The 282,338-nt window shown below is 49.7% G+C and overlaps 6 protein-coding genes, 1 long non-coding RNA gene and 5 other non-coding genes across 25 annotated transcripts in view; 4 read left to right on the forward strand and 8 right to left on the reverse strand.

The window, feature by feature from the left end:
• The first annotated feature begins 13,897 nt into the window (after positions 1–13,897).
• VAC14 (VAC14 component of PIKFYVE complex) lies at positions 13,898–108,595 on the forward strand. The gene is made up of 19 exons (XM_060083786.1): positions 13,898–14,289; positions 23,146–23,296; positions 23,603–23,770; positions 24,581–24,643; positions 25,182–25,289; positions 25,844–25,953; positions 26,238–26,344; positions 27,343–27,477; positions 27,944–28,096; positions 34,160–34,223; positions 41,777–41,921; positions 42,148–42,213; positions 60,678–60,834; positions 70,460–70,592; positions 98,197–98,371; positions 99,768–99,886; positions 101,046–101,125; positions 103,105–103,255; positions 107,990–108,595. Exons 1-19 carry the CDS (start codon positions 14,186–14,188, stop codon positions 108,150–108,152), a joined length of 2,352 nt encoding a protein of 783 aa, XP_059939769.1. The 5' UTR covers positions 13,898–14,185; the 3' UTR covers positions 108,153–108,595.
• On the reverse strand, positions 20,094–20,164 carry TRNAG-GCC (transfer RNA glycine (anticodon GCC)). The gene has a single exon. It is a non-coding gene; the product is annotated as a tRNA-Gly (tRNA).
• On the reverse strand, positions 20,804–20,874 carry TRNAG-GCC (transfer RNA glycine (anticodon GCC)). Its single transcript has one exon. It is a non-coding gene; the product is annotated as a tRNA-Gly (tRNA).
• TRNAG-GCC (transfer RNA glycine (anticodon GCC)) lies at positions 29,091–29,161 on the forward strand. Its single transcript has one exon. It is a non-coding gene; the product is annotated as a tRNA-Gly (tRNA).
• Positions 93,330–103,416, reverse strand: LOC132479987 (uncharacterized). Its single transcript, XR_009530590.1, has 4 exons — positions 103,146–103,416; positions 94,480–94,794; positions 93,927–94,096; positions 93,330–93,546 (listed from the first exon to the last, which is right to left on the reverse strand). It is a non-coding gene; the product is annotated as an uncharacterized LOC132479987 (long non-coding RNA).
• A 1,630-nt stretch (positions 108,596–110,225) lies between the features above and the next one.
• Positions 110,226–131,593, forward strand: MTSS2 (MTSS I-BAR domain containing 2). 3 transcript variants are annotated; one of them, XM_060083258.1, is made up of 14 exons: positions 110,226–110,378; positions 115,207–115,268; positions 115,357–115,430; positions 116,276–116,360; positions 116,445–116,536; positions 116,621–116,695; positions 118,029–118,186; positions 118,397–118,504; positions 119,443–119,540; positions 121,059–121,281; positions 127,294–127,368; positions 127,667–127,843; positions 128,028–128,193; positions 128,277–131,593. In XM_060083258.1, the coding sequence occupies exons 1-14, from the start codon at positions 110,310–110,312 to the stop codon at positions 129,059–129,061; spliced, it is 2,247 nt and encodes a 748-aa protein (XP_059939241.1). In that variant the 5' UTR covers positions 110,226–110,309; the 3' UTR covers positions 129,062–131,593. The 3 variants fall into 3 exon arrangements, with proteins under 3 accessions (XP_059939241.1, XP_059939242.1, XP_059939243.1); XM_060083259.1 differs by having other exon boundaries at positions 121,155–121,281; XM_060083260.1 differs by lacking the exons at positions 110,226–110,378; positions 115,207–115,268; positions 115,357–115,430; ... (1 more) ...; positions 116,445–116,536; positions 116,621–116,695 and adding an exon at positions 117,096–117,278.
• Positions 131,594–131,770: 177 nt separating this feature from the next.
• On the reverse strand, positions 131,771–194,668 carry IL34 (interleukin 34). 7 transcript variants are annotated; one of them, XM_060083682.1, is made up of 11 exons: positions 193,719–194,664; positions 188,030–188,125; positions 187,493–187,861; positions 181,233–181,374; positions 170,963–171,176; positions 143,090–143,501; positions 137,336–137,469; positions 136,424–136,501; positions 135,976–136,137; positions 133,038–133,170; positions 131,771–132,805 (listed from the first exon to the last, which is right to left on the reverse strand). In XM_060083682.1, exons 6-11 carry the CDS (start codon positions 143,115–143,117, stop codon positions 132,633–132,635), a joined length of 708 nt encoding a protein of 235 aa, XP_059939665.1. In that variant the 5' UTR covers positions 143,118–143,501; positions 170,963–171,176; positions 181,233–181,374; positions 187,493–187,861; positions 188,030–188,125; positions 193,719–194,664; the 3' UTR covers positions 131,771–132,632. The 7 variants fall into 7 exon arrangements, with proteins under 7 accessions (XP_059939665.1, XP_059939666.1, XP_059939664.1 ...); XM_060083683.1 differs by lacking the exons at positions 187,493–187,861; positions 188,030–188,125; XM_060083681.1 differs by lacking the exons at positions 181,233–181,374; positions 187,493–187,861; positions 188,030–188,125.
• A 7,256-nt stretch (positions 194,669–201,924) lies between these two features.
• Positions 201,925–249,588, reverse strand: SF3B3 (splicing factor 3b subunit 3). 2 transcript variants are annotated; one of them, XM_060083299.1, is made up of 26 exons: positions 249,468–249,588; positions 246,937–247,074; positions 244,342–244,668; positions 243,467–243,639; positions 242,618–242,759; positions 240,442–240,554; positions 237,458–237,595; positions 236,561–236,664; positions 229,489–229,654; positions 227,139–227,234; positions 224,282–224,354; positions 218,637–218,788; positions 218,175–218,330; positions 217,007–217,162; positions 216,355–216,498; positions 213,728–213,850; positions 212,841–212,995; positions 208,202–208,376; positions 207,054–207,259; positions 206,812–206,968; positions 205,730–205,855; positions 205,091–205,303; positions 204,480–204,578; positions 203,661–203,804; positions 202,941–203,045; positions 201,925–202,538 (listed from the first exon to the last, which is right to left on the reverse strand). In XM_060083299.1, the coding sequence occupies exons 2-26, from the start codon at positions 247,004–247,006 to the stop codon at positions 202,398–202,400; spliced, it is 3,654 nt and encodes a 1,217-aa protein (XP_059939282.1). In that variant the 5' UTR covers positions 247,007–247,074; positions 249,468–249,588; the 3' UTR covers positions 201,925–202,397. The 2 variants fall into 2 exon arrangements, with proteins under 2 accessions (XP_059939282.1, XP_059939283.1); XM_060083300.1 differs by lacking the exons at positions 206,812–206,968; positions 207,054–207,259.
• On the reverse strand, positions 237,846–237,936 carry LOC132481015 (small nucleolar RNA SNORD111). The gene has a single exon (XR_009530726.1). It is a non-coding gene; the product is annotated as a small nucleolar RNA SNORD111 (small nucleolar RNA).
• LOC132481016 (small nucleolar RNA SNORD111) lies at positions 243,971–244,050 on the reverse strand. The gene has a single exon (XR_009530727.1). It is a non-coding gene; the product is annotated as a small nucleolar RNA SNORD111 (small nucleolar RNA).
• A 272-nt stretch (positions 249,589–249,860) lies between the features above and the next one.
• Positions 249,861–277,733, forward strand: COG4 (component of oligomeric golgi complex 4). Its single transcript, XM_060084237.1, has 19 exons — positions 249,861–250,037; positions 251,681–251,763; positions 252,545–252,659; positions 255,639–255,813; positions 257,062–257,255; positions 259,768–259,873; positions 260,401–260,558; positions 261,287–261,345; positions 263,419–263,552; positions 265,265–265,383; positions 265,928–266,094; positions 266,896–267,061; positions 271,362–271,424; positions 274,491–274,607; positions 275,208–275,300; positions 276,237–276,320; positions 276,523–276,624; positions 276,859–276,987; positions 277,209–277,733. Exons 1-19 carry the CDS (start codon positions 249,867–249,869, stop codon positions 277,341–277,343), a joined length of 2,370 nt encoding a protein of 789 aa, XP_059940220.1. The 5' UTR covers positions 249,861–249,866; the 3' UTR covers positions 277,344–277,733.
• Positions 277,734–278,051: 318 nt separating this feature from the next.
• The window catches only part of FCSK (fucose kinase), an 18,308-nt gene continuing 14,021 nt past the window's right edge, over positions 278,052–282,338 (reverse strand). For 2 of the 5 annotated variants that reach the window (XM_060084591.1, XM_060084588.1), the window contains 6 exons: positions 281,948–282,091; positions 281,665–281,784; positions 279,894–280,081; positions 279,711–279,810; positions 278,985–279,208; positions 278,052–278,808 (listed from right to left, as the gene is read on the reverse strand). In XM_060084591.1, the coding sequence (XP_059940574.1) occupies positions 278,722–278,808; positions 278,985–279,208; positions 279,711–279,810; positions 279,894–280,081; positions 281,665–281,784; positions 281,948–282,091 (863 nt within the window). In that variant the 3' untranslated portion in view covers positions 278,052–278,721. The remainder of the gene's footprint in view (positions 278,809–278,984; positions 279,209–279,710; positions 279,811–279,893; positions 280,082–281,664; positions 281,785–281,947; positions 282,092–282,338) is intronic. The other 3 variants (XM_060084592.1, XM_060084589.1, XM_060084590.1) reach the window with 3 other exon arrangements.

The raw sequence follows: 282,338 nt of genomic DNA on the forward strand, positions 1-282,338 counted from the left end.
AACAGTAGAGACCAGAAGACAATGGAATTACACCCTCAAAGGGATGGGAAAACCAAACAATCAATCAATCCATAACTGACAAAACTACCCTTCATCAATGGAGGTGAAATGAAGACTGTTTTCAGATATATGAAAAATTATGAGAATCTGTCCTCAACAAATCCATATTCAAATAAATACTGAAGGGCATTCTTCGGGCAGAAGGAAAACGATCCCACCAATGGAAGCTAGGAGAGGAAGGAATGGAAAGTCACAAAAAAAGGTAAATCTACAGTAACGATAACGTCTTAGGGTATTTTAAATATCTAGAAAATTAAAATATAAAATAATAGCAAAATATGAAAACATGAGAGTAAATGTAAGGCAATGATACATTTGATAAATCAAGAATATAGAACAGAGGGGGGAAATGAAATTATTTAAAAAATCAATTCAACAGAAAGCAAAAAAGAAAAAAAATGAGACATAATAACATGGTAAATATCAAATCAACATATTTTTAATTGTTAATATATTAGTAATTATATTAAATAAAGAAGGGCCAATTGCAGGGATCTGATTTCTAACCACTTGACTCTTCAGGACCCCAAGACCTCATCTCTTGAGGCTGTATGCCTCTAAAACTCAAGCCTCGGGACTTCTCTGGTGGCACAGTGGTTAAGAATCCGCCTGCCAATGCAGGGGACACAGGTTCAATCCCTGGTCCAGAAAGATCCCACATGCCGCGGAGCAACTAAGCCCATGCACCCCCAACTACTGAGCCTGCACTCTAGAGCCCACGAGCCACAACTACTGAAGCCCGCGCCCCTAGAGCCCATGCTCCGCAACAAGAGAAGCCACCGCTTGCCGCAGCTAGAGAAAGCCCATGCACAGCAACAAAGACCCAATGCAGCCAAACATAAATTAATTTAAAAAAATAAAACTCAAGCCTCTTGATTACTGAGACCTGTATCTCCTTGCTCTCAGTATAGCAGTTTGATCAGCCTGCAGGCTTATTGCTCTTTTCTTCCAGCACTTTGTTTCTGGACCCTGGGGACTTTACTTTTATATATATATATATATGTTTGTAGGAGAGGGTATTTTAGGTTATCTTTTCCTCCATTATGCAAAAACAAAAAATCTTACCTACCCAGTGTTTTTCTTTTAAGTTATGTCTCACCAAGCAAGCACAGTAGTCATTTGCATTTTAAAGTATTTTATTGCTAATTGCTGTAGGGAACTAGGCAGTGCCTAGCAAAAGTAATGAAGATGAAGAATGTATTAGGACAGCAATGACAAATTACCATACAAACTGAGAGGTTTAAAACAACAGAAATTTATCCTCTCTCAGTTCTGGAGATTAGAAGTCTGAAATCAAGGTAGCAGCAGGGCCATGCTCCCTCTGAGGACTTGAGAGAAGGCTCCCTCTTTCCCTCTTCTTAGTTTCTAGTGGTTGCCGAAAATCCTTTGTGTTCTTTGGTTTGCAGCTGCGTAATTCCAATCTGTTTCCATCATCACATGGCCAGAATCTTCCCTCAGTGTGTGTGCTCTCTGGGTCTCTGTATTCAAATCTCCTTCCTCTTTCTCTTATAAAGATACCAGACACCAGATCAGGACCTACCCTAATCCAGTATGACCTCATCTTAACTTGGATAAAATCTTCAAAAACCTTATTTCCAAATAAAATCATATTCACAAATAACAAGGGTCAAAGACTTAAACATGTTTTGGGGCAGGGGGGTGGGGAAGGACACAATTCAACCCACACCAGAGACTGTCTCTAAATTTAAGAAGCTGTACAGAGTTCTAATAATTTCTATCCATATTCTGCAGGTCTGGGTTTCTGGAAGCCCCTTGGGCCTCCTGTTTGCTTCATTTCTCTGTGAGTAGTGCTTTTTAAATGACCCTAGCACTCTGAACTTATACCTCCTATAAAGCCCTCTCTACAAAAATTTCTCTTTCCAGGTAACAGGCTTGATGGTGTAGTTAGAATACATTCCTATCCTCCTTGAGGACAGGGATCAAATCTTTATAATTCCCTAAAACCAGAATAGGGACTGATACCAATAAACAAACTAGAAACCATTCAATTTACCCTGTTTCAGCTGTGTTATCTGTTTTTCATGGGACCTCCTGATTAGGTGATTACCTTTTAACTGAGCTCCTTTGCCATGTAAGAAAGATCTCCTTATGGCTTTTGCTCACACCCCACATCCTTGTTTTCCTCCGAGACTACCTGATTCACTTCTGAGAGCAGAACCACTTTACAAAATATGCATTAATGAAATTGCGTTCAGGTCATCATGCTTTACATTTTTGCTTGGTGTAGTATTTCCAAAGGAAACCACAACTTCTTTAAAAGAAGTTATATGATTATGACTTCATGAACGCAAATCAGTCTTCCCCCAACATCCTTTTCTCAATTGGTTGTTATCTATCCTCAGTGGTACATTTGCTATTGTGTTTTTTTTTTTTTTTTGAGAGTCATCAGGGCTTATTTTATTTCATTTTATTTTATTTTTTTGGCCACGCATGCTGGATCTTAGTTCCCCGACCAGGGATTGAACCCGCGTCCCCTGCACTGGAAGCATGCAGTCTTAACCACTGGACTGCCAGGGAAGTCCCTGTGCTCTTTTGTAAGGAGAAAAATTTTACCTTATTTATTCCTTCCAGGTTCTACCTCCATTTTGTTGTGTCCTTTGTATTTTCTTATAAAAATTATTTGAAATATTCTAAAAGTAAAAATCAAGTAAAACTAACTCCTATATACCTATCATACAGCTTAAGAAGTAACACATTGCCAAATATAGCTTAAACACACTACAAATTCTTCCTTAATGACATCCTTCTTCTCTTCCCCTCCTCCACTACAAGTAAATGCCACTAGTTATCTCCACAACTAATTACTACCTGGAAACTGATGTTTATGATCCCCATGTTCAATTTTATACTTTTAATAAATTAGATTGTGTTCTACAACATATTTTTAAACTTTAATTTGGTATTATACCTGTTAGAGATTACTCTGTAATCTTTTTTTTTTGGCTCAAACTATGCCTGTGAGGTTCATCATACTGATACATATTTCACTTCATTATTTTAATACCTTCTTCACTTTTTCATTCTGAGAGTATGCAACCATTTTCTATACTCATTCGTCTATTGATGGACATTAAGTTAGTTTCCATGTATTTGCAGTTATAAACAATGCTGTTTGAATAACCCATAAATGGATCACAACTAGTAGTTTTTTCCCTTTCTTTGAACAGCCTTATTAAGATATAATTCATATACCATAAAAATTGCCTTTTAAACTGCACAGTTCAGTAGTTTTTTAGAATATTCACAACCTATGCAGCCATCACAAGTATCTAATTCCAAATATTTTCGTCATCCCCCCCAAAACCCCATGTCTACTCAAAAAAAAAAAAAAAAAAACCCATACCCACTCCCCGTTCTCCCCTGTCCCAGTGCCTGGCAACCACTAATTTACATTCTGTCTCTATAGACTGCCTATTCTGGATATTTTATGTAAACAGACTCATACAGTATGTGGCCTTTTGTGACTGGCTTCTTTCGCTAAGCATACGTCTTCAAGGTCCATCCATGTTGTAGCATGTACATTAATTTGATTGTAGTGATGATTTAATGGGTGTATCCATATGCCAAAACATATCAAACTATGATTTAATTATATGTAATTTGCTGTAATTATAACACAATAAAGCTGTCCAAAAAATAGGCAAAAGATTTTAATAATGCTCCACCAAAGAAGATATATATATAGAAAAAAAATACATGAAAGATGCTCTACACCATTGGTCCTCAGAGAAATGCAATTAAAACTACAATGAGGGAATTCCCTTGTGGTCCAGTGGTTAAGAATCCGCCTTCCAATGCAGGGGACGTGGGTTTGATCCCTGGTTGGGGAACTAAGACCCCACATGCCGGGGGGCAACTAAGCCTGTGTGCTGCAACTAGAGAAGCCCTTGTGCCACAACAGAGACCCAGCAGAGCCAAAATTTTTTAAAAAAACTTTTTTTTAAACTACAGTGAGGGCTTCCCTGGTGGCACAGTGGTTGGGAGTCCACCTGCTGATGTAAGGGACATGGGTTCGTGCCCTGGTCCAGGAGGATCCCATATGCCACGGAGCGGCTGGGCCCGTGAGTCATGGCCACTGAGCCTGCGCGTCCGGAGCCTGTGCTCCGCAAAGGGAGAGGCCACAACAGTGAGAGGCCCGTGTACCACAAAAAAAAAAAAAACTACAGTGAAACATCAATATACACTGATAGAATGGAATGGAATAGTTAAATTTAAACTACTAACATCATCAAGAGCTGATGTGAATGTAGAATAACTAGAACTGTCATGTGCTGTGGATAGGAAAACAAATGGAATAGCTACTTTGGAAAAAAGTTTGGCAGTATTTTAGGATGTTAAATATACACTTATCATATGACCTAGTAGTTTCATTCCTAGGTGGTCACCCAGCAAAAATAAAGATTTACGACCTGTAGGCAAATGGTTACAGCAGCTTTATTGCTAATAGCCAAAGCCTGGAAACAACCCAAATGTCCATTAACTGGCTAATGGATAAACAGATTATGGTACATATGTATAATGGAGTACTACTCACACATAAGAAGGAATAAACTACTGATACATGCAACAACATGGATGAATCTTAAATGCATTATGCTAAGTTAAAGAAGCCAGACATAAAAGGCATACAGAATTCCATTAACATGATGTTCTCAAAATGCAAACCTATAGTGGCAGATATCAGATCAGCAATTGCTAGAGGATAGGTATGGGGTCTGAGAATTGATAAAGGAGCATGAGAGAACTTTATAAACTTACAGAAATACTCTGTATCTTGATTATGGTGGTAGTTTACAACTGTTTACATTTATCAAAACTCTAAGAACTATATTCCTAAAAAGAGTGAATTTTACCATATGTAAATTAAGCCTCAATAAAACCGACTTTTTTAAAAAAGCAGCAGCCAGGAAAAAAAAATAAAAGACATTACATACAGGAGAACAAAGATAAGAATGACTCCAAATATCTAACTAAAAACCTCCTCTCTCCCTGGATCAATAGATTTTGACTTGCTGGGAGCTGGAAGGGAAGGTGAGGGCTGGGTTTGGTGGTCTCGGAGCCATGCAGTTTCCAAAACAGAAAAGTCTCCAAGATCCAGATCTTCAGACCCTTTGAGCCACCAACCCCGCTGATAGTTCTGGACCCTTTGCCAGAGCAGTGCACATGTACACAAAGTTTTGTACTCAAGTTCCTCTCTCCTCCATTTCCCTACCCTCCAGTTCATCCCTGGATCTCTGCTCCCTGGGCTGAGGGTTTAGACTCATTAAAGGCAGTCCATTCACTCGCATCAATTCTGTGACCCACAGGTCGCTGTCACAGCATCTTAGCTCTGGAAGGTTCTCAGAAATCAACTTGGTTTACCCCTTCATCTTAAGGAGAAGCTTATGCTTTAGACAGGAAAAAAATTGCCTGAGGTCACATAGGGAATTAGTATTTTTTTTTTGGCACAAAACGTGGTTCCTTTAAGATTAATTTTGCAGGTACGTTCTCGCACATTTTCTTTTGGGTGCACACAAATGCCCTCACGTGCTTCTCCCATGTGTTCTGTTTCTTTGTGTGTCTTTTCCTACTCATCTCCTACGTTTCCCTGTCCAAAACTGATTGTCACTTTGGGTCCAGTTCTCAGGCCCCTCCTTCTATGGTCACATGCCGCTACTCCCACTGTTCTCAAAAAACTTAACCTTAAGCCCCAAGTGAGGCTGAGGTCAGAGCTGACTCTAAAGAGCAGTGGAGTAGTGGGATTTGGAAGTAGTGATGCTTTGGAAGATGTGGAAGAAGAGACAAGATTCCAAACGTCTAGGCAAGGAACTGGATGTGACAGAGGTAAGGAAGGCAAGGGCCAAGTCGGCCATAATACAAGACATGAGTCACACCTTTAAAAGAATATATATTAACTAAAAACATTTTCAAGTTAAAAAAACACTAACAGGGATTCCCTGGTGGCGCAGTGGTTGAGAGTCCGCCTGCCGATGCAGGGGACACGGGTTCGTGCCCCGGTCCGGGAAGATCCCACATGCCGCGGAGCGGCTGGGCCCGTGAGCCATGGCTGCTGAGCCTGCGCGTCCGGAGCCTGTGCTCCGCGACGGGAGAGGCCACAGCGGTGAGAGGCCCGTGTACCGCAAAAAAAAAAAAAAACTAAGAGAATTCATTACCAACAAGCCATACCATAAGCAATGTGAAAGGAAGTTTTTCATACTGATGAAAACTTGAATCTACAAGAAGAAATAAAATGCCAGAAATGGTAAGTTATAGGCAAATAGAATTTACTCTCATTTTTAAAATTTCATTAAAACCTCCTCACAAATAAAGTGCCAGGTCTAGATGAATGCATTGGTGTTTTCTATCAAATATTTAACAAAAAAATACCAAACCTATACAAAATCTTTCAAGAAATAGAGAAGAATACAACACATCTCAGGTCATTTAAAGAAGTCAGACACTGTCTTAATTCTAAAACCAGACAATCACAAGAAAGCAAAACCAAGACCAATCTCCCTATGAACACTCTAAACAATCTTAATATCACATTAAAAGATATGAAAACAGGGACTTCCCTGGTGGTCCAGTGGTTAAGACGCTGCACTTCCACTGCAGGGGGCGTGGGTTTGAACTAAGATCCCACATGCCCCATGGCCAAAAATAAAATAAAAGAAAAAATAAAACACATGAAAAAAATCAGGATACACTATGTTCACGGATGGAAAGACTGAATATTGTAAAGATGACAACTCTTCCCAAATTAACGTGTATATTCAAAGCAATTCTTATTGAAACCCCCAAAAGATTTCTCATGGTATTTAATAAGCTGATCATAAAAGTTAGTATGAAGGGGACTTCCCTGGTGGCGCAGTGGTTAAGAATCCGCCTGCCAATGCAGGGGACACAGGTTCAAGCCCTGCTCCAGGAAGATCCTACATCCAACAGAGCAACTAAGCCCATGCGCCACAACTACTGAGCCTTCTCTCTAGAGCTCCCGAGCCACAACTACTGAAGCCCATGTGCCACAACTACTGAAGCCCACGTGCCTAGAGCCCGTGCTCTGCAACAAGAGAAGCAACCGCAATGAGAAACCGGAGCACCACAACAAAGAGTAGCCCCCGCTCACGGCAAATAGAGAAAGCCCGCGCGCAGCAACGAAGACCCAATGCGACCAAAAATAAATAAATAAAAAGAAAATAAATTTAAAAAAATAGTATGAAGGATCCAAGGGCCAAGAATAAATAAGGCAAAGAACAACTTGGTATAGGGAGTAAGGGAAGCAGTTAACCTATTGGATATTGTCTTATTTTAGTGCTAAAGTAATTAAAACGCTGCTATATGTGCAGAGCTAGACACATGCAATAGACTAGAAAAGGTCAAAAACAAACACATATATATTGAAACTATATGGGAACATGACATTATCCAATTGGTGAGGAAAGGATGTCCTATTTCAGGGGTTGGCAAAGTTTTTCTGTTAAGGGCTAGACAGTAATATATTAAGCTTTGAAGTCCATATAGTCAGTCTCTGTCACAACTACTCAACTCTGACGTTGTAGCACAAAAACAGCCAGACAACAAGTAACTAAATGGATGTGCCTGTGTTCCAACAGAATTTTATTTACAAAAACAGATGGTGAGCCAGATTTGGCCCATGAGCCATGGTTTTCTAAACAGCAACAGAACAATGAAAGAGTTTTAGTAAAAGCTATTTATCACATCATACACAAACTTTCAGGTGAACTAAAGTTCTAATGTGAAAAAAAATAATGCTTGACAATATAAATTATATTCAGGACACGTTATTTTTTCACAATAAAAATTATTTTAATATAAAAATCCAAAAAATTAAGCCACATAAATTATTTTAACTCCCTGTTGATCAACAATTTTATATGTATAACTGATTCACTTTGCTGTACACCTGAAACTAAATCTACTATACTCCAATAAAAAATTTGTAAAAATTGAATATCAAATTGAACCCTGAAATAAAAAAAGAATTTTCCTAGTTTTTATGTTAACTCAAAAAGATACAAAATCGTATCAATTTTCTTCTTGTATGCCTGTGTGCCCATACCCTCATCTATGAATGACCTTCCTATAACTTTAGAAAGCATTTCAGTGTCTTCTCTAAAATTCTTAACTCAGTGCTCACTTTGAAGCTATGCTACTAATGTATCTGAGTAGAATCCTATGGGGCCTTCCCAGCAGATTCTCCTCTCCCCCATGTCCTCCACCTGCCTCTAGTTTGCAGAAAAGCTTTAGCCTCCCAGGCCTTCCCCAAGTCCCAAAGAACAAAATTTAATCAGAAGTGAGAAAACACAGAAACAAAGGAAAACAATCAAGCAAGACAAAATAATAATAGTTCAGCCATAAAACAAAATCAAGGACCTTTAGTTCCTCCTTAAGGGCTATACATAATGTTCTGAGCCATATCCTTCGCGCTCTTTTGCAGATGCTGAAACCCACACCAGGTGGAAGAAGTTAACCGCATGCTGACCCAGACCAGCTGGAACCAGAAGATTTAATGATATCGACTCCTAATTACCTCACCAACAACCAATTAGAAGAATGTCCATGAGCTGATCATACACCCGGCAACCCTCTCTCTCATCCTGTCTTTAAAAACCTTTCCCTGAAAGCCATCAGCGAATTTGGGCCTTTTGAGCATTACCTACCTTGACTGCTTGTTTGGTGCCTGCAATAAATGCTGCACTTTTTTTTCTTCATCACAGCCCATTGTCAGTAGATTGGCTTTACTGTGCACGGTGGAGCAAATCCAAGTTTGGTTTGGCAACACTAATACAACTGCTTCAGCCTTCTCAACCCCCACTTCCTTGAGAACTACATATCTTAAAACAACTCAAATTAAATGACGGCCATTTTTTAGAAGTAAAACACTTAGCTGCTTTGGCTGTTTAACTACTTCTACTTTTTAAAAAAATAAAAATAAACCTCTAGACCTGGACTGAGGTCCTTCGGATATCCATACTTCAAAGTGGACTTTAAAACTCCCTGAAATTGGTATAAAATTTCTATGCGTCATATTTTATAAAAAACTCCAAGGTTTTCTTGGCTCTTCAAGGGGACTATGACACACACACACACACACCCCCCAAGTTAAGAACCTCTGTTTCCAGAGGCTGGACATCCAGAATATGAAGTTGAATTATCAAACTGGAAAGAAAGTAGATTTTCATAGTAACACAGGGCACGTAGGAAAAGATGTCCGTTTACACTGTAAAACTCCTTAAATGGTTCTGACCTCAATTTGAAATTCAGTACGTGGGGGCTGGGTGGGGGGGAGTCAGATCATCATAAACACAGAAATTAATGAAAAGAAGTCTTTTCTACCAGTGGTTGTTTTTATGTTTTGGATCAAGCCTCAAAGTTTGTACTCCAACAGACCTATTGGCTTTGTTGTTTTAAGGTCTAGACAGTATTCATAACGCCAATACGAAAAGTATGTCTCAACAGGGTCCGACCAAGAACAAAATAGTCCTTTTTTCGATATGAATCCATCCTCATTCAGAGTCAACAACTGGGACAAGAGCTTACATTTCTGTAGCGCTTTATACCGCGCTTCAAGTTGCTCAGGAGTCTTTTCCACACTGTCAAGAGCAGGTAGAAAGTTTCTGACAGTGTTGGTGATGGAGAGCCGGATATAATTACGAAAGAGGTCGGGGGGAGTCAGGTACACTTGGGGGAGGTGTAAGCACGGCAGGGTCGGAGGGTTGCTACTGGGGAGGGAAGGAACTGAGAGACACCGTTCGCGAAAGAAAAGGAAAACGGAGCGTCAGGAGAAGCCTCCCTCCAGGGGCGACAGAAGAGGGGCGGGAGCGTTGTCTCTGAGACAACTACGTGAGGAAATTGTCTCGCGAGGAAAACTACGTGAGAGAAGAACCTAGAGGCTGCGAGGAAGCGAACAGAGGGGCTTCCCTCAGGGAGGGAGGTTGTTTGACTCAGCGTCCCTGCACTTCGGCCGCCCTTATCGTCCTTCTCCCCTCAGGGTCACTCACCACCGAGTTAGTCGGCTCCAGGAAGACGCCCAGCTCCTTTCCTCACCTCACGAACTCCCGGGGCCACAAATTCAAATACGAGTTCCCGCAGACCGGAACCTCTCCCAGAGTGAAGGACGGATGGACCAATCGAAGCCCGGCTGACTACTAATATACAAGGCGGTGGGCGGGGCGAAGGGATGGGGTGGGACCAAACAGCGTTACCACGACGACGGCTTCGGGTGGGCGGGCTGTAGTGACACTGGCCAGAGGGCGAGACTCGGCGGGAAAAGCGGTCCTGTTAGGTGTAGGTGGTCCAGGTGGTTTGGGGCTGAGGCCGTCTCCTCAAGAGTAACCGCGGGCCTGTGCTACGGTCACACCACCGGCCTCCGTTTCCTTTAGCCTTCTCTGTCACCAAACGATTTTCCTGTCCAGTTATAAAGGGAAAGTTGTTTCCCCAAGGTAAGCGTGTAGTACCACCACCCCTTGTTGAGTAAGGGGTAACGGAAACTTGAGTCCACTTTGTCACCCGGGGAGCGGGTACTAAAAACAGAAAAAGGTGAAAATTTGGATTTCTAAACATTTAGTAATTTCTTACCGTGTGAATTTTTACTGTATCGTGCACATTTAGTAGTCTTTAAATATTGGGTGCAACTTGAGTTACAATTAAATTTACCATTCTAGTTCTTTCTGACCCCCAAATTCCATCTGACCGGTTAACGAACAAAGACCTGAATTTTTTAAATTTTCTGTAACAGTCTCAAAGATTCTCTACCTTAAGTTCTTAATCTCCCCTAAATCTGAAGGCGGATGGGAAAATGGGCAGGTGCTTTGAGTCCAAACCGTTAGAAGAATCAAACTAATTCAGCTGAGGCTCCTCGTTTCTTAGATCATCACTTGAATCTAAAATAATTGAAACCAGATGCCGAACATGGTTCAATGTGTATCTCATTCAATGCTGATGGTCTCACAGAGGTCTCATTTATGAAAGAAAGTAAATGTTGAAATGATGGGGGAGAAATAAGGCTTTCTACAGACAAGTAGTTCTTAGAAAAAAAAAACCTTACAGCTTTGAAACACATCTTGTAACAAACCACAAAGTTGTTGTTAAATTCTTGTCTCCAAAATCTAAAAGAAAACTTCAGCAGAACTTACTGGCTCATCAAGAAGAATTTCTTCCTCTAGACTTAAGGCAGAGAAGCATTTATGAAAGCTTAGATCTATATGTGTTTAGATACCTGCCAACCCTTTTCTTAAAATTCCATCTTCAAAAGCCCCTGCTAATGAACCAGCCAGCTGCATCCTCATCTGGAGAGTCAACTGGGGAAAGAGTCTCTTCCAAACTCTCTCAGTCTGTTGACAAAATTCATTTCCTTGCAGTCATTTGAAGTCCCATTTTCTTGGCAACTGACAACAGGGGACCATTTTTAGCAACTAGAGACCATTCTCAGGTCCTTACCAAATGACCTGTCATAAACAGTTCACTGTTGTTACTGTTGACTTCTCAAGGTCAGCAGGAGAATCTCCTTCCCACTTAAAATCTCTTCTAATGGTTTTTAAGTCCGCACATGATTAGCTCAGACCCACTCAGAATAATCTCCCTTTTTAGTAACTCACAGTCAGATGATTAGGGACCTCAATTACATCTGCAAAATCTCTTCTATATAACGCAATACTTGTTAGAATGACAGTCCATCATATTTACAAGACTCAATCACAGTTGAAGGGAGGGTTTTGCACAGGGCATATACCCAAAAGGGAGGGACTCTTAGGGGCCATCTCAGAATTCTACCCACCTATAACCCCTCACTTGTGTCCCATAGATTCTGATCTGTGGATTGAGAATAACACTCCATTTTCAAAACTGTTATAAGCTTTAAATGAGTGCTTTTCACTCAGAAAAAAGTACCACCAGTGTTATGTTCACATTGTTAAAAAAAGAAAAAGCCCAAACTGAGTCACTTGTGCTAAACCCATGTCAGAAAATCAAGACTTAATAACTAACCTAATTGTAGTTTCAGCTTCTCCCAGGAATGTGACTTTTAACTAGTTAATCTGGAATTACCTGATCAGCTCTGGTGAGGTAATCTGCATAATAAACACTCCCTTTCTCCAAAGGATTGTGACATACCTAAACCCATCCACTTCCTTCCCAGCCCCCTCCCCCTTCTGCCTATAAAAGTATTTGAAGCTCTTTGAAGCTCCTGTCTGCTAGATGGGATGCTGCCAGTCATAAATTGTTGAATAAATCCAATTAGATCCTCAAATTTACTCAGCTGAATTTTGTTTTTTAACAATATTAATCCTCATTGGGTTCCACTGTGATATACCCTTGTCCTAAGTCCCTGTCCACTGCGGAAGCTTATGATAAGGAACTCTGATGCATCTCCCTGTTACTGTATCTTTAGCCACACTGAATCAATAAAGTGCATTTAAAATTTTTAGCACATAGCTTCAATTTCTGTTCCAGGATTTAGTGTGACATTTCAAAGCACTTGGAGGGGCTGCTTTCTAGTGGATCCATCTGGAGGCCTGCAAGCAACACATTTGGGGCTTGTGCTGTCTGTAACCCAGCCCTCCAAGGTATCAGAGCATGATAACACATCCTGAGTCCCAAATGGTGGGGTGACAACCACTGTTGGTACCTGAGATATTAGGTGGTAGTATAAGCAGGTAGAGTAGGGGGTCCCTGGAGAAAGAGTACCAGGCAAGGCTTTCTTAACATAAGAGAAGTGGCCTAAGCTGTTTTGTGACCTAAATCTGGCCACAGTGCCTGCCCTGGAACAGGTCTTAGTAATCATTGATATTAAGGGAAGTAAGGGAATGCAAGAACAAAGGAAAAGCAGTCAAGAAAAACAGTTCAACTATAAAACAGAGTCCTATTTCCTCCTCAAGGGAGGTGCATAACAATCTGATACGGTCTTTGAGTACTGCAAGAACTAAGGCCCACACCTAGGAGGAGGATGGAATGATGACGTTGACGCTGGTGACTTCAATCAGCTAAAGCTTGGAGTCTGTCGACTGTGGCCCGAATTCTGTGCTGAATTCTCCACTGCTCAACCCCTTCATGAATACTTATGTGCCTTTAGCTTAAAACTTCCCCAAATTTGCTGTTGGGGGAGACACTGCTTTGGCAGAGATCACTGATGTTCTCCTTACTTGCTGCAAGAAATAATAAATGCTTCTTTCTCCCCAACTTTGGCTTGGTTGTGACTTTTGGCTCAATACCCACCAAGAGGTGAACCCACTTTTGGGGTCACAATAGACAGATTATTCTGTTTTTAATTGCAATTTTTTGATGTGTTTTAGAAATATATATATCACTATTCAAACCCATGATTATAGGGCATAAGCAAGGATAAAGTAGGAATTTAAAATTTTTTTAAGTTCGTTGATTAGAGAAAAGATTTTTTAAATAATAGTACAAATGGCTAGGATATGGCGAAAATCACGATGGTATTACTCTAATTTGGGAATCATTGGCATATGAGAAACTGGGTGGTGACTAAGCAGTGGATGAAGTAGTGGATTCAGTAGATATAGAATAAATTATGCTAACCGAGTCAGGCTCCAAGAGCCCCTTCGTCCTCAGGAACGTGTACAGAAGCCCACCATGTTCCAAGCCTACCACGTGCAGGCAGTGGAGTGCATGGTATTCATGCCCTGCTAAGCAGGCCTCCAACCAAACCCATACCTTGGGGGTCTACAAGCAGGAGTGTGATGGGAGAAGGTGGAGCCTTGTGGGGGCGCGGCTAATCCACCTGCGGATGCGTGCGGGGGCGCGGCTGGAGAGGGGCGGGTCCTAGCGGCGGAAGGCGGAAGTCGGTGCAGAGTCACCTGATCTGAGTAACATGGCTGCTACCCCTTGAGCCCGGCAGGTGCTGGCCGGGAGCGGGTCTCGTGAGCTGTTTGGCGGCCAGGGGCAGGTGTACGGAGACGGGGTCCAGGCCCGGGTTCCGAGGCGGCGCGCGGCGGCGGAGCGAGACAGGCGGCCCGGGGCGTCGTGGTCCATGAGCCGGCGCCGGAGGCAGCGCGGAGTTGCAGACTCCCCTAGCCCCGGCGCGGCCCGGGCTGCCGCGGGCTGAGGAGTCGCGGGGCTCCGGGGATCGCCCCGAGCTGCCACCATGAACCCCGAGAAGGATTTCGCGCCGCTCACGCCCAACATCGTGCGCGCCCTCAATGACAAGCTCTACGAAAAGCGGAAGGTGGCAGCACTGGAGATCGAGAAGTAAGAGCCGCGGGCACCCGGGTTGGTCGTGGAGAGCGGAGCCTGGACTCCGTCCTGGTTCTGCAGGGGTCCCGCTCCTCCGGGCAGGTCCTCACGCCTTTGCAGCCAGTGTTGCTACTCCAGGTTTCAGGCCCTTAGGGCCGTGCTTAAGAGCAGGAGATGGGCAGTCCCAGCTTTGCTTCTGACTTGACGTGGGCCAAATTATTTAACCTCCTGGTACCCCGAAGGGGCTGCCATGAGAACGAAGCAACGAAATGTATGCGTGGTGCTTTGCACAGTGCCTGGCACATGGTGCGTCCTCAGTGTGGTCTCCATGCAAACAAGCAAATCAGAGAGTGAGTGACCTCTGATGGGAGGGAGGTAGGAAGCATGAGAATTTGCTAACGATGTTGACCTGCTTCATTTCTTACCCAGCTTCTGAGAAGTGAAAGGGACAGTAAGTTGACCAAGTGGAGAAATAAGCCAAAATCTCAAGGCTCAGAGGGCTGTTTATCTCTGTCATATCACGCTTTCCTGAAAGTGAAAGAAGGAATTATTTGTTCTTGTTTCCGCAGTCTTACTACACGTACAGCAGTACCCTCTTATCTGTGGGGGATATGTCCCCAGACACCCAGTGGATGCCTGAAACCTTGGATGATACCAAACTCTATATACACTATGTTTTTTCCCATACCTACGTATGTATGGTAAAGTTTAAGCACAGTGAGAGGATATCCTAATGACCGGCATCACCAGCATTGCACTTTAGGGCCATTATTAAGTAAAATAAGGGCTATTTGAACATAAGCATTGTGATACCGACAGTCAATCTGATAACCCAGAAGCTACTAAGTGTGTGGGTATCATATACGGCATAGATATGCTGGAGGAAGGGATGACTAATGTCCTGGTGGGATAGCACAAGATTTCATCTCACCACTCTGAACCGCATACAGTTTAAAACTTAGAAATTGTTTATTTCTGGGATTTTCCATTTAATATTTTCTGACCTGCTGTTGACCATTGGTAACTGAAACTGGATAACGGGGTTCCACTGTATTTGTAACCATGATCTGACATTTTGCTTTTTTTTTTTTTAATTACAAAACAAGGTATTTAACTGCGAACATTAAGGTTTTTCTGCTGTTATTTTACATTTGTATTTTTTTTCCAGCCAAATCATTGTGATAAAGTCTGGTGGGTGGGTAATTTCAAAAGAGTAGAAAGAGGCAGGCTGTGAAACTGAAAGAATGCCAGTCTGGGCGTCAGGAAATATGGATTGTAGTTTTGCCCTATCTAATAGGGTAGCCACTGGCCATGGGTGGCTATTTACATTTAAATTATTGAAGATAAAATAAAAATTTTATCCAGTTCCTCAGTCACACTGCCCATATCTGACATGTTCAATAGCCACATGTGGCTGTCAGCTGCCATAATGGACAGTGCAGATTTTAGAACATTTCCATCACTGCAGAATGCTTTGTACAGCTCTAATCTAGTCTGTTGTGTGACGCTCATTCTTTGACCTCCAGCAAATTCCTTAACTCACTCTTGGGCCTTTTCAGAAGCTCTTGGGCCTTTTCTCACAGGCAGATGTTTCGCTTTTCCTGTTCAGTTATTGGAGAGTAGTAATAAGCAAGTGGAAACCAGGTTACTTAAATACTCAGCAAAGCAGATGGAGGAGACGTTTACCTGCCAGATTCTCTTTGGGAAATCGCTGCCTGAATATGTTGCCTGATTACAGCGTGTTACATAGAGAACTGGGATGGTTCTTTGGATTTGTCAGGAAAAAAATGGCAGCCCGAAGTCCAGGCTGAAATTTTTACAGCACAGGAATAAACACAACTCTGGATTATCTTTCTGTCCTTCTTGGAGCCAGGAGCAAAGCAGGTTCTCAGTCAGCAGTTAATGAATGAATATGATCTTGTGAGGTGTGTATAACATCACAGTTTGATTCTGATTTTGCACTAATACTGTTACATGAGCATATGCAGTGCAGAACACATTATGTGCATTATTTTATTTAATTCTCTAAAAATAGTACAAAGCCACAGCCAAGACTGTCTCCTCTGAAGACATAGGAATGTGTGTGCAGTGGCTGAAACCTCTGCCACCTCCTGGCCGGGCCATTTGGACATCAACAAATGAAATGAGATAGGCTAAATGAAATAATGCATGTAAAGTGCCTGGCACCCAGTAGGCATCCAACAGGTGGGAGCTTTGATGTTTGAAGAGGGGATAATGTAACGTGGTAGATTTCAGACCTGGTGTCAGAAAAATCTAGGTTTGACTTCTGCACCTACCATCCATAAGTTGTGTGACCTTGTATGTTTCAAAACATCTCTGAGCCTCATTTCCCCCCATCTGTAAAATGGGTATTATAGTACCTAGCTCCGTGGCTTATTTTAAGGTTTCAATGAGATAACACGTGTAAAGCATCTGCCACATTACCCAGCATGTAGCAAGTGCTCAGCAAGTGGTTACTTCTTTCCTGCCTTAATGGTAGAAGACCACCCCTAGACCTTCATTTCAACATCTCAGGTATGTACCTCATCTGTATGTACACGCGTGTGTGGTGGAGGAATGCTTCAGAGACGTCTAACACTAGACAGTGGTGAAAAGGCATAGAGAAAGCTGCACTTCAGTTGGGGCCTGAGTTGTGCACGAGGGAAGTACCCTCTGTAATTGGGTGTGTGCACTTTGCAGCTGACGTGCTTTAAGAAGATGGGCGGGAGGATCTGGTGTACAGTTGAGGGGGCCTGGGCTTTGTAGGTGCCAAGGTTCAGATCCTCTGTGACCTCAAGAAAGGGACATGGTTTCCCTGAAGCTCTGTTTCAAATCTAAATGATGAGATGATAAATAACTACAGAAGGAGGTTGCTGTGAGGAATAACCACCCCCTGGAATACTTAGAGTGTGTTCGTGGGAAGTGGTCAGCTCCCCAGTCCTCATGCAGCCTAAGGTTGTCCCCAAGCTGCGTTACAGAGGCCGAGGGGCCCAGTGCGGGGCTGTGGTTTTGTTGCTGAGATGAGGCCCCAGGTTCTCCTTAGGTGAAAGACAGTTCCAAATGCGTCCTGGCCTGTCTGTGGCTCCTTCTCAGTCAGGGACAAGGTAGTCGGTGTGGCACTTTGTGAAGTTGAGAGCAGTGTAGAGAGCTTGGAGCTGGCCAGCACTGGGCATTGTGCCTCCTGGGGAATGGGTGTTCCTGCCATCCTGCAACACCTCTGACTAGTTGAGAATGGAGGCTCTGAGCAATCTCTAGAGGATACTTCGTCAGCCAGAGTTTTTAGAGGAATGAAGCAAATCTCTTCTCTGGGACATAGAATAGCTATGCATGTGACCCTAATGTCAGCAAAGGTCACTGGGACTTGTGATCATAAGTTTCTGGGCCAAATATTAACTTCAGAACTAGTTGAGATCCCCCAGCTGTGGCTCACAACGTGGAGATGAAAGAGGAGACGGGGTGTTCTTTGAAGACACACTAGCCTGGAACTGGGGGCGCCCGGATTTCAAACTTCACTTCCTCTGCTTCCCTTTGTAATTGCTTTTTCTCTCTGCCTGTGCCCTGTGGAGAGACCAGGTCCTGCTGACGGGGGCTATTTGGGGCACCCCCAAGGGGTTGGTTCACCCCTAGGCAAACGCATGTCAAGTCACATCCTGGCATCAGCATCTGTCCCCAGCCACGCCCTGGGGACCTGGTCCTTCTCAGTGTGCGTTTTGAGATCCTGGTAGTGGTGCCCTTTGTCCCTCCTAACTTGAATTGTAAACTAGGGGTTAGGCCCGTCCAAGTACAATTCTGATTTACCCAACAGGTTAGCTGTAGATGAGCAGGCCACCCCTTGTCACCAGTACGGCAGCGTGTGGGGCTTTGCCCGTGTTTCCCTACAGCTTGCCCTGCGGCCCCGCCCACCGGCACAGATGGGTCCCTGGGCAGATGCTTACTGATTCCTCACTTACTGTGTGGGGAGCTCTAGACGCGGGGAGAGGGCTGGCGCTCAAGAGGCAGAGAATCGTGGCACCAGTCTATCCTCAGGGACTCTGGCCTGGAGCTGTGGAGCTAGAAACATGAAACACGTGAGAAAGAACCCGTGACATTCGATGGTGCAGTGCTGGGCACAGACTGCAGGGTCACCGAGTCCTTCAGCGTGCAGAGGAGGAGTGGTCCTTCCTGGGATGGTCAGGAAAAGCAGGGGGTTGGATGTGAACTGGACTTTGAAGGCTGGCTAGGATGTGGACGGGAGCGGGAGCTTCCCCATGGAGTGGAATGAACAGGAAGTGTCCAAGGAGCAGCATAGCAGGGCCCAGTAAGAAGCCCTTACTGGAGAGGAAAGTTGTGAGATGGCAGGGGTCAGCCGGCCCTGTCTTGATCACCCTGTCAGGTAGAGAACGTGGGCTCGGTTCGTGGGACAGGTCTTCCTGCTGTGGCCCCAGGGGTGACCCACAGGGCTAGGCCCAGTGCTCTAAGAACTGATGGTTTTGGTGAGAACATGTTGTCAGGGTTCCCCTCCACAGGCAACCACTGTCTGTCATTGTCTCGCTCTCCTGGACACTGATAATATTCTTCCTCCAAGAGCAGATGGAGATTTGGGGTTCCAGGCCCTCGGGAACTGAATGGGCCATTGTATTTGTACTGACCTGGGGTGCCCTGATTTGCGTCCTGGTAAGATTCGGGGTGGGGGGACCTTGCAGCTGGTGTAGAGCGAACGGGAATGTCGCAGGGTGCTGAACACAGATATACCCCTTGCCCATCTCCTCCCCCTTCAGGAGTCCCTGTCACACTTGCCCGCTGTCACCCGACGTTAGTGCCCCATTCCTCGTGCTCTCCCACCGTTTGGTCTCTGTCAGCCTTTGCAGTCCTCAGAGTTCCCTAAACGCTGTTCAAATCCTACCACCCACCGCTGCAGATGACTCGTACCTTCCGTGGCTGCTCACGGCCACTTCCTTTGCCAAGCACGTGAGTGGGCACAGCCTCTCTGGCCCTGTCACCCACGTCTCCTCCACCTGTGTGCTTTGTGCTGCCAATCCAAGGGCCTCTGTCCCTCCTCCGAGCCTTGGTTCATGCTGCTCCCTCTGCCTGGGCTTCCTCACCCTGAATGAACACCTACTGATCCTTCAGAACCCCTTGCAAAAGCTGACCTTCGTGAAGCCACACCTAACTCCCTCCCCACGAAAGCTGCCGGTTGTGCTTTCTCGCCTGCCCCCTCCTCACCTTGCACTGTCCTCACCAGACTTTTTTTGTTTTGCATGAAAGTCCTTGAGGCCTCTTGTTTCCCCTCCACGGGATTCTGGCAGAGAGCCCCTCAGGGGCAGCGAATGCGTCCCCTTTGCCGACTCTCAAGTGGGGAGGTGGGGAGGAGGGCCCTTTCCGGTGGCTCAGGGACCGTTTGTGACCTGAAACAAGGAGACAGGCGAGGAGGTGGTTCCCGGACGGGCTGTGCTGCTGGCAGGGCTGGGTCTTCTTTGCTGCCCTGCTGGAGCCTCATGAATGTCATTACGCCCACTCTCAGGGCTGCTCTAACACGGACGGAGCAGAAACACACACGGCCTGGCTTCCCCAGGGGCATCGCAGTCAGAGTCCCCGGGCAGCCTGTCTGGGCAGGAGGGGAGGCACAGCTGCTTGCAGCGGCTTTGGTGATCCCCACATCCTGGACTCCTCAAGAACAAGGGGACACAAGATCTAGGTCTCTGTGGAATTTAGGAAACAGGCATGGAAAACTCAAGCCAGAAAAAAGTCATTCTAGGTTTTTCAGACTGTATCACCAATTCTGTGGGCAGTGTGAAGTGTCAAATCCAGTCTCTTAGGATGATTTTAAAAACGTTTGCTGCTGCATTGGCCGGGAATCGAACCCGGGCCTCCCGCGTGGCAGGCAAGAATTCTACCACTGAACCACCAATGCTCCAGCTGTGAGCAGCTGTGTGAGCACCTCCCTTTAACACCAGTCCCCTTGTGTGTACGCTGATTCACAGATTGGAAGGCCACATCAGCACAGCTGCAACGGCAGAGGCTTAGGCTCCAGAGCAGGAAAGATGGCAGGAGGAGGCTGTGTGTGCGTGTGTGTGTGTGTGTGTGTGTGTGTGTGTGTGTGTGTGTGTGTGTGCGGGTTATGTGTTTGCCTGAGAAGTTGATTTGCCTTCAGACGTCAGGACAGGAAGTAGAGCTCAAGTCGTTCCTTCTCAGTAGCAAAAAGCCCACTGAGACTCTGGGGACTTCCTCCTCTCTGAAGTGTGGGTCCTCCCATCCCACGTTCACGTGGTGTGTTGAGCTGTTTTACAGCTCACAGGCTTCAGCACAGCTTCCTGCTGGAGACGGGCCAAGGCTCAGGGGGTGCAGAAGGAATCCCCTTACGGGGTGAAGGGTCCCACAGCCAGGGGTGCCTCTGTGGAGAAGCCAGCTGCTGTTCGTGCTCACGAAGCAGGGAAGTGTGCTCAGAGGTTCGCAGCACCCTTGGCTGCTGCAGGCCGGGCGTGATTGAGGAGCTGGATCCTGCAGCAGGATGTCTGGGGGAGCTTGCCAGGAAGAGGCCAAAAAGCAGCACTGCATTGGCCGGGAATCGAACCCGGGCCTCCCGCGTGGCAGGCGAGAATTCTACCACTGAACCACCAATGCTCTGGCTGTTCTCTGGTACACCTGCAGGGCTTTTCTCAAGAGGCTGTGTCTGTCACAGTAGTCAGAGAGCTCTGAAACATCACTGGGCCTCGTCTGGCTGGTTTGTCCTGTTTGAGAAAACAACGGGTTTGTGTAGAGCCATCCTTGCTGCGCCTTATTACACTGCTTAGGGAGGGGGCACTTCTGGAACTGGCTTCCTCCCGAGGCCCTTGGTTCATCCACAGCCCTCAGCCCCCTGGGGTGGGCTTGGTGGAATCACACCCTATAAAGATCAAAGCAAGAGGCCCCTCACAGACCATCTGCGCAGCCCCTTCCTGGAATCCCTGTTTCTGCTCCCACGTCCGCCAGCTCAGGAGTCAGGCCTGTTTGATTCACCTGTGGCCACAGTCCCAGGCACAGGATAGATGCCCCCTACGACTTGCGGGATTGAATCTTTATCAAGCCCTGTAATCCCCATTGAACAGCCTTTTTACAGGAGTGGTCACAGCCTCACAGGACAGCACACTGATTTAAACAGTGCTGATTGCTAGCAGGTTCCTGACACCGAGCTGGAACCACACAAACTAATTAATACCTTTTGGACTTGACTGTCCTTAAAATTCTTTGAGCCGCTTGAGACCCCCATTTATGCCGTAGGTGAGCCATGTACCCGCTGTGATGGGCACAGAGCAATTAGGCAATGAGTCCAGGCAGCTACTCGGACAAGTCTGTGATCTCTAGGCCTCCCTCATCACACCTTCAGCTGCTACTCGGGTTCTAGTCCCTCCTAGCTGATGATGGGACCGTCTCCCCCTTCCCATCCATCTCAGGGCTTCTTAAAACACCCTTTCACCATCTCTTCAAAACCCGTAAACAGCTTCCCCGTTACCCGTGACGTGAGATCCCTTCTCCTGAATCTGAGCTGCCAGGCCGGCTCATCCCAGTTGATGTCCTGCTGTTCTCTGGACCCCAGGCACATTTGGCTATTTTTCTCTCCTTGCCTTTGCCCACACATTTCCTCCTGCCCGGAACACCTGCTTCCTTCTCTCAGGGTCCCTGCCTCCTCCGAGGTGCAGCTCAGTTCCACTCCTGGGAAGATGTTCCTGACCCCCAGGCCGCAGCTCCCCAGTGGTTGTCTGGGCCCCTCACGCCACCATTTGCCCACATGAGGCTTCTCACCGCAGAGACGCTGTGAGCCTCCGAAGGGCAGAGTGTCTTCACGTCCACTGGGCTCTGAAAGGAGACGCTGGTGCCTGACGGAGCTGGGCCTCCCTGTGCTCACCTCCACTCGGGCGGGGCCTGCCTTGGGGGCATCCCCCCAGGGCGACCACAGGCGCTGCCTCGCTCAGACCCCCTCTCCCTGCTAGCATCAGCCCCCAGGTGGGCACCTTGCAGGCGTCTCTACCCTTCCTGCCCTCTCCCCTCTCCCTGCTGCTTCCCACTGCCTCAGCCGTATTTCAGGTCCCCTTCCTGACCCTGATAGCTGCGGTGTTCTCCCTGGGAGATGTTTCAGTCTCCCTCTGTCAAACCAGGCCACCCCCACCCAGGGCAGCCTCTCTGGTCAAAACGTAGACATAAATATGTCACCCCATTGCTGGAAACCTTTCACCGGCGCGTCTTTTCCTTTAACTGTCCCCAGCCACCCCTTCCCCACACTGGACTCCTCACCCTCCGTAAATACACCGTGTCTTTCCGGGGCCCCCACCTGTAGCCAGGCTCTTCCCTGTGCCTGAGGTTCCCTGCCTTCCTTTCTTTATCTGGAAAAGGCCTGTTAATGGTGCTAAGATCTGACTCAGGTGGCGCCTCCCCGTCAGCCCAGGGAGGGTTCTTGCTTCTGTGGTGTTGCTTGTGCCATGTTGCTACACATACTTGTTTGTTTGTGGATCCCCAGAAACAATGACACAGACACAGAGGACCACTTGGGTGCATGAACTGCTTGCAACACTGAGCAAGTACTGAATGAAGATGGTGGATCACTACAGTTTTGGGGCCCCAGCAGGACATTCACTTGCATTCTCTCAGATTCCCAGAAGTGAGATTGCTCACTGTTCTTCATTCCGTCGTAGACAAAGGGAAACGGAGACCCAGAAAAGGGAAAGGACTGTGACCCAGCCAACGCCTCCCAGTCAGCAGCAGAACTGGGAAAGCCCTGCCCTGAGACGCCTGACTCCCAATTCCTCTTTCTAAATAGGTCATCTCCCTCCCTCACCCCAGCCCCGGGCCCCAGAGCCGGCAGCAGCAGGAGCAGCCTGATCCCGCTGGTCCTGCAGCCCCTCTCTGCTCCCTCTCCAGGCTGGTTCGGGAGTTCGTGGCCCAGAACAACACCGTGCAGATCAGGCATGTGATCCAGACGCTGTCTCAGGAGTTTGCCCTGTCCCAGCACCCGCACAGCCGGAAAGGGGGCCTCATCGGCCTGGCCGCCTGCTCCATCGCGCTGGGCAAGGTGAGCCCTTCTCCTGGAGGGACGTACAGACCAGCCAGGGCCTTGACCCTGACCCCCGAGCCCCAGCAGGGTGTTGCAGACTTGTGCTTTCTTTATTGCCATTCTCTCCACATCTCAGACCGCAAGGCTGGCTCTGCGGCCTTGCACCCTGGGTCCTGGGCGTGGCCCCTATCCCGGGAGGCTAACTTGCAAAGGGTCTTTTAGCCCAGCCCTCACTCGAGGGCCTGAGCGTCTCCAAGGGAGCCGAGGGCTGGGTCCCCGAGGTCTGACCCATTCTGAGCTGCTTCTGCTCCTGCCCCATCGCAGGACTCGGGGCTCTACCTGAAGGAGTTGATTGAGCCGGTGCTGACCTGCTTCAATGATGCTGACAGCAGGCTGCGCTACTACGCGTGTGAGGCCCTCTACAACATCGTCAAGGTGGCCCGAGGCGCTGTGCTGCCCCACTTCAACGTGCTCTTTGACGGGCTGAGTAAGGTGACCGCTCCTCACTCGACTGGGCTGAGCTCGCCCGACACACCTGACTTGACCTTTCAGGACCTTGAGTGCTGGCCTCCCTTTTCCCAGATGCAGTGGGAGCAGATAAGCACATGCTGCCAGGGGTGCTTGTTGTCTGTTCAATCTAATGATATGTTTTTTAGATGGGCTTGTAAATACTTATGTTTGTTTTCCCCCACACCTCTATTAATTTATCTTTAGTGCATTTTACAAATGCATCAGTCCACCACAAATTGGAGGGGAAAAAAACAGTCATTTGAGAGCACTGACCTCCCTTATAGAAGGTGAAGGTGGTGATTCCATAGTACAGACTATATTTCCCCTTCAAGGAGAGCGTAGCCCATAAGCTCCAGAAAAAGCCCTGCTTAGAAAGGCTTTGGGTTCCCTGATAGCTCATCAGCACCTCTCTCAACGTCATGGAGTTCTCCTCCCTGAAGTCGTTTCTAAAGGATCAGCCTCACAGCTGATCCGTCCCCTCTTCCAGGAGTGGAGAGAGGACCCAGCATTGTAAGATTGGAAAGCCCTGAGGAAGGCCAACGGGAAGCAACCACCTGACTGGTGGCAGCGGGTCCCGGCGGTCCCTGAGCAGAGCGGGGGTCTGCCACATCTCGGCGGCATTGCCAAGTTCCGCTTTACCCCCTTGCCTCCCCTGCCTGTCTTCCATCTGTGCACTGAAAGAGGTGCCCATGCATGTTCAGGCTGCCCCAAGGCCTTTGCTGTTGGACTTCAGTGGATTCCTTGTCTTATATATTGACAGTGACCCTCTCTCCACCTCTATCTCTCTCATAGTTGGCTGCTGACCCAGACCCCAATGTGAAGAGCGGCTCTGAGCTCCTAGACCGCCTCTTAAAGGTACTTGTACTTGGTCCCCACTCTTATTTTAGCATCTGTTTCCTCCATCTGTCTGTACAGCTTATAAATTCTATCATTGGGATGCTCTTCGTAATTAAAAAAATTTTTTTTTCATTTACATACAGTTAATGGAATCGTATACAGCTCTATGATGAGAGTATAGAGTTATGTCTACAGCAGGATCAAAATACAGAACCATTCTGTCACCCTAATGTCCCCTCATGCTGACCCCACCCTGCCCCCAGTGACAGGGGCAGTTTATGCTCAGCTCACCAGGGCATTCGATCCAGACCACAGAGATGCAGGGTTTTGCCTTTTGATTAGTTCTCTCGACCTTGATTCCTGCTTTCAGTGCATCCTTTTTGCTGGTCCTTCGGCCTGTGTGAGGAGGGATGCTCCGGGGGCCTCTCCTGCCTGACTCAGGCTCCGTCATCTTCCTCTGTGTCCACCTGACCCCTGGAGCCAGCCCGGGCCAGGGATTCAGCCAGGTCAGGCAGCCCCGCCCCCAGCAGGCAGCTCTCATGCCTTTGACCCACAGGACATCGTGACGGAGAGCAACAAGTTCGACCTGGTGGGCTTCATCCCCTTGCTGCGGGAGAGGATTTATTCCAACAACCAGTACGCCCGGCAGTTCATCATCTCCTGGGTAAGGTCTGGCCTCGCGACACTCCTTCTCCAGCCGTAAGGAGCCTCTAGTTGAGTGAGGTCTGCTCTCTGGCTCACCTGGGCACTCCCTGTGGCTGTGGGGATGCCTCATTGTTATCCCTCTAGGAGCCAGTGACACCAGATAATCCGAACACACATTTATTCAGCTCTGCCCCCAAAGCCCATCACGTTTGCCTCTGAAGAGGATGTGGTTCCTTCCTTGTCTCCGGAAACACCCAGATTTACCTTGGAAGCCAGCTGTGCTCCTCCAGCTGTCACACCTCTTCTAGCCTTGCCCACCCTTTCCATGGGTTCCCTCCCACACCCCCTGCCCCGTCCCCGGGCATCTGAACTGCCCTGGGGTTAAATTGCCGTTCCCCTGCCCACTGAACAGAAACAACAGCTACTAGCACCGCCCCCGCCATGGGACACCCGCAGTGCCCTGAAAAGATGCCTCGGCAGGGCCCCTTCTCGCTGGCCAGTCCGGAGGATGGGCGAGGAGATGCAGGTTCTCTGGCTGGTGACTTTCCCTGATGGTTTCCTCCCCTGGGGCAGATCCTGGTTCTGGAGTCCGTGCCAGACATTAACCTGCTGGATTATTTGCCGGAGATCCTGGATGGACTCTTCCAGATCCTGGGCGACAACGGCAAAGAGATTCGGAAAATGTGAGTGGAGGAGGGGAGGGGCAGGCGGCTGCAGGGGCCCCTTGGTGCGTACGCGTACCCCACACCCAACAGTCAGGCGGCGGCGGGAGAACACGAAATTCACCGTCCTCTTCGTGGCTCGTGTGCTTCCTGCTTTGAGGAGCTAGGAGATCATCCACCCCCAGCCTCTGAAAAATGTCCATCTGACAAGCGTGTCCCCCAGAGCACAGCAGAAATGGCACTGGTGCAGGCTCCTCTGGCTCTGGCTGCATGAGCTGTCTCCTTTCTCCTTTGCTCATTGGTAGGTGTGAGGTGGTCCTTGGAGAATTCTTGAAGGAAATTAAAAAGAACCCCTCCAGTGTTAAGTTTGCTGAGATGGCCAACATCCTGGTGATCCACTGCCAGACCACGGGTGAGTGTGTAAAGGCCCCAAGGCCACCACCACCTCCTCAGAAGCACCTTTCTGTCTCCCCATCTCAGAGAGGGTCCTCGTGGGAGTGTGAATCAGTGTGACAGTGGGTCCTGGAGCGGTGGGTCCTTGTGAGAGAGATTCTGATTCTGTCAACATGGAGGCCCTTTCACTTGGTCTGACCCTAGAGGGGAGTCAGATCTGGAGGCCTTTTTGCTGGCAGGCTTGGCATTAGCACTGTGAATCGAAATGCTTGGAGATTGGGATCGTGTATCTCTTTACTTCTACTGAGTATCAAACCACCACAAAATGCAGTTACTTCACGTAGCAGTCCCTTGCTATTGTCCTGAGTCTTCAGATCAGCTGGGTGGCCCTGCTCCCCTGGGCCAGGTTCGGCTGGGCTCAATCATGTGCCTACAGTCAACTGGAGGGTCGGCTGAGGTGTCACTCATGGTCAGTGGTGTCACTTACGTCTGGCTGTTGCCAGCTGTCACCTGTGGCAACAGGAACAGTCGTTCCAGGTGTCTCATCATCCAGTGGGCTAGCCCAGGTGCATTCACATGGCATCAGTGGATTCTGAGAGACATGATAGACATGAGCAAGGCCTCTAGGGCCTAGGCTTGAACCAGGCACACCATCATTTCTACCACCTTCTCTTGGACAAAATAGCAGGGCCAGCCCAGATACCAGGATGGGGGAAGTAAACTCCAGCTCTTGATGAGAGAAGCCACAGAGCCCCATTACGGGGGAGTGGACACAGGAGGGATAGAGAATTGTGGTTACTCTTACAGTCTGCCGCAGGATTGTAACTCCATGTCACCCTGGTACCTGTGTGTTCCTTTGGAAGGAAAAAGCAAGGGCGAGAGTATTGGTGAGGCTCGAAGCTGTGCCAGCCCTCGGGTGCTCTCCAGTTCTCCAGTCCCATCTGTGGGCATGGTCAGTGGGAGGGGCACTCTGGCTGCTCATGCTGACCCCCTGGAACCCGCCAATTCCCCTTCCAGACGACCTGATCCAGCTGACAGCCATGTGCTGGATGCGGGAGTTCATCCAGCTGGCCGGCCGGGTGATGCTGCCCTACTCTTCTGGGATCCTGACCGCTGTCTTGCCCTGCCTGGCCTATGATGACCGCAAGAAGAGTATCCTTCACTCTGGAGAGAGGAAACAAGAGCAGCCCCAAAGGGGGCCATAAAGTTGCAGGACCCTGGAGTGGGGGATGGGGGCTCCCTTAGGATCCGTCATACCTCCACGTTTCCCCAGGCATCAAAGCAGCAAGAGGTGGAGCTAAACGTGGACAGGGAGAGCCAGGGCAGGACTAGGGACGTGGCGCTAATGCCGCCATCCCCAAAGCTCACCTGGTTACTTACAGATCTGGAGGGCCTCTCGCGGGTCCCGAGGTGCCAGTCTCTGAGCTCACACTGCCGCGCGTTGGGTGGAAGAAATCCTGTTGATGAGAGGTCCACCAGGAAGGGCCCCTGTGAGGAGACATAGGAGCGTCTTGCGGGGACCCCAGCGTGGCAGGGAGAATAGGGGCTCAGGTCAGCCTACCTGTCTGCCCACTAACATACCCCTGGGTCAGGCTGCTCCCTACATCAGTGGACTCAGGCATCAAGGAGGTGGCCAACGTGTGCAACCAGAGCCTCATGAAGCTGGTCACCCCCGAGGACGACGAGCCCGACGAGCCCAAGCCAGTGGTTCAGAAGCAGGCAGAGCCCAACCCTGATGACTCCTTGGCAAAGCAGGAGGGAACAGCCAGCGGTAAGTGGTCTCTGCCTCCTGCCCCTCACCTCCCAGGGAGGGCCACGGGGACCCAGAGGTTGTAGAACCTGACCTGGGGCCTCAGTCAGCCAGCCAGGGCTGCTTTCCATAGCTTAACTCCTAATTCTAATAACAGCCCAGTGAGGTGGGAACTGCTGTTATCTTCATTCTACAGATGGGCGCAGGGAAGATAAGCACCAGCACCTCGATCTGGCAGTCTGGCAGCTTGGAACCCTGGCAGTCTGCCTCCAGAACCCATAGCTCTTAACCCTTTCTGCCTCAAAGAGCATTAATGCTTTCTTTACTCTCTTCTGGGTTCAGCTATAGTCGATGTAGAAAGGTTTGGAGCGTGGCAGGAGTACCGTCTGCAGGGTTCACTTGAGTCTGGGCGGTAGACATCCATCCAGTGACTCGGAAGCTGGCTGCCTTTCCTGTGCCAGTCATTCTCGGGGTGGGAGGGTTAAGGAAGCTCCAGCTGTGGTTTATTTGGTCCTTGGGAATTCTGCTCTCCTTCAAACTCCTTTAACATTAATGTCTTGTTTATCCTTAACGTGAAGAAAACCACTTTTATGCCGATTGGAGTCTGGAGTTTGACTCTCCAAATGTTTTCTAGAACTCTAGACTTTTCTAATCTCTTGGGCCTCTGTCGTCACTGAGAGGTCACCAGTCAGCTCTGGGGTGATGTTCTCCTTTCCAGAGTCAGCCAAAGAGTAAATTGATGCAGAAACTACTCCCATCTTTAAGGCTAACAGACTGAGGCCTGGAACCTGCCCCCCAGAAGCCAAAAGAAGTTCTAAAGCCTTTTCCCCTGTTGCCTTTCATTGGAGCAGAATGTCAGGCACGTGTGCCCCATGGGCCTCCTCCCATGGATTTGGCCGGCAGAATGGAGCAGCATTCCAGGCTGGACCATCTGAGGTGTCAGGTTACAGCCGTGCCAGTGCCACTGTGAGCCAGAGCAGCAAAACAGCTGCGGGCAGAGCGGCATTCAGCTGAAGCATTGGTGGTTCAGTGGTAGAATTCTCGCCTGCCACGCGGGAGGCCCGGGTTCGATTCCCGGCCAGTGCAGCTCACGTGACCTTTTATTTGGACAGTTTTCCTAAGCATTCCTAAAAACAGCTCCAGGCTCAGGAGAATCTTTTCCTAAATTAGGATACATTCAGGCAGCTTGCTTTCAGGTTTTACTGCCTCATAAACAGCACTTCACCCGATGCAGAGCTCACTTTATAGTAGTTGCCAGAGATGGCCGCAGTTAACTCTGGGGCTCCACATCCACTCCGGACGCGCTCAGCTTGTAACCACCACTTTACGAAGGTACCAGCAGTCCGAGAGAGTCAGGATTTAGTTCCTCAGTCCACGGGTTCATCCAGCCCTCCTGCTTACTCTCACTCTGACCCTGCTCCACTCTTCTAGCCTGGCAAAGGCAGGACCCTCCTGTCTGCTTTCCCTCCTCTAGTGCCCCTGTCCCCGACTCAGCCTGCGTCGCGTGTCCCACAGCACACCGCATTCTCCACTGCACACCTCCGGGCAAGCCCCACAGTGAGGCCCGTCAGCCAGGCCCTCTGCATGTGAGCACACGCACACACACGCTTGCACAGGCACGTGCTTCTCCCTCTCCCCTCACCAAGAGGCTTCAGGCAGGGCAGGCCCTTGTTCGTGTCACACTGCTCCCAGGCCCCTCCACTTGCTCTGGCTCCCCCTTTGCCCTGCCGCTGGGGGGTCCACAGTGCAGTGTCCTTTCTCCGATTCTGAGTTCCTAGGCGCCTGATGCATCCTCCCAGTTCCCCTCCATGACGTCCCCTGATTGTCTCAGGTGTCACAAACTGGAGTCCACAGTCAGAACTGCCCGCCTGTGCATCCTGGCCCTGCTGACTTCATATCTGTTGCCCTTGGACAAGCCACTTGGCCTTTCTATGCCTCGGATTCCTTATTCTTTGAATAGGGCAACAGTGATAACACGGAACCTATGTGTGGTTGTGAGTTTCGGAGATTTTTGCATGTAAAGCTCTTAGCACATGGCATAGGCCACACGCTCCCGATAACAGGTGCTTTAGTGTCAAGTTGTTTTAATGTCTGTTTATAATGAGACCCACTACTTAGCAAGGTTGCCAGGGGCAGGGCTTTTGCTCCCTTGTCTTTTTTTTTCCCTTGTCTTTTATCATCAGCTTTGCCCAGGTGGTAATGGGCCCCTGATGGGTCCTAAGTGAGGGATCGGAGAGGGTCAGGGGTGGAAGTTCTTGTGGTGAGTGAGGACCAGATCTATAAATACGGTTTCCAGTGGAAGACTGGTGACCTCCATGGGTGAGCATGAAATGGAATCCACCCATTTGCAGAGCTTTGATGGGACTGCATGTATCAGCACCCTCTTTGGACACTGCAGATGTAAGTGAATCAGACCCAGGACCTGCCTGCAAGGAGTTCAGGGACAGATCCTCAGATGAGTGATCGTGTGACAGCAGATGTGGTCACAGAGGACTGGGGGCACTGGGCCGGGCTTCATGGAGGTTATTTGAACTGGATCTTTTCTTTCTCCTTCGCTTCCACTCTCCCCTGACCCCACCCTCATTTTTAACTCTGGTTATAAGAGAAATACACATTCTCTGGAGAGATTTTGGAAAAAAAACAGACGTTCCTACTGGAAGAAGGTGGAGAGTAAATACATTAAATGCATTGTCTGGTAGATACATTTGGCAGTGTGTATCATAACATTTCAGAATTTATCCTTAGGAAATAAATAGGAATGTGGGTCAGGTTTTTCATCTTAACAAATGTTAAGCTCCTTTACTGTCCTAACAAGCCTCTGGTGCAGGCAGTGGCGTTAGCACATTATACAGGTGAGGAAATGGGGGCAAAGGCAAGTGACCTGCCAAAGGTCACACAGTGGGTGAGTAGGAAAGTCAGGCTCAGACCCAGGCCCAGGGGCTCCTGAGTCTGGGAACTGATACAAAAGGGCAACCAAAGATGCTCAGCTTGCCTGGGTATCCCAGAATTGCAGAGTAAAACAGTGTCTCATTTTTACTCATCAACTTGGCAAACACTTTAAAGATTACTACTATCCCAGTGTGAGGCTTTGGGTGGGTGGGGGGATGACTGCTCAGGAGAACATTCCTAAAGGGCAGCTTGGCGACAGCTATTAAAGCAGCAGGTGCCTGACCCTCCCCCGCAGCAGCCCCCTCTGATGGATCCTGGAGAAGTGCCCACACCCACGCAGAAGGAAGCACAGGTGAGATCTAAGAGTGAAAATTAGGAAACAGTTGAAGTTAATTTGAAGCCGGTTTCTGACATCCTATCATTTCATCTATAAATGCGTGTGTTTCCAAAAGGCAGGAGAGAGGGAGGCCACCAGCGGCAGGGAGCCCCAGCTGCTGCTCCCAGCTGGCCCACCCAGGCTACCCTGCGTGTCCTCCTCACCTTTCCCCAGGCCTCTTCAGGTGGACGGCGGGCGGCTCAGCAGGCCCAGCTGGCGCCCACAGCTCCTCCTGCCCCCTCTGGGCTGTGCCCTGTCCCACAGAGGGCCTCTAGGACCAGAGGGGACAGGCGGCAGCTTGGAGCTTTTCTGTTCAGCGTGGAACTCCAGGCCCCCTTTACTGGGGGACTTCGGACATCCATAGTTTACAACTGGAGTGGCGCAGCTTGAAGACACAGTAGGACGTGAAAAAAACAAGTCGCAGAAGATAGACTCTGATCCCATTTATGTTTACAAAACAAAAAGTAAGACTGGGAAAAGATGAGAGGGACCCTTGCCTAACCAGTAAATCAGTGAGTTACCTGCCCATAAAGTACGATTAAAGGTTAAAGAGAGAAGGTGGGGATTTCCCTGGTGCCACAGTGGTTAAGAATCCGCCTGCCAACACAGGGGACACGGGTTTGAGCCCTCGTCCGGGAAGATCCCACATGCCACAGAGCAACTAAGCCTGTGTGCCACAACTACTGAGCCTGCGCTCTAGAGCCCCTGAGCCACAACTACTGAGCCTGCGTGCCACAACTACTGAAGCCCGCACACCTAGAGCCTGTGCTCTGCAACAAGAGAAGCCACTGCAGTGAGAAGCCCATGCACCGCAGCGAAGAGTAGCCCCCGTTCGCCACAACTAGAGAAAGCCCGCGCGCAGCAACAAAGACCCATCGCAGCCAAATAAATAAATGAGAGAGAAGGGGGCTTTGCCTTGTTTTGTTAGGAATTTTTAGCGTAAGACTATGTGTTAGTTGTATAATTTAAAACTTTTAGGAGGCCAGGGCTGTTACCATTTGAAAAACAATATAAATAATGATAGTTTTAATGTGTAACCCACAGAATAAAATAAATATGTATGGGTCAATGATGATATAAATGAATGAATGGATGGATGGATGGATAGATAGGTAAATGACGGAGAAGGAACAGCTCTTCTATATAGAAGAATTCCAGTTAATGTAGTAGGAAAGAGGAATATAGAAAATCACCATTAGTCAAACTCCATAGTACTAAATGTAGGCAACATCCACTGATGGATGATAAAAACAGTGGGGGAAAGTATGAGGGGAAAAACCTGGATATTTGTCTCGTCTTAAGTATCTTCCCCAAGATATTTATTCATTACAAAAAGAAAAACAGTCACTTTACAGGGGAGAAACCTGGTAGGCACTACCATAAATTGGGTGATGGGGTTAATGTCACCAGTAAAGAGAAAGATAGACATCATGTACCCCTGATTTGATGTACTGAGAAGGCACATCACTTCGGAAGCATTTTTCCAAAAATGCATAGCCTTAGCCTAGTCATGAGAAAACATGAGACAGGCCCAAATGGAGAGATCTACAGAGTAACTGACCAAGGGTTTCAAAAGCATGTTCACGAAAGATATGGAAAGACTGAGGACCTGTCACAGATTGGAGGGGACCAAGGAGACAGGAGGGCTAAATGCAATGTGGGGTTCCGGATTCGATCCTGGAACCAAGGACACGAGTGGTGAAATTGGATTAGATCTGTAGTCTAGTTCGTAATACTGTATCAATGCTACTTTCCTGTTGGATCATTGAGCTATGGGTGTGTACAATACTAATATTAGGGGCAGCTAGATGAAGAATATCGAGAATTCTGTACTATTTTTGCAACTTTTCTGTAAATCTAAAATTATCTCAAAAGGTTTTTTTTTTTTTAATTTAAGAAAACGGCCATCACACCCTTGTCTCCTCTAGTCCTCGGCAACCTCTAATCTACTTTCTGTCTATAGAGATCTGCCTATTCTAGACATTTCATATAAATGGGATCAAAACATGTGATCCTTTGTGACTGCTTTCTTTCATTTAGCATAATGTTTTCAAGGTTCATCCACGTAGCATGATCAGTACTTCCTTTTTATTGCGAAATAATTGTCCATTGTAGGGCTCCAACACATCTTGTGTATCCATTCATTTGATAGACATTTGGATTGTTTCCACTTTATGGCTGTTGTGAATAGTGCTGCTATGAACATGGTGTACACGTTTTTGATGTGGACGTAAGTTTTCATTTCTCTAGGAGTGGACTGGCTGGGCCATATGGTAACTAACTGTTTGGAGCCTTTTGAGGAGCTGCCAGACTGTTTTCCAAAGCAGCTGCACCATTTCACATTCCCACCAGCAGTGTACAAGGGTTCCAGCTTCTCCACATCCTCACTCTCACTTGCTACTAATATCTGTCTTTTTTATTTAAGCCACCTGGTGGGTGTGAAATGGTATCTCATTGGGCTTTTGATTTACATTTCCCTGATGGCTTATGATGTTGAGTGTTCCAGAAGTCACTTTTAACATCCATGGTCCTTGAACCAGCAACACCTTCTGAGATTTCCCAGATATGTCCAGCCCTGGAGACCCCCCACTTGTGAGATCACTGTGCCTAAAAACCTACAATCATGGGTACTGTCCAAAAGCTTTGGGGAATGAGTAGGCACTGGGTCTTCAGGGCTCCAGACTTACATCCCTTTCCAAGAGCCACAATCAAGGTGCTGGGGACTAGAGGGTCTGTGTGTCCTTGTGACAGGGGTCTTGTTCATCCTGAAGACTCCAACAGCCTTTATCATGATGCCTTTTTCCTCCTTCTCTCCCCAGGAGGGCCCAATGATTCTTGTGACTCCAGCTTCAGTAGCGGCATCAGTGTCTTCACTCCAGCCAGGTAAGTGGTTTGTTCTGGCCAGAGCTGTTTGTGGAAAGTGAGCAGGCTCGATCTTCCCTGGGTGCAGGAGACTGCAGCAAAGCCCTGAGGCAGACTTTGCTTGGGGCCGCTACTTGTGGGCACAGGAAGTGCCTGATGAGGGAGTCTGAAGGATATTAAGAAAGCGCACCCAACCCGGTTCTGATGGACACATGGCCTCTTGGGAGGGATTAGAAACTGTTAGAGGTGAGTAAATACAAGTTGTAAGAGTGTAGCTAATGCATGATGACCACAGGGAGATGCTTGCAGATGCCTCTGCCCAGCCCCTTTCGCTTGTCGAGGATAACACGAGGCTGATGAGACTGACGGCGGTGGGGCCGGGGAATGCCGTTCAAGGAGAGTCCAGAGCACAGGCAGGGAGGGTGCATAGGCTGGGATGCAAGAGCTGTCCTTTCCCAGGCGCCCAGGTCGGCTGTAATGGTGCAGCCTTCCACACGGGGGCAGTGCAGGCTGTAATGCTGCAGCGACGTAATCCTTGCCAGCCCCCGCCATACTCTGCAGGATGATGACATTCCCCTGGGAGGGAATCATCACCATTCTGTCCCTGTCTGCGTCCCCTGGACTTGCCCCATGTCACTTTTTCCTTGGGAAGGATTGGCTGTGGGGCTGGAAGAGATGGAGGTTCTCCTATAAGGGGTTTCTTCCCTCTGAATTCAACATTGAATGTGGACGGGAACGGGTCACTCATGAAGAGAAAATATACACTCAACCCCAAGAGACTCTCTTCTCCTCAGACCTTTAGGATCTTTTCTCCTTTTATATCATTTTTTTATTCTTATCTCTAAGGGCCTTGTAGGTGTTTTCAAAGTGAGTACTGATTATAAATGTGGACTATTCCTAAGACCTCTCCCACATTGTTCAAGCAAGCCAATAAACACTGTTCATTTATTTGTTTTTAGCTAGTCATCACACACATCCAGAGCCTGTGTTCAGCCCTGCAGGTTCCAAGATAAAGATACGACCCCTGAATGTGGTCCCTGATCTTGAGGTTCTCCAGTGGGGAGGCAGAGAAGTAAGCAGGAAGTTACTGGAAAGAGAAGTGATGGTTTTGCTGGGGGCTCAGACGGTGTTGGGGGCAAGCGTTGGCGCCCCAGCTGAGGCTCGCTGGAACGCTGGCTGACAACCCTGAACGCTCGGGGAGGGCTTCCGGGGCCCGGCTGTGCCCAATGCTTTGTGTTGCATCGTTAGGTTTTGCTGATGTTTAAATCCCGTGGGGTCAGTAGTAGCGTTATCTCCACTTTAGGGCTGAGGAGGTACAGGAGGTCGGGGCTGTTGTGTGGAGAATGGATTTAGGAGGGACTCGGGTGGGTGCAGACTGGTCAGGGGGCCACCGCCACATCCCGGTCAGACGGGATAGAGGCTCAGACTGAAGAGGCGGCAGAGTATGGAGGAAGTTGATAGATTTGACATCTGTTCTGATGGTAGAATTGACAGGATTTGCCGAGGGATGGTTGGCGTGAGAGGAGGAAAATGAGGGAAAGAAGAACTTCTAGATTTGGGGCTTGAGCCAGATCAGGACATCCTGGTATCATTTCCCAAGCAGGGGCGGAAGGAGGAACGGGTGTGTGAGCAGGCCCATCGAGAGCTGGGTTCAAGGTGGCTCTGAGCATCCCCCAGGAGCGGTTAAGGAAGCAGGTTTGGATATTGGATTCCAGAACTCGGGGGAGAGGTCTGGATGGAGATGCAGGGGGACTGGCCTGACCTGTAGAGGAATCGCTTTAGTTCTGAAGGCCCTGGGAGTGAGGGGGGCAGCCCTGTGGTTTAGAAGCCCCTCTGGCAGCGCCAGGGAGGATTGGTGAGGGAGGGGGCCAAAACTGGCAACAGAAGTGCCTGTTTCAGACTTGTTACTAATCTAGGCCACAGGGAGGGGATGATCATGCTCCTTGGGGGTTGGGGAGGTCCAGGAGGAGCAGAGACCAGAGACCAGACACAACCGACCGCCCTGTGGGGCAGGCACGACTCCACCTCCTGACTTGGGAAGCGGTGGTCCGCTCGCCTGAAGGAGGCCTTGGTTCCTGTGCTGCAGCCGGGAACCACCCGGCTGGAACCAGTGCCTTGATTTATACCCGTCGTTCAGCAGCAAACACCAGTCCTATCTTTGAAATTAAAAACCCAAATGAGAACAAATTATCTAGTGCTTTGTTTCCCTCGAACGGAGGTTTCCTCGCGGCAGCTGCCGATCTGAGTCACTAGCTATGCCAGAGAGGAGGGCGGCCTTCAGAGTCGTGGAACCTGAGCCCGGCCCCCCACCCACTGGAGATGGCAGCTGAGGACAGGAGGGTGGGGTGCCTACTTCCACCAGTTGGTGCTGCCAGAGGGGGACTGAGCTTGGGCAAGATGGCATCTTCCAGGGACACCGAAAACCTGTGGCTTTCCAGATGCGCCGCTCGCCCAGGGCACTGCCCGCGGGTGCCGCTTTTACTAAGTTCAGGCCAGCCTAGGGCAGCGGCCCAATTGGGGTCCCCTCCCATGACAGAGACGCGTCCCCCCCTGGCAGAACACTGTCAGCGAGGTGACACTCAATCGAGGTGACACTCGAAGCCAATCCTTGCACCCCAGACTTTTTTTTTTTTGATCTTTAAATCCTCACTTGGACCTAAACACAGGGAGAGTAACTGACAACCCAAGAGCATAAGCCGCTTCTCCCTCCTCATGTCCCCTCTGTCCCAAGATGCTGGGAAAGCCCCACGCGGCCCCGGGTGAACAGTAGCCACAGGGGAGAGCCATCTGAATGAGCAGGGGCTACGAGGTCATTGTAGTGAGGAAGGGCTCCAGGTCCCGGAGGCTGGGTTCCTCCACCCTCCAGGAGCATGAGAAATGCATACGGAGCTGGAAACGGGACTCCGTGGGAAGGCAGGGGAAGAGGGCTGGAGGCAGCGTGCTTGCAGCTGAGGGAAGGGTTAAGGAAGAGTAGTGTACACCTCTTTCTCTCCGTCCCACCCCTTCCTTCTCGCCCTCTCTCCCTGTCTAATGCTGCTCTGTGCACCAGGCACGTTCTTCATCACCGTGAATCCTCTGAGCCGTGGAATCCCACTGCCTGAGCGCACAGCCTGACCTCACCATGCCTGGCGGTGTGACCCTGGGCAAGCAGCTTAACCTCTCCCTGCCTCCGTTTCCTCATCTGTAAACTGGGTGTGGTGATCTGCTCACCCCATAGTGGTATGGAGCTTAAATGAGTTAAAGCATGTAAAGAGCACAGAATGGTGCCTAGCCCACAGAAAGCACTTTACACACTTCAGCTACAATTATTATTACAAGAACCTTGTCATTATCCCCATTTTACAAGTGAGGATACGGGCCCAGAGAGGTTAACTTCTTGCCCAAAGTTGTTCAGCTAGCTAGTGACCAGCTTGGAATTCAGGCTAGTAGGTCTGTCTGACCCCCAGGCCCACGCATTTGAGCTTCATTAGTCACAGTTGGAGAGTTGCAGGAGCTTTGCATGTTGGCCTGTGACCTGATACAGGAGCCCTGGACAGGCGTTGCCCTGGGCACAAGCTTCTATTCTGAAGCCCTGGGCCTCGCTGAGGACTAGTGTCATCGGGGACATTTAGTACAGGTCTTCTGGTATAGCTGGCTGCATAAGGCAAGCAGAAAGATCTAGAAATCAGTGCTTCCCAACTTATAGCACCTGCTGATTGAAAGAATTAGTAAAGATCTTTTATAAAAAACAACTTTGAATTCAGCAACAGTTCTCTGTTAGATTTACCTTTGTTCTAATTTGATTAGAGCTGTAACATATGAGTGCCATCAAGGGTTAGACATTACAGAAATAAAGTGCTGCTTTCCAGAGAGAAGCGCTGGATTTTATCACGATGTATTATAAGTATCAGAAGCTGTATTCAATAAATCAATATTTTAATAGCCACAGTAGCGCCATTCATTTAGAAGTCATAGTACATATACTTGTAAGACCTTCATTATGAGATGCTTTATGAGAAAGTGCTCCGTGAAAATGGAGTTTTGGAGACACCTTGAAATAACTCAAAAGCCCTCAAGAGTGACTAGTCTAGACATTTTGGAACCGGTGCAGAAATGTGTTTTAAACTGTGAGTGAGCTCCGTTCTGTTCTTTCTGGGTAAGGTAAGCCAGGGCGGAGGGAGCGCACCTCCGGCTCCAGCCCAGCAGCTCAGGAGCTGAGCACAGGGTGCAGTGTGCCCGCTCTAGGAGGGGCCCAGGTTCCAGAGTCCCGGCTTCCCACCGAGCACGCGCAGAGCCCAGCACACAGCAGCCGACCCACCCGGCGTAGCAACTGAGAGCTGTCCCCTCAGAGGCGGGCAGGATCATCTACCCTCCCTTTCCCTGGTGCCCTGGGCTGTGCCTGCTTCCCATGGCCTTCACCTCCAGCCAGCCAAGGGAAGTGGGAGCCAGGGAGAGCGTCTCCAGCTGAGGGAGTGAGTTCTCCATGCCTCATGGCCTCGGACAGGTCCCATACTGTCTCATCTGTGCATCAAAGGACTTTGACCATCTGTGCATCTGTGCATGGTTTACGTGAACCATGGAGCCTCTTTCGGCCGTGAAGTTCTTGGTTGTTTGAAGCTGACCCCTGCCTTACCATCAGTCCAAAGGTACCCGTGTCTGGGGAGGACTGCTGTGGGGAAAGTCGGAGACTGTTAGTACACACAGTGCTGCCGGTTTACACGCCGGCTCCATGAAATCCTTCCTTTGCTATTTGGCCCCAACAGAGCGCCACCTGAGGGAGATGCCATAACGGGCATCGATTTCTGCCCTCAGTAGAGATGCTTAGCTGGCCAGGAGCATCTCGGGACCACTGTGAGTTAAGGAGCCCGGCTGGCCGAGCAGCTGTCTATGCTTGGCATCTTGGGATCCTATTTGGGCCACTTGGATTGGGAGCGCCCCCCCCCCCCCAACAAAGATCAGCACCAGGCTTCCCCAGTGTCCTCTCTCGCGTGGAAATGGTGCTGCCGTGGACTCTCTTGAGTGCGGCCCATTAGGGGCCAATGCCATGTGGTGGGTGAGGCCACTCTGGACTCGGATGCTCGTATTCTAATTGCCAGTTCCGCCACTTCCCAGCTGTGTCACGTGGAGAGGTTACTTAATGTCTCTGTGCTCTGATTCCCTCGTCTCCAGAATGGGAACAACACTGCTGCTGGCATAGGGCCCTTGAGGGAGGTAAATGCGGCTGTGCAGGTACAGAGCTCAGCATGATGCCTGGCACAGAGTATTTATCCAGAACATGAGTAATCAGCGTTTTGAGTACCATCGCCATCATCACTGTTATCAGAGCCGTGTGTCATCTTGTCTCCCCTACCCCAGCAAGGTTCATACACCCCACTGGGCCTGAACTGCAGGGTGGATGGGGGAGCTGGGTCTGGCACTGCCTTCCTCCCCACCAGCCGGACACAGCTGTGCTAGATCAGTGCAGCCCTGCGTCCCCCAGGCCTCCCTCCTGAGGGCTGTTTCAGCTAAGAATGTGACAGCAACCTGCCAGACATGGGACACTCACGGCACCCTGGGCCCCACGTGGCAGCTCCTGCTTTGGAAAGGGACTCACTGCAGACCTTGGGTTCACGGGGTCAGGAAAGAGCAGGCAGGGAAGGGGCTTCCGTTCATTCCCCACTGCTTTCCGAGCTCGCTTTGTTAAGGCCTTGGGCCGCAGGTAGGCATCTGAAGTGTCTCCAGCCATGGGTTCCTGCCCACCCGAGGAGAAGAGCTTATAGAGCACCCCAGAAGGAGCCCAGGAGGAGGCCAGTGCTGTGGGGAAAAGAGGAACTTGGAGATGAGACAGTCAGTCCTGGCCATCGGAGGAGGGAGAGGAGTGTCTAGGAAATTGTCAGAGAAGAAAAGAAAATGCTTGGGAAGCCCTGGGATGGCCTGCTAGCACGTGCTGCCCAGTGTGCACGCCGTGGTCTGTCTGAGCTGAGGGTGCTGAGGGCATGAAAGACACGCTGGGTTTAAAAGAGTCTGGACATAAAAAGAATATAATGTGCTTTATTGCTAATCTATATATTGATATTTATATTGATTCTGTGTTGAAGTGACATTTGGGGTGTATTGGGTTAATTACAATATATCATTAAAATGAATTTCACCTGTTTTCTTTCTACTTTTTAATATAAAACCAAAAAACATAAAATTCTATATGTGACTCGCATTATGTTTCTGTTGGACAGTGAGTGTGAGAGAGATTAAGAGATTGTCCGGGAGGCTGTATTTGCCACCCTGGACTTGTCTGCCTGTGGGGGAGTTTCCCCATCTGTTTTAGGCTACCAAAGAACCCAGATGCTTGAATATCCTCAGAAGACCCCAGAACTTCCAGACATATGGCTCTTGGGGAGATCTCAGTGGCAGCCCCACCCAGAGGCTCAGGTCTGCTGGGCCGTGTCACTCACACGCCCAGCCCCTCTAACCACCAGAGGATAGAATGCCCACTTGCACCCCCAAAGCGAGCACCATGGGGAATCATCAAACTATATTAACCAGCAGTTCCGTTTAGCACTTAACAGAGCTAAGATCATGCCCTTTAGGAATTCACTTCAAATGAGCTTCAGGGAGTCTGCAGGCGAATTGGAAAAGCACAGGCATTGAGATCCTGATGCAAATGAATAATTGAACAGCCTGGAAATACCATGAAAGGCCGTTTTGTACAGGCAAACGATAGTGTCCTGCGTTGCAGGGGAAAGGAGCCCCTCCCTGACATCTGTCCTTGCCGTCCCCATCCCTGACAACCCTGGCCAATGCCTGGACACCATGCTTTGGGCAGAGGGCTAAGTGTCAGTGTCCCAGCAGCACCCAACCTTCCCGGGGCTGCTTGGCGGGACTTTTCTCTGCCTGGAGACCAGCAAGGCTCTGGGCCAGGGAAGCGGGGAGCCTGTGCCCCACTGGAGCAAAGGCATTCTGAACAAGCTCCATTCTGTAGGCAGAGGCTGTGTCACCTCTTCCCCGACTCAAACAAGAATGTTACAGCTTCACAGGCAACTCTCAAGGCCTCCCAACCAGGCCAAACGTGGTGCTGAGTGCCCTGGAGTGTGACGAGGTGAAGAGCCACGATCCCTGTCCTCAAGGGAGAAGTGTTCTTTGGGTGCCTGGTGAAGGACCTGTTGGATTTAAAGGGTGTTACCGGGGCCATCTCCTGGACTCTCTGGACGTGGTGGTTTTGTTTTATCAACAAAGGGTCTGGACGTAATGCCCTGAGGGCGCTAAACAGTCTTTCAACCATGAGGTCTGCTAGGGCAGAGCTCGTTGATATAAGAGAGGTTTTCTCTGGTACAAGCCTGCTAGTGCTGGAAAGAGAAAAGGGGGAAGCGGGTGGCCGCCCAGCAGAATGGCTTTCCTCCCCAGACGTGGTTGTCGGAGCTCCTACCTTGGAGAGGGAGGAGGGGAGCGGAGGGAGAGGGGCCCTCTGAACGCTTTGCGCGGTGCGTGCCCTCTGCCACTGCCCCGGGACAGCGGGCTGAGCGTGCGTTTCTCAGTGTGCGGGGCCAGGGTGCGTCTGCAGCTCTAGGGGAGGGGGCCTGATGGGCTTCAACCTGGCTCCTTCCTGGTCTCACCCACAGCACTGAGAGGGCCCCGGTCACCCTCCACCTCGACGGGATTGTGCAGGTGCTGAACTGCCACCTCAGCGACATGGCCATCGGGATGATGACCAGGATCGCTGTCCTCAAGTGGCTCTACCACCTCTACATCAAGACCCCCCGGAAGGTGAGCCCCCGGGCCCCTCAGCCCTCCAAGCCAGAGGCCTGCTTCTGGGTGGTTTTTGAGGGCCTGCCCGTACTTGGTAGGATTTTGGTCGTTGCAGTTCTGGAGAAACCCTGACCAGGAGAGAAGTGGCAGATGCCTGAGGAGCCCTCGGTGTCTTGAGGGGGGGTTGGGAGGTGTTCCCTGCAGTGGGGGAGCTCACGTGGGTCCCTGCTTCTCTGCTCTCCAGATGTTCCGGCACACAGACAGCCTCTTCCCTACCCTACTCCAGACGTTATCAGATGAATCCGACGAGGTAGGCTGCCAGCCTCTCCTTTATGTTGGGATTGTGTAGCTGAGGGGTGCTCATTTTGTTGTTGTTGTTCTCATAAATCAACACCCCTAAAATCACACTATTCCTCCTACCTGGTGAGGTGCATCCATTAAGGGAAAAGCTGTTTACTGCCCTCAGCTTTGGGAATAAGGACGCTTTCTTTGTGGGCCCTTCTGAAGAGTGCGCTGGGTCAGGGCACTGGCAAGGAAACTGCTCCGGCGGGGAGCTCCTTGTCCCTGGAAGGCCGTGGAGAGTGGTGATGGGGAGCCCAAGGGCGAGGTCCAGCCCGCCTAGCTGCCCAAAGTTGGGCAAGTCACTGCCCGGCTCTGCACCTCAGTTTCCTTCTCTGTCCGGCGGGGTAGTAAGAGCACACGGGGTTGTGAGAACGAAATGACCCACGAAAAATGCCAGGTGCTGTGCTGGGCACCCGCTAAGCACCCAGGGAGCATTAGTTGTGATTCATTTCAGCTGGACTCCATTTTGACCTCTAGTTTGAAATCGGACCCTGAAGCTTTGCGTTTGTTGGGGTCACCGAAAGTTGAAGGGAGAGGCCGGCCCCGTCCCAGGCAGCAGGAGTAACCCCAAGTGGGGCAGGGGAAGCAGGACCCGGCATCTGGCCATGTGGGGGAGGGGCTCCTCCAGCCGCACGCCTCTCCCCACACCATTCCCGGCAGTGTTCTGTTCCGTGGACTTCCTCACCAGGACTCCGGTGCTTCCCAGCCAAGGGGCAGGATTTGTAGCTGGGTATTGCCATTTCCCGGGGTAGCATCCCTTCCCTCCGCCAGTACCAGCTCCAGGCTGTGTGTTGGCCGCTGGCGGCCCGCGCCTTGACCCACCCCTCTCCTCCCCTCTTCTTCCCTCCTCGGGGCTCCGGGCAGCTGTGGGCTCCGTGAGGCATCAGGCTCGTGCGCACCTGCGGACCTCCCAGCTGCCCACCGGGAACGAAGAGCAGACGGGCTGGAGCGGCGGGAGAGAGAGGGAGAGGGACGTGGCTCATGACTTCCCATAGCAGGAGGCACCTCGTTCCTTCCTGGGCTGGTACCAGGCTTGTGTGGAGCCCAGGGCAGCTGCCCTGCAGCCTGACTTTGCTTCCCTGAACCTGAGCTGAAGAGAGATGCAGACAGGCAGATGTCCACCTCTAGGTCCTCTCAGGGACTCTGCACTTCCAGAAAACCCAAAGCAGGTGGTCTGGGAGGCTGCCCGTGTCCCCTCCTGCCTGTCCACCACACACACGCGTGTGCACACACACGCCATCCCCCCCCTTTCCCCCACCACCGCTTCAGTGTGAGGCCCAGGTGGACGTGGCCCAGTTCTGCCTGAGTTAGGACTGACTCACTGCACAGTCACGGCCCTCATTTCAATACAAAAAGGGAGAGAATAGCTTTGCTGATTGGGTCCTTCCTGAGGACTGCAGTGGAAGCAGCTGAGTCTTCAGTCCTTTAAATGGAGTTGTTTAAGCCCATCCAGCCTTCTTTGCTCGCGATTGGTCTTTGCATGCGTGTGCATTTGAAGGGAGCCGGTGGAGACGCAGTCCATAAAACAGCTCTGTTCAGGTTGTGGCTGTGGGAGCTCGATTTGCTGAAGTGCCAGGTGTTGTGGGGCTTTGGGGCCCATCTTGTGGGCCTCCGGTGGGGAGGGGATTGCAGCTGCTCCTGGGGACAGTGATCAGAGGGGGTGAGGCGGGAGGGTGCTCCTCTAACAGCCGTGGACGTCCCTGCTTTCCCATCTCTCCGGGGAAGGGATTTAGGGACCTCAGTATCAGTGGCGAGTTGTGGTTTTGCCGCATCCTGGTTCTGCACCAGAATCACGTCCCCAAATGGCCCCCGCCGAATCTGGTGACCTTGAGAGGGTACAGTGTACTTGGCAGTGGAAATACAGCCATGAACAAGGCAAAGTCCCTCTTCTCCTGGAGTGAGCTTCCTTTCCAGGGTATCTAGGAAGTGCTGTCTGTGAGAATTTCCCAATACTTCCAGGCACAGCCCTGATCTCAGATTGGAGCTCCCTGGGGTGCAAGACCCTGAAAGGCCATCTAGTCAAGTTGGACCACAGTCAGTTTGGTGGAGAGAGGCGCCTTCCTAGGGAGGGCTTCACAGAGCCCCCTTGCTGATGGAATGTAACTGTGGCCCACCCTGCGCAGGGCCGTACATCCAGCCTGGGGCCTCAAGGCACAGCTTAGCCCATTTGTAACAACTGACTTGTGTGAGGTCGTTACAGTGCCAGGAACTGTGCTTAGACCCCTTAGCTGTTGTATCTAGAGAAAGTTCAACAGTTCTGTGGGGGAAATACTGTTACCATTTCCATTTTGCAGTTCAGAAAACACGGCCGAGGGAGGTGAGGTTAAGCTGCACACAGCCAGGGAGTGGTGGAGCCAAACTCAGAACCGGATCTGTTTGACTCCAAAGCCCGTCCTCTTAGTCGCTTAACCACCATGCCTGTGTTTCAACACCCATGGCCCTGACCGCCCACATCAGAACCCCAGCTCGTGTTTAGTCGTTTCGTCATCCCCATATGCCTTCTTCTCTTGTTCCCCAAGTTCTTGAGACGAGTTCTCTCAGTCTGGCGTGGAGAGGGGTGTGTGTATTCTGAAAAAGTTCTCCCTCAGCCCCCTGACCCTTTGTCCACTTTTCTTATTGATTTACAGGAGCTCTTTGTATATCGGGGACATTCCATTTATCATGTATGTTGCACATGTTTTTCTCTCCCAGGATGATTGTGATACACCCACGTGCCCATCACCCTTGGTGAGAGCCACTGGCCCCCGGGGGACAAGAGTGTACCCAGGTGTTAATGATGCAAGAGCTGGGCACAGGGAGGGGCAGAGCCTCAGAGACCTAGCTCTGCCCCCCCCCCACCATGTTCCACTGTCCCCTTGGCACGTGGCCTCACTGGGGTGTCTTGGGTGCCATTGTTTCTCTGTCCGCCTCCCCTTCCCCCCGCTCCGGTGACAGCCTGGTAGTCCACACCCGTCTGGCATCCTCAGGTTGTCTCTGCTTTACCTTATTCAGGATAAGCGGCTGTTTCCTCAGTACCGCCTGCTCCTTGCAGACTTTATCTGAAAATCCCTTTTGTCAGAAAGAATTTGCAGGTGTCAAATTAATATTCTTGGCACTGGAGTAGAAATCCTCCCCTTAGCTGGAGATCCAATGACTTGTTTTTAAGTGAAAATGCAACCCCGATTCAACAGCGCAGAATGCATGGCACGTGCACAGAGCTTCCTGCTGGACCCTGGTGGGAGGTGGGGCTGCTTCTTCCCCTGGCCGGAAGATGCCAGTTGTCGGCTGCCTCCCGAGCCTGCAGCTGCCGGGGCGGGCTGTGCCCGTGAGCCCCCAGAGCACAGGTCTTCTCCATGTTCCTGATGGTGCGGCTGGCTCAGTGGCAGGGGGGTGGGGGGAGGGGGCGGCTCGGTGATTCCTCATCCTCATCTTACTCTCAAGCACAAGTTGCCTCCTAACCTGAATTTAAAATCCTCAGCGGGTAGGGGGAGGACTTCCCTGGCAGTCCAGTGGCTAAGACTCCTCGCTTCCACTGCAGGGGCTGTGGGTTCAATCCCTGGTCAGGGAACTAAGATGCCATGCGGCACAGCCAAAAAAAAAAAAAAAAAATCCTCGGGGGTAACAGTGGGTACGTGTCATTATACATGTGTCCAAACCCACAGAATGTACAACACCATGAGTGGACCCTCCTGTCAGCTATGGGCTTCGGGGGATAATGATGTGTCAGCGTAGGTTCATCGATTGTAACAGATGCTCTGCCGTGGTGAGAAAGACTGATAAGGGGGAGGCTGTGCGCATGCAGGGGCAGGAGGTATGTGGGAAATCTCTGTACCTTCTGCTCAATTATTGCTGTGAACCTAAAACTTCTCAAAAAAATAAGATCTATTTTAAAGAAAGAAATATGTAGAATTAAAAATAAAAAGTCTCAGTCTCAGAAGAGACCTGGAAGGATGTCTGGTGCCCCTCCAAGGGAACGTAGCGTCCCAGCCAGCCAGCCACCAGACCTGAGCTTGAATCACAGGAGCTCTAACCCCTCCTCACCATGGACCATGGGCAAGAGCCTAACCGCTCCAGCCTGCACAAAGGGCCAGTGATGTCTGCACATGCCTCATAGACCACTGTTTAAAGGGACACAGTAAAGCCTCTGATCTGATCCGGGCCCTTCCTAACAACCTGTGCATCACCCCAAGTTCTTCAGGGGGAAATTGGCATTTCGCTCTTTTGAACTCTTCTGCCCAGGAGCAGGGCTTGTCCCCATTTGAGTCATCTTGTAAAGCTTCGAGGTCTTTTTTGTAGGTCTTATTCATTATGAAGTTTACTTTCAGTATTTAAAATTTTGTTGTGACTTTGTGGGGCATTCCTTTCCGGTACTATTTTTTCCCTAGTGACAGTGCAGCCCAGTGGCCAGGCTGTCCATGCGTCTGGTTCTGGCTCTGCCACTTAATAGTTGGTTGGGGGATTCCCTGGCAGTCCAGGTGGTTAGGACTCCGCGCTTCCACTGTAGAGGGCACAGGTTCTATCCCTAGTCGGGAACTAAGATCCCCCATGCTGCATGGCGGGTCCAAAAAAAAAAAAAGCTGGTTGCCCTTGAGCAAATTACATAGCCTCTCTGAGCCCGCTTTTCTTATCTGAAAACCGTAAGTAATGGTGGAACCACCCACCCAGGTTGTTGTGAGGATTAAATGAGATGGAGAATGTCACATGCTCAGCACAGGACGCAGCACATGTAAACACATGGTAAACATTCGCTCCTCCGACGCTGGTTATAATTTCTGTGAAAATGGCAGAGACACACACTGAAATCAGGAAGGTGGGCTCCATGTTTGCCCCACGTCCTTCCTGCCTCAGTTTCAGCAGCAGAAGCCGGAATGGAAGCAGGTCTCTGTCCTGTTTCCCTGCCTGTCTCTAGGACCACACAGGCCCTTTGCAGATGGCCAGAGTAGGTGGGGCTGTTGGGGGTTCATTGTCCATTTCCAGGTCACAGAAAAACCAAGAGGAAGACAGTGAGCAGCAGGACCGGTACCCCATCCTGTGCTTTCTCCCCCTCTATCAGCCCCCCAGCAGCCCTGAGATAGCGCTGCCCAGAGCGGGGAGCCCCTCGTCAGTGGGCTGTGTTGCAGTGTCGCCGGTGGAGGGGCTCCCAGCTGGCTGCCCCGGGTCCAAGGAAAGGAGGAGAAATGGCAGCCGCAGCAGAGGACCTGCCCTGGGGCCTCTCACTGCCACAGCTTCTTGCTGATTCCATTGAGATCCAGAGGGGCACACCTACTGGGGCCACCAGAGGCAGCCTCCCAGAGGCTTCTCAACATCTCGGAGCTGGGGTGTCCCTAACACCTTAGAGCAGACATTCTCCATCCAGGAGAAGTCCCCCCCTCTTTCTCCTCCCCTAGTTGCAAAGTAACTATGAAGAGAAATTGTGGATAGGAGTTTATGGCTTATGTGTTCATATTCTAGAAAATTTGGAAGGTAGGTTAGTGAGGGCATTACTCACAGTAGTGGTAGAGTTTCTGACTCCGGAATCCATTAACTGCATGGAGAGTGTGGTCTGGCTGTCACACCCAGTGGGACATACAGCCATGACTAGGAGGCCGGAATAGTGGGGGGATAGTTAGACGGGTCTAAGAAGTGATCTGGGGGCATCTAACAAAGGTACTTAAAGTCCCCCATGGGAGCAGTGAGGTACCCCAGTCCAGAGTAGCCCAGCGCCTTCCCTTTCTCTACCCCGTGGTACATCTCAGAAGTGTCCAGACCTGTGGGCGGGAGCGCAAGAGCTGCCCCGCCCTCTGCTGAGTCCTGAGGGAAGGGGGGGCCGTCAGCTCTTCTCTCTGGTGCGAGACTTGGCCCATCAACCCACTCTGTGTCGGGGCGCTTGGACCCTCACCAGCAGGGGCGTTACCAGGGAACAGACACGACTATAGTTGAGGGTGGTGGGCTTTGGGGGACAGGGAGAGGATTTCATTTGTTTTCATGGTCCAGATCCCAGGAGAAATGGAGCGGGAGAGGTTCTCAAATCTCTCAAAAGAGAGAGCTCTGCGGGGCTACGCTGAGTCGCCCCAAAGAGAAACGGGCCGAGGCCAGTATAAGGGATGAGCAGAGTGGCTCTGGGATTGCACTGTGACTGTTGCCGCTGCTGCTCCTGCCTGGCGGTCTGAGCCCGGTCCCCCGGCGCAGGCTTGGGGCGAGGCTGCCTTTGACTTCTTCTGCCTCGGGGAGCAGCAGCGCTGCCGTCCCATCATGTCCCTTTCCCTCTCCATCCCTCATCCCACCCGGTCCACAGAAGTACTCCCTCAACTTTTCCTCTCCCCAGGAGCCCTTGTCACTACGGTCTGGCGGGTTGGCCAGTTGGGCCCAGGGATTCATCTCCCTGCTGTAAAGGGATTTAGTTGGTGGCAACAGAGCCTTTCGCGTTGGGGGAGGCCCCAAACTCAAGAGCTGTGCCCTGCGGGTGGTGGGGAGGCGCCAGTCCCCATGGGTTCCTCACGTTCCACCATGACGGGCTGTGCTCTCCTGCCCTCGGGAAGGAGAGCCTTCTGTTGGAAATTGGCCATCCCTCAGTGTCTGCCCCAGAAATGAGGGCTGCCACTTATCCAGAGGCCCCTGTAATTGACAGCAGCTTAGAGAGCCAGTGATGGCCTGTCCGACGCCCCCAGCGCTGGCATCCTTTGGAAACCGTGGTGGTTGCTGTGTGCCGGACGCCACGTGTCTGGGAGAAGGAGAGGCAGAAACCAGTTTATGGGGTAGTTGCGCTGGTCAGAGTGCATCGCACCTGTTGCCCTAAGGAATCTGCCTGGTGATCTTGGAGTGGTTTTCATTATCCCCAGTTTGACATAAGAGGAAATTCAGGCTTGAGGACGACAACTTGCCCAAGGTCACACTGCCAGGAGCCAGAATTGGAAGTCAGCTCTGTCTGATTCCAGAACATCTAAAACCCCACGGGAGGTCTGACCTCGCTGCACAGCGGGAGTGCTGCTGGGATGGGGTGTGCTTTATTCTTCAGTCTGGACGCACTTGACTTTGACCTGCCCCATCGGGCTGCCCCGGGGCTGCTCACCCACCCAGGGCCCCATCCAGAAGGAATGGGCCAGTGGCGGGGACGGCTGAGGGGCGGTGTGGAAGCAGCCCGGGTGAAGAACAGGAGGACAGGCCTCTGCTCCACGCTGCCCACTCTCCCCGTGGGACCGGGCAAGTCCACGGCATCTCCTCACCTCCGTTTCCCTCCCTAAATTGCGGTTGGACTGGATCGTGTTAGTCCCTTCCAGCTCTGACTTTGTGTGGTCCTGACTCCACTGCCTGGAATACTAATGCGGCCTGCTCAAAAGTGGACAGTCTTCTGTAAGAATGGGGCTTGTTTTTCCTTCTCATATCCTTGCCTCAGTTTTTATTTCACTCCAATTTTCATTCCATCCACTCTCCAAAACAAACAAAAACAACCCCTCCACCACCCGCCCCCCGCTTCAATTCCGAAGATTTCTTTATAGTCAGATCACACGATCAGGTCAGATGCCAGCCCAGAGAACCGAGGGGTGAGATGTCAGGGGCCAAGAACTTGGTTCCTCTCGCCGAGAGCCCACCTCACATGGAGAGATGAGCTGGGCCACAGCACAGATAGCTGCAACAAGGAAGGTGTGGACCCTCTCCTGCTGCAGCCTTCCAGGGGCTGGTCCACTCAGCTCTCCCTGGGGCTGACCCTGCGGCTTCCGTTGGGGGCTTTGGAGAGAAAATGAGAGGAAGGGAAGTAATGAGCAGGGAGAAAAGCTGTGGCCAGCAAGGCAGAGACACAGGCCTCTAGTCACAAGCCACAGGGACAGGTGGCCCCAGGCCCCCACGGCCCAGCAGAGGCACCGGTCGTCGGCGCTAGAGGTCCTGGTAGGTCTTCTGCAGTGAGCCCTTGACGCAGACGATTACCGTGGAGGGGGCAGGGGAGAGGGGCGTGTGGTCTCAGTCCCAGAATTGAGCCTGTGGGGAGGCCTGCTGCTCTCATCCTTCCATATCTCTGCACTGTGTGCTTTCACTGCCCCGCATCAGCCTCCCTCAGGTAAGGGGGGACCCACGGTACCCGCCATCGGCCGCCGTCACCTGCTCTAGGAAGGCAGGTTTGTGTGCCGGGAGGGTTTTCAGTCTTTATCTCTGTCTGGATTCCCTCCACTGATGGGCAAGTGAGGACCCAGAGCTGCACCGTAACTGGAGCACCTGAGTTGGGCAGGGGGCTCCTGGTGAAGGCGAGGGTGGACTGAGAAGGGCGGATGAAGAGGAGGTTTGCTTTCCTGAAGTAGGGCTGGGCGGCACCGGAGGGAGTCCGCACAGGGGAGCTGGTTGCGGACCGTCTTACCCTGGACAGGGCTGGGGGCTCCCAGAGAGCCGAGCTACAGGCCGACTGGCCTCCAGGGATGAGCAGACCACCTGCCCCAGCCCATCTCTCCTTGAACTCAGGAAGTGATCAGTCACCTCACCTAGGAAGGTCAAAGTCCAACAACCCAACCGAAGTCCCACAGGGAGCCACGCACACCAGGGCCACTGTCAGAATCCTCTGGAGCTTTTTTTTTTAATAGGTTGTTTGTTTGTTTTAGCTGCACCGTGTCTTAGTTTCAGCATGAGGGATCTTCGTTGCAGGATCTTTAATTGTGGCACACGGGCTTCTTAGTTGCAGCGTGCGTGTGGGATCTAGTTCCCCGACCAGGGATCGAACCCAGGCCCCCTCAATTGGGAGCGCAGAGTCTTACCCACTGGCCCACCAGGGACCCCTCTCTGGAGCTTTTTACAATCCGGCTGTTTGGGCCTTAGCCCAGACTCCCTGAATTGTTCTCTGAGGTGCAGCCTTGTGGCCTGGGCGCTGGTATTCTCCACAACCCACAACGATTTTGATGCTTGTCTCTGGTTGAGAACAGATCAGCCTAGGATCCTATTGGGAGGCTAGGGGCCAGGCCCCTAGCTCTCAGCCCTGATGCCCTCTCTCCATAGCCCTTGAGGTGGTGGCCAGGCCAGGGGCCCTGTTTTTACCTCCCACCCCCACCCCACTTGTGGCATCTTCAGAAGTCAAAATTTCTCCCAAGATGGGTGTCAATTTCTTCTCCTCCAGAGATGGGCAAAGCTGAATCAACTAAATTTCCCTGACATCTTCCTGTTGGCAGTTTGCAAGGCCCACGGATGGGGCGGGGAGTTCTGGTTGCTAGAGATGCTGAGGACAGGAAGTGTACCTAACGCTCACTCCACGCCAGGCCTTTGCTGGGCATCACCCAGCAGGCGTGGTCTTAGTCCATCTCCACAGCAGCCCCTCGAGGGTGCGTTCTGCTGTGTCCCCACTTTACTAAAGTGGAAACAGACTCAGGGAAGTGAAGTAACTAGGTCAGGATCTCGGCTTGATGCTCTGTGAATCCACGAAGCCTTATTTGTCACGTACGCCACCCACTCCTGCTCATCAAGGCCGGCCAGGTCCCTGTCTGTGTCATCATAGCACCCTGTGCCCTCAGACCCTCTCACAGCCCTTGTCACACTCTATGAGGACAGAGGCTGTGTCCAGCACATCGGAGGTGCCCAGACATGTTTCATGAGCAAGTGAAGAGACGGGTTGGGGCAGGTGGTGAGCTGACCCCACTGTGGCCCGCCCCACCCTCCTCCCTCCCTTGCTGGGGCCTGGTTCTGCCTCCTCGGACCAGAGCTGAGTGGCTTGCAAGCACGCTGAGATTAAGTGGAGACCTGGCAGTGGGCAGGAGACCGGGGAGCCCCACGCTGCTCTCCTGGTTGCCATGGACTGGTGCCCCGGAGACAGCGGCCCCTCGGCTCATCGCCTGGTAACTGAGCTATAACGGTGTGCGCACCGCTCCCGAGCTGCCCACAGCGTGGCCGGCCCCTTGCCTGTTCCCTGTCTGGCTCGTGGGGAGAATTTACCTCCTGGAGGTGCACCTACTGGTCAGGGCCTCTGGGATGCAAGTGAGCAGTGGCTGGCTTCAGCAGGAAGCCCTGGGAGTGGGAGAGAAGGGGCAGTTGGGGGGGACTGGTCTCCAAGTTGTCTCACCCCAGGCTGGCCTTTCCCTCCTCTCCCCTCAAAGGGATGGAGGCTGGAAGGCTTTAGGCTGCCAGAACCCACGCTGTGCTGTCACTGTGGAACTTAATAAGCAGTAGGTGCTGGCCTTTGGCATGTATGGCACATTTCAAACTTCACTAAAAGCAGAAGAGAAGAAAGAAAGAAAAGAAAGCAATCCTGATTCCTAAGGGCATGCTTCAAAGTCAGGCAACAAACCAAGATATAATCCTTTTTTTTTTTTAAGTTGTTTTTGCTTTACCAAGGCATACAAGGTTTTAATCTGGGTAGTTTTCTCAGTGGGAAAGTAGGTCTAAGCCTAAGCAGTCCTTCTCCCCACCCCCAAATCTAAGTGTTCTTTTTGGCAGTGCTTTCCTTGCTTGTTGCAGAAGGCAGGGCTGCAAGGCTGCGGAACCCGCCTCCCAAGAGTGCTGGGCATGGCCTGCTCTGACCCCGCTGCAGCGGAAAGCTTTTCTGGGAAAACCGCTCCCTCCTGGGCTGGGTTGGACTGGGCCAGGCTGGAGCCTGGTCGCTGCTTTCTCCAGCCTAGGTTTGCTCTGTGTGCAGGGCAGGGGCTTCCAGCCCCAGTGCCGGCTAGTGCCAGGTGCCGTCACCTAGAGCTCCATAGTTTGACTGCTGCGGGGCCTGTAGAGATCCTTTGACCTTCCCTCAGCTCCCCCAGGGGACCCTTCCTGGGGACGGCGGCCTGTGTTCCCAGAGTCAGTTCTCTGGCTGATTCCACCAGCCGCAGGAGCCATTCTATAGGTATCAGGAACTCAAGAGGCCTTGGCCTGCTGGGCTGTACCCCTTGTGAAGGAAGGGGACAGGCTTCTGTGTGGAAGGAAGCAGAAGGCCCCAAGGCTTCCTGTGGATGCCTGGCCTCGGTGCCCCTTCATTTACTCTTAGCTCCACTTCCCAAGAATAAGGAGTGGCCTGACCTGATCCAGCTCTCAGGCATGGCCCTGCAGCTCCACTGCTCTGGACAGAGGCATCAGATGGCAGTGGCCCGCAGACCTCAGCCTCCAGGACCTTCAGCCTGAATCCACCTCTCCTGCCAGCCCAAGTGCATCACTTGGAAACGCTCTTGCAGCCTCCTCCTGGCTGGGACTGGAAAGGGCCCACCCTGGGGATTTCCTTCCCTCCTCATGGGACTGGAAGGCTGAGCCAGTTGACATCTGGGGCCTAATCAGCTGACCAGTGGCCTAGCCAAACTTTTGACAAAGCTTCTTAGAGATACGTGGGTAGAGAAATGGGATACTTTTCCAGCCATCCCCTTGGCAGAAGCTGTCCAGAACCATCCATCTTCCATTGCCTGCCTGGCACTGCAGGTCAGCAAGAACTTATTCAGTATCTGCTGAGTGCTTCATCTGGGACTCCATGTTCAGGAGCCTTGGTAGGAGGAGAGGACGGGCCTGCAAGCCTAGCGAAAGCCGTGACCTTGCAAAGCTCTGGGTCTCCAGCTACTCCCAAGGTGGCGAAGGAGCAACAGGAACGCCTCGGGGAGGGGGAAGGGAGCCTTCCGCCCTGAGCGGTTTTCCAGGGCTGGTCTGTGGACAAGGTGTTGGGACAGAGAGCGCCTGGATGGACCAAAAAGGGAAGGAGGGAACAGTCACCATCCGGGAGACTGTCCTTGGCCTACTGGAATGCAGGGGGTGACAGCCTGCCGTGGCCCATCCAGACGATGACTCCCCTCCCACACTGAACTGTGCCCTTTGCTGCTGTCAGGTCACCTCCTAGAAGGAAGGCCTTTCTCAGGAGTCCCGTGGCTTCCTTACTTTGCTCCCCAAGCCAGGGAGGGTGTGACATCCCTTCCGCCTCACCTCTGCCGCCTTCCCCTCAGAGTTGCTTTGTCAAATGTTTTCCTTACCCAGTTGCCACCGACCCTTTCACTTCATCGATGGCCAGCTCACTCGGGGACCAGGGACCAGCTGATGTGCCTTCCCCACCCCCCCAGCCCGTTGCCATGGTGACGGCAGGCACTCCTGCTCCTGCAGAATATTGCTTTCTTGTAACCTTTTTCCCTCCCTCTCTTTCCCCCCTTCTTTCTCTCACACAGAAAGAAAGCACAAGTGTTTTATATTCATTCTGCGAAAAGCTGTGTAGTGCATACTAATTGGTATGGCTTCCTCCTGCTTCTTTGAGCCTTTCCCGTCCTCAGAGCCAGGACCACAGGCCAGCGCAGGCACGGGCCCAGCCGGCCCGCTCTCTGGAAGGGGGACTGGCTCTGCGTTTCTAGAGGCCGAGCAGTGCGTTTATAGCTCTCGGCCTTTTGTCCAGGCCGTGAGCGTGATCAAGGCTGCTGAGATCACCGTGTCCTTCTCCCCGAGCTTCCTGTCCTCAAGCCAAGGGCTGTGAGGTCTCCAGGGGAGTAAAGCACTAACACCCTGGCCGGCACAGAGACTCAAAGCCAGTCCAGCTGGAGGGTGGCTCCTCCGTGGTGTCTGTTGCTCTGTCCCAGGCCCCCCGTTGGCGTTGCCCCCTGGAGCCTCTCCTCACTCCCCAGGCAGAGGCAGAGTCCCGGCCTAGGCCTGCGTCAGGGTTGTGGTTCCATAGCCTCAAGTCCAGCACCTGGACTGAGTGGTTTTGCTGGTTGGCTTGGGGAAGAGCCAGTGGCTGGACTTGATGGGCCTCGGAACCAGGAGCGGCTCCCCACCAACTCCCCACTCTGCTCTTCAAGCCATTCCTTGCCCTCCATTTTGGTAGCCCCTTTCACGCCCCTTGCTCTGGAGGCTGAAGGAGATGATGGTGTGTTCTCTGACTCCCACTTAAAGGGGGCTCCCACTGTACAGACAGGAAGGACGCTGTGTGTGCGTGTGTGTGTGTGTACAGCAGACCGTGGGGCTGTCTGTTGGCTCTAGCCCCCCGGGGACCAGAGACATCTTGAGGCGTGGCCAGGATTACTGAAGGAACCTGTAGACGACATTTCCAGCTTTAATTGTGCAATTGAAGTGTAATTTGCATTCATTTGCCATTTGGTGTTAAACTTTCTAAAATAAGAGGATTCAAAATGCGAAGTGAGAAATGAGAATTCAGAATGCAGCTTTGCTGGCTGTGCTCTCCAGTGGGGCAGGAGGAGGTGTACAGAGATGGGCGACGCAGACTCTCTTGGTGCAGAGATGAAATCTGAAGGCCTCGATGTGTGCGCCGCTGTTCCTGCCCAGTCCCTGATCCAGGGCCGCTGACCAAGCTCGGCTGTGGCACCAAAAATCTCAGCACAGAAGTAGTACGTGAAGTATCTCCTGTAATCTCCACAACAGCCTTGCAAGGGCGAGTCCCCATTGGCACATATGAGGAAACTGAGCCCCCCATATCACCTGCAAAACCAAGTTCAGACCTGCCTCTTTGCCTGGGTCCTAGTTCTTGATGACCTGCTCCTGCCTGTGGCTTCCGCCTGATCTCTGCACCAGCCCCACACCCCACTCTGGAGCTGGGCCGAAGCCTAGTTTCCGGGAATGTGCCACGGGGTCTGGCCCTTTGTCCATGAAAGGCTGCTGCTTGTTAAGAGAACACTTTGCGTGCCTTCCTCTAACCCCTGCTTCCCAGGCAAACTGGGGCTCAGGTACCTCCGAAGCCTCCCAGCCCGCCTCAGGCCAAGCTGCTGGCTCCCGTTGCACAGGCGCTGCCTTATCAGTGTGTCAAGACCGCCCGTCCCCCCAAGGTCACTCTCGTCCGAGGCAGGGCCCAGTTCAGCCTTGCAGCCTTGCATCTCCTCCAACCAGCACAGGCCCCGGCAGTAGATGCTGGGGGGGTGGGGGGTGGGGAGGGTTGTTCACTGGTCCAGGGTCAGGTGGCTGAAGAGCAGGGTCAAGATTGGAAGTCAGGGGGACTCCCCTGGTGGTGCAGTGGTTAAGAATCCGCCTGCCAATGCAGGGGACACGGGTTCGAGCCCTGGTCCAGGAAGGTCCCACATGCCGTGGAGCAGCTAAGCCCGTGCGCCACAACTACTGAGCCTGCGCTCTAGAGCCCATGAGCCACAGCTGCCGAGCCCGTGAGCCACAACTACTGAAGCTCATTTGTCTAGAGCCCATGCTCCACAAGAAGAGAAGCCACCACAATGAGAAGCCCGCGCACCGCAACAGAGAGTAACCTCCGCTCGCCGCAACTAGAGAAAGCCCGCGCACAGCAGCGGAGACTCAACGCAGCCGAAAATAAATAAATAAATAAATTTATTTTTAAAAAAAAAAAGATTGGAAGTCAGGATTGTGACCACAAAGCCCTGGGTAGCTTATTGGTCTCCGGTTTGTGGACTAGAGCTGGGTTTGAAGTGGACCCCCTGGTGCCTTGAGCGGGTGCCTGTATGTGAGACTGAAGACAAGTGAGGGCATTACCTCCAGTGGGGAGCGAGGAGAGCTGCCTCTTATGGCCCAGCCCTGGAGCCACTCACAGGGTGGGGACATCTCACGGGCCAGACCTCTCAGGCAGAGTGGTTCTTCCCAAGCATCTTTTCTGTTAGGGAAATAAGTACCTACTGGACCTGGTGTGGGTCGTTGCAGCCCTCATGGGGGTCAGCGTCTGGCCGAGCGCTGGCCTGGCCCCAGCTGCCTTGCAGTTTTTCTCGCTGACAGCATTCGGCCACCAGGATTTGCTGCCCACCTGTGCAGCCAGACCTGAGAGGAGTAGCCTGTGGTTCAGAGGTATGGTCGGCACGAGGGGTGCAGTGGGGCTGGCAGATGCCATGAGCTGTAAAGAAACACAGGTTGCCCCCCAGCTCCCTCGGCTCCCCTGTGAGTCCGAGCCAAGTGTGAGATCACGGGGAGTCAGTGAGGCCCCGCCACCCCGAGCTGTAGGCAGAGCAAGAGTGGACTGCCCTACCAGTGCCCCTGGGTTGGGAATTACGCTGCTGATTTGGGGCTTTGACTTCTTTTTTTTTTTTTTTTTAAAGATGAAATTCACATACCATAAATCTCAAACTTTTAAAGTATACTACACCCCACAAAGAAACCCCTGTGCCCCTTAGCAGTCGCTCCCCCTGGCCCCTGGCAACCACAGCCTACTTTCTGTCTCTACAAATTTGTCTCTTCCGAATGTTTCATATAAATGTATTATATGCGACCTCTTGCAACTGGCTTCTTTCACTTAGCACATGTTTTCAAGGTTCATTCTTGTTGTAGAAGGTATCAGAACTTTGTTGCTTTTCATTGCCATGGTAGTAGTCCGTGGCATGGATATGCCACGTTCTGTTTTATCCATTTATCAGTTGATGTACGTTTGGGTTTGTGGTATTGTATATATATCTATAGTAAGAAATATATATTTGGTCTTCCTCGTTTCTGGCACAGAGGTTCTAAAACTGTTGTAATTTCCTAACTGATGAGAGCAGTAAAGATGTCTTTCATCATCCACTTCCAGGAAGAGGAGAGGGGCTGAGATCGAATCAGTCACCAAATGCCAACGATTTAATCAGTTGTGCCTATGTAATGAAGCCCCCATAAAAACCCACAAGGACGGGGTTTGGAGAGCCTCCAGGTTGGATATTCAGGGAGAGTGTCGCCCCTGGAGGGGGCATGAAAGCTCTGTGCCCCTTTCCCCATACCTTGCCCTGTGCATCTCTTCCATCTAGCTGTTCCTAAGTGGTATCATTTTATGATAAACCACTGGCCTAATGAGAAAAATGTTTTCTGAGTTCCGTGAGCTGCTCTAACAAATTAAACCCGAGGAGGGGGTTCTGGGAACCTTTGATCCATAGCCGGGCAGTCAGAAGCACAGGTGACAGACAGCCTGGACTTACGATTGACATCGGAAGAGAGCCTTCTGGGGGGCAGGGGCAGTCTTGTAGGACTCAGCCCCCAACCTGTGGGATCTGACGCTGTCTCCAGATTAGACAGTGGCAGAATTGGGTTGCATTGTGGGGTACCCAGCTGGTGTCGGAAAATTGCCTGGTGGTGTGGGATAAAGACATACATCAGAATTGGTGTCAGAATCTTGGGGCTGTCTCCACTTTCTAGCTATGATGAGCAGTGATGCCGTGAGCTTTCCCGTGGAAGTGTTTGTGTGAACATGTCATCAGCCCCCTTGGGTAAAACACTAGGAACCCATAACTCTGTTTAGCTGTTAGAGGCACAGTTGTCTCGCTGCTCCCTGGATGGATGTGCCAGATGGAGGGCTACTCCATGGTGCGGCGCTGCACCATTGCTGCTTTGCTGCCTGTTCCCCTATCCACCTCCTCCCTCTGTGTCCTCTTCTGCCATTGCTGCAGTAGGCAGCCTTCTGGGGGCCTCCCTTGATGAAGCAGAGGCCTGGGCCTCTCTGCTTCCGGGCCTAGACCCACCCAGGCCCTGGGCTTTTGGCCTGGGCCTAGGGGCCACCCTTGCTCCTGCCATCTGTCTGGGTTCTTAGCAGCCACGACTTTCAGCCAGCACGGATCCATTCCCTGCAGGCCCAGCAGTCAGAATGTTCTGAAATCACATACACCAATGCACAGAAGGGCAGGCTAGTGTGGGTCTGCCCGCCAGGCCATGGCAAGGGCAGGTCTGACTCATCTGCAGCCCCGGCACCCAGCACAGTGCAGGGCTCAGGCAGTGCTGAGAGTCAGCAGAGAGAGGAAGGAAAGGACGAGGTTGGACAGACGGGAGGTGGCATTTGTGTGCATGAGTTCCATGTCCAGCGTGGATGGGACCGGGGTGCGGCAGGGTAGGAAGCAAAGCAACAGGTTCTCGGGGAAACTGCGTGCCAACCACGCCGTGCTGCTGGGAGAGATGGATGGGCCAGAGCTGACAGAGAGGACACCGGGAGGAGAAGTGACAAGTGGGGCAGGGTAGGAAGAGGTACTGGCATGTTACTCGCATTGAGACAAGAATCGCCTTCAAGCTATGGAGAGAGGATAGTAGCATTATCTTTTATTTTTTTAGATAAAATTTGCCCATTTAAAATATGCAATTCGGGCTTCCCTCGTGGTGCAGTGGTTAAGAATCCGCCTGCCAATGCAGGGGACATGGCTTCGAGCCCTGGTCTGGGAAGATCCCACATGCCACGGAGCAACTAAGCCCGTGCGCCACAACTACTGAGCCTGCTCTCTAGAGCCCGCGAGCCACAACTACTGAGCCTGCGTGCCACAACTACTGAAGCCCACGCGCCACAACTACTAAAGCCCGTGTGCCTAGAGCCTGTGCTCTGCAGCAAGAGAAGCCGCACGATGAGAAGGCCGCGTGCTGCAACGAAGAGTAGCCCTGGCTTACCACAGCTAGAGAAAGCCCAGGCGCAGCAACAAAGACACAACACAGCCAAAAATAAATGAAATATCCAATTCAGCAGGTTTTGGTATATATACAAGGTTCTGCAACCATCACCACTGTCTAACTCCAGAACATTTTCATCATCTTACAAACAGCCCGGGAGTAGCCTTATTTTGACTATAGTCACCACGTTCCATGGCTGGCCTGTCAAGCCACACACAGCCCACCCACCGGGGCCCCATCCGCCGGCGCTCTGCATCACTTCCACTGATTCAGGACTGAAGCCCTTGGTTGCCGTGGTAGTTCTTGGCCTGGGCTCAGGCACAGTCATCCATCTATTGGATGGTGCCTGTTGGGCATCCACTGGGTGCTAGAGATAGTCTTGCGGGTACACCTGTGCTAGGACAGGCACAGTCCCTCTTCAGAGCACAGAGATGAGTGGGGAGCAGAAAAGGGTGGGCAGCCCTACCTGCAGTGTGGTACAGGCTCTGCTGGAGGAGCTGGGACAGGTGAGCTACCAAGTTGCACACACACGCACGCACGCACGCACGCACAAACGGTGCCCTACCCCCACCCTGGTGAGGCACCACCCTGCTTGCCGTTGATGCCAGGTGAGGAGCCGGAGGAGATGGGTGCTGTGCAAGGGGAGACAGCCTCTAAAGGCACAAGGGCTTTTTGGATTGTGGGATCTCCCCTGGGGGCCTCTCACATCTTTGTATGAATGTCGCAGAGGTAGCCGAGAACTGAACCTTGTGTCTAGAAGTTGGAAACTTCTCCGTCCTGGAGACCAGAATTACACCCCAAATGTGGCGGGTGGCCTTGGGGTCACGTCTGCAGAAGGATCTGCCCTGTGGCCTGGTGATGGGCTGGGCCATGGCCGGCACCTCCAGGAGTGTGGCCTGGAGGGCACTGTTGGACCCTTGCACAGGTCGACACCGAGGCTTGGCCAGTCCCGGAGCCCTGGGGCACACACCGCACAGACTGCACCCTGGGGACCAGAGAGGAGTGGTCATGGGAGAGCTGACCCGCGGGCCTTGACTCCGGCTTTCCTCCTGCACTTGCCCCCGTCCACTGCCTGTCTGTGTCTCCTCGGCCCATGTCCTTTGCAGAACCCTCTGAGTACTGTTAGAGCCACAGTCTTGGCAGCTCTCACCAGCCCCGTCGCCCTCTGCAGACCCCTCTCCAGCCCCTGGAGGCAGCTCTCCGTCTCCAACCACAGCTCAGCACGGAGGTCCTTGTCCCTCATCCTCTGCTTTTCTCCCACAGGTTATTCTGAAGGATCTGGAGGTATTGGCAGAAATTGCTTCCTCCCCCGCAGGCCAGGTGGATGACCCAGGCCCCCTCGATGGCCCTGACCTCCGGGTCAGCCACTCAGAGCTCCAGGTGCCCACCCCTGGCAGAGCTGGCCTACTGAAGACTCCTGGTGAGTCCTCCCCAGAGGGTTGCAGCCTCGGGGACCCTGGGAATGGCAGTGCTCAGTCTTGTCCTGGACCGGCTTGGCCTTTGGGCTGTCCCTCTTTCCGCACCCTCCTGCCTCACACTACAGCAGCCCTCCACCCCTGTAAGAGACCTTCACAGCCCTTTTTCCTCATCTCCCTGCAAGTCTCGGGCTCTTGGGCCTTTGGCTAAATATACAACCATCCGGGTCAGCTGACTGTCTCTTTCCGTGGGGTGGCGTCTCCCAGTCAGGAATCAAGGGGCTTCGGAGTCTTGGGTCTCACAGGTGGAAGACTAGGCAACCATTTCCTTCCTCATCGAGAAGCTAAAAATAACATGGCAGGCAGCCCAGGCCGGAGAGCAGCTAATTCAGACAGGATGTTCCCGGGCAGTCCTTCAACGTGAACGTGGTCACGGCACTCCTGGAGCTCACCCCTCAGGGTCCTTCCAGACAGCTGGTGGCTCTTCTCCCTGGGCCTGTGTGACTCCCAGGTCCTCCCTCTCAGGCAGACGCCTCTTCCCTCCGGTGACACGATCCTGGGAAAGGCCCAGGGGTGCGACTTGGAAGGAAAGTACCCGGCGAATCTTGGGCATTTGCCTGGGGTGTCTCTTTATCCCCTGAGCAGCCCTTGACATCCAGATACGAGGTCCTAGACCTCCTTTGATGCAGAAGCCAAGAGTCAAATAGATCTGGGGCCTTTCAGTGGCAGCTTCCCTCCTGCAGCCCCACCACACTGGTCCCAGAAGGCGTCCCGGTACTCGGCCCTGAGGACACCTGCTCGGTGGGATTGGAGGTGACCCCAGGGCTGCCATTCAATCACAGAACGCCCATGCATTGAAGACATCTGCCTGATGACACTTGAATTGAAGCCCCTGCCGTGGGTGTCACACAGGACCCCAGGCTTCAGGCTATCGCCACTGTGTACACTCCTGGGCCTGCAGCTGGTCCCAAGTTTCCAGCTGTTTCTGACCAAAGCAAGGAAGGAGTAAGGGGCTCTAGCAGCAGCCCAGCTTCCTCCTCTCGTTTCACAGGACATGGTGGTTTCCCTGCCTGTGAGCCGTTTCCTCTGGGCAGTCAGAGGCCATGGCCGGGAGGCTCCCTCGTTCTGACCAGGAGACCCCTCGGGAGGAGATTCCTACCCTTTGTCCCACAGCTCAGGAGTCCATTCTCCATCCCGTGTCCCCAGGTCAGCACTTGGGTGTCAGCCTGAAGTCTCTGGATGGGCGGCAGGAGGGCCAGAGGTTGAGTGTGAGGCCAAGCCTCGCCGCAAGGGTGGGAGCCTTGATGAGGGGGAAAGAGCAGCAGCTGAGGGTGGGGTTCCCGCCGGTGCGGCCAGGCCCCCAGATCTCCCTGCCCAGGAAGCAGTTACCACGCATCCTCAGAGGGGAGAAGCTGAGGCAGCATAGCCTCGGGCAGGGGACACCTTGTTCTCCCGGGACTGTCTGTGATCAGTCCCTCCATCTGTAAGGTATCTTTTCTCTTCCTCCCGGGCACAGAGAAGCCGATGACTGTGAAACGCTTCCTGGCTAGTGGAGGGATGGGCCAGAAAACAGTCATGAACAGCTCAGGTCTGTGTTGGAGAGGGCCTGGTCCAGGGAGTTCCGGCAGCAAGCCCTCCACTGCTTGGGAGCAGGGGCTGAAAGGGACTTGGAGGGCAAAGAGGTTGAACCCCAGCTCCTGGCCCTGTCAAGACAGGTGGGCCGCTAGGGAGGCCAAGGTGGTGAAGACGTGCCCCAGCTCACAAGGCTGTCAGACCGGCTCACATCAGCCAGGGCCTCACCCCGAATTCATAGAAAACAGCCGAGTATGCAAGATGGGAAGAAATTCCATCCTGGAAAGAGCACCAAGGAAGTGCCTGAAGCTAGCACTGCTTCCCTACTTCCAGGATACACAGCACCACGGGCCCCAAGCTCTTAGCCCGAGACCTACGTGTGCCCTGCAGGGAGTGTGGGAACCACACGTGCGTGCTGTCCACAGCTGACCCCAGATCTGTCCGACGGGTCCACGGTTTTAAAAGGTCAAGCTCAAGGCGGTAATAGAAGAGCATGGGAAGCCAGAGCTGTACCCTGTCCCCTCTCCCGCCTCAGCCACCTTGGGGAGGGCACACGCCAGGCCCTAAAGGCCCCAGATCTGTTAGGATGGTAGGGGTGCCTGTGTGAGTCAGAAAGCACACAGGAAGTGCACACTCCGTCCCCTGCAGCTGCTCTTTCTCCCATCGCTTCTCAGGCGTGCGAGGGGGTTGTTCTGTCTGCTTCCGTCTGGCTGTGCACAGAGGCTGTGAGGCCAGCCCCTCTTCCTGTTTGGACACTGCCTTCCTCTGCTCTCCAGGGCACAGCTCTGAGAACTTGCAGAGTGCAGAGGTGTGTCCCTTTAAGGTCGTTTGCCACCTTACCGCCACCCTGCCCTCCCGTCCCTGTAAAGGCCCTTTGGAAAGCCAGGGAGGCTGGGAGCCGAGCAAAGACAAAACCAGTGGTGTGTGTAGGGAGCGAAGTGGCCCTGCCTTCCTGTCGGGTCTGTAAACTCGGAGGGTGCAGATTGAACGCAGCAGGAGCGGTGGGGAAGCCAGCCCATTACACGCCTGGATAGTTGCTGTGCTGGCCTAAAAACGCCACAGGAGTGGTCCCCAGGGCCACAGGCAGAGTTGTCCACAAGGGATTTTGCTCTCGCCTGGCCTAGCATGAACATGTCTGGCTCCAGCTCAGAGCAGCAGGGGCAGAGGTGGTGGTCTCCCTCCCCCCCACCCCCGCCCCGGCCTGCCCCCCTTCACTCCTGACCTTGGCAGAGCCCCGGGGCTGAGGAGAGGGCCACCTCTGGGGCAGTCAAGAGGGGAGCTGCCTGGGTGGGCGGCCCCGAGGGAAGCCTGTGGAGGGCTCCCTGTCTCCCTAACTTGTGTTTTGGTGATATGACACGAAAACAACCGGTTGGGTCCCCTGTGACTTGGCAACTTTTGTGCCTTCTCTGTGTGGCTCCACATGGCTGGGGCCCTGCCAGGCTCTGGGGAGACGGGACGGTGAGCCCCCTGGAGCAGGCCTGCAGTGGGCAGGCTCAGCAGGAGCAGGCCGGCTCTGGGCTGAGTCCGTCACTGGAGACGGGCCTGGACATCCTGCTGCACGAGAGGCAGGCCCCTGGGCCCCGCACCACAGCGGCGTGGCGATCTGGGACCAAAAGTCACCCCAGGACTGACGTTTACCCCCAAAACCCAGTCTTCCTGACCTTCCCTTCCGGCCACGGGGCCCATTCTTGGGATAAAGCAGCTCGTGTCCATGTGCCCTGCAGGGCTCTCTGGTCCCAGCTCTAAACACATGGGCAAAAATGAACGTTCTGATTCCGTTTCGTTGCTTATAGCCCGGCCTGGCGTGACCAAGTGCAGAAATAAATTCTAGAAGAAACCCAGGAAGCCACCCCTGGTAGTTTCGCCAGTGATAGCGGTGACGGTCATATGCTGAGCTCTTGTTTAGGACTGGGCACCGTTCTGAGCACTTCTCACGTCAGCTCACTGACCGTCCCCGTGGATCAGCCCTCGACCCTTACGCCGTCTCTGAGGAGGGCAATGCTGTCATTCCCACCCGGGCTGGGGGATCACGGCAGCGGTGGTGCCGGCCCGGGAGCCTGGCCTGAGAGCCTGCTCTTTTCACCTTCACACTCAGAAGACGGCAACGCACGTGAACCCCACCCTGTCCAGCAGTGGTGGTGGAATCGGTGGTCCAGCTTCCTCCTCTGCGTGCTGGGCTGTGGCCTCAGCCTGGCAGTTTTGGGGGGTATCCCTCCTCTTCACAGTGACTTCAGGGACCCCATTCCAGCCTTAAGCCACCTCAGCCCCTCCGTTCCTGCCCTTCTGCTGCCTCCCCCCGGCCTGCCCTCTACTTCCTCCGGCCACACCAGCCCATTTCCCAGCCCCCAGGAGGCCGTGCCAGCTGCCCTCTGAGCCTTAACCGCCCTCTTGCCACACACCCTTTTCGGGCAGCGTAAAAGCACACGGGTGCTGGGGTCGGAAGGATCTAGGTCCACAACCCAGCTCTGCCCTGCCTGTCTTGTGACCTTGGGCAGGTGTCCTGCCTCGGTGCCACCTCTCCCTCCTGTGTAACTCGGGTGATGGGCCCCTGGGGGGCTCTGTGAGCGCTTGCCTGGAAGGGGGTGAGATAAATGCCCTGTATGTGTGAAGCGCTGCCTTTGCTTCCAACGCTTCTGTGTTACAAGAGCTTACGCGTGCTCCAGGCCAGCTCAGATGGCTTCTCTTCCAGGCAGCTTTCCAGGATATCCCAGGCCAGACTCCTCTCTCCCGCTTTGTTCCTTCCACCAGTCACACTGTGGGGTTCGCATCTGTTTTCCTCCTGGCCGTGACCCCTTAGACCCCTGAAAGTGCAGGTTATGGCAGCCTCAGCATCGCCTAGAGCTCATCAGAAATGCAGACACCGAGGCCCACCCCGGAGTCAGAATCGCATTTTATCAGGATTGCTGGGTGACTTGTGTGCTCCTCAGTTTGAGAAGCACCAGCTCATACCGCCCGGGCCTGCTGTACTCACCTCTGACCCGCCAGCGTCAGGCGCCCAGTAAGGGTCAGCACCCCTCTTTCAGAGTTTCTTAAATTGACAGAAGGAGCGGGTACCAGGACCGATCACCCAGTCCCCATTGTCGGGTCTCAGGCTCCCCTAGCACATCTGCCCAGGCCTTCACTTGTCCCCAGATGGAGAACCTGGCCCCCTCCAACCCAGGCCCCTTCCTGGTCTCTCCAGCGCCCCCTTGGCCCCAGCCCCTGCTCTCCCAGCAGGAGCAGCGCGGCCCCTCTCCACCGCCACATCAGCTGGAAGCTCCTCCCAGGCCCTGCCCTGGCCCATCAGCTTATCTCTTGCTCCGAACCAGGCAACTGGAAAGCCTCCTAGATTTGGGTGACTGCCCAGGGCAGAGGACTCCCTGGCTTTTCCACAGAAAAGAAAGTTTCTGCCTTTGGGATTGGGGCCCGAGGGTGCCGTTGCTGCAACATCTCAACCACCCTGTTGTCCACACAGCCATAGGGTTTGTGCCCTCTGACTCGGTGGACTCCACACCCCCTGAGACTCTGCTTCCCGAGTGGCCGAGGCCTCCCTGTCTCCCGGCCCCTGTTCTGTGTGTAGGCTCTGCCTTCCCTGCTCGTCCCCCTCGGTTCCATACCAGCCTCCCAGTCACGCAGCCCGCTCCTCGGAGCACTTCCTGTGCCAGGCACGGCGTTACGCTCCTAACCCCCGCGAGTTCACAGATAGCAACCGGCCCAGAGAAGGTGTCACACCCTCAAGAGTGCCCTGCCAGTCAGCCACAGGACCTGCATCTGCGCCGGGTCCCCGGCCCTTCCCCCTCCTCTCAGGGCAGCGGAGCCAGATGCCCTCTGGAGGGGCTGGCCAGGCACAAGGCCCCAACCCTCGGGGGAGGTAGCTGGGAGGGCTGGGAGTGGAGCGGGGACCCTGCTGGGCCCGGGCTGGGCGCCTGGTGTTTTCGCATCTGGTTTTGTTGAACTGTAACTCGCGTTGTGTATTGAGGCCAGAGCTATTTTTATCCTGACATGTGAGGCTCCTTCACGTCATAGCCGCAAAGCTCAATCCAAAACATCCCAGGGAAGGCTGTTTGTAAGACGTTCTGCAGATTCTCATGTCGCCACATCAGGTTTCACTTAGTAACATCTGCAGGGCTGGCTCCCTGGCCGCCCACCCCCCGGCCTGGTTTTGTATACAGGGTGCTCCCAGCAGTATCTGTTGGCCCCTCGGCCAGCCAGTGGTCACGTGAACGTCCTGCCAGAGCCCACTCCTCTAAACCAGAAATGTCAGGCAGGCGGCACTGGGACTGGTCCTCGGCAGGAGTAGGGAATGGAAATCCCGCTCTTCTCGGCCCCTCAAAGGGCGCCTCCCTCCTGAGACCCGTGTCCAGGTTGCTCCCAGCCCTCTCCTCGCCTCCCCACCTCCTGGGCCCCCGGCCAGAGCAGCTCCCCGAACGTCTGCGCCGCGGCAGGCCTGGAAGACCCTGCTATCAGCAGTGTCCCTGAGTCAAAGGCTCCCAGCCCTGTCGTCCCAGCAGATCCTCACGTTGGAGGGCGGGCCCTGACTCCGGGCGCCAGGCCCCTCTCGGGCTCTGCCCTGTCCTAATGGGCCGGCAGCATCTAGCCCCGGGCCCCTCCTGAGGGAGAGCTGAGCCGAGTAGGCTTTTATGGGCTGCTGAGAAAGGCCGACTCCCAGCCGAGCTTGTCAAGCACGCAGACGGGGGAGAGGCAGAGGCGGCCGGTGGAGGCGCTGTGAGCTCCCCACTGGGAGGAGCAGGCTGCGGTTGGGCAGAAATTAGTTCAGTTGAGAGAGGCCTGTCATCCCCTGTAGTAACCCTCCTGGAGCGGGTTTGTTCTCTCTCCACCCCATCTCCTCCTCCCGTGCCTGCAGCCTTGCCTGGAAACATCTCACAGGTTCCACCTCAAGCCAGCTGGGCCAGAAGGGCGGGTGAGTGAGAAAAGTGGCCGGTGGGGCCAGTGGGACACTGAGGCTGGGAGGGACCGAATAGGCCCTCACCCTGTCCGTGGTGAGCCCTGAGATGTGCCCCATCCTTGCCCGGCCCACGTGGCCAGTGTTGCCCTTCCCCCGCAAGCTTCCCAAGGCTCCCCACCCTCTCCTGCAGAGGCTTCTCTCAAGGGCAGTGGCCCTGGCCAGAGCCCGTTCTGGCGGGTGGGAGCCTGAAGGGCCACCGGCCTCGGGCAGCTCCCCCGAAGCTCCCACCCTCCTAGTCTCAGCCTCAGGAAGGCGCCCGGCACCCACGTCGGTTGCACCCGACCTGCTGCTCACCATAGTCCTTACGCCGAGCAGCGGAAGCTCTCTCAGTAACCACCACACTGTGAGAGTGGGAGGTGCTCGCCACGGCCTCTCCCACATGTGCCTCTGCCCCCCCCCACCTCCTAAGGGCCTCAGCTCAAGGGGCCCCCATGCGGGCCTGGACGTGGAGAGTGGACTGTGGGGCCCAAAGGGGGCTGTGGCTAAGGAGAGCGGCGACATGTGCGGAGCAGCCCCAGGCCTTCTCTTCTGCCAGTCTGTCCGCTGAGGGGTGGCCAGATCTCCCTCCCTGAATGTGGGGGGTGGGGGAGGGGTCCCAGGCGATCCCCTCTCCTCGAGGCCTCCCTGCCCCCCAGCAGAGGACTGTGAACTCGTCCCAGATCTGACATTCCAGACTATCCCCAGCCCTCAGTCGTCCAGTCCGAGACCGGAGAACGGGAACCATTTGCCTCATGCAGTGCTCTGGGTTATGGCACGTTTGCCAGGGATAGCAGCCCCGGTTTACCGAGATCAGACTATGTAGGAAGCCCCAGGCCAGGTACATTACATGTTTGTCTCGTTCAGTGAGAGCTCTTATTGCCCCCACTTTACAGATGAGAAAACGGAGGCTTGGAGAGGGTAAGAGACTTGCAATTCTGGAGTTGCACAGCTAGTAAGCGGTTGAGTGGAGATCTGATCTGAACCCAGGTCTGATGGACTCCCAAGCCAAGCTCTAAACACCATGTTTGATGCTTCCCACTGCCTCTGTCGGGACAGAATCACCCAGCACCTCTCCCCAGTGCCCGCCCAAGACACCCAGTCCCTGGAGACTGGAGACTGTGGCCCCAGGTGGGGAGGATTTCTTTTTGGTCGGTCCCCGTTTTGGTCCCTTTGTCCTTTGGAACCTAAGCCTGGACGGAGGTGTACATACAGAAGCTAGATGGGGACAGGGACCTAAGAAGTCATCATGAATGAGCATCCAAAAGAAGGCTGCAGGCAGCTGGGCTCCAGTCCACACACACCTCCACTGGGGGGCGTGGGGGGAGCCTCTGCCCTCTGGCCAGGCCACCATAGGGGCGGCAGAATACATATCCTCAAGTGTGGGGATGGGGACAAGGGGCTGAGAGGCAGCCAGGCTGCCTCAGCAGCTGTATCTGCAGCCACCTCTCTGGAGATCAGCCCCAGCTGGGCCTGGGGTAACTCGATCTGTGAGAACGTGACACTTGGTTCTGCAAACAGCCCCTCTGGGCGGGGGGCAGAGACTGTTCGCCGTTCCAGAGTCACTCAGGACTGCCTGGGCCAGGCTCTTCTGGACAGAGACCCAGAGCAACACACTGCAAACAAGAAATGCAGTGAGGCCTGTCCTTGAACTGGCTTCTCGCCCCGTGCACGGTTCATGGGAGCTGTAAAAGAGGTTCAGGCGAGAGGACAGTATTTTTGAAGGTGTGGCTCCTGGTAAGGAATCCTCGTAGAGCAATTCACAGCCAGGAAAAACAAAGCAGGAAACAGCTTTTCCAGTTCCCAATCACTTCCCCGTAAGGACCACGCGAGGACGTAAGGAAGACCGAGTTCAGCAAAACGACGATTCCTGGGAGAAGGTTTTACTGCTGCTTCCTGGCCTCTGATGAAGTCAGCCTGTAGGGGCTCCTCTGTAAGGCTCACTTGTGCTCTGGACGACGGTTCCACACGTTCCTGTTTTGTGCTTTAGGCTGATGCTTCTGGGAGCTGATACTCCTTGCACAGCCAAGCTTGATTCCCAGAGACCCCCCCCCACGCTGCCTCTTCCACTAAATCGTATGCTTTAAAAGGGTGAACTTTATGGTATATGAATTATATCTAAGTTAAGCTGTTATTTTTTTTTTTAAAAATCCGATGTCCTGTTCATGCCTCAGGCAGATGGAAAGAGGAGTCCTAGCATCACTGACACCTCTTTCCAGCAGTGCTGTTGAGGTCATCATGGCTTAGAAAGGAAGGACGGGGGGAGATCCCAAGGGGTGTATGAACAGACACTACATTGGGATCATCCAGGCATTGTGTCAGCCCCGCCCTCGTCCCCTCCGCGCTGGAGGCCTTACAGAGGGGACCATGTGCAGGGCTGGGGCTGGGACGGGGTTGCAGGGACAGCGGGGTGAGGGCTGTATCTGGCTTTCAGTGTATTTTCAGTTGGTACCCATAAGAGGGAGACCCCGAGTGTGCTTCTGGTTGTAAAGCCGGCTCAGGGTCTTCAAAGTACTGCTCTAAAAGAACGTCTTTGCCTGAAGATGAGGAAGAATCTCTGATTTCAAAACACTGGGTGCAGATGGAAACGCTCGGTCACATTCTGGCGGTGTGTGCTGTCTTCACCCTGGTGGCTGTGTGCATAATTGACTTACTCTTAAGCAGCGGCGGGAAGGGAGTATGGCTTCTGCCTCGCAGGATCTGTCGGCTTCATGGACCATTGAGGTTGTGTGTCTGCCTTCTCTCTTTCTTCTCTTTGACTTGCCATTTGCTCTTAACCAGTCAAACAAAGCCCAAGTGTATTTTGTTTACTAGGATAATGAGTAAAAAAAAAATTTTTTTCCCCAAAGTTTCTGGCACCTAGCAGCAGGTCTCACACGTAGGAGGTGTTCACTAAGTGATGGGGGGTCAGCTGGAGGGGTGGAGAGGGAAGTGGGTGCTTTTTGCAGTAACCGGAGTTGTATCAGCTCGCGCACACTCGTTTGGTCCTGGCTTTTTTGCTGCCAACGTGGCTCTTGAGTGAAGGTGTTCCCTCATCCTGTTACACAGAGACTCTTCCCCCACCTATTTGGCGTTGATAATTGTTTATATTCTGTGGACACGTAGAATAAATCCCGGCTCTATCCCTTTCTCTATAGGTACCAAAGGCTTGGAGTGTTCTCCTTCGACTCCGACCATGAACTCCTACTTTTACAAGTTCATGATCAACCTTCTCAAGAGGTTCAGCAGTGAACGGAAGCTTCTGGAGGTCAGAGGCGGCTTCATCATCAGGTTAGCCTCCGCATACCTTCTGCGCTCCCACAGCCTCGGCTTTTCATTCTCATACCATGCAAGGGGTCAAGGCAACCATTTTCTCTTCCACTCCTCTCTCTCCCTTTTCCTGACTTTTGAGCTCTTAAAAGAAACAAAAAAGGTTCCCCCTTCACACCTGGTTGCTGGTGCTACTGACGTGGGTTAGGTCGATGTCACCATTTTTCGAACAAATGAATTCGTTTTTCACTTGTTGAGACAGCTTTCCTTGAGGCTAAATATCCTCTCATTGAACACTCTTGTGGGAGTCTTCAGGGAGAAAAGGAGGTGAGCCAGACAGAACATGAGCGTGGCTGCGCTGGGTGCCCAGCTGTCGGCACACCGTTTGGCCACGGCTGGTGGCAGCTGTGTGAGCCCAGCCCCGGGCAGTCCCAGGGCACCAGCCCCAGTCCCTGGAGGCCTCCAGAACCATCGCCACCAGCAGTATGGCCAGGTCTGGCCCTTTGCCTCTTGCTTGGCTCCAAGGAGCAGGGTGACCAGGAGAGTGACCTTCAGGCCAACAGAAATCTAGAGGGGACACAGATTTCTTCAGGCTCCCCACAAAGCCAGGCAGAGGAGTTTCCCAGAATAGTCTGAGTGACCCTAGATACTCTACAGCAGTGGTTCTTGGCCCTGACTGCATGTTAGGTCACCAAGGGGGCTTGAAAAAGAAGGTGATGGCTGGGCTCCACCCTGACCAGTGAAATCAGAATCTCTGGGGCGATGGGCCATCCAGGGTGCTCAGGGAGCAGACTAGACTAATGTCCCAGGAGTTGGGGGGCTCCTGATCAGGGCCATCTGGGGATTGGGGAGTTGAAGGAGAATTCCAGGTGGAGGGTCCACCCTGCACAGAGGCTTCAAGGCAGGAAGGAGGTTGGAGAGTTCATTTTGCTGTAAACCAGAAGGCGAAGGGGGAGGGGCTCAGCCCTGTGAGCTGGACTAAGGACTGGGGCCCCTACCCAGAGGTCAGCGGGAAGCCGCTGAATGGGCTTGAGCAGGGGAATGGTGTGACCAGATTGCTGCTTTTTTATATATATATATATAAATTTATTTATTTATTAATTTCTATCTTTGGCTGCGTTGGGTCTTCGTTGCGGTGCGCGGGCTTCTCATTGCAGTGGCCTCTCTTGCTGCAGAGCAAGGCCTCTAGGCGCGCGGGCTTCAGTAGTTGTGGCTTGCAGGCTCTAGAGCGCAGCCTCAGTAGTTGTGGTGCACAGGCTTAGTTGCTCCACGGCATGTGGGATCTTCCTGGACCAGGGCTCGAACCCGTGTCCCCTGCATTGGCAGGCGGATTCTCAACCACTGCGCCACCAGGGAAGCCCCAGATTGCTGTTTTTATAGACTACTGTGCTGTTGGGAGAGAATGGGTGGATGTGTAGGAGACCGGGTGGGAGGCTGTTGTCCAAGGTGGCAGCTTGGTAGGGGGATGGGAAGAAGCAGTGCAGTGCGGTGCAAGAATTAGTAAGAAGTGTGTTGATTGGTGATGAATTGCACGAGGGAGGGAGGGAGGGAGGAGAGAGGGAGTTGGGGGGCACGGCCAAGACTGGGGTGTGAGCAGCAGGGTAGACAGTGGTAGCTGTCCCTGAGGTGGGAGCCCCGGAAGAGGAGCAGGGAGGGAGGGGTTTCAAATAGCTTTGGGAACGTCAAAGGAGCGACACTGAAGACATTGCTGTGTCTCCCTCTTAAAGGAGGGATCTAGGCCCACGATACAAATGTGGAGGTTGATGGCAGTCATTCATTCATTCACTCTCCCATCCAGTCATTCAACAGATGTTTACTGAACACTGTGCGAGGTTCCATTCTAGATAATTCTACCTTGTGGATTTCATCCCTAGGGAGTAAGAATGGTCGGTGGTCAGAGCGAAGGAAGGCCGCCCAGAGCCGGGCCCTTCACAGTCCCAGTGTGTAATGGTTGGGTCTGGAGAAGCCGGGAGAGGAGGCTGAGAAGAAGGGCCCAAGAGGGAGAAAGAAGCAGAGGCAAGAGGGGGAGGGCAGGAGGCAGCGAGGGGAGGGGAGGCCGGAAGAGGGCCGGCTGGGAGGCGCGGGGGAGTCTGCTGAGCGCGGGGCGAGCTGAAGGGATGGGAGGCAAGGAAATGGGGGCAGGCCCAGGGCTTGCCTGTGTGGCGCCGGTGGGTGGAGGAGCCACAGGGCCCCAGCTCCAGGCAGAGGGTGGCATCGAGGCCATCCTGGGGAACAGGTCGAAGGGTAGAGGACAGGCCTGCCTGGTCAGAAGGACAAACGGCAGGACCACAAGTCCCTGCCCATCGGGAGGAAGGGGCTTCTGATGGTCTAGACCACCCAAAGGCGTCCCAGTGGCGGTGGGATGGTGTCACCACCCTCTGCTTTCCTGAGCTCTCACAGAGCAGGGTTTCTCAGCGTCGGCATTGTTGGCATTTGGGGCCGGATAATTCTCTGTGGCAGCGGCTGTCCTGTGCACTGTAGGGTGTCGAGCAGCATCTCCAGCCTCCACCCGCTGGATGCCAGTAGCACTGTCACCCACCCAATTGGGACAATCAACAATGTCTCCAGACAGCGCCAGAGGTCCCCTGGGGGGCAGAATCATCCCGGGTGACAACCACGGTTACAGAGTGACAGAAATGGATTCTTATCGTCCCTTGCCAAATGAGGAAGGTTTCCATGGTTTTTTTTTTCACATCAAGTTGGACGGTTGGGGCTTGCAGAGACCCCCTACCGGGAAAATGACGGACTCTTCCCACACGAGTGACAGTTAGCTTCGTGCGGCTTTCGAAATTGTAGAGGCGTCCGCTCTTTTGATGAGCCCTCCTCGCCTGGAAGACTTTCAGGAAACCAGTGGAGAGAAAAGCCTTTGAAAAAGGAATTTGTAGCTACTTTCCTCTCTGGAGAACTGGGCAGTAATGGGTTTTTCCATCCTCTGTCAGCCTCACGTGCCCTGTCAGGGGCCTGGGGAGAGGGAGCTCGGGGAGTCGGCACTATCCCCAGACAGCACCAGGCAGAAGTGCGGGCAGCGTGGGCGCACATGGGTGTGTGTGAGTGTGTGCGGGGGTGCTCTCCCCACCCGCTAGGGCCGAGGCTCCGTGGAGCTGGTGCCACGTTCCCATTCACAGCCTCTAGGACAGTGAGGCTTCGCTTGCTTTGCAGTGTCTCCCAGGCATCCTAGGCTGATGAGAACCCTCATTTTGCCGGAGGGAGATGAGAGGAAGCCGCGTGCCTGCCTGGCTCGGTTGGAGCGGGGCCGCAGACCGCCGCACTCTGCTCATTTCACAGCTGGCTCTCTCTCCCTTCTGTGAGAGAGTGTCGAGCCAGGTGCCTTGAGGAGCCCTGCACGGCCTGCAGACCAGGACCACCTGGCGCCCAGCTCCTCAGAGGGTCCTCCCTCCTCATCCTTCTGGGGCTCAGTAGCCAGCATGGCAGTCACTCGCTGCTCCAGGGCTCACACTCCCCGTGCACCACACTGGGGCCTCAGTGGGCATGGCGCCTGGCCTCCAGGGCACGCCTCACTCCCACCCCGCACGGCCACAGAGGTCTCCTAGCCCTGGGCAAAGAACCCAGTGGGCTGGACAGAAGGAACCTGTGACTGGGCCCCTCACGTTTGTTGTCCCTCCTAGCCCTTTGCTTCATTTGTCCAGCCTGCCGTTCCCCCTGAAGCAGCACCAGCCCCTGTCATTTCGAGCTACAGCTTCCTCTGGGCCACACCAGCTCTGTGGGGCGGCTACCTGCTAAGTCAGTGTGCCACGCCCCCCAGTCTGGGTTCTCAGGGTGACCACAGCCCAGCATCCGATGTGGAGGAGGCCTTGAAGACGTGTGCCTTCCTCCTTCCCGTGGCCAGATGGGCTGAAGCCCTTCAGCAGAGGTTCACTGGGGCCCAGCCCTCGGAGTGTCAGCCTGCCCACCTGCCTTTCGTTCCATTTCCTTATTTTCTGCTGGTGGCTTTAAAGAGGAGCATAATAGTGATACATGCTGCCTGAGAAGAAGAATCCACAGGCCTGATAAGAAACACAGTAAATGAAAAACTTAAAAAAAAAAAAAAAGAGAGAGCGAGAAGCAGGGACTTCCCTGGCAGTCCAGTGGTTAAGACTCCATGCTTCCACTGCAGGGGTCATGGGTTTAATCCCTGGTTGGGGAACTCAGCTCCCTCATGCCGTGCGGCGTGGCCGAAAAAATTTAGAAAAGAAAAAAAAAAAGAAACACAGTAAATGATTCTTAACCCCCTTCTCTGGTGTTAAGCCAACTATAAGTTGCTCCTCTCAACCCCCAAGACTCAGCAGAGAAAGGAAAGAGATTCTTCTGGCAAACACGTGAAGAGCCATTGTTTCTGTAGTAGTGTGCTTAGCTCAGGGTCCAGGAACGGCTACTGTCTATAGAAGGACAAAGGCATCCAGAATTCTTGAGGACAAACATCTGGTGGGAGGTCTTGGCCTTGAGGAAGATGCATGACTCTCCTCAGGCTCCGGGGTGTTTCCCCCAACTCGGCTTTCCCAGGCTGCCCCTCCATGGGGCGTGGAACTAGGGCCCCAAACTCCAGCCAGGCCCCTGGGTGGGTTGGACATCCGGCCGAGTCCATGCGGCCTCGCTATCTGGTGGATGTCACAGTTCAGAGGCACGTTGAGTTTGGGGAAGCCAGTGACTCCAAAACCTCGTCTCAGCCAGACTTGCGGTGACCCACTCCGGGCCCAGGCCCTTCTCCCGGCTGCAGGGATTGAGCGAGGGAAGAGGGGGACACGGGTAGATGCCACCCCAGCCCTGCCCACACCCACGCCCCCTCCCCAAGGCTCCACAGGAGTCGGGCAGATGCCACAGGCACTCAGGAGCTGGATTAAGCGGGGAGCTTCTCAAGTCGAACAGCCTTGGGTTCGAATCCCGGTTCCTCTAGTTTTTAACTCCGTGACCTGTTTCCAAGCTCGTTTTGCTTTGACTGTACGACGAAGATAACTGTGCCTGCCCTGTCGTTTTGCGGAGAGGGTTACATAAGCCCCTGCGTGTTACAGCGCTCCGCATGGCTTGGTCCAGGGGAGCTTGCTGTTCCGCCTCATGATGCGGCCTTGGCCTCCCACAGTGGTCTGTGGGGAGGGGAAACCAGACCCGGGAGAGGGTGAAAGAATTGAACCTTCTGTGCCGAGAGCTGACTCCTGAGCGCCAGGCACGCTGCGCCGACAGCCAGGGCGCCCACCAGCGGCCTGGCCCTGGCACCGCTAAAACAACTCGGCCCCAAGTGGGTGTTCGTGTACATTTCCCTCCTCTGGCCTCTCCCCACCCTCCGACCCCCGCCGCCAGTGCACACAGAACAAGCACAGAGCTTGTTTTCCCACGAACTCTTCCACTATACTCAGTAGAAAAGGAGAGGAGGGAGAAAATGCAGCCTCTTTGATAGACTGTGATATGAACTCCAGTGTAATCCAACAGCTGTGATCTTTACAAGGCCTGCTTCTGTGCTGGGAAGGCAGCGGGGCTGAGGACGCTCACGCTGCCAGCCAACGCGGCCCTCTGACCAGCCGTCCTTCGGCTTAATCAGCTGTGCCTTTCCCCCTCCCCTTCCTCCCTGCTGCCTTGAAAAGAGGACTTGCCAGAGAATGCTTTCTTTTCAACGAGTGACTGTGCTGTGAACTCGAGGGCTCCATCCCCATCCAGCCCTGTCCATGGTGGCCGAGCACCCTCCCCGGAGAAAGGAAGCCCCCAAGATGAGGTGCAGGTGGGGGTCCAAGTGAGAGACGGGGGAGCCGTCACGAGGCTTCTTCCACGAGACCCCGACCCCGAGAGCCCCACGATAAGGTTTCTGGTTCCTTCTGGTCCTCCTCTTGCCTCTGACACAGACAGGCCTGGCAGCCTCTCCAGTTCAGCCAAGGCTGAATATGTACCCCTGCTGAGCCTGCCCTCCCCTCCCCCAGTGCCCCGGCTTTGCGTGAGAGCCCTGTGTTGGGGGGCGGGCAAGTGAGGAATGGATTGGCCGCTAAGGTGGGTGGCGGGGCTAGGAAGCCCCTGGACTTGTTTTGAATTGCAGGGCGGGAGGGGGGCACAGTGGCTCAAGAGAAGAAGCTCTCTTTCATGCCCTAATTGGGAAATTCCACTTGGCTGTCCTTGTCCGTTCCTTGGCGGGGGGTCAAACGGCCCCTGTGGCTAGGGCAGCGCACACCACAGATCCTTGCCGACCCCAGCTCCGCCCCCCTCGGTCTCTGTATCCACCGGGCCTCTGGAGTTCATTTGCATCGGGGGCACCCCTTTCCCCTGTCTCTTTCTGCGTGCCACCTTACCTGCCAGGGGGCATCGGTTGGGTCCCCAAAAGCCCATTGTGCTGATGCTAATGAAAGATGAATTGAGTGAAGCGGCAAGACCCAGATCCCTGTTCAAATGGCATTTTAGAAAAGCAGCTTCGCTTCTGGCCCCCAGCCTGCGGAGAGAGCTGCTGAGAGGCCCCGCTCGGCTGTCTTCCTCTCGCCCCTTTAATGGATTGCGTTCATTTGCTCAGAATAAAAACAAATTGCTGTGACAAACACGCACTCACCTAAGTCTGTCTGTGGAAACAGGCCCTGATCCCCCTCCCCGGAATGCAGGCGGATTTGGGTCTTTCATCAGTTGTAGCTGTGTTGGTTGGGGTCCCCAGCTGAGGGGAAGGAGACAACATTGAACAGGGCTGGAGGGTTGCTTCGAGGAATGTCTTACTTCCGTCTCAGAAGACGCTTCTCTTCCTGTCAGCTTTAAGTCCGTCTGCCCAGTTCCTTGTGTGAATCTTCCGGAGCCTTCCCCAGTCATTCTTCTCCAGGGGCCAAGGTGCTTTTGTTGAGACAGAGGACAGCCAAGGGAGTGAGTGGCAGAAGCTGCTTTGCACAACCAGCTCTTGGCTCTGATCTCCGAATTGGGACAACGCTGAGGACCTGTGAAAGGCAGGGCAGCCCCATCTGACATGCCAGAGAAGATTGCCTGCGAGAAAGCCCTGCCCTCAAACGTGAAAAGGTGTCCCTGGGAGGTGCAAAGTGCAGGCAGCCCAGAGAGCCCAGCCCGGCCCATGTCCATTGTCCCCTAATGCATGGCAAAGTGCCAGCATCCCAGCACCTCATAGAACCATCTGTGACCCAGGGCTGCCAGGGAGGGCTGGGGGCAGCCAGTGGCTTTGCTCTGACTCCTGCAGGCAGCCCCCCTGCTGTCCCTGTAGAGCCCACTGTCATACACACTGGCGCTCCCTGCAAGAACCGATGTATTTTCTTCTGGAATATGGAAACCACATGCGATAAGCCTTGCTAGGCCAGGCTGGGATTAACTAGGTGCAGCCAAGGGGGGACGGGGGGAGGAGAGGAAGTGCTGGCCAGAGGGAGCCCCATGCAGCATGCTCTGGAAGTCTGGGGAGCTTTAGAGGGAAGTGGCCCCATGTTTCAAGGGTCCTCCTGGATCCCTTGTGGGCGGAGGGCTGCTGATGGAAGCAGGGGCTGGAAGGAGGCCAGGGATCCACTCGCTTCGAGCAGGGCTCGTGGGAGGTTAGGGGTCACAGGTGAACTGGGCACAGGGAGGCCAGGTGACCCACAGAGTCAGCCGTTTGCCCCCACGTCCAGGAGCACCCGTGGTGGGGGGAGGGCTCAGGAGCCATCCCGCACCTGCTGCATGGGAGGCCTTAAAAGGCCTCCAAAGATTCATCACATGGGTGGTGGCACCTGCGGGGCCCTTTCCAGCCTCCAGTTAAGAGCACTTTCTTTGTAGTCTATACACCTGAGAAGCCTCAGCTCCCCAGCCCTGTTGCCAGGGGCTGAGAGCTTGACAGTGAATTTCTTCCTGAAGCTCTAGAGGTTATGGAATCTGCAGTTGTCTCTGGACCTGTTTATACTTTACCTAAGGATGCCAGGAAACTAGCAAAGCTTTGACCTTGTTAAGTCAGACAGCTCGGTTAATTAGCAAGTAGCTGCTGGAGTCTAATGTAGCAACTTAAAATATCGGCAGGTTTGGAATTGGCCCCTAGAGGTCACTTCCATCCTCCTGCCTCCTTGGAGTTGGGCTGCATCCGAGCCAGGAGAGATAAATGGGCGTCCTTAGCTTAAAAGTGCTTTTGAACTCCTGGAACAGCAGTTGCAGAAATGTGTCCTGTTTGTCCATCGTAGAACGTGGTTCTCAGGAAGCTCTTTATTTCACCCTTTTAACCCAACCTTTTCACCATGGGTGCCCTGGGAGGCCCCTGTGTGGCCCTCCCCCCTCTCTCCCCACGAGGGTATCCTTTTAGCGGGTGGCCACAAAGATCACAGACACACGCGCACCCACTTCCCACCGCCACCCCTATCGTCAGAAAAATAACACAGAAGGGTTTCCATCACGTGCGGTTTGTGAAAGGCCGTCAGACCAGCTGCCCCTCCCACACAGAAGGAGAGTTCCCGTCTCCGAGCACGTGTGATGGTGACACCTTGCAGGGGCCCTGGGCTGGGGGGACCTTGGTGCTGAATTCAGCCTCAGACGGTGAGCACAAGCCCACGTGAAGTAGTGTACAGCCCATGGGGAAGGGTGCTTTGTAACCCGGGCTGTGAGAGCCCACCGAAGAGGCTCTTGGGATCTAAAGTGGATAATGGAACTCTCTTTACAAGTATGCAGCCTCAGCTCCCAGGAGAGCATGGGCTTTGGGTCTGTTGCAGTCATCCTAAAATCTTTCAGTGTCTCTGTAGCACCAGCGCATTTGCCCCCAGCTCCCTCACCCCACGTCTTAGGACGTCTCCATGGGGGTGCTGTGTACCATCTGGAGATCCCAAAGCTGAGGTTCTTGGTTGTCTTCCAGACTGGGTGCTGGAGGCCATTTGGGAAAACTGCCCAGTTTCCAGTCTGGACTTGCTTTTCCTCAGCCTCATTGTAAAGAAGCTATGTTCTCTTGTGGCGCCTCCCTTTTGCCCAGAGTCATTGACCCACAGAAAATCCCCACCAGGACCCGTCCTGATGTGCCCTCCTCCTCATCGTCCTCTCCCAGGGCTCTCATCCTCTCCCAGGCCTGTCACCTCTCAGAAGTGAAACACCGAGTAAATCTGCGGATCCTTCCCTGTCTTCCTTCTAGGCCCCGGGCCCTCCAGACTCCTGCCCGGCCATTATCCTGGCCCATTTCTGGTCTATATTTAGATTACATAATCTCATTGGAACTGCCTGGCACTTGGACAGTGACTGTCTTTCTTGGTCTAAATCTCTGTTTTGACTCTTGCTCAAGAGGACAAGTCTCCCCCCCATACCCAGATCATTTGTTTTTCCTTCTGGTTTATCACAGTTGCTCACATCACCCAGATTGGCCTCTCTCTCTCTCTGGAGCTGAGCTGAGTTGGATTTCAAGTACAATCCTGAGTCATCTCTCATTTTTCTCTAGTCCTCTGTCGAGCATCCCGTGCTGTCTGTTTCGAGCCTTGCCTCTCCCTCTTTCCTTTCAGAAGCTGCTTTCCTAAGCGTGAAGTTTTGCATCTCTTTCTTCGTTTCCACCGGCCGCACCCCCTGCCTGGGCTGCGGTCACGGTCACGCGCCCCAGTGCCAGCTCTCACGTGACCAGTTTCCCAAACATAGGGCCATCTGAGCCTCCTTGTTTTGCTCCCCCAGCAGAGCTCCCCCAGCAGAGCTGCTGCTTTAGCCTAATAATGGCGCTCGTGTCTCCACTTCACCCTCAGCCTTGTCATCGGTAAACTCGTGGCCTCCTGTGTCCCCAGAAGTTCTGACTTGTTTTCTGCGCCGTTTTGTCATCTCTTTGGCAAAACCCTCTCTCTTTCTTAACCACGTAAGCTTAACATTTTTGCTTCAGTGCCCCAGATCTATCTTTTCCTTCTCCTGATCAGGCCACCATGGCAGCCTTTCCTCCCTCCATGCCTCAATTTCCACAACGCCTTTTTTGAATCTAAATTTTATATTAACAACATACTATATACAAGTACACAAACCGTAAGTGTACTACAGTTTGGTTAGCTTTCGCTAATTGTCTACATCCATGTAACGAGCCCTCAGATCAAGAAGTAGAGCATTTCTAGCGCCCAAAGGTCCCTTTCATGTCTCTTCCCAGTTACTACCCCTAGGCTCCTCCCCAAAGTAGCCACTGGCCTGAATTCTAACGCTGTACATCCATTTACCTGGGTTTTTGTTTTGATTTTGGGTTTTGGGTTTTTGGGGTTTTTTTTTGTTAACCTGGTTTTTTGAACTTTATATAAGTGGAATCACGTAGTTTGTGCTCTTTTACAAACTGTAAACTTTCTTTTGACCCACCTCGTGTTTGTGAGGTTCACGTGTGTCCCATGTAGCAGTAGTTCACATTTCTGTCAAGTCTCCCACTGTGTGAAGATGCCGTGGCTCATTTACACATTCTGCTAGTGATGGGCATTTGGGTTATTTTCAGTTCGGCACTATTGCGAATAATGCTGCCATGAGCATCCCTTCACATGTCTTCTGGTGAATATACATGTACGTTTCTCTCAGATAATACCTAGGGATTGCTGGATCAGGGACTGTACATGTGTTTAGCTTTGATAGATATTGTCTGAGCTGCACCCATTTCCACTCCCATCCATGGTGTGAGAGTTCCCGTTGCTCACATCCTCACCAACACTTGATATCATCCGTCTTTGATTTTAGCCTTTCCTGTAGGTGTGTGGTGGTATCACCTGTAGTTTTAATTTGCATTTCGCTGAAGACTAACAAAGTTAAAGAACTTCTCATCACTTTTTGCCTTTTGGGTATCCTCTTTTGCAATGAGCCTGTTCCAGTCATTTCCGCATTGGGTTTTTGGTGCCTTTCTTATTGATTTGTGGAAGTTCTTTATATATTCTGGATGCAAGTCTTTCTCCAATGTGTGTACTATAATTATCTCCTCCTACCCCGTGGCATGCCTTATCACCCTTTTAAAAGTGTCTCTTGTTGAACAGAAGTTCTTTATTTTTAATGTAGTCCAGGTGACCAGTTTTTCTTCTCAGCATGTTTTATGGTTTGTGCTGCTTTTTCAGGGGATTAGGAGCTCATGAAACTAACCATAAAGCTGCCTGTTTCTGGTAAGCACTCCCAGTGAGCTGGACACTGAGTACAATCCGCCTAAAAAGGTATTATATCTTTACTCTGGACGGGGTCTTGGAGGCCACCTAGTCCGGCCTGCTTATGCCAAGGTTCCCACTCCCTCTCCATCCCCCCACCCAGCTAAATCCCAGGGGCTTCTGGTGCAGCCAGGCCAGTGGAGGTCTGCAGCCTGGAGTTGGGAACCGCTTATCTAACTATGGTGGTCAGCAGGAGGTGGGAACCCAGGTCAAAGGCACCAGTACGAGCAAGGGGGCTTGACTGGCCTGTGTAGCCAGACCAAGGCGGAGGGCTGCAAGGCCCAGGAACCCAGCATCTTCCTGTGGTGCCGTCTGTCTTCTTGGCCTCTGTTTGAGGTCAGCCTCACTGCTTTGGTCTCTTCCAGGGGTGGAGACAGGGTCGCCACATCACATGGCCATCATGCCCCTGCTGTTTGTGCTCCGGGGGAGCTCTGGTTGGTTCCCACGGGGTCATGTGTCCCCTGTGGTAGGGGAGGCGGTGGCAAGGTGCCACAAGCAGCAGCCCTGACAGAACCCCAAGTGGAGTGGGGAGCAGCAGCTCTTCAGAGGAAAGGGGCTCCCACGTGGCAGCCTTCCTGAGCACAGTTTTCTCGTATGAAAAATGGGGACGGTCACCATCGTGATCTGCTGATTCTCGGGAGGTTAAATGATGTTACAGAAAAGTACTCAGAGGAGTGTCTTGCACCTAGTAACTGTGCCGGAGGCGTCCCGGTAGCGACTGTGACAGTCACTGTGAAGAGGAGCATCCACCCTCTCGCTGTGCATGTCAGAGTCAGGAAGCCCGCGGGCGGGTGGGTTGGCGGTCCCAGAGCTGGCCTGGCCCCCGTTCACCCCCTTCCCAGCCCCTTGCCGCTCGCTCCCTCAGGCTCAGCTCCTGGAAAGCAGATGTTCTGGGGTTGACTGTCACTTTCTCTTGTTTTCTAGGGAAGAGTAAGAGAGAAAGCCATGGAGCAAACTAAGACTTGCCCCCAGGCGTCCCCCCTTCCTCTGCCCGTCGTCCCCCACCCCCGCCGCCGAGACCCCACCCTGTTCAGAGCTGCCCAGTCAGGACTCTTGAGCGCCTGTGACAGAAAACCAGTTCTCAGGCTTCTGTTGAAAAAAATGAAGGTGCTGTGTAGCCAGGGACCAGGATTGGCAACTCCGCAGCTAGCACCCTCCTGGTGTCCTCAGGCCTCCGTCTCACCCGCTCGCCTCCACAGCAGGCTCTCCTCCCTCCTCTGTCAGCCCCGTGCCCAGCAGGCCGTCTGTCCCGTGACAGGACAGCCACCGCAGCTCTCAGCTCACTCCTCTCCCTTAGCGTCCAGCCTTCAGCCGCGGGGCGGGGCTTGAGTCTCACTGGACCCGTCACTGTGCCCTGACTGTTCAGGACGGGATTGTGTGCCCACCCTCCCACGCAGGAGGAGGGGACGTTGTTTGTGGGAAACTGGATCTGGAACCAGAATCCCAGGCTGTGGACACCAGGGAGGCAGACGCAACCAGCGCCCACCCTGTGGTCAGGTTCAGTGCTGCCCGAAAGGGGGTGCGAAGTAGGCCCCACTGAGGGCCCACCGTGGTGGCAGTGGAAGGAGAGACACTCCCTCTCCACTCTCCCAGCGGCCAGATTCTCCAGGAAGGAGGGCAGGGGGAGGGTGGGGCTGTGTGTGTGCCCCAGTGACCTTCCCAGAGACCACCGCGCAGGCAGGTGGGGAGCAGGGCGGCCTCTGAGGAATTAGGCCTCCAGCTGATCCCTTCTCTAGGGCTTCCTTCCATTTGCAACACTGCACCTTGCCAGAGACTAGAAGTTGTCTGCTGTGTCATTGTGTGTGGAGCTGGGGGTTAGACTCAGACGCAGCCCCTCCCAGCACGGCCACTCGTGCCCACGCGTGTGCTCCCAGAGTGGTAGCCCCAGACCATGATTGAAGAGAGACCAGGAGAGTCTCGGTCTGGAGTTTAGGCTCAGTTCAGAGTGGCCAGAAGGGACCTTAGGGGTCAGCTGAGGTCTTTCACACAGGAGGGAACCGAGGCTCTGATTTTACCAATAAATATTTACCTCGTGCTGCCCCGTGCCCTGCCTGGGCTAGGCCGACGCGGGACCAGCCACCACAGTCCACAGGCGGGACACTCAGGTGTAGCAGGAGCTCTGGGGTGGGGGGCAGCAGGGAAGAGCTCAGGCTAACCCAGACGGGGGACAGGGGTCAAAGGTTCACTCCCCCTGGTTCACTCCGCGGCTGTTTCTGGAGCGCCCGCGACGTGCCAGGCCCCGCGCCAGCCCTGGGCACACACACAACCGAGAGCCGGTTACTGCCTTCACCAAGGTGGCGGTCCGGTGGCACAGGCAGACAGACGACAATGACCAAGAAATGTGTGCCCCAGTGTTGTGATTCCTGCTCTGGAGGAACTGCAGGGGCGGGGGTGTCCTCAGGTTCGGTCCTGGGGGCCGGGGGGTGCCCGTCGCTTCAGCAGAACCAAGCAGGTGTGACCTGGATCCGACGTTTTCTCAGAGCATAAAGGTGCCCTGGTTCTCCCTCTCCTCAGGCTCAGCTGAAGCTACGCCAAGAATTGGCTGTTAAAGGCTGCCTGAGATGTGGTTTGGAGCCAAAAATCTACAGAGCCAGTGCCTTTGTGACCTTGTTGAAAATGCTTACTGAGGAAAATCGGGGCGTAGGGGGTAGGATTTGGGAGTTAGGTTGTTGGGGGTTTTTTTCCTTTTTATTAAAAAAAAAAAAAAAAAGAATCCGTTTGGCCGTCCTCACCCGCATCCCTTTCCCTCTCTGCACAGCCCCTCCTGGGATGCCTGACTCCTCCAGCCCCACGGCACTCATCCCTCCCGTTTGTCCACACCTCCCCCATCCCCAATCCCTCTCCATCCCCTGTGCTTCAGGAATGAAAAATACCAAGTGGGTAAAATTAAGGAGCCTGGGTGTAGCCCTGGAAATCAGGCCACAGCTGTCAGGCCAGGCAAGAGTCCTCGTCTCTGAATTGGAACTGCCGGGAGCAAGCGCTCGGCCCCTCCCCTGTGAGGATGGATAAAAAGCCCCAGCTCCCCCCACCCCCGGGAAGGGGCTGCTGCCTGCTGGCCTCAGGAGGGCCAGGGAATGCTGTTGGCCATTGAGCAGACCTGTCCCAGTGCCCACCCGCTGGGGCACCGCAGTGGGCAGAGCTCATCCCTGCCCTCCCAGGGATGGTCCCAAACTCGGGTAGCAGTGACGCTCTGTGGGAACAGATGGGGTCGGGGAGTGCCTCGCCCTGATGGAGGGGTCTGGGGAAGCTTCTGGAAAGACATGCTGTCTACCGGAGCCATGAAAGATAAGGAACTGCTGGGGGTGAGGGTGGGAGGAGAAGGTGCTTCTGATGTAGGAAAAGTCTGCTCAGAAGCCCAGGCGCCAGGGCCCGGGCAGCCCCAGGGAGCTGGGAGTGTGGCTGGGACCAGGCCCAAGCAGCCCTGAGGTATTCCCAGCGAGCCACCGAAGGGCCTGGGCAGGTTCAGAAAACTCTCTCCACCTGCTGTGGGTGTGCACAAGTCCTGAGAGACACCCCCGACACGTGGCCGCCCTGGAGTCCTTGGGATGGCACTGAGCCAGGGGGACTTGAGGGCCTCGTGAGGCCACACCTGAGGCAGCTGGTCCCAGAGCCCCCTGCCCTGAGCTCCAGCGAATGGCAAGGAAGTGGGGCCCAGGGCTCACGGTGGCGGGGACACTCGCTCGCTGTGTACAGCTGTGCCATTAGCCTCCTCCCACACCAAAGGCTGGTTAGGGAGAGGCTCAGGAAGCTTGCCTGACAAGGGCTCTGGCTGCTGCATCCGTTTAGAAGGTTCCGTGATGCTGGGACCGGCAGTGTGAGCAGATAATCTGGAATACGTTTAAAACCTTCTGGAGGCTCCAGACATCCCTGCCCTGACGCGCTTGGCTCCTCAGCCAGTTAATTCCAGGTGCCTGTGAATTCAGCCAGCTGGCCTCAGCTGCTCCCAGAGAGCAGTCAGCTTTTTCCTTCCTCCCACGTGAGCTGGTCCCCTTCCTGACAGACGAGGCCTGCCTCCTTTGAGCCCTCTCCTGAACGGGCCCCCTGCCCACCTCTGCCAGTAGCCCCTGGCCCTAACAGTTGGCAGGGTCCTGGAGTTACCTCACTTCCTTCCTGCCCTTGAAGCCTGAGCAGCTGCCCCAGTCCAATTCCTTCTGCCTCTCGCGGCCCCCCCAGTAGCGTGCTAATTGGTTTCTCAGATCTTCAGCTGTGCACCCCGTCTGTGAGTATTTCCCGGTCCCCTGACCCTCCGCAGGAAGACCTGTGATCTTAGTGCTGTGGAGCCCCCACGGGGAGGGGGCCGTGGAGAAAGGCCTGTGCCTCCCTTTCCGCCCCCTCCCGCTCCTCTGCCCCCCTCCCGCCAGTGAGGCCTGAAACAGCACCATCACCGCCACCTCCTGCCCCCAGCCCCACCGCACAGCCCAAGGTCACACTCCCCCCAGGATGGGGTGCTGGGCCTGGTGTGACGGAGCAGCAGCTGCCCGGTGATATCTGTCCCCAGCTCAGCTCCCGAGATGAGTATCTGTAATTACAGCTCTTGGAAGGTCACAGCTTTCGATTCATTTTTGTGGTGTTTGGAAAAAAGTTCAAACGTCCCTATACATGTTTAGTCTTCCCGAACCAGCTAGGGGCTTTCTGGGAGAGAAAAGACAGCCATCAGAGATGTGCCCACAGGCCAAGCATAATGGCTGTGGAGAGTGGGGGGCCTGGGCTGGGGGAGGAGAGGCGGATAGACCTGGACAGGCGTGAGCGCCCTCGGGGCTGGGGAGGGCGGAGGGTGGCACGGAGCCGCAGCGCTGGCTCACCCACAGCCGAGCCACCTCTCGAGGGCCACGAGCAGCCTCGGTGGCGGCCACCTCCCTGAGGTGTCATCATCTGAGTCCTGCGGCGATGGTCGCCGCCTGCCGTCTGCCCAGTTCGTCCCTGTTCCTCAGCCTTGACTTGGCTCTGACCTTCCCCTCAGAAAGGGCATCTATAAAGGCAGACCCTCTGTACTTAAAAGCGGAAGAAGGTGGTTGCATGAGACAAAAGCGATTAAAGTAGCAGCCCAGAAGGGAAGGGAGGCCTCCCCGTGCGAAGCTGTGATCTCTCAGATCTCACCCTGCCTGGCTGCATCGCACCCGTCATCCCCAGGCCCTCTGTGCGAGGCGGCTTTCTGGCTCTGGTGGAAGATGGGGGCTTCATCTCCATTGATGAGACTTTGCTGTTCTGCTGGGGTTCTATTTCAGGAGAAGCCTCCCCTGTAGTAGGCACTCGTGTCTCAGAGTGGAGCCAGGCCTTTTCTCGCGAAAGGAGTACTATGCTAATCACTCCTTGCAAACAGGCAGACTTTGTAGGAGGTTTGCCTGGTTTTAGATGAAACCTACGCCTTTGAAGCAAAGAGCCACCGTAACTAAAAATACCATTTCCCCGGCTGTTGATCCTCTCATTTGTAAGATGCTTGTTTCCATTGTCAGATCTCCCCTACTCTGTCTCTGAGATCTCCCTGAGGGAGTCCAAGATGATCCCCAGATGTGTACGTTTCTAAATGATTTCTGTATTGTTTAAAAAGAAATTTTAATCCATGTAAGATAAAAATTGAAATGATGCAGAAGAATGTACTGCAGAATGTAGACGACCCTCCCCACCCCGTCCTCCCCCAGACGTAGCCTCTACTTTCAGTTTCGTGTATCTTCTTCCAAAACTTGTCTTTGCATTTATAAATGTATAGTTCTGTTTGGTTGTGGTTAAGGTTGAGGTTTTCCGGCAGAGGATTTCAGACTCAGAATCGTTCTGCAGCTTGCTCTGTTTTCACTCACTCACACGTCGCCCGTCATTCGGCAGGCGAATCTCCGTCTGGATCCCAAGCTCATTGGGACACTGCCCTCTAACCTCTAGGCCAAAGCAGAACGGCTCAGGGTCGCTCTCCCTTATCAAGGCCTCCACATCAGCATTAAACTCCATCGCCTGTTTTCTGTGTGCAGCATCCAGACTCTGCTCGATGGGCAGTGGGTGGTGTGGTGATGGGGCGCTGGTGTTTCCCCAGCAGGCCCCTTGCCTGGCACAGCTCTGTTGGGGGTCAGGGGGCGGCCTGTTCTGTCACCAAGACCTGGGACTCCTCAGGCACCTGCAGGACACTGTCACATCTGGAGCCCTTTTTCATTCTCGTGCGTTTAATCCGATAAAGATTTCCTGGGCTGGAAAGGGACATTCGGATGAAAAGCCTATTTCATGCGTCTTAAATTTCCCTGAAGATGACTGATCACAAAAGGAGTTTTTTCAGCCTCCTGACAGGATGGAGGAGGGTACCAATAAGAGAAACCCCCCTTCCGTTTGTCCACGAAGAACTAAAGGAGTCCCCTCCACGCTCTCTTTGTCCATCCCTTCTGCCGTTGACCCTTCCGTCCTCCCAGCCCTTTCACTCTGAGCTCTTCACATTGTCCAAGAGACTCAGCAGTGAGGCTGCTGTGATGTTTGCTCTTTGTTACCAGCAGTAGGTATTAGTGTTTCACTTCCCGTTCTGTTTTCTGACGTTCATCTCAGTGCCCTTTAAGTGGGCACTTGTAAAGAGCTACAGGAAACAATCTCAGTTCATAAAATTCCATAAAACTCCCAGACTAAAGATTTGAAGGCCAGAAAGGCACTAATCAGTCTAGCTCCTTAATCGGAGACTGTTATCTCCTGTGGAAGCCAAATGTAGCCAGGAAGGCGGGAGAGGCACATGCCAGAGGGGGCTGGAGCTGAGCTTCCTCCCCCAGGGCCTCTGAGGCTGGGAGAGGAGAGGGTGGTGGTGCAGTCCTGGGCAGGAGGAAGTCTGGCCGGAGAATTCATCTGTTCCGCCCTTTGAACAGCTCGAGTCGGGGCTGTGCACAAAGGGCTTAGGACCCTAAGGTGGAGACGAGGCAGAAATGCAGGGAAAACCAGGACCCCGGCTCTGGGGAGGTGAGGGTGTGGTTGGGAGAAGGAAAGCAACAGGCCCTTCACCAGGGCTCTGAGGCACAGCCCAGGCTCTGCAGCCCTTTGCGGCTGCCGGTGAAACCTCCCCATTTCCACACGGAGAGTGGCATCGCCGGGCTTGCAGCAGTGGCAGTTTGGGGACAGTGGTTCTCGGTCCTGACTGTGAAGCCTGTTAGGAATACAAATCGCCCACTTCCTGGAATATCCCAAACGGTCTTTGGGTAACTCCAGTGTAAGCCAGGTTCAGGGGTCTCTCAGTAAGGGGCTCTTTCTGGCGTGGAGGGCTCTCCTGGTTCTGGAGGGTCATTGTGAGACCTTCTGGGTGGGCAAGTACACTGGTGGAGCAAGAGATGGGCACTGAGACTGCCACCAGAGCAAAATGGCAGCCCCTAGTGGGAACTCTCCAGGGCACAGTAAATCCCTTGGAGGAGTCACCGCCGGAATGTGAGATAGAAGTGGATCTCTGGGATCACCCGGCGGGACCCACACCACGAGGACAGCCCATTTGGGTGAAGAATTTGAGGAGGGGGACATTCTGGCTTCGGTGCAGTGACCACGTGACCACTGGGCTTCTGGGCCCAAGTCGTGTGCGTGGCTTTAAGGGTAGAGGGTCAGAGTTATGGAAGCTCAGCCCTCGGCGTCTGGGCTCAACGCTGACTAAGGTGGAAGGGAGGAGGTGCTCACCATCTGTAAGCATTTGTGGTCGTATAAGCAGCAGCAGGGAGTGATCCCTTGGCCTGGAACGAAGGACTCGTTTGGGAATAATGGGATGAAGTAAAGGAAAATGTGAACAAAGCAGCTTGGTAACAGGAAGACTGGTGGGGCAGTCCCCAGAGCCCTTCCCAGGGATGGTGGGGCAGCCCCAGCCGGGCTCCCCGGGCTCCTGGCGCTTCTGTTACTTGCCTGCCTCATTTCTCACAAGGTCACCCCCTTAGTGTGAAGGGGGAAATGTCAGAGATTCAGGGGTGCCTTTCCCTTACCTGTCCCAAGACAGACCCTCGACCTCAAGGGACCCTGATTATGGTCACATGTCATGGGGTGAAGAGGTGTCTGTGCCCTGGGCATTCGTCACAGGGAGTTGGAGCCCTCAAGTGGAAAGAGGGGCTGGCCCGGGAGGGAGAGGTCCGTCTTCTGCAGGTGACACACCGTGTGGGACTGTCTGGCAGTATGAAACTTGAACTCTGGGTCAGGGACTTGACTCCACCACGGCCCTGGCTGTGCGGCTTGGACCAGCCCTTGGCTTCAGTTTCTTCCTCTGTCCCATGAGCACTAGATCTCTGAGGGCCTCCATGAGCCTGGCTGGAAGCTGGCAGGGACGTAGGTGGCAGGCAGGTCTGGGGCCAGGAAACAGTTTACCAGGCTGGCTGCGCACTGGCGTCGAGGCAGCTCGAAGCCTCTTCCCAGGCTGGGCCACCTCAGTGGGAGGCTGAGTGTGTCCTGGGGAGGAAATCCCTCCTGGAAGGCCAGGAGCTCAGAAGACTTCAAAGGGGAGAAAAGTTCCATCCGGTTCTCTAAGGGTCAACCCAGGGCACTCCCAGGCGTGCGGGGCTCAGGATGCTGTTTCCCTGGCCATCTCAGCCTGGATTCAGAGCGCCGGGAGTCATTGTACTAAAACCCCCGCCTCGCCCTGGAGCTCAGGCAGCAGCAGGCCTGGGAACTGGCTGGTGGAGTCATCCCCGTGGGTGACTCGCCCCCCGCAGGCTCCCAGACTCTGCCTCCTGTCTCACCCCTTGGAGACAGGCCACCGCCGCAGCAGAGCAGCCCAAGTATAGGCGAAGATCATCACTGTCCCGACCAGGTGTGGCCAAGTGTGGTCAGTGCCTTCCACCCCCAGAGGTAGCCCCAGGGTGGGGGTGGGGAGAAGGAGCTGGATTGCAGATAAACAGCCCCAGAGCCACAGGAAAGTCCTGGAGAACCTTGGGCTCTGGTCCATCAGAAGGACTAGTGATATCTGTAGCCAAGGTGCCCTCCTTCTCCCCCAGAAAACCATCCGTCTTCCAGAAAAAGCACTTCCAAGCCCCTGTGCAAGCTGGGCCCTGGATACCGCGAGCTGGGTGTATGGCGAGGTAACAGCTAAGAGCTTGGCTGCCCAGGTGGGCGGACCAGATGGGGACCTTGGCAAGGCTCTGGGCTTTGCCCTCATCCTCTGTAAAAGAGGATGGCTAAAATGGCGCCTGTCCCGTGTTAAAGGGATTTAAGGTACAGGACGTGCCTAATATGAAGAAAACGCTCACAGATGTCAGTTATGTGGGCCAGCGCTGAGGAAATGGTGATTCAGCTTGAAGGGAATCCCTGTGACAGGAGAGGCAAGAGCCCAGCCTCTCTCAAGGGCTTGCTGGAGTTGATGTCATGGAGACAACAGGATTTCCTTTGGCGGCCCACCCCCTTTGTTTTCATTTGCCCTTAGGGCTCGAAAGGTGAAATACTTTGAAGCCATGGGCTTTGCTACCCAGGGTTTGAGGCTCAGAGGCCTGGAGAGATGACCCCCAGGGGTCTTCCCGGAGCCTCCAGCATGGGGTCCCACCCCTGCCATCTGACCTGCCTCCAGCCACGCTCAGGGCAAGCTCCATGTGGGACAGGCCCGGAGGGGGCCGGAGAGGCACCTGTGAGTGGACAGTGGGGCCAGGCTTGACCAGGTTGCTAAGAACACATGGGAAATGAGGCCTAGTGGGTCAGCCGGGCATGCGCAGAAGCTGGCTCCTGTCCTGGGGAGTGGGCAGGAGGGGCCCCCGGACCAGCCTGGGCAGTGGAGGAAGCCTTGGTCCCTAGAGCAAACCCCAAGCCTGGAGAGAGGGGCTGTCTCACACAGCGGGGCTAAGGCCCCGGCTGCCTCTACGAGACCGTTTAGTTTTCCAGGCCGCTCCTGCCCAAAGGAGGCCTCCCCTGAAGGTATCCGGATGAGCCCAGCTCAGGTGTCTGTGGTCCCCCAGAGTCGGGCCATGCCGCTCTGGAACAGTCAGACGGGGAGCTAAGTGGACAAAAGACCCTTTGCTTCCTCTTCCGCCTCGTCCCCATCACGCTGCAGCCCTCCCTCCATCCCCTTTGCACCAGTTCCCAGCAAGACCCAGAAAAACAAGTCCTCATGCCCCCTCCTCCCACCCCTACCCCCCCCCCCCCAAAAAAAACTTCTAAGTGTATCAGACACATCGACTGCATGAAACACGATGAAGTTTTTAGGCATGAGTTAGCAGGGTTACCATGGCTGCTGCTGCCCTGAGGGGCACACTGCCCAGGATTGATTGAAATAAATAAAACAGATTTACAATTTTCATACTTGGGAAGCAGAGAGCTGGAAAGGAAGAGAAGCAAGGGAGCCGTGGGGGGAGGATACAGTGAAACTCTGGAGCTTTCTGAACTTCGGAGGGGAGGCCACTCCCTCCTCCCCTATTCTCATGTTATAGGACGAGGAAGCTGCTCTCTCTTTAAATTTCTAAAGGATCCCAGCTGTTGGGCAGGGACAAGGCTGGGAGGGCCCTTTCCAGTGGGAATGGCTCTGGGCCCCTGTGTTCTCTGTACTTGACATTAGGCTGCACTTCAGAGTTATGGCTGTGAGGCTCCAGGTGTCTCCCAGGAAAGCCTGTGTCCCATTGGCCTTGGACCACTGAGGGGACGTGGACACCAGCTAGCGGCCAAAGGAGAGAGGAAGTGAGGGCCTGGCCCTCCATGCACAGTGTTGGCCTGGTCAGGACACGCGTGGCTGGGGATGGAGATGAAGGAAGGAGACTCAGGCTAGAGGGAGAAGGTGGGCCCTCTGGGGAAATGTTCCGGCCCTGCTGTCCAGGATACCTAGACGAGAGGCGCCTGAAGTGTGGCATGCACCTTTTCTCACCTGCCGTGCATGCAGCCCAGGCAGGGGGAGGGCAGGTCTCAGAGCCACTGGGCAGGTCTTGGCTTCCACACTGAGACTTGGCCTTGCCCAACCTGGTCCAGGTCCCTAGAAAAGAAGCGGCGTGTGGCCCCTTTCCCACGCCAGGACAGAGCAGAGGACAGCACCAGGCTCCCTGGTGACCCGGTGGGGCTGGCCTCTGTCCGTGCCTTTACCCTTGAGGCAGCCTCCTCCCGCCCAGTCTGGACCACATGGCCAAGGGGCACGACCGGCCCTCTCCAAGCCTCCTGCAAGACAGCTGATGTCTTCCTCCCACCCGCTCTGGCCCACACGTCACCTGAAGTAGGGGCTGTGGGTGGGTACCAGGCTGGGGACAGGAGAGCACCTCCCACTGTGGCCACCACCGAGGCCAGTGGCCTTTCAGGGACAGTCTGGTGGATGCTTGGCCCGTGTTTGTGGTTGAAGGGACAGTGACGCGAAGCTCACATCAGCCCAGCAAGTGTGGTGTGGCCACTTCCAGGCGGGCACTGCCCCAGAGTGCCTTCCTTGGCTCCAGCAAGTGTCTTTGCCTTTTGAGGCCGCCCCAAAGAACTCCTCTCTGTGTATTAGGGAAAGTGGCGGTCCCCCTCTTGCGTCCCGGGGGCTTCAGAGCTGACCGAAGGCAAATTGCTCTTCTGAGATCTCCTGGTATGTGACAGAGGGACCAAAGAGAGCTGTTCCCTCCCCAGCATGAATCCAGACCCAGAGCCCGGGAACAGCTGTCCAGGCAGCAGCGGGCGGCTGGAGGAGAGGGGGGCAGAGCCCCATCCGCGGGGCCTCACGGCCACACACCACGGGCCACCTTGGGGCCCACGCATGTGGACCCCGGCCCTAGGGTGGGCCTCCAGGTTGTGCCCCCCCAGACCCCATCCAAGTTCTCTCCCACCCCACCTCTGCCTTGTCCCCAAGTATTTTCCAAGCCATTGTCTCATGATGAATAGCACTTTAATATGGGTATTAAAAAATATGGGCAAATGTTTAATGCTTGCAAGCTGTGTTTCATTATTGATGCTGTGCTTGAGAGCCCAGCAGGCAGCTCAAGCCGGGCGGGGGCTCAACAGAGAAGTGATGACGCAGCAGCCCTGCGAGGCAGCCATCTGCCAGGCCCCTCCGGGCGGGGACAGCCCCCGTGCCCGCTCACGACAGGCACCTAGGAGGCAAAGTGGGGAAAGGAACTTGGCTTCTGGGTCTGGATCCACCCTTCCTCGTCCCCTGGGCAGCCGTGTGACTGGGCCTCTCTGCCTGGGGTTACAGGCTTGTGTGAGGACTCAGGATGCCGCGGGAGGAGCCCGGGGCCAGGCGCAGGGAAACTGAGGCCGCCTCTGTGGGTCGGGCCACAAACTCAGGGCTGAGTGAAAAGGGGGCCCCTTTCCTTCCTCCCCCACCTTCCTGATGCAGGAGGAAGAATCCTGCTCAGGGGTCCACAGCTCGCAAGGTACAGCCCAGCCCACCGACCCAGACTTGCCTTCCCCTAAAATGCCCAGACGGTGCCCTGAGCCCGGTGAGCACGTGCAGACGTGAGCCACTGACCTTTCCATCCCCCCTGAACTGCCCCAAGCGGACTCATGGGACACCCTCTGCACGGTGCCCGGCATGTGCGTACGGCTCCCCGGGAGCTGATACTTCATTATTCCTGCCTCCTGGAAGCTTCATGACCCAGCAGTCTGGAGGCGTCTTCCTTTTCTGCAGACTACAGTGACCTTAGGATGAGACAGCAAAGCCGGGTGAGGTGACAGGTGACCCCCACCGCCACTTCCCCCCACTTCCTGCCCCTGTGGGTCTGCAGGGCTGGAGCCCCCTTCGATGGAGCCCTGTGAGCCGCTGCCGCAGGCCTCCAGGCTCTGTCCAGCGGCCTCCTGGGGCGGGAGAGACAACCCCCCCGAAGCAGGTGTAGCTGCGAACATCCAGAGCACAGCGGGCAGGGCACGAAGGCGAGATGCCGCTTGTGCCCCCGCGGCCGCTCCTCCATGGTCCCTCTTCCCGGCTCCTCCCCGGCCCTCCCCTCCTTTTCCCTCCCCTCCCGTGGTGGTTTAATTAACGGTGCTCAGGGGGAGACCCCTTGGTGTGATGTGTTGTGGCTGACCCTTCAGGCTGTCCTGGTGGCTTGGGCGTCTCCTGAGGTCTCCCTGGACCGGGCAGCCAGGTCCTGGGCGATAGGCTGAAAATGTACCGTCAGGGCAGCTGCTGTCTGCAGACCAGGCTGGCACAGCATGCCGGGGCACGCCCAGGAGCAGCTAAGGGATGTGCTGGAATGGGGCTGAGGAACGTCTCCGGGTCTGTTCGTGACACCTTGGGTGGAGACCAGCACAGCTCCTCCGTGCGGTAATGTGCAAAAGTGATTCTTGGTATGAGGCACACGAGGGTCACAGGCAAGGCCCTGCCCTTTGCAGCTCATGTTCTGGTGGGAGAGACAGGAGGGGACCCAGTAAACGAGTCCATCAGCCAGATGACTCAGGTGATGAGAAACGCTTAGAAAGAAACAGGAACTTCGCTTAGAAAAGGCTGGTGGCAGAGGGGTGCGCATGGGACAGAGGCTTCCCCCGAGGCTGGGGTTGGAGCTGAGGTCGCCATGGCTGGAGGGAGCCAGATGTGTGCTGGTCCCTGGGAAGACTGCCCAGGCCAGGGCAGAGGTCAGGAACAGAAGAAACGCAGGAGAGGCCTGCACATCGTGGGTAAAGGAGGACTCATAAGAGCTGGGTTGGTGAGGAACTGACCAGAACGTGTGAGGGCCTGGAGGCTGTGGTCAGGAGCTGGGTTTATTTAGATCCAGCAGGAACCCGCTGAGGAGGGCCATGCTCTGATGAGGACTTTTTAAGACGCGCCCCAGTTGGTGCATGGAGGGTGAATGGTGCGGTGAGAGGAGACACAGGGAGACCAATTAGAAGCTGGCTTGGAGTTGACCAGGCAAGAGAGGGCTGACCCTTGGCCCAGGGCAGGGCAGCTGAGATGGGCCAGGAGCCAGGTGTGCCCTGAAGGCAGAGCCCCTGGGCTTGCTGGTACACTGGACAGAGGATCAAGGAGGACTCCTTGGTTTGGGCTGGAGCAGCTGGGTGGGCAGTGATACCACTTCTTGAGGCCGCGGGGCACCGATACCCCCTGAAGGCTGGGGGACCAGAGTCTAGGGGGAAACCAAGAGGTGTGCTTTGGCCCCGCCGAGTCTGAAGTGCCTGTTGGGCAGCCATGCAGGGCATCCACGAGGCAGGCGGTGTCCATCCAGAGCTCAGTGGGGGCTCAAGAGGCACGTGTGGGAGCCGCTGATATAGAGATGGCTTTGGGGCTTCCCTGGTGGCGCAGTGGTTGAGAGTCTGCCTGCCGATGCAGGGGACGCGGGTTCGTGCCCCGGTCCGGGAAGATCCCACATGCCGCGGAGCGGCTGGGCCCGTGAGCCATGGCCGCTGAGCCTGCGTGTCCGGAGCCTGTGCTCCGCAACGGGAGAGGCCGCAACAGTGAGAGGCCCGCGTACCACAAAAAAAAAAAAAAATAGAGATGGCTTTGAAGATTTCCATGGGACCGGCCATGACCGCCAAGAGGTGCAGACTAGGGAGAGAGCGGAGGAGGAGAGCGCCGTGGTGGCAGGGGTATTTCCGGAGCACGCCGCATCCCTGACCCTCTGTAGCTCCCCAGTGTTTCCGGGTTCTTAGGGACACCCGGGGGCCTCGGCGCCCGCCTCTGCTCATCGCCACCCCCTTGCCTATCCTTCCGCACCCTCCTCAGCCGTCCTCACATGAGAGCACCACCCCCGCCCTTCAGCTGCTGCAGGTCCCCTCAGGCCTGTGGTCCCTGGAGAGGGCTGCCTGGCAGCAGCCTCAGCTGTTGGCCCCTGTCATGGAGACGGCAGCAGCTGCAGGCGACGGGCATTTGTGACCATTTGTCAGAATGCTCCCCGACCTGCCCTCCTGAAACATTTCTATCCCACAGCCCTGGAGATGGGGTCGTCTCGGGGTGGGAGGACCACGAGGGGACAGGAAGTGCTGCCTAGGCTCTGCTGAAGGGCCAGGCGTCCTCCTGGGGCCCTCGTCCCCCACCCACGGTACCAACAAGGCACCCAACCAGGGGTCCCATTTGCCACATACTGTGCACCCACACGAGTTGCCGCTGGTCTTGATGACTGCCCTCTGAGTAGCCCCCATGGTGCAGGTAGATGTCACCCCCATTCGGAGGTGGAGAAATTGTCACACAGACACACTGGGTCACACAGCTGGGCAGGGGCACCGGGCTCCAGGGCCCGGGCCCCTCCTCCACCCACACCAGGTGAGCAGGGGGCCTCCCCCTACCCTCCCTCAATGATGGCAGGGTTTTCCCCACTCCACCAGCCGGCCCCATCCCCCCAACAGCTTTGTTTCCATTCCTCTGGTGGTTTCTTGCCCAAGCCTGCCGGTTCCAGCTGGGCCTAGGCTGGAGACGGCCTGCCTGCTGTTTGCGCCTCGTGGTTTGGCCTCTCTGTTACCAAATGCTCTGGGATATTTTGGAGCCGGGTGTGGGGAAGAAGCTTCTCCAGTCTGGCCCCAAGGCGTGGCTGGCATTTGGAAGGAAACAGGAAGCCAGACCCTGATAACGCCGAGTTTAGTGTGAGTTCAGTGACCTGGGGTGGACATATTTCAGGCTCGTTGGCTCCAAATGGGGCTCATTTTGTCCAGCACCTGAGACCTTGAGGCCTCAGACCCATTGTCCCCACAAGCCTGAGGCCTGGTCTGTGGATGCTTCCCTGGAGCAGAGACCAGGAGGAGATGGGGAAGGGGTGCCATGCTGACACCGGTCCCCAACAGGCAGGGCTCGGGGGCCACACCCCACCCTCCTTACCAACCACTTGCCAGCTCCTTGGTTTGCTCTTCTTAGTTTCAGGAGCCTTGAGATCCTTAAACTCCCAGCAGGAAGGCCTGCTCATCCCCTCAAGGCCAGGCCTCTGTGGACAAGCGGCAAACTAGGGAGGTCAACAGGCTTCCCTGAGGCGTGTCCTTGATACCTGACTGTCACCGTGGACGTCACCTTGGCCCAGGGACCCTGGGAAAACTGCTTTCCTCCTCCATTCTCTGGGTTCCCTGTTTTCCCTTTTATAAAATGGAGACTCCTTTTCACAAAGCCCGAGCCTTATCCCCCTGCAAGACTCTTATTAGAGGAGAGATAGTGGGAAGAAGTGGCCCTAAGTAATCCCGTGACCTTGGCCAAGTCACTTGGCCTCCCCACCAGAGTTTCATTATCGGAACAGCGAAGGTAAAACTCAGGGTTGCCTTAGGGTTTGTTCATCCCACGAGCACCTACCGAGCCCCTGCTACGTGCAGGCACCACTCCAGGCGTGGGTGGCACCACGAGCAGCCCAAACAAGCTCCTGACCCAGGGGCTCTCACGGGGGAGGGTGGGGGGACACCATCCACGGGTGACCAGAATGCGTATTTGTCACGTGAAGATAACCTCTAGCCAGAAAAGTAAAGCCAGGAAGGGACACAGAGCACCTTGGCACATGGGGAGGCGTTGCTATGCTATGTGGGAGACCAGAAAGGTACCTCAGGGCTCCTGGGGCCACACTGGCAGCCAGAGGCCCCGCTGCTTCTCTCGGGATCCCACTTCCTGGCCTGGGGCGGGCGGGGGGATAGATGGAGCCCGTGCGGCTCTGGAGTTGCCAAGAGGCGTGGAGCCAGGTCTGCTGTGAGCAGCCCCCTCGGCCCCCCGCAGGCCCCAGCGCCAGGGTCCCACACCAGGCCCAGGAAAGAGCAGGTTTCCTCAGGAGCCACTGAGGACCGAGGAGAGGGCTCGAGGCTGCGGCCCAGAGGCCTCCAGAGCCGCCGCTCGGCCTGTTTTCCAGGCAGCTCTGCCTCCTGCTGAACGCGGAGAACATCTTCCACTCGATGGCGGACATCCTGCTCCGGGAGGAGGACCTCAAGTTCGCCTCGACCATGGTCCACACCCTCAGCACCATCCTGCTGACCTCCACTGAGCTCTTCCAGCTGCGAAACCAGCTGAAGGACCTGAAGACCCCGGTACTCCTCGCCCAAGGGCTCCAGCCTGGTGTCATCGATGTGCCCACGGGCGCGGCCATGCCAGCCCACCCCTCGTCACCCGGAGGTCGGCAGGGAGGAGACGAGAATGTGACCTGAGGTCTCCCTGGTCCGCCGTCAAATAGGGGTCCCCCTGGCTTGGCTGCGTGTAAGTGCCAGCCATGGGACGGAGTCACAGCGGGTTTCCTTGGAGCCACCCGCTCTGGAGGTCTCTGCCCACAGAAGACTCCAGACCCTGCTCCAGGTCCACGTGCCCTCCCTGACACCCCGCCCCCCCACCAGCACTGCCCCCTCGCACACAGGGTAGGTTGGGTTCCGAGCCCGCCTTGCAGGAGCCGGCAGGGTCAGACCTGCTGGGCCGTGTCACCCAGTCAGGGTCAGGCCTCTGGATTGCAACCCCGCTGGGGATCCGGGGTCATTGTTCTCCTCACCGTCCTCCTTGGCCAGGACCCCGCTCTCCCACAGAGGGACACGTGTGTCTTACAGGATGCCCTGTGTAAGCCGGGGTGTGTCACAGTGCTGCCTGGCCCAGGCTTTCGGTGAGGACCCACCAGGGCTGGTCAGAGAGAGCAGGGAGGCGCTCACCATTCTACCGAACTGCTCTGGGGCACACGGGTCAAAGGCCTCACTCGGCCCAAAGGAGGGGGGCTGAGCTGCAGAGGGCCCCCGGGGGTAGCCGCCATCCCGGACGTGCTGGCAGCTCCAGGGGTTTCATCTGGGCTGTGGTCACCACCTTCCCAGCTCAGACCCTGCCTGGGCCCTCTCTCAGGGAGTCTCTAAGACATCCAAGCCTGCGCCTGAGGGCATCTGGGGCTGAGCCACTGGGAATGCCCCAGGCCACACCTCGGCCTTCTTCCTGTGGTTCCTTCCAGACATTCGCAGAGGCCTAAAGAATGTTCCTCAGGACAGGGGCTCTCGAGTGTGGGCTCAGCCCCTGGGCTGGTTCCCGAGTGCAAGTTGGGCTGCAGAGGAGGGAAGAGATGGCATTTGAGGACCGCAGGAGGGCACTGCCGGGGAGAGCCTGGGCCCTGAGGAAGCTTCCTCCCCGCCCGCCTCCGGTCACACCCCCTCCCAGCCCCACAGGCTCCAGACCACAGGGCTGTGGAGAGGACGATTGCTGTTGTTTGCCGAGGGCAGAAACACCAGCACAAAGGACAGGCGCACTCCCGGGCAGGCCCTCACGGCCGTCACCACGTGGCTCTGTGGGACGGAGAGTAATGACAGGGTCTGGGGAGGAGCTGTCAGCGTTTCCTTTGTGACAGCTCCTTCCCAGCTGGGCTCCGTGGCGCTGTGAGCGGGGCCCTGAGTCTGGGCCGCGCACCCGCGGGGAAGGAGCCGGGGCGCGATGAACTAACTGCTCACACCGCTCCCCCCTCAGGAGAGCCGGAACCTGTTCTGCTGCCTGTACCGCTCCTGGTGCCACAACCCCGTCACCACGGTGTCCCTCTGCTTCCTCACCCAGAACTACCGGCACGCCTACGACCTCATCCAGAAGTTGTATCCCTCACTCACTGTTCTCCCAGCCCAGCCTCTGAGGGACAGGTCGGGGCCGGGCGCTCCCTTCCCCCCCACGTGGTGGCCCGACTGCCATCCCTCTGCCCTGACCCTACGCTCCGCCTCCAGGCCTTGGGACATCAGGACCCGTGAGGGCACAGTGAGGGGTGGATTCCAGTAAACAGGGTCATCTAGGGCCTCGTAGAGGGGAGCTGGCCCTGGAGAAGCTTTGTGAGCTGGGGATCAGGGGTGGGTGCTTACCTAGGTAAGGGTGCCCCGAGAAAGAAGCAGGATGCCCTCTGCCCGGTGCTGGGGCAGGGTGGGGAGAGAAGGCCCGGGAGCAGGCCGGTCGGTAGGTGAGGAGCTCAGGACCTCTGGGGGCCACAGAGCCAGGGCCCGGCAGAGGACACGACAGGAGGGGAGGCCTCAGGGAGATGGAGCGCCGCTCAGAGCCTGCCTCAGAGAAGGGCATCCATGGTCGGCTTTTGTTTGAAACACCGTGAAGCAAACCAGCTTCCTCTGTGAATGTCTGGCGTGTGACCCAGATTGGACGGACATTTAGGATGCAGAATTGGTCTCCTTCCCTGATGGGCCAGGAGTTGGGGGGTAAGGAAAGAAGGGCCCTGAGGTGCTTCCACTGAGGGCCAGCTGTGGCCTTGCCTGGCTCCCTCAGGGTGCCCACTCGCCTTCGAATTAGGATTTGCTCCTGTCCGCCACTGGTGTGACCCGAGGACTGCAGGCCCCAGGCTTGCGGCAGCCCTGACCTTGGCCCTGCTGACAGGCATCTACTCAGGCAGGAACAGGGGCCTTTCCTGCCCAGCCCTCCCCCATAGGCTGCAGGGCGGCGATGAGGGCCTTTCAGGGCCTGGAGGGCACAGAGGGGAGAGCTGCCGGAGCAGAGGCGGAGTGCCGCGCGGGGAGACAGCTGTGCCGCTCTTCATTTAGAGGGACAGAGAGGCAGGGGGACAATAGGCTGCTGTCCTTTGTGTCCTGATCCTGCTCAGGTGGAAACACGCTCTGTGCCTGGAAGCCAGGGCCCAGTGGGAGGTGTGCTCTGTGCCACTGGGTCGAGTCCCTAGGGCCCAGCTCCCCGGCTGCCCCTGCCCCCAGAGAGGCAGGCTGCCCTGACCAGTGGTCCCACTTCCCTTGACCACCCACCCAGCGGGGACCTGGAGGTCACTGTGGATTTCCTCACGGAGGTAGACAAGCTGGTGCAGCTGATCGAGTGCCCCATCTTCACGTGTGAGTGTCCTGCCTCTGGCCTCCGCTGGCCTGGAGGGAGGTGGGAGGGGGCCAAGCGCAGAGAGCAGCTCTCGGCTGCCACTGGGGAGGGAGCGAGAACGGTCACCCCAGGGATGCTTCTAGAATGTCAAGAACGTAAGGATGGGGATGATAGGGCTGAGGAGGTACACAGGGCTGGGACACGCGGCATCAGAGTGTGGGTCCTGCCCGTGCGCCTGAAGGCGGGGCTCGACACAGGCCAGCGCTGAGGGCAAAACCCACCTGAAGAATAGTGTCACCTCTGCTGGGGGGAACTGGAGCAGTGCCGGTGGGGGGCGGGTGGAGCTGCCGTCCCAGAGCTGTCCCCGGCCACCCCTCCGAGCACGCTGCCCTCTGCCGTGGCTCTTGGAAGCTGGGGGCACCCTGGGCCCACCCGCAGGTTGCTCCCTTGTGCCCAGGAGCCACGCCCTCGTCCCTCTGTAAAGCAGAGCTGGCGTTGGCCAGGAGCTGCCTGATTGTAACACCCGGGCTGAATGTGCAAAGTGGCAGCTGGCTGGGGCGAGTGCAGCTCCTGGCGTCTCAACACATACAGTGCCCGCTCCCCAAGGCAGGCAAGTCTCTGAATGACGCTCGTGTGCTTACGGCCTGGTAGTGAAGCTGGGAGGCAGCCCTGCCGGTGGCCACCCTCCTGCCGGACTGGTCACCCAGGCCTCCTGCTGTGCTGGTGCCCCTATCTGCCCAGGCTGCGCCCATCGGCCTTCACCACGGAGCCCAAAGGCAAACCCAGGGGCTGAGGGGCCCCCTCCCATCCAAACAGAAGACAGCTTCTCCAAACAGCCAGCCATCACAGTAACAGATGCCCGGGGGACCCAAGAGCAGGAGGGAGACCCTGTTCCCAGGGCAGTGCATCGAAGCCTGTCCCAAATGGCCCCCTGGCCTGATATTTCACTTCCCCAAAGGCCTCCCAGGGCCGCCTGGCACACGCTCGCCTGGGAGCAGGTCCAGCTTGACCCTAGAGAAGCCACGAACACCTTCTCTCCAGGCCGAGGGCTTTGGTGGGTTGACCACAGCAGACGTCCCCTGGTCCTGCCCAGCACCCATTCCAACCCTAGGTTGCCTAGACCCCGCTGGTAGCTGGCTTGGCCCCATAGCCCAGCTTACCCAGGGCCCAGGACTAGATTCAAAACAGGTCCCTTGCCTCTTCTGGAGTCGCTGGGCCTGGGCAGGACTGCCACCTGGGGCAAGGGGAGGGGCTGCTGTGAGAGGCCCCTGCTTCCTGGCTCACCCTGGCCCCAAGGCCCCCGTCCAGCTGCTGGGGTGACATGGTCTCTCCAGAAGTTTGTGGTTTGTCCTCCACCAAGGATGCCTGCAACTGGGCCTCAGAGAAGGTAGAAACGAGTGATGTTCCTGGAAGGGCTCAGAGGAGAGCCATGTGGGCCTGTTTATCTGGGACGGATGGTGGGCGAGACCCGGGTGTGTCTCCCCGCCGTGTGGTGGGGGAGGCAAGGCTGGTATCTGACATGGATTTCCAAAAGCATCCGCCAGACACTCAGGGGCTTGATGTGTGTTTGGTCACACACCAAAGCGTTTTTCCATCCTGCCCTCCCTTAAAGCTGCCCTAATCCAGTCTTTCTCTCCAGCTCACCCTATTTATAGCTCTCTCGTGCTGGCACGTGCAGAGCAGACCCGGGAATCTGTTACGCTACAGGCCCCAAGCCCCCTCATCGCCAGGGAGGCAGTGAGTGTTGGGGGAGGGGACCAGGCCTGGCAGCAGGTTGGGGGTCGCCCGGCTGAGGTGACTGTTGGGAAGATAGGACGGAAGGCAGGCGGGCAGGTCAGAAGAAAGAACAGTGGGATCATGGGGACAGCTAAGACGCTGCAGGAGGAGAGGCAGGCATGTCTGGCTGGGAGGAGCCCCGGCCACCAGGCTGGCCCTTTCCTGGCCAGGCTGCGGTGTCACCCCGAGCAGTGCCTGACCCCTGCGCTCTGCCCTCCCGCAGATCTGCGCCTGCAGCTGCTGGACGTGAAGAACAACCCGTACCTGATCAAGGCCCTGTACGGCCTGCTCATGTTGCTGCCCCAGAGCAGCGCCTTCCAGCTGCTGTCCCACCGGCTCCAGTGCGTGCCCAGCCCTGAGCTGCTGCAGACGGGGTGAGTGCCCAGCTCGTGCGGGCGGGGCTCTGTCAGCGAGCAGGGCCAGGGCCGGCCGGGCTGGCGGGGCCTGGCGAGCGGGGAGTTTCAAAGGGGCTACCAGGGCCCGCCCTCAGCTCGGCATCACACCTCCTGTCACTGCGGACACTGTCCGCCCCGCAGCCACTTGCCCGTGGGTTTCCATATCAGAGCACCGGGCTGGGAGATTCTGGAAGCGTCTGTGCGGTGGTAGGTATTCGGAATACCTTCTCCCAGCAGTCAGGGTGGAGTTAAATCAAAAAACCCGAGAGCGTGCTGGCGTGACCCAAACAGAGGCCCCTGGAGAGAAAGTCCAGAGGGGAGGAATTCGTGCCCCAGCTCAGCCACTGCGTCCCAGGTGGTACATGGGCAAGAGAGCTATGTAGGGTCCCTCCTGGGCCTCAGACAGCCCTCCCTTCCCATCTGTAGCAGAGGCTCAGCCCTTGGCCACTGAGTGACCCTGGCACTGCTAGGACCCTCCCAATCTCCTGACTGGAGTGGGAGGCAAGGGTGCCCCCATGGCTACCCCGCTTGCGACCTGTCCGTGGGAAGCACAGGTCCCAGGCGCTCTGCCGTGGAGAGGCCCAGCATGGCAGCCTCTGGGGAGGAGGGCTGCAGCCCCTCGGGGGCATCCAGGCTCCCACCCTGAACCCACTGCTGGCCCGGTCCCCAGAGCCTGTTGGGTCATGTCTATATTTGGTAACCCTTGGAGGCTTTGCCTCATCCACAGGCATTTGGCATCAGAGATGGAAAATTTCACTTGTCGGGTCGCCATGGAAACAGGCAGAGCCACTGAGAAGATTTACGCTGAATGGAGCGCACCCAGCTTGCATCAGATGCCCTGTGTGTCTAGAATTCCCTCCCAAGCTGTTAGACCCCCTCGGCAGCCTGGCGCCTCGCCCCCCCGCCAAAGGTCTCGGGCCTTTGCCCTTGCGATGGATGCAGGCAGCCTTGAGATGGGCCTGTCTGGCACTCTGGGCCCCTGACCCGAGCCCCTGTGCCCTCCGTCTCCCAGGGTCTAGGCCACCACCACCCCTCCCACCTGACCTGGTCTCTCCAGGGGCTAGGCGTGGGGCCCCTAATGGGCTGTCAGCCTCAGGCCGCTGGAGGGGCTGGGAGCGCCCAGCAGGTGTGGCCCCCAGGCCAAGGCCCAGCTCCTGCCCACCCTGCCCCTTTCCCCAGATGGCAGCGCTCAGGGCTGGAGGGCTGGTCCCTGTCCCGGCTGCTCGTGGTGCCACCGGCTAATCCTCAGGGGAAGGCATCCAGCGCACTGAGTGTCCCAGGGAAGCGGGAGCAGCCGCAGAGTTAGGTGTGCATTTTATTCCCTTGGCCGGAGCACCTCTGTCTCCTGGGAGTCAGAAAGGCCCTGACGCCACACCTCGCTTTGCTGGCTTGGCCTCTGCTGGCCTTTCCAGTGCCCAACGGGTGTTAGGGTCGCCCTGGCAGCCACTTAGGAGGGAAGGTACAGCTGAAAGTGAGAAGGAAGCAGGAACGGCTGCTTCCCTGTGACCTCTGGGCCAGGCCACAGCCCCTGTGCTGCTGAGGGCCAGTCCCTTCTCAGAGCTCTGCCTGCTACATCTCCTCATGTAGGAACATCCTATGGAAAAGGAAGGCAGGCTCAGAGTAGTCGGACTTCTCCCTGCACTCCCTAAGCCAGAATAGAGCAAGTCTGCAGAGGAAAGCTGGGGAAAATGAGGCTTTCCCCCTGATCTCCCATGGTCAGAGTCAGGAAGTCTTGAGCCAAAGGGCTGAGGCCTCTGGGTCAGTGGATGGTTCGCAGGCCTGGACTAGGATCTGGTCTGAGCTCTGCTGCGGATTTGCTCTGTGACCTCAGGCAAGCCCTTTCTGGGCCCTTGGTTTCTTCATCAGTAAGTGAGCATTTGGACTGAATGGATCCTTGAGGTTCCGCTCAGTCTTCAAGTCTTTGGGTTCCCAGCCTTTCTTTGCAAGGACCTAGGAAGAGCTGTCATAGAAAAAGGCAGCGGAGCCTTGGGCAAGGAAGGGGCCTCAGGAACAGCTGGGGGCAGGGTCAGGTTGCAGGGTTGGGCACAGAGGGACAGCTCCCGCCCTGGAGAGGGGGCTGAGGACAGTCTTAGCCCCGGGAGAGGCGGGCAGCTGGAAGACAGCGTCAGGTTGCCCGACAGGCCCGTGTGCCGGGAACAGCTGGGGGAGTCTCTGCTCCTTGCCCATCCCCCCCCTTCTGTGCACTCAGGGTGCTGGCAGGGCTAGGGAACCCTGGCCCTCCGCTCGGGCTTCTGGGCCACTCCCCAGGGACCGTCTCCTCAGTGAGGCAAGAGGGAGCCTCTGAAGGAGAAGCTGGTGACAGGTGTGTGGGTGCGGTGGCAGGAGAGAGGGCTGGCTTTGGGTTCTGGAACCCCAGCTCTGTGCTGCTGGCTGGGTGTCCCCTAGCCACTCACTGCCTGAGGGTTGCTGTAAACACACAGAGAACACGAAGGCGTGAGCAGCGGCCATGCCCACTGTGACTAGCAGGGAGAGGCCCAGTCTCAATGCTCAGCGGAGTCCCCGAACCCATGGACATACCCCTCCCTGCTACCAAGACTTCAGGCCAGGAAGGGTCTGCCCAAAGGGACGCTGAGTCATGGGGGGGAAGGACTTCTTGCCTCCGTGAGGGACCAGAGAGCAAGGTGCAGCCCACTCCTCCTGAAACCTACCCTCACCTGGCCACATCTGTGCACATCACCCTGGATTTGCCATCCATTGCTGGCATCTCCCTGGCAACCCCTAATCTCAGTTTCCCTCCTCTGGATGTAATGCAGAGAGTGTTGCGGAGAGGAGCATACAGATCCCTGGGTGCCCAGCCTCAGACAGCACACTTCAGGATCATCTCTGGCCTGCACATCTCTCCCCCTGTTCCGGCCTACATGGGCTGGGGTAGCATCGGGCCACCCCCTGGAGTTCGGGCTCCAAGCTGCAGGGTGTCCCTCAGCGTCCTCAGGAGTGGGAGTTGCTCTCTTGGGGCAGTAGCACCCGGGCCACAGGTTACTAGGACAGGGATGGCCCTTCCCCATTCCCAGGGGAGTTGAAAGCAGCAGCCAGAGCCCAGAATGCTGCCCGCAGTCTGGCCCCCTAGAGCGAGCCCCAGCCAGCTCGTTTTGATCTTTGTGGAATTTGCCTGAGTCCCAGCTCCAGAGGCAGGGCCCTGAGGCCCAAGAAAGAAACAGCCACGGCCACAATCCAAGGTGTGGTCAGGTGGTGTGTCTTTAACAGGAAGGGAACAGGCTGAGTAGGGGTACAGGGGCCCACTTCCAGGCTCCAGCTGGCATCCCAACCATGGGAAGAGTTCCCAATGCCCCTGGTCCTGGTGGCTTGTCAGAGATGGCTTTCAGGCTCTGACCATTGGTGGGCTGCGCCTTACCAGGAGCCAGGCCCGTTGGTGAGGGTTCCATCTGGGTGAAGCACCATTGTGATTCACCCAAATGGAATGAGCTGCTGGGCCCCGGCTGGCCTTAGCTCAAAGGGACAGAGTTGTAGCCACAGTGGGCACCCATTGGGTACCTAGGCTGGGGCTGGGCATCAGACCAAGTTCTTCATGTCAGGTATGGAGGAATCCTCGCCCACCCCATGGGGTGGCTCCTGGGGCAGCACCCCCTTACAGAGGAGGGTCCTGAGTTACCTGCCCAAGGTCAAGTGGCTAGTAGTCGTGTTACAGGTGGGTCCGGGTCTGTCGAGCTCCTGTGCTCAGCTGCTGCCTGGACCTCTCCCGCCATACTGGGGTCTTTTCATGAACTCAGAGGGCCCAAGGATTCTCTGCTTAGCTGATCAGCCCACAGCCTTCATGAGATCCCTTTCCAGGGCCACCAGACCTCAGGGTCTGGAAGCAGATCCTTCCCAGCCCACAGAGATCTGCTTCCAGTGAGGCCAGAATGAGGGAGAAGCAGAGTCTTTTCTTGGGACTCTCTGCTGGGGTGATGGTTAGGAATGGGACAGGGGCCCAAGTGGATCTAGTCCCCCGGGGCAAGCTACACGCTGGGCTTGAAGGGGACGGCAGGGCTAATGCATTGCCCAACTATAGGGAGCATGAGGCCCGTGGCAGTTGTGCAGTGCACAAGCTGGGAGGCGGTACAGAGCAACTGCGGGGAGTGCTAGCAAGAGGAGTTCCCGGAGGCGTCAGCTGCCCAGTGGGGAGACCAGCTCTCCTTGCGCAGGGACAGAGAGTGACTGCAGGCCTCTGGGCCCCAACACTCAAAAACAGATGTCCTGCCAAGTTGAGGGCCAGTAGACTTCAGCCACCCCTGTGGTCCCCGGCCCTAGCCCTGCCCCAAAGAAAGGGCCAGGCTGCCTCCTCCTCCTTCTCCCTGGACCCTGTTCCAGGCCCCAGCTGGCTTCCTGGCTGGCCCCTAGCCCTGGCTTTCACCCCAGAGGGAGCCACTCATAAACAGGAAATGCTTCCCGATGTGATGCCTGCTCTGGGCACCGTTGCCAGCCCACAGGCTGAAGGCCCTATCCAAGCAGCAGCGTTGACTGGTCCCACCAACTGTGGGGGAGGGGATGCTCATAGGGCTCCCTGCTCTTTGCGGCTGACTGCTGGGGAAGGGTTGTTGGGCCTGAGGTGGACAGACTCCCCGAGGTCGAGCTCCCCCAGGCTGTGGCCCTGCCCCGACCCCACTGCCCTGCTGTGGCTGCTGCTTACCCGCTCCAGCAGCCCCATCCTGTGCTGAGACACTGACGCTGAGCCCTTCTGCTCCCTTTCCCCAGAGACGGTCTGAAGGCAGCCCCCAAGTCGCAGAAAGCAGACTCCCCGAGCATCGACTACGCCGAGCTGCTGCGGCACTTTGAAAGGGTCCAGAAGAAGCACCTGGAAGTGAGGCACCAGCGGAGTGGGCGTGGGGATCACCTGGACCGGAGGGTTGTCCTCTGATAGGCCTGGCCTGGAGAAGGGCCCGAGGAGTGGTCCCATGGAGCACTTGGGGTCTTCAGGCCCCCTCCCCACAGAGCCCGAGGACCTGCCTCAGGGGCAGGGCGGGGCCTGGCCACCAGCGCAGGGCAGGGTAGGGGGCTGGAAGCTCTGTCCACCCAAGCTCCTCTCACAGGCCCTGCAGCGCAGTCAGCTGCGCTCTGGCCTGCAGACAGAGCTGGCTTCCTGCCACAGTGAGGCCGCAGCCTCAGACGCCCCGTTTTCTGGAATCGGGTTCTGTCTAGTGCCCTCTGGTAAAAGAGCTTGACCTCCCCAGCGCACCGGAGCTCTGGCCTCCTGTGGATGTGTGTGCACACACGTGTATACACGTCTGTGCACATAGGGACCAGCACAGAGGTCCATATGAATGGCGCACCCTCTGCCCCAATAAAGAAACGCAACCCGTGCCTGGCCTGCTCCTTCCCACTGATGCCTGCCCCCGCCTGAGGCTGCAGTTTCCCCAGGACCTTGCTGCCTGTCCTAGAGATTTGTTCTCATGGTGGTCCCAGGAGTGCCGGCTCTGCCAGGAGAGGCTGGTCGCTCTCTGCACACTCACCTGACTGGGGCGTGGGCCCTGGGCCCAGCCCTCACCTCTATAGAACCAGCCCCTTCTTCCTGGAGAGCACCAAGCACTGGCCTGGCCCCCTGAACCCTGCCTTCTCAGGCACCTAATCTGACTTTTCCATCCTGACAACCCCCCGCCTGGGGGGGCATGGGACATGTCCCCACTAGACAGATGAACTGAGCCTCAGGAGTTTCTGAATGAAGGGGCACACTGCAGAACGTTCCAGGTCACTGGGGATGGAGGAGAAGGCCCAGACCAGTGCAGGGAGTTGGGCGGGGCAGGGGGTGGGCTTCCCACATCCCCACCCCTTGATTTGGCTAAATGAGCCTTAGCTCACCAAACCTATAAGCCAGAGTCCACCTGACCCCAGGCTTTGGGAAGCCTCGGATTGGCCTAATGATCTCCCAAGTGGCTCTTGTGGGTCCCTGGAATAGAAGAGAAGGATCTTGCGCGGGCTTTTCCCCAGAGCCCCAGCATAGGGCCGAGAGGGTGGGTTTCCCTGCCTGGAGTCTCCAGAACAGGATGACAGACTGAACTCACCATGGCCAACGTACACACACATGCATCCTCATATGTGGGTACCCTGTCGTCAGAGACGGGACAGTGGCCCACCTCTGTTCTGCTGGTCCCACACGGCCCCAACCCGAGGAAAGAGGTTGCTTGAGGACCAGTACACCACCACCCCCGCAAAGGCCCGGCCTGGGGCACCCCATGCAGGTGGCATCAGCACTGGCACTGCTTGGAAAAGGAGCCAGAGAACTTCTGGAGGAGGGTCCAAACCCTTCTGTGCCTGGGATAAAACGTTCCAAGGCGGGCGGCCTCCAGGGCACCGTGTGCCCCTGCTGAGTGTGGTATATCCATCCCACGGGATGCGCCCCGAGGACCCCAGCCTGCCCCCCCTTCTTAAAGCGCGGGAACACCCACCCTCCGACACACACACACACACACACACACACCGGCCGGAGACCAAAGGCTGGGGTGGGGGGCCGGGTGGTGTTAGTCACCTTCCCGGAGCGGGCACCCAACCACTGGTCCCACTCCCGCGGGCAAGCCGGGCAGCCCCGCCCCAGCGCCGCCCCCGAACCGCGGTGGCGCCTGCGCCTGCCGGGCCCTCTAGCCCGACCAGTTCGGCCGCGCCGGGGCTCGGATTTCAAAGCCTGGGCTCCATTCCTGGTGAATGGGCCGGAGCTCGCCCGATCTTTCCCACAGACCCCTCCCGCCACGGCCCTGCCCCGCCCCTCCCCGCGGCCCTCCCTCCGTGCGTCCACGTGACGTCCAAGCCTCGGCGGCTCGGATTACGGACGCCGCTCCATTCCCCGCGCCGAGGCTGCGCCGCCAACTGCCCGCGCCGCGCCCCCCGCGCCGCCCGCCAGCCCCGCCGCGACATGGCCCGCGCCGCCCCGCGGCGGCCCGCGATCCCCGAGCGCGGCGCGCCCGGCCGCTGAGCGCAGCCCGGAGGCTGCAGGCCCGACCCGGCCTCGGAGCGAAAGCCGCCGCGGCCCGGGTCCCCGCGCCCAGCCTGCGCCCCGCCGCCGCCGCTGCCGCCCGGCCCGAGCATGGAGACGGCGGAGAAGGAGTGCGGCGCCCTGGGAGGGCTCTTCCAGGCCATCGTCAACGACATGAAGGTAACAGGGCGCGGCGGGGCTGGCCACCCTGCGGGCGCGCGGGTGCTTATGCGGGTGCGTGCCCCCTCTGGGGACGCGTGGCGGAGGGCAGCCGTGCTCCGCTGTGTCCGTGCGCCGCCGTGTCTGTTTGTCCTTGTCTGAGCGCGTCTGGCCTGCGACTGCCGTGCGCCCGGGTCTCTGGGTGCCCGTCTTGGGGGTGCGGGTGCTCGTGTGTCGGGGTGTCCGTGCGGTGTCCGGGGTCCAAGCCTCGGGTCGCCCGGGTCGCAGCGCCCCCTTGGGGACCAGACCCGAGCCTGCGCACACGCGGGCTCCCCGCGCCCCAGACCCCCAAACCATGAATGGGGTTTGGCTCCGGGAGCGACTCCACGGCCCTTTAACGGGCCCGGGGTCTCCGGCCTCCGCCCCCTAACACCACCATCCCCCCGACTCCCCCGCCCACGACGGCCCGGGAGCCCAGACAATGCTGTCACCGCCAAAGCAGGGAAAAATAATAAAGCAGGGAACCGTTAACTCCTTCCCTGCCGGCCTCGGCCTCCGCACCCGCTGCCTGGGTCCCCCAAAACAAGCTCCAGGACTCCAAGGTCTCCACGATGAGCGTTCCTGCATCCCAAGGCTTCTGTCCCCACCTTGGGAGGAGGAGGGAGAAGGTTGGGTTGATGGAGCAGCCCCAGGGAAGGGCTACTCTTGCTCCGGGCTGTCAGCTCCAGCCCCTCTCCATGATTGCCCAAGGCCAGGCTGCAGCGGGCCACCAATTCCTGGCCCACCGCTGGCTCACCAGGTGGGGAAACTGAGGCCTGGGAATGGCTCAAGGTCATTAAGGAGACTGCTGGACACTCCCTGACCTCACCCCTCACTGGTGGTCTAGGGAGTGAGGGGGATCCTCTCCCCCAAAGAGGCTAGGGTTTGGCAGCTCCGATGACACGACGGGGGCCAGGAGGCAGCATTTCTACCCTTCCCCTCTGGGGCAGGCCTGTGGGGCAGGGGACGAGCAGGGGAGAGAACTGGGACCTCGTCAGACCCCCGCCGTCACAGCCTATCTCACACTCCCAAGTACACAACAGAATCCTACCGTGACGTCGCAGGCCCCGGGAGGACACACCACAGTGCCCAAGCAGGCCCTTCGGGGGGCTCTCCCAGTGCTGCCAGGAGAACAGCCCCAGGGGCAGCTGCCAGATCCCTGCACCCCACCCCCCACCCCCAAGAGAACTGGAGCCACCCGCACTGGGAACTACAGGGTTAGCAGCATGCACAGGTGCCACTCACTGCCCCCGTATAGGGTGCTCCCCCGAGAGCTCCGTCCCCTGCAACTCCACTCCAAGCTGCTTCTGCCGGCCCCCAAAAGTCCTGGCCTCTCTCTGCCCTCCGCAGCCCCTCCTGCCCTGTGGACATCACAGCCCTGGCACCGGGTTTCCATCCTGGGACCAAGGAGCCCAGACAACCCTCCCCCACCCATTCCCAGGGCTGGCAGAGGGGGACCTTCCCACACCCTCCTCCTTCTGGCATCCTCTCCACAAACACTGCAGAGCAGCAGCTTTCGCACCGAGCAGAGGGGCAGGACTGTCTCCCTCCCTCTCCAGGCAATTTGCAAGGCACTTTGGGATGAGATAGAAGGAAATGGGCCCAGATTGTAACAAGTGACTGAGGCAGGATTTTCTGATGTGTGGAAGCAAACTGGGAGAGGTTTCACCTGCGGTGATGCCAAGTCCTGATATACCTACGACACATGCGTGTGTTTGGGCCAGGGACAGAGCAGGGGACCGGGCCACCTGGAGGTCGATCACCTGGATTTGAGGGACAGCTTCTGGCTGTTTCCTTCTGTGGCCTGAGCCACAGAAGCAGCAGGGTTTCTGTAGAGGAATGTGGCCAGGTTGAGGAGACTGAGCTTACCTGTGAGGCCCCTCCACACAGGGCAAGCACAGCCACCGCATGGCCACAGCACGGCCACCGCACGGCCACAGGCCCCACAACAGCACACCCTGGCCCTCCTAGAGGCCCAGACCCTGGCGTGGGAGAGGCAGAGTAGGGGGAAGAGGACCTACACCTGGAGCCTGGGGCGGCCTGGAGGAGGACAGTAGCTCAGGGATCGGGAGGGGGCCCTCGGGAGCTTTCCTTGCCTGCTGTGCCTCATTTAGCTCAGATGCCCATCGAATCCCAGAGAAGGGCAGGGACTTGCCCAAGATGACAGGGCTGGGTGTGGCGCCCAGGGCTGTGCCTCAGCCCCAGGCCTCACCTTCAGCAGCACTGGCCCCAGGGTCATAATCTTTGCCTGCCCTCGAGAGTGGGGAGTGTCACCTAGACACATAGGCCCTGGCCAGGTGGGAGAGGCTCCTGGCAGGGGAGCAGGGGTCAAGCATCTGCTCTGTCCGCCAGCGTTAACCTAGCATTTACCGTGTGCTGGGCACTGTGCTAGTGCTTTCCATGCAGTCTCCATACTGACCTGCTGACATCGGTGCACTTCCCATCCTGACCTTACCGGTGAGCAGACAGGCTCAGAGAGGACACCCTGGCCCAAGGCCACCCAGAAAGCCCCCTCTCTGGGATTGCAGCCTGAGTCGCTCATCTGCACAGCCTAGGGCCCGGTTAGAGACAGTGTCCGGGTACCAGGGGCCTGGGGCCCAGCAGCCTGCCTACTGGTCTCATCCCATGCACTTGAGCACCTCTAGTGAGCATGTAACCTCGCCCCTCCAGAGCAGCCCACTGCTCTGGGGGCAGAGCTGGGCGTCTCTCCCATCCATGTAGTTCCTGCCCCCTACCCACCCTCGATGCCCAGATATTCGTCTCCCCGCATCCCAGAAGTGTGGCGGGGGGGATCCCTGACGTGTAGTGACCAGTCAGACGGGATCAGATCCTGACCCTGGCACTTGATGGCCTTGAGCAAGCCGGTTAATCTCTCTGAGCCTCAGTTTCCTCATCTGTAGAATGGGGGTGACAACAGTATTCATTTCACAGGGTCATTGTAAGGATTCCATGCGATCACACAGTGCCTGGCCCACCACACGCTCTTGATCGACAGACAGTAGCAGTCCCTGTCACTAGTGATAACAAACCAGAGTCCTAGAACCTGACAGCCAGGGTGTGGCCCACATGAGGGCACAGGTCCAGGTGAAGACTGAGGACACCCCTGGGGCTCTGGCTGCTTCGGCCCCTCAACCTCACCTCTGGGGTCCTCATGAGTTACCAGTGGGGGGTGGAGTCTCAGGTCCTTAGAGACCCAGGTGCTCCTGTCCATCTGCTGAGGAGGGGCCAGGCCTGGCCTCCCCCATGCCCCGTCCTGTCCGCTCTCCACCGGGAAAGCCAAGGCTGTGAGGGTCTGGGATGGAGCCATCCTGGCTGGGCAGAAGCGTCAGGGTGGGCCCCAGCCAGGGACTTTAGTGGGGTAGGGACCTGTGTCTTCCCAGCTTCTCCCAGCCTGCTGCCCTCTGAGACTGCCCAGAGGCTGCTGGGGGTGCTTAGGTTTTCTGGGGGCCAGAACGGTGCCTCTGAACCCCTGTACCCACAGCATCATCCCTCCTCCCTGGAGGTCTTGGCAAGGCTTAGGGCTGAGGGTGTTGAGGTGAGGGAGGGCACCAGGCCCTCAGGACTGTCAGGGGCGGCCTCCCGGGCTCCTTTACCCTGAGCCGTGCCGCATGGAGACAGCCCACGCAGAGCCTCCCCCTTCCCGCTCCAGCCTGTGTGAACTTCTCAAATATTTGCTTTCCCTGGCCACTGGTTGGGCTGGGCTGGGAGGGGAGGGAGTTTCTGAGGCTCCCAGAAGCTGCCCTGTCCTCCCCACCCCTGCAGGCTGGCCCTGTCCCTGGGTTTCCAGCCCGGCAGAGCCTCCCTCTGAGGCCTTGGGGACTGGGGTCTCTGCCTTCCCCCTTTCCACCAGAAAAGCCCCAGCTCCCAGCATCCCATCCCACATGGAAGGGAAGGTCGGAAGCACTTTAGGGCCAGGGGCTTTGCCGGCCTGAGGCTCCCCTTCAAGAATCAAGTCTTCCACAGGGCCATTGGGCCAGAACCCAACAGCCATGCGAGGGCCCATTAGCCAGAAAAACCCCTTGATCTCACTGGACAATTTGGTCACCAAGAGCCTGGCTTCCCTACTGGGAAACCCCCTCCCAACTCAGAACTTTGGGCCAGGCTGGGATAAAGGCCACACTGTGTCCCCAGGAGGGGAGGAGAACCGGGGGTGGAGAAAGGTGGCTCTGTTGGCCGCACAAGGCCCCATTCAGCCTGGGGCCTGACTGTCCCAGGCAGGCTGGCCAGGCTCTGAAGCAGCCATAGCCTCCCCGGGCCTGGGAGCCACTTCTGCTGGCCCGGGATGGATGGATGGCCGGGCTGGCAGTTGCTTCCAGGGCACAGGGTGGGGGCCCCAGAGGCCCCAGTTTAGACCTGGCATGCCTTGAGCCCTGGCACTGTGCCTCTGCCCCCATGCCATGTGGACCATCCTGGGCTGTGTCGGGGGAACATAGTGCCCCTCATGTGGCTCAGCCCAGACTCCCTGCCAGGCCCCTCCCATCCCCGAGGAGACAGGACCTGCCATTCACTGCTTCCATCTCCGTTGAGGATGTGGGCCGCCATTGCAGACAGTGGGCCAGAGTTCCTGACTGTCAGGAAGGGAGGAATGGGCAGAGGTGCCTGGTCCCAGGGCCAGGTCTCCTTCATGCCCCAGGTCTCCGTCCTTGGTCGCCTGTCCCCCTAGAGAGCCCCGGAGCCTTCCTCTCCGCAGGGGCAGGGCTGCTGTCTCAGAAACTGCCCAGAGTCTGGACCCCGGCGTGTGGGGAGCCCAGCCCAGGTAGAGCCCTGCAGTCCTCATGGAGTCTCCCTTCCTCTCCCATCTCCTCTGCAGAGCTCCTACCCCATCTGGGAGGACTTCAACTCCAAGGCCACAAAGCTGCATTCCCAGCTGAGGTGAGGCTGCTGAGGGTGCCCCAGCTAGGGAGGGAATGGGTAGAAAAGACACCTCACCCACAGACCATCCCGCTGTCCATCTCCCCAGGACCACTGTGCTGGCTGCTGTGGCCTTCCTGGATGCCTTCCAGAAAGTGGCTGACATGGCCACCAACACCCGAGGTAGGGAGGGGGCATGGCTGGAGGTTGGGGATGCCCCAGGTTGGGCTTGGAAGCTGGAAAGGCTGAGTGGAATAGGAACCAGGAAGAGGACACCAGGCCCAGAGTCGGGACCTTGAGTTCTGCTCCCTAATGGAATGGGCTTTTTGTGGAGAGAGTGAGCCTCTCATCATTAGAGGCATGCAAGCCGGAGTGGGTGAAAGATGACAGGATGTTACAAAGGGGGGTTCCCTTCTCGCTTCTGGGCGTCTGGTTTGACCCCTCAGCCACAGTTGTTCATGCTTCCCTACGGTGAGTTTGACTGTGGCTTCTTCTTTTCCACCCCCTTCTGCCAGTTCTGAGAGCACAGAGGGCAGGTGAACATTCCCTGTTGGCCTTGGCATCTCCTCTGCATTCTGGTCTGAGTAGCAGGGACCTGGGTCCCCTGCTCCTTCGGGTTGTGAGAACCAAGGCAGTGGGCGCGTGCTGGCACTCTCACACCTGCATCTGGGCACACCGGGAGGGGGTTCCTGGTAGGGCAGGAGGGGATTTTAGTTGGTCTTTGATGCCAGCCTCTCCCAGCTGGGGTGAAGAGCAGCTCCTGGCCCGACCAGCAGAGCAGCCGCAGCTGCAGGAGGCTGGCATAGCCAGGATGCGCAGGACCTGGGGCCCGTACGGAGGAGGGCCTTGGTAAATACTGAGAAAAGATCAAGTCGCCTGCTGAGGCCGGCAGGATTGCGGAAAGCTGGGGGGTGGGGCGCGGGGTGCCGGCTCGGCCTTCTCGGGCCGGTGCGCCCCCTCGTGGCCCGAGGCCGGGACTGCAGAAGCCCCGGCGGGCCCGTTCACATGCTGCGCGCTTGCCTCGCCAGGGGCCACGCGGGATATCGGCTCGGCGCTCACGCGCATGTGCATGCGCCACCGCAGCATCGAGACCAAGCTGCGGCAGTTCACCAAGTGAGTGGGCTCTGCGGTCGGGGAGGGGGGCGTGTCACGGGGACACCTCCATGGTCGCCCTGACCCTCTTGCCCCCGCCCACAGTGCGCTTCTGGAGAGCCTCATCAACCCACTGCAGGAGCGCATCGAGGACTGGAAGAAGTCGGCCAACCAGCTGGACAAGGACCACGCAAAAGGTGGGTCTGGGGCTCGGCCGTGCTTTCCGCCCCACACTGGGCGGAAGCCGCCGTCACAGGGCTCCTTTCTCATCCCTTGCACAGAGTACAAACGAGCCAGGCATGAGATCAAGAAGAAATCTTCAGACACGCTGAAGCTGCAGAAGAAAGCACGCAAAGGTAGAGCCCAGAGCTGGCCCACAGAGGCATAGCCCCACGGGGCCCCGCTCTGTCTCCCCCGCCGCCCTGAGGGGCGCCCCAGGGCATCATCCTGGCCTGAGGGGCCCTATCCCGCACACAGGACCCTCCAACCTGTTGGGTGGGACAGAGGGAGCACCTTGCACCCCAGACCCGACCCAGGACCTCCCCTCCCAGGGAGGCAGCAGGAGGCCAACAGGCCCAGGACCCCCAGGCGCCCCCAGGACCCCCCAGGCCCCACCCCCCACCCCCAGGAGCGGCTCTGTCCATCCGGCTGTCTTTCACACATTCTTTCTTTCTCTGTCTCTCCTCTCCTCTCCTCGTCCCAATCCTTCCTGTAGAGCTACTTGGTAAGTCAGATGTCCATCCCTCCAGCTGCTCCTCCCGTCCTTGTCGTCCTTGTCGCATTTGTCTGTCTCCCCCAGCTCAGGGCCATTGGAAGGAGCCTCTCCAGGCCAAGGAAGAGCGAGGAAGGCGGTCGGTCCAGCGAGGGAGGGGCCTGGGGCACAGTCCCCTTGGGGCCCCTGGGGCCCCTGGCCAGGGATGAGTCCGGGGCCACTGCTGGGTCAGTCTGCCAGGCCAAGAGGGGTTGGACCGGGCAGGGTGGGGACACAGGCCCTGGCTGCCCCGCCCCCACCAGGCCCTCCCAGAGTCCTTACCTCTTGCCTCCCCACTTCCTGTCTCGCTGTCTCCTTTACATCATCTTCTCGCCTCTCCCTGTCTCTCTCGCCGCTTCTTGGTGTCGCTGTTGCTGTCCTTGTGCATCATTCCCTGAGCTGAGTGGGGACCTATACGGAGGCACCCCGTTCCCTGTCCCCTGGGCCAAGCCCCTAGCCCTCTTGGCCCCTATACCCCCTCGTGGCCTGGCCTACAGCTGCGCCCCCCACGCTCTCCTTTGTCCTGCTTCCCTTCCTCCTCCCTGTGCCCTGGGACGTGAGGGGCCACCATCCCACGGGCAGTGAGTGTATCCTGGGGGGTGGAAGTCTCAGCTCTTGTGGAGGCTGCCACTGGGCTCTCCTGAGCGCAGCTGCTCCAAGGGCGGCCCTGGGGCTGCCCAGGGCTCTGCTCACCCCAGGACCTGGGTGGCTTCGCAGCTTTGGTATCTTTCCTGTGTGCTTTGTTTATCTGTCCTCTCTGTCTGCTCTGGGTACCAGCCCTTCCACAAGCCCCAGCGTCCCGACTGCCCTCCCCAGCCCCCTGGCCCCCATGGCAGTACCCAGCCCCACGGCCAGGGACACCACCACGGGGTCTGAGCTGTGGATGCAGTGGGCCAGGCCGGCATCCCCAGCGTGGCCTCTCCTCCCTACCCCTCCAGGGAAAGGAGACCTGCAGCCCCAGCTGGACAGTGCCCTGCAGGACGTGAACGACATGTACCTGCTGCTGGAGGAGACGGAGAAGCAGGCGGTGCGCCGGGCCCTGACTGAGGAGCGTGGCCGCTTCTGCACCTTCATCACCTTCCTGCAGCCTGTGGTGGTGGGTTCCTCGGGGACAGAGAGGCTTTCTGAGCGTCTCCACCATTGGGCTAGTTGAGGGGTTCCCAAGAACCATGATTTGGGAGCCTCCATCAGCACAAGCAGCGTTGGTTGGTGGGAAGGGGTGAGGGAGGGGAGACCCGGTGTGGCCGGGTCCACCAGGGTGCGTGGGCAGGGGCGGGGCCGAGAGGCTGACTTACTGTTCCATCAGAACGGCGAGCTGACCATGCTGGGAGAGATCACCCACCTGCAGGGCATCATCGATGACCTGGTGGTGCTGACCGCGGAGCCACACAAGCTGCCCCCCGCCAGCGAGCAGGTGCGGCCAGCCCTGGGGACAGGACAGGGGAGGGGATGGCTTGCCCTTGGTTGGGGATGATAGAGGAGAAAAGGGGACAGCATTTGGGGCAGGCAGCTGGACACAGAGGACCACCTTCTGTGGGGATCTAGGAGCATCTGCCCAGGTGAGGGGTGGTGTGCCCAGGACCCAATGGGGGCTTTTATATCAAGAGCAGAAGTCCCAGATCCGCAGGATCCCCCTGAGCAAGCAAGGCCTGATGATGCCTACCTGCCATCCACACCCAGACCCGTCAGCTCCCCTAGACCCAGACACTCCTGCCCCCACGTGCCGCCCTGCCCACTTCACCTCACCACCGTGCTCCCATTGCACTAGGGTCAGCCCTACCTGACAGCGCCATGGCGTTGCTCTCACTAGGGGCCTACTGTGTGCCCAGCCCACACGGAGCACTTGCCATGGGTCGCCTCATTCATTCACCCCAGTGGCCCTCTAAAATAGGAATGATTGGCTGCATTTCACAGGAGAAACCCAGGAGAGAGCCAGGAACTTGCCCGAGAGCAGAGCAGAGCCAGGATTTGAACCCCGTGGTGTCCTTCATGGTCACTCTGGCCTGGCTCCTCTGCCAGCGACAGTGAGTCCTCAGGAGCACCAGGTTCTCCCATGTCCTGGCCTGCGTAGCTTCTCTGAGAAGCAGAGGGGGCAGAATCTCCCCAGACATCCCCCCTCAGCCCTCTGGCAGCCCTGCTTCCTGCCCCTGAGTGAGGAGCTTGTGTTAGGAAAAGGCTGGGGGGCAGGGGGCTTCAGACTCCCAGGGATCTTCTTTTGGGCCCAGTTCTCAATTGGGAAGACAGCCGGGGGCCTCTGGCCCTACTAGCCCTCAGAGGGGAGGCCCAGGAAAATGATGAGGCTTTCTGCAGGGCAGGGCTGCTTCCAGTGACCCCATTCATGTCCCCATCCAGGTGATCAAAGACTTGAAGGGCTCAGACTACAGCTGGTCCTACCAGACCCCACCCTCATCGCCCAGCAGCTCCAGCTCCCGGAAGTCCAGTATGTGCAGGTCAGTGGGGGGCTGAAGTGGGGTGCAGGGAGGGGCAGGGGTACTGCAGCAAGGAATCGGGAAGGTCCCACCAAAACTGCATCAAGAATAGCTTCAGGGCCCCAGAATCCACACAACTCCTATGTCATCAAGGAATCTGCAAGCATAGGGGAAACTACTCTCGTCGCAAGACTGCTGCGAGTGCGGGCGTGTGTTGGGGGCGGGCGGAGGGGCAGCAGCTTCGTTTATGGAGCAATAAGTACGCACCAGGTGCCAGGCTAAACGCTTCATGCATTTCCTTCATTGAATCCTAACACCACCATATCAGGTATGGTGTTGTCTCCATCTCACAGAAGGGAAAGCTGAGGTTCAGAATCCCAGCATTTAACCACTAGACTCTGCCAGGCTCAACACTGTGCTGGGACGGTAGTAAGAATCTAAGATGGGGAGGGCTGTGGAGGCGTCGGGGAACATGTGCTGAGGCTACAGGCTTACTACCTTATGGACACTGCAGCCTGGGTGGTTCCTGAGAGCTGGTGCCTGGGCAGCTGCCACGGGCCCGAACCTCAGCCTAAGCTGGGCCCTGAGGTCTTGCAGAGCCAGCGAGAGGCCAAAGGTCTTGCTCAGTCACCGGTCAGGCTCAGGCTCAGGAGCACTTCCTGGGTGGGACTTGGAGAGCTATTTAAGATCAAGGCTCCTCGGCGGGAGGGCAGTGAGCATAGCGCGAGTTACTGGCAGGGAGACCCCTCTGTGCCAGGCACCCTTTCCCCAGATCCACCTTGGCTGGGCAACTGGGACATGGGCAATAAGCCAGGCACAGCAGTCAGCTGCTCCTGCAGGGAGAGGAGGGTCCACGTCAACTGGCGGCTCTTCAGACCCCGGGTGGGTGGCTGGCACAGGAGCAGAGAGTTGATTTCAGGGGACACCCATGACCAAGGGTGGAGCCTGGGCACCTTCCCGGTCATGCTCAGGAGGAAGGTGACCTTCATTGCCAGGAACGTTGCCCAGGGATGAAATGGTTGCATAGAGGATATGAACTACAGAGGGCTGGACGCCCTTCAGGGGGCGGAAAGGATGAGGGCAATGGTGAGTCCAAGACCCACACAGACCGTCACCACGCAGTAGACGTTCAATTACGATTTGATGGCAAATATCAGACTTTGAGAAGACAGTCATGATCAGACTTATGTCTGGTTGTAGCCTAACTGGGAAACTGTTTGATGCTGGGTGACTCCGTTTCCTCCTTGTTAACCTAAGGTCTACTCTTCTTCATGGCAGAGTAGGAGGTAGCTCTGGGGTGCTCCGGGGGCAGGCGCTGGGCCAGCTCTTCAGTGTGGTCCCTTGCCCAGGCCCCACCCTGTCCCACAGTCCTGGAACCCAGCTCCTCTGTGGCACTTTGGTCTCAGGACCTTGTAGTCTGACATTGTCTTTTCCTTCCTTTGCCCCTCACCTCTCTCCCCCACCCTCGTCTGTCGCCCTTCAACACACACCCCTGTGTCTCCCTGTCTGGCTGCTGTGCGCCCCACTTCACTCCCCCAGCGCCCCCAGCAGCAGTAGCAGTGCCAAGGGTGGAGGAGCCCCGTGGCCTGGGGGTGCCCAAACATACTCACCTGGTTCCACCTGTCGCTACCGCAGCCTGGCACAGCCGGCCACCGCCAGCGCCCGCCTCTCCAGCGTCTCCTCCCACGACTCTGGCTTCATCTCCCAGGATGCCACCTACTCCAAGCCCCCCTCGCCCATGCCTTCAGACATCACCAGCCAGGTGAGGGGGCATCTGCTGAACCACCTGGGGTAGGGTGCAGTGGCCTCATGCCAGCCTCAGGCCATCCACGTCGGGGGCCACCTATGGCTGTTGAGACTAGCCCTGGAGGTCCCCAGGGCCACCACATTGAGGACCAGCCTGAACTCACTGCCTCAAGCCTAGGTCTTGGAGCAGCTTACCAGCTCTGGCACCTTGTGACCCTCCCCCTGCATAGGCTGGCTGTGATGGAGTGGCTGGCCCTAGGAGGTACCCCCAGGAGCCCCAGGATCTGCAGACATCCTCCCCCTTCTCCACACTTTGGCCAGCTCATTCTGAACACAGACACTGGCCCAAGAATCTCTTCAGGTGCAGGCTCGGATCCTGCAGCCTCAGTGAGATGGAAACAGAGAACTACAGCAGGAGACAGAGGGAGGTCAGGCCACATGCCCAGGGTGCTGTCCTTCCCCGTCATGGCGAGTGCCTCCATTTGAGCTCAGCATTCTCTTTTCCTGCTCTCTTGCCCAAGGATGTCCCCACTGCATTACCAGTCTCCCCTCCTCTGCTGGCTCATTCCTATCAGTACACAAACACATGCTCTGGTATCATCCATCTTAAAAGCCCTCCCTTCCTCCATGTTCTCCTCCAGCCACCTAGTCTCTCCTTCACAGCAAAACTTCTCAAAAGATTTGTCCACACTGACCACCTCTACCTCATTCCCCATTCACTCCTGTCTGCTTTACCTATCAGTAGTTGAAAAGCTGGAATTGTTCATTTCTCCCATATAGTTCTATCCGTTTGCTTTATATATTTTGAGACTATCTTATTAGGTGCATACAACTTCAAAATGTTAACTCTTCTTAGTGAACTGAATCTCCTAACGTGATGTAGTTGATTTTCTGTTACTTTTATGTTTTCTAGCTTAAAGTCTGTTTCGATATTACTACCGCTCCTTCAGCTTTATTTTGCTCAATATTTATGGTACCATTTTCTGTCTCAGCTTTTAAGCTCACTGTGTCCTTATGTTTTAGATGAGTTTCTTATAAACAGCATATGCCTAGATTTTCTTTTCTTATCCAATCTGACAATCTCTTAATTGACATTTTTAGTCCATTCATATTTATTATGATTACTGGCAATATTTAGACTTCTGTCTTACTTTTTTCTTTCTATTCATTCTTTTTCTGTGCTTCTTTTGTCTCTTCTCTTGCTTTTTGTTTTTTCCTTTCCCCATTATTTTCCTTCTACTGGATTTTAAGTTATACTTATTTCATTTCTTTTACAGGTTACCTTGAAATTTTACCATGCATCCATAGCAAAGTCACAGCTCCACCTTCTGAATAATTCAAGGACCTTAACATATATTTTAACTTCAGTCACCCACTCCCTCCCCTTATTAGCTATATATATCTCCTTTTTAATCGTCCCCATGATTGACATTTTTCTTCTTAATTTTATCATTATTTTATACATACAGTATCTGTTTAGATTTACCCATATGTGTTTACACTTTTTTTGTTCATTTTTTCCTTGTATCCCATCTTCCTTCTAAGGTCACTTTCCTTCTTTCTAAAGTAAAATATGTCCTTTAGAAGTTCTTTTAGAATGGGTCTGTAGTAGTAAACTCTCAGTTTTTGTTTATCTGTAAATATGCTTTATATTTTTCCTCTTTCTTGAAAGTTAGTTTTGCCAGGGGTGCAATTCTGGGGTGACAGTTACTCCGTTTCCACATTTTGAAGATATATTCCCCCCATGTTCTGGCTTCTGTGGCTGGTTGTAACGTCCGCTGTCAGTCACTGTTGTGCCTTTGTGAATGATCTGACTTCTCTCTCTGGCCACTTTAGTTTTTCTACAATGTATCTAATTGTGGATTTGTTTTTGTTTAACCTCACTTGGTGTGTTTGTGTTTCTCTATCTCTGTATTCATGTTTTTCATTTGTTCTAGGAATTTGCAACCATTATCTCTTTTTTATATATATATATATAAATTTATTTATTTATTTATTTTTGTCTGAGTTGGGTCTTTGTTGCGCGCGGGCTTTCTCTAGTTGCAGCAAGTGGGGGCTACTCTTCATCGCGGTGCGCAGGCTTCTCATTGCGGTGACTTCTCTTGTTGCGGAGCACAGGCTTTAGACGTGCAGGCCTCAGTAGTTGTGGCTTGCGGGCTCTAGAGCGCAGGCTCAGTAGTTGTGGTACACAGGCTTAGTTGCTCCGCGGCATGTGGGATCTTCCTGGACCAGGGTTCGAACCTGTGTCCCCTGCATTGACAGGCAGGTTCTTAACCACTGCACCACCAGGGAAGCCTGTCAACCATTATCTCTTTATTCTTACTTTCATTTGTGTGTTTCTTTACTCTCATATTTCCCATCTCTTTGTTTCTCTGGATAATTTCTTCAGGTTCATCTTCCAATGTACTTTTTCTCTATTTTATAGCTATTTAACTTATCCATTAAGGGTTTGTTTGTTTTTAATTTTGAAATAATTTTAGCCTTGTAGAAAATCTGTAAAAAGAGTGCAGAGTTCCCACCCACCCTCCCCACAGTCTCCCCAGATGTTAACATCTCATGTAACTACCAAACAATTTTCAAAACCAGGAAATTAACACAGGCACAATACTGTTAACTAGTCAACAGACTCTTTTCACATTTTGCCAGCTTTCTCACTAACGTCCTTTTCCTGGTCCAGGAGTCCAGGATCCAACACAGGACCCTACCTTGCATTTTATTATTGTCTCTCTTTAGGCTTCTCCAGTCTGTAATGGCTCCTCAGTCCCTCTTAAATGACTTTTGAATACTGGTTATGTATTTCGTAGAATATCCCTCATCTCGAGTGTCTCTGATGTCTTCCCGTAATTAAATGGGCAGGAAGAGCACAGCAGTGGTTTACTGCTATTCCACCTCCTCACCAGACCTTGGTATCCTTTTCATTTGAGCCATTCTGATAGGTGTTATATCATATTGCCCTGTGTTTTTAATTTGTATTTCCCTGATGACTAATGAGGTTGAACACCTTTTCATACTTTAAAGGCCATTTGGATATCCTCCTTTTGTGAAGGACCTGTTCAGATCTTTTGCTTATTTTTCTCTCCTAGGTTGTCTTTTTCTTGTTGATTTGTAGAACTTCTTATATATTGTGGATACAAGTCTTTTCATCTGATAATCTTCTCTGATTCCGTGGGTTGCTGTTTTACTCCCTTAATGGGGTCTTTTAATGACCTAAAGTTCTTAATTTTAATGTGTCCAATTTATCCATTTTTTTCAATTGTTATTGCTTTTTCTGTCCTGTTTGAGGTATTTTTGTGTACTCCAAGGTCACAAAGATGTTTTCCTCCAAAAAAAGCCTTTTTGTTTTACCTTTTCTTCATTTAGATCTGCAGCTCATCTGGAATTGATTGTGTGTGTGTGTGTGTGTGTGTGTGTGTGTGTGTGTGTATGTGTGTGTGTGGTGAGGTAGAGGTCATTTTTTCCATATGAATATCTAATTGACAATTTTTTGAAAATACCATCTTTTCCTCCACTGCACTGTAGTGTGTTACCTTTGTCATAAAACGGGTGTCTGTGAATGCATAGCTGTTTCTGGAGTTTGTATTCTATTCCACTGGTTGATTTGTCTGTTCTTGTACCAATACCACACCATCTTAATTATTAATAGCGTTATAAAAAATCTTGATATCTGGTAATAAAAGTCCTCTAGGGCTTCCCTGGTGGTGCAGTGGTTGAGAGTCTGCCTGCCAACGCAGGGGACACGGGTTCGTGCTCTGGTCTGGGAAGATCCCACATGCTGCGGAGCGGCTAGGCCCGTGAGCCATGGCCGCTGAGCCTGCGCGTCCGGAGCCTGTGCTCTGCAACAGGAGAGGCCACAACAGTGAGAGGCCCGCGAACCACCCCCAAAAAAAAAAAAAAAAAAAAGTCCTCCAGCTTTGATATTCTTCAATATTACCTTGTCAATTTTTGGCCCTTTGCATTTCCTTATAAATTTTAATATCAGCTTGTCAGTTTCCACTAAAAAAAAAACTAAAAAACAACTCCTGGGATTCTGACTGGGATTACATATGTCTCTCCATTTATTATGGCTTTACCTTCTCTCAATAGTATTTTGCAGTTTTCATGTGAGGATCTTGCACATCTACTGCTGGATTTTTTGCCCTGGGTATTTGATGTTTATTGATGCTATTTTAAATTATTTCGGCTTTTTCAGAGTCTTTTACTTGTTTTTTAGCTGCTGATATTTAGCAATTTCATTTTTTTCTATGTTCATCTTGTATCCAATAACCTCGCTAAAAACACATATTAGTTCTTTTGAATATTCTATAATACATACACAGTCATGTCTTTTACAAACAACTATTTTCTTCTTTTCCAATCCTTTTGCTTTTTACTTCTTTTTCATGCTTTACTGCACTGCTAGAATTTCCAGTGCTAAATAGAAATGGTGATAGTGGGCATCCTTATCTTTTTCCAACCTCAGAAAGAAAAGTATTGATATTTTTGTGGATAACTCTTTGTCAGATTAAGGAAGTTCCTTTCTGTTGCTAGTCTAAGTATTTTGTTTTCCATGAATGGGTGTTGAATTTTTCCGTTGAGTTTTCCAAATGCTTTTTTCCTTTTATTTTTTATTTTTGTCTTAACAATTATATTGGTAAAATTCTAAATGTGTTTATTATTTCCTCCGAATCCTTACCTATAGAGTTTAGTTCCTTTTATTTTAGTCATCTTGGCTCATCATAAACTATTAAAAAGATCTGGGAGTCTAAACCAGGATGATTTAGAGAATCTTACTTGGCTGGTACAGGATCTGGAGAGGTGCTACTGATTAGTTCCCTTCCAGGTTTAATTTGGGTCATCGACAGGGTGAGCTCCCCACCTTGCCACTTGCCCAGTCTCAACCACAGTGCTGAAGCCAGCCTCTGCCCTGAGGACCCTCATGGTCCTGTTTCTGCCCTTGCTTTTTTCTTCATTCTTTGTTTTTGTTGTTCTTTTGTTATTTATGTATTTATTTATTTGGCTGCGCCGGGTCTTAGTTGCGGCATGCATGTGGGATCTAGTTCCCTGACCAGGAATCAAACCCAGGCCCCCTGCACTGGGAGCGTGGAGACTTAACCACTGGACCACCGGGGAAGTCCCTCTTTGTTGTTTTGAGTTGGGGTGCCTCCAGGGCACCTAGTTCCTGCCACTGTCCAGAGCAGGAGCCTCCTGGGCGCCCTCGGTCCTGTCCGCAGTGGGCTTGTGCCCCACCATTCTGTGAAACAGTTCTGGAGGTCTGCACACACACCCCTCTGCCTCATCTGCACAGACCCCCAGCAGCCGAGCACAACTGATCCTCCTTTGCGCGTCAGGTTCTTCCCCTGATTCTGTGACACCACCTGCTCGTGGTCTTCCTCCACACCACCAGCAGCTCCTGTCACTCTTCTTCGCTGGGCCATCCTCTTCTTCCAAAGCACTGAATGTCGGCCTGACGTCCTTGAACCTTTTCTCTAACCACCGTCATCCTGACTGCCTAGGTGACCTTATTCTGTCCGACGGCTGCTGGATTTGTGGTTCCAAACCTGACTTCTCCCTAAACTCCAGACTGTAAATACAATTGCCTGCATTGCATCTGGGCATAGATACCTAACAGGCAGCTCAGCTTAACATGTATAGGATGGAACTCTGGACTGTATTCCTCCCCCAGGCCTGCCCTTCTGAGAAAACAGTGACACATCAACCCAGCAGTTCAAGCCAGCACCCCGCTGCCCTCCTTAGTATCGCTCTTTCCCTGCCCACCACATCCAGGCCATCAGCAGCCAGTCCTCTTGTTAATCCTCAAAGTGTGTGGTTATTGGGCTGGGCTGGGGGGCAGGTCATTGTCCATGGTGTGCGCTCTGGGTGCTGCCTTCCACTGCATACGCTCACGGCCGTGGCCGTGGCCCTGGAGGGCGTGGGGTGGGGATGCTGAGTCAGCAGGCCCTGCTGCATGCCAGCGCTGTGACCAGATCTATTCCCTCCTCTTTTCCTGCCTCCCCGCCCATCTGCCTGCCTGCTCACCTCTGCGTGGCAGAAGTCCTCCAGCTCAGCATCCTCCGAGGCCTCGGAAACCTGCCAGTCCGTCAGCGAGTGCAGCTCCCCTACCACGGTCAGTGCTTCCCACCCACAGCGGGACACAGGGAGGGCCCAGGTTCAACCAGAGGGGCGTGCACGAAGCACTTGCTCCCCGCGAGACAGGCCTCCTGGGCACCACCTGCAGCCACTCCCCACACGCTCACATCTTCCCCTCCCGGGGCCCCTCGTCCTGCCCGTGGGCCTGGCAGGACTGGTGTCACAGCGCCCTCTGTGCTCTGTCCTTGGCCATGATTGTGAGCCTGAGGCCCCATGTGGGTCTGGAAACCCTGAACCTCAACAACAGTGAGGGCCCCCTTGGCCATGCCCTGCAGGACTGGGCCAAGGCCGGCCCCCACGAGCAGCCCTCAGGCAGCACCCTGCAGCGGAGGAAGGACCGAGTGGAGCTCCTCCGAGACACAGAGCCAGGCCCGGCTAGCGGGGGCACCCTGGGCCCCAGTGGAGAGGAGGCCCCGCGACCCCGCATGTCCCCTGCCACCATCGCAGCCAAGGTAAGCGGCACCTCCCTGGGCAGCCCAACCAGGGCCCCACCTTCACTCCTAGGTCAGCTCCAGGAGGCCAGGCAAGTGGTCGCAGGGCCAGCTCAGACCGCTCAGCCTGTTGGGGGCTGCCTGCAGTCCGGGCTGAGGGGGAAGTGGGGAGCAAGGCTTCAGCCTGCAGTCTTACCACCCCCAGCACGGTGAGGAGGTGTCCCCCGCGGCCAGTGATCTGGCCATGGTGCTGACCCGCGGCCTGAGCCTGGAGCACCAGAAGAGCAGCCGGGACTCCCTGCAGTACTCGAGCGGCTACAGCACGCAGACCACCACACCCTCCTGCTCCGAGGACACCATCCCCTCCCAAGGTAGGCCCTGGGGGCCGGGGGCAGGCGGCTGGGCCTTCACAGACCCCTAGGGCCCCAGGCCCACCGCATCCCGTGCCCCCCAGGCTCCGACTACGACTGCTACTCAGTGAACGGGGACGCAGACGGGGAGGGCCCACCCGAGTTCGACAAGTCGTCCACCATCCCTCGCAACAGCAACATCGCCCAGAACTACCGCCGCCTGATCCAGACCAAGCGCCCGGCCTCCACTGCGGGGCTGCCCACCGCCGGGCTGCCCACCACGTCGGGCGCACCCCCTGGCGTGGCCACCATCCGCCGCACTCCCTCCACCAAGCCCGCCGTGCGCCGCACCCTCTCCAGCGCCGGCCCCATCCCCATCCGGCCACCCATTGTCCCCGTGAAGACGCCCACGGTGCCCGACTCCCCCGGCTACGTGGGGCCCACGCGGGCGGGCAGCGAGGAGTGCGTCTTCTACACTGACGAGGCCGCCTCGCCCCTGGCCCCGGACCTGGCCAGGGCCTCCCCGAAGAGGCTCAGCCTGCCCAACACAGCCTGGGGCAGCCCGTCCCCCGAGGCCGCCAGCTACCCGGGGCCGGGGGCCGGGCTGGCAGCCGAGGACGACGAGGAGCAGCAGCAGCAGCAGCTGGCCGCCAACCGGCACAGCCTGGTGGAGAAGCTCGGGGAGCTGGTGGCCGGCGCCCATGCCCTGGGCGAGGGCCAGTTCCCCTTCCCCACTGCCCTGTCGGCCACCCCCGTGGAGGAGACTCCCACCCCGCCCCCCGCTGCCACCAGCGACCCCCCGGCTGAAGACATGCTGGTGGCCATCCGGCGCGGGGTGCGGCTCCGCAGGACCGTCACCAATGACAGGTCGGCGCCCCGCATCTTGTGATCCCACCCTCTGGCCCGGGTGAGGCAAGTGGCCTGGTCGGTGGGCAGCGACCACTCAGAGCAAAGGCACAGGAGAGAGCAGAGCCAGGCAAGCTTTTTTTTTTTTTTTTTTTTAAAGTCATACGGGGCAAAGCTACTTTATTGGAAAGAGACACTCATCTTGGATTTCAAGGTTTAAACAGGAAATGACTTCTTTAACAAACCTCGCCAGGACAGAGCCTGCGGGCCTGGAACTTGGATTTGGAGCCTGTTTCAACCTGTGCTTGCCCACTCTGTCCTTCCTCTTCCTCCTTTCGGGCCCTGCCTTTTCCTGGTGTGGGTGAGCCCCCGAGCCACGCTCCCCGCCCACAGCAGCGGGGCCGGGCCAGCCTCTCCCGGTCCCACCAGCCTGGATGGGCCCGCAGTGCCACCGCTTAGCTAGCCTGGCCCAGCTTCTCGCCACCTCCCCAAGGACGGTGGCCTCGGGCTCTTCCGGAATGCTAGCCCATCGCGCCCTGACTGAGCCCCCTCCTCCTCCCTCCTCCGTCGTCTCATCTCTCTGCCTCTCCAGGCTCCTCTCCGTCGGGGAGCAGGGCCCACGGGGAGCAGCTGTGCAAGGGCCAGGGGCCCAACCGGCTAAGGTATCTGGTTTGCTGAGAAAGCTCTACGGGATGGCTGGCTGTTGGGGGCGGGGGCGGGGTGGGGGAGGTTGCAGCTGGGAGCCCAGCCGCCGTCGCTGCCGTCGTCGTCATCGTCGTCATCGTCGTCGGGGAAAGGGGTCTGGGCCCAAGTCAAGCCTCTTGGGGAAGACATGCAGGGGACCTGCTTGGAGGAGGCTGGGGACCCTAAAGCAGCATCCCCTCCCCCCAGGGGTGGCTGGGGTTGAAGGCAGGGCGGGGCTGGGCAGCGGGGAAGGAGTCCAGAGGCTAGAGGTCACCTGGCCAGTCCCCCAGGAGCTGCTTTCGGATGCTGTCGCCATCCGGGCACATGGTGACCAACCCTGGTGATGGTTTCAGCCACCTCTGGGGATGGGGGCTGGAGCTGGGGGTGGGGGGAGGGACGGGAGGGGGTTCTTTTATGAACACAAAATGAGCTGACCGGACAAGGACTGCTTGTGGGGACAGGGTAGACGGTACAGGGTGTGTCCGAGAGTGCCTGAGGGACGGGGGGCGCCCACACTGGCCGTTGGGCCTGTGGCAAGAGGAGGGCCTAACAGCTCTGGAGGCCAGAGAGCAGCTCTTCTCTCCAGCGTCCGGAGCAAAGCCGCAGTGAGGTTGGAAAGGGCCGGGGGCTGGGCCTCCTGCCAGTCTGCTGTGGACCAAGTCGGGGGGGGCAGTCAGGGGAGATTAGCTTTGACTCTGTTGTCAGAGGAGCTGCCCTCCCAGGATGGTCCGGGCGGCGGGGAGCGAGGTGGCGAGTACCCCCACACCATGTTGCGCGCCAGCTCCAAGCAGGTAAAAGCACGTGTGCCAAGGGCGAGCAGAGGACTTCCTGCGGCCCTGCAAGGCAGCCCAGGGCGGCAGGGTCATGGGGCAGGGGCCCCTCCCGGGGTCAGGAGAGCTGGCTTTTCCTGGTCTGGATGGAGCCCGGGCTCCTGGTAGTTCTTGTGCCGGAAACTGGGGCCCAGGCACAGCAGCCAGGCAGGTGTGGGGAACCAAGGATGCCCCTGAGTGGATGGAGCCCCACGGGGTCCCCGAAGGCGGGTGGAGAACGGTACCTGTAAGTCGCTAGGTCGGAGAAAGGAGACTTGCTGAGCGCACCACACCTGGAGGAGGGCCGGGCGAGGATGGGGCCAGGAGAGCAGGTGGCCTGTATTTGAAGGCTTGGGGCGGGGCTTACACTGCCCCTCACCACAGGGTTTGCCCAGGCGGGCTGATTTAAGATGCAGGTTATGTGATGTGAGCAGGGTAAGGGGCAGTGGGGTGGTGGGGAGAGCTGAGTCCCCATGAGGAAGAGCTTGCCCCTGGGGAGGGGGGTGGCTTTGGAGACCCAGGGAGGGGGTGGGTGCGGCACAGCTGCCCCCCACCCACCCATACTCCAGTGGCGCCTTTCCCCTCCAAGCCCCCCCCAGGGCTGTACATAACTCCTCCATCCCCTTGATCGCCTTGCATCCATTTAGTGACCACCTTGCAGGCCCACCCCTTTGGGATCCGAGCCAGCCATCCCGCATCACAAACTTTGGTTTGGGGGACTTCTTTACGTTTGTTTCATTTTTCTTTTTGTACAGAGAAATATTCTTTTCAAAAAGTGTCTTTTGACTGAAGTAACTTTTCTGGTGCTGTTAACTTGTTCCTTTTTTTAATTTATTTCCCCACCCCAGGCCCCACCTCCTGGTTCCTACTCACTTTTTCTTCCCTCCACCACCCCCTCACCACCCCCATCCCATCTGAACCATTTTGTTTCTTTTCTTTCTGTCCGTTTTTGGATAAATGATCCTCTCCTCCCCCACCACGCCCCTGCAACCCACCCTCTCCTTGATTTAAATAGTCACCGCTACAAGTAACAAATGCACTGTGAAGATTCCAGTATTAATAAAGTTGTACTGTAATTAACACCCCTGCCTCCGCCTGGCTTCCTCCACCACTGCTCACCTGCCAGCACCCCAGCCCTTGCCCATCCCATCCCAGATCCCCGCTGGGGGCGGGGCTCCCTGCAGGGCTCCGTGATGGGGGGCGGGTGGGGGCGTGCAGGAGTCGCCAGGTCTCGTGCCAGGACCCATGCCTTTGAATGCCTCAGCTCTGTCCCTGCTGGGGGCAGTCTTGGGGTTGCCAGATGGAGGGGGAGAGGGCGGTGGCCAGGACGCACTGTGGGAGATAAACCCCTCCACCCCCGCAGTCAGGCTGGCTAAGGCTTCAGGGGCTGGGGCAGGGCTGGAAGGAACTCTATCCCGCAAATATCTACCATTCCAGGGCCCTGGCTAAGGCCCTGACCACTCCACATCTGAATCCTCAGACCGAGGCCCCAGAGCCAGACCAGCCCACGCCCCTCCTCCTGCCTCCTGCACCTGGCAGGAGGGGAAAGCGGCCTTCTCCAGGTGGGCCTTCTCCAGGTTCACCCTTGCAGATGCAAAGCAAACCAAAACAAACCAAAACAAAGCAGGTGTTTAATAGAAAAAATAAAGGGAACTGTGGCAAGATGTGGCATTTGGCTATGCCCTCTCCCCAGCTTTGCTGCCCTCTCCCTGGCCTTGCCGAGTCATGTCCCCACCCCCATGCCCACCTGGTACAGCTCTCACCTCTTTGGGCTTAGGAGACGGTCAGCCCTGCCCTCAGGGAAGGGGGCAGCCCAGGCAGTGCCAGGAGGGGCCGTAGGCTCTGTCTTCATTGACCTTCAGGTGCCCCCCAGCGCCCACCGCTCCAGGTGAGACCATGGGAGGTATGGAAGGCGGGAAGCTGAACCCTTCTCAGGCACTGAGTCCCCCTCAAAGGAGAAATACCCCTCTAGGATCTCCTCTCCCAAGAGGGGCTCCCCACCACCACCCAGAGAAGCCTCAGGCCCAGTCCATCTCCTGCAGGAGCTCCTCCAGCTGCCCCACCCAGTTACCATGCAGGCCACTCAGGGCAGGAGGCCTTCGCCCTGTGCCCTCAGCAGCTTCACTGAGCTGGGGCTCCAGCCGTGGATGCCGGGGGGTGGGGCAGGGAGGCGGGGGGCTGCTGGCGCAGGGGGTATGGCTGGGCAGCCACACACTGTGACGAGGGCTCCGGGCTGTGAGGCTGAGGCCTTGGCACCTCACAATCCTGCCAGTTTAGGACAGGGCTTTGTTTACCTGCAGGCGACACACACACACAGACACAAATAAGACCGCAGGAGTGGTCAACAGCCCGCTCATCCCGAGACCAAGCCACACTGTCCTCCCTGTACCCAGGGCTCATCTCAGCTTCCAGAAACGGCCTGTAGCCCTGGGAAGCAGAGGGCATGCCGAGGAGGGTCCCAGCTCTGCTCAGCGACCTGGGCTCAGACACCCAGTGTCCCGCCCCCAGCCCCTCAGAGCTCCTTACAGCAAGAGCAGTACAACAGATCCATGACCCGCAAGCAGTTGTCCAGCAGAGCTTTGGGCCGCACCAGCTTCAGGCTTCCTGGGGCACTCAGGAGGGACAACACTGCTTCCACCTGGGGGCTGACCTCCACACCCTGAGAGGGAGGAAATCTTTAGGACCGCAGGTGCCACCCACAGCCTGTGAAGAGATCCCAGGAGAGCTCTGGGGGGCGGGGGGTTGGTGGCTATCCTGCCTGGAAGGAGGACAAGAGATCCCTGTGACCAGGACGCCTGAGAGCAATTTCTCTCCTTCCTGCAGGTGCCATTTTTCCTGGGAGGGGCTCCCTCGATGTCCCTCACTCAAGCACAACACACAGAAGCTTCTCTTTTCCTCTCCTAGGGGCAGGCCAGACAGGGAGGAGGTGGGGGCATCCTTGCTGTTCTAGCCCAGGCCCGGCCACCACCACATGAGGAGTCCCTATCCCAGGGACACTGTCCTTCAGTATGTAAAGACCCACACCGACTCCCATGAAGAAGAGACAGGACCCTCCGGAGGGTCGGTCATATCGTGAGGCACACTAGGCACACTGACAGGGCTGGGTCTCCAGCTCCAAGCTCGGGGGCTCCTCTCCACAACACTTAACAAAAGGAACCTGGTGTGGGGAGCACCAGGCACCGTGGGAGGGACAGAGCGGGGGCCAGAACTGTCGAAGAAGACACGGAGCACGGCACTTCCCTGGTGGCGCAGTGGTTAAGAATCCGCCTGCCAGTGCAGGGGACGCGGGTTTGAGCCCTGGTCCGGGAAGATCTCACATGCCGCGGAGCAACTAAGCCCATGAGCCACAACTACTGAGCCCCTGTATGCCACAACTACTGAAGCCCGTGCACCTAGAGCCCGTGCTCCACAACAAAGACAAGCCAGCGCTGAGAAGCCCACGCACAGCAACAAAGAGTAGCCCCGCTCGCCGTAACTAGAGAAAGCCTGCGCGCAGCAACGAAGACCCAACGCAGCCAAACATAAAAATAAATAAATAAATGTATGTATAAATAAATAAATAATAATACTTAAAAAAAAAAAAAAAAGACATGGAGCAGGAGGAAACGTGGGACCTGAGCTGGGGAAGGACCTTCCTAAAAGTGAAGTGTTCTAGGTTGAACTGTGTGTCCCCCTGCCCCACACCCCACTAAAAAAGCTCTGTCCCAAGGCCTAATCCCTAGTACCTGCGAATGTGACCTGTTTGGAAATGGGATCTATGCAGATGTAATTAAGTCAGGGGTCTCCAGATGAGATTAGTGTGGATTTATGGTGGGCCCTAAATCCAATGACTGCTGTCCTTGTAAGAGAAAGGGATCATCAGGTCCTTCTCTGGGACACAGAGGGAAAGGCCATGTGAAGACAGAGGCAGAGGGTGGAGTGATGCTGCACAAGCCAAGAACACCATCAGCCACCAGAAGCTGGAAGAGGTGGGAAAGATCCTCCTCTGGAGCCTTTGGAAGGAGCATGCCCCTGCTGACACCTTGACTTCAGACTTCGGGTCTACAGAACTGCGATAGAGTAATTTCTGTTGTTTCAAGCCACGAGCTGGTAGTAATTTGTGACGGCAGTCCCCAAAAAACTAATATACGAAGGCTTAGAGAGAGAAGTGAGGGTGGCAGGAGGGCAAAGGGGCCCATGCCCATGGCCCTCTCCCTAGAGGGAGGACCCACTGCCCCATAGATGTTGGGAACATATGGAACGGGCCATCAACCATTGACATTGTGAGAAAGAAGAGGTTAAAAGTTGGTTCAGGGACTTCCCTGGTGGTCCAGTGGTTAAGACTTCGCCTTCCAATGCAGTGGGTGCAGGTTCAATCCCTGGTTGGGGAGCTAAGATCCCACATGCCTCATGGTCAAAAACAAAAACATAAAACAGAAGCAATATTGTAACAAATTCAATAAAGACTTTGAAAATGGTCCACATCAAAAAAAAAAAATCTTTAAAAAAAAAAAGCTGGTTCAATCTGAAGAGCCCAGGTGGGCAGGGCCTCAGCCTACCCACAATCTCCTTCCCAGCTCCCCAGAGCTCACAGAGCCAGAGACACTCCCAAGGAAAATTGAGGATGGAACACAGTCCGTTCCCCAGGTCAGCTCCAACCCCCCCTGCCCACAGGCACAAGAAAGCCACCAAGGAAATGGCTGGGTCTCCCGGTCCCCACCAGAATGGAGAGCCTCCACAAAGTTCTCGGCAGCTGCAAAAGCAGGTGCTGGCCCTGAGCCCTGGTGTCAGCAGAAGCTCACAGTTGGCTTCCTGTTGGCTGTTCTTGCTGGGCAACAGGTGGGGCCCCAGGGCAGTTGTGTACCAGGGTCCTAAGGAGGGCTGGGGGGGGTCAGTAGGGCAAGGCGGGGGTGTGGGGAGGGGTCCCATGGCACACACATGGCCTGCGAGGATACACACCGACCCCGTCACCTTACTCTCTAAGCTTTTTGGAAGACGTATCCCCCAGGCCTCTGATCAACACTGCTGAACAGGCAGCGATCGGGAACCTCTATTATTATTAATTAAGGTCCGTTTACGTTAGGGTTCACTCTTTCTGTTGTACATTCAATGGGCTTTGACAAATGCAATTATACCCACCGTTACAGCATCATACAGAAGAGTTTCATCGCCCTCAAGCCCCCTGTGCTCCACCCACTTATCCCTCCCCCTTTCCCTCTTTTCTTAGATGTGGAAATAAAGTGAGAGGGATCAATGACTCTCCCAGGGTTGCAGAGCATAACAGGGTCTCAGGCGCATCTCTTGCCCCCCAAGCCCAGTCCACCACCCTGCCCCCCCCCATTTCTCCCACACTCTCCAGGACATGCCAGAACTTTCCATGCCTTTACCTTCTCCCTTGATAGTTTTTGGCCACACACACACACACACACACACACCCCACCACCACCACCCCACCTCCGGCCACCTGCACCTCTGCACGGCTCACCGGGAGGCCTTGTTTGACATCCAGCAGCAGCGTATGTACCTCCTCCAGGTACTTCCAGGATGGATGGCCCTCGAGCAGCACCTCCTGCACCCACTCAGTAGCACTGAGACTCACCAAGACCCACAGATACCGCAGCTCCTGTTGGCTCACCCGGGCCCTCTGCTGCAGGGACAGGAGAAATTATTGAAACCCCAGACAGGAGCCTCTGGGCCTGCCCCCCACAGCTCTGATTGCCCCCAGATTTGTCCTGCACAGGGGGCAGACCACGGGCATCCACTGTGGATGGGGTGGGAGGGGCACCTGGGGCCTGAGCCAAGGGCAGGCTTGCTTGGGGGGCCAGGAAAGACCCCTGGCAACAGGATCTGCCCAGACCAATGTGCCTCCAGGCAGGGCCCACAGGATGTCCCAGGAGGCAGGGGCCTCCCCATTCCAGAGGGGGGATTCTCACCAGCCTGGTGACGTTGGCCATTCGGAGCACCCCCTCATAAGGCACACTGACCCTGTAGTTGATGGGGAAGTAGTGTTTCTGGGGAGATACAAGAGAACAAAGGATGAGATCAGAGCCAGAAATGGCTCAGACTCCCCCAACCTCGGAGAAGAATTTGATGCAGGAGGAGAGGACCCAGGACCGGCCCTTGATGGCAGCGGTGGTCCTCTACAGAAAACATGTGCTTGGCTCCCAGTTGGGATAAAGACAGCTCTTTCCTCTGGGATACAGGGAAGGTGAAACAAAACAAAACATGTTAAGGCATAAGTCTCGGGCCAAAATGTAGGATGAGAGGCTTACTACTCCTAGAGAATCATATCCTTTAGCAGGGGTGAGGAAAATGACTTTAAAAGATTGCTCTAAAACTTATCATGGTGATGGTTTCATGACTTTGCAAATACACTAAAAGCCATAGAAATGTACACTTGAACAGGTGAGGTGTGTGGTATGTGAATTATATCTCAAAAAAGCTGTTAAAAAAAAAAAAAAGACCTACAGAGCCACATGCCACGTGGTCCACTCTATAAAAAGAATCAAACGTTCTAATTTCTAGGTCCTTATCTCCCCTGCTAAATAGTGTCTGGGGTTCCCCCAAGGTTTCCTGGAATCCATTCCTGAGTCACTGGGTGAGTGCCACGTGGAGGTGGGATCAAAGGTCAGATCAGATAGGAGGGTTGGAGGCCCCAAGGATGGATGGCAGGAGCGGGGACAGGAAGTGCAGACGAGGCACATGGGTGTGTGTGAGGGAGAAGGGAGCCATGGCAGGCACAGGCCTGACACAAGTCCAAGGAGAGGGACTGAATTTCCAGGTCCTTACATCCCATGAGCCACAGGGCTTTGAAAGAGGGACACAACAAGTGCCCACGTAGTTACCATGTACTGAAGGCGGTTCCGGTACTGCAGCTTGTCCCGCAGAAAGCCAGTGATGGCACACTCCTCGCTCCGGGTTAAGGGCCACACCTCCAAACCCTCGTTCCCCAAGGCCATGCCCAGGAGGATCCCGAGATCTGTGGACCACACACAACGAGAACACGTGAGCCACCTGCGTGGCTCCCACACTGCCCAGGTACGCAGAGCTGTGCACACAACCTCCCTTTTCCCAGTCACAAGTCCTCTCGGAAGGGTTGGGGTGGGAGGCGCAGGGTCCCAAGGAGGCCTTCCCAGGGCCAGGAATACTCTCCCTGCGGTCCGGGCTGCAGGACAGCAATGCAGGCAAGCATGAACCGTCCAGCCCAGCCACCTCCCGCCCCAGGCTGGCAAAGCCCCCCAGGAGCCACGCCCTGGGATTGGTCTCCAGTCTCCTTCCCACTCCTTCCCCAGGGGGCAGGCACAGCCTCCTTTCCGTGGCAACCCCTGCCCTTCATCTAGAACCTACGAGTTTTCAAAGCCTTTTGCTGCACTTTCCATCCAGAGACTCTGGAACTGTGGATTCTAGTTCCAACTCTACAAATGACTCTTGGGTGACCCACTCGGTTGTCCTCCTTGCTCTATCTGACCTTGACATGCCTCTTAATTAGAGGTACCAGAAGGTCTGTAGCAGCCCTTCCAGTCTGGTCTTTCCGGGATGCTGAGCGAACCTCACTCAGGCTGTTTCTCTTCCTCGCTAACAAACGATCCAAACATTACCAGCCTTCACCACTGCAGGTCACTGTGACTTTAAAAACAGTGTGATGTCTGTGTAACTGAATAGACTTACAAAAATTATCTGAGAGAATTTGCAACAAACATGAACAAGGGTTAAGTTGATGGGAGCAGAAAGAACAAAATACAGATGGGCAAGAGATGTATCTGAAACTCAACCTCGCTAATAAATTCACGTCAAAACAATCGATACACGTTTCACCTACCAAATGGAAAGACTTTTTTGTTGTTGTTGCTGTTGTTTTATTTTATTTTAATAACATTTGCTGCTGGCAAAATAGTGAGGCAGATGCTCTTATCCTGGAAAGCAATTTGGCAATTTTTGTTATTAATGGACTTAATAATGCCCACACATTTCGACCCACTAAGCTTTAAAATTGTCCACACCCTCTGACCCATTACACTCATTTCTAGGAATAAATGTGAAGGAAAAGAGAGACATAACCGAAAGATTAGTGGACAAAGACTTCCTCTGCAGTATTATTTTGTAATAGTGAACATCTGTAAGTGGCCTAGATGTTCAATAATAACGAATGTAGCCAATAAAAATCACATTGCCAAAGAATACTGATGATATGCTTATATGATAAGAAAAATACTTTTGATATGCTTAGCAAAGTTTTAAAAAGCATGATGCAACACACTGTATCTGGGTATAAAGCATGACTTGAATTTTGTTAATTATATATACGTGTGTGCATAGAAAATGCAATGGAAAGAAATGCACCAAATCTCTATGGGAGATTTTTATGTTCTTCTTTATATTTTTTAGGATATCTTTTACATTCTATAATTAGTATGTATTATTGTTATAGTCAAAAGCAGTAATTTTTTTCCTTTTCTCCCTCTTCCTTCCTTCCTCCCTTCTGTCCTCCTCCTCTCTCTCTCTCTCTTTCTTCCTTTTTTCCCCCCAAATAGCCAGGCAGGCTGAGTCACCTCTTTGATTCGCCCCTGGTTGTGAGCAGCAATTACTCACTGGACTTGCTGCCCTCACTTCCCCGGCACTTAGGGAGACTTTTGTTCTTAAACCCTTACTGGCCTGAGCCTGCTGACACGCACTTTCCCACCCCCTTCTCAGTGCTGCTGCCATGCCTGTGCCCCTGCTGGGCCAGAAGCTCAGGTTTACTCAAGCCCATGCCCCTTATGGCCTGCAGCCCACCAGCCCTTCCCCTCATAGAAGTCTGATACCACATTTTTTGCAAACTTGCAATCCATCTTGCACTTCCTCTGTCTCTCTCTTCCCATATTCTCAACCCAATATTTGGACAAGGGAACAGATAAACCAGTGTTTCTGCTTGCTTTCTCCCTTGTCTCTACATCATTAACACTCTCAGCTTGGCACCCCTGCTGGTCAGGATCATTCCTGCCTCAGGGTTTAGGCTCACACATTGCCCCTGCCCTGGGTATCCTCTCACACGGCAGACCTCTTCCAAGGTCTCACCAAGACTCCTTCCCTCCCCAGAGGCTCCCCTGCCTACGCCAGCCACCAACCCCTGTCTCTAGCACCAACCCCTGCCTCTAGGGCCATCTGTCCAATTCACGCACTGTCTTTTTTTTTTTTTTTTTTTTTGGCTGCTTTGGGTCTTCAATGCTGTGTGCGAGCTTTCTCTTGTTGCAGTGAGCGGGGGCTACTCTTCATTGCGGGGTGCGGGCTTCTCATTGCAGTGGCTTCTCTTGTTGCAGAGCATAGGCTCTAGGCGCGCGGGCTTCAGTTGCTGCAGCACATGGGCTCAGTACTTGCAGCACGCAGGCCCTAGAGTGTGCGGGCTTCAGTAGTTGCGGTGCGTGGGCTCAGTATTTGTGGCTCGCGGACTCTAGAGCGCAGGCTCAACAGTCGTGGCGCATGGGCTTAGTTCCTCCGCGGCACGTGGGATCTTCCAGGACCAGGGCTCGAACCTGTGTCCCCTGAATTGGCAGGTGGATTCTTAACCACTGCACCACCAGGGAAGCCCCTCACTCATTGTTTTGATCAGACAACGCAGCAGCCAGTGTGTGAATGCACAGCACCGTGAACCACAGCAAGGACGTGTTACTCAGCACTTTGGGGTGCACGTCGAGCAGGGAGCTGGGAGCGGTATCTGGGTCTCCTATAGAAGCTGGTAAAGGCTCACCCAGGGTATCTGAGTGAGCAGGTATGAGGTAGTGGCAGGGGGGGTCGGGCAGAGAATCTGCATGTCCAACAAGTCCTGAAGTAAAACTGATGCTGCTGGTCTGGGGACTGCACTTGACAGAAAGTGACAGTTTACAAATTGGTGTCCTTAGGGCCACATTCTGGTTCACAGAGATTTCACATAAAAATCCAAATTTCCATCTTTTCTTTAAAAATCAGTATCCCTGTCCACACTGAGTCTTCTTTCCAATGTGGCAGTCACCCTGTGGCTGCCCACTCCACCCCCAAGTCCCACCCCACCTGACCTCATCTGAGTCCCAGTCTGGAGCCTTTGGGGGCCTGGCCACTAGCCTCGTAGCAGAGACTTACAGAGCCTCCGTGCTTCCCAGCCTGGCACACATGGGTTGCCCCAGAAACTCTGTCCATAGATGATCTGCCTTCTCCCAAACTTAGACCTCCTCCAAGTCTGCAGCCCAACTACCATTCCCAGTTTTAAGCTCCCTTCCTGTGGCCTCCACTCTGAAAAACAGGCCAGCAAACAGGTAACTAGGCAGGGACAGCACAGCTGTAGCCTCACGTACCCTCTGCATTCTGAAAGCCCCACAGCTAGTGCAACCCTGGTCGGGAGGCCTGCCGTGCCCCCCTATCTCCACAGTTAAGAGGCCTGCAAGACAGAAGAGGAGACTGAAGAAAGAGTAATGTCCTGTGTGCAATGACAAATGGGGCTTGTCCACCACCCCCATATCTGTGCCTGTGTGTGTAAATACCCCCAAATTTACGTTCACCAAGAACCTCAGATGCAAGCTTATTTGGAGATAGGGTCTTTGCAAATGTCATTAAGAATCTCCAGATGGGGCTTCCCTGGTGGCGCAGTGGTTGAGAGTCCGCCTGCTGGTGCAGGGGACACGGGTTCGTGCCCCGGTCCGGGAAGATCCCACATGCCGCGGAGCGGCTGGGCCCGTGAGCCATGGCCGCTGAGCCTGCACGTCTGGAGCCTGTGCTCCGCAACGGGAGAGGCCACAGCAGTGAGAGGCCCTGTGCTCCGCAACGGGAGAGGCCACAGCAGTGAGAGGCCCGCGTGCCGCAAAACAAACAAACAAACAAAAAAGAATCTCCAGATGAAATCCTCTTGAATTTAGGGTGGGCCCTAAATTCAATGACTGGTGTCCTTATAAGAAGAGGAAAGGACACAGAGACACATGTAAGGAAAGACCATTCATATGGCCTTCACATATGATGAAGGCAGATTGGAGTGATGCAGCCACAAGCCAAGGAATGCCAGAAGCCACCAGAAGCTGGAAGAGGCAAGAAGGATCCTCCCCTAAAGCCTTCAGAGGGAGCATAACCTTGACAACTTGATTTCAGACTTCTGACCTCCAAAGCTGTGACAGAATACATTTCTGCTGTTTTAAGCCAAGATTGTGGCAATTGGTTACGGCAGCCACTCCTTTTCCAGCACCCCAGCCCCTCTCTGAGCCCCTGATCCTCATCCCTCCCTCCCCCTCACCCCACGGCCAGTCCTTGACAATCCTGCGCTCTGCTTTCATGAGCTTTGTCCCCTCTGCCAGGCCTCTTCATTCTCACTTCCAACTCCAGAAGGAACCCTCATCACCTCATCACATCCTGCCCAGGAGGCTGTAACAGCAACTCCCAAAAGCACGGCCAGATTGATCTCTCGAAAGCGGAGTAACTCTCAATCTCAGCTCCCACGCCCAGGTCACGGACCTTCCAGGGCTCCCTGATACCTCATGAGTTAGCCACTCTTCACCCTGGCTTTCAAGGCCTCAGGCACCTGAGCCCAAACCAGCTTTCCTGCCTGGCCTCTCACGCTCTCACTGCTGAGCCTTTGCTCACGCTGCTCCCTCGCCCTGGAAGGAACACCGTCCTCACCTCCCCACGGCTACATGTGTGAACCCTACCCACCTCTGAGACCAATTCAAGTGGCACCTCGCCGTGCTGTTTCTCCTGCTCGCCCTGCTCCTCAGGACTTGGAAGATTCCAGAACACTGGGTCTGGGTCCTTCCACCTGTTCTGAACATCCGGACCCTTTGCAGTGCCCTCCACAAGGGCCAGGGTGGACCCAGCTCCTCTGCGAATCCCTCACAGGGTCAGACCCCGGACCTCATGCAAGTGGCACACAGTTCCTAGCACCTAACTCCATGCCGGGTGTTAGAGAGAGACACACGAGATAGCCCAGGTCCTTGTCGCCATGGCAGTGTCTCTCCAGTGGGCACGTGGGCGGCCCCAGAAAAAAATATGTTGAATTTAAGTCAATTAAATTGAATCTTGGAGTCTGAAGGGAGCTTGGTCTGCCCTCCCACCAGCAGGCAGGCCTGAGAGACTTGTCGATTCTTTTTTTCTGTCCTCATTTCAACTATTTTTCTTTTCCCCAACGACACTGTTCTCTTTCTGCCTTTTGATTTAGCTCTTCACGGAGGGAAAGGCAGAGGGAGCAGGTGGCACTTCTCCCGTGTGTCTCGGGGCCCAGGCAGCTTCACAAGCCCCCACCCCCGGCTGGTCAGGCCCAGGGAGGCCAGAAATCATCTCTCTGCCACCTCCATCCCCACCGTACTCCCCAGTGAGCACCAATGAGTCTGAGCAGGTGAGACGCTGCCTCCTACCCCTAGTGCCTGCCCTGTCCCTGTGACCCACTGACTGTGCCCACCCAGACTAAGGCTCATACCCACCATGCCCATCTGAGCTGCAGTCAGTTGGAGACAGGGCAGACGGCGTGGGAGTCCCCAGGGTGCCTGCCATTAAGCTGGGAAGCATCTCAACTTCTCACCAGGAAGAATGCCCTGGTTGCCATGGTTGCAAAGCCTGGCTCTGGGCCAAACTCTCCCTGGGCAGTCCCCACAGACCCCCCCAGTACTCACAGCGCAGCCAGGCGAATCCCTGGGGCATGGTGGTGTGCTGGGTCTCCCAGAGAGCAGAGGTGGTGTCCCCAGCAATGTGTCTATCCACAGAGGCCTGACTGGGGCCTACATGGCCTCGGGTCAGCAAAGGTGGCCCAAAGTCGAGGAAGGACTAGCCACGGAGGAGTGGCCCAGCAGGAGGTGGCAGGTGCTCCTGGGCAGGGCTCACCCTTATCTGCCTGGCTGTGCAGAGGGCAGCCGGGGGGCGGTGGCTGTGAGTCCCATGGCAGCCAAGACCTGGCCTGAAACGGCTGCCTCGGGGTCTTCCTTCCAAGCAGGAGGAGAGAGTCCCCAGCAGGCCCCTCGGAATCTGAGGCTGGGTTGTGCTTTCTCTGATTTCTCTGTCTGCAGCTGCTCAGTGTGAAATCTGGCTCTGGAAAGAGAAAGGAGGAGAGAAACTGATTATGTAAGAGCGGTGCTGCCACTCAGCCATCAGCCACAGGCGCGCAGAGCCTGCTGTGCAGGCTGCACCCACCGCTGGCCGGGACCACCGGGGAAGGCCAGAGGTGCACAGCCCTGCCCTGGTTGCTGGCTACTCGGGGACACAGAAATGACAGAACAACCAAAGGGCAGCCCCAGCCCAGGAGTAAGTTAAAATGACACCAGCTGACAGCCTGGGGCCAAAACAAAAGCAGGACCAAGGAATGAATGAGCTGTGTGGGTTAAATCAAAGGAGCTTCCTGAAGGCGGTCGATCACAGGTAAAGTACATGAACGGCTTGGACTGTGGGGAGGTTAAAAAAAAGCCCAGAATCAGGCTCTGCACCCCTCCATGCCCCAGAGAACACTCTCCTAGCCACCTCCTCACTCAGAAATCTCCCAGAAAGGCTCCCACCACACACCCTAGACCACCAGACCGGGACGGAGAAGCTGAGAAAGTGAGAACTGGGGTCATGGTCACCTTCATGCCACACCACAGAGCCCTAATCCTGGGTGCCATCTGTGGTCCCACCCATCCACTGAAACGGGGGAGATGTGCGGAAGCCAGGAAGGCACAAAGTGGGAGGTACCTAATGGCACAGAAGCCAGAGCCTTCTCTCAGGGGGAGGGGCACAGAGGAAATCACCTAAAAGAATGGGGGTGTCTGTCTCTCTCTCTCTGGTGGGGAAGAGGGAGGGGGATGAGTTTGAGAATGGCCCCTCCCACCCCACCCCCACTCTACCCAGGCCTTTGGAACAGCCCTTTAGAAGCTCATGCAGAGAAAAGTTGGACAAGTAAAAGCTGGAATATTATTCTACATAATTCAATTGCAAATAGCATTTTCAAAGTCACAGTAGCAAGTAAAAAGTGAAAGTTAGTTTAACAGAAGCATGACTTAAGGATCCTGGGAGGACAAGGGCCTGGGGAGGGTGCACATGAGTGGTGAGGGAAGCGGGTGACAAGGAGCTACACGTTCCTTGGTGGGAAGTCAACAGATAGTGCCTCAAATGAATGAGCAACATGAGCATATATATAACTGAATCAATTTGCTGTATACCTGAAAGTAACACAACATTGTAGATCGACTATACTTCAATCAAAAAAAAAAAGTTATGGATGGGGGTGCGTGTGAAGAATTCGGGCCACTTCTGCAGCCAATCTATTACACCTACACAGAGCATTCTTCTCCCCAAGGTGGCCAGGCCTGACCTGAGGCCCAGGGGACAGAGTACTGGACCCCCCGCTCCAGCCTGACAGCTTCCCTGTAAGCAGGGCAGGGCCACGAGGGTCTCAGAGACACTCCATGCAACCTCCACATCCAGAGATGAGGAAACAGGCCTGGGGAGAGGGAGCTGTCCCAAGGCCTCATGCCCAACCCCATCGTCCTCCTGTGAATCAAGCCCCTCTGCCCTTTGAGAATGTGGGGAGGGACATTCTAGCAACTAGCAGTCCTGTAGAGTGAGTCACAGATGCTCAAGTTCAGGAGGAGGTGGATGAAAAATGGGGCTGAGTTGAGGCCACAGAAAAAAGAAGATAAACAAAAGCATACATAGGAATGATTTTTTTTCTGGTTAATTCCATTAGCCCAGGGTCTATATTTCTGAATAACATTTCATCCACCACCTCTGTTCAGTGGAAAGAGGATTCTAGACCTGGGGCACATGAATAACACAGGACCCACTCTTGGCCACATTTGAGTAGTAAGTCTCATTCAGAGAGGTGGGCTGAGTCAGACCCTGACTGGCTCCCTCAGCTCCCATATCCCATTCAGTACAAGTCCAATCTGCAAAGGAGGCTCTATTTCTACCCTCCTTTAATCTGGGCTTGGCCGTGTGACTTGCTCTGACCAGTGGGATGTGCCTATGCCTTCAGCTTGTCCTCTCTTGCTGCTGGGAGAGCTTCATGTCATGTAAACAATTCCGGGCTAGCTTCCTATAGGAGGCCTCAGGCATTTGAGTGGTACCATGCTAAACTAGTCCATCTGGCCCCTGCCAAGTCAGCCCAGAATCCAAGCCACCCCACAGAATCATGAGAAATAATCAGTGTTTATTTTAAACCACTAAGCTTTGGGGGTAGTCTGTTACACAACAAAAACTAATTGATATAGCCTGAAAGTGCATCATCTCTGCAAATGCTCTGTAAAAAGCCAGGTCAATTCTAACCCAAAGCATCTTCTGGGAGTGGTTCCAGTGGCTTCTCTCCTCTGAATGAAGCTCAGGAAGCCTTGGGGGCAAAGTTGTGCTTTCATTGCCCTAAGGCCCAGCTCAGCATCTTCTATTGGAGGATGAACTTTCTGGAATTCAATACTAATCAAGACTTTTTTCCCCTCTGCCATATTTGATTTATGTTTTGAAACTTTATTATAGCACTGTTAAACAAACCCAAATAAGGTAGAATAGGATAATGGATCCTCATTATTCAGCTTCAAAAATTATCAATATTCTGTCATTCCTGTTTCACCCATCCTCCATTTTTTTCCCTGGAGTATTTTAAAGCAAATTCCAGACAGGCCATTTTACCAGTATGTAAGGATTTTTAAAAAATATATAATCGCATTACTACTATTGCACATTTCCAAATCAATAATCCCTTATATCATCTAATACAGAATCCATGTTCATATAAACCCACACATATAAACCCACAAAACTAATTCACTACAAAAGTACAAAGAACATACAATGGCGAAAGGATAGTCTCTTCAATAAATGGAGTTGGGAAAACTGGACATCCACATGCAAAAAAATTAAACTACACCACTATCCCACACCATACACAAAAATCAACACAAAATGGATCAGAGACTTTAATGTAAAACCTGAAACCATAAAACTCCTAGAAGAGGGCCTCCCTGGTGGCGCAGGTGGTTGACAGTCCGCCTGCCGATGCAGGGGATACGGGTTCGTGCCCCAGTCTGGGAGGATCCCATATGCCGCGGAGCGGCTGGGCCCGTGAGCCATGGCCGCTGGGCCTGCGCATCCGGAGCCTGTGCTCCGCAACGGGAGAGGCCACAACAGTGAGAGGCCCACATAACGCAAAAAGGGAAAAAAAAAAAAAAAAGAAAAAAAAAACAAAACTCCTAGAAGAAAACATAGGCAGTATATTCTTGGGCATCAGTATTAACAATATATTTCCAGATATGTCTCCTCAGGCAAGGGAAACAAAAGCAAAAATAAACAAATGGGACTGTATCAAACTAAAAAGCTTCCTTCCGCACAGCAAGGGAAACCACCAACAAAACAAAGACAACCTACCAAATGGGAGAAGATATTTGTAAATCATATGTCCAATAAGGGATTAATATTCATAATAGATAAAGAACTCATACAATTCAACAACAGCAAAAAACAAACAATGTGATTAAAAAATGGGCAGAGGGGCTGAATAGACATTTTCCCAAAGAAGACATATGGATAGCCAACAGGCACATCGAAAGATGTTCAATGTCACTAATTATTAGGGAAATACAAATCAAAACCACAGTAAGATACTACCTCACATCTGTTAGAACTGCTATCATCAAATAAGCAAGAAATAACAAGTGTTGGTGAGTATGTGGAGAAAAGGGAACACTCATTCAATGTTAGTGGAACTGTAAACTGGTAAAGCCAGAGCATTACCAGTACAGAGTTTTCTCAAAAAATTAAGAATAGGACTACCATATGACCTAACTATTTCACTTCTGGGGTTTTTTGTTTGTTTGTTTGTTTGTTTGTTTTTGCCACGCCATGTGGCTGTGGGATCTTAGTTCCCTGACCAGGGATTGAACCTGGGCCCATGGCAGTGAAAGCACAGAGTCCTAACCACTGGACCGCCGGGGAATTCCCAACACTTCTGGGTATTTTTTTTTTAATATAACTTTTTTTTTTCTTTCTTCCTTCTTTCCTTTCTTTCTTTTTTGGCTGCGTTGGGTCTTCATTGCTGGCTTACGGGCTTTCTCTAGTTGCAGCGAGCGGGGGCTACTCTTCATTGCGGTGCACAGGCTTCTCATTGCAGTGGCTTCTCTTGTTGCAGAGCACGGGCTCTAGGTGTGCAGGCTTCAGTAGCTGTGGCATGCAGGCTCAGTAGTTGTGGCCCGTGGTCTCTACAGCACAGGCTCAGTAGTTGTGGCGCACGGTCTTTGTTGCTCCACGGCATGTGGGATCTTCCCGGACCAGGGCTCAAACCCGTGTCCCCTGCATTAGCAGGCAGATTCTTAACCACTGTGCCACCAGGGAACTCCCCCCAACGTTTCTAGGTATTTAACCAAAGAATATGAAAATACTAATTTGAAAAGAAATATGCACCCCTATGTTCATCATCGCATTATTTTAAATAGCCAAGATATGGAAACAACCTAAGTGCCAATAAATGGATGAATAAATAAAGAAGATGTGGCATATATTAGATATACAATGGAATACTACTCAGCCATTAAAAAGACAAAATCTTGCCATCTGTGACAACACTGATGCACCTTGAGGGTATCATGCTAAGTGAAATAAGTCAGAGAAATGCAATACCATATGATTTTGCTCACGTGGAATATAAAAAACAAACAAACCAAACCAAACAAAAACAAACATGTAGATACAGAGAACAGAGTAGTTACCAGAGCGGAAGGGTGAGACGGGCAAAATGGGTAACATATGTTGTAACTATATGGTTGGCAACTGTATGGTGATGGATGGAAACTAAATTTTTGGTGGTCAGCAGGCTGTAGTGTATACAGAAGTATAAATATAATGCTGCATACATGAAACATAATATTATACACCAGTTACATCAACTAAAAAATAAATTTAAAAAAAGAATCCATGTTCAATTTTCCCTGGTTGTTTAAAAAATGTCTTTAAGTTGCTTTGTTTGAATTAAGAGCCCAGTAAGTTGGTCCACTGATTGATGGGTCTCTATGTCTTTTTTCCTCTCTTTTTAAAAAAAATTTTAAGGGACTTTCCTGGCGGTCCAGTGGTTAAGACTTTGCCTTCCAATGCAGGGGATGGGGGTTCGACCCCTGGTCGGGGAGCTAAGAACCCACATGCCTCGCGGCCAAAGAACCAAAGCATAAAACAGAAGCAATATTGTAACAAATTCAATAAAGACTTTAAAAATGGTCCACATCAAAAAAAAAAACTAAAAAAAATAATTAATTAATTAAGATATAACTCACGTGTCATAAAGTTTGCCATTCTGAAGGACACAATTCAGTGGAGATTTTTAGTATATTCACAGAGTTGTGCAACAATTACCATAATCTAATTCCAGAACATTCTCACCAACCTAAAAATAAACTCTGTAGTCATCAGCAATCACTGTTTATTTCCTCTTCCCCCTAGCCCCTGGCAACCACTAATCTGCTTTCTATCTCTATGGATTTGCATATTCTGGACCTTTCATGTAAATAGAATCTTACAATATGTGATCCTTTGTGACCAGCTTCTGTCACTTGGCATAATATTTTCAGGGTTCATTCATCATGTAAACTGAATGTTTGTGCCTCTGCCAAATTCCTGTGTTGAAGCTCTAACCCCCAATGTGATGGTATTTGGAAATGGGGTCTTTGTGAGGTAATTAGGGTTGGATGAGGTCCTGAAGGTGGGGCCCTCATGACAGGATTAGTGCCCTTATAAGAAGAGACAGCAGAGAGCTTGTTCTCTCTCTCTCTCTCTCTCCATGATCCCATAAAAAGGAGGTCACGTGAGCACACATCCAGAGGGTGGCTGTCTGCAACCCAAGGGGAGAGAACTCACCAGAAACCAACCAAACCAACCACTCCTCCGTGGCTAGTCCTTCCTCGACTTTGGGCCACCTTTGCTGACCCGAGGCCATGTAGGCCCCAGTCAGGCCTCTGTGGATAGACACATTGCTGGGGACACCACCTCTGCTCTCTGGGAGACCCAGCACACCACCAACCCTCATCTTGGACTTCAGCCCCCAGAACTGTGAGAAAATAAATTTCTGTGGTTTAAGCCACCCAGTCTATGGTATATCTTCAAGACCCATTTATTCTCTAGTTCTGCCCAGATGGAGACACCCTCCTTGAAAAGGCATTGAATCCTTCCGTTCACTTTAACACCTTGGGCTGAAAACACATGTTCCAAGGTTTCAACTATGAGATCCACATTCTTAAAGCACTAATTCTTAAACCTCATCTAGATTTCTCCCCTTGGATGGGGGGAGATGACCCAAACACAACGAAGAACAGCTCAGGACTGTGGGCTCTGTTCGCCCAGAAGACCTTGCAGCTCCCCTGACCATCTGGCTGGAGCCAGGATTAGGGCCCTGAGACGAGGGGCGCCTGCTGGGCTGCCGCCCCCGGCCCCAACTCCTGTACTCTTCACTAGGCTGGCTGTCCCCTCTAGTTTCCCTGGAGTCTGGGGACTCCAGACGGTCTCCGCTCACACTTCTGTGTCACGCCTGCTGCCTCAGCACTGCTGATGCACACCAAGGGGGAACAGCACACAGAACTGCTTTTCAACACACCAACGTTCCACACACAAGTTATTTTGTAAGCCTGCAGGTTCTTTTTCATCAGAGGACATTCCCAAGGCCATGACTTCCCTCAGCTCTCCACTGCCCTTGCCAGCAGACTGGACATGCGTGGCCGCAGTGCTGAGTTGGGCACACCCCCTGGCTCCACTCCGGCGCACTCTCCTGGAGAACTGAGGATGGTGTCCTGGCCTCATCAGCTGGATCTGTCCCAAAGCCAGACCTAGAGTGACAAGAGCCACACCTGCAGCCTCAAAGGACCAAGCTGGGCCCACGGACCTTGGTCTGGATTGTGTTGGCTGGTCATTCTTGCCTAGGTTCACAGGCCAACCGCCACTGTCCTTCCTTTCCTGCTCATCACTGCACCAGCGTCTCACTCCTACCTGCTGCCATCACACGCCTGGCAACCTCTTGTTCCAGGGCCAGCCAAGAGCTGAGACCCCAGCAGGCCCCTAGGTCCCAGCAGGCCCCTAGGTCCCAGCAGGCAAACGCCCCATTAAACTGCTGCCTAGCCGTGTTCTCGAGGCTTCAGGGCCGGGAGAGTGCGGAGAGCATAGCAAGCCGCGGCGCCCCAGCCCCGGACCGGGCTCCATGGAGGCGCCAGAACCTCGCCGCACCCCACCCACCCACCCAACACAGGCGACCTCTGCGCCCGCCTGTCTTGCGGACCCAGTTGCACCTCCGGCCACCGGGACCCAGGACAGCGGCGCGGGGCTAGGCCGGCGGCGGGCGCTGGGGTGGGTGGGGACCCGGGCTCCAGCCCGGAGGCCGCGCGGACCGCCAGGCCCACCTCCGTCCCCACCGCCCGGAAAGCTATGGTATATTATTATGGCAACCTGAGCAGGCTAAGACATAGCATCTATCAGTACTTCATTCCTTTTTTTAAAAAAAATAAGGCTGAAACATTTTATTCTCAATTTTCTTTCTTTTTTTTAATAAATTTAAACAGTAAAACAAAAATTCACAAGCTGTCTCCCTGTTCACTCTCTGCCTCCCTCCCCTACCTGTAGTCTTTAGTCTGGCTCCCTTTCCTTCACCCCACTCACACAGGAACAGGATATCCAACTAAGAAAACAAAACCGCTCTAAGTACATGGAGACATGATGAAGGGAGGAGGTGACCTGCGTCCACATTCCAGGTTAAACTGCACAAGTCTGCATCTTCTGGGTTCTAAATAGTTTCCTTTCATTTGTCAAGTTGAAAAAAAAAAAAAAATCCCTGGACCAGGTGCTTCAAAGCTCCCAGGACCGCCAAAGAATGCCTTGAACTCTCAAACTCCTAGTTTATTCCTCCCCCACCCCCCTTCCCCTTTGGTAACCATAAGTTTGTTTTCTATGTCTGTGAGACTGTTTCTGTTTTGTAAATAAGTTCATTTGTATCATGTTTTAGATTCCACATATAAGTGATATATGGTATTTGTCTTTCTCTTCCTGACTTACTTCACTTAGTATGATAATCTCTGGGTCCATCCATGATGCTGCAAATGGCATTATTTCATTCTTTTTATGGCTGAGTAGTATTCCATTACATACATACATACACACATACACACACACATGTCACATGGCTACTGTATATATAGAAAGAGTATATCTACATATAATAGCTGTATATAGATATCTATATATAATAATTATAAGCGTCATTGTAATCTTTCTTGACATAGTATGCACCTTCTTGCTCCTTGGAAGACTGTTTCCTTCATTTCTTTGTGGTTGAGCAGCTCTGGCTCAGTTGCTGCCATTACCACATCACACTCTGCAGCGGCCACCATCTTACCACCAGGACCAGTACTTCATTCCTTTTTATTGTAATATAATATTCTAATGTATGGATATACTACATTTTCTTTATCCATTCATCAATTGATGGACATTTGGGTTGTTTTCATTTTTGGGCTATTATGAGTTACATTGCTATGAAGATTCGTGTACAAGTTTTTGTGTTGGTGTATGTTTTCAGTTCTCTTTGGGTATATTCCTAGGAATGTGGTTGCTGGGTCATATGGCTACTCTACGTTTAACTTTTTGAGGAACTGCCAGTCTGCTTTCCAAGGCAGCTACACCATTTTATATTCCCATCAGCAATGTACGAGGGTTTTGATTTCTCACCAACACTTGTTATTATCTTTTTCATTACAACCATCCTAGTGGGTATGAAGTGGTATCTCATTGCGGTATTGATTTGCATTTTCCTGATGACTAATGACGTTGAGCATCTTTTCACCTGCTTATAAGCCATCTGTATACCTTCTCTGGAGAAATGTTTATTCAAATACTTTACCTATTTTTTTAAACTGGTTTATCTTTTTATTTTTGAGTTACAAGAGTTCTTTATGTATTCTGGGTACTAGACTCTTTTTTTTAGACTCTTATCAGATGTATGATTTGTAAATATTTTCTCCCGTTCTGTGGGTTGTCTTTTCACTTTCCTGATAGTGTCCCCGATGCACAAAACTTTTTAAGTTTGATGAAGTCCAATTTATTTTTTATTTACTTTTCTATTTTTTGGTCACTTATGCTTTTTGGTGTCATATCTAAGAAACTAGTGTCTAATCCAAGGGCACAAAGATATACATGTGTTTTATTCTAAGAATTTTATAGTTTTACCTCTTGTATTTAGGTCTTTGATCCATTTGGAGTTAATCTTTGTATATGGTGTGAGGCAAGAGCCCAACTTCATTCTTTTGCATGTGGCTATCCAGTTGTCCCAGCACTAGTTTTGTTTTTTTGGTTTTTTTTTAAATAAATTTATTTATTTATTTATTTTTGGCTGCACTGGGTCTTCGTTGCTGCATGCAGGCTTTCTCTAGTTGTGTCAAGAAAGGGCTACTCTTTGTTGTGGTGCCCAGGCTTCTCATTGTGGTGGCTTCTCTTGTTGCGGAGCACAGGCTCTAGGCGTGCAGGCTTCAGCAGTTGTGGCTGGAGGGCTCTAGAGTGCAGGCTCAGTGGTTGTGGCACATGGGCTTAGTTGATCTGTGGCATGTGGGAATCTTCCCGGACCAGGGCTCGAACCCATGTCCCCTGCGTTGGCAGGTGGATTCTTAACCACTGAGACACTAGAGAAGTCCTCAGCACCAGTTTTTAAAAAGATTATTCTTTCCCCCAATGAATGGCCTTGGCATCTTTACTGAAAATCAGTTGACCATAAATGCATAAATAGATATGGATTTATTTCTGGACTCTCAATTCTATTCCATTGATCTATATGTATATATTTATTTTTATTTATTTATTTATTTATTTTTTGCCTCGCCACACAGCTTGCCGGATCTTAGTTCCCCAACCAGGGATTGAACCTGGGCCCTGGCAGTGAAAGCGCCAAGTCCTGACCACTGGACCTCCAGGGAAGTCCCTATATGTATATCTTTATGCCAATACCACACTGTCGACTTCTGTAGCTTTCTGGTAAGTTTTGAACTCTTAAGACATTTTAATCTATAATAATTTATTTTTCCCTTTTTGTTTTTGTTGAAGAAACTGGGTCACTTGTCCTGTAGACGTCCCACATTCTGGATTTGGATAATTGCACCCCTGGAATGTCATTTAACATATTTATCTCTGTATTTATAATATTTAGATCAGGAAGCTTCATTGGGCTCAGGTATAATTTCCATAGGAGGTGCTGCATGACATCAGGAGGCACAGAAGTTCTGTTTGTCCCACTTTAATGAGCTAATGTCATGTTCTTGCTCCATGATCCATCCATTACAAAGTTCTCCATCAACATTTTACCTTTCATCAAATACTCATGATTATAGCCTTGATCCAGTAACTTCCTTAGGTGGTGACTTTCTTATTCTATTTTCTCTTCTATATTTATTACTGTGATTCTTTTATAAAGTAGAACTTTCCTTCCTCATCTATTTTCTTATCTTAAAATTTGGTCTGGGTAGAAAAAGCAGGATAAAAGCTTGATTCTTTCCCTTTATTTACCAGCTTTCAGAATGAGTTGTTCCCTAACATCTTCCAAAGGTAATAAATGATGATTTTTCAGTATCATTTTGAATTCATTATTTTTTTAATTTTTAGATTTCAATGCATTGAAGTTACTTTAAAGTCAGGTTCACTGAGGTATAATCGATGTACACTAAAGTTCAGCCTCTTTGATGAGTTTCCACAACTATATACACCAACACATTATTCAAGATATAGAACATTACTATCACCCCAGAAAGGTCCCCTGTATCCTTTAGCGGTCAATTCTCTTCCCCACCCAACACCTCTGGCGATCACTTAATTTCTGTTACTGGGGTTTTATTTTTTCCAGAATATTATATAAATGGCACCATATAATATGTTGCTATTTCTGTCCTGTCTTCTTTCACTTAGAAAATGTGTTGGGGATCCTTCCATGTTGCTAAAGTCTGTCACTGATCTCTTCCTTTTACTTTTTAAAAAATATTTATTTATTTATTTTTGGCTGCATTGTGTCTTTGTGGCTGTGTGTGGGCTTTCTGTAATCACGGTGACCAGGAACTACCCTTCGTTGCGGTGGGGGTCTTCTCACTGTGGTGGCTTCTCTTATTGCGGAGCATGGGCCCTAGGTGCACGGGCTTCAGTAGTTGTGGCACACGGGCTCAGTAGCTCCAGGGCATGTGGTCCTTCCTGGACCAGGGCTTGAACCCGTGTCCCCTGCATTGGCAGGTGGATTCTTAACCACCGCACCACCAGGGAAGTCCCAGAATTATAAGGTTTTTAAACTTCTTTAGATTGTTATTTGCATCTCTTTTGTGCTGAAAATCTTGTTTCTTAATGACACTTAAGATAATTATTTTCTTTATCCTTTCATATATATATAGAAGTTTCAAAATATTTCAATAGTTAACACTGATAACAATAAAACAAGTCTGTGCAGTTTAAGATTTCTTTGTGGTTCTTTCATCTTAGGTTATATTCCCAATGGGAATGTACAGTGAAAAGATCATGTATTTCCAGGACTTCCCTAGTGGCCCAGTGGTTAAGACTCTGCGCTCCCAATGCAGGGGGCCCAGGTTCTATCCCTCGTCAGGGAACTAGATCCCACGTGCCACAACTAAAGCTCCTGCGTGCTGCAACTAAAAAGCCTGCATGCCGCAATGAAGATCTCACAAAGCCAAATAAATAAAATAAATAAATATTAAAAAAACCAAAAGATCATGTATTTCCATTTGTTTCTTATTTTTAGAGATTTGTTTTAAATTCTGTTTTAATTATATAAAACACAACATTCCAAAGTAAAAACTATAAAAGCCATGTTCAGAAAGGTCTATCTTTCTCCTCCCCTTATTTCCCTCTCCCTGATAAATATTTTCATTAGTTTTTGGTTTATTCTTACATTGTTTACATTTTAAAATACACGCATATTTTTCATATTTCCTCTTTTTGCCTACAAAAGGTGGCATTTTACACATATTCTTTTGCACCTTGCTTTTTAAAAACTATTTTAAAATAAAACATAGAGGTAACAGAAAACAAATGTATAGTTTAATGAATTATTATAAGATAAACAAACTTTATATCTACCATGAAATCAAGGAATGGAACCCAGTCAGCCAGCCTAAAAGGTCCTCCATGAGCCCCATCTCAACTATAGCTCGCCAAAAAAGTAACCAGCATCCTAATTATTACAGCAATCACTTTGTTGGCTTTCTTTCTGGTTTTATCAACCAAGTGTGCCTCCCTAGACAAGTATAGTTTAGTTTTCAGCCTTGCCCATTTTTAAAATTTCATATCTTTTAAGCCTCTTTTAATCTACAATCTACAGGATTTCTCCTCCATCCCTTTCTTTTACAATTCATCTGTTAAAGAACCCAGGATATGTGTCCCAGAGAGTGCTCCCAGTCTGCACTCACTGTGCAATTCAACACGTTCCTCTGTTCTCTGCTTTTGCACACTGGGGGTTGCATCAGACTCAAATCCTTTGTCACGACTACACGTGGTGCTGGGTTCTCTCAACAGGAGGTAATGTCTGGTTTTCACTCTTTTCTGATGTTGATAGCTACCAATGCTTAATGCCTAGACCCATTAATTCATCAAGGTTGCTAAGTGTGATATTCTCACTCACATGGCTATCTGATCAAGCCTTTTCCCATGCATGAGGCAAGCAGAGTCAGTAGCAGGTCAGCAGCTTTGCCAAGATATCTGATATGAATGACACAGTGTACTTTCCTCCCACGTCTGACCTCTCTATGAAATCAGAAAGTCTCCAGGCCTGTGTGATTTGTTTTCAAATGCCTGCCTCTCAGAAAAAGATTGGCTGGCATCAAGACATGCACTGCCTTTACCCTTGTAAACCAAAGCTACCTGAATGATTTTATCAACTGAGACTCACTCCTGGGTCCACAGACCAAATGCCTGTAGCAGGCAGTACACTTCTGACAGGTGCTGCATGTATGTGATCAGTGTTCGCATGTCTGGGAGGCTTGGCACCTACACCAGATCCCTAGGGCATCTCCCAAGCTGGAGTATTGACTTAGGTGAAGCAAAACATAAAAACCTGGACTTCCCTGGTGGCGCAGTGGTTAAGAATCCACCTGCCACACCATTATAATGCAATTATACTCCAATAAAGATGTTTAAAAAAAAAAAGAATCCTCCTGCCAACGCAGGGGACATGGGTTCGATCCTTCCTCGGGGAAGATCCCACATGGAGCAACTAAGCCCGTGCGCCACAACTACTGAGCCTGCGCTCTAAAGCCTGTGAGCCACAACTAGAGCCTGTGTGCCTAGAACCCGTGCTTCACAACAAGAGAAACCACCGCAATGAGAAGCCCGCACACCAAAACAAAGAGTAGCCCCTGCTTACCGCAACTAGAGAAAGCCCGCACGCAACAATGAAGACCCAACACAGCCAAAAAATTAATTAATTAATTAATTTTTAAAAAGAAAAACATAAAAGCCTGCCCAGTGCTGCAGACGACAGAAGCACTGAAACAGGAAGATGCATTACTCAACGTTTCCTTAGGACCAGGTGTCTAGCACGGAGCTATTTGGGCCATATCTACATGTTTGAGGTCTATTTCTCTATAGTCACTCACCTTTTTACTGAAATTTATTTGTAAAGAAAACTTCATAACACTTACATTGAGAGGAAAACAATTCTAACTTGCCAAAATGAGAAGGTAACATCAAGGAAAGCAAAATAATGTAAATTCGAGTGAGAAAGCATTGCCTGCTGAACTAGGGATCTGCTCTCTCTTTTTGGAAAAGGGAGACTAGCAAGGGTTAGAGAGGTGTTTGAAATATATCAGCACCAGACTGAGTCTTTCTCCTAGAGCAGTCAATCTCAGCTGGGAGGTGGATTTTGTCCCCCAGGTGACATCTGGCAATGCCTAGAGATATCTTTGGTTGTCAAAACTGGGGGTGGTGGTGTTACTGGCATCTAGTAGGTGGAGGTCAGGATGCCGTAAACATTCTACCCTGCACAGGGCAGCCACCCCACAGCAAAGAATTTTTTGGCCCTCAAATGTCAGCAGTGCTGAGGCTGAGAAACCCTTCCCTAGAGAAGTAAGAAGGATTGAAAAAGAACTGAAAAGAAATTTCCTCACTTTGGGATTCAATATTATTTAATGCAGGATCCAAGTACCAGTACCATGTTACACCATCCAACATTAACTAATGGCACACAATCCACACTTAGAGAAAAAAGCTGTTTAAATGATGAGATGTCTTGGAACGAAAGCACCAGTGCTAAAAGAACAATGTTATCAGAAAGCTCATCTCGGAGAAGTCCACAGACCCAGCAGCAGTACTAGTTCATGCTGTGTTGCATGCTGTTCTTACAGTCAACATTTATTAAGCACCTACTATGTGCAGCCACTGTGCTGGGAACTGGTAAGGTGTGATTCCAGTAAGAGGTATACAGGCCAGTGGGGGAGGCAAGGAGGTAAATAAATGAGTAGAAAACAGTATCACGGGAGTGTGTGCAGCTTAAGGGAAGATGAGAAAATACCCAGTGGGGATGGTGGCAGGGGGTTGCCAGGGAAGGTGATGATTGCAGTTCTTAGCACTCCCTAGAAGCTCCCTCTAGTTAGAAGCAGAGCTAATTCAAATGCAATTCATGGCTTCTGACTTCTGGCTTCTGTCACAGTGCATGAATCCAAACACTTCTAATACTAATTGTATGGATTAAGATGTGTAAATACTCTAAAATAATTTTAAAGAAAAAAAAAAAGCAGTACGGTTGGAATATCCATTGCATTGCTGTTTACACTTGAAGAAAGAAAACTGGAAACAACTTAAATGCCAAACCACAGGAAAGCAGTTACCATAATCTGAGAACTAATTGCTGTTTATTGAGTCCTGACCGTGTGCCAATGGGTATATATCCAGTGTAGCACAATGATTATACCTTTTTCTCCTTGTAGCGACTGCGAGAATTAATCCTCCCATTCCCGGGGAAACGTCAGACTCAGAGAAAACGTGGAAAGGGAGTCTTTTCAACCAATGCTGCAGAAACTACTGGAAATCCTTACTTAAAAAAAATAATTACGCATAACCCTTACCTCACACCATGCATAAAAATAACTTGAAATGGATCATAGACATAATTGCAAAACCTAAAACTATAAAAATTCTAGGAGAAAATATTTGTGGTTTTGAGTTGGGTAAAATTTTCTTATATTTGACACCAAAAGCACAAACCATTAAAAAAAAATGGTGTTGGAGGGAGAAACAATAGGAATAAGTTAGAATAATACTGTTATCAGAGTATTTGTTTTTATAGTTATCATCTATTTTTGGCAAGTGATATGGATCTCCCGTTTATGGTAGTGATATAATGTTTCCTTTTTATTATTTATTTATTTATTTTTTAAATTTATTATTTTTGACTGTGTTGGGTCTTCGTTTCTGTGCGAGGGCTTTCTCTATTTGCGGCGAGCGGGGGCCACTCTTCATCGCAGTGCGCGGGCCTCTCACTGTCGCGGCCTCTCTTGTTGCGGAGCACAGGCTCCGGACGCGCAAGCTCAGTAGTTGTGGTGCACGGACCTAGTGGCTCCGCGGCATGTGGGATCTTCCCAGACCAGGGCTCGAACCCGTGTTCCAATGTTTCCTTTTTAAATAAATGTGACTAGGTTTCCAAAATGTGAATGACCCTAAGGAAAAATTGTGCAGGTAAGATATGTACAGACTCTGAAGCTAGAACCCTTGAGTTCAAATTCTGGCTCCACCTTGCCTTGGGAGAGGTCAGCATTCTCTTCTTGCCTCAGGTTCCTCATCTGTAAAATGGCCTTGATACAAAATTCTGACCTCAAAGCGTTATGGGAGTATTTACCGAGTTTCTATATATGGAAGACTTAGAACATGGGATGGTATGCAGTATTTACTATTTTTAGTATTCACTATTATAAATTGCAGTAAAGATGGGTTTTGGAAAACTTAAGCTTTCTCTTTTTTATTTTTTCAAAGCACAGGCTTTTATTAAGTGGTAATTTTACAGTTTTAACTTTAAAGGCAACTAATCCACCCCCACTCTCCAAATACATTCCAAGACCAGTGAACTTCTCTCTTTTATTTCTGAATGATTTCCTTTATTGCTGTTGCTTTTGTACCATCAATAGAGATCTGTGAGCAAAATACTTGACTGTGAAAGAAAGAAACAAACACAGTGTGGAACTAGTCACGTGGGACCCCTGAACACTCTGAACAGCTCCTGCTTCAAGAAAGTTGCTGATGTCCTTCTGAAGGACTCCAACCTCTGATCTCCAACCTCTGACCTTCAACTTCTGACCTCCAACAAGCAAGGAGACTCAAGAGTAGAAGAACAGAGTGTGGAGGGTCCATACTTTTGCTCTTCTCAGAAAAAAGGGACAGTGGACAAAGGGACTCCAGCAGACCTTTTTGCCTGAAAGATTCCTTGGAGCAACACGATAAAAAAGAAAACAAAAATGAGTGAAGCAGAAGTCAGTAGCTGAAGGGACTTTAGCTCGACAGCTCTGTGGATGGAAACCTCTGCAGAGAGTTATCCTCTCTATGCATCAAAGAAAATAACTACCACCAAGAAAGTAACCAAGTTCATGAGGATACAAAGCAACTGGAACTCATACACATCGCTCTTGGGAGCATACAATCATTTTGGAAGACTGTTTGGCAATTCTAATAAAGTGAAATATACACCTGTTCTATGAAGCAGCAATCCTACTCCTAGTATTAACCTAGAAAAATCAAGATCTATGTCCACAAAAAGAACAAACAAGAATGAGCATTGCTACTATATTCATGCTACGAATAATATGCAGTTCCAAAAGCTGAAAACAATCCAAATGTTCATCAATAGAAGAATGGATATACAAACTGTGGTATAATCACACAGCAGAAGACTACTCAGCAAGAAAAAGGAACAAACTGGTGATCCATGCAACAACATGGATGAATCTCAAAAACATTTTGAGCAAAAGAGGCCAGACATGAAAGAGCACATGCTACGTAATTCCATTTACTCGAATACAAGGACAGGCAAAAACCTAATCTACAGTTACAGAAATCAGAACAGTGATTGTCTAGGGTGGGTGGTAGTGGTAGGAACTGACTAGAAAGGGGCATGAGCAAATCCATAGTGATGGAAATATCCTTGTTGTTGACTGGGGTGGTGGTCACCTGGGTATACACAATTGTCAAAAGCCATCTGTACTGGGATGAATAGTGTCCCCCCAAAATTCATGTCCACTGGAATCTTAGAATGTGACCTTATTTGGAAATAGGGGCTTTGCAGATTTAATTCGTTAAATTAGAGTGAGGTCATACCAGATTACGGGAGGCCCTAATCCAATGATTGGCGTCCTTATAAGAAGAGAAAATAGAGACACACAGGGAGAATACAACGTGACGATCGAGAGAGAGATCAGAATGACATGTCCATAAGCCAAGGAATTGTGAGCAACCACCAGAAGCGGCAATGAAAGGTCAAAGAAATCAGGGCCCTGTTGACACCTTCATTTTGGATTTCTAGCCTCCAGGCCTGTGAGAGAACACATTTCTTTTCTTTTAAGCCACCAAATTTGTGGTACTTTGTTACGGTAGCCCTAGGAAACTAACAAACCATCAAACAGAATGTTTAAGGTCTGTGCCTTTTATTTTAAGTAATTATACTACAATTTTAAAAATTGCAAACAGCTCATTGGAAACAGCAAGTTGGTGATGAGGCCTCCTTTGGCTTCTGCTTCACCAAATTAGACAGAACACCGGAAGGAGAGCCAGGCAATGCCGTTCAGAGTCCATTTAGTGGGAGAACCAGGCACTGCCCAGGGATCCCCTCCCTCCCCATGGCTCCCTTCACACTCAACCACCCTCCACATCTGTTCCCTCTGCCCACAGCAAAATGCCTCTTTTACCCCCTCAGACACAAATACTATGGGGACTACAGGCAGCACTACCTAAGAAAGCCACCTTGCAGACGCCCCATTCAAAAATGAATCAACCCACTTCTGAGGGAGGTCCAAGCCTTAGAATTAAAGGCTGCAGAAAAGCCTGATTAGGGGCCAAGAGCCTTAACCCAGCTCTTCAGTAACTCACAAATTTATTATCTGAAATATCAACCTTAAGGAATCTTCCATTCCTTTGCTTTCTGCAGCCCAGACACTTACAAAAGGGGAATTTTTATTTCATTATTTTGCTTCATCTTAGAAGCCCCTGACCCTGAGAACTTGCCGGTCACCTGTCTAACCACACTGGCAGATATCTGCATGAGGATTGGCATCAGCAGAGGTCAGGAAGGTCACTGAATGCAAAGACCACCTGGCCCAATCCACACTGGATACTCTAATCCCCATTCCGGATCCCCCACATTTATGGCCCAAGGAACTTGCCAGGCATGAACTCACCGAATCCTCACAACAAGGCTAGAGGTAGGACCATTATTATCTTTAATTTTCAATGAGGGCACTGAGGACCAGAGAGGTGATATAACTTGTCTGAGGTCACACAGCAGTACACAGAGGAGGGATTTGAGCCCAGACAAATTGGCCTGGAAGTCTTAACCACTGGCTGCACTGCCAAGTGGATGCCTCTTCTTTGGATTGGGCACTGGATTCCCCAGTGACTGAGAACCCAAAGGTTTGTTACATATCCAGACTCCTTCAACTTTTTTCCCTTCTTGAGAAACAATAGAGCAGTGAGTCCCAAAGTCTACTGGGACATCCTCCAAAGCATTATATAAACAAAAACTGAGTGTAACAGGATTAAGGTTGTTTAATTTTGTTTTTTGGGTTTTGGAATGTTTTATTTTGTTTTGAGATGAAAGTTAACCAAACGACAACACAGCTAAATTGAAAAAAAGGCTAAGATCATAAACATGCATTTTTTCCCAACTGGATGGAAAACCCCAGTTGTCGGGGTTTTTTTGTTTTTCTTTTGGCTGCACCACATGGCCTGTGGGACCTAGTTTCCTGGCCAGGGATTGAACCCAGACCCACGGCAGTGAAAGCACAGAGTCCTAACCACTGGACCACCAGGGGATTCCCAAAACCCCAGTTTCTGTTGTCCATTACAGCAGGAAGGAGTTTGGAGCTGGGTTTGCTAAAAAAGAATCAAACCAAAACCAAAACCAAAACCAAAACCAATCAAAAAAAAAAAAAAAAAAAGAAAAAAACAAACAAAAAAAGAATCAAACCGATGGTTCCTTACTTTAGGAAAGGACACTTCAGCCCATATGTACTGACTCTGTACATGTCCCTAGATCCTCTCCAGAGGAGTCCACAGTAGCTGTTGGCTCAGTCAAAGAACCGTCTCCAGTAGGGTGGCACAGCACATTAAAAAACCAAAGGGAGGGAATTCCCTAGCAGTCCAGTGGTTAGGACTTGGTACTTTCACTTCGGTGGCCTGGGTTCAATCCCTAGTCAGGGAAGTAATATCCTGCAAGCCACATGGCGTGGCCAAAAAAGAAAGAAAGAAAAGACCAAGGGGAATTTACTCCAGGAGTACAGGGATGGTTCAATATTAAGAAACTTCTTTTTTTTTTTTTTCTTGGCTGTACTGCACGGCTCACAGGATCTTAGTTCCCTGACCAGGGACTGAACCCAGGCCACGGCCATGAAAGCCCAGAATCTTAACCACTAGTCCACCAGGGAACTGCCAGAAACTTCTAAATATAGTATAACATAATGACAGATCCCAGGAAATCCATAAATGTTGAATAAGCATTTGACAAAATTTGACAAAAAACACACTTTCCTGATAAAAAAATCCCAAAGTAGGAATCAATGGATAATTCCTTAATAAGATAAAATATATAAGTCTCAGTCAAAAGCCAGCATTTTGCTTAACTAGAAAACACCAAACACCAGACGCATTCCCACTAAAGTCAGATATAACACACATGTGCACACTATCACTGTACAGGAGGTACTAGCCAGTGCAATTAGATAAGCTAAAGAAATGAGAGATAAAATAATTGGATGAGGGAATATAATGTACAGCACGGTGACTATAGTTAACAATACTGTATTGTATATTTGAAAGTTACTAAAGGAGCAAATCTTAAAAGTTCTCATTATAAGAAAAAATCATAACTACTTGTGGTGACGAATGTTAACCAAACTTATTGTGGTAATCATTTCACACATATACATATATGGAATCATTATTTTGTACACCCCAAACTAATACAATGTTATATGTCAATTATATCTCAGTTAAAAACACAAAAAGTAAAGAATTGCATAGGAGGAATTGGAATTGGAAACATATTTGTATTTATAGATGAAATGATTATAAGCCTAGAACAGCTAAAAGAATCAATTAAGAAACTACTACAAACAACAGCCAGTTAGAAAAGACTCCATAAAAAACATACAATATCTAGGGATAAACCTATCAAAAAATGTGCAAGATCCATACCAAAACACTGCAAACAATACTAAAGGGAGCCTGTGCTCCGCAACAGGAGAGGCCACAACAGTGAGAGGCCCGCATACCACAAAAAAACAACAACAAAAAACAATACTAAAGGACACAGAAGATTTAAACAAATGGAAAGATATACCATGTTCCTGGATAGGAACATCCAACATCATCAATATGTCCATTCTCTGAAGTTAATGTATAAGTTTGAAGCAATCCCAGTACATTTCACAAAAGAGAATATTTAAATAACCAACAAATACATATTTTAAAGTGCTTAACCTCATTAGTCATTACAGAAGCGAAAATTAAAACCACAATTAATTACCACTACACACACACCAGAGTAAGTAAAATCCAAATGACCAACAAAACCAATTGTTGCAGGAACTAGGAATAACTGGAATTCTCAGATACCACTGGAAGGAGGGTAAATGGTTACATATCTATTTGGAACACAGTTTGGCAGTATTTTCTGAAGTCAAACATATGCATATCCCATGTATAAGTTCTCTCGTAAGTAAATATCCAGCAGAAATGTATATATAGGGCCATCAAAAGCCATGTGTTACAATGTTCATGGCAGCATTATTCATGATAGCCAAAAACTGGGAACAACTTAATTGTCCATCAGCAGGAGGACAGACTTAAAAAACCTCACAAATATAATGTTGAGCAAAAGAAGCCAAATACAAAAGAATCCATTTATATAAAGTTTTAAAAAAACATCAAAACTAATCTATGACATAAGAAATGAGGATGATAATTACCTTTTGGAAGAGGGCGATGTAGTAATAACTGCTTGGGGACCGGAGGGGGGCTTCTCCATGGTGGTACTGCTCCAGTTCCAGATCTGGGTAATAGTTCACTTTACTATATGATAATTTATCAAGCCGTATACTTACAAATTGTTCCCTTTCCTGTATGTGTGTTACACTTCAGTTTTTATTAAAGCAATTCCAGTAAAAACACCAACATGTGTGTGTGTAATTATATACCAGATTTCAAAGTTCAAATAGAAAAACAAATAAGCAAGAGTAGCCTGAAAGAGATCTAAAAATAAGGGCCAGCCCTTCAATACACCAAAAGATATTTTTAAATATTGTAAACCGTAGCAAGCAAAACTGTGAACATAAATGAACATGAATAAACAGAGAAACCAATGGAAAAGAGTAGCAAGTTCTGAAACAGACCCACATATGTATGAGAAAAAAAGCTTATGATAAACAGCTTATGATAAAAGTAGCTTTTCAATTCAGCAGAGAAAAGATAGCCATCTGAAAAAAAAAAGTTGGATCTATACCTTACAGCATGCCTCAGGATAAATTCCAAATGGATCAAAATTTGGATGTAAAATCATAGAAGGAAATAAATAACATGTTATCTTGAAGTGGGGCAGACCTTTGTACCTATGATTCAACATTCAGAAGCCGTAAAAGAAATGAATGATAAATTTGATGGCAAAAAATAAAAACACATGCAAACAAAACCAACCAACCATCAACAAAATAAAAGAGAAACACTAAATTAGACACGACTTTTATCAAAGGCGGAAGGCCAACCTTCCCTAATAGATAATCAGTTCCTAGAAATAAAGAAAAAGGCAACTATACAATTTTTTTTAAGATTTTTTTTTGATGTGGACTATTTCCAAAGTCTTTATTGAATTTGTTACAATATTGCCTCTGTTTTATGTTTTGGTTCTTTGGTCTCCAGGCATGTGGGATCTTACCTCCCCGACCATGGATAGAACCCGCACCCCCTGCATTGGAAGGTGAAGTCTTCCCTGGACTGCCAGGGAAGTCCCTACAATCCAATTTTTAAAATAAGCAGAATACTAATAGTAAGAGAGTCATAGAAAAAGAAATAGAAATGCTCTGTAAACACATATTCTAAGTTTAAAACTTTCATTACAAATTTAAATGAAGACTCAGTTGAGTCACTGTTTTTCACCTACCAGATTGGTAAAAATCCAATGATGTGACAATTTAACGAGCTGACAAAGAGGTGAGAAAACAAAAACTTCTCATCCAAAGCTGGTGGAGGTGCAAACTGGTACTAACTTAAGGAGGGCAAATTGGCAATATCTCTTGAAATTACAAATACAGATACCTAGCAATCTCATTTCTGGGAATTTATCCTGCACATATAATAAGCACTGGCAAAATGCCACCTATACAAGCAATGTCTGTGATAACAGAATGGAAACAACTGCTATCACACAATAGAATTGTGTAATATATTCAGTGAAACAAGCAAGGCACAGAACAGCACCGTGTATTCTAGTTTGTAACTTGTGTCGGCAGAGGTGACAAAGCATTAAATATATGTGATATATGCTATTATATATAGTTAATATATGTTATATAGAACACATATATATATATATTTGTATATGCTTATATTTGTATAAAGAGACGCTGTATTAGAATAATTCACACTAAAGTGTGAGAGAGTGGCAGCTCAGAACCTCTTAGAGATGGTGCATCCTTAAAAGAAGATGCTTGTAACCCAAGAAAATGTGTAATTTGATGGACTTTTTGTCAGGATGATAAAGTGAATTGGAAAAATGCATATACTGCAAGTTCAGAGATTTTGGGGGTAATGAGGGTAGCCATATATCAGGAGATTCCACAGCTTTGCCAAGGATCAGCTTTAATTAGGTTAAATCCAATAAACTAAAAACAGTTACCTGGTGGGGAACTTCCCTGGTCATCCAGTGGGTAAGACTCTGCGTTCCCTATGCAGGGGGCCTGTGTTCGATCCCTGGTCGGGGACCTGGATCCTGCATGCGTGCTGCAACTAAGAAGTCCGCATGCTACAACAAAAGATCCCTCATGGGGCTTCCCTGGTGGCGCAGTGGTTGAGAGTCCGCCTGCCGATGCAGGGGACACGGGTTCGTGTCCCGGTCCGGGAAGATCCCACATGCCACGGACTGGCTGGGCCCGTGAGCCATGGCTGCTGAGCCTGCGCGTCTGGAGCCTGTGCTCTGCAACGGGAGAGGCCACAAGAGTGAGAAGCCCGTGTACCGCAAAAAAAAAAAAAAAGATCCCTCACAGTGCAATGAACAGCCCATGTGCCACAACTAAGACCCGGAGCAGCCAAAATAAATTAATTACTTAAAAAAAACAAAAACAGTTAACCTGAGGAGGAAGGTACTGGGTGGTTATGGAACAAGAGTGAAAGAAAAACTTTGACTACAGTCTTTTATTATATGATGTTTAAACCATGTGAACATATTATCTAATCAAAACAAGAAACTGTAAAAGAAGAGCTGCAGTTCATGAGCTCCTAAGCCTTGATCAAGACCCACAAAATCTATCCCAGCTCATGTTCCAAGAGCCTCTGTCATTTATCAACAGGTAATCTTAAATATTTATGAGGACTTTTATTACCCTGTAACAGCTGACTTTGCCAGAAACATCTTACATCAATAATGCTATGCAAGACATTGTGAGATAGAAAGATCTTGGGCAACTCACTTAACCTCCCTTAAACTTCAGTTTTCTCTTTGGCAAAGCAAGATAAAGGCAAAAGAACATCCCAGAATTGCTGTGGAGTGCAATGTGAGCGTTTCCAGAACCGCAAAGCAGCACCGAACAAGTTCTGTATACAACAGCTGCTCTACAGCCAAACCTCTGCTAGAATAAATGTTACTTGACTGAGGGTGCTTCTCAAAGGTCAGCGTGCTTAAGAATCACCTGGAGAGGCTGTTAAAACACAGGCTTTTAGGGCCGACCCTCAGAGATGTGATTCAGTAGGTCTGGAGCTCAGGAACTTACATTTCTAACAAGCTTGGGTGATAATGATGCAGCTGGTTTAAGGACTACATTTGAGTGGTCTTGTCCAGAGCAGGGCTCCTCAAACTGTGATATGTATACGAATGGCTTGGGAATCTTGTTAAAATACAGATTCATAAGGTCTGGGGTGGAACTCAGGACTCTGAATTTCTAACAAGCTCCCAGGTGTTGTAGATGCTCCTGGTCTGCAGACTATACTTTGAGGACCAAGGTTCTGGAATATCCAGCTCCATTTGTTTAGATGAGGAAGCTGTGCCAGGCAAAAAGTAAATGACTTGCCCAAGGCCACTTGGACGGTAAGGTGAAACACCGTCCAGGTGAAACCCCATCCAGGGAGGCTGCCATTCCTCAGGAGTGCCTTCCCTGCCGTGCCCAGACCTATATCACAAACCTGCCTGAGCCAGCAAGTGATACCAGCCCTTTAGAAAATGGTATGGAAATTTACTAAATCATACACAGTCCTCTGTGCTTCTGAGAAATCAGTCACTTACCGGGAGCTTAGCTCAAATCACCAGTCTGTTCTTTACAAAAATGCACTTTTGGCCAAATTATTTCTTTAGCTGAGTCACTGTCCCCTCCAGTGACTCGCACCTCTGACAGGCACTGCTGTTGAAACCTGAGGAAGACACCAGCACTTCTCAACGTATCTGACTGCGGGGAGAAGAGGGTGAGGAGAAGCAGAAATGGGGGTGGGGAAGCTGATCCTTGGGAAAGCTGAGGAATTTCCTGATATATGGCTCCCTCATGCCCTCAAAACCCTACAGAATTGCACTGTATGCATTCTCCCAACTCACTTTACCACCCTGACAAAAACTCCATTGAATTACAGATTCATTGGGGTTAACAAGCATCTTCTTTTCAGGATGCACTGTCTCTGAGCTGCCAATCTTTCACACTTTAGTGTGAACTACTCTAATACAGGAGGAAGGGGGTGGAATTCTGGACATAAAGTCTCTGGAGCAATTCATGCACAGGGGGTCTTACCTGAGATGAAGCTTCATCTGGGAGCACAGCTGCCAGTAAACCACAGCTGCAGCATGGGCTCTGCACCACGTTCACCAGCAGACCTCACCCCATACCCCTGATGCCTTCTGGCTGTTGGGTAGTTCCTGGGCCTGGCCCTGCCACTAACCTGTTACATGATTGAGTAAATCACACAGTTTTAGGGACTTTCAGAGCTGGAAGTTTCTAAACCTAGAACCTCAGTTTCTAATCCAAAAAACACATGGTCTCTAATGGCCTGTCTAAGCTTGGCTTCCCCAGAAGCAGAGCCTGAGACGGGGTTCGCTTTTATATGAGTTATTGAGGGAGAGCTCGCCGGAGAAAACTTTCAGGTGAAGGAGTGAGGGGAGAGGATAGGGAAGGGCAGGTCTTGGGGTGCTAAAGCATTTTTAAATAACACCAGAGGACTTCCCTGGTGGCACAGTGGTTAAGAATCCACCTGCCAATGCATGGGACACAGGTTCGAGCCCTGGTCGCAGAAGATCTCACATGCCGCGGAGCAACTAAGCCTGTGTGCCACAACCAGTGAGCCTGCGCTCTAGACGCCGCGAGCCACAACTACTGAAAGTCCACTCGCCACAACTATTGAAGCCCGCACGCCTAGAGCCCATGTTCCGCAACAAGAGCAGTCACCACAATGAGAAGCCTGCGCACTGCAACGAAGAGTAGCCCCCGCTCACCACAACTAGAGAAGGCCTGCGCACAGCAACGAAGACCCAATGCAACCAAAAATAAATAAATTTATTAAAAATAAATAACTAAATAAATAACAGCAGAGTCCTCCCACCCTAGGGCAAGGCGGCTGGGTTTTCATACCCGTGACTAGTCAGTGGCCTCCCCCGCCCCGGGGTGTGTGACCCCACCAAGTAACTCTGGCAAGGTGGCTTAGAGAATGACATGGGGTCTGCTGTTCGTGACAGCCAGGAAGTAGGTACAACAGTGGCTAAAGGGGACCTGGTGGGCACCAATACTTCCTTCCAGTTCTGAGAGTCCCTCAAATATGTTTCCAAATAAGAGGCCCCCCAAATCACAAAAGACAGAAGGTGAGAAAAGAATACAAGTATTTTTTTCATTTTCAGAAGAATCCTGGAATCTGCACTTAGAATAAGTCCTCACTGTTCCCCCTGACTTCCCCCACACACTGCAAGGTGACCCCTCCCCCAACTCCACCCACTGTCCAAGCAGACACTGACCTCCAGCTACACATCAAACCGACTCCTCCTTAAGGACGATGTCTGTTATCTCTGCCTAGAACGTCCCACCCCAGATTTCTGCCCAGCTTCCTCCTTCTTGTCAACTCAAACATCACCTGCATAGAGAGGCTTCTCTGACCTGCCCAGGTCATTCCCTGTCACACTCCCTGTGGCACTTCTGCATTTATCTTGGCTGTGTTCACTTGTATGTTATCTTGTAAGAATGGCCTCCAGAGCCTCGTTCTGACCTCATCACTGTGTCCCCAGAGCCTATGCACACAGAAGACAGTAACATCTGATGAACAATATCTGAGTGAATGAGTAGGACATTTGGGCCAGATGCTGAAATGCCAACAGAGAAGGAGAACTAGGTCAGCTAAACCCTCAGCCCAGGAAGCTGGAGGAAAAGCCCCGCCCAAGGCCAGGATGGGGAAGGACAGAATCCACCAAGAGTTTCTTTGGCTACATGATTCCCTTCTCCTCTCCCAGCTCCCTCTCTCAACTACCCTTCAACGTAGGACCAGAGTTATCATCAACCCTGGGGAGATCCTTCACCTTTTAGAAAGGCACAAACCCCTCAAAACGACCAAGGGCGTCTGGATTCCAATTCTAGCTCTAGCTCTGAGCCTCCCCTTCCCCGCTGGTACCTGGGTGGGACGCAAGGATCATGCCAGCCTGGCAGGGTTGCTGAGAGCACTGGCCCGTGGCACAGTGGCACCACAAACGCACATCACTGCACACTTAAACCAGGGCAGGGTACATTCCTGCCCCTGGCTGCTTCTGTGGCTCCTCCAGCTCCAGAAGAGTCTCCACCGCAGCCGCACCAGCTCTGGGCACCTGAGATGCCCCACGTTACCCAGCATTTCCCACATGCCAGGCACTGTGCCAGGCACTCGCTCATCTGCCTGGTGACACCGAATTATCATCGGTACCCACACCTCTTGGTATCATTATCTCCATTTTACAAGTGAGGAGACTAAGGCTGAGAGATTCAGCCACTGGCGGAAAGACACGGCTAGTGAGTGGGGGGCATCAGCTTCGAACATAGTCCATCGGCCACTTTTATCTAGTTTATTTAAGTGGTTTGCACCATGGGTTCACTGAAGAGAGCAGTCCTGGAAGGAAGGATCATTACCTTCATTGCACACAGAAGGGAACTGCCGGCGCGCGTGTGGCCTGGTGGGCGGTCTCTGCTGCACTCAGGAACCCTTCGTGGGGCGCGCAGACTGGCCGCAGCTTGCGACCTCCTGGGTCAGTGTGTGTGCTCTGGCTGCCCAGCCACCACCAGCTCCGTTTCGCAGATGCAGAGAACGAGGCTCCAGGAGATGCAAGGGCTGAGCGTTGAGACCCTGCAAGAGAGCCTGAGATCAGGGACCGCCTCACCCCAAGAGCACACAGGCTGTGGGGAGCTGCCGCTGGGTCCCAGGTTGGCCTCTGGCTCAGCTGGGGCGGCTCACCTGAGGCGGCAGACGCAGGCAGCTGGGTCCAGCAGTACGTGCTGGCCCCGCCCTTGCCCTCTGTCCCCTCCCGCCTTCTCCCCGGATGACTGGGCACTAAACCCAGTTTACTTGGAGGACAGTGCCCGGGATGCTCTGGAGGAACCTGGACGCCCACGTCCTATTCTAATCTCACATGCAGTACCAAGAATGAAGGGTTAGTTTCACATTTGAAAATCGAGCATTGTGAATCCCCCATGTTAGCAAACTAAAAAAGAAAAACTTGTGATCACCTCAGCAGATGTAGTAGATTTTGTCCCTTTGACAAAATCCAACATCCACTCTCAAGGAAACTCTCAGCAAATTATGAATAGAAGGGAATTTCCTCAACCTGAAAAAGGGCATCTATGAGAAACTTACATGGTGAACGACTGAATGTTCTCCCCTTAAAACTGGGAACAAGATGAGCTAATAAACGAGCTCAGCAAGGTTGCAGGACACAAGATCAACATAAAAAAAAAACCTACTGAATTTCTCGGGCTTCCCTGGTGGCACCGTGGTTAAGAATCCGCCTGCCAATGCAAGGGACGTGGGTTCGAGGCCTGGTCCGGAAATATCCCACATGCCGCGGAGCAAATAAGCCGGTGCGCCACAACTACTGAGACTGCGCTCTAGAGCCCACACATCACAACTACTGAGTCTGCGCTCTAGAGCCCGCACGTCATGACTACGGAAGCCCGGAAGCCCGCGCACCTAGAGCCCGTGCTCCGCAACAGGAGAAGCCACCACAATGGAAGCCGGCGCACTGCAACGAAGAGTAGCCCCGGCTGGGCCTCCCTGGTGGCGCAAGTGGTTGAGAGTCCGCCTGCCGATGCAGGGGATACGGGTTCGTGCCCCGGTCTGGGAGGATCCCATATGCCGCGGAGCGGCTGGGCCCGTGAGCCATGGCCGCTGAGCCTGCGCGTCCGGAGCCTGTGCTCCGCAACGGGGGAGGCCGCGACGGTGAGAGGCCCGCATACCGCAAAAAAAAAAAAAAAAAAAAGAGTAGCCCCGGCTCCCCGCAACTAGAGAAAGCCGGCGTGCAGCATTGAAGACCCAACGTAGCCATAAATAAATAAATAAATAAATGTTCTTTTAAAAATAGTTCTGGAAATAGGGATAATGGTTACACAACATTGTAAATGTGCTTAACGTCACTGAATTGTACACTTAAAAATGTTTAAAATGGTATATTATGTATATTTTACCACAGTAAAAAAAAAAGTAAAAGTAACTAAAAAAATATTGCATGTAAGTGGACATGTGCACTTGAGGGGAAAGAGGAGGGTTCTCTGCTTTTCTCAGCCTAAGCGGTGTCTGGAACAGCCCTCCTCCCATAGGACCGACAACCTTCCCCTCTCACAGGACAAGACTCTCATGAACCTTTGCTCCATGGAGCCAGGATCAGCAGGGGGTCAGGCTCTCACCTCTGCAGCCCACCCTTTCCGCCACACGATGACTGACCTGATTGACCAGCCTCAATCCCTTTGCTCCTGCTGTTCCCTGAGCAGAATGCCCTTCCCCCTTCCCCTGCCAGCCTAATTCTCCCTCCTCCCCACCTCCCCTCCCCCACACCCAGACCCTCCCAGACCCTCTCACATGCTGCCCCTGACCCACATAAGGTGGCCAGTCCCCTGCTTGCTCCAGCTGCCCCCTCTCCAAGGGGGCTGTCCCTCTGTACTCCCCCCCATGCCCCCTCCCCACCCTCTTCCTTTGACCTGATCACAGTGTCCTGAGCATCTATTCACTGTCTCAGCTCTGGCTGGGAGGTCCTCAGAGTCTCAGACTTCTCCTAATTCTCTCTGTCTCCTGACTTTTCAATTCTGGTTTAGGGACAGCATAGCCAATCAACTGCCAGGACTCGGGCTGCGCCAGTCCCTTCTTTACCAATTCAGGAATGTCCCTAGTGGAGAACAATGGAGAAAACAGAAATCTCGGTGAACAGAGCAGCTTTGTTTCTCATTTTTTGGCTCACAGAGGATGGACTGTGAGGACTTGGGCAGGCTGAAAACAGTGCTGAGAGAAGCCTGGGTTTGGCTTCTCCTTCCTGATTTGGGACCTAGTAGAGCAAATTGGTTGTTTCTCTAGGTCTCACTTTACCCACCTGAAAAATGGAGCTTGAGAAACTCCTCTTCAAGCTGAGTTGAGAGGGAGGAGCGGTGGAGGGGAAATGGGGATGTTTGCTGAGGTCCCTGCTGTGGGGAGCGTCTTGGTCACACAAGGCCCAACTTCCTGCAAATGTTTGGCCTCACACTTGTTGAGTTTGGGTTCAAGCCCTGCTCTAACAAGGCTGCTGGCAGGGACACAGGCCCTGGCACACAGGCTCTGTTCTGGCTCATCATCAAACTTGCTCTGTTACACCTTCCAAGAGCTGTTTTATAACAGCTACTGCAATTGTAATTAAACAGGCATCAGTAGTTTCGCATCCATCCCCGCCCCCATCCCCACCGGAACATAAGCCCCACTGAATTCCTAGCTTAGTGCCTATCATGAGGCGAATTCAATCACCGTGTTAACTAATTAATGCAGGGAGGCCCGCAGTGGAGGCCTGGTCTGTCTTTTCTAACATGCATATATTGCAGCTAAAGGGGAATCAGACGCAGTCCCCTGTCCCCAAGCCACTTGGAACGGGGAGGTCTGGGGCCAGGGGAGAGTTGCCAGCCTCCACTCTCATCACACACACCAGTCTGACCCAGGACCCTCCCTGGTTCCACCACAACCCCTACTCTTGCCCATGCCACCTGTATGAGAACGTGAAACTTGTTAAATGAGTCAGAGCTAAAGTCTGTTCTACATGCATTTGTGACCCGAGCCTCTCCCGGGTGCCAGGGGTTGGCACACAAGACAAAAAGCTACAAGCCTAGCCTGGAGCAGCTGACACTGGTGGGGAGGCCTGGTCACAGAGCAGGTGGGTGAGAGAGAGGGAGGCACAGAGAGGACGGGAGGCTGGGAAGGGGCGGGCCTTCAAAACCTTTCTAACACATGATGAGGAGCCACTCAAGGTCCCTCACAAGGGGACCCAGCCTGAGTAAGGAGGGTTCCTCAAGAACTTCCGGAAATGTCTGTTACCAGAGTCAGTGGCCCATAGACTGGGAGTCGGGTCCATCTCTCAACAGGGAGCACAGCAGTGGGCAGCCTCGGGTTCTATCAGCAACCCCCCCATTCTCCCCCTACCCTCCCCCCACCTTTCCCACAGTGGGCCTCAAACCCAAACACAGGAGTGAACCTAGGAAGAGACAAGGAGGAATCCAGCCTTCAGAGGGAGCATGGCCCTTGATTTCAGACTGCTACTGTCCAAAACTGTAGGAGATAAAATGTCAGGTGCACATTACGTGCCCCAACTTTACCTCACGTGTCTGGCTTTACGTCAGTTGCCAACACCTGTCCTTCCACACCTTTCTCCTTGCTCACACCAACACATGAGCCCATATACATAGGGAGGAGGTATGCTTGTTTGTATGAATAAAATGGAATCGCCAGATCCATATAACTTGCTTTCTCCCCCACTTCACAGTGGGCATATCTGCAAGTCAGTATTCTAAATTTTTTATCCTGTGGATACAAACACACAATCAGTTTTCCTACTCCATAAACAGGATCAGAGCAGAGAGGCTGAAGGTTGAGTATTGTAGATATTTTCATTTGCACCAAAATCTTTTTTTCCTTCTTCTCTTCCTTCACCTGCAGCCCTGATGGGAAGCCTTCACCACCTTCTTCATGCTCATGTACCTATACAGAAATACACCGAATACAAGTGTGGGGTTTGGGGTCAAGTTTGGCTTTATTTGAAGTTTCTTTGCAAAAAGGGGATCATAATAGTACCTGTCTCTATTTCTTACTTTTCTCACTCAATAGTAAAATTCTTCAGGAAAATCCCTCCAAATCTTTTTTTTTTTTTTGGCTGTGCCACGTGTCTTTCAGCATCTTAGTTCCCTGACCTGGGCCCCTGGCAGTGAAAACACGGAACCCTAACCACTGGGTCACCAGGGAATTGCCCCTCCAAACCTTTTAATGGCTGCATAATATTCCCTGACTGAGGGACTTTTACTTTGTTTCCAGTTCTGGTGGTGGTGGTGTGGTGTTTGTTTGACAGTAAACATCCAGGGACATTTATCTTTTTTTTTTTTTCTTTGCAGCAAAGAGAGGGTTTATTTGCAAGGCAGCCCAGCGAGGATTCAGGAGAACAAACCTCAAGTCCACGAAGGCAAGGGGCTTAGGGTATTGATGGGATAACAAATAACAAAGCAGGGCAGTCTGAGGCACAGGAGAGCATGGGGAAAGCTGATTGGAGAAAGGTGCACGGTTCTGCGCAGGCCTAAGCTCTGCATGTTCAAGAGGTCACTGAGGGGACATTGCACATGCCCAGCTGGAGGGTGGGTGGTCCTAGCCAGTCCTTAACCGACTCAGCTTGATCTAGACGCAGCTGACTCCAAGTTCCTAGAAAACAACTCGGGCAAACATCTTATTGTTAAGGCTACATGCCCCTTGGAGGACCTGCAAATCTTAAAATAACCTTGATTAGTGAAGGCAGGTGAAATGGATTTAACCATGGTTTCAGGGCCTTTACAGAGGTAAGTTAAAATGAGGTGGTAAGGGTGAGCCCTAACCCAGTATGACTAATATCCTTCTGAAAAGGAGAAATTGGACACAGAGGCAGATGCAGAGGAAAGACTTTATGAAGAGAAATGGGAAAAAGAAGAACTACAAGCCAAGGAGAGAGGCCTGGAACAGATCCAGCCCTTAGAAGATGCCAACCCTGCCAACACCTTGATTTTGTTTTTTTGTTTTTGCTGTTTTTTAATTTTTATTGGAGTGTAGTGGACTTACAATGTTGTGTTAGTTTCAGATGTACAGAAAAGTGAATCAGTTATACATATATATATCCATTCTTTTTCAGATTCTTTTCCCATATAGGTCATTACAGAATACTGAGTAGAGTTCCCTGTGCTACACAGTAGGTCCGTATTAGTTATCTATTTTATATATAGTAGTGTGTATATGTTAATCTCAATCTTCTAATTTATCACTTCCCCCCACATTTCCCCTTTGGTAACCATAAGTTTGATTCTCTTGCTTTCTTTCTTGATCTTGCAGCTGACTCCCTCATGGTGGCTGGCTTCCTCATGCATTTCTAATTTGGACTGTTCAAGTTTGACAGGCATCCTGTGGGCAGCCTGAGCAGGCTGGGTTGAAGGTTTTGCTTTTGCTTCTTCCAGATGTTCCAAGGAGTACCAGGTAGGAGTAGTTTTGGGGGTTTTTTGTTTTTGTTTTTTGTGTGTGTGTTTTTTAAATTGTGGTAAAATATACATAACATAAAATATACTATCTCAGCCATTTTTAAGTATGCAGTTCAGGAGTGCTAAATATTTTCATCTTGTTGTACAGTCAATCACCAGGACTCTTCATGTTGCAAAACGGAAACTCTATATTCATTAAACAACTCCCTATATACCCCTCCCCTGAGGTCCTGGCAACCATTCTACTTTCTTTCTCTATGAATTTTCCAGCCAGGAGTAGCTTTTATGATCACTTCCTGGCCTAGAGACTCTAGGATCACATGAGCAGTGTAAATTTGATCCCAAATCCAAAAGAGGGCAGATGTGTGATTATACATTTCTCAGAGGAGGTCTTCCCCTTCTCAAACCAGACCCAGGCCAGGTTAGAAAATCTTCCTTCTCTGCCTCTTCCAGAGGTTGAATTTTTTCTGGCCTAACTTCACTTAAAAGAAGCTTAAACCCTTAAGGGTCCCAGCTGTATGTGGGGGTCTCATTTCTACCTCCCTGCTTCATGTGGGCTCAAAACTTTGGCTCTAGTCCCTATGGCTATTCAAATCTACTTCCCTGGATATCCGGACCAGTGAAGGGCACTCAGGGAAGGTAAAGCAGCCTCACTCCCTCCCAACTTCCTTTACTGTCTTGTCCAGGGCTATCCTTATTCCCATGCAGCTCAGCTATGCATAAAAAATTTTGCTGATTGTTTTATATCCTAAGTTTCTGGATGTTTTTGTAGAGTTTCCCTGAAAAACTATCAAATCTTCCATTCTGTTGAAAAGGAACCTCACTTACATTTCTTTTTCTTTGTACTGGTTTTTAGCCATAACCTTCCATGGAATTTTGCCTTATTTCTCCAATGAAACTAGAGCTCTGGTGTTCACCCAGCACAGCCCCCAGTGGACACACAGGAGGTGCTCAGTGAAAACTAGTAGAATGACGGAAGAAGAGCGCGAGCTCCCAGTCACGGCTGGGGATGGCCACGGAGGTGGTGCTGCCTCTGCTTCAGGGATGTTTGGGGCCCATAAAACCTGGGTTGACAATGTAGGCAGCGTCCATGAGAAGCTGGGGCTACCTGAGCTTGAATAAAGGGACTAAAGGAACAATGACGATCGTCATCATCATCATAATAGCTAATGTTAATCACTTTATGTCATTTAATCCCCCACCACCACACACACACATCAATACCAGAATTAGAAATTCTAGCCCTCATATTTTATTTATTTAATTTTAATTTTAATTTTAATTCTTTTGGCCGTGCCATGTGGCTTGCAGGATCTTAGTTCCCTGACCTGCCCCCTCGGCAGTGAAAGCACAGAGTCCTAACCACTGGACCACCAGGGAATTCCCTCACCCTCATTTTATTTATTTATTTATTTATTTATTTATTTATTTATTTTGCAGTACGCGGGCCTCTCACTGTTGTGGCCTCTCCCGCTGCGGAGCACAGGATCCGGTTGCGCAGGCTCAGCGGCCATGGCTCACGGGCCCAGTCGCTCCGCGGCATGTGGGATCTTCCCAGACCGGGGCACGAACCCGTGTCCCCTGCATCGGCAGGCAGACTCTCAACCACTGCGCCACCAGGGAAGCCCCCTCACCCTCATTTTAAAGATGAGGAAAGCAAAGCTCAGAAAGGTCTACAAGTTGCCAAAAATCACACAGCTAGCAAATGGGACAGAAAGCATTAAATCTAAATATGTCTGACCCCAAAGCCCTTGCTGCTAACTCTACATTAGAGGACAGTCGGAAGGCAAAAGGAGACCACATTCCCCCACCCAGCAGCTTTATACAGCTGGAAGAGCCTGACTGTGAGGCCAAGGAAGGCCCAGCATATGGGATGGAGCCCAAAAGATTCTGGAGCTGGAGGGGTAACCTGAGCACCCTGCAACTTCAGAGTCAGGACCCAGAGGTTACCTCTGTGAATCAGCTTCTGAAGTAGCATATGCACAGAGGACAGGAATATGGAAGGAAGGAATAGCTGAATCAATTCAGAATGATTCAGGAAGCTTCTGGGCCCAATAGGGTACCCTCCCATCCTTTTCTAGAATTCCCCACTACTCCCAGCATCCCTCATCTCCCCAAGCATCCTCCACTTTTCCCAGCATCCTCTCCTCACCCCATGTCCCTTCATCTTTCCCAGAATTTCCTAATTTCTCCCAAATGCTTTTTCCCATGTCCAATCCAGAAACAGCTATCAACAGATTCTCTCATCAACCAGTAACGCCTTATTTCATCAAGTCTAATGCACAATGGATTATAAAATGCACCAATATTTTACGTGACACTGAGAAAGAGGAGGAAAAATCTATCAGTTAAATTGTGATTTGCCATTGATCCTGATTTCAGAGATGTTAAAACATGGGGAGTGGGGGAAACGTGTGAATCAGTGGAATATGGTAACACTAAGAGCCCTATTGTGCATTTGGTGCCTTGTCTGAGAGTTACAGAATGTTTCCATATACAGTGCCTCACTATTAATGGCTAGTAAGCAGGCAGTATGCCCAGAACAATCTTAGACTCTCAGGGATTCAGTTTTCTCCCTTATGGAAATCACAGGCTAGTTGGCGGTCTTGGAGGCAGGCTGAGAGAACATATACAGAATGGTTCAAGGCTAGTCTTTATGGACGATAAATGTAATAAGTGTTTGAAGCAGGGATGGATCAAAGTTGGCCAAAGTGATCAAAGTAGGCTTCATGGCAAGAAGGAGACTTAAACTAGAGGATGAAGGATGGAAAATGGGGACAAGAGAAGACACTGAGGGGGGAGAAGTGGGGAGAAAGTGAACAAAGTGTGGAGATGAGGCCCACATGGCAAATGTTCGGGACAACAGAGAAGGTCCTTTGTCTTGGAGCCGAGAAGCGGCATCAGGGTGTCATGGGAGTCTACTTTGGTCAGGCAGGCCAACACAGGACTACAGAAGGCCTTGAAAGCCAAGCAGCTCTTGAGTGTCAGGCAGCAGGGAGCCAGTACAGGTTGTGAGCAGGGGAATGACCTGGTGAACACACTCACTCAGGGAATACTGATGTGCAAGATGAGCTGGAGGCCGAAGCTGGAGGCCAGGACAACAACCATTCCTCCAAGCCCTGCAGTGAAAGAAGGTGACCTCTAAAGAGTCTCTACTGGATGTTCATGTGCCTGGCAGGGCCTGGGGGACAGTTCTTCTAGGCGGTTTGAGCCATGCCTAGATGGAAAGGAGTCCTAGACCCTTTACAGAATTGTCCCTTCAGGGCCGGAGCCACCCGGGCATTTGCCTGGTATATTCCCAGGAGGTACAGCTATATGAAGAATCATCCTCTACTCAGTAAAATTGGTAACAAACACCTAACAGATGCAGGGGCTCAAGAACACATTGCTTACATTTGTACAGAGTGTAAATCACCATATAAGTAAATCCTTTCTGCCTCTAGGAATTAAAGAGATGTATTTGGTAAGAGACACATATGTCTGATACATGCTCACTGATAAAATACTCCAATTTTTCTGGATTGGTCCTACCTGGCAATTTGTAACAAGAACCATAAAACTAGTTAAAACCTGTGAGGGGGTAACTCCACTTTAAGAGGTGGATGCCTAGGAAATAATCAGAAACGGCCCAAAGCAGTGCCACTTGGGAAGGTGGGAGCCAGAGAACCACCCAAGAACCTAAGAGAGAGGAAAAGGCTCAGATCAGCCAGGAGGGTCAACATCAGGCACTACCTGAGCTGCCTGAGTGAGGCACTTAACAAACGTGTCAAGTTGGGGAGAAGGACCCCAACTGTGTGTGCTGCTACCCTGGGTGCTGGGACCCTCTGGAGGCAATGCAGTGTTATTTGGCTTCAGAGCTCCCGCTTCCTCGTCTATAAAATGGGAACGAAATGTGCGGTTATTGGCCCTCAGCCTGGTCAGTGGTGAACTGTTATTACTACATGTATGACACATACAGATAAGAACAGCTCCACCCTCATTGCAAATGAACACAGATAATTTTAGCTGGGCTGGGGGATGGGTAGAGGGTGGCATATATCTGGCTGCAGGGCGTCCCTTGGCTCCAGTGTCTGAGGCAGACGTGGGAAATGGGATGCCAGAGAGCCCAGTGCCATGTCTAAGAGTGTCACCTCCAGCCTGGGAGGGAGACCCAGGCAGGAAAGCCAACTTGGCCCACATGTGCCACTCAGACACCTTGAGCCCAGCAGCTGCCTGCCTCTCCCCGGCTCTTCATCATAACTTCTCATGACCACAGTTCCCTCTGCACCTCTGGGGATACCTGATCACTCCCCTGGCAGGGTTACTCATAGTATAGATAAATCCCTTTCCTCCTGAGGTCAGCCAAACAAGGTTAGACTCGACCCCAGAAGAATGTGTCTAAGAAGAAACCAAGAAACTAAGGAATTAAAATGCAGCCATCTGGGAATAAGAGGGCTTCCAAGTCATTAATCTGATATGAATCTGGCTCCAGACCAGGCTGGCAGCCTCCTTTAGCTGCCTCCTCACCTCCTCCTCATCTCCACCCATTTGCCTTAGCAAGAAGCCCTCCCTTCAAGAACCTGCTTCTTCTGGCCTTGAGCAGCCTTGCCCCTAGCTCTTGGCAGGACCAGCCTCTCTGCTTGAGCTCTTGGAGAATTTGGTTGGCCCCAGAGAGTCCTCCTTCAATCCTGAGCCCTTCCCACAGGGATAATACCTGCTGGGCAGAGTTCTTGTGAGGACTGGAGATCTAGTTGGTGATGCCAACTGCAACAAATGTAAGCTCCATGAGAGCAGGACTTCCTTTTGTTCTCTGCCCAATCTCCTGTGACTGGCCCATCGTAAATGCTCATGGATGTCTGTCAAATGAATAATAAATATAAATATGAGCTTGAGTATATATTTCAATCTCTAGAAGGACCCACAGAACCTACTATCAGTGATTGTATTTGGACAGATGAAAACAGAGTCCTAAGGAATGGGATACGGAGAGGAAGCTACTTTTCACTGTAAACCAACCTTATCTTTTGACTTTTTCTTTTTTTTTCCCAGCTGCGCTGTGCGTCATGTGGGATCTTAGTTCCCTGACCAGGGATCAAATCCATGCCCCCTGCAGTGGAAGCATGGAATATTAACCACTGGACCTCCAGAGAAGTCCCAGAATTTTTTTTTTTTTTTTTTACTGTGCACATGTATTATCTACTTGAAATTAAAAACACACCACCAGGCTTCCCTGGTGGCGCAGTGGTTGGGAATCTGCCTGCCAATGCAGGGGACTCGGGTTCGTGTCCTGGTCAAGGAGGATCCCACATGCCGCAGAGCAACTAAGCCCGTGCACCACAACTACTGAGCCTGCACTCTAGAGCCTGCAAGCCACAACTATTGAGCCCGCGTGCTGCAACTACTGAAGTCCGCGCGCCTAGAGCCCGTGCTCCACAACAAGAGAAGCCACCGCAATGAGAATCCCATGCATCACAACGAAGAGTAGCCCCCGCTCGCCACAACTAGAGAAAGCCCGCATGCAGCAACGAAGACCCAACACAGATAAAAAATTTAAAAAATTAAATAAATAAAAACACAACACCATTTACATTAGCACCCCCAAAATGAAATACTTTGATATAAACCTAACAAAATACGTTGAAGATCTACATGATCAAAACTATAAAGCTGTGATGAAAGAAATCAAGGAAGACATAAATAAATCCAGGGATATTCCATGTTCATAGATAGGAAAACTCAATATTGTTAAGATGTTTGTCCTCCCCAACTTGAGCTATAGATTCAATGTCATCTCAAACAAAATCCCAGCAAGTTATTTTGTGGATATCTAGAAACTGATTCTAAAGTTTATATGGAGAGGTAAAAGACCCAGAATGGCCAACACAATATTGAAGAACAAATTTGGAGGACACACACGACCTGACTTCAAGACTTATATAAAGCTACAGTAAACACGACAGTGTGGTACTGGCAAAAGAATAGACAAATAGATCCATGGAACATAATAGAGAGCCCAGAAGTAGACCCACATAAATATAAGTAACTAATCTTTGACAAAGGAGCAAAGATAATTCAATGGAGAAAGGATAGTCCTTTCAACAAATGGTACTGGAACGAGTGGACATCCACATACCAAAAACAAACAAACAAAAAAGAATCTAGGCACAGACCTTATACCTTTTACAAAAATTAATTCAAAATGGATCTCAGACCTAAATGTAAAATGCAAAAGAATAAAACTTCTAGAATATAACATAGGAGAAAATCCAGGTGACCTTGGGTTTGGTAATGAGTTATTATGTACATTAAAAGCACGATCCATAAAAGGAAACATTAATAAGTTAGACTTTATTAAAATTTAAAACTTCTGCTCTGCAAAAGACACAGCTAAGAAGATGAAAATATTTACGAAAGACCTGATAAAGGACTTGTATCCAAAATATACAAAAAACTCTTCAAACTCAACAAGAAAAAACAAAAGAACCCAATTAAAAAGTGGGTAAGAAATCTGAACAGAAACCTCACCAAAAAGATATATGGATGGCAATAAGCATATGAAAAGATGCTCAATAACGTATGTCACTAGGGAATTACATTTACAACAACAATGAGATAGCACTATATACCTATTACTTGTGGCTAAAATCCAAGAAACTTACACGACTAAATGCTGACAAGACGTAGAGCAACAGGAACGCTCATTGATTGTTGGTGGAAATGCAAAATGGTACAGCCACTTTGGAAGACAGTTTGGTGGTTTCTTACAAGCTAAACATAGCCTTACCATATGATCCAGTGGTAATGCTCTTTTTACCCAATTGAGTTGAAAAGTTATGTCCACATAAAAACCTGCACACATATGTTTATACCAGCTTTATTAATAATCACCAAAAGCTGGAAGCAACCAAAATATCCCTTAATAAGTGAATAAACTATAGTACATCCATACAATGGGACATTATTAGGCACTGAAAAGAAATGAGCTATTGAGCCACAAAAAGATATGAAGGAACTGGAAATGCATATTTCTAAGTATAAGAAACCAATCTGGAAAGGCTACATACTGTGTGATTCCAACTGTATGATATTTTGGAAAAGGCTAAACTACAGAGATGGCAGAAAGATTGGTGGTTGTCAGAGGATGCAGGGAGGGAGGGAGGAATAGGTGTAACACAGAGGATTTGTAGGGCAGTGAAACTATTCTGACATTGTCACTATTTCATTATACATTTGTCAAAATCCATAAATGTACAACACCAAGAGTGAACCCTAATGTAGACTATGAACTTTAATAATGTTTTAATATACTAATAATAATGTATTAATATTGATTCATCAATTGTAACAAACTTACCACACTAATAACACATGTTAATAACAAGGGGCACTGTGTGACTGGGGTAGGGTGGCCATATGGAGCTCTTTATACTTTCTCCTCAATCTTTCTGTAAATCTATTGATAAACTGTCCTAAAAAAACTCCCACTAATTATTTTTTAAAAGCTTAAAAATTATAAAATAAAAATTATTCAGTCAATGTTACAGGCTTTGCCAGCAGAAAATCCAGGGTTTAAGTCCCAGATTCTGAACCAGCCTCAGCTTCCTCCTCTGGGGTTAACAGTCACGCCTTATAGGCTTACAGGTTCCAGAACTCCGTTGCTGCAGCCTGACAGTCAAAAATTATGTTGCCTATGTGATTTCCACAGACAGAGAGAAGAGTGGTCTTCTCTTGGCTGGGAGGGGAACCAGGGCAAGTAGGACCAGGAGGCACCCTCTGCAGAGATGTCATCCAAGAAAGGTTTCCCAGCTGCAGGAGGACACTGGAAAGCACCTGGCCCCAGCCCAGCCTCTGCTGGGCCAGCTGGTCTGCTGGCCTCTGTGCAGAGCCGCTTCACTGGGGCCTGGGACAGACCCTACAAAGAGACAAGCAGGAGGGCTACGTAGCCTGAGACCCAGTGCAGTGGAGATGGGAAGAGGCCTGCAGAGCAAAGGGGGCCAGAAGGATCACCACCCTGCTCTGGTGTACGGCTTCCACTATGGGACCGTGGGAAGCCCCTAATCACCTTCTTCATCCACAAAATAGCACTACCCAGGCCCACTCCCAGGGTGGCAGTGAGGGTACCAGGAGGGAGGAGGAGAGCAATCTTAAGTGTAAAACTTCTCCACCAAGCAGCAAATGGCACTAATATTACTGCTATCGGATCAGCTACCAATGCAAAGCCTCCAAGGCAGCAATGGGGAGAAAGATCTGAGCTTCTGAACACGTGACTTAACCTCTCCAAGCCTCAGTTGCCTCATCTGTAATATGGGAAAATTGCAGTTCTTCACCTCCTGGGCTCTGTGTGAATTTGGTGAGATAGTGCCTGTACAGATCTTAGCACCCTACCTGGCATGGAGATGTCTTTGAACGGTAGCTCCCTGCATCTTCATAAGGTGTGAATGGCATCCCCACTAACTGGGTCGTTCTGGCTCAATTGCTGTCCCTGCCAGGGCATCCTCTGTAATTCCAAAGACAGAGGAGGCCACCGTATTGCCACCATTAGGGATAGCATTTATTGACTTGCGGGTGCTAGCCTGGGAACTTGGACAAATTGAATCATGTGGACAAGGTCTTGGCACCCAGAGAGCTGGGCTGGAAAAAACACAGTTGCAAAAAAAGGCAGAATGAACTCAACAGCTATGGGAAAGACTTGGAGCCCTGAAGAGAGTTGTCAAGGAGGGTCCTTTAAACAGAAAAAGGGGGACACTGAGTGACAAGGAGCCTGACTCCCAATAAGGCCAGTGTTGTCTGCACAGTGTTATCCTTGAACCCTGGAGACCCAAGCAGGTGGGGTCTGGCACCGCAGAGAAACCAGCCAGAGTGAGGGGGGCAGCGAGGACTCAGAGGGGGAGATGGCAGCTGCTAAATCCCTACCTGTGAGTGTCAGGACCCAGGAACTATCAGCCAGGGGCAGGGTGGCAGGGAGTAGTCAGCTTGCGGAGGCAGATTTGGAGACTTCCACCCAACAGAGAGGGCTAGCACCAGACCGCCTGGTTTCAAATTCCAGCTCACTGCCTACTGGCTGACCTTGGGCAGGAGAGTTAACCCCTGGGCCTCAGTTCCCAGGAGTAAAATGGGGATGGCTGTAGCACCCACCATACAGGGTTGTGGTGAGGATCTGAGATCAAACCGGTTTAGCATTTAACAGTGTGTACCCAGAATAAATGGCAACTATTATTACTGTTGTTTAGGGGAAGGCTGGCAGCAAGTCTTCTCACCTGCCTGCCCCCTCCCTCTTACTTGGGTCCCACCTTTACACAGGCCTGTTACATATAACTTTGCCTGGATTGGATCACATTAGAGAGGCGCAGAGCCTAGGAAACCCTCTAATTCCACCCCTACTCCATGCAGGAGTCTCCTCTACAGCTTGCCCAGCCTCTCCTCACATGCCTCCTCTAACAGGGAGCTCACCACTCCATGAGGCAGCCTGTTCCACATTCGGACAGCTCTGGTCACAAGTCCTCTAGGCGGAGCTAAAATCTCCTCCCTGCAAACTGCCCCTTAGTGGAAGTGATTTTTTGCCAGGGACTTTCCGATGTCTGGAATCTACCCATCCCACAAATGCTAGGAACCCTCTGAGCAGGGCCTGTCATTCCTCTAGGAAGTGTCCCCTGAAGAGAGACTTCAACCCCATCCTGAGCATCTCATGCAGAATGGCGCAACTGCTCCCCACAGGGATACACAAATCTCCTCCAATGCCTGGGTCTATGAGGCAAAAAAGTCTTGGATGTTCCCAGATCTGACATTAATAATAATTCACGTTCACTTGCCTCACTCAACTCTTACAAAACCCCTGTGAGGCATATATTACTTTCTCCCCCAAGTTTTAAAATTGTAGTGATATACATATAACATAAAATCTTAACCATTTCTAAGTGTACATGTCAGTGGTATTAAGTAATTTACATAGTTGTGCAACCATCACCACCATCTATCTCCAGAAATATTTTCATCTTGCGAAATTCAAACCCTAAATCCATTGAACAATAACTCCCCCATTCCCTCCTCCCCCTGGCTCCTGGCAACCACCATTCTACTTTTCATTTCTACAATCTGACTACTCTTAGGTACCGTACATAAGTGGGATCATACAGAATTTGTCTTTCTGTGTCTGGATTATTTCGTCTAGCATAACATCCTCAAGATTCATCCATGTTGCAGCATGCATCGGAATTTCCTTCCTGTTTAAGTCTGAATAATATTCCAGAGTGTGTGTGTGTGTGTGTGTGTGTGTGTGTGTACATACACATATACATATTGTTTATCCATTCATCTGTCACTGGACACTTTAGTTGCTTCTACCCTTCTGTCTATTGCAAATAATGCTGCTACAAACATGGGTGTACTAATATCTCTTTGAGACCCCACTTTTAATTCTTTTGGGTGTACACCCAGAAGTGGGACTGCTGGGTCATATGGTAGTTCTAGCTTTAATTTTTTTAGGAATTGCCAAACTGTTTTTCACAGTATCATGGAAATGGATTGTACCATTTTACAATCCCACCAACAGTGCACAAGAGTTCCAATTTCTCAATATCCCAGCCAATGCTTGTTATTTTGTTTTCTTTCTATATAGTAGCCATCCTAATAGGTGTGAGAGGGTACAGGGAGATTCTATGCTTACTCCTATTTTACAGCTGAGGAAAGTGAGACTGGAGAGGTGCCCTGACTTGCCCAAGATCTCACAGGCAGCATGTGGCAGAGCTTGGATTCAAGCTCAGGCTGTCTAAGCCTGTCCAGTGCTCTCAACGGCTCCCATCCCAGCAAATCCCTGCAGTCCAACTGATCAGTGACCACCCTGGAGCCTCCAACATCCTCTGAGCTCCATCCAGGGAGCCCTGGCCAGGGAGGAGGGGTGACCTTGGACATACCCCCACCCTGCCCCAGAGTGCTAAACTAACCCCAGCCCCTGGATCGTTCCAGCAAAGGCCTTACCCTGCATGGCCCGCAGAGATGACAGCCTGGAGGCATCCTCTAGTTGGTCCCTGCTCTCAGAGCAGGAGCGGGGAAGGGGCCAGGAGCTCGCTCGCTCCACAGCTGCCTGACGGGCTGGTGGCTGCTTGGATTATCTTGCACGAGAGCAGGGACAGCCCTGGCAGCGCAGGGCAGCCCGCAGACTCTTGAATCCGGTGGGACCGGGGCTCGGCAGAGGCCGGAGCGCAGGGTAGGGCCTCTCGGGAGACGAGGCAGGGCACACGAGGTGACAGCAACCTACGCAGGGTCGGGCGTGTCCTCTGCATTGCCTCATCACGCCTGAGTGACTGTGGGAAGCTAGGAGTCCTCCCTGCACCTCAGTTTCTTCATCTGTAAAACGAGGGAGACTAAGTCAAACCTACCAGGGAGCTGTGGACATGAAATGAGCACCAGACACACACTGCCTGGCTGAAGAGTGGGCACCGACAGTGCTGGCCACCACTGCCTCCTCCCAGGCCCATGTGATCCTCCACCTACCCCACACTTGTCCCACCTCACCATTGGTGGGCTGGCAGAGCCTTGAGATTAAGTGTCCAGTCCCCCAGGTGACTCTGAGGACTAATACATTTGAATGTGTTAGTTCTGGTCTGATTCCTAGAAAGACAAATAAACACCATAACAGTAATTCCTTCAAGTAAACAAAGACATGGTGACAACGATGTTTGCGAATGCATTTCTAACAGTGATAACTTGGTAGCACCTGAACTTCTTCCATAGGAACTAGCTGAATTACCATCCGACCACGCAATGGGATAGTACGTGGCCACTATAAAGAATGATGGAGGGCTTCCCTGGTGGTGCAATGGTTAAGAATCCACCTGCCAATGCAGGGGACACGGGTTCGAGCCCTGGTCCAGGAAGATCCCACATGCCGCGGAGCAACTAAGCCCGTGCGCCACAACTACTGAGCCTGCACTCTAGAGCCTGCAAGCCACAACTACTGAGCCCACGTGCAACAACTACTGAAGCCCATGCACCTAGAGCCCATGCTCCACAACAAAGAGAAGCCACTGCAATGGGAAGCCTGTGCACCCCAATGAAGAGTAGCCCCCACTTGCCACAACTAGAGAAAGCCCACGTGCAGCAATGAAGACCCAACACAGTCAAAAAAATAAAATAAATAGTAAAAAAAAAAAAAGTCAAGTATAGATGATCCCATAGGACATAGAGCTGTGTGCGTGTATACTTATAGACCCCTGCTCCTCCAAGTATCGTTTCCTGATCAATAGCAGTAGAATCACTTAAGAGCTGGTGGAGCCTTGGGCCCACCCCAGGCCTTTGTAATGAGAATTTAACAAAATCCTCAGGTGATTCATGTGCAGGTTACAGTTTGAGGAGTGATGAAGTAAGGCACTGTCTGGAGAGTTTCCCAGTAAAATATTATTAGGGGGTGGTTTCCTTTGGGGAGTGGGATTGAGATTTTCTCTTCTTGTGCTTTTCTGAATTGTTGATATTTTTTATAATAAGCACATATCATAAAAACAATAAAGCTATTAAATGCTTACACAGGCTTAAGATCCAAAACTATAAAACTCCTAGAAGAAAACAAACGTAAAAAGCTTCATGACATTGGATTTGCAATGACTGCGTAGATATGATATCAAAAGCACAAGCAACAAAAGCAAAAATAGATAAATGGAACTACATCAAAGCTGAAAACTTTTGTGCATCAAAGGACACAGCAACACAGTGAAAAGGCAACCTATGGAATGGAAGAAAGTATTTGCAAATATGATATGGAGTTAATATCCAGAATATATAAAGAACTCCTACAACAACAAAAAAATCAAATAAGCTGATTAAAAAATGGCAAAGGACTTGAGTAGATATTTTTTTCAAAGAAGACATACAAATGGTCAACAGCTAAATGAAAAGATGCTCACCATCACTAATCTCCAGAAAAACACAAATCAAAACCACAGTGAGGGGCTTCCCTGGTGGCGCAGTGGTTGAGAATCTGCCTGCCAATGCAGGGGACACGGGTTCGAGCCCTGGTCTGGGAAGATCCCACATGCCGCAGAGCAACTAGGCCCGTGAGCCGCAACTACTGAGCCTGCGCGTCTGGAGCCTGTGCTCCGCAACAAGAGAGGCCGCAATAGTGAGAGGCCCGCGCACCGCGATGAAGAGTGGCCCCCGCTTGCCACAACTAGAGAAAGCCCTCGCACAGAAACGAAGACCCAACACAGCCGTAAATAAATAAATAAATAAACAAACAAACAAATAAATAGTTTTTAAAAAAACAAACAAAACAAAAAAAACCCACAGTGAGATATCACCTCACACCCATTAAGATGACCACTACCAAAAACCCAGATAATAAAAAGTGTTGGCGATGATATGGAGACACTGGAACACTGTGCACTTGTGGTAGGATTGTAAAATGCTGCAACTGCCATGGAAAATAGTATGGAGGCTCCTAAAAGTTAAAAACAGAATTACCATACGATCCAGCAAGTCCATTTCCAGGTATATGCCTCAAAGAATTGAAAGCAGGGTCTTAAAAGAGATATTTGTATACCCATGTTCATAGCAGCACTAGTCACATGGAACAACCCTAGTGTCTATTGACAGATAAATGGATAAACAAAATGTGATATATATAGAAGGGAATATTATTCAGCCTTAAAAAGGAAATTCTGATACATGCTATAACACAGATAAGCCTTGAGGACATTATGCTAAGTGAAATAAGCCAGATACAGAAAGACAAATATTGTATGATTCCATTTATGTGAGGTACCTAAGAGTAGTCAAATTCGTAGAAACAGAAAGTAGAACAGTGGTTGCCAGGGACTGTCTGGAGGGAGAAAGGGGGAGTTGTTGTTTAATGGGTACAGTTTCAGTTTTACAGTATGAAAAAGTTGTGGCAATCTGTTTTGTAACCATGTAAGTGTACTTTAATACCTTGGAACTATACACTAAAAAATGATTAAGATGGTTAAAAAGGGCTTATGAAGAGATGTTAATGATTTGAGAAAGTAGGAAGACAAAGAAGCAGGGAAGTTCTAGCTCTTGGGAAAGAGGGAAAGGCAGATGTGGCAGCAGGGAAGGGAAGGTTGAGGAGAACTGTGGGTGATAGATGAAGTCAGAAGTGGGGGCTTGGATGTGGTAAGAGAGTCCTGGACCAGAATGTGGACATTCTCATGCTACGACAGATAACAAGCACCCAGAAAGCTTGAAGAGCAGGGCGTGACCTTTCTGAATAGCTGCCCACATGGCAAGTCCACATCTCTTTGCCTTTCAAATTCTTCACCTTGACCTCAACGTTGCTAACTGTAGCCACATCCCCACTCATCTACCTCTTCATCACCTGAGATCGACCCAAGGGGGAAGTTCTGGCTGGTTCTCCAGGCGTTGGCTATTGAGCCTTTCCTGGCTGAGATGCACAGACAGAACACTCCCAGCAGCCCCTGGGAAGTTTGGGAGGTACGTTCCCAGGATGTCCACAGCCCTGTTCCAGGGCACACCATCCCCCAGTTGTGGAACAGGGCCCTCAGGCAAGCGTGCAGGACAGTCGGAGCCCAGAAGCCCCCTGGGATTGTCACAGGGCTACAGGCCACAGTTCTCAGACTTCCATGGAGCCTCTCAGGGCCAAGGGGTCAGTCCACTTCAGACAAGATGCCTCTTCCTCCCAAGGCCAAGGCTGGGTCATGGACAGCCACCATGGACAATGTTGCAGGGGTGGGGGGATAGGATGAATGCAGTCTCCAGAGACATTTTGCACACCTCCAAAAGGCAAGAGCTGTAAGAAACCGGACTGCCCTGAACTCTCAGCTGAGGCAGGAGAGGAGACCCTGGGTCTGATCATAGAAGATCTGGGACCAGAACCCCAGAACCCTGGGCCCCAACTTGCAGGCCAGGCTTCCCCAGGCCAAGTCTGTCTTGAGAATCCCACTCTCTGCAATTATTTATCTTGGGTACCATCAATGCCCCTGAAATGGGGTGGAAGGCTGGGGGCATTCCAGGCCTCCAACATCATCCTCTACCCTCAAAGCTGCCAGAACAGGCATCCCCAAAGCCACTTAAATCCCCATATACTTGAGACAAAGTCCAAATTCTCACCTGACTTTCAGGGTTCTTCAGAATTTGGTCCCCACCACTTCCTCTCATCTCCCTTTTGCAGCCCTCCTGAACTTCCCACCCTTTCCCAAATGCCACTGGGCTTTAGCACTTGCTTCCTCCCCATCTCTGCCTAACAGATTGTTCTTCCTTCTTAAGCAGGGGTCTGTCCTGAAGTGCCCAGGCAGCTGCATTCAGTCTCCTCTGTCCCTTGGGATGGGCTGTACACCTGTACCAAGAGCAGGGAGCCTGTGTTATATATTGGGCTGGCTAAAAAGTTCTTATGGAAAAACCCGAACAAACTTTGGGCAACCCAATATCTCTCCCTAGCTTCCAGCACCATGACCAGCCAGCCCGATAAATGTTTATTGACTGAGGCAATGAACATGAGTTTTCTGCCTGTCTTTTATGGCTAATTCTGGTACTTTCTCAAAGGCTCTGGAACATGGCCTTGATCTTCCACAGTAATGGACCCTTAAGTGCCAGCTGCTTTACCTATATTCTCATGTAATTCTATGGCACAGGTATTAACATTCCCATTTTACTGCTGGGAATTTGTGCAGCCAGGTTAGAACCCAGCCTATGCGTATTCCATTGTGCCTCCATGTGGCCTCCCAGTAAACTACCAGAGTGGGGAACAAAAGGTGTGTCCACAGACTTCCAAGGAATTCTCCACTCTGTCCAGTGATCCCTTAAACCTGCCCTTTCAGGAAGGTGGCTAAGAGATGGGACTGGTGGCATCCAGATCTGATGGCAGGTGGCTGAGTCTGGAGACCTTTGGAAAGAGGCTGAGCTAAACTGCAAGTTCCCCGATGCCCAGTTCTCCAGCCTTAGCATAGATAAGGGCCCAAGTTAAAAAAAAGAAAGAAAGAAAGAAAGAAAGAACCTCTAACAGGTGGCTGAATTAGAAGAGGGGAAGGGGTCAAAAAGATGCACTTGAGATGACTCTCAACTCTACCCAGCTTCTAAAATGGCCCAGAGAAAGCCCCAGGTTTGAAAGAGCCTTCCAGGGGTGCTTATTAAGCACCAATGTTGTTTTACAAATACTATCTCTGCCTTTCCTATACCCCGAAGGAGTTTTATAATCTGTATTTTACATGTGAACTAATTAAAGTCATTACGTGAGAGTTCAAGGTCAGGCAGCTACGCATACAAACCCAGGCTAGCCTGCCTTCAAAGGCCAAGTCTTAACCACTGCACTAGACTGCCTCCATCCCACTTCCTGAAAAATCCAGAGAAAACAAGTTACCCACCCACTCCCTCATGTCATCATGGTCCTGAAAAGTATTATGAGTGAGCTCATAATACCATGTGTAACATGAGCTGAGCTACAAAAATGTTCTTGGGTTTACCTCAAGTATTTATTCTGGATGTAGAATAAAATCTAAGGAGAGATTAAAAAAAGAAATCTAAAAGACAGTTATTTCCACAGAGTTGCCCATAAAAGTCAAATTATTAATTGCAAAACACCTGGAAGCAATCTAATTTCACAATTGAGGGACAAAGGCTGCATATCCTGGAATGGGCTTGTTAACGTGGCAGATACCACATGGACTTTAAAAATCACAGTTAGTTGGTTTATGTGCATTTATTAGAATAAATGCAAAGTGTAAAAGCAGAACACTTCATTTTAATTTCAGAATACCAACTGAATGAGGAAGGCTCATGTATGCCATTTTATTTTTTTCCTTTCCATTAAAGAATTTTAAATAAATTTTTGATAGGTAATTCATGTACATAATTCATGCACATAGTACATTAAGGTCTAAAGAACTAAAGCAATATCCAGTGGAACAGCCCCCAGTAACCCATGACAGCCATTTAAGAAAGTGGGTTTGCTGAATTACAAAACTCAGAAGGGAACACAGAGAGAAGCAACTTGCTTTATGGTTATTTGGATGTTTTTCCCTACAAGGCTGATGAAAGCAAAGGTTTAAAAAAGAAACCCAGAGCAGAGAATTCACACCATTTTTCTGAGACACAATTCAGAGCTTCTTTCTGGGACTGTGTTTTTCAAGTCTAGCTCAAATCCCTCTTGCTGTGATCTGTTAAGGAAGCAAGCAGCTAAGTTGGGGTGGTCAAGTCAGGCAAAGAAAACCATGTGAGAGAAAATCGACCGCTTTCTTACCTGTTCACATACCAGGATGCAGTTTTCTAGGGCTTGGAACAGGTACCTAGGAGCTGGGGGCAGTGGGTGCCAGGTGGGAAGAGCTGTGGCTTCCCCCAGCCCACAATCCAGGCTTCCCGACTGGTGGGAAGGGCGGGGAAAGCAGGCCACTGCAACTGGCTCAGAAACTGGAGCCAGCAAGGGCGGGGCAGGGCCACGTGGCCCCAGCCTGCCTTGGAGAGTGGAGTAGGAGGGGGCCACAAACCCAGACGATCAGACTGGAACTCTTCTGACCAAGTGCGCCTGGCAAGTTAACGGTGGCAAGTTAATGGTGGGAGTCCGCAGAACCAAGTCTTGGCTCCCAGGCAGGCTAGGTCGTTTTAAGGGGCTATCCCAGCTCCTCTCCAGAACACGTTTACTCTAACAAAAACCCTTCTACCAAACTTAATAAAACTGGGTGATGTGGTAGTGACTGGAGTGCATGTGTACATAAGGGGACAAACATTAGATGGAGAAAAGGCCTTTGATAAATATCATCAGTGTTGAGGACCAGTCAATTACCCAGTCTACAGATGGAGACATGAGCCCAGAGATGAAGTATCTAACCCAAGATCACACAGCCAGAGGGCTTCCTTCCTTACATAACTTCGCCCGTCCTGGTGTAATACGTGATCTGGCACAGCACTTGTGGGAGTTCCTGATGACATGAGAGAGAAATCCTTTGCTCAACCCATCTCCAAGGACAAGGGGCACTCTCACTTTGCCTGCGTCAGAGAGCTGTGAATGGTTCTGCTAGCACAGTTCTGTGGGAACTTAAGGGGGAGCTCCATCTCTAAGAAGCTCCCTGATGTACTTAGACTATATTTGGAATATTTAGGGGTGGGCCAATTCCCCAAGGGATACTTTTTTTTTTTTTTTTCCCAGCCTCACTGCATGGCTTGCAGGATCTTAGTTCCCTGACCAGGGATTGAACCCGGGCCACGACAGTGAAAGCGCTGAGTCCTAACCACTGGACAGCCAGGCAATTCCCTCAAGGCATCCTTTAGTTCCTCCACCAGCAGACAAATAGAGAGCAAGGGACAGGGGAAGGGCTGTGCTCAAAGCATCGAACTACCCAAGGTAGTTTGCATGTTTCCCTGAAAGTAAGCACAGAATCCTTTACTAAGGAGTCCCTTATTAACATCTAGGATTCCACAGCACCTGGTTTGGGAAATGCTGGCCTAGAAGATGTTAGCATATCTTATTCTGAATGTCAATGCCTGGCAAAAGTAGTTGTTCAAGAAAAGCTTCCCAAGAAATTGTTTCTCAGTTGGACTGACAAAACCAGATTCCTGGTTTGGCCAGCACGACAATAATGCCCACACTGGAACTTCCAGCAGGACAATAATGCCCACACTGGAATGTGTTATGGCTAATTTCCCACCCCTGTGCCCAAGGCCGTGACTACACCGGCCACACCGTCAGCAAGGCCTTGCTGTATTTCTACCAAGCTGATTCATAGTAGTCAAGCAGCCCATGGGAGGGCACGTGGGGTGGAGGTGATGGGGGTACAGCCACAGCATATCACTGGGGTCTCACAGAAATCTGAACAAACTCCACTGTGCCCTCTCCAGGACCTCTTGTCTTAGAATGATGCCCCTTTCTTTCAAAGTATCGCATATAGGGTTACAATTCAAGATGGAAGTGGCTCCAATTCTCCCAGCGCTTTTGGATCCAAGTTCTGTGGCCACACCTCCTCAGACACCCTGGAAGCTCAGTGGAAAGCACTCTGCTGTTACTATGACCCCTAGTAACAAGAGGTTGGTCTTATTCTCCCATTTTACAGAAGGGAAGCTGAGACCAAGCTTAGAGACTGGTGAACACAGGTCATGTGACTTCATATCCAGTGTTCTTTCTATGGACTTCACTCCTACTTGGCTTTTGGCAGATGGGATCTTGTTTCTGATTGCTTTACGTGAAGTCGCCTTTCTCCAGTTGCAGCATCAGCTCCTTAAAGGCAAGAGATTCCTCAGTGTGCCTTGTTAACAGCACTAGACCCCCTAACGACTCACAGTAAATGCTAATACTTTTCACCATCACATGTCACACTAGCTTGTACACATTTACTCATGACCCCAAATTATTAACTTGTAAAAACTCTCCTGAAATGGCCTAATCAAAAGCAACTCTCATTCCCTGAGATTTTGCTTGCAGTTAGAAAAGGGTAAATTCTGCTGGGTGGGCCTGTGGGATAAAAATCTGAGGACCAGACTCTAAAAGACAGAGACGAGGAACTGGGGTGGGTTTGCCTCTGGGATTACAGCCAAGCCTGACTGGGTGCTGACAGAGCTGCTGGATTTAGAGGGTGAGCTGGTGCTGACAGGGGCCTTTAGCTACGTCCAGTTGAGTCTCCCATCCTTGTGTCTCCTCCAAACTTGGTGTTTTCTTTTGCTTCATTTTAAACAAGAAGCAATGTTCCCTCATTCTCCTGGAAACCACCTAGTGATTTCCATGTTTGATTATTATTACCAGATTGTGTAATATACAGAGGCCCAGACACCCCCAGCAGAGTAATCTGGAGCAGAACAGAAAAGCCACTGCAACAGATTTCCTAGCTTCCTGACCTAAAATCTTTGGCTGTCTACTCTCCACCTCCTCATTTTTCATACTTGGGACCTTCTGACTTTTCCCAGAAATCCCAAGGCTGTGCCTGTTTTATCTGAGAAAACTAGAGACATGGGCCTTAGGATCCTGTGAAATTTGTCACCAGGCTCTCTGGCAGACCCAACCTCACCACCAGACTCAGAGGGACAGAAACCGCATGCCAAGTTATTAAAAACTCCTGGGTGTAGAGCAGATATTCAAGGAGGTAACACACAGTAGGTGCTCAGTAAATATTGGTGGAATAAATGAATGTAGCACCATCTTCTAGTGTATTAGGCATATCTCTTGATGTTGACTTTCAAAGCTTCTACAGAAAAGCTCTTGGTGATGCTAATGCAGAGTGGTGAAGGGGATTCTCTTGAGTGCTGTGTAGTCCGTATCTACTGATTTCAGTTCACTCAAACTTCATACAAGGCCCACACAGTGGGTTATCAGATCCCCAAATATAAATCAGCCACTGACCACAGAGGTGTTTCTTCCCTACCCATATACCCCAGACATCGTCACCCATGTACCCCAGTCATCTGTATCCCTACATTGTTATTTTTTTGGACAAGGTTTGACTTCAGCATCAGAGATCTAGATACAGCCCTTGAATATATTTTAAGGGTGCAATAAACTTAAAATATTCACATAGAATATTCCATATGCAAATCAGCAAGTGGACGATTCACACAAACACATGGCATTTCTATTTTGAATAGAAACAGAATTTAGGAATTTAAAAAAAAACAACTGAAAGCCAGGTTGATTCACTTGAAGAATTCCCCCAACATTCCTGGCTTCCCACTAATAACCTCAAGAGAGGCTGCAGCCATGGGAGCAACATGGATTCTGGAGACCAGAGCTCTCCCCATGAGGTCAGTGAACCCCAAGAGTCTTTCCCAGCCCCAGCAGCTGTCTTGCTAGCATTAAAAAAAAAAAAAAGCCAACATTCCATCCACAGTCCAACTTGAACCCCCCTCCCCCAAAGGAATGCTATTCATAGCAAAAGATCTTCCAAATGAAACAACATCTGTGGAACCTCCACTCGTGAGGTCAGGGAAAAGTTGAGGCAGCTAAAAACTTTTCAGTCCTTTTTTAGACCCAAATTGCAGAGATTTAACAGCAGCAGAACAGGAGAAACCCTAATAACCAAGAGCAAATGCCTTGGTGGGGTGGCCTTCCTTCTCAGTTCTATGGCAGCCTCTAATGTGTTTTGCAAAACAGGACAGAGTTCTCCATTTACCTGGTTGCACAACTAAACCAAAGGAGTTGACGTGGTCCCCTTAACACTCACACAGATGGGATTTGTAATTTAGCTGTATCCAATCACTAAATTTTACTAAACACTTTCTGTAGGTCCTACAGCAACAACTATGAACTAGACAAAACTGGTCTCAACATATTCAAGCCTAATTCCTTGTGCCTGTGCTCCTAAAATTCCACTTGTCAGCACCCTGTTTTGCAGAGAACAAGCAAACCCACTGATATGCAGAGAAAGCTCAATGGTGAAAATTCCTGGATACACCTAAAACACAAAACACAAGCAACAAAATAAAAATAAACAAGTGGGACTACATTAGACTAAAGTCACACAGCAAAAGAAACAGTAAAAAAGACAACCTATGGAATGGAAAAAATTATTTGCAAACCATATATCTGATAAAGGGTTAATATCCAAAAATATAAAGAACTCAGACAACTCAAAAGCAAAACACAAAAAATCCAATTAAAAAATTGGGCAAAGGACCTGAACAGGCACTTTTCCAAAGAAGATATATGAATGGCCAACAGGTACATGAAAAGATGCTCAACAAAGCTAGTCATTAGGGAAATGCAAATCAAACCACAGTGAGCTAAATCACCTCACCCGTTAGAATGGGCATCATCAAGAAAACGAGAGATAAATGCTGGTGAGGATGTGGGGAAAAGGGAACCCTTGTGCAGTGTTGGTGGGATTGTAAACTGGTACAGCCACTACAGAAAAGAATACGGACAACTGTCAGAAAAATAAAAACAGAACTACCTTATGACAGAGCAATTCCACTTCTGCGATTGTAGCCAAAGGAAATGAAAACACTAACTCAAAGAAATGTCTGTACCCCCATGTTCATAGCAGCCTTATTTACAATAGCTAAGTTATGGAAACAACCTAAGTGTTCCTCAACAGACGAATGGATAAAGAAAATGTGTGTGTGTGTGTGCACGTGCGTGCAGGACGGGATAAATCTTGAGAGCATTATGCTAAGTGAAATAAGCCAGACAGAAGAAGACAAACTACTGTATAACATCACTTATATACAGAATCTAAAAAAACAAAACCAAAAAACTAAACTCATAGAAAAAGAGATCAGATTTGTGAGGGAAGGCGTGGGGGGCAGAATGGGGGGGGACAGGACATCAGAGCAAAGTGGTCAAGATATAAACTTCTAGCCATAAGATAAATGAGTACTAGGAATGCAATGTACATGATGACTATAGAGTTAACACTGCTGTATGATATATATGAAAGTTGGTAAGAGTATATCCTAAGAGTTCTCTTCACAAGAAAAGTTTTTCTTTTGCTTTTTCTTTTTATTGTATTTGTATTGTATTTAAGAGATGGTGGATTTAATTAAACTATATATGTCAAACCATTATGACATATACCTTATACAGATATAATGATGTATGTCAATTATATCTCAATAAAACTGGAGAAAAGAAAATCTTTCCAGCTGTGAGAATTCAGAGGAATCAAGTCCAGAGAAGGCCCCTCAGTTATGGAGCTGAAATGCCGTCTGTATATCCTTCAAAACTCGTATCTCATCCAGTACCCATTTGGCCACAACGGAGAACATGACAAAGTCAATAGACACATCAAAAGTAAAGCAATGGAAGGGGAAAAGAGAACATCACTGTGATGTGTGAGGGGTGGGAACGGAAGGAGATCCACATCCATGGTGACTCCTAAAGGAAAATGGAAGACTTCACTGTGCTGATCCAAGCCCCACATATTAAGGGCTGGGGTTTGGATCAGTAAGAACCTACAACATGCTGGGCTGACTGCTGGGTGTTTTAGGTATATGCTCTCATTTTATTGTGACATCAACCCTGTTTATCTCCATGTTATGCACGAGAAGCCAACTGGCCTGACCAAAATCGTGGATCTAATCAGAGGCAGAAACTTGACTGAACTCAGGCCTGTGAGTTCATGTCTAGACTTATTTACAAATTCCATTCCAGATTTAAGGGGGAGACTCCTAGGAATCTATATTTTTTATTGAGTGGCCTAAGGGATGATTTTCATGATTAGGAAAATTTGGGGAAAAAAATAAAACAAACATACAAACACAATTTGTACTCCCAAGAGATACAGGGTCACTGACTTGTTGATGAATGTTGGGATTCTGAGGAACTAAGATGCTGTTTTAAGTCAGGTTGCGCTACATACTTAGGGACTTCTGTGCAGCATATATTACATCTCTCCTTTCGCTTTCTACAGTTGGGGGAGCCAAGGCTCAGAAGTTTTAATGGCTTGCCCAAATTCACTCAGCTGTTATTTGGCCCAACCAGATCAGACACGTTGCCTGATTCTAGTTCTCTTTCTACTATAAACATATTTGGCTGATTATTTCACATGTGTACGCCTCCTCTCCCCTACTCGAATGTCAAGTTCAACTGAGCGAGCCTTGAGAATTTCTCACTGTGCTTAGCACAATGCTCAGAGAGTATTAGCTCATGATTTGCTGTCATCTATCAGATAACATTTTCCAATACACACCCATATTTCTCTGACAATTCCACTGAGTTTGTATCATTTTCCCCGGGAATGGAAGAGAATCTTGTAATACACTGGAAGCACAAGACGATGATCCAATGTGAAATTCACCCTTGCCTGGCCTACCGCTGGCTCTCCAGTGGAGCAATAATCAGATGACCACACATTCCCAGTTATGGTGTAAGACCTAAAATTAAGGTCCAGTATCTCATGCTATAAAATCAGAAGGGCTTCAAGTGGCCTAATCGCCAAGCTTCCCTCCCCACTCTGTTCTCATGAATGAGGTTCCCTAGTTAAACAATCCTCTGTATCAAAGGACCAGGCACAGTTCCTGCCCACCTCTGGGGAGGTTTCAGTTCCTTGCCAGTCTGTGGGTTTATTCAAACAAGCCAATCACAACTTCCCACAAGAACAGAAGTTCCACCCTCTTGATATTACAAAGCCTGCCTCCCAAAGCCCCTAGTTGTTTACTGGGTTCCTGAATGCAACCCCCATGTTGTCTAGCATGGATGGCATGCAGTATCCCTGAGTGACATGTGGTGTCTTCCTCCCCTGGGTTGGACAATAAACTGCATAATAAAAACAAAAAAAGGGTGGCAATTCCTGATTCTATACAGAGATCAAGCTTTCCGTTCTTATGTAACCCCCCTACTACTGTAGGAAGAAGTATTTCAGGAGAGAGGCTAGGAACAAGGAGCCACTGCTCAAATATCGATGATGAGTTTCTCATACTACCGCACATCAACATCATACAATCTGACAGGCTAAATGGAACAAGTTGGGGGGGGGGGCGCCCCACAGCAAAAATGAGCCCTGTAATTAGACTATGCAAATGTAATTCAAAAGTACTGTCTACTATGTATACCCATGAACTGAGAAAATGAAGTGTTATTTAGGGATTCAATTCCTGGCAAAACTTAGGTCTCTACTGACTGATCCAAAACCAAGCTGTGATTAAAGAGATACAGTTCCAGGGATAGCATCAGGAACCCTCTCTGCACTTGGAATGTGGGTTGTTAGAGGTCAAAGATTGTATCTAACCACCTCCATTCCTGACTCTAACCCAGTGCCTGCCAGAGAATCTGTTCAATGGAAGTGCTGAGCACACAAACAAAAAAGGGTTTTACTCTGTGAAGTACTCAGTAAAGAAATGACTCAGGCCTCTCCATGTTCAATGAAGCTGACGGATTGCCTGGAACATGAAGGCTTCCCACACAGTTTGACAGGGGAAGGCTGAATTCTCAAGTGTGAATTGGAACACCTGAGACTGGGTCACGTCCAGCTGCTGCCTCCACATACTCCAAAGGCCCTCCAGAGCCCGCCTAAGATGTCTGTTGAAGACAGGCCTCCCCGCCCCCACCCCCATTACCCATGTGCCTTTAAAAAGGGACCACATGTACTGACTTTATTCCCAAGGGCAGGTTCTTCTGTACTTACTGATCCTTCCTAGTAGACAGATGGCAAATGATCATTTCAGGAGCTGTGGAAGTAAAAGGAGCATCTATTAAGAGACTAGGCAGCTGGAATTCATGCCAAATCCTTCACTCTAAGGCTTCAAAGTAGAAGGGAGCTAAAACAGGGAAGAAGAAACCAGCCCCCCTTCCTCACTATCCAATGGGAAGAGGTATGGATGACTATATAATTACTATCGAGCCCAAGTTTCATCTGCATAGTAGAAAAGACTAGAGAAAGCCAAAAAACCATCACAGAGCTGGGAGCATGAGGCCACAGGGTGCCAGAAGTCCAGGTTGGTAACTGGAAGGAGGATACTCAGTTCTTCCTGCTCCAACTTGGGCTCCAATCTCCCACCTAGATTCTCAGAAAAGACACACGGACATCAGCCACCTTAAAAGCTAGGTTTGTATTTCTGGTTAGGTTCCAGGGTGGCAGAACTCCAGAGCTGTACTATATCCAACCTGGTCCCCCCCTCAGCTTGTCTTCCGCCTACCACAAAGATAACACCATACAAAACTATATTTACAGATAAACCAGTTAAAAATTAAGGGTGTGTACAAAAGTAGAGAGGATAGCCAAAAATATCAATGCAAGAAAGCTTTGGGAAAGGGGACACTGTATTCCACACTGGAGCCTGGGGGCAATGTATTATGTACCAGGCAAGGAGAAGTGTAGCAAATCTCAGTGCCAATTTTAGGGGAAACCAGTCACTCCAGGGGAAGAGTGGATGGGGGAAGAGCTACTAGCTTTAATATTACAAAGTCTTAATTATACAGCCACCCTTCTTCTGTCACATGGATTCAGAGCCAGGTGGTGAGGGAAATAAAGTCTCTGACAAGCCCCACAGGAAAAGGAAGGGCTCAGAAGGCATAGCGAGTCCGGATGTCCTCAAGCTTCTTGGACACCTCAGGTGGGGTTCGGTCCAGTTCTTCAGAGACATTCTTTTGTTTGTTGGGCTCCATGGAGTTGAACTGCTCACAGAGATCTCCATCAATCACATTCTAAGGCATGGAAAAACGAGAGGAAGAAAAAGGTTAGATGCCCAAAGAAAATGGCACATGCTAAAGCAGCAACTGCAAGGAAAGCATTTTATTCTCCCTCAGATACCTGAACTACATTTACAGAGCCAGGAATACTATTCTAAGTTGACCCTTAGTAGCCAGAGTTCAGATTAGTAAAACTGGGTGAAAACCTTTCTCTGGCTATGGTCTGCCCTGAGGGAAGAGGTCTCTGAATATGACTAACTACTCCTCTCCCACATTACTGCCTCCATCAATCCACATCCTCAATGCTCCTTCATTCAGGACTGTTCCGATTTTTAAGGGAGGGAGGCCCAGAGAAAAAGACTGGTTAAATATGCTGAGGATCCCCCTTTTCAACTCGAGTTTCCAAGAAAGACCTACCTTAACAGGGAAGTAATAGGAACGAAAACTGAGGTGGTCTCGCCCACAGAGAGGGGGATGCTCGGACCGGAGGTGCATTTCCACATGTTGGAAGAAGTCATGGTCCTGGCAAAGAAACAAAGAATCTGTCACTAAAAGAAAAAAGTGATTTCAACTACTAGTCTACAGTTTCCAAAGCACAATGAACAGAGAAGCTATCGATTTTTACCATGCAAGGAGATGTTAAGTATCTAATTGTTCCTCACGACCACAGGTTCTCCTGCTACAACAAGATAGCTAAAACCTGAAAGAAAACCCCTTTGTATTTGCAAAACATAAGAGAAAACACCAAATGCAAAGAGTGGTTTGTAAAGTCAGATTCCTAACCACAGCTTCCTTGGCTGCAATTACATAAACCAAATCTAGTCAATCCAAGAGCTAACTCTAGGAGGCATTAAGTGCCCAGTCCACACCATCCCATCATTCCTGGTGTGCGGGGTTTGGTTCTGGGGCTTCAGCCTCTGACTAACCAAACCCTGGTACAGTATAAAACCAGATGGCTTTCCACAGGGGGGGAAAAAATCAAGATTCCTATCTCCCCAGGCACTCCTGTCACCTTATAAAAATTGCACAACACTCCTAGCTGCACATGGAGACAAAATGGATTGCCCTCTTAGGCAGATTTAGCACCAAGAAACAACCTTGGGAAGGCAAAAGCCAGACCAGTGTGGAAGATGTCACCTCATGGGATGTGAACGGGACAAGGATGCCAATTCCTCCTGACAAGGTGGTATAAACAAGCGATTCTGAGCCTCCAGGGATCAGCGTAGTCTTCTGTAACGAAAGTACTGTCTCGCCCACATGATAGTTCATGATCACTTCTGCCTGCAAGTTGAAACCAGAATAGTGACTATATGTGCTCTCAGGAGCATGTTCTATATTCCCAAGAGCAAACAGTGCCTCCAAAGGCCAGATTTCACCACCTTTGGAAATTCAAAAATTACTAAAATTTAAAAATACTTTGAAATGTCCTTAGCATTTACTTAGAGCTTAATGCCCTCACAAACATGCTGAAGTTAGATCATTTTTGATTTATAACTAAAAAACCTTTTTGTTAAATTATCAAGTTTGCAAAAAGAAGGTAACCACAGAAAAGTATAAAAAACAGCTATCTCTAGGCTTGCCCTCTAAAATGGATCTATTTTTAAAAGTCCAGAGATACAGAAGTATGTCTACAGGAGAAGAGAAAAGCGCAGAGCATACTTCAGAGAAGAGCTGGTTAGTATCTGGAATGAACCTGTGCAACCATCCTTTCTAAGGAACCCACTATGCAGAGATTTACACTGCTAAAATGTCTCAGAAAAATTTCTATTCTATTGTCATAAAAATGGGATAGTAACTTGGTCACCTTGTGTCAAACCCACCCTGCATGGGAGAACACTCAACATAGTCACATGCACTGTGGATAATTCACTAAAGAAATGTTTCCTCGGTGAGGGTCATGAAGAATGTACTACACAGGCTTGTGCCCCTCCTTTGTGGTGCCTTCTGCAATCTTACCTTCTGAGAGGCCCCGTTGAGCAAACCCCGGTCCCACAGGGCTTTGTTTCCAGTGGGATCCTCATCCACTTCATCATTGGTGTTAGGTGGGAGCCTCACCTACAATGAAGTGACACAAATCACAGGGCTGGGTCCTGAACCTACTCACCTCGGTCACCAAGCAACGGTTGCCCCAGGTCCTTGCACGCAAACCTTGGGGCCCCGAATTTGGCAGAGGCCTGAGCCCAAGTCTCCTGCACCTGTTCTGATGGCCGAGGAGTGACAAACTCAAAAGCAAAAAAACCCAAAAAACAAAAAACTAAAGAGCAAAAATGGAGACCACAGAACATAAACAAGAAAAGCCAGACTGGGCTTTAAAAGATAAGCCAAAATTTTGGCAAAAAGTAAAAATAAATATTAGTCCTTAGCTCACACTAAATCTATCATTATTAAATCATGTCGCATGGGGAGGAGGGAGGTGAATGGGGTGTGGGTAGGGGAATCTTAAAGAATTTTATACCCATTTTTACTTTCCATATCAGAGAGCACAGTCTTGGGTCCTTGGCTTTACCACAAACAAACTGGGTCAGCTTTCCTATACATCACTGTAACCCAAGTAAACATCAACTTACGACACAAATGTTGCCAAACTTGTCTGCCCCAGCCACAGTATCGTAGTCCAGGAGGCTAGCTGTTGTGACCCATCGGGGGTAGGTATCATCAGCAAAGATGATAAGCTGGTTCTCATTACGCTTGTAGCGAACCCAGATGAAACTTTCCTGGACATCAGATACAATTACCCTATGTCCAATTGTCTGGATCCCAGAGATGTAATTGGCGATATGCTGGGAAAAACAAGGACAGCAATGGGTGTAACCTTGGGGTGCAGAATCAACAAAGTCCAGGTTACCATGACTAGAGCATATATATGGTCTGAAGAATGTCACACACCAAAGAAGAGGAGTCAGCAATAAATTCCTAGAAGGTGGGAAAAAGAGCTAACTGGTTTTAATATAGTGGAAATATATGCCTGTCACAGTTAAATTCCTTACAGAAGCAAGGAGAGAAATCTGGCTCTTAGTGTAAAGAAGTCAAGAAACCCACCTACTCCTCCCCTTCTCAAGTCTCAAGGGCCTAATTCTTAACCTGGCATTGGAAGACAAAGAAGGTCCTGATAAAGACATATGATTCCAACAGTTGCTGTCCACCACCCCACCAGGGTCTCCTCCTTCCTCACTAGTTACATTTGGGCCCTCTACCAGCATGTTTACCTTGTTTTCACACTTTCGGAGTAACTTCTTCTTTCCCAGGTCATAGACTCGCAGAAGCTTCCCCACACCAATCAACACCCTCCCCTGGAATGGGGCAATGGCAGCAGGGACCTCTTCCACTGGAGTCTGTGAGAGGAAAAACAGGTGATGCAGCTATTAAAACATACAGCCATACCCCCTCAACCCAAAATGCCTTCTACAGGCATCTGTCAGGAAGACAGACAGCAAGTGATCACCTTTTGCTCAGAGAAAACAAATCACACATACAACAGTCTCTATAAAACAGGGTGTTTGGGTAAACACTCCACTTCCGCAAGTGGATCAATGCCACAAGTGAAAAGAAGTCCTGGTACCTGATGAACACTTCAGAACCCATGTGAATTCAACTGGCACCATTAACTGTGAAGCCTCAATATCAGAAAAGTGACTGTGGGACATGGACGGAGGGGAAAGAAGTGCTAGTTTAAGGGACACCTTAGTTGTAAGGGAGACACAATGCATTTAGCACAAAGAAGCCTCTGTGAAGTAACTATTTCCTAGAGAACACTCCCCTTGTGGGATGCCTGGAGAAATCACATTCATGTGCCATCAGTGTGGAAGAGAGAAGAGGAATTTCTTCTATTTTAAAAATTATGGTAAAATATACATGACTTAATATTTAAGCCATTTTCAAGTATATAGTTCAGTAACATCAAGCATATTCAGTGTTGCACAACCATCACCACTATCCATCCCCAGAACTTTATTATCTTTCCAAAGGGAAACAGTGTAACCATTAAACAGAAATCCAGTCACCCCTGCCCCGAGAATATTAATTCGTTAGAACTGCTGAATTTTGGTCACAAATTGCTGCCTACTTAGTAAGACTAGAAAACAAGGGGCTACTTCAGTATGCATCTATGCCCCATGGAGGGTGGTTAGCACACAGGCCTCCTGTGGGACCAGCAAGCAGTGGAGCTTCACTGGAGCATTTTCCACGTGCCACCAAGAGATGAATCAGAAAGACCTGATCCACAACTTACACAAAAGTGGAAAAGTTTAGTAGGACCTAAGAACCAGGAAAACCACTGGCTGGTTCCTACCTTGTGCAAAAACTCCAGTTTTTCCCCAGTGTTCACGAGCTTGTAGGTATAGACAAAGCCCCCTGCTACAGACCGGGGGTTCAGTATCAGGTCTTTGGCCACGCCCACCAGCACATACCAATCATCGCCAGTGTTGGAGAACCTGCACACAGCCACACTGCATTTACAGAGAAAGAATCAGGAATCAGCCCAGGGAATTCCCATTCCAGTCTTCAAAACTCTGTATGTCCTGGGCTCCTTACCTAAAAGCAGCTTCATTCTGTTCCAGCTGGACAAGGTCCAGTGTGTTCCCCTGAATAGGATTCATCACTCGGATCACAGAGGCCCACTGTCCATTGCCAGCCTTAGGAGCTCCAAAAATGGACTCAGGGAGGTTTTCATTGAGGAATGCTGCTGCCATCTCCGCAGCCAGCTCTCGCTCATCCTCCCCTGCTGCTTCTACCATTTCCTAAATCCAAAGAACCAAGGAAGAGTTGGTGTGTTCAGAGGTGGGTGCTGGGTGAGAAGTGGACAAGTAGCAAGAACACCTCCAGGGAGTGTTCATAATACACAAAGTAGCCAAGTCTGTCCACCAAAATCAGGATCAAAGGGAGAGGTATACAGACAAGGGGAAGAGGAAAGATCACTAAGGGGAAACTAAAGAACTAACATCAGCTGTGGCGAATACTTGACTGGCGGTCTGAGAAACATGAAGATGAAAACACCTTTTTTCTGGGCCTCCCTGGTGGCGCAGTGGTTGAGAGTCCGCCTGCCGATGCTAGGGGATACGGGTTCGTGCCCCGGTCTGGGAGGACCCCATATGCCGCGGAGCGGCTGGGCCCGTGAGCCATGGCCGCTGAGCCTGCGCGTCCGGAGCCTGTGCTCCGCAACGGGAGAGGCCACAACAGTGAGAGGCCCGCGTACAGCAAAAAAAAAAAAAAAAAAAAAAAAAGAAAACACCTTTTTTCTATCTAACCCATCTGATTTCTCTTGCTAAGACTACTTGTTTCCTCTTTTCTAGGCCAGATACGGTTTTACATAGTTGGGACCATTTGTTTTTTGCTGGGAAATGATTTCTGGAAGGAGCTGGTGTTCTGGGGAATACAAAAGCAGTCTCCTCTGGGCCCAAATTCAGGAAACAGACTGTTTTGGAAGTTCCAGGACTGAAGAACCGTTTCAGAGAAATAGCTGAATACTGAATAAACCCAGCTCAGCGTTTTAGTCTTAAGTCACAAGAAAGCCTCTAAAACCAAGGACTGTGGCAAAGGGCTCTGCTTGAAGGACCTGAAAAGAGCCTGGATCTTCAAATATAACAAAGACTACAGCCATCAATTACACAGAGGTTTAAACTTTTCAACACAATTTCACAGGAATGCCTTTTTTATTGAACCCTGAAGGTTAAATGCTTTACCTCTGCCATCTGCTGCTTCCTCTGGGCTTTTGTGGCCTCAGTGTAGGCATTGTGGTCAGTCTCAATGATGATAAGGTTGTTACTTTCAGGGTGGATGACAAATTTCCTGGGTGTGTACTGCAGTGGAAAGGCTACTTGATTGAAGACAGCACCCAGCTTCTCCAATGCCAAAATCCTATGGCAAAAGGCAAGGAGTTAATAGGTCAGCCACTCAGAACCAAGAAACTGGTGTTGAAATGGTCAATAAGCAGTCACAGAAAACACATCAATCCCTAAAGCTCTAATGTTGGCATTAGACAAGAAACAATAGCCTTCTTATGTAGAAGATTACACACAAGAGACAAGGAGATCAGGGGAGGGCCTTTACTTTAGCAACAGCCCATCACTGTTCATGGTGATTCCAGTTTCCACCAGTGAAACCTACATTAGAACCCTCAAAGGATTTTTTATCCCTCCAATGATAATGTGACAGTGAAAAGTTAAAATTCCCTCTTGATTATTACTGACAAACCCTGATATAAGGAGTACGAATTCCAGGGCTTCCCTGGTGGTGCAATGGTTAAGAATCCGCCTGCCAATGCAGGGGACATGGGTTCGAGCCCTGGTCCGGGAAGATCCCACATGCCGCGGAGCAACTAAGCTAAGCCCGTGCGCCACAACTACTGAGCCTGCGTTCTAGAGCCTGCGAGACACAACTACTGAGCCCACATGCCACAACTACTGAAGCCCAGGCGCCTAGAGCCCGTGCTCCGCAACAAGAGAAGCCACCGCGATGAGAAGCCCGCGCACTGCAACGAAGACCCAATACAGCCAAAACAATAAATTAATAAATAAAATTAATTAACTAAAGAAAAGAGTAGTACCAATTCCAAATTTGTTGTGAAGCACTGCAATTATCTGAACATATGTGGAACTTGTGTGACAGTGTTTCATAAAATAAAGTGGATGCCATCCTGAACGAAAATCACCTGAGCTTTAGGAAATCCACAACGATGCACAAAGAGATGGCAAGTATGAGTTCTACAACCTTTGTCAGAAGGGACAGAGATGTGCATTAAGTCAAATTATGAGCAAAAGAGCAGAACCCAGATGCTCTTAAAAAAATAGACACTTGGTCTCTAACAATGGAGTTTTATTTTTAATTTAAATATTCTCTACAGATCATATACAGTCTGACAGCAGACCTAAAAAACAATGGAAGATAGGAAAAACCATTTCAAAGTGCTGAAAGAAAAAAACAGCTAATTAAGAATCATTAAGGGACTTCCCTGGTGGCGCAGTGGTTAAGAATCTGCCTGCCAATGCAGGGAACATGGGTTCAAGCCATGGTCTGGGAAGATCCCACATGCCGCAGAGCAACTAAGCCTGTGTGCCACAACTACTGTAGCCCGTGTGCCTAGAGCCTGTGCTCCACAGCAAGAGAAGCCACTTCAAGAGAAGCCCACGCACTGCAGCAAAGAGTAGCCACCATTCGCCACAACTAGAGAAAGCCTGTGCACAGCAACGAAGACCCAACGCAGCCATAAATAAATTTATATATATATATATATATATAAAGAATCATTAAAAAAGAGTACAATATAAAAACTAGAACATCTTTTAATAGACTATGATTAACAACATTCCACTCCCATAAATATACAAATATTCTGAGGGAATAATTAGCAAGGTCTTTTTATTTGCAGATATTAAATCAAATACTTTACTAACATGTGAGTAAAAAAAAAAATCAACTGCTAAACATCAAAAACTGTCATTATGCAAGGAAAAAAAAAAAGTACGGCATAAACAAAAACCACAACCCCTGAGTTTTTTGGGGTTTTTTTTTTGTGGTATGCGGGCCTCTCACTGTTGTAGCCTCTCCCGTTGCAGAGCAAAGGCTCCGGACGCACAGGCTCAGCGGCCATGGCTCACGGGCCCAGTCGCTCCGGGGCATGTGGGATCTTCCCGGACCGGGGCACGAACCCGTGTCCCCTGCATCGGCAGGTGGACTCTCAACCACTGTGCCACCAGGGAAGCCCGACCCCTGAGTTTTGATTCTTCTAGTCCAACCTACACACTGGCCTGCTTTCATAAAGGCACTCTACCACACCAAAAGGCAGACTCCAGACAGAGGGAGCACCTGTCCTAAGGGAGAAACATAACATGGGAAGGGACACAGATGCTCCCGTGCTGTATTCTTCCTTGGAAAACATGAGGCTAGCCAGCGTTTGTCAAAGTGGGGCATATACCACTGCTGATACCTAAGATGACTTCAGACAGTTCTCAGATGGAGTTTTTCTTTTTTAAATATTTATTTGGCTGCAACAGGTCTTAGTTGCAGCATGCGGGATCTAGTTCCCTGACCAGGGATCAAACCCGGGCCCCTGCTTTGGGAGCACAGTCTTAACCACTGGACCACCAGAGAAGTCCCTAACATGGAGTTTTAAAAATATAATTCTTTAAAAAATAATTAGCCTTTTGTGTGCCAAAGGATACCACCAAGAAAGTGAAAAGACAGGACTTCCCTGGTGGCGCAGTGGTTAAGAATCCGCCTACCAATGCAGGGGACACAGGTTCGAGCCCTGGTCCAGGAAGATCCCACATGCCGCGGAGCAACTAAGCCCGTGCGCCACAACTACTAAGCCTGTGCTCGAGAACCCGCGAGCCCCAACTACTGAGCCCATGTGCCACACTACTGAAGCACACACACCTAGAGTCTGTGCTCCGCAACAAAGAAGCCACCGCAATAAGAAGCCCACGCACTGCAACGAAGAGTAGCCCCCACTCGCCACAACTAGAGAAAGCCCACGCGCAGCAACGAAGACCCAACGCAGCCATAAATAAATAAATAAATAAATAAACACCAAAAAAAAAAAAAAAAAGAAAGAAAGAAAAGAAAGTGAAAAGACAATCCACAGGAGAAAATATCTGCAAATCATATTATCTGATAAGGCAGTTGTATCTAAAATATAAAAAGAACTCTTACAATTCAATGATAAAAAGACAATAACCCAATTAAAAAATGGGCAAAGGATCTGAATAGACATTACTCCAAAGAAGAACAAAGAGCCAATATAAGCACATGAAAAGATGCTCGACATCATTAACCATCAAAGAAATGCACATCTAAACCACAATGAGATATCACTTCACACTCTCTAGGATGGCTAGAATCAAAAAGTCATATAATAACAAGTGTTGGTAAAGATGTGCAGAAATTGGAATCCTCAAACCTCACTGGTGAAAATGTAAAACGGTCTAGCCACTTTGGAAAGCAGCCTGGCAGCTCCTCAAAAAGTTAAACGGGGGCTTCCCTGGTGGCGCAGTGGTTGGGAGTCCGCCTGCCGATGCAGGGGACACGGGTTCGTGCCCCGGTTCGGGAAGATCCCACATGCCGCGGAGCGGCTGGGCCCGTAAGCCATGGCCGCTGAGCCTGCGCGTCTGGAGCCCATGCTCCGCAACGGGAGAGGCCACAACAGTGAGAAGCCCACGTACCGCAAAAAAAAAAAAAAAAAAAAAAAAGTTAAACGGTTACCAGCAATTCCACTCTTGCAGGTACATACCCAAGGAAAATGAAAATATACACCCACATAAAAACTTGTATATGAGTGTTCACAGCAGCGTTATTCATAATAACCAAAAGTGAAAGTGAATGGTTCTGACAGTAAGTACTATGGACAGTGGTGTTTAAACTATGTTCCCAAGAATTCTTCTTATATGTTTCACACAGCAGCCTTCCCTGATATTGTCCTGGGGGAAAAATGTTCTGCTGCTAAAAAAAAAAAGTCTGAAAACCTGTGGAACTGTCAAAATTAATAAGGAATTAAGGAGATAGAGAGCACATGTCGATAAAACAATTAGAGGATACAGGGATGAGGCTAGGCCTTGAAAGGCAGAGATGTGTGTGGGAAGCATTCCAAGGACAGGTGCAGAGATAAAAAACCAGGAAGGAATATATGGAGGTATGCAGGGAGAGCAGTTCTGCTGGCGCATAAGGTATACAAAGGTGCTGACGCTTAGAAAGAGAGCGACAATGACTGAAAACTTCCAAAAGTTTTTGCAAACAAATCTGGCAGTTCACTTGATTAAGTAGCAAGTGACTCATGTATCAAGAGGTCAGAGTTCCACTGTAAACAGCCAACAGCTACAACCAGGACATGTATGACACTGGTGGCATTGAAGGGTTAAAAAGGAAAACAAACACAACCAACCGCCAAAACTTGAGACAACCTGAATAGGTTATTTTCCATCTTGCAATACAGACAGTGTTCACTCCAATGTGATCAGTGTAATCTGTCAACCTGCAAAAGGCCTAGATAATTTATACTGGTTAATATTTAAGATACAACACTGCAAATGCAAGACAGAGTGAGAAAAGATCTTCAGTGAGCCAACGACACCTGCTCTAAACCCTATCCGATGGCGCGGCCCTTGAAAGCAAGAGTCTTAAATCTCAGAGACTGAACTACGCTGCTGAGTATGAAAACTGGGCCCTGAAGGTCTAAACAGAAGCTAAAACTCCCAAACACCAAGACTTGGCTACCAGGTACTTAAATCCTGAGCCAAATGAAGGTTTCAATTACAACACACTAGTGCCATGGCAAAGAGTCAGCTCTCTGCAGCCTCTTGCAGGGCTTCAACTGTGGGACTCTCTCACCTCAGGGTATTGGTGGAGATGGCCACAATGCCCTCAGGGCACTGTTCAGAGGCGAAGCCAGATGCAAATTCCAGGGTCTCGTAAGACAGGGGGGTGAGATGGAAACGAGATTGGTAAGAATAGCTCAACCATGAGCGGCTTGACATGGCCAATACCTGAGGAAAGAAAAACATCTCCAATAAGCTTGGGAAAAGCCCAAACATGGTATGCTAACCAAATTATCCTAGCCCCAAATTTTAGTGTGCAGAATATCCCGAGGAATTTTAGAAACCTAAAGGGCTACCTTAAGAAAAACAGGCCTAGAGAAGAGGCAGTATGGCTTACTATTTGCTAAAACACTGGCTATTAGCCAGATGGCCTACTAATCACTCAATCTCTGAGCCCCAGTTTCCACATGTGTAAACTGGGAATACTATCACAAGGCTGGATAGTTGCAAGTATTAAAAATGCAGTAACAAGTAAAGAACTAGCAGAGCACCCGGCAACACTGATATTCTTAGCTACAAAGGACACAGTGTTTCCCAGCCTCTTTCACATTACACAGTAAGCCATGACACTGATACCAGGTTGCTCCTGGGTAGTGGTATCCTACATGGGAGGTTTCCAGCTGTCAGTGTACTCCATTTGCTCAGCCTCAGGACTGAAGGGATCAATATTCTAACTCACCTATAACCAAATCATGGCACAGTGCCATGGAAATCCAGTTAAGAAGCTCTAGATTAAGGGACCCAAGACTTCCCACATGAAGGAAACTAATCAAGATAAAGCTAATGTCAACTAACTACGACACTGGTGAATTAATGACAGCAAAATTTATACCAAGGGGATTTTTCTCAGCTGATGCCACTAACATCCAAAAACACTATCTGGCCCCTTTCATTACTTACTGCCTCCTGGCCTTGCATCCGGACACGAAAGAGTTTCACAGGACGGGACCCCAGGTACCTAGTGCGGGTGTCAGACAGATCCCCAGTGACAGGGTCCAGGACAGTTCTCAGCAACACACCATTCTAATAAAAAGGAGAGGAGTGGTTAAAGCCTATACATAATGGAAGCTTCTTTAGCTACTTTATTTAATTTCAGAGCAGATGGAAGGAAATGACTAGGTGGTTTAAATATATAGTGATCAGCGAGCCATTCATTCACTCTCTCCTAAATCACTCACTCACTCAAATAGCTGTTGAGTATTTACTAAGTGAAAAGCACAGTTACTTTTCACTGTATATCCTTAAAAATATTTTTACCAAGTAAGTTAAACTCTTCTTCATAATTTTAAGTTTTAAGATATATGCACAGTTTAATATCCATGCCTATTGTGGTCTCTAAATACCATTTCCCTTAAAAAGAATAAGAATCCTAAGAAAAATGGCTTCTTCAGGTCTGAAGCAAGAATGTTCCAAATGTGTGTGGAGCACTTTGTTGTGCCAGAAGGAAGCCCCCAAAGATAGTGGGGTCATGTTGAAAGGACAAAGGAGCCAACTTGAAAGGGGAACTCCCACAAAAATGTGGCAATTTAGCATCCAAAACAAAGACTACAATAGTTTTATGCACAAATATTATAAAATATGCAAGTTCATAACGTTATTTAAAAAAAAACAAAACAAACACTTCATCAGTCTTCATTGGAGTATGCTACGGCACCAACTCCTTACTCTGAAAATAAGTGAGCAAAGGGGAAAAAATGAAATATTTATCCTTTCCCTATATGAACTGTACTTCAGGGTAAGCAAAGATATGAAGCAAATTTTGTCTCTAGAGAAAAGTTCCAGCTAATTAAAGAATGAAATAGAAAACCATCACTACCCAACCCCTAATGAATCTAAGCAATGTGTATCACTGGCTGTTATTAAGTAAAAGATGGACAGGGAGCTTTAAAACAGACCATTCAAAATAGATACTAACATTCTAACATCACTAAATTAAAATGGGACAACCAGACTTCATATGCCACCTGATATAATAGGAAAACAAATGGCACCTATAAAAATATTCTTGCCCCACACCAAAAACAAACAAAAAAAAAACAAAAAAAACCTGCATCTGAATCTAATCAACCTCTTGGTCTGTGCTATCTAACACTATAGCCATCAAGCCACATGTGGTTAGTCAGAATTAGAAGTGTGCTATTAGGACTTCCCTGGTGGTGCAGTGGTTAAGAATCTACCTGTCAATGCAGGGGACATGGGTTTGAGCCCTGGTCTGGGAAGATCCCACATGCCGCGGAGCAACTAAGCCTGTGCGCCACAACTACTGAGCCTGCATTCTAGAGCCCTCGAGCCATAACTATGGAAGCCCGTGCGCCTAGAGGCCATGCTCCGCAACAAGAGAAGCCACTGCAATGAGAAGCCCGCGCACCGCAACGAAGAGTAGCCCCCACTCGCCACAACTAGAGAAAAAGCCTGCGCGCAGCAACAAAGACCCAATGCAGCCAGCCATAAACAAACAAACAAAGGAATTGTTAAATTTTGTTGAGCATGATCATATTAAGGCCTCAACACACACACACACACACACACACACACACACACACACACACACACACACACCACACCCCCCTCAAGTACAGCTACATTCTCAAGTACTTAAAGATGAAACTATATACCATACTGGATCTGCATTAAAATACTCCAGGAAAAAGAAAAGAAGGGGAAAAGACAAAGTGCTGGTAACTGCTAATAGGTACATGGAGGTGCAATACATTAGTCTAACTCCTGGGCATGTTTGAGAAATTCTAAATTAAGAAGTAAAATTAAAAAGCAAAAAGTACCTGGCCTAGATGAAAACGAAAAGTATCAATACATGGTCAAAACCCCTGACAATCTCTGATCCTTAGGTTCCTGCCTTTCGGGCCATGAAGAGCTCAGGTGCTTTGACAACAGGGAACATCTAGGGGCCCTCTATTGCTAATGGAGCCCATTATGAACTGTGAGACCCTCCGTATCCAGGGGTTCTGAATTCACGGATTCAACCAACCATAGATCAAAAATATTTGAGGGAAAAAAAAAATTCCAGAAAATTCCCAAAACCGAAACTTGAATTTGCAGCAACTATTTATATAGCATTTACCTTGTATTAGGTAATTAAGTAATCTAGAGATGATTTAAAGTATATGAGAATATGTAATTACTATGCCATTTTATATAAGAGACTTGAGTATCCTCAGACTTTGGTATCCAAGGGAGATCCCGGAACCAATCCCCCAAGGATACCAAAGGACAACCGTATTAGTTTCAAAAGCTGCATACTGTAAGAACTATAGGCAACTCTTAAGGACCCCATCTAGTTCTGCCACAGAACAGTGACTGCTAAGCATTTTTATCAAAAACTCTTCATAAAAATACTTTTTTCTAGGCCTGATTTGTTCTAATTAGAGCTGAAATAAGTGGAACACAGAGCAGCATTGCTCACTTCTCATAAGGTGGGTAACTGAAACCATAGGCACAGTACTGAACAATGGAGTCATGAAAGTAAAAGAAGCCTTGACACCAACAATGTGAGCTTCTAGATCTCTTACCTGTAGCCCAATATTCAGGTATAAGAAGCCAATAGAGCCCCTCTCACCCAGCTCATCCTGCTTCTCAGTCCCACCCATTTCCACAATACACAAGGACTCAGGCTGGGCTGGGAGAGCTTGCATGCTCAAAGGTTGCAAACAGTCCTAAGAGGGAAAGAGAAAAGAATAAAACATGGGAAGTGACCAATTTTGGAAAAAACCTACCCAGAGAAATCTAATTCTAGAAGTGAAGAACAACTCTTTCTCATGGACAGGGAAAACCTGAAGAGGGGTTCTATTTAGACTGAACCTTAGAACCATCTCTGGGGACTGTGCTTTCTTTTTTTCTTTTTCTTTTTTTTTTTCCAGAAGTGGATAATGGTAAAAGTAAATATGCAAAGGGCACCTCTTTAAAGTCATCCAAGGCCCTTTTCTGTAAACACTGTCTTGGATTATTTTTTGTTTCTGTTTAAACTAAAAAAGGGAATCAAGACATAAGCCAAAGAAGCAGGCACTGCAGAAGACTCCTGAGGTGTGCTGCTACAATAATCAGGAGAAGCAGCAGGTGGAGATTTCAGGGTCCAGCCCAGCTGATCTCAGAGAGGGACATGAAAAATGGGTCAGGTGCTCAGGTTCCAAGTAGAAGATCCTTAAAGTTGAGAGTGACACTCACTGAGGGATCCAGAGAGATGATTCTGACAGTATTGTCCACCAGCCCCACAGCCAGGAAGCGAGACCGCTGCTCTCCAGGGGGCACATTGGCCAGACTCATGCACACCACATCTGCTGACATCTCCTTCCGCTCTGTGTATTCATTCAGCTGTCCTGACTACAGGAATGAAGACAGAGAGAGGTCACAAACCACTCCAACTTGCCCCCAAACCCTGGGCCTGGAAAACAAAAGGGGCTTGTTAAGTTCCTTTTTGCTTCCTCGCACTCTTACTATAATCAATGACCAAGAGTATCTCTACCTGAGGTTCCAAGACTAAACTCTACAGGCTAATGGAAAGCAAAATTACTAACAAGAGAATCAAGAGACCCTTGACAAGTATAATGCACTACAGATTTTCTAAGCCAACCTAGCTCTCAGGAAATGAAAATCCATAAAACTGTTTATTTGTTCATGAAAATACTCTGGGTGAAAGAGAATTCAAATATGGCAGTTAAAGACAAAAACCCTCAATCATAGGTACAGTTGGACTATACAAGTTGGCCACATCCAGACTTCTTAAGAACATAATTAAACACACCTAACATCCTTCCATATATAAAAGTAAAATAAAATTTCTGAAGTTGATTCAGATTGCAGAAACTAAACATATGGCAAGTATCTGGTGGAAAACTGGAGTGTGAAGGGCAGAAAAAGTGTTTCATTGCTAAGGTGGCATTTCATAACTCCAATCAGAATTAAAGACGTGAAAACATATCCACCTCCAACCCCCTTGTAAAGGGCTTTGGGATACTTTCCCTTCTCATTTCCCTTTCATTTTTAAAATTTTATTTTATTTTTTATGTTTTTAATAGATCTTTATTGGAGTATAATTGCTTCACAAAACTGTGTTAGTTTTTTGTGTGTACAACAAAGTGAATTAGCCATATGCATACACATGTCCCCATATCCCCTCCCTCCCACCCTCCCTTTCCCACCCACTAGGTCATCGCAAAGCACCAAGCCGATCTCCCTGTGCTATGCTGCTGCTTCCCACCAGCCAACTATTCTACATTTGGTAGTGTTCATTTCCCTTTCTTATGAATATATAATCTAGATACCTGGACTGCAACTCCCATCTTCACCTCTGAACCCTACATTAAGTCCCATAGTGAATGGTAAAATAACATACGGGATCCATTTCAAAATAGACCAGTTCTCCTCCTGTCAGGGCGATCACCACTTGTCGCTGGTTCACTGCACATTTCACAATTGTTTTCTTTCCAGGAGTCTTCCACTCATTGACTCTCTTGTCTGCTCGTATGTGCCGAATGCCATCAGGATACACCTTGAGGCAGTTAACAGAAAGGAACCCAACTTTAGCAATTTGACTCATCACTCAAGCATGACCCTCACACCTATCAGATCTGTCAGATCTAGAGGCACTGTATTTGAGGCACCACATGGGTCAATGACAAAAAAGAGTTAAGAGGTCCCAGGCAAGGTTAACTTCAAAAAAGTTCATGTTTTGCAGCATCCATCTCAAAGAAGTTCAAAGCTCCTTAAATGTGAACCCAGCAATCTACACCATAATGAGGTCAAAGAAAGGACAAAGTAAGGTGAGCAGGTTAAGTAGCTCTCTGAGAATCCTCACCTGCACTAAGGCATCATCTCCTAACAAGGAGCAGGACAAGGTTGGGGTAGTGCCCAGAAACCCAGAGTCAGTCACTTCTTCTACAGTCTCTCCAATGGACAACACAAGTGTGGCATTCACGAAAGACACAATGATGTAAGCATCAAACTCATCTGAAAAGGAAAGAGAAGAAGTGGGTTAGCCAAGAACTCATTAGTTACAAAGCCAAATGAGACACACTAAGCATTCTCTTCAGAAACCTTCCAAGGCACTTCTTCTACGTGTAGTCATCACACACAGTCATGTGGCAAACAGCACAGGATGATCCAAAAGATAATTAAAGGTCATAACAGCCTACAGATATACTTTGCTTCCTTAAATGGCTAAACAGTACATAAAGTAGACATGCCCACATCTAATACCTTTGAAAATTAATATTTTCTTGAGACATTTGCTAGAAAAATGCAAGAGAACAAAGCAAGAGGAAATTTTGTATACAATATTTATATGTACTGAAGCTAGAGTTTCAAATGCCAATCACAATCCATTCTTAAGAGATACTCCCTATAACCAAGAAAGGTCCCCTTCTTCTTCCAAAAGTATCTTATATGGGAACACAAGGCTTAATGAATAAAATAGTGATTACTTAAGCCTCCATGAGACTATGTCATTCTAGGGCTGGAAACTGAGAATCCTAGGATGTCCCAAAAGGAATATGTAAGAACACTGGATAACCAGGGAGGGGTGGTGGTGGTGGTGGGGTGGTAGTTTATATTGTCAGCCTTTGAACTCTAGTTTTTCACATGTAAAAATATAACCATTCGATGGTCATGAGCAATCCTATTAGAACTTGCTTTTCATTTAATAAAATGTACTTGGATAAACAAACACCAACAAGTCTTTCAAGGAGGTCAGAGGTATACAGGCAACCCTGTAAGTTTCTCACACAGATCCCATAGTTAAAAGTTGTCTACTTCCTACACATTCCACCCTACAACATAAAACAACTTCTGTATGTATGTCCCATGTCCAGCACAATGTTTGGCATAAAGCTTGATAAATGCTGAATAAATGTATGTTCATTTTTTTGAGATGAATTGAGATTTTCCTACATTTGAATTTTCTATATCAATTCCCCTCTTCCTGTCCCCTTCACACAGAAATCAGGCAAACAAGGCATAGAATGACAAGTAGACAAGGTACTAAATTGGAGTGGCTACCTCACTCTTAGCAGAAGCAGCTGAAGGATCCTGCTTGCCTGAGTCCTTGGTCAGAGCTCAACACCACAGGCCTGATCCACCCCACTCACATCAAGGACACAGTCTGGATTTTGATTGCTCCAAGGGTCATTCAGCTAAACTAAGATTACTCAATGAGTTCAGCAGAATCAGTGCTCTTCACAGAAAAAGGGGCCAGATGAAAATGTATTATTGGTATAACCTATAGTAGCGTTCTGACCTATTAGCAGGACATAAAATCAATATGGTGGATTGCAATCAGCATTTTAAAATACAAATATATAGAAATAAATATAACTTATGAGGATGCCTCATAGTAAGGGTAAGTACTATTCTGCAAAACTGTTGCTTCAGTTAATGATACGTGTGCACTGAATGAGTGGCTGAAAGGCAAGGATCAAAGATCTTTCCTAATGGGTATAATCTAATGGCTACACCAGGAATCCAGAGCAAGGGTTCCATCATAAGGAATAACACTGAACAAGCAGATAATTGGTTTTAGATTACTTTATTATAACTGTCACCATGTATCGCATGCCTAGGGACACCTTATAAAATGGCTTTGTAAGAAGACCGCACTGTTCGCCATCATAAAACATGGAGTGCGGACGTGGTTGTCTCTGAAATGGATGCCTTAATAGCGCACAACAAAACCATCTTCACTCTCCACACAACACCAAGCTTGGAAGCTTTGCTCCAGCTCTCAGTTTTTGAGCTGGAAATTTCTGGTATGTAAAAGTAACAGGAATTGCTTAATTTTAACATTATATAAATATTGTGTCCTTTCTCATGTTCTCAACGCTGAAACCCTGTATGTTAAAAGCTGTGCCAGAGCAAATTAAAGCCAAACAAAAACGGGCTCAAACTGGTCAGGATTTCGGCCTCTTCCTTCAGTCAAGGGAAAAGGTGAGCTTCCAAAAAAGAAACCATACATTTATAACTTACATGCAGAGAATGAGGGGAGTGAGGAAAAAGGGCTGCCTGGGCCCTTATCCTTCCTCTAACCCAAGGCCCCAGACTGCTCAGGTATAAAAATAAAGAGATGCTCAGTGGACTTAAATAGGGTCTTACGTTTGCTGGGCAGTTCAACAAGGAGTAAAGCAATGACTGACATCTGAAAGCTGCTTTACATCACGGAGTTCCTCAGAATATCCACTACCCTGTAAATACTAAGCACACTGTAACTTCTACCCTTTCCATTCTATAGCCAGGAGGACCAGAAACAGATAAGCTGCTCTTGTGTCCTAGGCAGGTTATAGGTTAAAAGGTGGACTTCAGAACAAAATCAAGCTTCAGTCAAGATAAATGACTATGAACTATGAAATCTATGTTGCCTTCTTCCAGAGGTTTCACATTTCATATAAAAGACTACTAGTTCATACCTCAGTGAAGAATCTATTAGGATATGAGAACGCATCTTTGTCTCAGTTAAACAGGACTTCTATCTGTCTGAGCAATACGGAAGCAGCCCACAGAAGAGGGAATGCTTTCTTCTTCTCTCCCCCGCCTTAGTATCTCAGGCTCAAAAAACAGCTCACTACTCCAAAGGGAAAAGTGAGTGACCATCCAGATGATTTAGGCCTCCAATGTCTCACTCTCACTCTATACTCAGACTACTCAGTGCTTGTCTTCCCTCAGCACAGTCTTGATTATACTCAAAAGAGAAAAAAGGGGGGCTTTTTCCAGGACGTAATCTTTCAGTCAGTACACGTGGAACATACAATAACATCAAGGGAGAGTATGAAGTTAAGATTTTCTAGCTACAGCCTCTTTTAGCTTAATGAGAGGCAAATTAATCAAATGTTCCATATTCTGTGGGAGAAAGTGATTCCTGCCTCAGACTATTTAACATACAGGCAGATGGGTGTGCACCACTAACACTGCACATGGAGAGCCAACTGCAAAGTCACCCTCTGAAAGATGCTACCAGGCCAGCCTCAATATTTTGTGCAGGTCCCTCTCCCTGGGTAATCTCTAAGACCCCATAGTAGACCCTAGCAATAGGTACAAGGTACACACCTGTGGTGATCAGCACCTTCACCAGCCACCTGTGGAAGAGAAAAAAAGGCTTGGTATTGGTAGTGTGCATCACCAAGTACCAGCCAAGGTTAGTAGTTGCCTGGAAGACTGCAGCATGTGTGGACATGTGGAATAGTAACTTAGGGTATCTGGAAAGAGAATGAACAGAGAGAACTTGACCTGTTTTGTGGGTGATCACCTAAATTATAGTTTCTGAAGAGTAAAATTTATCAGGATGTAATCATTTCCTAGATTTTGGTATCTAGAGGACAAAACTTTTCAGCTACAAGTTCCATCATGCAACATACCACTGATCACAAACTTATCTAACTTACCCCAAAAGCCTTTCCTGATTCTCAAACATATGCCTGTTCCCTCTCCTCTACCCCGTCCTGGCAACATGTTTGTGCCTTTCATCACATCAGAACACACAACAGTTTTTGTTTGTTTGTTTGTTTTTTGCGGTACGCGGGCCTCTCACTGTTATGGCCTCCCCCATTGCGGAGCACAGGCTCCGGACGCGCAGGCCCAGTGGCCATGGCTCACAGGCCCAGCTGCTTCGCGGCATGTGGGATATTCCCAGACCAGGGCACGAACCCGTGTCCCCTGCATCGGCAGGCAGACTCTCAACCACTGCGCCACTAGGGAAGCCCAAAACAGTTTTTTATACTTATCTTCTTTTTTAGATAGCACATGCCCTGAGAGTAGAGTCCTATCTTTATTTTATTTTTATTTTTGCAGTATGCGGGCCTCTCACTGTTGTGGCCTCTCCCGTTGTGGAGCACAGGCTCCGGACGCACAGGCTCAGCGGCCATGGCTCACGGGCCCAGCCGCTCCGCGGCATGCGGGATCTTCCCGGACCGGGGCACGAACCCGTGTCCCCTGCATCGGCAGACAGACTCTCTACCACTGAGCTACCAGGGAAGCCCTAGAGTCCTATCTTAATTACAAGGTAGCAGGATGAGAATACTGAACTTATCCTAGAAAACCAGCATGACCCAAACTCACTACAGGGTTAGTCAAATGAACACTGGATTGAGATTCAGGAGACACCGCTTTCAGTCTCTTACCTAGGTGCCCTATCTTGGGACAGTCAACACCTGTGATTTTCGGCCTTCTTCATAAAAATGAGGGGTTAACTTTCCTGCAAATCTAAATTGACTTTACAGTAAAGTTTAATAAGTGAAAACAAAAACAAACAAAAAAAGAGGAGCAAACTAGGTTTTATCTCAAAGGCTCTTTCTAATTCAAACAGTCTGGGAAATGTTTTCAAGAGCCTAAATATCAACCAGCCAATCTGCCACCAAGCTAAAGGTGAACGTCAACAGTGACCAGTTTCTTTATGAAGACATTACACAAAATGGGGAAATCTTTCAAAACCAATCATCCAATAATTACCTTCTCAGCTAAAATGAACCTACTAATTTCCTATTCACTTCTTTTTTCTTTCTACTCAACTCAGATTGGATTCCAATGCTTACATGAAGACAAAATCCACTAAAATGTGTACTCTATTAATAGAAATGAGATTTCCCTCCTCCACATTTCCCAGCTCCCTTAAATTTGTCCCATACAACCAAAACATCTAAATAGCAGGAAGATTTCCAGCTGTTTTCTTGAAAAAGCTTTGTATATGGCCAGTCCCACATTCCTGAGGGAACAAGAGGAAAATGAGGTCTAGGAATAGAAATGACCTACGATCCCAAAGAATCAAAGGGAAGATGAGAATTGAGTTTCATCTCTAAGGGACTGAAATTCAGTTGTCACAAGACTTTCCTGCTATTGCACTGAAATGAATTTTCGCATAACTTTCAATTTTTTAGGATGAGGTGATCATTTTTATTCTGGAGCTCAGACTTCCTCTTTCCTCCATCCCTTCTTTTCCACTCACTCTAAAATTCTGATTCCATTCAATCAACCTCCGCTTTCCTTAAACACAGTTACTATGCCTATTGAGCAGGACATTAACAAGCTTTACCAATCTCTTAATACCCAGAATAATACCTTTAATTTCACTGTGATTTCAGCACAATAAGTGAGGAAACATCGTTGAAGAAAAAAGAAGAACTTTCCGTTACACCATACTCCTCACACAAATGGAAAGAGTATCTTAAAGATGAATACATTCAAAGAACACAACATACAACAACTCCGTCTATGATACTCAAGTGTATATGTACTGAATATTAACAGCTACCCTATGCTCCCCTTACCCATGTGTACAAAAAGTAGTAAGTGAAGGCACCCTGATTGGGAGAGCCTCAAAAACATGGTGTTGAGTCAGAAGAAGTTTCTAGTATATGGTGCTAGATGATGCGATACAGAAGCATTATGAATGCAGTCTCTTAAGCCTTGTATTGTCAATGGCACCCAGACCCTCATTTTGACTGTTGGGAAAGGGCTGCTTACCTTCAATGTGCCGACGCACTGTCCAGACAGCATTGGGGTTACCGGGTAGCTCTGAGACAGCCATTTCTGATACCTGACAGGGAGAGGAAACAAACCACAGATCCAGTGAGCATGAAACTCAACTCCTTGCTTACAACTACACTAGATAATACAGTCCCAACACAGCAAGGCTCACACTGTATACTTGATTAAAACATTGGAACCATCTAATCAAAAAGAACGTAAGAACCAAAACGCTAGAGGTACTGGCAATTCCCATAACAGACTTCAGCAAGAAGTGGTGGAACATCTAGGACAGTTGTTGCAGCCAAGGCCAAACGCTTCCTTTGGGTATAACATGCCTGCATCCTCCTCAAAGTGAGCATGTGGGAATGAAACAGTCCATCTAAGTTAGCATCCCATTTCTTTCTTTCCTTTTTTTTTTTGCTCTTCTTTCTTTTTTTAAAAACGTATTTATTTAATTTATTGTGTTGTATTCGTTTTATTTTTGGCTGCGTTGGGTCTTTGTTGCTGCGCGCGGGCTTTTTCTAGTCGTGGCGAGCAGGGGCTACTCTTCATTGTGGTACTCAGGCTTTTAACTGCAGTGGCTTCTCTTGTTGCGGAGCACAGGCTCTAGGCGTGCGGGGTCCAGTAGTTGTGGCATGCAGGCTCAATAGTTGTGGCTCGCGGGCTCTGGAGCGCAGGTTCAGTAGTTGTGGAGCACGGGCTTAGTTGTTCTGCGGCATGTAGGATCTTCCCAGACCAGGGCTTGAACCTGTGTCCCCTGTATTGGCAGGCGGCTTCTTAACCACTGCACCACCAGGGAAGCCTCCCATTTCTTTTCTTTGTTCCCTCAAGGCCAAATTCCATCTACCTTCACAGAACAATTCAAATGCCACATTCTCTAGGAAAAATCTTCCCTTATTCTCTTGGCTGGCAGTCATCTCTTCCTCATAAATTCTCACAGGAATCACAATCACTACCTCTTAGGACACTTACCTAAAAAGTGATCTGAGGAACTGTTTTGTCCTTCCTACTAGATTCTTATGCTCCTTAAGGTCAGAGTCAAGAATCCTCTGAATGTCCTATAGGCTCTCAAACGAGAGTAAATGCAATACGTAAGATGAACTCAAAATGATCTAGAGGAGAAAACTAGGTGTGGGTTATACATTCACTGTCTGTAATATCTTTGCAATTTTTCTGTAAATCTAAAACCATTCAAAAATAAAAATTTTATTAAGTATTTTTAAATGACCTAGAAATAAAAAATTAGGCAGCCTATTATACTGTACAGTGGAACTACATCTTATAGGAAGAATGCAAGTATATACATGAAAGATATTACCCTTTTGTTGGTTTACTGACGTAATAATAGCAGGAGTACCTGATCGTGGTACAGGAGAATCTTGGAAAACTTCACCGTCAGTAAAACGTAAATGTCAGGTATACCACACTCTACGCTAAATGTAGTATCTGACAGTGACCTTGTTCAACTGAGACCATAATCTCGCTAGACAACAAGGCTCAACAAATAGATATACAGGAAGAAAGCAGTGTCCAACAATTTAAAAATCGTTTTATGTAACATATTTTTTAATAGAGTTGGAAACACTTAGTGGGGAGCAGAGGACTCACCAACAGTGGTTCTGAATCGGGTCCTTCATCTCTCACACGGTACACAGAACCTTCTGTTAATGCATGTATGTATTGTTTGTTGAGCGCTTGCTTTAATCAGATGCTTGACAGGATCCAATTGGCAGTAAGTAACTAATTAAGAACTACAGGTCTAAATTGGGTTCAAGTCATCGAAAACTTGGTGACCTGATGAATACTTTGGCAGTCAAAATTTTTTGAAGTCTCTGAAACTACAATTTTAATAGCTAACATTTATTGAACAGTTACTACATGCCAGAACTTGACCTAAGTGCTTCATACACATTCTCATTTAATTCACACAACAATCCTTTAAGGCAGGTCCTATAAAGCTTAGTAATAGCTATTAAATAGTAGAGCCAGAATTCAAAACCAAGGTCATCTTCCCTGTGTTCCAATAAAAATTTCCAAAAACAGGCAGTGGGCCTCTAAGAGCCTGGAGTCTGCTCAACCCCAACCTCTAAGAGCAAACTGTCAGAGAAAGCTTTATTTTACTCCTAACAAAATCAAGTCCAGTGTACTTGCTAAAAGCCATCAACACTAGAACCATGATGAGAAGAGGCTGTGGGATTTGAGAAGGTAATTTTGAGTATCCATATCACCTAAAAAGTCCACCAATAAAGGATTCACTGCGGGAGGTGGGAGGGTGGAGGGATCAATTGGGAGATTGGGATTGACCTATATACACTAATATGTATAAAACAGATACATAATAAGAACCTGCTGTATAAAAAATAAATTAAAATTAAAAAAATAAAGGATTCATTAAATAAATTCTAATCCACACACTATGGAGATATATTGCAAAAACATTAAAAATGACGTGACATAAGAGCACACAGTAATCAGGAACGTAATAAGATACAGAAATATATACACAATATTAACATAGTTAAAAATGTAAGTATCTAAAAGCTACGAAAAAAGACCAACACTAAAAGGAAACGGAGTAAAATGTGCCATGCAGATTTCCTAACTTCCACGTAATGGCGACTGAACCTGGAACTAACAGACATGTTTCTCCCCTTTGATCCCTATTTGCCATTTTAAAAAATGTGCCTACTGTGCTAACATGTTAAAGGATAGGAAATTTAAACTCTAAACTTTATGGAAATGGGGAGGAAGAAAACATTTTTCTTTCATAGAAACATTAAATACAGCCTTAGGCTGCTTTGTCAATGCTTTCCTCCAAACCCTGCATATGATCTAGAAATTCCAATCTTACCTCAAGTCCATGCCTTAAGACTCTCAGAGATGACCTCGGTCCCCTACCACAGGCCACATATAGCTGTGGAGTGTCTTCATTGGCCAGGTCAGCTATCTGCACAGAGAAAGGGGAAAAAAATGTCTACTTCTGCTACTTTTCCATACCCAACCCTGATTGCTCTCAGGGCGACAAACTACTTTTTAGTTTATTAGGCTTAAATATTGCTACTGGCCGTAGGGGCATGGAGTGGAAAAGACCCAATGTTCCAAAAAGCAAACAGTTTGAAGCAGCAAGTTTTACCAACCAAAAAAGCTTGTTCTTGTTTTTTTTTGCCATGCTGCGTGGCATGTGGGATCTTAGTTCCTTGACCAGGGATCAAACCTGTGCCCCTTGTAGTGGAAGCGCGGAGTCTTAACCACTGGACCACCAGGGAAGTCCCACCTGTATCAGTTCTTGAGTTAACAAAGTATTTCTTACAATTAATGAAATTGTTATATAACCTCAAACTGAAATCTCAGCATTTCCTTCCAACTAAAAATATAGACATTATATTATCGTTATCCATGACTTTGTCACCAATATTAAAGTTTATAGACACCTCCAAATATCATTTCCCTTATCACTATTTCAAAATTACATTTACTAGATCTGCTGTTAGAACGCACATGATCACAGCTGCCCTATCTACTACAGATGTTCCTATGATGTATCTGACCAATTACGGGGTAACTCTGCACCTGGCTGTTTGCCACCAAATGGGGAAGCCATGTGTTCTTGTACTAGTCACCCCAGACATCTAGCTGCTTTCCAGTACAAATATTTGTTGATCAACATGTGGAAAGTTATTTGTATTGTAGTTTTGTCAAACTGTACAATTCAAATGAAAATTCTTGACTGTAAGGCAGTGCAGCCTACTGTAACATGGATGAGCATGTGGGTTATGAGTGTATACAACCTTCACACTGACTTCTTTAAAAAATTAACTCACCTATTTTAAATGCACTTTCCTGTTATTTTAAGCCCATTACAGAAGCACATATACTAATTTTTCACAATTTAAAAAATAATTTGCTCTCTTGGCTATCATGTTTATTACCATATGCATTTAAAAATATTATTCCCAGAGGGGATCCAGAAGCCTCACTAGGCTAGTAAAGAGATACATGGCAAAAAATGCTTATAGCCCTGCTACAGATACCTGAACTTCCTGTTAATTTTATTCTTGAGCTACAAACTCTCTACACAATTATCTCCTCAAATTCCAATGAAACCAGAAAAAAAAAATCAGTAAAAATCCAATTAGGAATTATACATACTTATTTTCTATCGCCCTCAGGACTAACCCTTTCTCAAAAAGAAAGAAAAGCAGTTAACTTCATAACTGCTAATTTTACCAGGAAGAGTGCCTGAATACTGACTGTGTGTCCCTGGCACAGTGAGCAAAACTCTTCCACTAAAAGTGTAATCATCTAGACAGGGTAGGGTGATGCCTAATGGTCACTGGAACCCCAGGAATCCGGGATGCAACAGCATGGTAAAATTTCTGCTACACTTGAGTGACACAATTGAGAGACACAATTCCCATCTTGGGCAACCTTGGGTTCCCAAAAAGATTCTGTTACTGACTGATCCCAGTGTCTCTGGAGTACTTCATGGAGGAAGTGAGTGTTAAAATGAGATATAGATATTCACAGACTGTTAAGTGATAAAAGGTCTATTTCAGAATACTGTAAAGTATATGAGCATATTTACATTAAAAAGAGTATAACACACAATTGCTTACAGATGCAGAGAAAATGCCTGGAAGCAATCACAGGAAGCTATTAATGGCACAGCCTCGGTAGAATAGAGGGTTGAAAAGATTGGGGGTTGGACTTTTAACTTTTTATCTTTTGTACAGTCTGAATTTTTATAAAACATGATTTTTATCATTAAAAATAATTTTTTTAAGCCCAAGGATTTATGTAATGGTTTTTAATTACCCAACTACCTTTAGTTGCTTCACCCTTATACTCTGACAATACCACAGATATGCTGATGAACCTCTTAAACTAAACCTTAATTTAATTGGAGTTAAAACTTTCTTTTCCCCCCCAGTACGCGGGCCTCTCACTGCTGTGGCTTCTCCCGTTGCGGAGCACAGGCTCCGGACGTGCAGGCTCAGCGGCCATGGCTCATGGGCCCAGCCGCTCCGCGGCATGTGGGATCTTCCCAGACCGGGGCACGAACCCATGTCCCCTGGATCGGCAGGCGGACTCTCAACCACTGCGCCACCAGGGAAGCCCTGGAGTTAAAACTTTAAACTCATTCAGATTCAGAAACAGTTGGCTAGCACTATTCATTATGGAGTGACTGCAAAGACCTTCACCTGGCAAAACAAAATGGGAGAGAGGCTGTCCAACTCATCAACCAGCACAAGGTTTTTGAGTGGTCTTGGCTGAAAAAAGAATGTATCTCCTTCTTCCAGAGGCATGGCAGATGAAAACTCAGGTTCTTCATCATCATCTCCAAGATGTGCAATTTGATATAAGTAACTAGGGAGAAGCAAAGACTTTAGTTAAAATATTTTCTGTCTGATGTACATGACAAATATAATTAACACTGCTATATGTTATACATGAAAGTTGTCAAGAGGGTAAATCCTAAGAGTACTCAACACAAGGGAAAAAAAATTTTTTTCCTATTTCTTTAATGTTGTACCAAATGAGATGAACTGTGATATCCATTTCATAATGTATGTAAGCCAAGTCATTATGCTGCAACACCTTAAACTTATACAGTGCTATATGTCAATTATATCTCGATAAAACTGGAAGAAAGCAAATAACGTTTAAAAAATATTTTGTCTGAAGATGTTTGTCATCAACATAATGCTCATAAATCACTTTAATATTGAGTCAGCATCTATAGTTTGAGATCTCTGCTTATCTGACTGGGGTTTTCTATTTCTTTAAAAAGAGGGATAAAGAAATTAAGACTACTGAATTCAAACTGGTAGAGTGGCAGGACCTTAGCATCACAGTGGTTAAGAGTACTGGACTTCCACTAGAGTGCCTGGGTCTGAATCCTAGCTCTGCTGCTTAACTAGCTGCATATTACTACTTAATCTCTCTTTGCCTCAGTTGCCTCATTTATAAAATTGAATAGTACCTTCCTAAAGAATTCAATGAGTACTTAGAACATTGCATCGCACCTAGTAAGCATAGTTTTTGTCAAATAAAATGAAATATGGATAAATGAAACCCAAAGAAAGTCTATAACCACTTCTTATTTTAACCAGTCACCAGGCCAAATCTAACAAAAAACAAGAATTGGTGATTTCACAAAAGTATGCAGATACTGTAGTATTATTCCTGAAACAAAACATAAACATATCCAGAGATAATAAGCAACAAAATCATCTTGCCCTTCTCCTGTCTGTCCTCTGGGGGTCTGTAAACTGATTCAAAGGCAAACCACAAAAAAAAAAAAATTAAAAAGGGAAAGCAATTTGGGAGTAGATAACCTGTAACAATATACCATCATAAACTGAGTGTGCAATGAGCACACTTTTGGGAAGCAACTCAATTAAAATAAAATCACACTGCTGGTCATATTTATTCTTTAAGTCATATATCAAACCTTCAATACAAAGCACTTTGAACAATCCAGTGTAGCTTTTTAGGAGCAAGATAAAATGATTAAATCGGGGTCTGAAATACATAAGACACTCAATAAATGTTAGCCAAATAAACCTCAGCATATAACCCTCTGGTAAACTCATCAGATTCTATGTTAAATTACAGAAAAGCAAATAGGGTTATTATCCTTGAATGATTTACAAACACATTGAAAAGAAAGAAAAAGTTAAATAATACAAGCTTCTTACTCAGGCAAGATGTCCATATACAGATGATAAAGATCACCCATCAAAGACACTTTCACAGATAACCAAGAGGATGCTGGGTTCACTACCTCCATCACAAGGAAGGTTGCTTCGGCTGAATCTCGATAAAACAGTTTCTGTGATTATAATGTGCTTCAGAGCAGGAACTTTGGAACTAGGTGGTCTGGCTTTGAGTTAGATTTAGTTGTGTGATCAAATTTCTTACACTCTCTGTGACCCCAGTGCCCTTACTATAAATGGGTTAACAGCACTGTCTTACAGGGAATGTTATGCATCAATATTTGTAAAGTACTTAGAACATAGTAAATGCTATAGTAAGTATCTGATTGATAAATAAGTTTGCTTTATGAGTTAACACCCATAGCACATGTTTCTGATGCCCCAAATCTCCACTCTTAAGTCTTGCAGATTTCAGGTGCAACAGTAATGGATAATTTCTCACAAGTTCAAACCCGTCTCACTCTAACAAGCATCCCACCTATGCACTGCAGTCTTTCTATTCTCTGCCCTCAGAACATCTATCCGTTGGAGGCTGCCTGAGCAACAGGATGTACAGGGGACTTCATACCTCCAGGGGTAACCTTCAACCCAAGAGGGAGAGGAACTGGTGTTGTTAACCCTCAGGTGGGCAACTTTCAAAGGCATTCTGCATGCTTCTCAGCAGGTCTTGACAGAAGCCAGTTTCCAATGTCCACAGCATGAACCTCAGTAACATGCCCTTAATATTGGCTTTTCCTCTTTTCCCTGTCTCTCCCCACTGATCCCTCACTCTTGCTTCCTGCAATTACCTCCCAATAATCTAACCTTGTCTCGGGCTCTGCTTACAGGGGAGCCCAAACTGAAACAATATAAGAAAAACGTTTAGAACAGTGCCTGTTACATACAGACAAGTGCTCAACAAATGTACACTATGATTCTTTAGAACAAAAGGAATCATTGTCTGTATTATTTCTAAAAAGACTTTTAGAAGACTTAACAATGAGAATGTGTAAATCCCAGCAAACACACTATCTGCACAAGGTAATGAGCAAGAATAGAATACCTTATAAGTCTGCAGCTACTGACTCCACCCACAGCCTTATCAAGACAGGTTATTATCTAAGTTTTTAATGTCTGCCAATCGGCTAGGTGAAAAAACAAACGCCTCCTGGTGCTTTTTTTTCTTTTTTTTGGCCACACCTTGAGGCACGTGGAACTTCCCGGACCAGGTATCAAACCTGAGCCCCCTGCAGTGGAAGGCAGAGTCTTAACCACTGGACCAGCAGGGAAGCCCAACACCTCATTTTGACTGGCATTCCTTCAATTATGAATTAGCTTGAAAATCTTTTTACATATTACACTTCTAGACCACTAGTATTTCTTTTACTATGAAAGGCATGCTCAAATCCTGCACCCATTTTTCTACTGACTGAACTGCTCATTTTTACTCAATGATTTTTAAGAGCTTATTAACTCTCCCTTTTTCATGTAGTGAAAAGAAAAAAGATTTCACACACCATTGGTGGGAATGTAAACTGATGCCATCTTTTGAGGTACAATTTGGCATTCCCTATCAAAATTTCATCCCGCATATAGAAAGTTAAACTATGGCTTTATTCAGCTAACATGCAAAGATACACCTACAACGTTCACTATAACACTGGTTTTTTTTTTTTTTTGATCGGTAAGAAGTGGATTTATTTAGACAGAAACACACTCCACAGACAGAGTGCGGGCCATCTCAGAAGGCGAGAGAACCTACAGTACTGTTTATAATAGCAGAAGTACAGACAACCTAAATATCCACCAAGAGGGGGTGGAGCCGTCAAATATTACGTAGCCACTGAAAACGTCTTCTCTACACCGAGTGCAGTGTATGAGTCTTACTGGGATCCTGATCCAAACAAACAGACTTACCAAATATTGAGACAATACAGAAATTTGAATACTGACTGGTTATTTTATTATATTAAGAAATTACTGAACTTCCCTGGCGGCGCAGTGGTTAAGAATCTGCCTGCCAATGCAGGGGACACGGGTTCGAGCCCTGGTCCAGGAAGATCCCACATGCTGCGTACCAACTAAGCCCGTGCGCCACAACTACTGAGCCTGCACGCCTAGAGCCTGTGCTCCGCAACAAGAGAAGCCACCGCGATGAGAAGCCTGCTCGCCACAACTAGAGAAAGCCCGTGCGCAGCAACGAAGACCCAATGCAGCCAACAATTAATTAATTAATTTTAAAAAAAGAAATTAATATTATTTGGGGGAGGTATAAATAAAACAAGACTGGCCATGGGTTGGCCTTTGTTGAAGCTGAGTGATGGGCACACGTAAGTTCATTAATTATACTATTCTCTCTTGTTATGTGCCCATTCGAAAATTTCCATAATAAAAAACAAAATAATTTTAAGTGAAAAATACAGACTTATTGACATGGAAAGATTTTTAGGATATACTGCGTATTTGAAATAGTAGACTAATAGTTTTTTATAGACTGATGCAGTTCTCTAAAATAAAACTACATATAAATACAAGAAAGTAGAAACCCTGTAAGCAGATACAATGTTAAAAAGTAACTATTCTGGAATACTAGGATTATGGGTGATTTTCATTATTTATTTGCTCTTTTATTCATTTTCCAAAACTTTCTTCATTATCAGAGTAAAATAACAAAAATGGGAGTAGTCAACATTTACTAAATGCTTACAACAAAAAGTACTTATTAGTGTTTGGCATTTGTATGAAACACCCACAAAAACCCTCATACATTAGAAATGTAAAATGGTGCAGCAGCTATAAAAAAGTTCAGCAGTTCCACAAGAAGTTATAGAGAATTACGGTATGACCCAGAAATTCCACTCTTGGGTACATACCCAAAATAAATTAAAACAAAGACTAAAACAGATATTTGCACACCAATGTCCAATGCTGCATTATTCACAATACCAAAAAGGTGGAAAGAACCCACGTGTCCATTAACAGGTAAATAAACAAAATGTGGTACATACATACATACAATGCATTATTATTCAGAGATAAAAATAAAGTGCTGATACATGCTACTACATATGAACTCTGAAAATATTATGCTAAGTAAAATGAGCCAGACAGAATAAGCACAAATGTTATATGATTCCACTTAGGTTACCAGACGCTGGAGGAAAGGGGAATGGGGAGTTATTCCGTTATGGGTACAGAGTTTCTGTTTGGAGTGATAAAAAAGTTTGGAAAAATGGCAGTAATGGTTATACAACACTGTAAATGTAATTAATGCCACCAAATTGAACATTTAAAAATGGTTAAAATGGGAAATTTTGTTATATATATTTTACCACAAAAAAGTGGGGGAGAGAAAAGGTGCTAACAAAAAACGAATGTTAAAGATCTGTACGTACTGGTAAAAAAAATATTTATTATTTACTACTGTATAAAAAAAGCAGGTTACAAAACAATATATAGTGCATAGTTGCAATTCCGTAGAAACATTTAAATATATACACACACAGGAAGGCTACACAAAAAAATGTTATCTTTGGGTGGAAGGATTACAGGAGACATACTTGCTTACATGAACTTTCCTAACTTTTCTACAATGAAAATTCCTTATTAAAAAAACTAAAAAATTAGAAATGGATGAAAATAGTCATAACAACAGGCTAAATGAAAAATGCATCAAAAGAGGTATATAAACTGGGAAAAGGAGTAATAAAATGACAGTTGGAATAAAGTCAATGAGGAAGAGTAAAAGGCATGTTAAAGAAAGGGAGAACAACTGGAGACAAGGCAAAATTGGAATAGAATTGCAGAATTCTAGACAACACCTTCATTTTCATTACGAAGAAATAGCATTAGGTAAGTGATCTGCACACACTTTACCACATACCAGCAAAACCTGAACTAGAAAGCAAGACCATGGCGGCTTATCTCATAAGCAATTTGGAGTCTTCAATACTGGTCTTAAATTCAAGGCTAGAGTTCAGACTTAAGCCATTTGTCAATGAAAAGCCATCAGAGACTGTAACACGGGATGGGGAAATGATTTCATCAGGGTTGTGTCTTGTCTGCTTAATGAGATGACTCTATAAAGGTCAGGTTTTACAGGAAAGACAATGAACTGCAATAAGCAAACTAGGGAACTAGTTCAGACTAACACTAAAAAAAAGGGATACAGAAGTAAAAACAACTTGGCATTCAACTGAAAGTTGTAGAGGACAGCAAAATCGAGACTTTACATTCAAGTTGCTGGAACTCCCCCATCAGACATTAACAGAAATACTGAGAATGGCAATAGCCAAGACATGGAAACCAACTAAATGTCCACTGACAGAAAAATGGTTAAAGAAGATACAGTACATATATACAATGGAATATTACTCAGCCATTAAAAGGAATGAAACTGCAATTTGCAGAGATGTGGATAGACCTAGAAACTGTAATACAGAGTGAAGTCAGAAAGAGAAAAATATCGCATAATATCACTTATATATGGAATCTAGAAAAATGAAACAGATGAACTTATTTGTACAGCAGAAATAGAGACACAAACGTAGAGAACGGACATATGGATACTGGGGGGGAAGGGAGGTAGGATGAACTGGGAGATTGGGATTGACATATATACACTACTATGTATAAAACAGATAATTAATGAGAACCTGTAGAGCACAGGGAACTCTACTCAGTGCTCTGTGGTGACCTAAATGGGAAGGAAATCCAAAAGAGAGGGGATATATGTATATGTATAGCTAATTCACTTTGTTGTCCAGCAGAAACTAACACAACATTGTAAAGCAACTATACTCCAATAAAAACTTTTAAAAAAAAATGAACAAAATAATGCCATTTGCAGCAACATGGATGCAACTAGAGATTATTATACTAAGTGAAGTCAGTGAGAAGGAGAAAGACAAATACCACACGACATCACTTACATGTGGAATCTAAAATATTACACAAATGAACCTATTTATGAAACAGAAACAGAATCACAGACATAGAGAACAGACTGGTGGTTGCCAAGGGGGAGGGGTTGGGGGAGGCATGGATTAGGAGGTTGGCATTAGCAGATGTAGGTTTTTATATATAGAATGGATAAACAAGGTCCTACTGCATAGCACAAAGAACTATACAAACATCCTATGATAAACCATAATGGAAAAGAATATTTAAAAGAAGAATGTAAAAAAAAAGTGAGGTTGGAAGGGTTGGTGATGTGGCTGGAAAGCTATGGGTTCTGATGAGCTTCAACTTCAGATGTGTACAAGTGAAGTGACTGTGGAACATATATTTAATACTAAGTAGTTCAACAGATATTTATTCAATGAAATGTCCAGCAAAAAGCTTAGGAGGCATCACTTTTAAAGCTGTTTTTTTGCAGCTACCCACAGGTATTGATTGAAGCCACTAAAGTAGAGGAAGTCACCAAGAGAAAGATATAAAAGGGGAAAGCGAGCAAAACTTGTTCTGAAGAGACTATAACATTCTTGGGAAAAGCCCCACAGCCTTGAAACTACATCTCCCTCCTCCCAACTTTTATAGTAACCAGGACGAAATGGCGTAATAAAGGATTACTCACTGGTTTCCAAATTCTGATGCTACAAAAAGGAAGCCTGTTTTAAGCACACACATAGCAGCAGCAACAGGCACAGTATCGAAATACTTGAGCCGGATCTCGGTAACCTGGAGTGGAAAGAGAAGAAGATTCCAGTGTATAGGCAAGTGAAGCCACGCCATGGAAAATAGCCCAGTATTATAAGATAGTGTAATAGGCAAAGTAGCAAATAAAATACTGTCCTTCATATCCAAACCAGCGGTCAGCAAACTACAACCCTCAGGCTAGCCACGCAGTTTACACGGTGCTTACGGCTGCTTTTGTGCCACAATGGCAGAGATAAGTAGTTGAGACAGGGACCACATGGCCCACAAAAGCCAAAAATGTTCACTACCTGGCCTTTACAAAAAAAAACTTGCCACCTCCTGAGCTAAACAGGTATCTAAGAAATCGCCCGGTGTTCAGCACTCCTCCATGGGATGAAAAAAGTAACAGATCATGTATATTACTAGTGTTCAGTAGACATGGAGAGCTTTCTCTTGTTATTCACTAGAAATAGCATTACCCATTCTCACACTATATGGGATCAGACCAAAAATCTGTTAACCAGAGGGAGAAAACCTACATTCATGTACCAGTTCCAAACTTTAAAAGCTTTAACACCTTAGGCAAACACTTTTTAAGGTATTCTGTTTCCATTTTTTTTAACTTGTAAATTATCCTTTCTATCTCAGAGTAGTTGTAATGAACAAATGGTTTATAAAACCACTCTGTAAACCTTAAATGCACATATCAGTTTTTAAAATAAGGTTACTTAATTATATTAAAATTAAGATGAAACTTTAGAAAGTTTCATTAACTAGACTAAGCACAACAAATAGGTTTTTTTCTTTTTTTCCCCTCCCTCCATGGTCTACTTACCATATCTTCATCTGTCTCCAAAGTGATCTTAAAGATATCTCCCTGCTCAGTTTGGGCCAAAAAGAAGAACATTGACTTGGTCTTATGGGTGGCAGAGCAGACAAAAATCATTCCTCTTTCAGGGTCATCCAGGTCATTCTAGGAAAGTCAAATACACAACCAACATCTTGGAAATGAGTACTCCTTTTCTGGAATTCAACACTTTACCAACAAGGATCATACGGGCCATCCAAGGCCTAGAGGCATCTGGAGCCTCTCCATGCAAGCTTTGACCCACAGCAGCCCGCCAGTCACAGGACTAAAACACAATAACCAAAAATTCTTGTCTACTATAAATATATAATAAAGCTTACGTTTAAAAAAAAAAAAAAGCCACAATTCCACTCTACAGCCTAATCAGATCAGTAAGGCAAGAACTACCTCCAGAGAAAGATATCAGAGAAGAGACATGAAATTTAAAGAATCATCATTTCAGGCTGTGAATAAAACACTGTTACATGTTCACGACAATACCATCCAAAGCATCATCATCAGCCCTGATTTCCAAAGGACATTCCCCCTTGGCTGGACTTTGGTTTTCTTTTTTAATGTTTCCAACATTTTGTATTTCTCTCAGAGTAAGTTCAAGAGCAAAACATGTTTTATACTTCTTTGCAGCCCCAAAGCCAAGTACAGCACCTGGCAGTCAGGTGCTTAATAAATTTCTGATCAACTAAATGGAATCACTTATCACTCTTTACCAAGAATTTAACTTGCTAATCTTACCAGATATTCTAAAATTGATGGAATCTTACTCAGATACCATGTACTAGATAAACTAAGTTCTAAAACATTTAACCTCAGCACCTATAAATTAATATTAAAAAGATAATCTGCAGTGATAGAAGAGATTGAGGAAGCAGAGATCAAATAAGATTACCCATGTGCTGTTGATAACTGCTGAAGCTGGGTACACAGAAGTTCATTATATACACAATCATCCCTTGATATCTGCAGGGGATTGGTTCAAGGAGCCGCCACAGATACCAAAATCCACGGATGCTCAAATCCCTTATATAAAATGGGGTAGTACAAGGAATAGTCAGCCCTCCATATCCATGCATGAGAACCCTGCAGATATGGAGGCCCAATTGTACGCTTAATGATTTCCACAGTAAACTTAAAATTAAAAGCAATAAAGCACCATTTTCAACCACCAGTGTAGTAACTGATTGAGAGAAAAACCACTGTGTGAAAAGATTTTGGGGAAAAGAGTATTTACACAGTCTCAAAGCACACTAGTTTCCACACCAATTACAAAAAGGAAAAGGTAGCTTTACAACAAAGAGAAGTAGTAGGTGATCAATTTAGCATTACCAATACTGCATCAAATCAGCATTATGTGCCCCTAATGTAATGTAATGTAATGAGAAATATATATCAGCACCTAAGTAATAATTCTATCAATGTTATCATGAGGAAAAAGATTATGGGACAAACTACAAGACAATTAACCCAGACTCTTAAAAAAAAAAAGTATCATAAAAAAACAAAAACAGGGCTTCCCTGGTGGCGCAGTGGTTGAGAGTCCGCCTGCCGATGCAGGGGACACGGGTTCGTGCCCCGGACCGGGAAGATCCTACATGCCGCAGAGCGCCTGGGCCCGTGAGCCATGGCCGCTGAGCCTGCGCGTCCAGAGCCTGTGCTCCGCAACGGGAGAGGCCACAACAGAGACAGGCCCGCATACCGCAAAAAAAAAAAAAAAAAAAAAAAAAAAAAAAAAAAAACACAGGTGAGAGGAAATATTCTAAATTAAAGGAGACTAAATATAGATATAAGGGAACTTTGGGAGACAATGAGAGAACTGTACGTAAGATAATTGTATTACTCAAAATGGTAAATTTCTTGGGCACAATATTGATAGTGTAGAAAATTTCCTCCTTCTTAGGAGCTACATCTTCGGAAATTCTTGCAGTGTCATACAACCTATCTTCAAATGGTTTTACCTAAAAAAAATTATAGATACATAAGAAAGAAAAGGCAAATGTAGCAAAGCAGTATTAATTGGGGAATCTAAGTGAAAGGTATACAGGAATTCACCATTCTCTCCTTTTAGATTTTTCTGTATGTTGGAATGGGGTGGGGTGGGAGAGAATGAAACACAATTTATCTCCAATGAATACACCTGGATTCTTCAAACTAGAAACTTTCAGGAATTTCAAATTGATAACCTCCATAGGTTCTTCGAGAATGAAAACTGTGTTGGCGGGCCTCCCTGGTGGCGCAGTGGTTGAGAGTCCGCCTGCCGATGCAGGGGATACGGGTTCGTGCCCCGGTCTGGGAGGATCCCATATGCCGCGGAGCGGCTGGGCCCGTGAGCCATGGCCGCTGGGCCTGCGTGTCCGGAGCCTGTGCTCCGCAGCGGGAGAGGCCACGGCGGTGAGAGGCCTGCATACCGCAAAAAAAGGAAAAAAAAAAAAAAAAAAAAAACTGTGTTGGCTTTTTTTTTTTTTTAATTCAAGTACAATTGACTTACAGTATTATGCTAGTTTCAGGTGTACAACATAGAATTTTGTTGACTTTTAACTCCCTTTCTCAAAGATTTTGTTTCGGGCCTCCCTGGTGGCGCAAGTGGTTGAGAGTCCGCCTGCCGATGCAGGGGATACGGGTTCGTGCCCCGGTCTGGGAGGATCCCATATGCCGCGGAGCGGCTAGGCCCGTGGGCCATGGCCGCTGAGCCTGCGCGTCCGGAGCCTGCGCGTCCGGAGCCTGTGCTCCGCAACGGGGGAGGCCACAACAGTGAGAGGCCCGCATACCGCAAAAAAAAAAAAAAAAAAAAAATATTTTGTTTCGCTTTTGTTATTTTACTGGCTTTATTAACAACATTTACAAAGAAACTAAAACTTGATTAACAGATAAATTAAGAGACCACACTGTAATTACAAAAATTAAGTTCATTTCACAAACACAAATATATTTTCTCTTATGGCAAACAAAGACCTTACCCGTCTCCTGGGAATTGGACAGCGGATATCTGGTTGGTCACCAAAGTTCTTATAGGTGATGTAGTTTTCAGAGCAAATCAGCACTCCACTTGGACCATCTGACCCCCCTGGAACTGTCAAGAGAAAATGAAACTCAGCAATGATTTGACATAACCATGAATTACAATTTAGCCTTCAATTCCTTCCCTCCTTCAGCACAACTTGAAGGTACAGTGTGCCTGAAGGTGATTAACATTCAGTGTTTCTTTTCCCTGATAGTTATGCTAGACAAGGATAGGGCACCATTTGGGGAATCTCAGCCTGTCCAGATCTCTGATAATGCATCTAAATGTTTAGCTCCAAGCCCAGAACTCAGTTCTTAGGTTCAGACCTATAATCCAACTACCTCCTGGACACTCTCAACATGGATATTCCACAGCAGCTTAAAAATGAACATACTCATAAACAAGTCCAGAATTCCTTCCCAAACGACCTCCTGGGTTCTCCACCTTAAAGAACACTGTCATCAACCAACAGACCAAACCAGAAACAAGGATGTCATCCTTCAATTCTCCCCTCTCCCATAGCCCTAGTGATTCTACCTCCTTAGCAGTCCTCATGCTGCGAATCTCTCTTGGTTTAGTGAAACAGCTTCCTGACCAATCTCCTGGCTTATTATCTTCCATTCCATTACCAAAATGTAAGCTTGTGATCTTTTAAAAACGTTCACCTTTAACATGTCATTATTTTCCTGCTTAAAAATCCCTCAGTAGCTACCTCCCACCTCTACCCCATCCCTTTACCTCCAATAATCCAATCACAATGAGCTTTCAGTTCTTTCAATGAACCATGTTTTTTTCCTGCATTTCAGCTTTTGTGCATTCTGCTCCATTTGGCCACAACAGAAACTCCTCCTCCGCCCCTGTTACACTTAGCTAACTCCTAACTAGTCCCCAGTTCTCAGCTGAGAGCACTTCTGAAACCTTTCTCTGACGCATTGCCTTCCTTCCCTAGGTTAGGGACCCCTCCTCCATGCTGTCATGCCATCTGGCACACTCTGGCAATCTTTTTGTTACTATCATATAGTCACCACTACACTCAATCTTGCATAAAAGGAGACACCACATCTAATTTTTCATCACTGCAGTCCCAGGGCCCAGTAGACTGATTTTGCACATATTGATTGTAGAGGCTCAGTAAAAATTTGTTTTAATGAATGAAACCCTCATAAATGAGAAATACAATACATTACAGCAAGTAATTAAATACAACCTATTTTCTAAAATTCTTCTGCTTAATATATAAGAAGTCTCTTCCTAAGATTTAATGCTCAAAGACAAGCGCTGTTTTGTATTTTTCTTCTCTAAAATCCTCCCCCAACAACTGACATATTTCACTTTAGACATCAATTCAAGTGTAAATGACTTGAAACAGAAAGGACTGCATCACTGTCTTACTCAAGCCTGATGAAATTTAGATTACCACAAATACAGTTGCCCTCATTTAGTCTTTTAATATGAATTAAACTAATACTTATTCTTCATAGTGAACATCTTTGAGCTCCTACAAAAATCATACTTTGCTCCGGTGCATCTAAAACACTGTTGATCTGATTTGCTAAAATTTAAGATTTTTGCACCCATAGTCACAAGTATAACCAGCCTGCAAATTTTTCTTATTACTATCCTTCTCTATTTTTGGTACTGAAGTTATATTAGGCTCATACAACAGTTTTTATTCTTTTTTCTAATCTTTGGAGAAATTTAAGGTCCCTGAAAATTCTGGACCTTAAATCTTCTGAGAGAAAAAACTTTGGATTATTGTTCCAATTTCTTTAACAAATGCTGGTCTATTCAGGTTCTTAATTTCTTCTTGGATCAATTTTGGTAACAGTTACATTTGTCTTTTCACAGAGCCAGGTTTCGATTTTTGTAATCAGTGAAAGATTGACTACAGTTAAGACACCAGAGCAACCAATAGTAATCAATATTCCAAGCTGACTGCTCTTTTTCTTCCCTGACCCCATTAGAGGATAAGAGTTAACCACATGAATTTCTAACCTTGCCAAAACATAGACAAGGCACTCAGGTTTACTACAAATGGATTATAGTTTCCAAATCATATTAAGCCAAGTGCTAAGTTTGAAAATAAAATGGACCAAGCAAAATGGTACAGAGCAGCTCTAAGAGAAAAGTACCTGTAATAAGGAAGTTTCCATGTTCCTCCAAAGGTTCACTGTATTTTCGGACCACATGATTTAAACCAAGGTCTAACTCATAGAAAGTAAGTGTCTGCTGGGTATTAGCCGCTGCTTCCCCAGTTGGATCATTGTCTGCTTCCTAGAGAATAACAGTGGCACAAAGACTAATCAGTACCGTAAAATCAAACTTTCAAAACTGGAAAGTAAAAAAGAGTGGATATATGCATATGTATAACTGACTCACTTGGCTGTACACCTGAAACTAACACAACATTGTAAATCAATTATAGTCCAATAAAAATTATTTAAACTAACAAACAAACAAACATAGCTGGAAAGGGCATCAGGATTCCTCCATTTCACAAACGAGGAAGCAGAGGTCCACAGACGCCAAATGGTCTGCCAAAGTTCACACTAAGTAATGGCAGAGTGAAAGCAAGAACCCAGGTCTTCTATTTCTGAGACCAGGGTTAGCTCTACTAGAAAATACTGCTTTCCTCTCAAGCAAAAGAATGGCATGCCTCATCTTTCACTATCTCCCCATGAAAAAAATATCCCAAATACACTTTCACCTCCTTTTTCAGGGAGGTTTTCCCAATAAATACCCTGTTTCCACAGAAAGACTATTCAAATCAGGTAAATTCTGAAACACTCCACAGTATTTCAGAAAGGTATTTGGAATAGAAAAAAAAAATTGTGAGCAAGTAAGATATAAGAAATGCACAATGAAGAAAACAATCTCAGGAAAGCACCAAGGTGAGTGGAAGAAACCCAAAGGAGGGAGAGGGGGAGAAGGGAGGGGAAGGAAAAGGTGGGTAGAGAGATTGAGACTCCCCCCGCCATTACCTCATAATCCATTTCCAGACAAGCAAACATTGGATTTTCAAATCCCACATCTACTCCGACCACATGATACACTAAAGTGTTCGCTTTGTGGGCCTCCAGTGGAGATGAAATGGTAAGCCGGGCTGCAGCATCTCTGTTCAAGATATACACCAATTTCTGTTTCTCAATGGCGCCTGTTGAAGGAGAAAAAACACAGAAAAACTCCAGATAATGAAACCAGAGGCTACAGAACAGCTAGATTCACGTCACAATTATTTTCTGAAAGTTCGTTAATAGCCAGTACTAACTCTACAAGTGTATGCATGCTTTAGGATTTTGCTCTCTATCATTAAAATAGACAAGAGCATAATTTTACTCCCCTCCTTCCTAACAGGGATCTTAATATCCCACTAACTCTTCAAAAATTTTTATGACAAACTAAACAATAATTCATAGAACTGCCAGCTTTATTCTCTGAATTAGATCTAATGATTTTGTGACTGGTCAAAGAAGGTTGCCCTCTGGAAGCCGGATCAGATACACAGAATTTTCTTCAAGATATTTATCAGAGAAGAGACATGAATGTGAATCATCACTTCAGGCTGATGAAAGCAACCATATTCATTGTCTAATAATATAAAATCTTACAGTGTAGCCTTTTTGCTACACTTAAAGAAATGGAAAAACACCCATTTCCAACTAGATAAGAAGTAGAAAAGGTGTGTTAAAACTTCTCCCACTGTTTTAAAAGGAAAAGCAACTTTAAACTTTAAACATCCAAAATGATCCAAACTTTACCCAGCTGAGTGATTTCTTGGCACACTATCAAGATCAGCATTGTTATCCTGAACTGAGCTTCTTTAAGAGTCAAAAAGTCAACAGAGTAAGTCACTCACTAATCATAACAGCTCGCCCTTTGGGATCCACAGCTAAGAACTGGCCAGGAACAATGCGGCGGCATCCACTCTTGCCAAAGGTTTCTTGGTGAATTTTCTCAAACATATTCTTAGATGGCTGGTATTCCAGGATAACAATCCGACCTGAGTCACTGCCAACCACAATGTAGTCTTTTGTGCCACCTGTCAACCTAAAGGCCATGAGTGACCGGATGACACCAAATACTTCCACAGTTAGTAGAGTGTGTACTTTGCCGGTGTTGGGGTCAGGGCGAAGCAGCTCCAAGATCTTTCCCCGGGAAACAACAATTTCCTGTTGTTTGGTTCCTGAAAAACATGAAAAATAAAGATCATGAACAATCAGAACTAGTAACCTGAATGGATCAAAATTCCACTAAAGGGACTTCCCTGGTGGTCCAGTGGTAAAGAATCTGCCTTACAATGCAGGGGACACGAGTTCGATCCCCGGTCAGGGAACTAAGATCCCACATGCTGCAGGGCAACTAAGCCCACATGCCACAACTACTGAGCTTGCGCGCCTCAACTAGAGAGCCTGCATGCCGCAAGCTACAGAGCCCATGTGCTCTGGAGCCCGCGCACCACAACTACAGAGCCTACGCACTCTGAAGCCCTCACACCACAACCAGAGAGAAAAGCCCACGGGCCACAAGGAAAGATCCCGCCTGCCACAACTAAGTCCTGCCACAGCCAAAAAAATAAATTAATTAAAAAGAAAAGCCACAAAAGATAAATATAACTGAGCTGGCGGCTTAGTATTTTAAGTTAATTTATTCTACTTTAAAAGGTACTTTTCCTGGGCTTCCCTGGTGACGCAGTGGTTAAGAATCTGCCTGCCAATGCAGTGCAGGGGACACAGGTTCGAGCCTTTGTCTGGGAAGATCCCACAGGCCACGAAGCAACTAAGCCCATGTGCCACAACTACTGACCCTGTGCTCTAGAGCCCACAAGCCACACGTACTGAGCCCGTGAGCCACAACTACTGAAGCCTACATGCCTAGAGCCCATGCTTCGCAAGAAGAAAAGCCACCACAATGAGAAGCCCGCGCACCACTATGAAGAGTAGCCCCTGCTCACCGCAACTAGAGAAAGCCCGCGCGCAGCAACAAAGACCCAACACAGCCAAAAATAAATAAATAAAATAAATTTAAAGGCAAAAAAAAAGGTACTTTTCCCAGAATTTAAAACATCTAACAAAAGTGGCATCAAAGAAGAACTTTTCAAAAATGGTCACACAAGTTATTTTTAAACTTCCTTTGTATTTTTCTGAGATTTGCCATCAATCTGCATAATTCGGAGTTGTCTACAAACGATATTAACATATAATGTTTTGGGGACTTCCCTGGTGGCGCACTGGTCAAGCATCTGCCTGCCAATGCAAGGGACACAGGTTCAAGCCCTGGTCCCAGAAGATCCCACATCCCGTGGAGCAACTAAGCCCGCGCACCACAACTACTGAGCCTGCTCTCTAGAGCCTGAGCCCCAGCTACTGAGCCCGCGTGCCACAACTACTGAAGCCCGCGCGTCTAGAGCTCATGCTCCACAATGAGAAGCCACCGCAATGAGAAGCCCGCGCACCACAACGAAAAGTAGCCCCCACTCGCCGCAACTAGAGAAAGCCCACGCGCAGCAACAAAGACCCAATGCAGCCAAATATAAATAATTTAAAAACAAAACAGAAAAAAACATATGATGTTTTGCTTCGTAAAATTAAAAATTACCAAAGGCTCTTTCTAGCCCATCTTTAAGGCTATTGTTCTAAGAAATCATATTAACTTTTTGGGCTGTTAGCTGTAATATCTCAAAGACCTTTTAAAGCTACCACCTAATATATGCTGTGTATTTCTAAACTGACTCCTAAAAAGCTCACTTGCTTTCATAACTGCAATCAACACCTCCAAATACATAACAGTCAACTTGTCCCCATCTCTCCCTGCTATGTAATTCCACCCAGATGAGTTGTCATCACCTTTAAACTAAATGTTTAAAATATCCAAGTTCCTCCTTCCCCAAACACACTCTCTGGTCTCAAGTAACCTGCTATCAATGTTACTGTCATTTTCTCTGCCACCCAGGTTGCAAACTCATATTTTCTCTTTCTTTCTATCCTCACTGCCCTAATACAGATCCTCACTATCCAATGCCTAAATGACTTCCTATCCTGTCTGATATGCCACTCCTACCCACCTCAATCCATTCTCATTTGCTCAATGCCATCACTTATCAGGCCACCTTATTTTCCAAAGGTCCTTTGGAAGATCAAGTACTCCAAAGTGCTTTAGAAACTGTAAAGCATCACATAAATTACAATATTCTCTAATGATTAAAAGATTTTTTTCATAATTTGTTTTAGAAAAAAGGTTTGATATTGAAAAAGTAATTTGAAGCATAAAACTAGTAATATTAAAAATGCTAGGAATTCCCTGGCACTCCATTGGTTAGGACTCCGCACTTCCACTACAGGGGGCATAGGTTCAATCCCTGGTCAGGGAACTAAGACCCCACGAGCCGCGTCATGTGGCCAACAAAAATTTTTTTGAATGTTAAGCTCAGAAAGATAATAATAGAAACACTTACCAGAGAAGTTGCCATGAATGGCAAAGCTGATGCCCGTGGCTCGCTGCAAGGTCAAGTTGTACAGGAACATGGTAGCAGTAACACTGAGCCACCCGCAACTCCACAATCCAGGCCTTGGTTATACCAAGTCAAAGCAAGCTAAGAGCACATAGAAGCAGAAAAAGATCAGCTGTGCAATTGTTATTTTAACAGACATTTCTGTGTGGGAACTTCTGGCTGAAGACAGCAGAACCAGGAGAGTAAGGCCTATTGAGGAACGACATACTTATAATTAAGAGTGCCTTCTACATACCAGGCACTATGCTACTATACACTCTGTTTCAACCTCACAAGAAACCTATGAAGTACTCAATATTACACTAATTTTACAGATAAGAAAATTGAGCTAAGAAATTAAAGTGTCTGCCTGAGGTCACATAACAAGTAGTAAAATCGCTAGGAGCTGGGATCTGTACCATTAAACCAACACTGTCTATTTGACTTTGTCACAGAAACTAAGTAGGTCTATATTTACTTGTATTTGAATAGGCTCTACTTTCACATGGTTCAGAATTCAAAAGCACAGCAAAAAGCTGACTCCATCCATTCCCTAGCCATCCAGTTTTCCTCCCTGGAGGAATCAATTTCACCAAGTTATAGTGTGTCCTTCCAGATATTTTCTGTATGTACAAAGAAAAACATATTAATACTGTCTATTATCCCTTTTTAACTAAAAGTTGGGCACTGAATATCATACACTCACATCATAGTGCAACTGATTTTTTATCCCTTTACCTATCTTTTGAGATAGCAACAAACAAAAGGCTTTCTCATTTTTATTTTACAACTACATAGTATTCCACTGAACGGGTATATCACAATTCATTTAGCCAACACCCTATTGATGAACATTGTTTCTTCCCAATCTCTTGCTATAATAAACACTGCTGCAAAGAAAATCTTTCATATATAGGCCATTCATATGTGCATGACTGTATCTCTAAACTGAACTGTCACTTCAGGAGCAAGCCTCCCCAAAGAAGTATACGGTCACAGAAAAGGATTCTTCTCATCAGACAGAAATGCAGACTGCAAACTGATGCACTTCTACCATAAAAGAATTACCAAAACTACACCTATACACAGTTACTGCTGGAAAATAAACTGAGCTATTTTTCCTCAATTACAAAAAGAAGGAATCTTGAAATTCAAAGTCATCACTGTGTAATTAATGTACGAGTTTGGTTTTGTTAAATGAGAAAAGAAAAATATGAGCAAATGTCCTTATAAATAATAATCATTTGGGGGCTGGGCAAGAGCAGGGTGCCTAAGAGAGTAAAAGATCCTTCAGTCTGGAAACAGGTCCTGAGAGATATACATTCTCCTACTTGAAACCAAGGAACATCAAGGAAACCAAGGAATGTTCTTCTAGGATCACAGGGAAAGAAGAAAAAGTCTTGAGATGGAACAAGAAGGGAGTGAGAAATGACCTACAAGAAGAAAAACAGAAAAAACATACAGACACAGAGACGTAGATACACACACACCCAGAAGGGCTTAGACACTGGGAAATTTCCAGGGAAAGTTGTGCTCAGCTTAAAGTCTGGGTAAAAAATAGGCAGAGAATGTGTTAAAGCTGCTCTCTGAAAAGTAGTGAATGTGATTCTCAGACATAATTTATTCTGTTGCATCTTGCTCTTATTATAAAATTCCAAACATAATCTCAGATCTCCAATTATCAACAACAGAATTTACAATGAAAGCCCTACCATGTTGTCAATGTGATCCGTGTTGCACGACTGATTACGTTAAAAATAAAGAATTTTTTAGAAAACAACAGAGGAAACCACAGGCCACTTCTGAAACCTGGAAAAGCTTTACAACCTATGCTATCCATTACTATCTTTGGAATTCATTTTCCCCAAACCTAGTTGGATCCAGGTTTCCCAAGTATTGTTATATTGGGTAATGGAGGAAGTTGCACTCTGGAAGCAGACCAGCCAAGAACAATATACCAGGAACCAGTAACGGCCAAAACTTGGTAAATTTTGATTTCCCCGCTTCTATCTCCTGCCTGTGAATACTAGGAAATGAGCCTGTGATTGCTTCTCCACCCCTTCTCCATGTGCCAAAAGAACATCACCGCATGAGAATCAGAGAAGGAAACAAGTCGCCCAAATGCCAAAATACAAATACAAAAGTCTTGATTTCAAAGGCTGAATCCATTACTTACACTTTTAACACCCTCGATCTTTCCACCCTCCCGTGTGTCGTTTACTTTCTCCAGAAGACGTCCCTCCTGCTCCTTCTCACACCTCCCCCAGCGCCTAAAAGGTACGCAGTTTCTAGAAAGCTTATTTTGAGCCAGGCCTGGTTCCCACACTGTGAACGGAAACGGGAGACGATTCCCTAAAGCCGCCCCAAGCATTCCCTTTCCCGTACCTCTCGGGCCTAGCTGCCTCAGAAACCCCTGCCACAGGCCCGGCCCACCCTCCTACATGGCCGCTATCCGCCTCCCCGGTCTCGGGGAGGTCGGGGAGCTGTTTCTTTACCCTGCAGCCAGGAGGATGGCGTAGATATCCGACAGATCCTCAGTTTCCTTCAAGCCCTAAACAACCACCAACGCCAAGGCGCCGGCGTCCGCCATTAGCTCCTAAGACAGGGACCTTCCGGTTGGCGCGCGACGGAAAAAGGTCCCCCAACCGGCGCCTGAAGAATGTATATATATATATTTTTTTACTGCTTCTTTCTTGCTTCCACACAGCACTGAAAATTACTTAAATATACTTTATGACCGTCACTTTTTCCAGGAGAATAGGAAATGAATTGACCTTTTAAAGTAGACTTTAAAAAAAACAAAAAACTACAAATTCATTGGGCACTGCCGTGGGCAGCCCCAAAGACGTGACGCGCCAACGAGGCGGGGGTCCTCGCGGGGCCGGAAGCGAGGAATGGGGACCAAAATGGCAGACCTCGATTCCTCTCAGAAGCTGTTAGGGGTGCCTCCGCCGCCTGACGGCGTGGGAGGAGGCAGCTGTTCGGGAATATCCACTGAACTCATTCGCTCCCTGACCGACCTGCAGGAGCTGGAAGCTGTGTATCAACGGCTCTGCGGCGAGGAGGTGGGGGGCTGAGCTGCTTTTTCCAGGAGGATGCAGGGGCAGTGGGCTTAGGAGCCGTCAGTCTTGGGAAATTCAGGCTGTGAGAAGGTCTCTTCTTGCCGAGGAAACAAAAAAGCACCTACTCGAGAAGCAAGCGTGTAGTTGAGTGTAGTTGGGGCGACGTGACTTCTCTGTTTACTCGGTCTGATGCCCCCAAGCATGTTTTCCTGTCATCTAGGCGATCTGCCCCCACTCCCCCGTTGATTTCCCTGGCCCTTAATCTTTAGGTTTCTCCTCCAGAGTGAAGTGAGACTTGAGGGTATACGCCGACTTGCTTGCTTTTCAAAATAAGAGTAAAGGCTCTCTTGGAACGGCTTAGCAATTTTAAAAATTATGAAATACTTTTACCCCATTATCTCATTTAAGCGAGAAATCATTGCAAATAACCTTGAAGCGTTTTAAGATTTCCTCCTGTGGGGAATGAATTTGGGGGTGTAATTTTAGTGTTTCGGTTAAATGCAGAGCTTTATAGAAGCTTGAGATTTTAAGACTCAGGCACAACTGTCTAATCTTGGACAAGTCACTTCATCTCTTGTACCCATGCGTGGTGTCAGATGAGGGGCGTGGGCTATATTCTGTCGAAGATTCATTCCTTGCAGCCTGCTTCACTTTTCCGTGCGACTTGGTGATGTCAATACAATTTTGAATGCCATTTGGGCTCCTTGCCAGTCAGAAGAAAGATCTAAACTCTAATCTAAAAGTTTAGTAGCTGTTTCCTAAACCAAAGTTTTATTAAGGTTGAGCACAAAAGGCAATTTCATACTGGAGCAGAGGTGGTCATTGATATCTTGAGAATTTTCAAATATAATATTAACTTATACCAACTCTAGCAGTGTCTAATACATTTTTCAGCAAGATGTGCTTTATACAGTTCAGTACTAAGCTTGCATTCAATGAATGGGGGGGAAATTAAGTCAGTCTTAGGAACAGAACAAACAATATTAGTTTTGTATTTGTATTAGATGACTGTCAAGGACATGTTTTCCTCTGGATCCTACTGGACTATTGTAGTAGAAACATATAACTAATACTAATGGCTTTTGTTGAGCCGTATGCGACATGCTATGTTAAGCACTTTATATGTGTTATCTTGTTTGGCTCACACAACAGTTGTATGGGGTATATATTACTGTCCCTATTTTACAGATGAAGAAACTCAAGCATAAGAAGGTTACATTAGTTAAGGTAGTGCAGTAAATGACTTGGCTGAGAGGAAATTATATTTATCACTTCTGGCTACAGACTATACACTAGAAGAGACTTTTTATAACTGCCACTTTAGAAGTTTCATTTGTTTATTGAGCCTTTATATTTTAAATGCCTTCCTTCATTAGCACTATGCTAATGAAATTGAATAAAAGTTTACGTTCTCTCTTTGTTGTGTTCATCTCGTAGACGGAATAAGATACACATAAGGTAACCATTATTATGTAATATGGTAAGTGCAAAAATGAAGCATTGTTTGTTAAAAGTCCTAGGGGAGCTTAGTGAGAGGAAAGAAGACATTTGAAATGGAATTTACCCTTCAGCTAAGTGGTTGGCTTAGATAACTCTTAAGGTTCCTTCTGATCATACTAATGACAGGTTGTTTCTCTGTGTTTCAGAAAGTGGTGGAGAGAGAGCTGGATGCTCTTTTAGAGCAGCAAAACACCATTGAAAGTAAAATGGTCACTCTCCATCGGATGGGGTGAGTCTCATCTCAGCAAGACCTATTGTTAATTCCATTAGTGTCCACTGGATAAGTTACTATTTTTCCTAACTTTCTGTTATACAATGCAAGTTGAGTTTGAATTGAAAAGGAGCATTACCTCCAGGTAAAGTGTTTACCTAAGGGTATAGTTAAGCTGTTCTCAAAGTGTCCTTGGACCAGCAAGTATCAACATTTGGAAACTTGTTAGAAAAGTTTATTTTCTTTTCAACGGGAGAGGCCACAACAGTGAGAGGCCCGCGTACCGCAAAAAAAAAAAAAAAAAAGAAAAAAGAAAAGCAATTTTTGGGACCTCACCCCAAACCTATTATACCAGAAACTCTGGGGGTGGGGCCGTAGAATCTCTAGCTTAATGTGCATACCAAGTGGTTCTGACATATAGCTCAAGTTTGAGAACCCCTGTTTTTACAGATTTTGTATAGTTTCTAGTCATAAAAATTGCTCTTTGATTTCATCATCCTCTTAGATTGTTGGTTAGTGCATTTTATGCTCACTTAACAATTGGGGGAATCTAGGTTCTTTGGCAGTACCTATTTAGGGGTGTCTTTAGTAGTTATTGAAATTAATTTATTATTAAGTATAGGCCTGAGTTTTCACTAAAACACTCTTGAGGAAAAGCTGTGAATAGAATGAACAGAGCTAAGAGTTGTAGGGAGGTACAAAAGAAGTAGAAGACATAGTCTCCATCTGCAAAAAAATTTTTCCATTTCTTCTACTGTCTACCCCTATGGATATGTGTGCTGACAATGTGTGTCTCCAGTCCCAACCTGCAGTTGATTGAAGGAGATGCAAAACAGCTAGCTGGAATGATCACCTTTACCTGCAACCTAGCTGAGAATGTGTCCAGCAAAGTCCGTCAACTTGACCTGGCCAAGGTAATCCCATTGAGCTTTTGATTTTTTTTTTTTTTTTTTTTTTTTTTTTTTTTTGCGGTACGCGGACCTCTTCACTGTTGTGGCCTCTCCCGTTGCGGAGCACAGGCTCCAGACGCGCAGGCTCAGTGGCCATGGCTCATGGGCCCAGCCGCTCCGCGGCATGTGGGATCCTCCCGGACCGGGGCACGAACCCGTGTCCCCTGCATCGGCAGGCGGACTCTCAACCACTGCGCCACCAGGGAAGCCCTGAGCTTTTGATATTTGAGTTAGTAGAGGGCAGTAGAGAAGCTACCACATTAGAATTTAGAGAAGCACCATCCAATAGAAACCTAATGCAAGATACCAAAACCAGACAAAGGTCTCACAAAAAAACTCCAGACCAATAGCTGTTATGAATATAGGCATACAAATCCTCAAAAACACTAGCAAATCAAATCCAGCAACGTATATAAAAAAAGACTATACTGTGACCAAGTGGGATTTATCCCAGGCATGCAAGATTGGTTTAGCCTCTGAAAATCAATGAATGTAACATATCTTATCAATAGAATAAAGGACAAAAACCATATGATTGGGCTTCCCTGGTGGCACAGAGGTTAAGAATCCGCCTGCCAATGCAGGGGACACGGGTTCGAGCCCTAGTCCAGGAAGATTCCTTAGTTGCCATGGAGCAACTAAGCCCACGTGCCACAACTACTGAGCCCGCGTGCCTAGAGCCCATGCCCCGTAACGAGAAACCACTGCAATGAGAAGCCCATGCACCACAAGGAAGAGTAACCCCTGCTCACCTCAAGTAGAGAAAAGCCCATACGCAGCAACAAACACCCAGTGCAGCCAAAAATAAAAATAGGTAAAATTAAAAAAAACAAGCAAACCACATGATCATCTCATAGACTCAGAAAAAGTATTTGACAAAACCCAGCACCCCTTTTGATAAAAATACTCAACAGACTTGGAATAGAAGAGACTTCCTCAACCTGATAAAGGGCGTCTGTGAAAATCCCACAGCTAATATACTTATTGATGGAAGACTAGGTGCTTTCCCCCAAGTTCAGGAACAAAACAAGGATGTTAGCTCTTGCTGCTACTCTTTAACATTGTACTGGAAGTTCTAGCCAGGGCAGTTAGGTAAGAAAATGAAATAAAGGTCATTCAGATTGGAAAAGAAATCTAATATGAACCCCACATGTGATGTAAAATTTCCTAGTGACCATTTTTAAAAAGCAAAACAGAAATGGGTGAATATAATTTTAACAATTTAAAAATAACATTTGTTTAACCCATTATATTGGAAATTACTATGAAACGGTATCAGTGAGATATTTTACCTTATTTTGTGCTAAGTCTTTGAAATCCAGTATGTATTTTACTCGTATACATCTTCATTTGGACTGGTCACATTTCTTGTCTTTTTTTTTTTTTTTTAAGATAGAGTTTATTGCCACATTTATACCTCTTTTTTTTTTTAAGTTTTTATTTTTATTTTATTTTTTTTGGCCGTGCTGCATGGCTTGTGGGATCTTAGTTCCCAACCAGGAATTAAACCTGGGCCAAGGCAGTGAAAGCACCAAATCCTAACCACTAGACCACCAGGAAATTCCCCATGGACTAGTCATATTTCAAGCACTCATTAGCCACAGGTGGTTCGTAGCTGCTGTATTGAACACAAGCACAGGATCTGGGTTCTTGAAAAAATCAGTCCCAGCCTCAGGTTTCCCCTGTGAAATAGCATAACTCTTCCCTATCTATTTGTTCAGATTCTGCCAAAATAATTTACCATGAAACGTTATAGCCACACAGCTACCAACTCACATATTAAAGTTTTCTTAAATGTTATTGCTTCTTTAAAACAAAAATACTGGACTTCCCTGGTGGTGCAGTGGTTAAGAATCCACCTGCCAGGGCTTCCCTGGTGGCACAGTGGTTAAGAATCCGCCTGCCAATGCAGGGGACACGGGTTCGAGCCCTGGTCTGGGAAGATCCCACATGTCGCAGAGCAACTTAAGCCTGTGCGCCACAACTACTGAACCTGCGCTTTAGAGCCTGTGAGCCACAACTGCTGAAGCCCGCGTGCCAGAACTACTGAAGCCTGCATGCCTAGAGCCTGTGCTCCGCAACAAGAGAAGCCACTGCAATGAGAAGCCTGCGCACCACAACGAAGAGTAGCCCCTGCTCGCCGCAACCAGAGAAAGCCCACACACAGCAACAAAGACCCAACGCAGCCAAAAATAAATAAAATAAAATAAATTAAAAAAAAAAAAGGGAATCCACCTGCCAATGCAGGGGACATGGGTTCGACCTCTGGTCTGGGAAGATCCCACATGCTGCAGAGCAGCTAAGCCCGTGTGCTGCAACTACTGAGTCTGTGCTCTAGAGCCCACGAGCCACAGCTACTGAGCCCACGCTCTAGACCCTGTGAGTCCTAGAGCCCCCCTACCCCCAGCTCGCTGCAACTAGAGAAAGCCTGCTTGCGGCAACGAAGACCCAATGCAGCCAAAAAAAAAAAAAAAGAAACACTGTAACATTGTAAATCAACAATACTCCAATAAAAATTTTAGAAAAAGAATGAAATACTGATAAAGATAATATATAAAAAGTAAATAAAACAAAAATACTTTTCATGTATTTTGCATATTTTATTACCTGGTTTACAATATCATGTCCCCAAAATGTCAAATACATTTTGATGGTGTTATAAATTAAACAATATAAGCCAAATATAAATATGGATTATCCCCGTTCCTACTTCCATTAAAATAAATGATCTGGTCAATCAAATAAAATTGTGTGATACCCATCGGTAGTATTGACCATCGTCAACAAGTTTTGTGAGTGGTAGTGGTGGTGCTTTTTGGTTTACCAGTGAAAGCTGAAAAGGACCTCTGGTTAATCACATTCAGCCCCTGAAACTCTCTACCTTCTGGAGAGAGATTTTTGAAAGAATAGGACATTGTTTCTAACCACCAGGTCTTTTTGCAGAATCGCCTCTATCAGGCCATTCAGAGAGCTGATGACATCTTGGACCTGAAGTTCTGCATGGATGGAGTTCAGACTGCTTTGAGAAATGAAGATTATGAGCAGGCTGCAGCCCACATTCATCGCTACTTGTGCTTGGACAAGTCAGTCATCGAGCTCAGCCGACAGGGCAAAGAAGGTTGGCATCCCAAACTGTTGATTTGTAGTTTAGTTACAAGCATCTGTAATCTAGTTTAAACATCTGTAGTTTCTAGTTCAGGTACAAGCATCTGTAATCTGAACTAGGCAGTCTCAACCAGCAAAAGGACATCTGTTAGGAAATTTCCTTGTCTGGTACTAGACCCTATGTAAGTCCTAGACTATCACGAGGCAGAGGTTGTTATTCCTACTTTACGGAAAAGAAAACTGAATCCAGATCTACTACCCGTGGGTTCTTTACACTTGACCATGTTGCCTGCTTATAAAATTTAAATTAGGGGGCTTCCCTGGTGGCGCAGTGGTTGACAGTCCGCCTGCCAATGCAGGGGACACGGGTTCGTGCCCCGGTCCGGGAAGATCCCACATGCCGCAGAGCGGCTAGGCCCGTGAGCCATGGCCGCTGAGCCTGTGCGTCCGGAGCCTGTGCTCCACAACGGGAGAGGCCACAACAGTGAGAGGCCCGCGTACCGCAAAAAAAAAAATTAAATTAGGGACTTCCCTGGTGGTCCAGTGGATGAGACTGCATGCTCCCAATACAGGGGGCCCGGGGTTGATCCCTGGTCAGGGAACTAGATCCCACATGCCACAACTAAGACCCAGTGCAGCCAAATAAATAAATATATATATATATATTTTAATTTAAAATTAAATTTTTAGCTTGGTATTCTGGGCCTTCCATGATCTCAACCCATGCTGTCTTTCTAGCCTTATTTCATGCCATTCACTCATGCATCCATCCATTGTGCACACATTTATTGAGCTCCTCTATATACCAGGATATGTACTATCTGCAATACTCAGCAAATACTCTGCATCTTTCTGTTTCTCATCCTTTGCTCCTTTCATTCCCCTTGCCTGGAATGTATGTTCCCCCTGCTCAGGTATCAAAATCCTGCCCATCTTTGAGAGATGGAATATCATCTCTAGGAAGCCTTTTCTGATTACTTCAACCAGAAATGTGACTTGTGGGCACCTTTCTTATGACACTTATCATACACTGAATTTTATTACAGTTATTTGCACACAAATCTTATTTCTTTCAGTTGATTGTAACTTCTCTGACAATAGGATCATGGCTGATTCATCTCTTAATCATCCATATTGTTAGTACAGCATCTTACACACACTAAGCGCTCAATACATATTTTTGGAATGTGCAGACCAGGTGGCATATACCTGACATAGTACCATTCTTTACGTTAATTCTCATTTTCTCCCCATTGTGCAGGCAGCATGATTGATGCCAACCTGAAATTGCTGCAGGAAGCTGAGCAGCGTCTTAAAGCCATTGTCACAGAGAAGTTTGCCATTGCCACTAAGGAAGGGGATCTGCCCCAGGTGGAGCGCTTCTTCAAGATCTTCCCACTGCTGGGTTTGCATGAGGAGGGACTAAGCAAATTCTCAGAATACCTTTGCAAGCAGGTATGGCTCCTGATTGCTTGGCAGGATAATGTACAGTTCTCCACCTGCAGATTGGGGCACTGGATGGATACATTTTCTTTGGATACTTTTTTACCTCTGGATTTGACTCCCCTTTTCTGCTGTATCCTGGCAGGACTGGATGCATACATTCATTCAACACTTACCTATTACCAGTCTACTGTGTACCAGGCATGGCCTGGACATCTGCTGCTGTACATTTATTTCCAACAGACCAAGTGAAAGTATAGGAAAATTAAAATGCAGATTCTCTGACAAGTTGAATCACCCTTTCCAGGTTGTCAACCAGGGAATGGCTTCTTTTTTTTTTTTTTTTTTTTTTTTTTGCGGTATGCGGGCCTCTCACTGTTGTGGCCTCCCCCGTTGCGGAGCACAGGCTCCGGACGCGCAGGCTCCGGACGCGCAGGCTCAGCGGCCATGGCTCACGGGCCCAGCCGCTCCGCGGCATATGGGATCCTCCCAGACCGGGGCACGAACCCGTATCCCCTGCATCGGCAGGCGGACTCTCAACCACTTGCGCCACCAGGGAGGCCCGGGAATGGCTTCTTTTAAGAGCATTCAGAGAAGTTGGTTAGTGGTTTTAAGACTTCATAACCAAGCTTGAGTCTCAAAATAAGACTTGGTGGTGAGGGGGGAACCCAGGCTTACGTCTCAAAAATTGAGATGAAGCAGGTGAGGTCACTTAAGATTAAAACTGAAAAAGAAACAGGCTTCAGTTAGTCTCAGCTCGTCTCCGCCCAGCCCATCCTTAGATGGACAGAAGCAAACATCAGTAGGCATATGTGCACAGGGTTGTTGTTATTTTTTAACTATATGTCACAGTGCATCCTGTCCCCACCCCCTCAATTCTATATAATGGAACATTATTTTGCCATTAAGAAAAATGAGACAGTTCCATATGTGCTGACACATTTTACTCTCTAACATGTGGTTGGTTAAGTTAAATAACAGTATGCTATCATTCATGTTTAAAATGAAGGGAGTGGCAGTAAAAATGTATGCTTATATAAACATAAGATATTTTTGGAATAGTTAACAGTGGTCGCCTCTCAAGAGGAGACTTAGGAGACCAAGAGACATAGGTAAGATGAAGAACTACTTTTCACCAGACCCTCCTTTGTTTCTTTTGAATGTTTAAGTATGTTTTACCCATTCTAAAAATTAATTAGCTAAAAATAAAGTACAACTGCTTTATGGGACTTTTTCTTTTTAAATTTATTTATTTTTGGCTACGTTGGGTCTTCATTGCTGCACACGGGCTTTCTCTAGTTGTGGCGAGTGGGAGCTACTCTTCATTGTGGTGCGCGGGCTTCTCATTGTGGTGGCTTCTTTTGCTGCAGAGCATGGGCTCTAGGCGTGCAGGCTTCAGTAGTTGTGGCACGTGGGCTCAGTAGTTGTGGCGCATGGGCTGTAGAGCACAGGCTCAGTAGTTGTGGCACAAGGGCCTAGTTGCTCCACGGCACGTGGGATCTTCCCAGAACAGGGATCAAACCTGTGTCCCCTGTGCTGGCAGGCGGATTCTTAACCACTGCACCAGGGAAGTCCCTATGGTACTCTTTTATCAGTATTTTTTTTTTTTTTTTTGTAATCAGTACTTTGCCATCTGAAACCTGGAAATGGTTTCTACTGTTAATCCCTTAAAAATCCCTTCCAAGTACCCAGATTCCTTCCCCTGCTCAACGAAGCACCATTAATAATAATGATAACTTTGAGTTATACTTTGAAAGAATTTTTGAAACTTGGGACTCTCTCCCGAGTTTAATGACTGTAGATGTTATCAAAGAAAAGGAAAGCTTTATTTATACCTCTGAATGGAAGAAGAGTTAACAACTGTGTTAAGTTCTTTGTCTTCCCTGAGGCCTGGACAACCCAGAGCCCCCAAGGGATGTTCCTGTGTGCTGCCTAGGCTTTCAAGCATCAAGGGAAAAAGAAAGCCAATGGGAGGTCTTTTTGGAAAACTGAAGCTAGCCTTTGGTCTAAGAAATATATGTGGGGGCTTCCCGGGTGGCACAGTGGTTAAGTATCCACCTGCCAATGCAGGGAACACGGGTTCCATCCCTGGTCTGGGAAGATCCCACATGCCGCGGAGCAACTAAGCCCGTGCGCCACAACTACTGAGCCTGCACTCTAGAGCCCACGAGCCACAACTACTGAAGCCCGCATGCTCTAAAACCTGTGCGCCGCAACTACTGAGCCTGCGTGCTGTAACTACTGAAGCCCGCGCACCTAGAGCCCATGCTCCGCAACAAGAGAAGCCACCGCAATGAGAAGCCCGCACAACGCAACAAAGAGTAACCCCCACTCGCCGCAACTAGAAAACACCTGCACATAGCAGCAAAGACCCAATGCAGCCAAAAATAAAAATTTTTTAAAAAGTTGAAAAAATGACTTTAACATTCTCTTCTTGTGCGTATATGTATGTATATATGTTCAAAACAGAAATATGAGCAGTTAACCTTTTAAAAAAAAAAGTGTGGATCTTCTACTTTTTCAGGTGGCCAGTAAAGCTGAGGAGAATCTACTGTTGGTTCTAGGGACAGACATGAGTGATCGAAGAGCTGCAGTCATCTTTGCAGATACACTCACTCTTCTGTTTGAAGGCAAGCCCCTTTTTCCACTCTCGGGAGACTGGAGACACTTACAACACCTGCATCACTAGCTTTTCTTTTCTCCTCGCTAGCCTGATGCCTTTAATTTAATCCTGTGGTTTGCTATGTGTTGACTTATTGGAGAATTAACTTCCCAATTCAGTACCTGATTCGCAAAGATTAGTTAGTGTCTCTCAGATGTTTTGATTCTTCCTAGTCTTCAAGACCCAAACTCTAAGAGTGAATTTAACCACAAAATAAATGACTGGCAAGAGTGATGCTTAGTTCCAAAGATGCTCCTGTAGAAACTATTAGTATAATTTATCAAATGCCTGCTGGTTTACTAAGCACTGTGCATGTTTAACAGACAGATTTGCTTAGCACCTCCTGGCACTGACGAGTACAATTTGTGTTCATTTGGGAAGTAAAACAGCCAAAAATGGTTGAATTAGACCCCAGGTCAGTCCTGGATGGAAGAAAGGAGTTTATCTTGTGGGAAGAATATTTGGAATACAACCCTCTCACTTTTTCCCTTCTAGGGATTGCCCGAATTGTAGAGACCCATCAACCAATAGTGGAAACCTATTATGGCCCAGGGAGACTTTATACCCTGATAAAATATCTGCAGGTTGAATGTGACAGACAGGTGGAGAAGGTGGTAGACAAGTTCATCAAGCAGAGGGACTACCACCAGCAGGTGAGCAGGGGAGGCTTATAGGTGGTTTAGTAGCAGTATTAGCGAGCAATACTGAATAGAATAAATTAGGGAGGGGAGTGAAAAAAGGTGCAGCAAGGAGAAAAATGGCAAGTGCAGACTGGCCCGCATCTTGCCCCTCACCAGCTTACTTTGGACTTGAGGTGTTGTCAGGTTAATTACGGCCTCAGTACATGACTGAGAAGGAAATAGAAAGGGCTTCCTAAAAGGAACAACAGAAACGTTAGACCACTTCTCTATCACAGAATGTACAACAGTGCCTTCTAGTGATTTAATGGAATTTTACTTCTTAAGGTCCTATTCAGTGCTAAGTAATTTGTCTCAAATTTCTCCTTCATTCCTTAAGTGCTAAAGGTAACATTTTCTTTTTTAGAACTTTGTTTCTCCGTTCCTTTGAGCAGATAAAGTAAGAGTAGGACTTAGAAATAGGAGTAGCCCCATACAATTTTATTTCTAGAACTCTGGGAGACTCCAGACTGTAGTCCATCGGAACATCACTAGCATCACCTTTCAGTGCGATAACAGAGGTGAATGTGAGCATTATAAATCAAAAGGAAGTCTTCGGCTCCTCATCCTGAGAGCCTGCTGTTGGCTTGTCTGTTAAACAAAGTAAACCTAAACATACTTACGCCAGAAGTTTGGAGTGACCAACGAGGGGCAGATAGAAGGAGGGAGGGGAAGAGCACTCTCATTTCTGTGGTATATTGCAGTTCCGGCATGTCCAGAACAACTTGATGAGAAACTCTACATCAGAAAAAATAGAACCAAGGTAATAATGCTCTTTTCTTCAGCCCATAGAAGTTTGAACTGGTAATCAAGTATCATTCAGAGACGGCTCTCTTACAATGTGGTTTATGTTTTAAAAATACTTTATCTATGACTCTTTTTTTAAATGGAATATAGCATACAAACAAAAGCATATGTATAACATATTTGTGTTTTATAAAGAATACTAGATCGTTACCAATACTTTTGAACTCCCCAAAGTAACTCTCCTCCCCCAAAGGTAACTACTATCCTAAAATTTTTAACTTTTACTTTTTTCTAATAAAAGTAACATATGCTTATTAAAAGAAATGCCAAACATAAAAGTGTATTCATTCAATCAGTAAATTTTTACTCTATACATATTACGTGCCAGGCACTGGTCCTTGGTACTGGGGATATGTCAGAAAGCAAAGTGAACAAAACAGATATAATTCTTTCTTTGTGGCATTTATGGTCTATAAAGTAGACAATAATAGCTAATGTGTATATAGTGTGTACTGTCTGCCAGACATTGTTCTAAACACTTAACCAATATTAAATCATTTAATCTAGGGTTTCTCAGCTTCCATACTATTGGCATTTTGGCTGGGTAACTTCTTTGTTGTGGAGAACTACCTGTGCATTGTAAAATGTTTAGCAGCATCCCTGGCCTCAACCCACTAGCTGCTGGTAGCGTGATATCACCAGACACTGCCGAATGTACCCTGGGAGGTAAAGTCACCCCCAGTTAAGATCACTGATTTAATCCATAAACACTTTTTACAGATGAGGAAACTGAAGCCTGGAGAGGTTAAGTGACTTGCCCAAGGTCGTTCAACTAGAAAGTGGCAGAGCCAGGAATAGAATCCAAGCAGTCTGAGTCTAGAGTTGGTGCTGTTAACCATTACAACATACTGAGCATAGAGTACAGGGAAGCATGTAATAAAGGGATGTAACCTAAGCTGATGAAGTTCAAGAAAAAAAGTCCTGAGGAAATGACCTTAGATCTGAGACTTTAAGAGTAAATAGGGGACCCCCTGGTGGCGCAGTGGTTAAGACTCTGGGCTTCCAATGCAGAGGGCAGGGGTTCCACCCCGGTTGGGGAACTAAGATCCCGCATGCCGCGCGGCACGGAAAGAGTAAATAGGAATAAGAGTTGAAATGTGTAACACGTAGAGCAGGGAAAGCACGTGCAAAGACCCTGTGTATTTGAAAAACCCAAAGAAGGCCAGTATAGCTGAAGTGCAAAGAGTTGGCAAGAGCCTGCTATGAGATGAACCTGGTGAGGTTGTTAGAGTCAGGCCATTCAGTGTCTTGTATCCTAAGAGCTATGGAAATCATGTGATTACAATATGACCAGATTTATGTTTTGAAAAGATCTCTTGGACTTCAGTGTGGAAAATGAGTTAATTTTTTCTATAATGTGAGAGAGGGGATCAACTTCATTCTTGGTAATGTGGATATTTGTTATCCCAGCACAATTGTTGAGAAGACTACACTTTCTTCATTGAATTGTCTTAGCATTCTGGTTGGAAATCTGTTGACCATAAACGTCAAGATTTCTGGACTGTTAGTTAATCTGTATGTCTATTCTTATGCCAGTAAAACCACACTGTCTTGTTTGCTGTAGCTTTGTAGTAAGTTTCAAAATTGGAAAGTGTGAGTCCTCCAAGTCCTTACTTTTCCAAGATTGTTTTGGCTATTCATCTGGATAGATGAATGGGTGTGAGGCACAGTTTAAGGATGTACCCTAAAAAATCCCAGCACAGCTACATGAGGGCTTAAGGAGGTGTGATTTCTTTCACATGAAGCATAGATAATTTTAAACCACTAACAAAAATACATCTCCCAATCTCTTATTTAGCCCAGGCAGGATTTTAGGAGGTGAATAGTTCAGGTGAAACATGTAAATGGGATATGTGGTTGACAGCTGTCTCTGATTATAATTGGACCAGCAGAGCCAGGAGGTCCACTGGGCAGAGCTGACCCTTCTGGGCCCAGGGGGAAGGGGAGTTTGGGACTATGTTTGCCCTGTAGCTCTTAAATCTGAAGGAATCCAGTGTCCTGCTTATTCTTTCTGCTCCGTGTGTCTCAGGGAACTGGATCCTATCCTGACTGAGGTCACCCTGATGAATGCCCGCAGTGAGCTGTACTTACGCTTCCTCAGGAAAAGAATCAGCTCAGATTTTGAGGTGGGGGACTCCATGGCCTCAGAAGAAGTAAAACAAGGTAAAGGCATTTCCCATGTTCTCTGGGATGGGTTGGGGTATAGTTGGCTCTGTTTTGTAATACTTAAGTCACAGATCTTTTGATAAGGAAATAATTGGGGCTTATTAGTCTGTGGGGGGGTCTGTGGACAAATTGACTCCCAGGAGGAAATCTAGACTTACCAGATTTTAGAATTGGACTGGCTCTTTGAGGCCATCTAATTATTTTACAGATGAGGAAAGCTAAAGGCAAGAGTGGTTCAATGATTTTCCTCTGCTCTTTTCCCCACACTATGCTTTCTCAGCAGCTCAGATTTAGGGATTGGTGTTTAGGTGATATGTGCCCAAGATAGATGGGTTGGTAGACAGAACAAAAAAATATATACATAATTTCATGAGGGAACTTAAAGGAGTGATAGAAATATTCTAAAACTGGATTGTGGCTATTGTTACAAAACTCTATAGAATTTCTAAAAAAAATCATTGAATTATACATGTACAGTGAGTGAATTTTATAGTATATAAATTATACCTCAATGTAGTATTGAGGTATAATATTGAGAAAAGAATATGTAGTATAAAGAGTATACAAAAAGAGTACATGGTATAAAGAAAGCCTTTCACTCCCTCCCTCAGTCGCCCAGTTCCTCCAGTCGCAATTTTTGAAGGGATAAATATGTTGAATAAAAAGGTGTGCCATAGTCCTATTTCATGGACAATTTGACTCTCCACGTTTTTAAGAAGACCATTTAATTCCTGCTGGTTGAGTATAGGCAGGATTCCCTGAACTGGAGACCTGAAACTGACCCAACATCTGTGGCATTCTGCATGGCTTGTATCAATAATACACGGCAAGGGAATTATTTATATGACCCAGGTGGTTTTTTCTTTTTTCTTTTTTTTTGCCACGCTGCATAGCTTGCGGGATCTTAGCTCCCCAACCAGGGATCGAACCTATGCCCCCCTGAAGTGGAAGCACGGAGTCCTAACCACTGGATCACCAGGGAATTCCCTGAATTGGTGTTTAAAGGAGGATACATGCTCATTTAGAGTTTGGTGCTTATTGCTGTTATAATAATAACCATATGTGTTCAGAGTTGCACTGTTTAATACAGAAGCCACAAGCCATTTAATTAAAATTAAATAAAATTAAAAATTCAGTTCCCCAATCATATTAAGCACATTTCAAGTACTTAATAGTGGTACTACATTAGACAACAGATACAGAACATTTCTGTCATCACAGAAAATTCTGTTGGATAGCACTGGTTAGAGAATGAAATGGTCTGTACCCAATATATTTGTCTTTGGCTTTGGAAGCTTACGTCTTTTGAGCCTTACCAGTTAATTCTAAGGAAATAATGGAAAAGAAGTAAAAACTTCTTTGTACAATAACATTAACTAAAATTTCCAATGACTGTGATTTTCAGTTATCTCTAATAATGGCAAAATGTTTGGAAATAACCTAGGTGTCTAAAAACAGACCATCTACATGATAAGATACCACACAGCCATTAAAAATAAGTAAGCTAAAAAGAAGAAAAACTAAGCCATGTAGAAACATTGAAATATCTGTGATATAATTTTTAAGCAGAATACAAAATTTTATTGGTACTGTGATAACCATGTAAATCATGTACAGATTTGGAACAGAGACTAGAAAGGGACTTGAAAAAAATGATCTGTTTCCCTTGGGGAAGAAGGGTGAGTATTCCTTTCTTGGCTGTCTGCTAGAGCACCAGAAGTCCCTGGACAAACTCCTCAATAACTGCCTCCTGAGCTGCACCATGCAGGAGCTAATTGGTCTATATATTACCATGGAGGAATACTTCATGAGGGAGACTGTCAACAAGGTAGGAGAGAGGACACATCCCTGGGAATTGGGGCTTCCTGTCCAAGAAGCCAGGCTGAAGGGAATGGCCGAGGCATGTCATAGTTCTTGGTCCTGCTTTGAGAATACCCTTGCATGCAGACTGAGTGTACTGCTTTGAATAGTTAGAGGGCATCCTTGGAGTGATCAGGCTCTTTGTGGACCCAACTGGGACTTCTTTCCCAAGGATCACAAAAGAGGGAACCTACCTGTTCCCTGCCTCCCTGGAGGTATGTGGGTGAAGAGCCCTGGGAAAGAAGGGCCTTGCCTGGTGTCTTACAACCTAGGTAACAGATGTTCCCAAGGCAAACGCCCTAAATACTTAGTTTCCTAACGTGGTGATCAGTAGGGAAGTGAGCTATTTTGGCAAGGAAGAACCACACCAAGCTGTGACCAGAATAAGCTATGTTGGGAAAAACATGGACAAGGTACAGAAAAAGGGGCAGAGCCAGGGCCTGTTCCAGAACCATCTAGAACCGTGACACACAGAACTGGGGCCCTCATTGGGTGCTTGGCCTTTTGTGTAGGCTGTGGCTCTGGACACCTATGAGAAGGGCCAGTTGACATCCAGCATGGTGGACGATGTCTTCTACATTGTGAAGAAGTGCATCGGGCGGGCCCTGTCTAGCTCCAGCATCGACTGTCTCTGTGCCATGATCAACCTCGCCACCACAGAGCTGGAGTCTGACTTCAGGTACGCTTAACACCCTTTCTGCTTTCTAGGAGTCAAAAAGGTCCCAGTTGTGCTTGCTTCCTGAGGCCCATTTTGTTTCTTCCTTTTTTTCCTCATGACTGTAGTTCAGTTCTATACAGGATATAAGCTCCCATCCGTAGCACAACATCCTTGACTCCAGGCAGTTGTACAGCAACCAGATATGTTATAGGCCAAATCTGTGTTCCCTGGACTGGACTGGAGGAGTTATTGGCCCTCAGACCTAGGCAAGAGACCAGGCAGCTCAGATGAGGGCAGTAGTTGTAATGTTAACAATGATAATTTCCACTGCGACAGCCCAGGCACTGTGCTAACTTCCTGCTCCTGTTCAGTCCTAATAGCGACCCTACGAGGTAGGAACCATTAGCTCTCTTTTGTAAATGAGGAAACAGGCTCGGGGAGATCACACATCTCATAAGTGGTAGAATATGGAGTGGAGTGTGACATTCAAAACCTATTCTCTCAACTCTTACACGGTACTGCCTTTCACCAAGCTGTACTGCCTTCTCGAGTATTTTGGAGCTCAGTGGCATTAAGTGAAAGCCTCATAGGGAGTGAAGAGTTGGCCAGTCTCCTCTGTATTCTTTCATATCAGTGCCTTTGAGAGGGTGTTGGTCTCTCCTACCCTGGCTGCTCAGCGTCTCGTATGGTGATCTCAGGGATTGGTTATTCCCTGGAAAGAGCAACTTATGCTTCTGGGTCAGGGTAGTGAGCCCTTTGGGGATGCTGAACTGGAGGCCAGGTTGAGTGCTGTCAATCCTCATATGCCAATCTGTCCCCCAGGGACGTTCTGTGTAACAAGCTGCGGATGGGCTTCCCAGCCACCACCTTTCAGGACATCCAGCGTGGGGTGACAAGTGCTGTGAACATCATGCACAGCAGCCTCCAGCAGGGCAAATTTGACACTAAAGGCATCGAGAGCACTGACGAGGCCAAGCTGTCCTTCCTGGTAGGTAGCCCCACAGGTTGGGAGCCGCTCAATTTATCTCAGGGGGTTGAACTGTGTCCTCTAAGCCACAGTATAACAAGGCTTCAACTGGAGACTTTTCCTCCAGTGTATATATACAAGGAAAGCTCCTCCTTTAAGGAGAGCTCCTCCTAGAAGGTTGTGAAACCATTTCTTACCCAAGGACCTATTTCACAGCAGCCCGAGCCAGGACATGCACTGCACTGTTCCCTGCCTGGAAGGCTAGGTGCCTCAGCTCTCCCCAGCGCTTATTCCCAAGAGCACTACCCAGCTGTTGAGGGGCTCCACTGAGTATCAAGCTTGGATTACATCTGTGCCAGGCCCCCAGACCACTTCCCTGAGGACATCCCACAACATGGGTTGGGGCTAACCCATTAGGCCTACCAAACTGCTTTTCTAGCACACTTCTCAGGCTCTCAGCTTCTTCAGAAAGGTGACCTTCTTAAAGTCCTGCTACACAGACCGGCAGTCTTACCATTGTGTGACAGCTGGGGAAGGAGAAGCGTGGAAGGACGAAGGGATTTATACAGGGTAACAACCAATTTGTGAACAACCAATTTGTGATGAGCCAGAAAGAATGCAGATGAGCCCTGGGCCTGTGATCAGGCGTTTCTGGCACATGGTGTCTTTTCGTGTGTGGGTACAGCGCCGTCAGAGGTCATTCTGCTCCACCCCCACACTGGCCAGGCCCTGAGTCTGCTTGACTTCTGGGGTTCAGAGACCTGAAAGAAGCATCCAATAGCAGAGCTCTCAGTCAACAGTCCACAGATGGGGTCTCTGAACACCTGGGGGTAGGATGCAAAAATGTATACCCTTTTTTTTTTCTAGAAGCAATGTCCTTAGCTTTTATCATTCTTAAAGGGGCCTATAACACCAAAAGAGTTAAGATGTTGCTTTCAGAGACAGAAGCCTAAACATGCTAATATCTACCTTGCCCCTATGCAGGGGAGCCCACAGTAACTAGTCCTCAGACAGATCCAATGAAGTCTATTTAGGAAACCTTACTTTCTCCTTGTCATTGAAAATATCTTCCCTGAGCATGGGTTCTGTCTTTTTAGGATGTCATGGTTGTTGCCAAAAAAGAGGATGAACTCCAAGAAACTATTGCCTCTGAAATATGGTACCTTTGGAGAACTTTGCCAAAATTTCTGGCAACCAGCTTCATATGATCATGAACTGACTTAAATTTTTCATTTTGTTTGCATTCTATTTCATTTTTTATAGAACTTATTTTCATCTTTCATTTCTCTGCTCAGAAATGACTCCTTGCTACCTACCATATCAAAACTAGACATCTTTGCCGGACAGTTTGTTGAAGGCCTCCAGAATCTGACCCATCCTGTCACTCTAGTCCTATTTTCCATCCCTTGGCTCCACGAGTCCCCAGTAGGCTGGCTGCTGTGTTCACACATTCGCTGCTCCCATTCAGACAGCTTCATTGTTTGAGGGCCCAGAAGATAAGGCCAACAAGAAAAGGTGATGCTAAATGCTTGGTGACAGTTTTCTGGTTTTCCTGATGCCAAGTACTTAAAATGTCATCACTCCCATTGTAGGACCTATTTCTTATGTCACCTTCATTCACTTGGCTGTCAGGATGAATTCCCCAACAGTGCTGACGTATCATTCACCATGAGCTAGGGATAAGCCCAGTGAATCCGTGCTTACAAGGACTGTCAGTACAAGGAAACTTTGACATCAGAGTTTTTGGTATTTGAAATCAATACCATTTGAACTCAAATCCATTTTTCCCTCATGACAGATTTTACTTATACCCTCCCCTCAAGTGCCTTGGAAACATTTATGTTGTGGCCTTTGTCCTTGAGCTGTCATGACAGTGCAGTTATTTCTCTGGAAGTTTGCGATGTTAGCAGCCTTGTGCTGTGGCATGCTAATGAAAGACCTCAAGTCTCATCCATCCACCATGTAAGTGGTCTTAGCAGCATTGTCAGCAGCATGATCTTGTAGTATTAGCTGCAGGATACTGACAAGGGCAGTATTTTTTTTTTGCGGTATGCGGGCCTCTCACTGTTGGGGCCTCTCCCGTTGCGGAACACAGGCTCCGGACGCGCAGGCTTAGCGGCCATGACTCACGGGCCAAGCCGCTCCGCGGCATGTGGGATCTTCCCGGACCGGGGCACGAACCCGTGTCCCCTGCATCGGCAGGCGGACGTTCAACCACTGCACCATCAGGGAAGCCCAAGGGCAGTATTTTTGTGGAAGACAGGAGGGACATCCTAATCTCAATCCGTGGGGTTATGGGATTCTTCTTTCACCTGAAATCCTGAAGCTTCTGACTCATCTCTTGAAATACGAGCCCCTCCCTACCTCACCTCGGCCTTCCTGGTCATGGCACCAGCACACCAGTTCAAAGGCAATGTGATCTTCTCAAACTCTAATTTCTCCCACACAAGGCCTCTAAATTAGTATTCCCAAACCAGAGCTGTGCTCGTGTGGCATTCACCCGCTTTAAATAATCGTCACTGCCACTCCATTGTCCACAGGACAGCATAGCTCCCAATTCCCAGTCTGACTTCACCCATCTCTGCAGCTCCACCTCTTGCCATTTCCCTGCACATGTCTGTGCACTGACTCTGCTGGTCCCCAAATACCTTTTTGGATTTTATGCCACTCTGCATTTGCTTATGTTATCCTTTCTCCAGAAGACAGTCATTCACTCATTCATTCATTCAACAAATATTTATTGAGAAACTTCTATATATCAGGCACTGTTCTAGGTTTTTGAGCTGCACTGCCCAGTATGGTGTGGCTATTTAAATTTAACTTTAAACTAAAAATCCAGCTCCTGAGTTGCACCAGCCACATTTCAAGTGCTCAGTAGCAACACATGGCTATTGCTACTGTACTGGACAGTTCAGATTTAGAATACTGCCATCGTCAAGAAAGTTCTCTTGGACGGTGCTATGCTAGAGATACAGCTGTAGAGAAGACAGACTAGATCCCTGCCTCCTGGAGCTCTCATTCTAGTAGGGAAGGGAAACAAGAAACAAACAAGACAATATCAGATAATCCTAAATACCATTAAGATAACATCAAACAGGACACCGGACTAGAGGAGGCCGATGGGGGTGGAGAAATGTACTCACCCTCCTCTCCTATCAGAATTATGTTCCAGCCTTTTAAGTTCCACTCAGTTCCCTACTCTACCATGGAGTTTCCTAGAATGCCTCAGACCAAAACATTGTGTCTGTCCTGTAAATGACCATAGCAGTTTTTACCGTAATTGTCACTTTTGTCACATGCTGCTCTTTATGATTGGTGTTTCTGCACCAAGCTCATAAGGCCGTTGAGTTATGAAGGAAGGAGCCCTTGGCCTAGAGTGGGGAGACCTAAATTCTAATCCTGGCTCTAATCCTGTCACTCTTTGAATTGCTCTCCTCCTACCCTGCTTTATTTTTCCTCGTGGCGTTTATCACTACCTGACACTTATTTATTGACTTCCCTTCTGGAATGTAAACTGCGAGGGGATAGATTTTGTCTGTTAACTGCTTTCTTCCCAGTACCTAGAACAGTGCCTGGCACATAGTGGGCACTTTAAATATTTGCTGAATCAGAAGTTGACTGACCTTGGTGAATTATTTCACCTTCTTAGGAGTCATGTTTCCACCTGTGAGCTGGCTTGGTAATACAGTTGACTCTTGAACAGCACAGGTTTGAACTGCACAGGTCCACTTATATGTGGATTTTTTTCAATGGTAAATACTACAGTACTACACAATTCACAGTTGGTTGAATCTACAGATGCAGATACGGAGGGCCAACTCTAAGTTACATGCTGATTTTCGACTGCATTCCTAACCCCTGCGTTGTTCAAGGGTCAACTATACTTGTTTTGCAGAAGGTATTCAACAGAGCCAAAGAACTAATGATGAGAAAATGCCTCATAGGTGGCAGGCTCTCAGGAAGCATTTCTTTAATCAATGTCAGCCGTTGCATCACTGACCTGGGCTTGGAGGTTTGGAGCCCAAGGACTTCTCCGAGACTTGCATGCCTAAACATGGAACAAAAAGACCTGAAACCTTGGGTCACTACCTCTGAAGTCAGATGGCTTTGCTGCCTTTGTGTCAAGCCCAGGAGAAAGGGCGAGCCTGGTTCACCATTCTGCCCACCAAGACCTGAGCCCCCTGCCTGATGACACTGGTGTGGGTGGTCCTTAGCGCCCCCCCCCCCAGCCTCAGGAGTGCAGCTGTCAGCCAGTCTGGCCTTGGAGTGGGTACAAATAATAGTGAGCAGGAAGTCACATTCTTCTGTCCTTGTCTCCCAGGTGACCCTGAACAACGTGGAAGTCTGCAGTGAAAACATCTCCACTTTGAAGAAGACACTGGAGGTACGGGGGAAATTGCCTATCAGCTTTCAGTGGCTGTAGCCTCCCCAGGCCTCCTTTTGAGAGTGAGCCCTGTGCACTCCTCCTAGTGGGGGCTATGGCATTCCCTGGCATTGAGCCAGCTCTTCTTCAGAGCATTTGAGGGGATTCATTAGTGAATGACATGGTAGCAGGACATCTCTGAACTACGGGAAGAGCTCTGACCCATGAGTTAGGAGATCAAAATTCAGATTAGCTCTTCCAGCACATACTTGGCATGTGACCTTGGACAAATCCCTTAACTCCCTGAGCTTCAGTTCTCTCATCTATGAAACAAGATACAGATCTCCATGGTGCCCTGCTTTGGGTTTGTTGGGTGGCCCAATAAAAAAACAGGATTGAAAGCACTTTATAAAAGTGATAAAGCCCTCTATAAATTTTGAGATTAAGATGATATGGGGGGAATACCCTGGCGGTCCAGTGGTTAGGGCTCTGTGCTTTCACTGCCGAGGGTGCAGGTTCAATCCCTGGTCGAGGAACTAAGACCCCACGAGCTGCGTGGCATGACCGGGAAAAAAAAAAAAAAAAGATGATATAGGGTTCACTTAACCCTGTACAGAGCCAGTTGCTGTTGTCCTTTTTTTTTTTTTTTTTTTTTTTTTATGCTGTACGCAGGCCTCTCACTGTTGTGGCCTCTCCCGCTGTGGAGCACAGGCTCTGGACGCACAGGCTCAGTGACCATGGCTCACGGGCCCAGCCACTCCGTGGCATGTGGTATCCTCCTGGACTGGGGCACGAACCCGTGTCCCCTGCATCGGCAGGCGGACTCTCAACCACTGCGCCACCAGGGAAGCCCTGTTGTCCTTTTTTAAAGGAAGGCCATATAACAGTGGAAATTGCTTGGGCTTGGAAGTCACATACCCCTGAGTTCAAGTCCCCACTTGACCACTGACCAGTTGTGTGGCCTGAAGCAAGTTCTCTAACCTCCCTGAGCCTCAGTTTCCTCTTTTGTATACAGGGGTAATGCTCTCTGCCCCACAGGCTTGTTGTGAGAATTGAACGAGAATATAAAGCACCTGGTACATGAGCGGCATGCAGTGGTAGTTAATGATTGTATTAGTAGTTATACGTAACATCATGGAGCAATCACTTTGTTAAGTATTAGAAAACGAAGAGCCCAGCTCTCCACCACTCCCCAACTCTGCCTCTGGGAGAAGAGGGAAGCCAGAGTCCTGCCTCCCCAGCGGACACTCATACCAGGGAAGATGCTTGGCTCCAGAAGCATGGGGCTCAGTGCCGAGGCTGGTGCTGAGTGTTGGCTTTGGGGCTGGGCAGACTGAGGAGGCCGGGAGCCAGCACATGAGAAGAGGGCCTACTTGCTGACGGGGTTCCTGAGGGAGGCTCAGAGAGAGCAGTCAGGTGGGGGTTTACAGTGTAAACTGGACCAGATTAGGAATTCACCCCCAAAAAGGCCTTAAAATGGAATAAAATAAGAGCAGCATTCACAAACTACCAGCAGCACAGTGTCTCTCGCGTTATAAGTGTTCAACAAGGTAGTTGTCGTCATTGTTTTTAAGTCATGGCACGTTAGATTGTATTCCAGACTTTTTCCTTAACGTTAATTAGTCTGTTGGATTTTGAAGTACATTTTTGGGAAATGTTAGGAATTCAGAACTGAGCCAGCAGAATTAGCCAAGTGAATGAAAAGAAGGATAACAAAGAGCTGGAAAAACAATTCCCATAAAGCGCCCCCCGCCCCAAGATTTGCATTTCACATGTATTCTTTCTCAACCCCGTCAGCAGTCCTTTGAGAAGGGCAGGTCAGGTGGTGTGACGTCCCTTTAACAGATGAGGTTAAAAGGCTACAGTTAAAGATAGTAAGTACTGGAGCTGCCACGGGGACCAAGGACCTCTCCCTGCTAGATCAGTCCCTTTGCAGCTCTTCCTCAGCTGCTCCTACTGTAGCCAAAATGGCACCAACTGTTAGGAGGCTATAGGAAATGCAGGCAGCTCCTGCCAACCCGAAGCAGCTTCCCCTGTGGCATTCTCTACAGCTAGACCTTAGTGTGGGATTAGGAACAGGTGCTCTGGAGCCATAATTCCCAGCTTGAATCCCAGCTTCACGACTTACTGCTGTGTGGCTTTAGGCAAGTTATTAATTTCCCTGTGCCTTAGTTTCCTCATCTGTACAGTAGGGATAATAATAGTGCCTACTCCATAAGAAAGGTACTCTAATTAATAAAAGTAAAATGCTTAAAACCGGGGGCCTGGCACACAGTAAGCACTTAAATCTTACCTATGGTCCTGACAATATCCCCTGGGCAGCCAGACCAAATTATTTACAAAGCAGATCCTATTACAAAAGTTAGTGTCTCCTTAGTGCCTACTACGTTCCAAGCACTGGGCTAAGCACTTTGTGCATCATCTCATCCAACTCTCACAACCACCATGAGAGCAGGAATGTGTTCCCACTTTATGGCCAAGGAAATTAAAGCTCAGAAGCTTTAGGGCTTCCCTGGTGGCGCAGCGGTTGAGAGTCTGCCTGCCGATGCAGGGGACACAGGTTCATGCCCCGGTCTGGGAAGATCCCACATGCCGTGGAGCGGCTGGGCCCGTGAGCCATGGCCGCTGAGCCTGTGCGTCCGGAGCCTGTGCTCCGCAACAGGAGAGGCCACAACAGTGAGAGGCCCGCATACCGCAAAAAAAAAAAAAAAAAAAAAAAGCTCAGAAGCTTTAAATCACTTGACTAAGGTTGCTCAACTAATACATGGCTGAGGCAGGATTTGAAGCCAGGAATGCCTGACTCTAAAGGTGTGAAAAACTTCTGATATTTGTGTTTCTTACTCACACCCCCTGACACCAATACCCTCATATTACAAAGAGGGAAGTGGGAGCCAAATGACTAGCCACAGGATCAAATGCAGGTTTCCTGAGACCCAGCCAGGGTTCTTGCCTCGGATTGACCAGAGCTGCTCCCAGAGGAGGCTGGAATAGGAGAAGTGGCTGGTTTCATGTTGGCCTCTTCGCCCTCCTCACATGCCCACGGCCCAGGCATGCTCAGAAGCCTGATGGCTGGGTGTTCTCCCCTAGAGTGACTGCACCAAGCTGTTCAACCAAGGCATTGGAGGGGAGCAGGCCCAGGCCAAGTTTGACAGCTGCCTTTCTGACTTGGTTGCCGTGTCCAACAAATTCCGAGACCTCTTGCAGGTAAGCCCCAGGTTCAACTGCTGCCTGAATCCTGGGCCTGTGTCTCAGTCTGAGAATATTGTCACTGGCTTATCATGGGCTTCGTGCATATAAGGAAACGGGAGGGGGGAAGAGGAGGCATGAGGGAGCAGAGTGCAAGCCACTGATCTTGTGCGAGTCCCTTGAAGACTAAAGGTTTCTCAGCAGTGCAGCTGTCACGTTGACAAGCTGCATTCTGGTCCTCTAGAATCTCCAGTGCCAGGAGCCCTCAGAAGGGTCCTCAGAGGAAATTGAACCATGTGGGTACTGACATCTGCTTGGCCTTAGCCGAAGGTGCTGCCTAGTACCAGGCACTCAAATCTCTTCTTTCTAGAGTTTAACAGACCAACCCCATGGTCTCATCTCTGGCCTGGACCTGAATCAGAATATATCTGGAAAGGAACAGGTTTTTCCTGGCGTCTTTGTTTAGCATTATTTCTGTTAGACTTCAGACAGGGCCTGCAGAAAAGCCTCATGGCTGGAAGGATGCCCTGACAGTCAAAGGATGGGTAGAGCAGGAGAAAGGGAAGGGATGGAGGCATGTGTCTTCTGTGTCTGATGCGTCCCTGCCTTGTCCTACAGGAAGGGCTGATGGAGCTAAACAGCACAGCCATCAAGCCGCAGGTGCAGCCTTGGATCAACACCTTTCTCTCTGTTTCTCACAACATCGAGGAGGTCAGCCTGACCACGGACGGCCACCAAGCCCAGGATTACCCCTCATTCCCCGGCCCACAGCTGGAGTGCAGTGGAGCTGTCTGAACAGACTAGACCTTACATATTTCTCAGGCCCACTTCTCTCGTGCTTGAAGGCTAGGTTCCTCCCAGAAACAGGTGGTTCCTCCCAGAAACAGGTTGTTCCTGCAGTCAGAGGGCTCCGAAAGACATCTAAAGGGAGTTTGCCTTGACCTGACGCATTCTCATTTATTGAGCCTCTTCTTGCCCCACATTTTATAGACTTGGGACCTCCCTCCCCCCTCCCCCTCTCCCCCCTCCCCCTCTCCCCCTCCCCCCTCCCCCCTCCCCCTCCCTCCTCCCCCTCTCCCCCTCTCCCTCCCTCTCCCTCCCTCCCTCTCTGAGTCTTCATTGCTGCGCGTGCACTTTCTCTAGTTGCAGTGAGCAGGGGCTACTCTTTGTTGCAGTGCATGGGCTCTAGGTGCGCGGGCTTCAGTAAGCTGTGGCAAGTGGGCTCAGTAGTTGTGGCTCGCGGGCTCTAGAGCGCAGGCTCAGTAGTTGTGGTGCATGGGCTTAGTTGCTCTGCAGTATGTGGGATCTTCCCAGACCAGGGCTCAAACCTGTGTCTCCTGCATTGGCAGGTGGATTCTTAACCACTGCACCACCAGGGAAGCCCCTCTAGCCTATCTTTTCATTCCTGTATAACATGAGATAGAGATACAGAGGGGATAAACTGCCAGGAGCTTTGCCATATTGCCTGGGCCACTGCTGCAGCCCAGGGCTGTTTGCTGGTCAGAAGTATGATGCAGAAACAGCAGCAGTTTCTGCCAGCCTGATTTTAAGCTGATTTTAGGCTGGATGAGTCATAAGCTACGAGGGAGGGGTGAATGGTCCTTCTTGGAGACGCCCCTGGTGACCCACCTTGCTTCCTGATAATAGGAAGAATTCAATGACTACGAGGCCAATGACCCTTGGGTACAACAGTTCATCCTTAATCTGGAGCAGCAAATGGCAGAGTTCAAGGTGAGCAGGGGGTCTTGGGGCCAGCCTATAGAATTACCCACCTCTGCCCCAGTCAGCAGCCTGAGGCTTCTCATCACACTCCTGCTGGGAACCCAGGAAGCTCTTCCGAGCCCCAGGCCATAGAAATACTCCCACAGGAGAAAGACTCCTGGGAGGCAGAGGGGTGAGGTGGGACTCCCGCTGATGCCTAACCTGCTTGCAGGCCAGCCTGTCTCCAGTCATCTACGACAGCCTGACCAGCCTCACGACCAGCCTTGTCGCAGTCGAGTTGGAGAAAGTGGTGCTGAAGTCCACCTTCAACCGGGTAATGTCAAGGGAGCACAGGCCCCCCTGCTCTGTTGCTTTCCCTCTAAGGAAGACAAGTCTGTCCCCTCTGTCTGCGCAGGCCCAGTCCTGCCCTGAGGCAGCAGGGCCAGCTGAGGCACCATCTGAGGCCCAGCTGGCCTTGTAGCCCAGCACTGAGCGAAACTGGGGGCCAGTTCTGCTTGGCCAGAGGGCCAGGCCTTAAAACAGTGACTGGGCCCGTGTTCCCTTGCAGCTGGGCGGTCTGCAGTTTGACAAGGAACTGAGGTCACTCATTGCCTACCTCACCACGGTGACCACCTGGACCATCCGAGACAAGTTTGCCCGGCTCTCCCAGATGGCCACAGTCCTCAATCTGGAGCGGGTATGTAGGGCTCCCTTGGCCTAGCCAGGGAAAGGTGGCTGGGAAGAGAGGCAGAGACAAAATTTGAATCCCTGCCGCTCCCTCAAAACCAAGTCTCCACCGGCAGCCCAGCCCTGCAGGCCACCTTCTTCCTGGGCACCCCTGCTCTGCCTCTGGTGGAGCCCAAGGCCGCCTCTCAAGATAGCCCCTCCTTGCTGACTCGTCTCTGTTCTTCCCTGTAGGTGACCGAGATCCTAGATTACTGGGGCGCCAACTCTGGCCCATTGACGTGGCGCCTCACTCCTGCTGAAGTACGCCAGGTGCTGGCTCTGCGCATAGACTTCCGCAGCGAGGACATCAAGAGGCTGCGCCTGTAGCTGCCAGGGTGACCCCACCTGGCCCATCACACTTTGGGGCCCATTCCCTGAGTGGCCACAGCCCAGACTGTTCCACTGCTGCCAGCAGGGAAACAAGGCCCTGACGCAGTCCACTCTCTGTTCTCAGACCTGTCAGGGTGCTTTGGGGGACAGTCTCTCCCCACCAAGTGAGGTAGGTCCCCCTTGGCTCCTAATTAGGTGGGCAAGACAGGGCAAGCCAGTCTTCTGCACAGGTAGTCATTCTCTCGTTCTTGGACACTGCAGCAAATGGGCTGCCTCCCTGCCAGTCTTAAAGGACTTAGGTTTATCTAGGGACCTAAGGAATTAGGTTTATTCCGAGGAGAGGCTGTGATGTTTATGATCACCCTAAATAAAGATACTCCTGGAAGAGATGCCAGTGTGCTGTTTCCAGGAAGAGCTGGATGCTACAGAGCAAGACAGGTCCATCAGTTGCACTGAAATGTGAAGGCAAAAGCCTAAATCCTCAGCCTCCTCCCACACGCAGAGAGGCACATGGCCACCACCAGGACCCACATGATAACAGGTGCCTCATCCAATCCCAGACCCTCATCCCATCTCTTGGGCCCTCAGCACCAGAAGTTGGATCATTCCAGGGGCAGTTTCCCACAGTGCCAGGGTAAGTGGGAATTGCTCCCAGCAGGAACAAAAAAGATCTTTATGAGGACAACCTTGAAGAGCAGAGTGAATTTATTCCAAGAAGATTGCAGTCCTGAGAACTCACGGCCCACAGGCACATGGCAGAGTTGCTGGTTAAGGCCACGATTAGCAGTGACTTGCTGCAGGACTGCACTGGCTCTCTGCCACAGACACGAGTGTGGACCCTCATCCCTGTTCCCACTCCCCCATTAAGTCAGCTTGGGAGTGAGTGTGGAACAGGAAGTCTCTACTTAGGCAAAAGCCTGACCTCTAAGGAAGGCCACAGGAAATGCCTCAAAGGGCCTCTTCAGGGTTGGCCTTACCAAGGGAACCCAGCCATCTGCCAAGGCTGGTTGTCATCCCCTTCTTCCAGGCCCTCATGGAGAGTGAGAAGGCCAAGGCCCAAGCTGGGCCATCAGATTTGTAAAGGTCACAGTGGACACTGAACTTAGGACCTTCCTATGTCCAGATGGAGCAGACATCAAGCCTAGGCCACTGTCAACCAGGAGGTCACAGTCCTATTCCCAAGCACTGTCTGTGCTTCACCAACTTTTAGAAAGGGCTGGGCCTGAGCTCAGGTTGGCTTCCTTTGGAAGCAGATTCACAAAGAAGTGGGTGGAAAGTAGAAGACTGAGTGCTCCCATGGCAGAAGGAAGGGAGGGCCTGCTATAGCTTCAGGCTTTCTCCTCTTGCAGAGGGACAAGACTCATGAGAAGGGCCATCAGGCTGAGGTCTCAGTTCCCAGCAGCCGCAGGCTCAAGCCCTGAGTGTCCACTTCTACCAGGTGGATGCTGTAGTTACCGAGGCCCTAGGAGCAAAGGACAGGAGGTGCTTAGAGGGTTCTGGGTGGGTTTTAGGCTTTCGGGAGGCTGGACTGTGGCTGCAGGGCCAAGGGGACTTAACACCTGTAGCTGCTGGTTAGCTGGTGGGCCACAGGGAGGGCTGCTGTCCCGCACCAGATACCATACCCCGACCACACCATACCTCAGTCTTGGCCAGCACAGCCTCCAGAGCCTCCTTTTGCCGCGGCTCCTTGGTCAATAGGTAGAGAAAGCCCCCGCCACCTGCCCCTGCCAGGCTCTGGCCATGCACGTGGGGGGCCAGGACATCCATCATACGCCGCACAGCCAAGGGCTCACAGCCTGGAGCCATGAGCTTCTTCTGCTCCCAGTATGATGTCAGGCACTGGCCCAGGAGAGGCAGGCTCCCTGGGGTGGGGGCAGAGAGGGGAGTCGTGTGCCTGAGCCAGGATATTCACTCAATGCCCATCTGTAGACTGGACGGGGTGCCAAGAGGCACTTTTTAACCAGTGTCATAGTTAAGAACCTGGGTTCAGTACTGGCTGGAAACAGGAGTGATAAAGCCCACCTCACGGGGTTGTTTGTGGAGTAACGAGCACAGAGCAGTTGGCGTGGTACCCGGCTCAGTGTTCACTGAACTGTGTAACCCTAATCAGCTCTGACTCCCTGGAACTCGGCTATGGCGCCAAGCCTCTTCCTCCATCTGCTTCCTGGTAGGTGGGGCTGGAGGCCTTCCCCAGGATGCAAGTATTGACCTGAGATGTGACTCCCACCTAAGTGTGGGACCCTGCAGAGGACAGAGGCTTCATACCTAGGGCCGGTGCCAAGTCTGCAAAGGCCCCGGGCGTCAGACCCACAGGCAACAGGCACTCACTCCTGGTGCCTGAGCTCCGGGGAAGGAGTGCCTTACCTTGGCGGAAGGCTTCAGCACACTCCTCAGCGTGCCGCACCAGGTTGTGAGCATTCTGCACGACGGCAGGCAGCCGGGCATACCAGCTCCTCAGCACGTCCTACAGATGGGGCAGGAGGGGTGCGGTGAGGCTCAGCCTAGCTGAGCCGTCTCGCGTCCCTCCCTTCTGGGGCCAGGGCTCACCTGCAGCAGATTCCGGGCCAGGCGGGTCTTGCCGGTGTACACCAGGAGCAGGTGGTCATTGAGCTTCTGGACAAAGCCCACAGGCACAGTGACCTCTTCCACTTCCACCTTCAGCGGCAGCTGAGCCCGGGAGCGCCCCACCTTGATGCCAGGCATTAGGCCACCCACTTGGTCCTGCCAGCCACCTCCTGCGAGAGCCCGGGCCAAGTCACTGTTGGAGCCTATCTGGCCCAGCTTCCCTCTCCCGGTACAGGCTCCTGGCCTTGCATCCCTGGCAGGGACCAGCGTGGGAAGGCAGCTTCCCCCCACAACTTCAGCTGGGCCAGGTGAGCTGTGCAGCTTCTGCCCCCGCCCTGGGAGCAAGTTGAGCCCAGCAATGAATGGAAGGGGCTTCATTCTGGAGCCAAGCTTAGAATGCACAAGGCCTGAGTTTTGTTGCAGACCTAATGTGTACTTGGAATTGGGGTAAACCACATCAAAGGATTAAGACCTACACTAACCTTTCCCCCTGAGGAGGGATGACATAGGACTTTCCCTCCAGCCTAACAGTCCCTGCACCCTGGCTTGCCTGATAAAGGGTGTTGATGGTGGAAATAAGCTTCTCAGCATCTCTTATCAAACTTAAAATAGCTTGTTCACATTTTGCTTTACTAATGAAAGGTATGGATCTCTTTTCTTCTTGCAGCTATATAAAAATGTCAAAACTTGAGTCTGGGATAGGCCTTTGATATTTGGAGAAGGGCCTGCAAGGATTTCGAGTATAAGATGCAAATGGAAGGAGGCATCTGGAACTTTACAGCCAAAATGTGGTTAGTGTCAGGCCTGGAATGTCAAGAACTCCTTAATTACACCCCTCTCCTTCAGAGCACTTAGCGTAGCTTGTAATTATACATTTATTGGAGTGGTTATTGATCAGTGTTTGTCTCCAATAGGCCGTAAGACTTTTGATGGCAGGGATGCTGTTTTTGCTCATTTTATCGCCAGGGCCCAATACAGAGGGGGTACTCGGTAAATAGGTGTCATTTGACCAAATGAGAGATATGAACAGTGTACCTTAAAAGAAAACTAAAAAAACTTCCCCATCTGCCCCTTTTCCTAATGACTACCTATTATGGGATGTGAGTCATTACAATGAAAGGAGGGAACCAGGCTACAAAGTGGCCAGAGAAGATACCATAGTCGGGCGTCTATACATCTTTGTGGCAGTTTCCCTCCCAGAGTCATGCTGAAGATGAGGCCTGGCATCCTGAGGTGACCAGAGCACCCTAGAGCCAGACAAACCTCTGGCTGCTCTCCATTGTGCATTGATGCTAAGGGGCCACAGTGATGAGTAGGAGAAGCTAGTGACATTCTGTATGATCACAGCCATGCACTGGGTACCCCATCATGTGGTGGGGGAAGCGAGGCACAAGCAGCCCTAGCCCAAGGGAGAGGCACGGTGCTGAAGAACAGGCTGAAGGTCCTGTCCCCTAATCCAAACCCAGCCCTGCCCTGAGGGACAGCCCTGGGTAGGAAGAGAGACATGAGGAATACCTAACACACATGAAAGGTGCAGCACAGACTCTAACACTTAGTAGGTGCTCCTACATCAAGTCCTTTGAGGTAGAAACACTTCATTTTGAAAACCACCAGAGAGAGTGTGTCAGAGTGATAAGAGGGAAGCCCTAACCATTGTAAGGAGCAGCACAGTTCCGTCTGCAGGTCCAGGGAAGCCCCTGGAGGCCCCTGAAAAAGTTCCAGTGACCTCCCTCTGCCCTGGGGCAGTCCATACCTGTGGTAAGCACCTGCTCCAGATGCAGCACTGCATGGATCAGGGCCTCCGTGCCCATCGCCCGGCCTGCGGCCCGCTGCAAGGCAGCCAGGGCAGCCCCCGCCAGGATGCTGCTGGTGCCTGCAGGGCATGGAGGAGAGGATCAGCCATGAAACAGCTCTGCCCAGCCCAATCCTGCCCCACCCCCTCCCTCTCCACTGGGCAGAGGCTGGGGAGAGGATTGGAGACAAAGCTGAAAGGGAGAACGGAGTCGGTGAGCAGCAGGGAGACAGGGCCTGCTCACCAAGGCCAGAGCCATGGGGCAGCTCAGACCAGGTATGCAGCTCAAAACCGCCCCCAAAGGTACACAGCAGCTGCTCACTCAGCGAGAGCTTGGAGTGGACACTCACGATCCCCGCACAGATGAAGGCCGCCTTCAACAGCGCCCCTGTGGAGTGAGCAGCATCCGGCAAGGAATTTGGTCTCCAGGGGTGGAAACAGACACCCCACCCATCTCAGCCTGGCCTGGGGCTCATCTAGGGGATAAAAGCCCAGCAGCGGTGCAGACCCCATCCCCAAGCCACAAAAGGTCCTCTGCGCTCCGTAACACCGGCCAGCTCTACCTCCTGTGCCTGGGCAGGGTAACGTCAGGGCTCCTCCACCAGACTGGCTCACCCTCAGGCCAGGCACCCATG

Source organism: Mesoplodon densirostris, chromosome 19 (assembly GCF_025265405.1).
Source record: "Mesoplodon densirostris isolate mMesDen1 chromosome 19, mMesDen1 primary haplotype, whole genome shotgun sequence".
Taxonomy (NCBI): domain Eukaryota; kingdom Metazoa; phylum Chordata; class Mammalia; order Artiodactyla; family Ziphiidae; genus Mesoplodon; species Mesoplodon densirostris.

Coding starts and splice junctions, on each gene's coding strand:
- VAC14 (XM_060083786.1), top strand. CDS start 14,186: ATGAACCCCGAGAAGGATTTCGCGCCGCTCACGCCCAACATCGTGCGC. Junction 14,290..23,145: donor GCAGCACTGGAGATCGAGAA/GTAAGAGCCGCG, acceptor CTCCCTCTCCAG/GCTGGTTCGGGAGTTCGTGG. Junction 60,835..70,459: donor TGGCCTACTGAAGACTCCTG/GTGAGTCCTCCC, acceptor CTTTCTCTATAG/GTACCAAAGGCTTGGAGTGT.
- MTSS2 (XM_060083258.1), top strand. CDS start 110,310: ATGGAGACGGCGGAGAAGGAGTGCGGCGCCCTGGGAGGGCTCTTCCAG. Junction 115,269..115,356: donor AAGCTGCATTCCCAGCTGAG/GTGAGGCTGCTG, acceptor CCATCTCCCCAG/GACCACTGTGCTGGCTGCTG. Junction 128,194..128,276: donor GGACACCATCCCCTCCCAAG/GTAGGCCCTGGG, acceptor CGTGCCCCCCAG/GCTCCGACTACGACTGCTAC.
- IL34 (XM_060083685.1), bottom strand. CDS start 143,117: ATGCCCCAGGGATTCGCCTGGCTGCGCT. Junction 136,502..137,335: donor GGAACCGCCTTCAGTACATG/GTAACTACGTGG, acceptor GTATCTCCCCAG/AAACACTACTTCCCCATCAA. Junction 136,138..136,423: donor TGGCCAACGTCACCAGGCTG/GTGAGAATCCCC, acceptor CTGTCCCTGCAG/CAGAGGGCCCGGGTGAGCCA.
- SF3B3 (XM_060083299.1), bottom strand. CDS start 247,006: ATGTTCCTGTACAACTTGACCTTGCAGCGAGCCACGGGCATCAGCTTT. Junction 243,640..244,341: donor AGGGCGAGCTGTTATGATTA/GTGAGTGACTTA, acceptor CTCCTTCAACAG/GCGCCATTGAGAAACAGAAA. Junction 224,355..227,138: donor TCTTAAGGCATGGACTTGAG/GTAAGATTGGAA, acceptor TCTCCCTGTCAG/GTATCAGAAATGGCTGTCTC.
- COG4 (XM_060084237.1), top strand. CDS start 249,867: ATGGGGACCAAAATGGCAGACCTCGATTCCTCTCAGAAGCTGTTAGGG. Junction 260,559..261,286: donor AGAGGGACTACCACCAGCAG/GTGAGCAGGGGA, acceptor GGTATATTGCAG/TTCCGGCATGTCCAGAACAA. Junction 271,425..274,490: donor CTTTGAAGAAGACACTGGAG/GTACGGGGGAAA, acceptor GTTCTCCCCTAG/AGTGACTGCACCAAGCTGTT.